Below are 288,358 nucleotides of genomic sequence, written 5' to 3'. Positions count from 1 at the left end.
AGACCCAATTCATACACTGTCCCAGTCCTTACACTGTCCCAGTCCATACACTGACCCAGACTTCACACTGACCCAGTCCATACACTGACCCAGACCTCACACTGACCCAGACCTCACACTGATCCAGTCCATACACTGAGCCAGTCCTTACACTGACACAATCCTTAGCCTCAACGAGTCCTTACACTGACCCAGTCCTCACACTGTCCCAATTCATCCACAGACCCAATTCATACACTGTGCCAGTCCTTACACTGTCCCAGTCCATACACTGACCCAGACCTCACACTGACCCAGTCCATACACTGACCCAGACCTCACACTGACCCAGACCTCACACTGACTCAGTCCTTATACTGACCCAGTCCATACACTGACCCAGTCCTCACACTGACCCAGTCCTTACACAGATCCAGTCCATACACTGAGCCTGTCCTTACCCTGACACAATCGTTAGACTGACCCAGTCCTTACAGTGTCCGAATTCAGACACAGACCCAATTTATACACTGTCCCAGTCCTCAAACTGACCCAGTCCTCACTCTGACCCAGTCCTCACACTGACCCAGACCTCACACTGACCCAGACTCGCACTGTCCCAGACCACACACTGACCCAGTCCATACACTGACCCAGTCCATACACTGACCCAGACCACACACTGACCCAGACCTCACACTGACCCAGTCCAAACACTGACCCAGTCCAAACACTGACCCAGACCTCACACTGACCCAGTCCTTACACTGACCCAGTCCTTACACTGACCCAGACCTCACACTGACCCAGACCTCACACTGAGCCAGTCCATACACTGAGCCAGTCCTTACACTGAGCCAGTCTTTACACAGGCATGATCCATACATGGATTCAGTCTTTACACTGACCCAGACCTTACACTGACGCAGTCTCTATTTTTACCATTAAAATGACCCAGTCGCTACACTCTCCCAGTCCATTTACTGACCCAGTCCTTACAGTAACGTCATTACACTGACCCAGTCCTTACATTGACCCATTAATTACACTGACCCATTCTTTACAGGGTGCCTGTCCTTACACTTACCCAGTCCTTACAGAGACCTGCTCCTTGCACTGACCCAGTCCTTACATTGACCCCACCTTAAACTGACCCAGTCCCTAAACTCTCCCAGACCCTTTACTGACCCATTCCTTGCAATGAACCAGTCCTTTCACTGACCCAGTCCTTGCACTGACACTGTCCTTGCACTGACCCAGTCCTTGCACTGACCCAGTCCTTACACTGACCCAGTCCTTACACTGACCCAGTCCTTTCACTAACCCAGTCCTTACACTGAGCCAGTCCTTACAATAATCCAGTCCTTACACTGAGCCAGTCCTTAAAATGACTGGGTTATTTATACTGAGACAGTTGAAACATTGGCACAGTCCTTAAACTGACCCATTCTGTACACTAAACCAGTCCTTACAATGACTCAGTCCTTTCATTACTACAGCCATTACACTGTCCCAGTCCATACACTGGCACAATCCTTACAGGGTACAAGTCCATACACTAATAAAGTTCAAACAATGAACCAGTCCTTACACTGACCCAATGCTTACATTGACCCAGTCATTGCTCTGCCCCCTCCTTACACTGACCCATTCCATACGGTGAGCCAGTCCTTACGCTGACTCAGTCCTTACACTGACACAGTCCTCACTCTGTCACAGTCCTCACACTTTCACAGTCCTCACACTTTCACAGTCCTCACACTGACACACAGTCCTCACACTGAGCCAGTCCGTACACTGTCCCAGTCCTTAAACTGTCCCAGACCTCACACTGACCCAGTCCATACACTGACCCAGACCGCACACTGACCCAGACCGCACACTGACCCAGACCTCACACTGACTCAGTCCTTATACTGACCCAGTCCATACACTGACCCAGTCCTCACACTGACCCAGTCCTCACACTGACACAGTTCTCACACTGACCCAGTCAATACACTGACCCAGACTCGCACTGTCCCAGACCTCACACTGACCCAGACCTCACACTGACCCAGTCCTCACACTGACCCAGTCCATACACTGACCCAGATCTCACACTGACCCAGTCAATACACTGATCCAGTCCTTCCACTGAGCCAGTCTTTACACAGGCATGATCCATACATGGATTCAGTCTTTACACTGACCCAGACCTTACACTGACGCAGTCTCTATTTTTACCATTAAAATGACCCAGTCGCTACACTCTCCCAGTCCATTTACTGACCCAGTCCTTACAGTAACGTCATTACACTGACCCAGTCCTTACATTGACCCATTAATTACACTGACCCATTCTTTACAGGGTGCCTGTCCTTACACTTACCCAGTCCTTACAGAGACCTGCTCCTTGCACTGACCCAGTCCTTACATTGACCCCACCTTAAACTGACCCAGTCCCTAAACTCTCCCAGACCCTTTACTGACCCATTCCTTGCAATGAACCAGTCCTTTCACTGACCCAGTCCTTGCACTGACACAGTCCTTGCACTGACCCAGTCCTTACACTGACCCAGTCCTTACACTGACCCAGTCCTTTCACTAACCCAGTCCTTACACTGAGCCAGTCCTTACAATAATCCAGTCCTTACACTGAGCCAGTCCTTAAAATGACTGGGTTATTTATACTGAGACAGTTGAAACATTGGCACAGTCCTTAAACTGACCCATTCTGTACACTAAACCAGTCCTTACAATGACTCAGTCCTTTCATTACTACAGCCATTACACTGTCCCAGTCCATACACTGAGCCGGTCCTTACCCTGACACAATCGTTAGACTGACCCAGTCCTTACAGTGTCCGAATTCAGACACAGACCCAATTTATACACTGTCCCAGTCCTCAAACTGACCCAGTCCTCACTCTGACCCAGTCCTCACACTGACCCAGACCTCACACTGACCCAGACTCGCACTGTCCCAGACCACACACTGACCCAGTCCATACACTGACCCAGTCCATACACTGACCCAGACCACACACTGACCCAGACCTCACACTGACCCAGTCCAAACACTGACCCAGTCCAAACACTGACCCAGACCTCACACTGACCCAGTCCTTACACTGACCCAGTCCTTACACTGACCCAGACCTCACACTGACCCAGACCTCACACTGACCCAGACCTCACACTGAGCCAGTCCATACACTGAGCAAGTCCTTACACTGACCCAGACCTAACACTGAGCCAGTCCTCACACTGACTCAGTCCTTACACTGAACCAGTCCTCAAACTATCCCAGTCCATACACTAACCCAGACCTCACACTGACCCAGACCTCACACTGAGCCAGACTTCACACTGAGCCAGACCTCACACTGACTCAGTCCTCACACTGACTCAGTCCTCGCACTGACTCAGTCCTCGCACTGAACCAGTCCTCACACTGACTCAGTCCTCGCACTGAACCAGTCCTCACACTGAACCAGTCCTCACACTGACCCAGTCCTCACACTGACCCAGTCCCAATACTAACCCAGTCCATACATTCACCCAGTCCTCACACTGACCCAGACCTCACACTGACCCAGTCCATACACTGACCCAGACCTCACAATGACCCAGTCCATACACTGACCCAGTCCTCACACTGACCCAGACCTCACACTGATCCAGTCCATACACTGAGCCAGTCCTTACACTGACACAATCCTTAGCCTCAACGAGTCCTTACACTGACCCAGTCCTCACACTGTCCCAATTCATCCACAGACCCAATTCATACACTGTCCCAGTCCTTACACTCTCCCAGTCCATACACTGACCCAGACTTCACACTGACCCAGTCCATACACTGACCCAGACCTCACACTGACCCAGACCTCACACTGACTCAGTCCTTATACTGACCCAGTCCATACACTGACCCAGTCCTCACACTGACCCAGTCCTTACACTGATCCAGTCCATACACTGAGCCTGTCCTTACCCTGACACAATCGTTAGACTGACCCAGTCCTTACAGTGTCCGAATTCAGACACAGACCCAATTTATACACTGTCCCAGTCCTCAATCTGACCCAGTCCTCACTCTGACCCAGTCCTCACACTGACCCAGACTTCACACTGACCCAGTCAATACACTGACCCAGACCTCACACTGACCCAGTCCATACACTGACCCAGACCTCACACTGACCCAGACCTCACACTGACCCAGTCAATACACTGATCCAGTCCATACACTGACCCAGTCCATACAGTGACCCAGTCCTCACACTGACCCAGTCCTTACACAGATCCAGTCCATACACTGAGCCAGTCCTTACACTGACCCAGACCTCACACTGAGCCAGTCCTCACACTGACTCAGTCCTTACACTGAACCAGTCCTCAAACTATCCCAGTCCATACACTGACCCAGTCCATACAGTGACCCAGTCCTCACACTGACCCAGACCTCACACTGAGCCAGTCCATACACTGAGCCAGTCCTTACACTGACCCAGACCTCACACTGAGCCAGTCCTCACACTGACTCAGTCCTTACACTGAACCAGTCCTCAAACTATCCCAGTCCATACACTGACCCAGACCTCACACTGATCCAGACCTCACACTGAGCCAGACCTCACACTGAGCCAGACTTCACACTGAGCCAGACCTCACACTGACTCAGTCCTCGCACTGACTCAGTCCTCACACTGAACCAGTCCTCGCACTGAACCAGTCCTCGCACTGACCCAGTCCTCACACTGACCCAGTCCCAATACTAACCCAGTCCATACATTCACCCAGTCCTCACACTGACCCAGACCTCACACTGACCCAGTCCACACACTGACCCAGACCTCACAATGACCCAGTCCATACACTGACCCAGTCCTCACACTGACCCAGACCTCACACTGATCCAGTCCATACACTGAGCCAGTCCATACACTGAGCCAGTCCCTACACTGACACAATCCTTAGACTCAACGAGTCCTTACACTGACCCAGTCCTCACACTGTCCCAATTCATCCACAGACCCAATTCATACACTGTCCCAGTCCTTACACTGTCCCAGTCCATACACTGACCCAGACCTCACACTGACCCAGACCTCACACTGACCCAGTCAATACACTGATCCAGTCCATACACTGAGCCAGTCCTTACCCTGACACAATCGTTAGACTGACCCAGTCCTTACACAGACCGAATTCATACACAGACCCAATTCATACACTGTCCCAGTCCTCAAACTGACCCAGTCCTCACACTGACCCAGACCTCACACTGTCCCAGACCTCACACTGACCCAGTCCATACACTGACCCAGACCTCACACTGACCCAGACCTCACACTGACCCAGTCCTCACACTGACCCAGTTCTTACACTGAACCAGTCCTCAAACTAACCCAGTCCATACACTGACCCAGACCTCACACTGACCCAGTCCTCACACTGACCCAGTCCTCACACTGACCCAGTCCATACACTGACCCAGACCTCACACTGACCCAGACCTCACACTGACCCAGTCCATACACTGACCCAGACCTCACACTGACCCAGTACTCACACTGACCCAGTCCATACACTGTCCCAGAGCTCACACTGACCCAGTCCATACACTGACCCAGTCCTCACACTGACCCAGTCCTCACACTGACCAGACCTCACACTGACCCAGTCATCACACTGACCCTGTCCTCACACTGACTCAATCCTCACACTGAACCAGTCCTCACACTGAACCAGTCCTCATACTGACCCAGACCTCACACTGACCCAGTCCTCACACTGACCCAGTCCTTACACTGACCCAGTCAATACGCAGATCCAGTCCATACACTGAGCCAGTCCTTACCCTGACACAATCGTTAGACTGACCCAGTCCTTATAGTGTCCGAATTCAGACACAGACCCAATTCATACACTGTCCCAGTCCTTATAGTGTCCGAATTCAGACACAGACCCAATTCATACACTGTCCCAGTCCTCAAACTGACCCAGTCCTCACACTGACTCAGTCCTCACATTGACCCAGTCAATACACTGACCCAGACTCGCACTGACCCAGACCTCACACTGACCCAGACCTCACACTGACCCAGTCCATACACTGACCCAGACTTCACACTGACCCAGTCCATACACTGACCCAGTCCTTACACTGACCCAGACCTCACACTGACCCAGACCTCACACTGAGCCAGTCCATACACTGACCCAGTGCTTACACTGACCCAGACCTCACACTGAACCAGTCCTCACACTGACCCAGTCCTCACACTGACCCAGTACTCACACTGAGCCAGACCTCACACTGACCCAGTCATTACACTGACCCAGTCCATACACTGACCCAGACCTCACACTGAACCAGTCCTCACACTGACACATTCCTCACACTGACCCAGACCTCACACTGACCCAGACCTCACACTGAGCCAGTCCTCAAACTGACTCAGTCCTTATACTGAACCAGTCCATACACTGACCCAGTCCTTACACTGACCCAGACCTCACACTGACCCAGACCTCACACTGAGCCAGTCCATACACTGACCCAGTGCTTACACTGACCCAGACCTCACACTGAACCAGTCCTCACACTGACCCAGTCCTCACACTGACCCAGTCCTCACACTGAGCCAGACCTCACACTGACCCAGTCCATACACTGACCCAGTCCATACACTGACCCAGACCTCACACTGAACCAGTCCTCACACTGACCCATTCCTCACACTGACCCAGACCTCACAGTGACCCAGACCTCACACTGAGCCAGTCCTCAAACTGACTCAGTCCTTATACTGAACCAGTCCATACACTGAACCAGTCCTCACACTGACCCAGTCCTCACACTGACCCAGTCCCAATACTAACCCAGTCCATACATTCACCCAGTCCTCACACTGACCCAGACCTCACACTGACCCAGTCCATACACTGACCCAGACCTCACAATGACCCAGTCCATTCACTGACCCAGTCCTCACACTGACCCAGACCTCACACTGATCCAGTCCATACACTGAGCCAGTCCTTACACTGACACAATCCTTAGCCTCAACGAGTCCTTACACTGACCCAGTCCTCACACTGTCCCAATTCATCCACAGACCCAATTCATACACTGTCCCAGTCCTTACACTGACCCAGACCTCACACTGACCCAGACCTCACACTGACTCAGTCCTTATACTGACCCAGTCCATACACTGACCCAGTCCTCACACTGACCCAGTCCTTACACAGATCCAGTCCATACACTGAGCCTGTCCTTACCCTGACACAATCATTAGACTGACCCAGTCCTTACAGTGTCCGAATTCAGACACAGACCCAATTTATACACTGTCCCAGTCCTCAAACTGACCCAGACTTCACACTGACCCAGTCAATACACTGACCCAGACCTCACACTGTCCCAGACCTCACACTGACCCAGTCCATACACTGACCCAGACCTCACACTGACCCAGACCTCACACTGACCCAGTCAATACACTGATCCAGTCCATACACTGACCCAGTCCATACAGTGACCCAGTCCTCACACTGACCCAGTCCTTACACAGATCCAGTCCATACACTGAGCCAGTCCTTACACTGACCCAGACCTCACACTGAGCCAGTCCTCACACTGACTCAGTCCTTACACTGAACCAGTCCTCAAACTATCCCAGTCCATACACTGACCCAGTCCATACAGTGACCCAGTCCTCACACTGACCCAGACCTCACACTGAGCCAGTCCATACACTGAGCCAGTCCTTACACTGACCCAGACCTCACACTGACCCAGTCCATACACTGACCCAGTCCTCACACTGACCCAGTCCTTACACAGATCCAGTCCATACACTGAGCCTGTCCTTACCCTGACACAATCGTTAGACTGACCCAGTCCTTACAGTGTCCGAATTCAGACACAGACCCAATTTATACACTGTCCCAGTCCTCAAACTGACCCAGTCCTCACTCTGACCCAGTCCTCACACTGACCCAGACTTCACACTGACCCAGTCAATACACTGACCCAGACCTCACACTGTCCCAGACCTCACACTGACCCAGTCCATACACTGACCCAGACCTCACACTGACCCAGACCTCACACTGACCCAGTCAATACACTGATCCAGTCCATACACTGACCCAGTCCATACACTGACCCAGACCTCACACTGACCCAGACCTCACACTGAGCCAGACTTCACACTGAGCCAGACCTCACACTGAGCCAGTCCTCAAACTGACTCAGTCCTTATACTGAACCAGTCCATACACTGAACCAGTCCTCACACTGACCCAGTCCTCACACTGACCCAGTCAATACACTGATCCAGTCCATACACTGACCCAGTCCATACACTGTCCCAGTCCTTACACTGTCCCAGTCCATACACTGACCCAGACCTCACACTGACCCAGACCTCACACTGACCCAGTCAATACACTGATCCAGTCCATACACTGAGCCAGTCCTTACCCTGACACAATCGTTAGACTGACCCAGTCCTTACACAGACCGAATTCATACACAGACCCAATTCATACACTGTCCCAGTCCTCAAACTGACCCAGTCCTCACACTGACCCAGACCTCACACTGTCCCAGACCTCACACTGACCCAGTCCATACACTGACCCAGACCTCACACTGACCCAGACCTCACACTGACCCAGTCCTCACACTGACCCAGTTCTTACACTGAACCAGTCCTCAAACTAACCCAGTCCATACACTGACCCAGACCTCACACTGACCCAGTCCTCACACTGACCCAGTCCTCACACTGACCCAGTCCATACACTGACCCAGACCTCACACTGACCCAGACCTCACACTGACCCAGTCCATACACTGACCCAGACCTCACACTGACCCAGTACTCACACTGACCCAGTCCATACACTGTCCCAGAGCTCACACTGACCCAGTCCATACACTGACCCAGTCCTCACACTGACCCAGTCCTCACACTGACCAGACCTCACACTGACCCAGTCATCACACTGACCCTGTCCTCACACTGACTCAATCCTCACACTGAACCAGTCCTCACACTGAACCAGTCCTCATACTGACCCAGACCTCACACTGACCCAGTCCTCACACTGACCCAGTCCTTACACTGACCCAGTCAATACGCAGATCCAGTCCATACACTGAGCCAGTCCTTACCCTGACACAATCGTTAGACTGACCCAGTCCTTATAGTGTCCGAATTCAGACACAGACCCAATTCATACACTGTCCCAGTCCTTATAGTGTCCGAATTCAGACACAGACCCAATTCATACACTGTCCCAGTCCTCAAACTGACCCAGTCCTCACACTGACTCAGTCCTCACATTGACCCAGTCAATACACTGACCCAGACTCGCACTGACCCAGACCTCACACTGACCCAGACCTCACACTGACCCAGTCCATACACTGACCCAGACTTCACACTGACCCAGTCCATACACTGACCCAGTCCTTACACTGACCCAGACCTCACACTGACCCAGACCTCACACTGAGCCAGTCCATACACTGACCCAGTGCTTACACTGACCCAGACCTCACACTGAACCAGTCCTCACACTGACCCAGTCCTCACACTGACCCAGTACTCACACTGAGCCAGACCTCACACTGACCCAGTCATTACACTGACCCAGTCCATACACTGACCCAGACCTCACACTGAACCAGTCCTCACACTGACACATTCCTCACACTGACCCAGACCTCACACTGACCCAGACCTCACACTGAGCCAGTCCTCAAACTGACTCAGTCCTTATACTGAACCAGTCCATACACTGACCCAGTCCTTACACTGACCCAGACCTCACACTGACCCAGACCTCACACTGAGCCAGTCCATACACTGACCCAGTGCTTACACTGACCCAGACCTCACACTGAACCAGTCCTCACACTGACCCAGTCCTCACACTGACCCAGTCCTCACACTGAGCCAGACCTCACACTGACCCAGTCCATACACTGACCCAGTCCATACACTGACCCAGACCTCACACTGAACCAGTCCTCACACTGACCCATTCCTCACACTGACCCAGACCTCACAGTGACCCAGACCTCACACTGAGCCAGTCCTCAAACTGACTCAGTCCTTATACTGAACCAGTCCATACACTGAACCAGTCCTCACACTGACCCAGTCCTCACACTGACCCAGTCCCAATACTAACCCAGTCCATACATTCACCCAGTCCTCACACTGACCCAGACCTCACACTGACCCAGTCCATACACTGACCCAGACCTCACAATGACCCAGTCCATTCACTGACCCAGTCCTCACACTGACCCAGACCTCACACTGATCCAGTCCATACACTGAGCCAGTCCTTACACTGACACAATCCTTAGCCTCAACGAGTCCTTACACTGACCCAGTCCTCACACTGTCCCAATTCATCCACAGACCCAATTCATACACTGTCCCAGTCCTTACACTGACCCAGACCTCACACTGACCCAGACCTCACACTGACTCAGTCCTTATACTGACCCAGTCCATACACTGACCCAGTCCTCACACTGACCCAGTCCTTACACAGATCCAGTCCATACACTGAGCCTGTCCTTACCCTGACACAATCATTAGACTGACCCAGTCCTTACAGTGTCCGAATTCAGACACAGACCCAATTTATACACTGTCCCAGTCCTCAAACTGACCCAGACTTCACACTGACCCAGTCAATACACTGACCCAGACCTCACACTGTCCCAGACCTCACACTGACCCAGTCCATACACTGACCCAGACCTCACACTGACCCAGACCTCACACTGACCCAGTCAATACACTGATCCAGTCCATACACTGACCCAGTCCATACAGTGACCCAGTCCTCACACTGACCCAGTCCTTACACAGATCCAGTCCATACACTGAGCCAGTCCTTACACTGACCCAGACCTCACACTGAGCCAGTCCTCACACTGACTCAGTCCTTACACTGAACCAGTCCTCAAACTATCCCAGTCCATACACTGACCCAGTCCATACAGTGACCCAGTCCTCACACTGACCCAGACCTCACACTGAGCCAGTCCATACACTGAGCCAGTCCTTACACTGACCCAGACCTCACACTGACCCAGTCCATACACTGACCCAGTCCTCACACTGACCCAGTCCTTACACAGATCCAGTCCATACACTGAGCCTGTCCTTACCCTGACACAATCGTTAGACTGACCCAGTCCTTACAGTGTCCGAATTCAGACACAGACCCAATTTATACACTGTCCCAGTCCTCAAACTGACCCAGTCCTCACTCTGACCCAGTCCTCACACTGACCCAGACTTCACACTGACCCAGTCAATACACTGACCCAGACCTCACACTGTCCCAGACCTCACACTGACCCAGTCCATACACTGACCCAGACCTCACACTGACCCAGACCTCACACTGACCCAGTCAATACACTGATCCAGTCCATACACTGACCCAGTCCATACACTGACCCAGACCTCACACTGACCCAGACCTCACACTGAGCCAGACTTCACACTGAGCCAGACCTCACACTGAGCCAGTCCTCAAACTGACTCAGTCCTTATACTGAACCAGTCCATACACTGAACCAGTCCTCACACTGACCCAGTCCTCACACTGACCCAGTCCATACACTGACCCAGACCTCACACTGACCCAGACCTCACACTGAGCCAGACTTCACACTGAGCCAGACCTCACACTGACTCAGTCCTCACACTGACTCAGTCCTCGCACTGACTCAGTCCTCGCACTGAACCAGTCCTCACACTGACTCAGTCCTCGCACTGAACCAGTCCTCACACTGACCCAGTCCTCACACTGACCCAGTCCTCACACTGACCCAGTCCCAATACTAACCCAGTCCATACATTCACCCAGTCCTCACACTGACCCAGACCTCACACTGACCCAGTCCATACACTGACCCAGACCTCACAATGACCCAGTCCATACACTGACCCAGTCCTCACACTGACCCAGACCTCACACTGATCCAGTCCATACACTGAGCCAGTCCTTACACTGACACAATCCTTAGCCTCAACGAGTCCTTACACTGACCCAGTCCTCACACTGTCCCAATTCATCCACAGACCCAATTCATACACTGTCCCAGTCCTTACACTGTCCCAGTCCATACACTGACCCAGACTTCACACTGACCCAGTCCATACACTGACCCAGACCTCACACTGACCCAGACCTCACACTGACTCAGTCCTTATACTGACCCAGTCCTCACACTGACCCAGTCCTTACACAGATACAGTCCATACACTGAGCCTGTCCTTACCCTGACACAATCGTTAGACTGACCCAGTCCTTACAGTGTCCGAATTCAGACACAGACCCAATTTATACACTGTCCCAGTCCTCAAACTGACCCAGTCCTCACTCTGACCCAGTCCTCACACTGACCCAGACTTCACACTGACCCAGTCAATACACTGACCCAGACCTCACACTGTCCCAGACCTCACACTGACCCAGTCCATACACTGACCCAGACCTCACACTGACCCAGACCTCACACTGACCCAGTCAATACACTGATCCAGTCCATACACTGACCCAGTCCATACAGTGACCCAGTCCTCACACTGACCCAGTCCTTACACAGATCCAGTCCATACACTGAGCCAGTCCTTACACTGACCCAGACCTCACACTGAGCCAGTCCTCACACTGACTCAGTCCTTACACTGAACCAGTCCTCACACTGACCCAGTCCATACAGTGACCCAGTCCTCACACTGACCCTGTCCTCACACTGACTCAATCCTCACACTGAACCAGTCCTCACACTGAACCAGTCCTCATACTGACCCAGACCTCACACTGACCCAGTCCTCACACTGACCCAGTCCTTACACTGACCCAGTCAATACGCAGATCCAGTCCATACACTGAGCCAGTCCTTACCCTGACACAATCGTTAGACTGACCCAGTCCTTATAGTGTCCGAATTCAGACACAGACCCAATTCATACACTGTCCCAGTCCTTATAGTGTCCGAATTCAGACACAGACCCAATTCATACACTGTCCCAGTCCTCAAACTGACCCAGTCCTCACACTGACTCAGTCCTCACATTGACCCAGTCAATACACTGACCCAGACTCGCACTGACCCAGACCTCACACTGACCCAGACCTCACACTGACCCAGTCCATACACTGACCCAGACTTCACACTGACCCAGTCCATACACTGACCCAGTCCTTACACTGACCCAGACCTCACACTGACCCAGACCTCACACTGAGCCAGTCCATACACTGACCCAGTGCTTACACTGACCCAGACCTCACACTGAACCAGTCCTCACACTGACCCAGTCCTCACACTGACCCAGTCCTCACACTGAGCCAGACCTCACACTGACCCAGTCCATACACTGACCCAGTCCATACACTGACCCAGACCTCACACTGAACCAGTCCTCACACTGACCCATTCCTCACACTGACCCAGACCTCACACTGACCCAGACCTCACACTGAGCCAGTCCTCAAACTGACAGAGTCCTTATACTGAACCAGTCCATACACTGACCCAGTCCTTACACTGACCCAGACCTCACACTGACCCAGACCTCACACTGAGCCAGTCCATACACTGACCCAGTGCTTACACTGACCCAGACCTCACACTGAACCAGTCCTCACACTGACCCAGTCCTCACACTGACCCAGTCCTCACACTGAGCCAGACCTCACACTGACCCAGTCCATACACTGACCCAGTCCATACACTGACCCAGACCTCACACTGAACCAGTCCTCACACTGACCCATTCCTCACACTGACCCAGACCTCACACTGACCCAGACCTCACACTGAGCCAGTCCTCAAACTGACTCAGTCCTTATACTGAACCAGTCCATACACTGAACCAGTCCTCACACTGACCCAGTCCTCACACTGACCCAGTCCATACACTGACCCAGACCTCACACTGACCCAGACCTCACACTGAGCCAGACTTCACACTGAGCCAGACCTCACACTGACTCAGTCCTCACACTGACTCAGTCCTCGCACTGACTCAGTCCTCGCACTGAACCAGTCCTCACACTGACTCAGTCCTCGCACTGAACCAGTCCTCACACTGAACCAGTCCTCACACTGACCCAGTCCTCACACTGACCCAGTCCCAATACTAACCCAGTCCATACATTCACCCAGTCCTCACACTGACCCAGACCTCACACTGACCCAGTCCATACACTGACCCAGACCTCACAATGACCCAGTCCATACACTGACCCAGTCCTCACACTGACCCAGACCTCACACTGATCCAGTCCATACACTGAGCCAGTCCTTACACTGACACAATCCTTAGCCTCAACAAGTCCTTACACTGACCCAGTCCTCACACTGTCCCAATTCATCCACAGACCCAATTCATACACTGTCCCAGTCCTTACACTGACCCAGTCCATACACTGACCCAGACCTCACACTGACCCAGACCTCACACTGACTCAGTCCTTATACTGACCCAGTCCATACACTGACCCAGTCCTCACACTGACCCAGTCCTTACACAGATCCAGTCCATACACTGAGCCTGTCCTTACCCTGACACAATCGTTAGACTGACCCAGTCCTTACAGTGTCCGAATTCAGACACAGACCCAATTTATACACTGTCCCAGTCCTCAAACTGACCCAGACTTCACACTGACCCAGTCAATACACTGACCCAGACCTCACACTGTCCCAGACCTCACACTGACCCAGTCCATACACTGACCCAGACCTCACACTGACCCAGACCTCACACTGACCCAGTCAATACACTGATCCAGTCCATAAACTGACCCAGTCCATACAGTGACCCAGTCCTCACACTGACCCAGTCCTTACACAGATCCAGTCCATACACTGAGCCAGTCCTTACACTGACCCAGACCTCACACTGAGCCAGTCCTCACACTGACTCAGTCCTTACAGTGACCCAGTCCTCACACTGACCCAGACCTCACACTGAGCCAGTCCATACACTGAGCCAGTCCTTACACTGACCCAGACCTCACACTGACCCAGTCCATACACTGACCCAGTCCTCACACTGACCCAGTCCTTACACAGATCCAGTCCATACACTGAGCCTGTCCTTACCCTGACACAATCGTTAGACTGACCCAGTCCTTACAGTGTCCGAATTCAGACACAGACCCAATTTATACACTGTCCCAGTCCTCAAACTGACCCAGTCCTCACTCTGACCCAGTCCTCACACTGACCCAGACTTCACACTGACCCAGTCAATACACTGACCCAGACCTCACACTGTCCCATACCTCACACTGACCCAGTCCATACACTGACCCAGACCTCACACTGACCCAGACCTCACACTGACCCAGTCAATACACTGATCCAGTCCATACACTGACCCAGTCCATACACTGACCCAGACCTCACACTGATCCAGACCTCACACTGACCCAGACCTCACACTGAGCCAGACTTCACACTGAGCCAGACCTCACACTGAGCCAGTCCTCAAACTGACTCAGTCCTTATACTGAACCAGTCCATACACTGAACCAGTCCTCACACTGACCCAGTCCTCACACTGACCCAGTCCATACACTGACCCAGACCTCACACTGATCCAGACCTCACACTGAGCCAGACTTCACACTGAGCCAGACCTCACACTGACTCAGTCCTCACACTGACTCAGTCCTCGCACTGACTCAGTCCTCGCACTGAACCAGTCCTCACACTGACTCAGTCCTCGCACTGAACCAGTCCTCACACTGAACCAGTCCTCACACTGACCCAGTCCTCACACTGACCCAGTCCCAATACTAACCCAGTCCATACATTCACCCAGTCCTCACACTGACCCAGACCTCACACTGACCCAGTCCATACACTGACCCAGACCTCACAATGACCCAGTCCATACACTGACCCAGTCCTCACACTGACCCAGACCTCACACTGATCCAGTCCATACACTGAGCCAGTCCTTACACTGACACAATCCTTAGCCTCAACGAGTCCTTACACTGACCCAGTCCTCACACTGTCCCAATTCATCCACAGACCCAATTCATACACTGTCCCAGTCCTTACACTGACCCAGTCCATACACTGACCCAGACCTCACACTGACCCAGACCTCACACTGACTCAGTCCTTATACTGACCCAGTCCATACACTGACCCAGTCCTCACACTGACCCAGTCCTTACACAGATCCAGTCCATACACTGAGCCTGTCCTTACCCTGACACAATCGTTAGACTGACCCAGTCCTTACAGTGTCCGAATTCAGACACAGACCCAATTTATACACTGTCCCAGTCCTCAAACTGACCCAGACTTCACACTGACCCAGTCAATACACTGACCCAGACCTCACACTGTCCCAGACCTCACACTGACCCAGTCCATACACTGACCCAGACCTCACACTGACCCAGACCTCACACTGACCCAGTCAATACACTGATCAAGTCCATAAACTGACCCAGTCCATACAGTGACCCAGTCCTCACACTGACCCAGTCCTTACACAGATCCAGTCCATACACTGAGCCAGTCCTTACACTGACCCAGACCTCACACTGAGCCAGTCCTCACACTGACTCAGTCCTTACACTGAACCAGTCCTCAAACTATCCCAGTCCATACACTGACCCAGTCCATACAGTGACCCAGTCCTCACACTGACCCAGACCTCACACTGAGCCAGTCCATACACTGAGCCAGTCCTTACACTGACCCAGACCTCACACTGACCCAGTCCATACACTGACCCAGTCCTCACACTGACCCAGTCCTTACACAGATCCAGTCCATACACTGAGCCTGTCCTTACCCTGACACAATCGTTAGACTGACCCAGTCCTTACAGTGTCCGAATTCAGACACAGACCCAATTTATACACTGTCCCAGTCCTCAAACTGACCCAGTCCTCACTCTGACCCAGTCCTCACACTGACCCAGACTTCACACTGACCCAGTCAATACACTGACCCAGACCTCACACTGTCCCAGACCTCACACTGACCCAGTCCATACACTGACCCAGACCTCACACTGACCCAGACCTCACACTGACCCAGTCAATACACTGATCCAGTCCATACACTGACCCAGTCCATACACTGACCCAGACCTCACACTGATCCAGACCTCACACTGACCCAGACCTCACACTGAGCCAGACTTCACACTGAGCCAGACCTCACACTGAGCCAGTCCTCAAACTGACTCAGTCCTTATACTGAACCAGTCCATACACTGAACCAGTCCTCACACTGACCCAGTCCTCACACTGACCCAGTCCATACACTGACCCAGACCTCACACTGACCCAGACCTCACACTGAGCCAGACTTCACACTGAGCCAGACCTCACACTGACTCAGTCCTCACACTGACTCAGTCCTCGCACTGACTCAGTCCTCGCACTGAACCAGTCCTCACACTGACTCAGTCCTCGCACTGAACCAGTCCTCACACTGAACCAGTCCTCACACTGACCCAGTCCTCACACTGACCCAGTCCCAATACTAACCCAGTCCATACATTCACCCAGTCCTCACACTGACCCAGACCTCACACTGACCCAGTCCATACACTGACCCAGACCTCACAATGACCCAGTCCATACACTGACCCAGTCCTCACACTGACCCAGACCTCACACTGATCCAGTCCATACACTGAGCCAGTCCTTACACTGACACAATCCTTAGCCTCAACGAGTCCTTACACTGACCCAGTCCTCACACTGTCCCAATTCATCCACAGACCCAATTCATACACTGTCCCAGTCCTTACACTGACCCAGTCCATACACTGACCCAGACCTCACACTGACCCAGACCTCACACTGACTCAGTCCTTATACTGACCCAGTCCATACACTGACCCAGTCCTCACACTGACCCAGTCCTTACACAGATCCAGTCCATACACTGAGCCTGTCCTTACCCTGACACAATCGTTAGACTGACCCAGTCCTTACAGTGTCCGAATTCAGACACAGACCCAATTTATACACTGTCCCAGTCCTCAAACTGACCCAGACTTCACACTGACCCAGTCAATACACTGACCCAGACCTCACACTGTCCCAGACCTCACACTGACCCAGTCCATACACTGACCCAGACCTCACACTGACCCAGACCTCACACTGACCCAGTCAATACACTGATCCAGTCCATACACTGACCCAGTCCATACAGTGACCCAGTCCTCACACTGACCCAGTCCTTACACAGATCCAGTCCATACACTGAGCCAGTCCTTACACTGACCCAGACCTCACACTGAGCCAGTCCTCACACTGACTCAGTCCTTACACTGAACCAGTCCTCAAACTATCCCAGTCCATACACTGACCCAGTCCATACAGTGACCCAGTCCTCACACTGACCCAGACCTCACACTGAGCCAGTCCATACACTGAGCCAGTCCTTACACTGACCCAGACCTCACACTGACCCAGTCCATACACTGACCCAGTCCTCACACTGACCCAGTCCTTACACAGATCCAGTCCATACACTGAGCCTGTCCTTACCCTGACACAATCGTTAGACTGACCCAGTCCTTACAGTGTCCGAATTCAGACACAGACCCAATTTATACACTGTCCCAGTCCTCAAACTAACCCAGTCCTCACTCTGACCCAGTCCTCACACTGACCCAGACTTCACACTGACCCAGTCAATACACTGACCCAGACCTCACACTGTCCCAGACCTCACACTGACCCAGTCCATACACTGACCCAGACCTCACACTGACCCAGACCTCACACTGACCCAGTCAATACACTGATCCAGTCCATACACTGACCCAGTCCATACACTGACCCAGACCTCACACTGACCCAGACCTCACACTGACCCAGACCTCACACTGAGCCAGACTTCACACTGAGCCAGACCTCACACTGAGCCAGTCCTCAAACTGACTCAGTCCTTATACTGAACCAGTCCATACACTGAACCAGTCCTCACACTGACCCAGTCCTCACACTGACCCAGTCCATACACTGACCCAGACCTCACACTGACCCAGACCTCACACTGAGCCAGACTTCACACTGAGCCAGACCTCACACTGACTCAGTCCTCACACTGACTCAGTCCTCGCACTGACTCAGTCCTCGCACTGAACCAGTCCTCACACTGACTCAGTCCTCGCACTGAACCAGTCCTCACACTGAACCAGTCCTCACACTGACCCAGTCCTCACACTGACCCAGTCCCAATACTAACCCAGTCCATACATTCACCCAGTCCTCACACTGACCCAGACCTCACACTGACCCAGTCCATACACTGACCCAGACCTCACAATGACCCAGTCCATACACTGACCCAGTCCTCACACTGACCCAGACCTCACACTGATCCAGTCCATACACTGAGCCAGTCCTTACACTGACACAATCCTTAGCCTCAACGAGTCCTTACACTGACCCAGTCCTCACACTGTCCCAATTCATCCACAGACCCAATTCATACACTGTCCCAGTCCTTACACTGTCCCAGTCCATACACTGACCCAGACTTCACACTGACCCAGTCCATACACTGACCCAGACCTCACACTGACTCAGTCCTTATACTGACCCAGTCCATACACTGACCCAGTCCTCACACTGACCCAGTCCTTACACAGATCCAGTCCATACACTGAGCCTGTCCTTACCCTGACACAATCGTTAGACTGACCCAGTCCTTACAGTGTCCGAATTCAGACACAGACCCAATTTATACACTGTCCCAGTCCTCAAACTGACCCAGTCCTCACTCTGACCCAGTCCTCACACTGACCCAGACTTCACACTGACCCAGTCAATACACTGACCCAGACCTCACACTGTCCCAGACCTCACACTGACCCAGTCCATACACTGACCCAGACCTCACACTGACCCAGACCTCACACTGACCCAGTCAATACACTGATCCAGTCCATACACTGACCCAGTCCATACAGTGACCCAGTCCTCACACTGACCCAGTCCTTACACAGATCCAGTCCATACACTGAGCCAGTCCTTACACTGACCCAGACCTCACACTGAGCCAGTCCTCACACTGACTCAGTCCTTACACTGAACCAGTCCTCAAACTATCCCAGTCCATACACTGACCCAGTCCATACAGTGACCCAGTCCTCACACTGACCCAGACCTCACACTGACCCAGTCCATACACTGACCCAGTCCTCACACTGACCCAGTCCTTACACAGATCCAGTCCATACACTGACCCAGTCCTCACACTGACCCAGTCCTTACACAGATCCAGTCCATACACTGAGCCTGTCCTTACCCTGACACAATCGTTAGACTGACCCAGTCCTTACAGTGTCCGAATTCAGACACAGACCCAATTTATACACTGTCCCAGTCCTCAAACTGACCCAGTCCTCACTCTGACCCAGTCCTCACACTGACCTAGACTTCACACTGACCCAGTCAATACACTGACCCAGACCTCACACTGTCCCAGACCTCACAATGACCCAGTCCATACACTGACCCAGACCTCACACTGACCCAGACCTCACACTGACCCAGTCAATACACTGATCCAGTCCATACACTGACCCAGTCCATACAGTGACCCAGTCCTCACACTGACCCAGTCCTTACACAGATCCAGTCCATACACTGAGCCAGTCCTTACACTGACCCAGACCTCACACTGAGCCAGTCCTCACACTGACTCAGTCCTTACACTGAACCAGTCCTCAAACTATCCCAGTCCATACACTGACCCAGTCCATACAGTGACCCAGTCCTCACACTGACCCAGACCTCACACTGAGCCAGTCCATACACTGAGCCAGTCCTTACACTGACCCAGACCTCACACTGATCCAGTCCATACACTGAGCCAGTCCTTACCCTGGCACAATCGTTAGACTGACCCAGTCCTTACACAGACCGAATTCATACACAGACCCAATTCATACACTGTCCCAGTCCTCAAACTGACCCAGTCCTCACACTGACCCAGTCAATACACTGACCCAGACCTCACACTGTCCCAGACCTCACACTGACCCAGTCCATACACTGACCCAGACCTCACACTGACCCAGACCTCACACTGACCCAGTCCTCACACTGACCCAGTTCTTACACTGAACCAGTCCTCAAACTAACCCAGTCCATACACTGACCCAGACCTCACACTGACCCAGTCCTCACACTGACCCAGTCCTCACACTGACCCAGTCCATACACTGACCCAGACCTCACACTGACCCAGACCTCACACTGACCCAGTCCATACACTGACCCAGACCTCACACTGACCCAGTACTCACACTGACCCAGTCCATACACTGTCCCAGACCTCACACTGACCCAGTCCATACACTGACCCAGTCCTCACACTGACCCAGTCCTCACACTGACCAGACCTCACACTGACCCAGTCATCACACTGACCCTGTCCTCACACTGACTCAATCCTCACACTGAACCAGTCCTCACACTGAACCAGTCCTCATACTGACCCAGACCTCACACTGACCCAGTCCTCACACTGACCCAGTCCTTACACTGACCCAGTCAATACGCAGATCCAGTCCATACACTGAGCCAGTCCTTACCCTGACACAATCGTTAGACTGACCCAGTCCTTATAGTGTCCGAATTCAGACACAGACCCAATTCATACACTGTCCCAGTCCTTATAGTGTCCGAATTCAGACACAGACCCAATTCATACACTGTCCCAGTCCTCAAACTGACCCAGTCCTCACACTGACTCAGTCCTCACATTGACCCAGTCAATACACTGACCCAGACTCGCACTGACCCAGACCTCACACTGACCCAGACCTCACACTGACCCAGTCCATACACTGACCCAGACTTCACACTGACCCAGTCCATACACTGTCCCAGTCCTTACACTGACCCAGACCTCACACTGACCCAGACCTCACACTGAGCCAGTCCATACACTGACCCAGTGCTTACACTGACCCAGACCTCACACTGAACCAGTCCTCACACTGACCCAGTCCTCACACTGACCCAGTCCTCACACTGAGCCAGACCTCACACTGACCCAGTCCATACACTGACCCAGTCCATACACTGACCCAGACCTCACACTGAACCAGTCCTCACACTGACCCATTCCTCACACTGACCCAGACCTCACACTGACCCAGACCTCACACTGAGCCAGTCCTCAAACTGACTCAGTCCTTATACTGAACCAGTCCATACACTGAACCAGTCCTCACACTGACCCAGTCCTCACACTGACCCAGTCCATACACTGACCCAGACCTTACACTGACCCAGACCGTACACTGACACAATCCTTAGACTCAACGAGTCCTTACACTGACCCAGTCGTTACACTGTCGCTGTCCTCACACTGTCCCAATTCATACACTGACCCAATTCATATACTGTTCCACTCCTTACACTGTCCCAGTCCATACACTGAACCAGTCCTTAAACTGACCCATTCCTTGTATTGACCTTGTCTTAAACTGAACCATTCCGCACAGCGAGTTCTTACACTAACTAACTCTTTTAAATTACCGAGTCCTTACATTAAGCCATTTCTTACATTGAGCCATTAAGCCAGTTCTTACATTGACCAAGTCCTTACACTCAACCAATCCTTACCCTGACACAATCCTTACACTGACCCATGTCCTTACACTGACCCATGTCCTTACACTGACCCAGTCCTTACGCTGTCCCAGTCCTTACGCTGATGCAGTTCTTACACTGACCCAGACCTCACACATTCCCAGTCCATACACTGACCCAATCCATACACTGACGCAGTCCATACACTGACGCAGTCCTTGCATTGACTACGCCTTACACTGACCAAGTCCTTGCACTGAGCCAGTCAATACACTAACTCAGTCCTTATACTGAACCAGTCTATACATTGACACAGTCCTTACACTGAGCCAGACGTTACACTGACCAGGTCTATACACTGACCCGGTCCTTGCATTGATCTTTTCTTAAACTGATCCAGTCCTTACATGCAGCAAGTCCTTGAAATGACTCAGACTTTAAAATGAGCCAGTTGTAACACTGATGCAATCCTTAAACTGACCCAATCCTTCCAGTGACCCAGTCCTTACACTGCCCACTCCTTACACTAACACAGACTTTACACGGAGCCCTGTTTGCAAACTCCTCCAAAGTCCTTAAACTGACCCAGTCCTTACACTGAGCCAGCTATTACACTTATCCAGTCCATACACTAAGCCAGTCCTTACCCTGACACAATCATTAGACTGACCCAGTCCTTACACTGACCCAATTCATACACAGACACAATTCATAAACTGAGCCAGTCCTTACACTGACCCAGAACTTACACACAGCCAGTCCTCACACTGACCCAGACCTTACAGGCTGCAAGTCCTTAAAATGACTCAGACTTTATACTGAGCCAGTTGTAACACTGACGCACTCCTTAAACTGTCCCAATCCTTCCAGTGACCCAGTCCTTACAATAATCCAGTCCTTACACTGAGCCAGTCCTTAAAATGACTGGGTTATTTATACTGAGACAGTTGAAACATTGGCACAGTCCTTAAACTGACCCATTCTGTACACTAAACCAGTCCTTACAATGACTCAGTCCTTTCATTACTACAGCCATTACACTGTCCCAGTCCATACACTGGCACAATCCTTACAGGGTACAAGTCCATACACTAATAAAGTTCAAACAATGAACCAGTCCTTACACTGACCCAATGCTTACATTGACCCAGTCATTGCTCTGACCCCTCCTTACACTGACCCATTCCATACGGTGAGCCAGTCCTTACGCTGACTCAGTCCTTACACTGACACAGTCCTCACTCTGTCACAGTCCTCACACTTTCACAGTCCTCACACTTTCACAGTCCTCACACTGACACACAGTCCTCACACTGAGCCAGTCCGTACACTGTCCCAGTCCTTAAACTGTCCCAGACCTCACACTGACCCAGTCCGCACACTGACCCAGACCGCACACTGACCCAGACCTCACACTGACTCAGTCCTCAAACTGACTCAGTCCTTATACTGAACCAGTCCATACACTGAACCAGTCCTCACACTGACCCAGTCCTCACACTGACCCAGTCCTCACACTGACCCAGTCCATACACTGACCCAGACCTTACACTGACCCAGACCTTACACTGACACAATCCTTAGACTCAACGAGTCCTTACACTGACCCAGTCGTTACACTGTCGCAGTCCTCACACTGTCCCAATTCATACACTGACCCAATTCATATACTGTCCCACTCTTTACACTGTCCCAGTCCATAGACTGAACCAGTCCTTAAACTGACCCAGTCCTTGTATTGACCTTGTCTTAAACTGAACCATTCCGCACAGCGAGTTCTTACACTAACTAACTCTTTTAAATTACCGAGTCCTTACATTAAACCATTTCTTACATTGAGCCATTAAGCCAGTTCTTACATTGACCAAGTCCTTACACTCAACCAATCCTTACCCTGACACAATCCTTACACTGACCCATGTCCTTACACTGACCCATGTCCTTACACTGACCCAGTCCTTACGCTGTTCCAGTCCTTACGCTGTCCCAGTCCTTACGCTGATCCAGTCCTTACACTGATCCAGTCCTTACACTGACCCAGACCTCACACATTCCCAGTCCATACACTGACCCAGTCCATACACTGACGCAGTCCTTGCATTGACTACGCCTTACACTGACCAAGTCCTTGCACTGAGCCAGTCAATACACTAACTCAGTCCTTATACTGAACCAGTCTATACATTGACACAGTCCTTACACTGAGCCAGACGTTACACTGACCAGGTCTATACACTGACCCGGTCCTTGCATTGATCTTTTCTTAAACTGATCCAGTCCTTACATGCAGCAAGTCCTTGAAATGACTCAGACTTTATAATGAGCCAGTTGTAACACTGATGCAATCCTTAAACTGACCCAATCCTTCCAGTGACCCAGTCCTTACACTGCCCACTCCTTACACTAACACAGACTTTACACGGAGCCCTGTTTGCAAACTCTTCCAAAGTCCTTAAACTGACCCAGTCCTTACACTGAGCCAGCTATTACACTTATCCAGTCCATACACTAAGCCAGTCCTTACCCTGACACAATCGTTAGACTGACCCAGTCCTTACACTGACCCAGAACTTACACACAGCCAGTCCTCACACTGACCCAGACCTTACAGGCTGCAAGTCCTTAAAATGACTCAGACTTTATACTGAGCCAGTTGTAACACTGACGCACTCCTTAAACTGTCCCAATCCTTCCAGTGACCCAGTCCTTACACTGACGTTACACAGAGCCCTGTTTGCAAATTCTTCCAAAGACTGAGCTCATATACTGAGCCAGATTTTACACTGACCCAGTCCTTCCACTGAGCCAGCTATTACACTGATCCAGTCCATACAATGAGCCAGTCCTTACACTGACACAATCCTTAGACTCAACGAGTCCTTACACTGACCCAGTCCTCACACTGTCCCAATTCATCCACAGACCCAATTCATACACTGTCCCAGTCCTTACACTGTCCCAGTCCATACACTGAACCAATCCTTAAACTGACCAAGTCCTTGTATTGACCTTGCATTAAACTGAACCATTCCGCACAGCGAGTTCTTACACTAAATCTTTTAAATTACCCAGTCCTTACATTAAGCCAGTTCTTACATTGAGCCATTAAGCCAGTTCTTACATTGACCAAGTCCTGACACTCAACCAGTCCATACACTTAACCAGTCCTCACACTGATCCAGACCTCACACTGACCCAGACCTCACACTAAGCCAGTCCTCACACTGAGCCGGTCTTCACACTGACCCAGACCTCACACTGACCCAGTCCATACACTGACCCAGTCCATACACTGAGCCGGTCCTCACACTGAGCCGGTCCTCACACTGAGCCGGTCCTCACACTCACCCAGACCTCACACTGATCCAGTCCATACACTGAGCCAGTCCTTACCCTGACACAATCGCTTGACTGACCCAGTCCTTACACTGACCCAATTCATACACAGACACAATTCATAAACTGAGCCAGTCCTTACACTGACCCAGAACTTACACACAGCCAGTCCTCACACTGACCCAGTCCTTGTATTGACCTTGCCTTAAACTGAACCATTCCGCACAGCGAGTTCTTACACTAACTCTTTTAAATTACCGAGTCCTTACATTAAGCCAGTTCTTACATTGAGCCATTAAGCCAGTTCTTACATTGACCAAGTCCTTACACTCAACCAATCCTTACCCTGACACAATCCTTACCCTGACCCATGTCCTTACACTGACCCTGTCTTACACTGACCCAGTCCTTACGCTGATCCAGTCCTTACGCTGATCCAGTCCTTACACTGACCCAGACCTCACACATTCCCAGTCCATACACTGACGCAGTCCATACACTGACGCAGTCCTTGCATTGACCTTGCATTAAACTGAACCATTACGCACAGCGAGTTCTTACACTAAATCTTTTAAATTACCCAGTCCTTACATTAAGCCAGTTCTTACATTGAGCCATTAAGCCAGTTCTTACATTGACCAAGTCCTGACACTCAACCAGTCCATACACTGAACCAGTCCTCACACTGACCCAGTCCTCACACTGACCCAGACCTCACACTGACCCAGACCTCACACTAAGCCAGTCCTCACACTGAGCCAGTCTTCACACTGACCCAGACCTCACAGTGACCCAGTCCATACACTGACCCAGTCCATACACTGACCCGGTCCTCACACTGAGCCGGTCCTCACACTGAGCCGGTCCTCACACTCACCCAGACCTCACACTGATCCAGTCCATACACTGAGCCAGTCCTTACCCTGACACAATCCTTAGACTCAACGAGTCCTTACACTGACCCAGTCCTCACACTGTCCCATTTCATCCACAGACCCAATTCATACACTGTCCCAGTCCTTACACTGTCCCAGTCCATACACTGACCCAGACCTCACACTGACCCAGACCTCACACTGACCCAGTCAATACACTGATCCAGTCCATACACTGAGCCAGTCCTTACCCTGACACAATCACTTGACTGACCCAGTCCTTACACTGACCCAATTCATACACAGACACAATTCATAAACTGAGCCAGTCCTTACACTGACCCAGAACTTACACACAGCCAGTCCTCACACTGACCCAGTCCTTGTATTGACCTTGCCTTAAACTGAACCATTCCGCACAGCGAGTTCTTACACTAACTCTTTTAAATTACCGAGTCCTTACATTAAGCCAGTTCTTACATTGAGCCATTAAGCCAGTTCTTACATTGACCAAGTCCTTACACTCAACCAATCCTTACCCTGACACAATCCTTACACTGACCCATGTCCTTACACTGACCCAGTCCTTACGCTGATCCAGTCCTTACACTGACCCAGACCTTACATGCAGCTAGTCCTTGAAATGACTCAGACTTTATAATGAGCCAGTTGTAACACTGACGCAATCCTTAAACTGACCCAATCCTTCCAGTGACCCAGTCCTTACATTGCCCACTCCTTACACTAACACAGACTTTACACGGAGCCCTGTTTGCAAACTCTTCCAAAGTCCTTAAACTGACCCAGTCCTTACACTGAGCCAGCTATTACACTTATCCAGTCCATACACTAAGCCAGTCCTTACCCTGACACAATCGTTAGACTGACCCAGTCCTTACACTGACCCAATTCATACACAGACACAATTCATAAACTGAGCCAGTCCTTACACTGACCCAGAACTTACACACAGCCAGTCCTCACACTGACCCAGACCTTACAGGCTGCAAGTCCTTAAAATGACTCAGACTTTATACTGAGCCAGTTGTAACACTGACGCACTCCTTAAACTGTCCCATTCCTTCCAGTGACCCAGTCCTTACACTGACGTTACACGGAGCCCTGTTTGCAAATTCTTCCAAAGACTGAGCTCATATACTGAGCCAGATTTTACACTGACCCAGTCCTTCCACTGAGCCAGCTATTACACTGATCCAGTCCATACAATGAGCCAGTCCTTACACTGACACAATTCATACACTGTTCCAATTCATCCACAGACCCAATTCATACACTGTCCCAGTCCATACACTGAACCAATCCTTAAACTGACCCAGTCCTTGTATTGACCTTGTCTTAAACTGAACCATTCCGCACAGCGAGTTCTTACACTAAATCTTTTAAATTACCCAGTCCTTACATTAAGCCAGTTCTTACATTGACCAAGTCCTTACACTGACCCATGTCCTCACACTGACCCAGTCCATACACTGACCCAGACTATACACTGACCCAGTCCTCACACTGACCCAGTCAATACACTGACCCAGACCTCACACTGTCCCAGACCTCACACTGACCCAGTCCATACACTGACCCAGACCTCACACTGACCCAGTCAATACACTGATCCAGTCCATACACTGAGCCAGTCCTTACCCTGACACAATCGTTAGACTGACCCAGTCCTTACACTGTCCGAATTCATACACAGACACAATTCATAAACTGTCCCAGTCCTCACACTGACCCAGTCAATACACTGACCCAGACCTCACACTGTCCCAGACCTCACACTGACCCAGTCCATACACTGACCCAGACCTCACACTTTCCCAGACCTTACACTGACCCAGTCCTTACACTAAGCAGGTCTGTACACTGACCCAGTCCCTGCATTCACCCAGTCCTTACACTGACTAACTCCTCACACAGTCCCAGTTCTTGCATTGACCCCACCTTAAACACAGCCAGTCCTTACACTCAACCAATCCTTACCCTGACACAATCCTTACATTGACCCATGTCCTTACACTGACCCAGTCCGTAGACTGTCCCAGTCCTTACACTGTCCGAATTCTTAAACTGACCCAGTCCGTACACTGTCCCAGTCCTTACACTGTCCGAATTCTTACACTGAACCAATCCTTAAACTGACCCAGTCCTTGTATTGACCTTGTCTTAAACTGAACCATTCCGCACAGCGAGTTCTTACACTAAATCTTTTAAATTACCCAGTCCTTACATTAAGCCAGTTCTTACATTGAGCCATTAAGCCAGTTCTTACATTGACCAAGTCCTTACACTCAACCAATCCTTACCCTGACACAATCCTTAAACTGACCCAGTCCATACACTGACCCAGACCTAACACTGACCCAGTCCTCACACTGACCCAGTCCATACACTGACTCAGATCTCACACTGACCCAGTCCTCACACTGAGCCAGTCCTTACACTGACCCGGAACATACACACAGCCAGTCCTCACACTGACCCAGACCTTACACGCTGCAAGTCCTTAAAATGACTCAGACTTTATACTGAGCCAGTTGTAACACTGACGCAATCCTTAAACTGTCCCAATCCTTCCAGTCACCCAGTCCTTACACTGATTTTACACGGAGCCCTGTTTGCAAATTCTTCCAAAGACTGAGCTCATATACTGAGCCAGATTTTACACTGACCCAGTCCTTCCACTGAGCCAGCTAATACACTTATCCAGTCCATACACTGAGCCAGTCCTTACACTGACACAATCCTTAGACTCAACGAGTCCTTACACTGACCCAGTCGTTACACTGACCCAGTCCTCACACTGTCCCAATTCATACACAGACCAAATTCATACACTGTCCCAGTCCTTACACTGTCCCAGTCCATACACTGAACCAATCCTTAAACTGACCCAGTCCTTGTATTGACCTTGCATTAAACTGAACCATTCCGCACAGCGAGTTCTTACACTAAATCTTTTAAATTACCCAGTCCTTACATTAAGCCATTTCTTACATTGAGCCATTAAGCCAGTTCTTACATTGACCAAGCCCTTACACTCAACCAATACTTACCCTGACACAATCCTTACACTGACCCATGTCCTCACACTGGCACAGTCCGTACACTGACCCAGTCCTTACACTGTCCGAATTCTTACACTGAACCCATCCTTAAACTGACCTAGTCCTTGTATTGACCTTGCCTTAAACTGAACCATTCCGCACAGCGAGTTCTTACACTAACTAACTCTTTTAAGTTACCGAGTCCTTACATTAAGCCATTTCTTACATTGAGCCATTAAGCCAGTTCTTACATTGACCAAGTCCTTACACTCAACCAATCCTTACCCTGACACAATCCTTAAACTGAACCATTTCCTCACACTGACCCAGTCCATACACTGACCCAGTCCATACACTGACCCTGACCTCACACTGACCCAGTCCTCACACTGACTCAGTGCTTACACTGAACCAGTCCTCACTCTGACCCAGTCCATACACTGACCCAGACCTCACACTGACCCAGTCCTCACACTGACCCAGTCCATACACTGACCCAGACTTCACACTGACCCAGTTCATACACTGACCTAGACCTCACACTGACCCAGTCCATACACTGACCCAGACCTCACACTGACCCAGACCTTGCACTGACCCAGTCCTCACACTGACCCAGTCCTCACACTAACCCAGTCCGCACACTGACACCGTCCATACACTGACCCAGACCTCACACTGACCCAGTCCGTACACTGACCCAGACCTCACACTGACCCAGTCCTCACACTGACCCAGTCCTCACACTGACCCAGACCTCACACTGAGCCAGTCCTCACACTGAGCCGGTCAATATACTGACCCAGTCCTCACACTGAGCCAGAACATACATTGAAACAGTCCATACACTGAGCCAGTCCATACATTGAGCCAGTCCTTAGACTGTCCCAATTCTTACACTGACCCAGTCCTTACATTGACCCAGTCAATATTCTGATCCAGTCAAAACACTGACCCAGTACTTACACTGACACAGACTTCCCAAGTCCTTGCATTGACTCTGCTATACACTGTGCCAGTCCATATACTCAGCCAGTCCTTAGACTGAAGCAGTCCTTACACTGAACCCGTCCTTACACTGAGCCAGCGGTTACACTGACCCATTCCATATACTGACCAGGTCTATACACTGACCGAGTCCTTGCATTGACCCTCTATTAAACTGACCCAGTCCTTACACTAAGCCATTTCGTACATTGATCCAGACCTTACACTGAATCAATCCTTACATGGAATCAGTCCATACATTGACCCCTTCCTTACACTGACACAGTCCTTCCACTGATCCAATCCATCCACTGAACCAGTCCTTACCCTGACACAATCCTTAGACTGATGCAGCCCTTAAACTGACCCATGTCCTTACTCTAACCCAGTCCTTACACTGAGGCAACCATTATACTGATCCAGACAAACACTGACCCAGTCTTTACACTGTCCGAATCCATACACAGACCCAATTCATACACTGACGCAGTCCTTACACTGAGCCAGTCTGTATACTGAGCTAGTCGATACACTGAGCCAGTTCATACACTGAGCCAGTCCATACACTGACCCAGTCAACATTCTGATCCAGTCAAAACACTGAACCAGTCCTTACACTGACCCCGTCCTTACACTGACACAGTCCTTGCACTGATCCAGTCCATACACTTAGCCAGTCCTTACCCTGACACAATCCTTACACTGACCCATGTCCTTACATTAACCCAGTCCTTACACTGAGGCAGCCATTATACTGATCCAGTCCAACACTGACCCAGTCCTTACACTGTCCCAATTCTTACACAGACCCAATTCATACAGCGTCCCAGTCCTTACATTGTCCTAGTCCTTACATTGACCCAGTCGATACACTGTCCCAGACCTCACACTGACCCAGTCCTTACACAGAGCCAGTCCATACGCTGAGCCAGTCAATACACTGACACAGTCCTCACACTGAGCCAGTCCTTACACTAATCCATTTCGTACATTGATCCAGACCTTACACTGAATCAATCCTTACACGGAATCAGTCCATACATTGACCCCTTCCTTACACTGACACAGTCCTTCCACTGATCCAGTCCATCCACTGAGCCAGTCCTTACCCTGACACAATCCTTAGACTGATGCAGCCCTTAAACTGACCCATGTCCTTACTCTAACCCAGTCCTTACACTGAGGCAACCATTATACTGATCCAGACAAACACTGACCCAGTCTTTACACTGTCCGAATCCATACACAGACCCAATTCATACACTGACGCAGTCCTTACACTGAGCCAGTCTGTACACTGAGCCAGTCCATACATTGAGCCAGTCCTTAGACTGTCCCAATTCTTACACTGACCCAGTCCTTACATTGACCCAGTCAATATTCTGATCCAGTCAAAACACTGACCCAGTACTTACACTGACACAGACTTCACATGGAGCCCTGTTGCCAAAGTCTTCAAAAGTTATTACACTGAGCTAGACCATATACTGAGCCAGTCTTTACACTGACCCAGCCCTTACATTGAGTCAGCTATTATACTGATCCAGTCCATACACTGAGCCAGTCCTTACACTGACACAATCCTTAGACTGACCCAGTCCTTACCCTGACATAGTCCTTACACTGACCCAGTCCATATACTCAGCCAGTCCTTACACATGACACAGTCCTTACACTGACCCAGTCCATACACTGAGCCAGTCCATACATTGAGCCAGTCCTTAGACTGTCCCAATTCTTACACTGACCCAGTCCTTACATTGACCCAGTCAATATTCTGATCCAGTCAAAACACTGACCCAGTCCTAACACTGACACAGACTTCCCAAGTCCTTGCATTGACTCTGCTATACACTGTGCCAGTCCATATACTCAGCCAGTCCTTAGACTGAAGCAGTCCTTACACTGAACCCGTCCTTACACTGAGCCAGCGGTTACACTGACCCATTCCATATACTGACCAGGTCTATACACTGACCGAGTCCTTGCATTGACCCTCTATTAAACTGACCCAGTCCTTACACTAAGCCATTTCGTACATTGATCCAGACCTTACACTGAATCAATCCTTACATGGAATCAGTCCATACATTGACCCCTTCCTTACACTGACACAGTCCTTCCACTGATCCAATCCATCCACTGAACCAGTCCTTAACCTGACACAATCCTTACACTGATGCAGCCCTTAAACTGACCCATGTCCTTACTCTAACCCAGTCCTTACACCGAGGCAACCATTATACTGATCCAGACAAACACTGACCCAGTCTTTACACTGTCCGAATCCATACACAGACCCAATTCATACACTGACGCAGTCCTTACACTGAGCCAGTCTGTACACTGAGCCAGTCGATACACTGAGCCAGTCCATACACTGACCCAGTCCTTACATTGACCCAGTCAATATTCTGATCCAGTCAAAACACTGAACCAGTCCTTACACTGACCCCGTCCTTACACTGACACAGTCCTTACATTAACCCAGTCCTTACACTGAGGCAGCCATTATACTGATCCAGTCCAACACTGACCCAGTCCTTACACTGTCCCAATTCTTACACAGACCCAAATCATACAGCATCCCAGTCCTTACATTGTCCTAGTCCTTACACTGACCCAGTCGATACACTGTCCCAGACCTCACACTGACCCAGTCCTTACACAGAGCCAGTCCATACGCTGAGCCAGTCAATACACTGACACAGTCCTCACACTGAGCCAGTACATACACTGAGCCAGTCCTTACACTAATCCATTTCGTACATTGATCCAGTCCTTACACTGAATCAATACTTACAATGTCTCAGTCCATACACTGAGCCAGTCCTTACCCTGACACAATCCTTAGACTGACCCAGTCCTTACACTGACCCAATTCATACACTGAGCCAGTCCTTGCACTGACCCAGAACTTACACGCAGCCAGTCTTGAAAATGACTCAGACTTTATACTGAGCCAGTTGTAACACTGACACACTCCTTAAACTGACCCAATACTTCCAGTCACCCAGTCCTTACACTGACCCAGACTCTACATGGAGCACTGTTTGAAAACTCTTCAAAAGTCCTTAAACTGAGCCAGTCCATATACTGAGCCAGACTTTACACAGACCCAGTCCTTACACTGACACATTCCTTAGACTGACCCAGTCCTTACACTGACCCAATTCATACTTTGAGTCAGTCCTTACACTGACCCAATTCATACAATGAGCCAGTCCTTACACTGACACACTCCATACAACGAACCAATCTATACACCGAACCAGTCCTTGCATTGACGCTGTCTTCCACTGACCCAGTCCGTATACTTAGCCAGTGCTTACACTGATACAGTCCTTACACTGACCCAGCTGTTACACTGAGCCAGTCCATACACTGAATCAGTCCTTATACTGAACCAGTGCACACACTGACACAGTCCTTTCACTGAGCCAGTCCATGCAGTGGCCCAGTCCGTACACTGAGCCAGTCATTACACCGAAACAGTCCATATACTGACCAGGTCTATACACTGACCCAGTCCTTGCATTGACCCTTTCTTACACAGACCCAGTTCTTACACTAAGCCATTTCATACATTGATCCAGTCCTTACACTTTCCCAGTCCTTACTCTGAACCAGTCCTTACACTGACTCCGTCCTTGCACTGACACAGTCCTTGCACTGCTCCAGTCCATACACTGAGCCAGTCCTTACACTGACACAGTCCTTGCATTGACTCCGCCTTACACTAATCCAGTCCCTACACTGAGCCAGTCTTTACACTGTCCCAATTCTTACACAGTCCCAGTTCATACACTGACCCAGTCCTTACCCTGACACAATCCTTAGACTGAACCAGTCCTAACTCTGTCCCAATTCTTACACTGACCCAGTCCTTAAACTGACCCAGTCCATACAATGAGCCAGTCCTTACACTGACGCAGTCCTTACACTAACCCAGTCCATACAATGAGCCAGTCCTTACACTGACGCAGTCCTTACTCTGACGCAGTCCATACACTGAGTCAGTCCATACCCCGAACCAGTCCTTGCATTTACCCCGCCTTACACTGAGCCAACCGTTACACTGATTCAGTCCATACACTGAGTCAGTCCATACACTGAGCCACTCCATACACCGAGCCAGTTCATACACTGAGCCAGTCCATACACTGAGCCAGTCCATACACTGAGCCAGTCCTTGCATTGACCCTGCCTTAAACTGAACCAGTCCTTACACTGAACCAGTCCTTACACTGAATCAGTCCATACACTGAACCAGTCCATACAATGAGCCAGTCCTTACATTGACCCAGTCGTTACACTGACCCAGTCCTTACATTGAGCCAGTCATTACACTGATCCAGTCCAACACAGACCCAGTCCTTAAACTGTCCCAATTCTTACACAGACCCAATTCATAGTGTCATAATCCTTACTCTGTCCCAATTCTTACACTGAACCAGTCCATATACTGAGCCAGTCCATACACTGACCAGGTCTATACACTGACCCAGTCCTTGCATTGACCCTTTCTTAAACTGACCCATTCCTTACACTAAGCCATTTTGTACACTGATCCAGTCCTTACACTGAATCAATCCTTACAATGTCTAAGTCCATACACTGACACTATCCTTACACTGACCCAGTCCTTACAATGTCCCAATTCTTACTCAGACCCAATTCATACACTGACCCAGTCCTTACAATGTCCCAATTCTTACTCAGACCCAATTCATACACTGACGCAGTCCTTACTCTGACGCAGTCCATACACTGAGTCAGTCCATACCCCGAACCAGTCCTTGCATTTACCCCACCTTACACTGAGCCAACCGTTACACTGATTCAGTCCATACACTGTCAGTCCATACACTGAGCCACTCCATACACCGAGCCAGTTCATACACTGAGCCAGTCCTTGCATTGACCCTGCCTTAAACTGAACCAGTCCTTGCATTGACCCTGCCTTAAACTGAACCAGTCCTTACACTGAGCCAGTCCATACAATGAGCCAGTCCTTACACTGACCCAGTCGTTACACTGACACAGACTTTACACTGAGCCCTTTTTGTAGTCTTCAAAAGTCCTTACACTATGCTAGTCCATATACTGAGCCAGTCTTTACACTGACCCAGTCCTTACACTGTCCCAATTCTTACAGAGTCCCAATTCATACACTGACCCAGTCCTTACCCTGACACAATCCTTAGACTGACCCAGTCCTTACACTGTCCCAATTCTTACACTGACCCAGTCCTTAAACTGACCCAGTCCATACAATGAGCCAGTCCTTACAATGACGCAGTCCTTACACTGACGCAGTCCATACACTGAGCCAGTCCATACACCGAGCTAGTCCTTGCATTGACCCCGCCTTAAGCTGAACCAGTTCTTACACTGAACCAGTCCTTACACTGGCTCAGTTCTTACACTGAACCAGCCGTTACACTGAGCCAGTCCTTAATCTGATCCAGTCCTTGTATTGACCCCGCCTTAAACTGAACCATTCCACACACTGAGCCAGTCCTTACACTGACCCAGACCTTACAAGCAGCCAGTCCTTAAAATGATTCAGACTTTATACTGAGCGAGTTGTAACACTGGCGCACTCCTTAATCTGACCCAATCTTTCCACTGACTCAGTCCTTACACTGACGCAGTCCATACAATGAGCCAGTCCTTACACTGACACAGTCCATACACTGACGCAGTCCATACACTGAGCCAGTCCATATACCGAACCAGTCCATACACCGAACCAGTCCTTGCATTGACCCCGCCTTACACTGAGCCAGTCCTTACACTGTCCCAATTCTTACACAGATCCAATTCATACACTGACCCAGTCCTTAAACTGACCCAGTCCATACACTGACCCAGTCCTTACACTGACGCAGTCCATACACTGACGCAGTCCATACACCGAGCCAGTCCAAACACTGAGCCAGTCCATACACCGAGCCAGTTCATACACTGAACCTGTCCTTGCATTGACCCCACCTTACACTGAGCCAGCCATTACACTGAGCCAGTCCAAACACTGAGCCAGTCCATACACCGAGCCAGTTCGTACACTGAACCTGTCCTTGCATTGACCCCGCCTTACACTGACCCAGTCCTTACACTGAGCCTGCCGTTACACTGATCCAGTCCTTACACTGAATCAATCCTTACAATGTCTCAGTCGGTACTGTTATGCCGTTGGCCCCCTCCTTTGTGAAAATCGCAAGAACTCTAGTTAAGGGGGGTCAACTGACCCAAGAGAGAGAGACGTGCGAAAGACCACGTTCTCCCAAGAAGCAGAATAAAAGTGACTTTGACTATTGTCTCATGGGGACCACCTGAAAAGCCCTCGGGCAAAGTGGGCTGGTTGAGAGAGAGATCGCATTACCTGCAACTTGATTGACACCTGCGATCCCGTGAAGAAGTATAAAGGCGGGTCTGAGGGGAGGACCCTCAGATGCACCAAGGAAACACACGAAGGAGAAACGCTAGAAATCCTGCGACAGCGTTTTAATAGCTACAGCCGGTGGTGGGGTTCGTGTGCGTCCTTCCCTTGCCTGGGATTGGCGACTTCACCACGGAAGACGGCCTAGCTACAGGGGAAGCCACAGATGAGAGTCCATTCCCCCAACGAGACTTCCGACTACCTCCTACAGGTTGGAAAACCTGTCGGGTAAATGCTTCATGTTCTCTGTCTTTCTAACTAAAAGTGCACCAACGCGACACTTCCGCCGGCAACTAAGTGAAACTGCCGTGATCTAAAAGACTTTTAGATATCCAGTGAACGATATAAAATCTACATTACCCCTAGACGACGATCGAGCTTGTGTTTTGAATGATTATTATTACACCGGTGTTTTAGATTGAGTTTTGATGATCTGAATGTTTTGTATTAACCATACGTTTGTGCCCTTGTTGAATAAAACGGTTGAAAATAGTAGCATCCGACTCAGCTGATCCATCTATCTTTGCTGGTAAGTTACCTGGTTACGGGGTTTTCGTAACAAGTGGGGTTCTCGTCCCGGATTTGAAACCAAACGGGAGGGTCAGTGAATCGGGCTGTAAGTCCAAACTTAAATCTGGTTACGCAGATAGCCAGACGGGAAGCCAGCAAAGATGGATGTGGGTGAATTTATGAGAAACCCGACGGTAGAGGCGCTAGGGAAAGCTACAAAATCAGACTTGGTAAATTTGGCGCAGGCGTTAGACCTCACAGCGGTGAAGCCAACAATGAAAAAGCAGGAAGTGCGAAGGGTCATACACCAGCATTACGTTGGGAAGAAGGTGTTTGCAGCTGAGGATTTGGAAAATATTCCCGAAAGGAGATTAGTGAGTGGGACAAATCAGGCAGAGTTGGAGAAAGCAAGGCTGGAACATGAGTTTAAAATAAAGCAGCTAGAAGTAGAAGCAGCTGAGAAGGCTGCAGAGAGAGAGAGAGAGAGAGAGAGAAAGCCGAGAGAGCTGCAAAGGAAAGGGCTGTGGAAAGAGAGCATGTGTTCAAACTAAAGCAGCTAGAAGCAGAAGAGAAAGAGAAACAAAGGGGCCATGAATTGGAGCTGGACAGGCGAAAGCAAGAGCGAAGAACTCGAGGGGACGAGAGAGAGGAGGGGTTTGATATTAGTCGGGCGTTGAGGTTGGTCCCCCCGTTCGAGGAGACGGATGTTGATAGTTATTTCTTGCTTTTTGAAAAGGTGGCCGAGAATCAGCAGTGGCCCAGAGAGCAATGGGTGGCGTTGTTACAAAGTGTGTTACGAGGAAAAGCACAGCGGGTATATACCGCGCTGCCCACAGAAAGGGACGGGAATTATGATCAAGTAAAGGAGGCCATTACGAGTTAGTACCTGAGGCGTATAGACAAAGGTTCCGAAATTTAAAAAGAGGGTGGAATCAAACGTATACCGAGCTAGCCCATGAGAAGGGTGTGCTCTTGGACCGTTGGTGCACAGCTGAAAAGGTGGCCGAGAACTATGGGCGTCTCAGGGAGTTAGTTTTGATTGAGGAATTTAAAGGTTGCGTTCCGGAAGAGATCCGAATGTATTTAAATGAGAGGACGAATCAGTCCATCTCAGAGATGGCTAGGCTCGCAGATGAATATGCCCTAACCCACAAGACAAAGTTTTCCTCGCCAAAAAGTTACCCGAGAGACCGTCGGAATGGTAGGGAAAGTCCGCCGGCTAAGGGAGAAACTCCGCCGGGAGCTAGCACAAAAAGTGAGGATAACAGACAGGAAACCTGGAGATCTCCTGGTTTAAACTGTTTTAATTGTGGAAAGGTGGGACATATTGCATCAAAATGCTTTGCTCCGAGAAAGGAGCCAGAGAGGGAGAGAGCAGCAACCCCTATCGGGCGTGCAGTGGTAATCAGGAAATGGACAAGAGGGCCCCAGGTAGATGGAGTACCGGAGGGGCGGGAGACATTTAGTTCCGAAGGAACCGTGTCTTTGAGGGAAGGGGACCCCCCCATCCCCGTACGAATTTGGAGAGACACGGGGGCGGAACTATCGTTAATTAGCCGTAATGTGTTAAATTTCGGCCCTCGGACGGGGGAGGTTGCCCTGAGAGGAATCGGGAACCAGACCGCGGTCGTGCCTTTGCATAGGGTCTTTCTCGATTGCGAGTTGGTGTCGGGACCTGTGGAGCTAGGAGTCCTGCCGGAGTTACCGGGGGAGGGCGTGGACCTCCTGTTGGGTAATGACCTCGCGGGTGGGAAGATGGGAACCGCCCTGATAGTTGAGGCCCCGCCCATGGAGTCCCCGAGCTATCGCGCATGCGCGGTCACTCGCAGCCTGTCGAGAGCGGCGGCTGGGACAGCGCGCAGTTTGAAATTGGCCCAGACGTTTTTACCGACCCTACACCACGAGGGTTCAGAGGGTGGTAAAACGGAAGGTAGTAAAGTAAAAGGGGGTAAGGGCGAGGAGATAGCTCCCCCCTTAGTGAAGAGAAAGGTCCTAGAGGTAGGAAATAAAGATGAGAAACGGATAAAGCTGTTAAAACGTCCAGAGTTGGACGTGGTTGATCTGTCTGGTTTGGCAGAATTGTTTGGAGAAGTTGAGAGTTCTAAAGATGTTCTCGATGGTCCCGAGAGTGAAATGAGGGCAGTCTTAGAGGAGAAGGGTATCCTTGCTGTGGAGAAGTCAGCTGACATGGCCGAGGAGGTTGTTTCAGCTCGCAGGGTTGCGCCTTCCCCAACAGGGGGCTGCCTGGAGAGTTACTGGAAGGAGGGGGGGACGTTAGAATTTGAAAAAGGTACGGGTGTTGAAAACCTGGAAGAGGCCAATGTCCCATTTGAGTGTGTCCAAGATGGGGATACACATGGTGCTGAACCTAGTCACGGAACTCAAGGGAAAGGGGGATGTGTAGTTCCCAAATTGAATGAAGAAAATTTAAAGGCTGGACTGATATCAAAAGCAGCAACCAGGCTACAGAGACAATGGCTTGGTACCACAAAGCCTGTGAATCAATTACAGGTTGAGTTGGAAGGTAAAGGGGCCCCACACGCTATTGTTATTCCAGAGTGTGGTGTGAAAAGGCAGAATTTGAAATGCTGTCTGAACAAAGCGAGATCGCTTGCGGATCTTAAATTGGAAACTAATAGCATGACGGGTCCTGAAGAGAAAAACGACAAATTGCCTAAAATTAAGGAATTGGGTGGTCTAAGTTTGGAACACGCTGATAAAATAACTCCTATGAAAGGAGCGGGCGAAAGCCTATTTCGCCAGGGTGCCCAAGATCGCCACGAGGGAATTAACCGGAAAAAAGGCGAGGGTTAATGGGGACGCGATTTTTAAAATAGCAGAAGCCGGTTTTAAGGGATTTTGACAAAGTATGTGAATAATAAAGACAACACCCATGGAAGCTTGACTGTTAAGTTTGAAAGTAGCATAAAAATTTGTCTTTTGCATGAACCTTTGTAGATGTATGTAAGCTAAGATCACACCTCCTTAGTTATGTTGCTGAAGAAAGCAAATAAATAAGGTGGTTATTGAGCTGAAGTTTGATGCTACCAGGCGTTAGTAGGGCACATGAGGTTAAGGTATTAAAGAAAAGGGGCACTGTACTTGTTACCTGTTTAGATACTGACTTGAATGTATAACAGTAGTACTCTGTGAAGAGAAAAGCTTGTGTAGTATGTAGATTCAAAAAAAAATAAATAAATTCCTGTGTCAACCTGTTTTTAACCGCTGGTTAAAAACCCATTATGGGGGGAGGTGTTATGCCGTTGGCCCCCTCCTTTGTGAAAATCGCAAGAACTCTAGTTAAGGGGGGTCAACTGACCCAAGAGAGAGAGACGTGCGAAAGACCACGTTCTCCCAAGAAGCAGAATAAAAGTGACTTTGACTATTGTCTCATGGGGACCACCTGAAAAGCCCTCGGGCAAAGTGGGCTGGTTGAGAGAGAGATCGCATTACCTGCAACTTGATTGACACCTGCGATCCCGTGAAGAAGTATAAAGGCGGGTCTGAGGGGAGGACCCTCAGATGCACCAAGGAAACACACGAAGGAGAAACGCTAGAAATCCTGCGACAGCGTTTTAATAGCTACAGCCGGTGGTGGGGTTCGTGTGCGTCCTTCCCTTGCCTGGGATTGGCGACTTCACCACGGAAGACGGCCTAGCTACAGGGGAAGCCACAGATGAGAGTCCATTCCCCCAACGAGACTTCCGACTACCTCCTACAGGTTGGAAAACCTGTCGGGTAAATGCTTCATGTTCTCTGTCTTTCTAACTAAAAGTGCACCAACGCGACACTTCCGCCGGCAACTAAGTGAAACTGCCGTGATCTAAAAGACTTTTAGATATCCAGTGAACGATATAAAATCTACATTACCCCTAGACGACGATCGAGCTTGTGTTTTGAATGATTATTATTACACCGGTGTTTTAGATTGAGTTTTGATGATCTGAATGTTTTGTATTAACCATACGTTTGTGCCCTTGTTGAATAAAACGGTTGAAAATAGTAGCATCCGACTCAGCTGATCCATCTATCTTTGCTGGTAAGTTACCTGGTTACGGGGTTTTCGTAACAGTACACTGACCCAGTCCCTAAACACATACAATCCATACATGTTTAAAGGGGGTTTCTTCTTTTTCTTTGCTACTGCGTATGTTAATCAAAATGGCTTCTTTGTTTTGTTAAAAGTAGGAATGCTTCTTTGTTGCGAGAGAGTGCTGGAAGCTTGTTTGGGTTAAAATTTACTGATAACGAGAATTGTATTCCTTTGTAAACCAATTGGGATTAATGTTGTTCTTTCTTCTGAGTCTGTAAGCTATTGTTGACGGGCTTTTGGGGAGTCGGCGCGAGGGGGTGAAAGAGAGAGGACGCGATGCTGTAAACTGGGCGAGGAACGGACCACAAGCGGGGGTCCAAGGCCAGGAGGTACTCCGAGGAGAGGAGATGAAGCTAGATGTGCTTGGTTGACCACTTCGGATGGTCCTGAGCTGCGAGTCGAGGAGTTCGGAGGGGATCGAATGGTGGACAGAAGACTTCAGTAATTGAGCTCCAACTGTTGTGCACGAAGTGTTTTGGACTTTGATAAGTTTGGCACCTTTTCTTTATTTTCATTTCCTTCATATATACTGTATGGTTATTAATCAGTTATAGTAATCTTTATAAACTGTAATCATTTAATCGCATATGGTGTCTTGTTTGTTCTTTGGCGAGGCGGGGACATCACACAGCATCCACACAAGCTGATTACCCAGTTTGGTGGGGCTGAAGGCTGCTCCCCCAGATGAGAACGAGCTGAGCGAGCCTGAGGTGACCCAGGGGGTTACACATGGACCCTGTCCTTACACCGATGCAGTCCTTACACTGTCCTCGCCCTGACACTGACCCTGGTCACACCCTGACCCAGTCCTTACACTGACCCCTCCTTACACTGTCCTCATCCTGACACTGACCCTGGTCACACCCTGCCCCAGTCCTTACACTGCCCCAGTCCTTACACTGCCCCAGTCCATACACTGACCCAGTCCTTACACTGACCCAGTCCTTACACTCAACCAGTCCTTAACCTGACACAATATTTATACTAAGCCAGTCCTTACATTGTCCCAGTCCTTACACTGTCCCAGTCCTTACACTGTCCCAGTCCTTACACTGACCCAGTCCTTACACTGACCCAATCACCTTACACTGACTCAGTCCCTGCATTTACCCAGTCCTCCTCCTGCAGCCTGCACCTAACACTGCCTCGCCACAGCCATGCATCACCACCGATGACGCACAACTACGGAATGCTGACAACCTCAAATACCTGGGGAGTACCATCTCCAGCGACAGGGCCCTTGATAAAGAAATCACGTCAAAGATCCAGAAAGCAAGCCAGGCACTCGGAAGGCTCCGGGTCAAAGTTCTGCAGCACAAAGATATTCGCCTCTCAACTAACCTGAAGCTTTACAATGCTGTTGTGGTCTCATCACTTCTATATGGCTGTGAAACCTGGACACTGTATCGCAGACATGTCAAATAGCTTGAACAATTCCACAATCACGCTCTGCGATCAATCATGCAAATCCGCTGGCAAGACCGTATCTCCAACCTGACAGTCCTGGACCGAGCCAATTCCACAAGCATTGAAGCCAAGGTTTTGAAGTCTCAGCTCAGATGGACCGGCCATGTGATTCGCATGGATGAGTCCAGAATGCCGTGTCAGTTGTTCTACGGAGAACTGGAGCAGGGCAACCGCCCAAGGTCGCCCAAGGAAGAGGCACAAGGACAACCTCAAGTCAAACCTTAAGTGGGCCACACTCCAGCCAGCGACCTCGAACACACTGCTGCTGATCTGTCCAAGTGGCGCAATCTATGCTCCAAGGCAGCAAACAACTTCCAAGCCAACTGGCGCATGCAGCGCCTCAAGGTGAGTCAAGAAAGACACAGGAAGGCAGCTGCTCCTGCCCCAACAGGCGGTGTTCCTTGCCCCATCTGCGACCGTATCTACGCTTCGGACTTCAGCCTCAGAAGTCATATGCGTGCCCAGAGACGTTGACTGCGCAACACATTCGTCTTCCTTGGATTTCAAGAGACTACTACTACACTACACTGACCCAGCCCTGACAATGACCCTGTCCTTCCAATTACCCAGTCCTTACACTGACCCAGCCCTGACAATGACCCTGTCCTTCCAATTACCCAGTCCTTACACTGGCCCAGCCCTGACAATGACCCTGTCCTTCCAATTACCCAGTCCTTACACTGGCCCAGCCCTGACAATGACCCTGTCCTTCCAATTACCCAGTCCTTACACTGGCCCAGCCCTGACAATGACCCTGTCCTTCCAATTACCCAGTCCTTACACTGACCCAGCCCTGACAATGACCCTGTCCTTCCAATTACCCAGTCCTTACACTGACCCAGCCCTGACAATGACCCTGTCCTTCCAATTACCCAGTCCTTACACTGACCCAGCCCTGACAATGACCCTGTCCTTCCAATTACCCAGTCCTTACACTGGCCCAGCCCTGACAATGACCCTGTCCTTCCAATTACCCAGTCCTTACACTGACCCAGCCCTGACAATGACCCTGTCCTTCCAATTACCCAGTCCTTACACTGACCCAGCCCTGACAATGACCCTGTCCTTCCAATTACCCAGTCCTTACACTGACCCAGCCCTGACAATGACCCTGTCCTTCCAATTACCCAGTCCTTACACTGGCCCAGCCCTGACAATGACCCTGTCCTTCCAATTACCCAGTCCTTACACTGGCCCAGCCCTGACAATGACCCTGTCCTTCCAATTACCCAGTCCTTACACTGGCCCAGCCCTGACAATGACTCTGTCCTTCCAATTACCCAGTCCTTACTCTGGCCCAGCCCTGACAATGACTCTGTCCTTCCAATTACCCAGTCCTTACACTGGCCCAGCCCTGACAATGACTCTGTCCTTCCAATTACCCAGTCCTTACACTGGCCCAGTCTACGTATTGATCCAGTCCCTGCACTGACCCAGTTGATACACCGACACAGTTGTTGCACTGACCCAGTCCTTGCACTGACCCAGTCCTTGCACTGACCCAGTCCTTGCACTGACCCTATCCTTGCACCGACCCAGTCCTTGCACCGACCCAGTCCTTGCACTGACCCTATCCTTCCACTGACCCTGTCCTTGCACTGACCCAGTCCTTGCACTGACCCAGTCCTTGCACTGACCCTATCCTTCCACTGACCCTATCCTTGCACTGACCCTGTCCTTGCACTGACCCTGTCCTTGCACTGACCCTATCCTTGCACTGACCCTATCCTTGCACTGACCCTGTCCTTGCACTGACCCTATCCTTGCACTGACCCTATCCTTCCACTGACCCTGTCCTTGCACTGACCCTGTCCTTGCACTGACCCTCCTTGCACTGACCCTATTCTTGCACTGACCCTATCCTTCCACTGACCCTAACCTTGCACTGACCCTATCCTTGCACTGACCCTGTCCTTGCACTGACCCTATCCTTGCACTGACCCTATCCTTGCACTGACCCTGTCCTTGCACTGACCCTATCCTTGCACTGACCCTGTCCTTGCACTGACCCTATCCTTGCACTGACCCTATCCTTCCACTGACCCAGTCCTTCCACTGACCCTATCCTTGCACTGTCCCAGACCTTACACTGACCCAGTCCTTGCACTATGCAGTCCTTACACTGACACAGTCCTTGCACTGACACAGTCCTTGCACTGACCCAGTCCTTACACAGAGCCAGTCCATACGCTGAGCCAGTCAATACACTGACACAGTCCTCACACTGAGCCAGTACATACACTGAGCCAGTCCTTACACTAATCCATTTCGTACATTGATCCAGTCCTTACACTGAATCAATACTTACAATGTCTCAGTCCATACACTGAGCCAGTCCTTACCCTGACACAATCCTTAGACTGACCCAGTCCTTACACTGACCCAATTCATACACTGAGCCAGTCCTTGCACTGACCCAGAACTTACACGCAGCCAGTCTTGAAAATGACTCAGACTTTATACTGAGCCAGTTGTAACACTGACACACTCCTTAAACTGACCCAATACTTCCAGTCACCCAGTCCTTACACTGACCCAGACTCTACATGGAGCACTGTTTGAAAACTCTTCAAAAGTCCTTAAACTGAGCCAGTCCATATACTGAGCCAGACTTTACACAGACCCAGTCCTTACACTGACACATTCCTTAGACTGACCCAGTCCTTACACTGACCCAATTCATACTTTGAGTCAGTCCTTACACTGACCCAATTCATACAATGAGCCAGTCCTTACACTGACACACTCCATACAACGAACCAATCTATACACCGAACCAGTCCTTGCATTGACGCTGTCTTCCACTGACCCAGTCCGTATACTTAGCCAGTGCTTACACTGATACAGTCCTTACACTGACCCAGCTGTTACACTGAGCCAGTCCATACACTGAATCAGTCCTTATACTGAACCAGTGCACACACTGACACAGTCCTTTCACTGAGCCAGTCCATGCAGTGGCCCAGTCCGTACACTGAGCCAGTCATTACACCGAAACAGTCCATATACTGACCAGGTCTATACACTGACCCAGTCCTTGCATTGACCCTTTCTTACACAGACCCAGTTCTTACACTAAGCCATTTCATACATTGATCCAGTCCTTACACTTTCCCAGTCCTTACTCTGAACCAGTCCTTACACTGACTCCGTCCTTGCACTGACACAGTCCTTGCACTGCTCCAGTCCATACACTGAGCCAGTCCTTACACTGACACAGTCCTTGCATTGACTCCGCCTTACACTAATCCAGTCCCTACACTGAGCCAGTCTTTACACTGTCCCAATTCTTACACAGTCCCAGTTCATACACTGACCCAGTCCTTACCCTGACACAATCCTTCCACCGACCCAGTCCTTGCACCGACCCAGTCCTTGCACCGACCCAGTCCTTGCACCGACCCTGTCCTTGCACCGACCCTGTCCTTCCACCGACCCTGTCCTTGCACCGACCCAGTCCTTGCACCGACCCTGTCCTTCCACCGACCCTGTCCTTCCACCGACCCTGTCCTTGCACCGACCCAGTCCTTGCACCGACCCAGTCCTTGCACCGACCCTGTCCTTCCACCGACCCTGTCCTTGCACCGACCCTGTCCTTGCACCGACCCTATCCTTGCACCGACCCAGTCCTTGCACTGACCCTATCCTTGCACTGACCCATTCCTTGCTGTGACCCAATTGTTGCAGTGGCCCAGACCCTACATTGATCCAATCCTGGCATATTGACCTGAGCTTTGCCTTGTCCCAGATCTTGCATTCACCCCTTTCGCTGATCCTAGTCTGGCACTGTTGATCTGCATGCACTTTAAATGACATCTCGTCTCAATATATCTCTGGGTTAGAGAATTCCAAAGATTTTCAGAAGGGAAACTGGGAGCAATAGGTGTGCTGTGGTAATAGTGGATAGGTTACTTAGGGGAACTGACAGGGGTTTCTGTGGGTGAGAACAAGATTCCTGGATGGCACGTTGTCTCTAGGGTACCAGGGATGGGGCATCTTGGATCATCCTCAGCATTCTTAAGTGGGAGATATAATAGCCAGGAGCCGTGGTCCATGCAGGTATCAATTACATGGGTAGGATGAATGACGAGGTTCTGCACAGGGAGTTCAGGCAGTTAGGTGCTAAATTAAAGGGCAGGACCTCCAGGGTTGTGATGTCAGGATTGCTATCTCTGTCATGTGCTAGTGAGGCCAGAACTGGGAAGATTATACAATTTAATATGTGGCTAAGGAGTTGGTATGGTAGAGAGGGCACATTGATTTTTGGGTCATTGTGCTCTCTTCCAGGGAAGGTGTGACCTGTACCAAAGAGACGGTTTGCACTTGAAATGCTGGGGGTGGGGGGGGGGGGGGGGTGGTAGTTGTGGGAAGGTCTGCTGTATGGTGGGGTTTAAACTAGAACTCCAGAGGGATGGGAACTGGAGTGCTGGAGAGGTTGTGGAGGCAGATGTAGGTAAGACTTCAAACAAAGTCAGGAATCAAAAGGTTGAGCAATGCCCTGAGCTGCATAAATTTCAATGCAAGAAGTATCGTAGAAAAGGTGGATGAGCTCAGGGTATGGATCAACACCCAGAAATTTGACATTGTAGCCATTGGTGAGACTTGGTTGCAAGAGGGGCGGGACTGGCAGCTCAATATTCCAGGGTTCCATTGCTTTAGTCATGAAAGAGCAGGAGGGATTGAAAGAGGAGGGGTGGCATTAGTAGTTAGGGAAAATGTCACAGCATTGCTCAGTCAGGACAGACTGGAGAAGTTGTCTGGTGAGGTGTTATGGGTGGAACTGGGAAATAACAAAGGTATCACCACATTAATGGGTCTATATTACAGACCATCCAACAATCCTCGGGATTTAGAGGAATAACTTTGTAAAGAAATCATCAACTGCTGCAAGAAAAATAAGCTTGTTATGGTAGGTGATTTTTACTTTCCACATATTGACTGGGAATCCCATACTGTAAAAGGACTAGATGGGAGAGAGTTTGTCAAATGTGTTCAAGAAAGTTCTCAACAAGAGAGATTGAAATACTGGATCTGCTATTTGGGAATGAGACAGGACAGGTGACAGAAGTTTGTGTAGGAAACACTTTGCATCCAGTGACCACAATGCCGTTAGTTTCAAAGTAAATATGCAAAGAGACAGGTCTGATTTGCAGTTAGAGATTCTAACTTGGAGAAAGGCCAATTTTGATGTTATCAGAAAGGATCTGGCAAGTGTGGGTTGGGACAAGCTGTTTTCTGGCAAAGGTGTACTTGGTAAATGGGAGGCCTTCAAAACAAAACTTTGAGAGTACAAAGCTTGTGTGTGCCTGAAAGAATAAAAGAAAAGATAATAACTGTAGGTAACATTAGTTTTCAAGAGATATTGAGGCCCTGGTGATGAGAAAAAGGAGGTGCATAGCAGGTAGAATTAAGTAGGAACAAATGAGATGCTTATGGAGTACAAGAAAACACTTAAGAAATGAATCAGGAAAGCTTAAAGAAGGCACAAAATTGCTCTAACAGACAGGGTGAAGGAGAATCCTAAGGGATTCTACAGATATGTTAAGAGCAAATGGATTGCAAGGGACAACATTTCTCACCTGGAAAACCAGAATGGTAATCCATATGTGGAGCCAAAACAGATGGGAGATCTGAAATGCCTCATTGCATCTGTATTTACTCGGGAGACAGAGTCTATATCTCAGTACACTGATTAGAAAGGCTGGCTCTTTTACTGGAGTCAAACAGCACACACTGGAGGCTGTGAGAGAACAAAGGACCCTACAGAAAATCCTGGCAATTCTGGCCAATCTTTCTCACCCTCTGCATGCCACCTTGTTTGAACGGAGGAGTACTTTCAGTAACAGACTAAGACAACTGTGCTGCTCCAAAGAGTGCTATATGAGGTCATTCGTACCCTCAGCCATTAGGCTCTATAATGAGTCAACCTATAGCCGGGGAAGTGATGACCTCCTCCTGTTAGACTGTTTGTGGTCACTTACTTTTTATTCTTTCTATTTCTCTTCTAGTATTTATATCTGTGCACTTGCAATGCTACTGTGACACTGTAATTTCCTTTGGGATCAATAAAGTATCTATCTATCTATCTATAGAAGTAAGAAACCGCGGAATCAACTTCATGGACCTTGTACAGATTACAGCAGAGGTGTTTGCAGCCCTGAGGCAAATCAGGGTGGATAAATCCCCAGGGCCTGACAAGTTGTTCCCTTGGACCCTACAGGAGGCAAATGCAGAAATTGCCAGGGCCTTAGCAGAGAAATTAAAAACATCCTTAGCAACAGGTGAGGTACCAGAGTATTGGAAGATAACCAATTTTGTTCCGCTGTTTAAAAAAAGGCTCTAAACATAAACCAGGAAGTTATAGGCTGGTGACTCTGACATCAGTTGTGGGAAACTTATTGGAAGGTATTCTGAGGGACCGGATATAGAAGTATTTGGATAGACATGGACTGATTAAGATCAAGATTATGATCAACATGGCTTTGTGATTGGTAGGTCATGTCTAACCAATCTTATTGAGTTTTTTTAGGAAGTTACCAGGAAAGTGAAAGAAGGCAAGGCAATGGATTTAAAGAGCAAACACGAGGAAATCTGCAGATGCTGGAAATTCGAACAACACACACAAAATGCTGGTGGAACACAGCAGGCCAGGCAGCATCTATAGGGAGAAGCGCTGTCGATGTTTCAGGCTGAGATCCTTCATCAGGACTAACTGAAAGGAAAGATACTAAGAGATTTGAAAGTAGGAGGGGGAGGGGGAAATGCAAAATGATAGGAGAAGACCGGAGGGGGGTGGGATGAAGCTAAGAGCTGGAAAGGTGATTGGCAAAAGGGATACAGAGCTGGAGAATGGAAAGGATCATGGGACGGGAGGCCTCGGGAGAAAGAAAGGGGAGGGGAGCACCAGAGAACAGGCAGAGTGATGGGCAGAAAGAGAGGAAAAAACAAACAACTAAATATGTCAGGGATGGGTAAGAAGGGGAGGAGGGGCATTAACGGAAGTTAGAGAAGTCAATGTTCATGCCATCAGGTTGGAGGCTACCCAGCCGTTATGTAAGGTGTTGTTCCTCCAACCTGAGTGTGGCTTCATCTTGACAGTAGAGGAGGCCATGGATAGACATATCAGAATGGGAATGGGACGTGGAATTAAAATGTGTGGCCACTGGGAGATCCTGCTTTCTCTGGCGGACAGAGCGTAGGTGTTCAGCGAAATGGTCTCCCAGTCTGCGTTGAGTCTCACCAATATATAAAAGGCCACACCGGGAGCACTGGACGCAGTATACCACACCAGCCGACTCACAGGTGAAGTGTCGCCTCACCTGGAAGGACTGTCTGGGGCCCTGAATGGTGGTGAGGGAGTAAGTGTAAGGGCAGGTGTAGCACTTGTTCCGTTTACAAGGATAAGTGGCAGGAGGGAGATCGGTGGGAAGGGATGGGGGGGATGAATGGACAAGGGAGTCGCATAGGGAGCGATCCCTGCGGAAAGCAGAAAGGGGGGGAGGGAAAGATGTGCTTGGTAGTGGGATCCCGTTGGAGGTGGCGGAAATTACGGAGAATTATACGTTGGATCCAGAGGCTGGTGGGGTGGTAGGTGAGGACAAGGGAACCCTATCCCAAGTGGGGTGGCGGGCGGATGGGGTGAGGGCAGATGTGCGGGTAATGGGAGAGATGCGTTTGAGAGCAGAGTTGATGGTGGAAGAAGGGAAGCCCCTTTGTTTAAAAAAGGAAGACATCTTCTTCATCCTGGAATGAAAAGCCTCATCCTGAGAGCAGATGCGGCAGAGACGGAGGAATTGTGAGAAGGAAAAATAAATTGTGGAAGAAGGCAAGGCAGTGGATGTTGTCTACATGGACAAGGTATTTGACATGGTCCCACATGGAAGACTGGTCAAGAAGGTTCAGTCACTTGGCATTCAGGATGAGATAGTAAATTGGATTAGACATTGTATTTGTGGGAGAAGCTAGAGAGTGGTAGTAGAGGGTTGCCTCTCTGACTGGAGACCTGTAACTAGTGGTGTGTGGTAGGGATCGGCATTGAGACCTTTATTGTTTGTCATCTACATCAATGATCTGGATAATAATGTGGTTAGCTGGATCAGCAAATTTGCAGATGACACCAAGACTGGGGGTGTGGTGGACAGCAAGGAAGTTTCTGCATCAGCTGGAATATGAGCTGAAAAATGGCAGATGGAATTTAATACAGACAAGGGTGAGGCTTTGCACTTCAGTAGTACTAATCAAGGTAGGTCTCACCCAGTAAATGGTGGGGCACTAAGGAGAGTGGTAGAACAAGGGGATCTAGGGATACTGGTACATAATTCTTTGAAAATGTGTCACGGGTTGATAGGGTCGTAAGGAAAGCTATTGGCACATTGACCTTTATAAGTCAATGTATTGAGTCCAGGAGATGGGATGTTATGTTGAAGCTGTATAAGACCTTGGTGAGGCCTAATTTGGAGTATTGGGTCTAGTTTTGGTCACCTACCTACAGGAAAGATGTAAACAAGTTTGAAAGGGTGCAGAGAAAATTTACAAGGATGTTGGCAGATCTAGAGGACCTGATATATAAGGAAAGAATGAATAGATTAGGACTTTGAAGAAGATTGAGAGGAAATTTATTAGAGGTATACAAAATTTTGAGGGGTATAGATGGGGTAAATACAAGCAGGCTTTTTCCACTGAGGTTGAGTGGAACCACAACCAGAGGTCATGGGTTAAGAGTGAAAGGTGAGAAGTTTAAGTGAATGTGAGGGGAAACTTCACTCAGAGGGTCTTGAGAGTGTGGAATGAACTGCCAGTACAAGTGGTGCATGTGAGTTCAACTACAATGTTTAAGAGAAGTTTGGACAGGTACGTGGATAGTAGGGGTATGGAGGGCTGTGGTTGATAGGAGTAGGCAGTTTTAATAGGTTTGGCAGGTAACAGATAGGCCAAAGGGCCTGTTTGTGTGCTGTACTTCTCCATGGACTCTATATTCTAGACAAGAAAACATTACTACTAACCTGTGTTTTAAGTGAAATGAAGTCTCCTGGTTTGAGACTCTCCCATTAGTGAGAACATTGCCTCTGACAAGTCATCCTTCTTTCAGTAAAATTGTCCCTCATTGTTCTAGACTTAAAGGAATACTTTGCCTCTGTTGACAGGACAGGTCTCTTAATACTGGAATGAATCTGGTAAGTTGTGCCATGAACTGCCTCCATCTCTACCGTACCCCTTCTCAGGTAACAGGTCAGACTGAATTTCTCAGCACTTCTGGCCTTGCATTTCAAGAAGGATATGGAGGCAGTGGAGAAGTTTCACCAGGATGGTGTGTGCTATCTTGGGTTGTTTTCCCTGGAGCATCCTAGGCTGAGGAGAGACCTTAAAGAAGAATAATGAGAGGGTAGACAGCTGGTATTTTTTTTATCCAAGGTTGAAATGTCAAATGCTGGAGGGTGTGCATTTAAGGTGAGAGGGGTAAAATTTAAAGGAAATCTGTTTTTTACACAGATCCAGGGATGGTGGTGAAAGCAGATATGATAGTGGTGTTTAAGCTGTCAGACAGACACGGGGAATGGAGGGATATCGATCATGTATAAGCAGAGCGGATTTAGTTTAATTTGTTCTCATTCTGACATAGACTTTGTGGGCCGAAGGGCCGTACCTGTACACAACTGTTCCATGTTCATTTGCTATAGAACTGGCGACACATTCACTCCACTTCTGTACGTACTCGTGTGTGTTTCCACCGGTGAATGTAGGCGCTCGCAGCCGGTGTAAGTCCCCTGTCGGGTCTGTGCACTCTGCTCTGTACTGCGGGGCTCCGGTCCCGGTGGTTCAGCAAGGGGGGTTGAACCCCCCCGGGGCTGCGGCAGTTGCCGTCCGCCCACTCGGTGAAGATGGCGGAGGTGCTGCCAGCGTCTCCTCGGCGCTCAGGTAAGGAGAGCGGCCACTGTCTCCATCGGCCGGCCGGGGTTGGGGGAGTGGGCTACGGGTGCGGGCGGTGTCTGCAGGGATGATAGGTACGGTCGCTACCCGGATCAGTGACATCCATCGAAGGCAGCATTACGGCGAGGGCCACTGCGGTTTCCTGCAGGAACTGTCGTGTGGTCGTTCATTACAGGTACATGTATGACTGGCTCGTTACAGGTACATGTATGACTGGCTCGTTACAGGTACATGTATGACTGGCTCGTTACAGGTACATGTATGACTGGCTCGTTACAGGTACATGTATGACTGGCTCGTTACAGGTACACGTATGACAGACATTACCGGAAGGCTCATTGCAGTTCTGGTATTTTCAGAGACTGCCGCGGTCATTCATTACGTACACAGACGTGACTGGAATGGTCATTACAGCATTTTGCAAGGACGGCCATGTGGTTGTTCATTACAGGCACACGTATAACAGCCAACTTCAGAGGCAGTCAGCGCGGCTCTGGTGTTTGAGGGTGTATAATAAAGACATTGATAGGAGGCATAGTTATCACAGAGCATTACAGACATTTGCAAAAACTGTCAATTCGTTCAGTCCGGGGATGGAGGTTCCCGAAGGTGATGTTAGACTTTTAGTCCTCTAGCTCTTGACCTTTCTACCCGGGGGGGGGGGGGGGAGAAGATCTATGGGGTATTTCTACCCCCATTTATGCCTCTTATAATTTAAAAAAAACTTCTGTTAGGTCTCAGGTCTCACAAAAACACTTGGTACGTGATACAGGATTATTACGGCTGAAGAAATAGGGGAAGAAGGTAGATTTGCCCTTGTCAGTTCCTGGTTGCATCACTGTCTGGTATGGGAGGGGGAGGTGCACGGCACGGGATTTGGAACAACTGCAGAGGGTTTCAAGCTTGGCCAACTCTATCATGCACACTAGTCTCCCCAGCATTGCTACCATCAGGTAGGAGGTACAGGAGCCTGAAGACACACACTCAATGTTTTAGGAACAGCTTCTTCCCCTCCACCATCAGATCAATGGACAATAAACAATACCTCATTATTTTTGCTCTCTTTTTGCAGTACTCATTTAATGTAATTTTCTTTTTAATCTATATTTCTGAACCCTTTTTTACTGGGCGTCTCTAGAGCTGCAGCTTGTTAGCCCCTCACAGACTCAGCTGCGAGAAGCACCTTTGTCAGACTCCGTACGTCCAGGGTAGGTTTGACCTGGGTCCCAACAAACCTGTAAGGTTGAGATGTATCGCCGACCCAAACCCCGATTTGTGTAATGCTGTGTAATTTACTGCCCCCATGCAATTGCCCATCAGCAAGAAATAACAGACCTTACACTGAACACAATTATAAAGAAAGTATATTTAAGAATGTTAACTTAACCAGTTATTATAGAAAGGAAAGAACAAAACAAGAGTCCATCATAATTAAACAGTCAAATGTGCACATAAATTGGAGCTCATCTTGAACTTGTCTTTAACTCGTGCGCTGGACCCTCGTTCTGCGTGAAGGCACACACTAGCTTCCGAATGTTGCTCCAAATCCATCATGAACAAACCCACGGGAGTATTGCTCCTTCCTCCTTGAAGCCATTCATCTGCACAAAGCACCTTGTGCGACAGGGACAGCATCCTCAGCCACCTTCCCTCCTGTCCTCTCCCGCCAAAAAGTCCTTGACCCTCACCAGTGTCTGTCACAACAACTCCTCCAACCAGCATTCTCGAGAACCTTCTCACAATCCCACCACCCTGATAGGAATGTGGTGTCAGCCAAACCTGAGTAACAAAACCCCTTAGCTCAGCTCAACCCTGGACAGGCTGAAAACAGAACAGTCTGCTCTTACAGAATGGCTAAATGATATACCAACAACATGGCAGTAAAAATCTTAACCAGGGCATTGCATTTCTTATAGTCATTTATAGATTTCTTGTTTTGCACTGTATCACTGCTGCACAACACATTTTGTGAGCAATATCAATGATAGTAAACTTGATTCTGATTTTGCCCCTTCCATCCCCATCTTCATCTCTTTATACTGGCAGTGGCAACAAGTTTTTTCAAAAGTGCTGCTGCATCAGAATTTTTTTTTTGTTTGTGAAAGACCGTTTGAAGCTGAACATAAATATAACTTCAGCCTACTTGTATCATGAAGGAATTTGAGAAACAAGAAATTTATTTTATTGAATACAATGCATTCAGTTCCATAATATTGCTGATGCTTTGCAGTAGTTCAACTAAGCTAAAAATGTTCTGTTGATGATTTGCACTTGTATTGTGTTTGAGGCTTCTCACTTAAGTGTCCAACAATAATCAGCTAGTATTGATGGATTCAAGTTGTCCTGATACCATTTCTCCATGACCACAATGTCCTGGTGAAATCTTTCACCATGCTCATCACTGACAGCGCCAAGATTTGCAGGGAAGAAGTCTAAATGGGTATGCAAAAAGTGAACCTTTAGTGACATGTTGCACTTCACGGCGTTGTATGCTTGAAGCATGTAGTCAACCAGTTGCACGTAGTTTAGTGTCTATTTGCCAAGACAATTTTCAACAACATCCTTGAATGCCTTCTATGCAGTTTTCTCTGGTCCCACTAGAAGTTCTTTGAATTGCCTGTCATTGATGACCTGTTTGATTTGTGGGCCAACAACAATGTCTTTCTTGGCAACAGTTATTCTGACTTGAATTATGAATTGAAAGAACAAATGATTTCAAAAATTGGTGCATGATAGGGGAATTTCATGGTGATTTTTGTGATCAGTAGCCCAAACTCCATAAGATACACCCAGAAGTATTCAGGAAGCAAATCCTTTATTGTCCAGTGCAATCTTCTTCTACATTCTCAGTCGTGCTACAGGGTATTGAACCAAAATATCAGCTGTCCATCTTATTCCACAGATGCTGCCTGGCCCGTTGGCTTCCTCCAGTAGTTTGGTTGTTGTTCCAGATTTACAAAGCTTCTTGACCAGGGCTGTCTACAATAAATGAAGAACATGAATCAATTTAGTAATGGGGTTCTTGAAAAGGTGGGCGTAGGCTGCTGTTGTTCTTCTGGTGAAAGTGCTATAGTGCAGTTTGTTAGGGGGCTTCATGATTTAAACCCAGTGATGCTGAACAAACAGCAAAGTATTAGAGGGATATAGGTGCTGGTGTTCCCATGCACTGCAGCACTGGTCCTGGTTGGGCAGTACTATGGAAGTAACCTGGTAAGTAACTGGTAGCTTTGTAGATGGAACACACTGTGCATTGGTGATGGAGTGGTGAATGGGGCCAATCAAGTGGGCTGCTCTGAATGGATAGATAGAATCATAGAGTCATACACTGTAGAAACAGGCTCTTTGGATCAACCAATCCACAGTGACCAAAATTCCCACTTGCCTGTGTTTGGCCTAACTCCCTGCAAGCTATTCCAGTCCATGTACCTGTCCGAGTGTTTTTTTTAATGTTGATCATGTACACCAGTCTCAATCATGTCCTCTGGCACTTCATTCCATATAGAGACCACTCTCTATGTGGTAAAATCTGCACCTCCAGTCCATTTTAAATCTTTCCTTTCATCTTAAACCTATTGCCTCTAGTTTCTGATTTCCCCAACCCTGGTAAAATGACTATATGCATTCTCCATAAGATCATTCCCCATTTTCTTATGCTCCAATGAATAAAGTTCTTGCCTGCTCAACTTCTCTCTAACTCAGTTCCTTGAGTTCTGTCAACTATAGGTCTTTTGAATTATTGGAGCTGCACTCAACCAGGAAAGTGCCATCACACTCTGACTTGTACCTTATAGATAGTGGAGAGGCTTTGTGATGTCAAGAGATGAATTACACATCATAGGACACCCATCTTCCGACATGTTCTTGTAGATGACGTATTAATGTAGCTGGTCCAGTTGGTAGTGTGGTTAATAATGGGACTTGGTGAAGGAAATGTCATTGAATTTTGTTGGAGATAGTGATTGCTTGACACTATTGTAAGATGAATATTATTTCTGTTTATCAGCTCATGCCTGAATGTTGAGGAGAAGAGACTGCAGATGCTGGAATCTAAAACAAAAATACTCCAGTTGGTCAGACAGAGGGATGGCGATATTTGGGGCTGAGAGATGGAAGCCAGTGTATCATGACGGTGGGGGGGGGGGGGGGGGTGGTCTGGCAGATGATAGGTGGAATCTGATGAGAGAAGTGGGTGGAGGAAATGATAAGCAGATGGAGTCTGGAGGGGGGAGGTAATAGGAAAGGTGAACCAAGGAAAAAGAAACCCAGGCAAATAGGTATTTTCATGCTGGGCATATGGATGATGGGAAAGGACTGGGAGAGGATGATGAGTCTAGCCAATGAGGAGAATGGGGGTGGAAGAGGTGAACAGAGAGAAATCCTAGGTGGAAGATAGGAATGGGAAAGGAACATAGAAGGGAGTGGGTTATCTGAATCTGGAAAATCCAATATCTGTACAATTGGGATGTCAGCTGGGAAATCCAATATCCATACAATTGGGATGTCAGCTGGAAAATCCAATGTTCGTATGACTGGGATATCAGCTGGAAAATCCAATGTTCGTATGACTGGGATGTCAGCTGGAAAATCCAGTATCTGTACGATTGGGATATCAGCTGGAAAATCCAATGTTCGTTTGACTGGGATATCAGCTGGAAAATCCAATGTTCGTATGACTGGGATGTCAGCTGGAAAATCCAGTATCTGTACGATTGGGATATCAGCTGGAAAATCCAATGTTCGTTTGACTGGGATATCAGCTGGAAAATCCAATGTTCGTATGACTGGGATGTCAGCTGGAAAATCCAGTATCTGTACGATTGGGATGTCAGCTGGAAAATCCAATGTTCGTACGACTGGGTTATCAGCTGCCCAGCTGGAATATGAGTTGCTGTTCTTCTAGTTTGCCATTGGCAGTGAAGGAGGCTGAAGACAGATATGTTGGTGGGGAAATGGCAAAGGGAATTAAAATGACACACAGCTGGATGTCCACTATGGATTGAGTGCTTCGTAAAGCAATTGTTTGTCCACACTTGCCTATGTAGTGAGGCACATTAGGGACACTGATCAGGTTGTAAGAGATGTACATGAGTCTCTACTCACCTGGAAGAGCAGTTTATGCCCCTGTGTGGTGGTGAGAGAGGTAGAGTAGTGAAAGTATTGCTCCTACAGTGGGATGGGTGAATGCAGGGGTTAGGAGGGATGAATGGACTATGCAGTGATGGAGAGAAACATCTTATTCTCAAAATAAGTATTTCCATTCCAGGCCAATTGAGATGTTCTCCTTCTTTAGCAGAAAGAGAAATTGGCCCACAGAAAAATAGGTCATGTCTGAAGCAGTAAATAAGTGAACAGAATTGACAGTAAGGTCAATAAGCCTTCATCTAAACACCAATTATTAGAGCTAATTTCTCTGGAGCTTATGGATTTGAGAATCTCAGTTAAAGTGCAGAGATAAGCTTACTCAGTAACACTACTGGCCTTTGAGGGATCCACACTCAGTTTGATGACCTTTTGGTAAAGCATGCTAATTGTTTGTGTTTTTAGATGTCCACCAAGCAAAGAGAGATGATCGACAGAGACTAGCTAAAGAAAGGCGAGAGGAGCGAGACAGATCTTTGGGTAAGTCCGATAATGTTGCTTCTCAGCTTGTGATGGAGTGTGTGGTCAGAGTTAAGGGTGGCCTGGGAGGCAGCTTCCCAAATCCATGAAGTTGCCATTAATGCTGCAGTGCTCTCTGAAGTTCAGTGATTTTCAGCCACTCCTGATGAAAGTGAACATGTTGTCATTTCTATAATAATAGAACACAAAGAGCAGAGCACAAGAGCAGGCCCTTCAACACATGATGCCAAACCAAACTAAACTCTTTTGCCAGCTCAAGATCTATTTCCCTCATTCCCTGCATATTCTTTTGTCCAAACACCACCACAGTACCTGTTCCCACCACTACCCAGGCAGCCCACAACAGGCACCTACCACTTTCTGTGCCCCACACATCTCTTTTTGAACTCCACCCCCCACCCACCTTGTGATTTTATACACCTCTGTACAGTCAATCCTCAATCTCCTTTGCTCCAAGGAATAAAATCATAGTTCAGCCTCTCCCTGTAACTAAGGTCCTGGCATCATTCTCGTAAATTTTCTCTGCACTCTTTCTGGTGAAATGATGTCTTTTCTATAGCATGGCGACCAAAAGTGTGTTTTCACCAATATCTTGTACAATTTCTCACCAAAGGCTTGTGAAGTCATACAGTCTTCAATGACGTGCAGCTTGGTAGATTAGTTATTCCTTGCAGCAACGTTGTTTAGTGAACTCTGTTTGAGGTATGGTTTGTGCACTTGATCCTGTTTCCTGTGTGCTCAGCCGTGAGAGAGCAGCAGATCCTGCAGAAGGAGAGAAAGGCTCGCCTGCTCTACGAGAAGCAGATGGAGGAGCGCTGGAGGAAGCTAGAGGAGCAGCGTCAACGCGAAGAGCAGCGCCGGGTGGCTGTAGAGGAGAAAAGAAGGCAGAGGTTTGAAGAAGATAAGGTGAGTGTCTGTATCGTTTATTTTGAGTCTTCTGTTTTTGCAACATGGGAAAAGCCCCTTCAGCCCAATGCTGATGATGGTGTTCCCCCCCACCCCCCACCCCACCAAGCTGGTTTCTTTTGCCTGCATTTGACCCATTTCCCTCTAAACCTTTCTATCTAGGCACCTAATATGTTGGGAAGGATTATGGGTTAGTGTAGTTGATGCCCTGTGTGTAACCTCGACTAAGTCCTGCACGATGGGAAATTTAGGTCACCTTGGATTGTGGCAGGCCACAACAAGGACACGGAGCTGTAAAGGACAAAAGAGATCAGATGAAATATGTTGTTACTGAGCAGTACATAAGATGCTGGAGGAACTCAGGGAGCCAGGCGGAATCTGTGGGGGAAATTAAACAGTCCAAATCTTGAGTTAAGTCCCATCATCTGGACTGATTAGAGAGAAGACAATAGGTGTAAAGAGTTGGGGAGAAGGGTGGTTTAGGAGCTGCTAAGCAATAAGTGGATCCAGGTTGGGGGTGGGGTGATAGACAGATGGGGGTAGGAAGATTTAGAATAGTAATAGGAGATCATGGGTGGAAGTGACAAGGAGCTGCAGATGATGGAAAGGAAGGTGGAGCATGGAACCAAAAGAGGGGAAGTAGGGAGGGCAGGTAAGAACAGTAGGGGGAGGAGTATGTGGGGTATGGGCAGATGGAGTGGGTGGAGAAGGGGTAAGAGATGGGGTGAAAGGGGGCAGGATATGTGCAGGAGGATTTGGATGGATCAATAAGAGAGAGAAGTGTGACAGAGGAGAGCAGTAACTTGGAGATTGGAGATTATTCCACTGGGTTGTAGTCTACCCAGGCAGAATATGAGAAGATTTATGAGGATATTGCCAGGACTTGAGGGATTGAGTTATAGACGGAGATTGAGCAGACTAGGACTGCATTGACTGGAGCAGAACAGACTGAAAGTAAACTTTCAGAGTAATATAAAATTACCTGGGGAAGCAGCAGTGGCCGTGCCTCCGGCCCTGTGCCTCAGAAGGGTAGGGAAAGAAGAGGAAGGGAGTAGTGATAGGGGACTTTATAGTTAAGGGGTCAGACAGGCAATTCTGTGGACACAGGAAAGAAACTCGGATGGTAGTTTGCCTCCCATTTGCCAGGATCTGGGATGTTTCTGATCATGTCTAAGATATCCTGCAGTGGGAGGGAGAACAGCCAGAGGTCATGGTACATATTGGTACCAACAACATAGGTAGGAAAAGGGAAGAGGCCCTGAAAACAGATTCCAGGGAGTTAGGAAGGAAGTTGAGAAGCAGGACCGCCAAGGTAGTAATCTCTGGATTACTGCCTGTGCAATGCGACAGGAATAGAATGAGGTGGAGGATAAATGTGTGGCTGAGGGATTGGAGCAGGAGGCAGGGATTCAGATTTCTGGATCATTGGGACCTCTTTTGGGGCAGGTGTGACCTGTACAAAAAGGACGGGTTGTACTTGAATCCCAGGGGGACCAATGTCCTGGCGGGGAGGTTTGCTAAGGCTAATGGGGAAAGTTTAAACTAGAATTGTTGGGGGGTGGGAACCGAACTGAAGAGACTTGGGAAGAGGAGGTTGGCTTGTAGATAGTGTGAGAGGGAGGATAGGCAGGTGATAGAGAAGGGACAAGTTCAGACGGATGGTTTGAGATGTGTCTATTTTAATGCAAAGAGTATTGTGAACAAAGTGGTTGAGTTTAGAGCGTGGATAAGTATTTGGAGATATGACGTGGTGGCCATTACAGAGACTTGGATGGCTCAGGGACAGGAATGGTTACTTCAAGTGCCGGGTTTTAGATGTTTCAGAAAGGACAGGGAAGGAGGCAAAAGAGGTGGGGGCATGGCACTGCTGATCAGAGATAGTGTCACGGCTGCAGAAAAGGTGGATGCCATGGAGGGATTGTCTACGGAGTCTCTGTGGGTGGGGGTTAGGAACAGGAAGGGGTCAATAACTTTACTGGATGTTTTTTATAGGCCACCAATAGTAACAGGGATATTGAGGAGCAAATAGGGAAACAGATCCTGGAAAAGTGTAATAATAACAGAGTTGTCGTGATGGGAGATTTTAATTTTGCAAGTATCGATTGGCATCTCCCTAGAGGAAGGGGTTTAGATGGGGTGGAGTTTGTTAGGTGTGTTCAGGAAGGTTTCTTGACACCATATATAGATAAGCCTACAAGAGGAGAGGCTGTACTTGATTTGATATTAGGAAATGAACCTGGTCAGGTGTCAGATCTCTCAGTGGGAGAGCATTTTGGAGATAGTGATCATAATTCTATCTCCTTTACAATAGCATTGGAGAGAGATGGGAACAGACAAGTTAGAAAAGCGTTTAATTGGAGTAAGGGGAATTATGAGGCTATCAGGCAGGAAATTGGAGGCTTAAATTGGAAACAGATGTTCTCAGGGAAAAGTACAGAAAAAATGTGGTAAATATTCAGGGGATATTTGTGTGGAGTTCTATAGATACGATCCAACAAGACAGGGAAGTTATGGTAGGGTACAGGAACCATGGTGTACAACGGCTGTAATAAATCTAGTCAAGAAGAAAAGAAAAGCTTACAAAAGGTTCAGAGAGCTAGGTAATGATAGAGATCTAGAAGATTACAAGGCTAACAGGAAGGAGCTTAAAAAGGAAATTAGGAGAGCCAGAAGGGGCCATGAGAAGGCCTTGGCGGGCAAGATTAAGGAAAACCCCAAGGCATTCTGTAAGTACGTGAAGAGCAAGAGGATAAGACGTGAAAGAATAGGACCTATCAAGTGTGACAGTGGGAAAGTGTGTATGGAACCGGAGGAAATAGCAGAGGTACTTAATGAATACTTTACTTCAGTATTCAAAATGGAAAAGGATCTTCGTGATTGTAGTGATGACTTGCAGTAGACTGAAAATCTTGAGCATGTAGATATTAAGAAAGAGGATGTGCTGGAGCTTTTGAAAAGCATCAAGTTGGATAAGCTGCCAGGACCGGATGAGATGTACCCCAGGCTACTGTGGGAGACAAGGGAGGAGATTGCTGAGCCTCTGACGATGATCTTTGCATCATCAATGGGGACGGGAGAGGTTCCGGAGGATTGGAGGGTTGCGGATGTTGTTCCCTTATTCAAGAAAGGGAGTAGAGATAGCCCAGGAAATTATAAACCAGTAAGACTTACTTCAGTGGTTGGTAAGTTGATGGAGAAGATCCTGAGAGGCAGGATTTATGAACATTTGGAGAGGCCTAATATGATTAAGCATGGCTTTGTCAAAGGCAGGTCATGCCTTACGAGCCTGATTGAATTTTTTGACGATGTGACTAAACACATTGATGAAGGAAGAGCAGTAGATGTCGTATATATGGATTTCAGCAAGGCATTTGACAAGGTACCCCATGCAAGGCTTATTGAGAAAGCAAAGATCCAAGGGGACATTGCTTTGTGGAGCCAGAACTGGCTTGCCCACAGAAGGCAAAGAGTGGTTGTAGACAGGTCATATTCTGCATGGAGGTCGGTGACCAGTGGTGTGCATCAGGGATCTGTTCTGGGACCCTTACTCTGTGATTTTTATAAATGACCTGGATGAGCAAGTGGAGGGATGGGTTAGTAAGTTTGCTGATGACACAAAGGGTGGAGGTGTTGTGGATGGTATGGAGGGCTGTCAGAGGTTACAGCGGGACATTGAAAAGATGCAAAACTGGGCTGAGAAGTGACAGATGGAGTTCAACCCAGATAAGTGTGAAGTGGTTCATTTTGGTAGGTCAAATATGATGGCAGAATATAGTATTAAAGGTAAGACTCTTGGCACTGTGAAAGATCAGAGGGTACTAAGACACTTACTGTACTTGGATAAGAAAGGTTTTGAGGGATGTGGGCCAAATGCAGGCAAATAGGACTCACCTAGATGGACACCTTGGTCAGCATGAATGAGTTGAGTTTCTGTGTGGTTTTATTCCAAAACTCTAAGTGGAAGGGGAAAAGTGGAGATTGGAATATAAATAATGGAAAATTCCAAAGCATTTTATAAGCATATTCAGGGCAAGAGTAGGACCTATTAGGGGCCGAAGAGGTAACCTGCATGTGAGACTAGAGGGCATTGGTAAGGTCTTAAATTCTCAGTCCTGACAAAGGGTCTCGGCCCAAAATGTTGACTGCTCATTTCAACGGATGCTGCCCGACCTGCTGAGTTCATCCAGCTTGTTTGTACGTGCATCTGCAGTGTACTTTGTGTTTTGTGTATTTATTTGTATTCACTAAGGAAAAGAACATTGTAGCTGGAGAATTCAGTGAAGGACGCAGTAAAATTCCAGAAAATGTTACCATTAAAAAGGAAGTTCTAAGTATTTTAGCAGCATTAAAAGTGGATAAATCCTCAGGGTCTGATGAGATATAATTCCAAACTGCTATGGGAGGCAAGAGACAAAACTTTTAAGTCTCCTCTGGCCAAGATGAGGTATGAGATGAGAGCAAGTGTAATACCATCATTGAAGGGATAAATCGGGTAACTACAGGCCAGGTGAGTCTAAATGATAGGGAAGTTCCTGCAAAAAATAAATCTGAGGGATGGGATTAATTTACACTTGGAAGAGCAAGAGTTAATCAAAGATAAAAAGCATGCTTTTTTCAAGGAGATCCTGTCTGACCAATTTCAATGAGTTTTCAGATGGCTAACAAAATGATAAGTACAGGTGTTGATGTAGTCTACGGGGGGCTACAAGAAGGTCACATTTTGGGAACAGTTTACGACCCATGGAATTGAGGGCAAACAGGATCCAAAACTGGCTTGGCTGTAGGAGCCAGTGAGTGATGGTAGAGGATTGTCTTTGTAATTGGAACCAGTGACTCGTGGTGTATCACAGAGATAATTGCAGGGATCTTATTGTTTGTTGGTCTGTTTATTTTGCGCTAATAGTATCAATAGGAATGGAAGAGATGTGATAAGTAAGTTTGCAGATGACTCAAAAATTGGGGATGTTGTTAACAGTGATCAGTATAGTCTTGGGCTGTAGGATGTTATTTGATTAGTTGGTAAGATGGAAGAATTTAATGTGAGGTGATGCTCTTTGGAAGATTAATAATGGCAGCTCTAATTAATGAACAGTGGGGACAGGGAGTATTGAGTAACTGAGGGACTCGGTGTACAAGTACAAGGCATCCCAGGTAAATGGTGATATCATGGTGAAGAAAGAAAACAGGAGAAGCAAGAGGCATCTGGAGTAACAAACAATCTGTTGGAAGAATTCATTTGGTCAAGAAGCATCTGCACAAGGAAGTGAATTGCCAACATTTTGAGTAGAAGCCCTGCATCATGACTATGGTACTTGCCTTCATTATCCAGGGCATGGAATGTAAGGGCAAGGCTGTAAAGTTAGGACACACTGCTGGGGTGCTGTGTCACTGCACTATAGGAAGGATGTAATTACACTGAAGAGATTAACTAGGATGTTGCCTGGATTGAAGAACTTTAGCTATGGAGAGAGATTGGATAGGCTGGGCTTCTTTTCCCAGGAACAAAGGAGGCTGAGAGGGGATTTGATGGAGGTGGACAAAATTATGCGGAGCACAGGTACAGTAGGTAATAGGAAAGCTTTCTCCGTGACCCCTGATCAAAATCCATTGAGAACAGGTTTAAGATCATGGGAAAGAGGGATCTGAGGAAGAACTTTTCATCCAAAAGATATTGGCTCTGGATAACACTTCCTGAGGGCTGGTGGAGCAGACACTCTCACTACATTTAAGAAGTGCTTAAATCACTAAGTTATAGAAGGCAATGGGCAGGCACAGTCCTCTGCATGGAGATGTGAGGCAGAAGGGTCTGTTTCTGTGACTCTCAGGCCTGGATAAGCATAATGTTACACCATCCAGAACAAAATATCTCCCTTAATTGTTACACCACATATCACATATTGTCATATATACAAGAATGCAAATATCATGCTCGGATGAAGTTTTAAGTACTGGAAGAGGGATATATTATGGCAAATGTGGAGAGTGAATGTCAGATCTGGAGTGTCTAGAACATCAAACAGAACAGCACAGGGAAAAGGCCTTTCAGCCCATCGTGTCTGTACTGACCATGACACAAAATTAAGCTCTACATCTGCCTTCACATGTGCTACATGCCTCCATTCCCTGACTGTGTTTGACTAAATCTCTCTGAAACATGACTATTATATCTGCTTCCATCACCTCTCCTGGAAATTCATTCCAGGCACCTACCACTATGTAGATTTCTTTAAGCTTTCTCACTCTCATATTAAACCCATGCTCTCTAGTATTTGACATTTCCATCCTGGGGAAGATGCCTCATAATATTATATACTTCTATCAGGTTTCCCCTCAGCCGAAGACACTCTAGAAAAAGCAATCCAAGTTTGTTTATTCTCCTTGTATCTGACACACTCGAGTCCAGGCATCATCCCGGTGAAACTCCGGTACACCCTTTCTGAAGCTTCCACCTCCTTCCTGTAATACAGCGCCCAGACATGCACACTTCAGATGTAGCCTCAGCAAAGCTTTATCCAGCTGCAACGCGACTTCCTGACTTTTATACGCAACATTCAACCATGGAAGGCAAGCCTGCTACACATCTTCTTTACCACCCTGCGACTTGTTTTGCCTCTTTCTGAGAGCTGTGGACTTGCACCCCTAGACCCTTTTGGATATCAGATCTTTTAACAGTGCTGTCTTTCATTACAGGATGCTGGGTGGAGATGTGTCTCTACCAAAGGAGGTGTGAGATGCTCCTTCCCTCTGCTAGCCTTGGGCAAGGAGTAGCACCTGCTTAGCCCCTTGATCAGGGTCATGCGAAGCCATGGGAGCAAGTGGTAGATGGTCGTATGAGCAGACGGTGCACTTCCCAAATTCTGGTTATGTGGCCAGTGACGCCAGGCACACAACGTTGGAAGAGTATTGATAATAGCTGAGGTCAACAAGTTGTAAAACACTGCCCAGAAGAAGGCAATGGCAAACCGCTTCTTCAGAAAAATTTGGCAAGTACAATGGATAGAGCAAAGAATAGAAGAGCTTCTTCATTATAAACAGATGGAAGACCTTACGACAAAGCACATAACGATGACGATGATGATGGTGTCTTTTATTACAGTGTGTGGTTTCTGTACCTTTACGCAAGAAAGGCTACTTGCCATGGAGATAGGGCAAACGTCTCTCCTGGTCACCCCAGTGATCTGCCTGCAATTCTGTTTTGGAATGGAGGTGCCTTTACCTGCAGTCAACTACTTCTGCCAGCCAGGCGACTTTGCCTGGCTGCCATTGGTTTAATAGGGAGGAGAGAAGTGCCATTTATTGGAAGTGTCTGGTGCATGCTGTCTTCTTTCACAGAAGTTCAATGGTTGACAGTTTACTGCTCAATTTTCTGAGGAACCGCAACATGTCCAGTTAATTTAATGCAGATCCAAGTCAGCAATTGGAGTGAAGAGTGCCATGACAGAACTATTCCACTGACATCTGGAAGCCCTCCCGACACAGTCACAAACATATTAAATGCGAAATGATTTGCCTTTCCAAAAATCTGTAATGTGGTATGAACATTGCATAAAAAAGCCAATGAGGGTGACTGGTGAGTCATTAAAACTTAAAAGGCTTACATTGATTATTTATGATTATTTTCCAAAGGGACTGCTTTAGGCAAGGAAATTTGTCAATTATCCACACTTGTACTGTTCACCAATACAGCATGTGAACCAGCTGTTTGGAGTGGAATTAGCTGATGACTTTAGCTTTCTCAGTAGTGATGTCCTTCCTGTTCCTGAAATGAGATTGGGTTCTTATCATTACAAGCAGTATATTCAGTCTCCTCTCCTATCGGATTCCTTCTTCTTCTGCTCTTTACTTTTTCCATTGATCACCTTCCAGCTTCACCCTTCTCCCCTCCCCCACCCACCCCCTTCACCCTCACCTGGTCTCACCTACCACCTTCAAGCTTGTACTGCTTCTCCTCCCCCACCTTCTTACTCTGGCATCTGCCCCTTCCTTACAAGTCCTAATGAAGGGTCTCATTCCAAAACGTCAACTGTTTATTTCCCTCCATATTTATTCTGTTTATTTCCTGCCTGACCTGTTGAGTTCCTCCAGCATTTTGTGTGTGTTGCAGTATGTGTAAGACAGGTCTGCAACTATGCAAAGACTTGTATCTTTCTCCTCATTTAATTGTTTTATCGTACTTGTTACATTGTGAAATTGACTTGTTGGTGAGCATTGACTTTAAACTGTTATCATTTGGTTGCACCCTAGATTTTGAGTTAGATTTTGGTATCAGCGGGAGTCTCATCTGAAACGTTGACTGCTTATTCCCCCTCCATAGATGCTGCCTGACTTGCTGAACTCCTCCAGCATGTTGCTTGTGTTGCTCAAGATTTCGAGCCCCTGTAGAATCTCTTGTGTCAAGAGGCTTTAGACTTGTCGCTGACTCTGCATTAGTGGGAGAGTGTGGATGTGTGGAGTGTGTAGGAGACCATCCAATAATCCCAGTCAGTGTGAAGGATCTCTTGGAAATGGTTTGGAGGATTAGTTGGTCAGTTACCATCATCCTGCAGAGCACAGAACAATACAGCACAGAAACAGGCCCTTCGTCTCACTGACTCTGCACTGAACACAATATCAAATTAAACTAAAACCCTTCAACCTGTCCACTTGCCTGTCTATCAGCCTCTTAAACACCAACACATCTGAGAATCTCTTCCTGGCATGTAAAATCAATTTTCCCTGCACATCTCCTTTAAAATGTCTTCCTTTCAGCCTAGATAGTTCTCCTTTCCACCAAACTAATATAAACTGTGTTGTAAATGACTTCATTACCCATGGTGTTGGTATATTTCCTACTTCACTTGAAGTAGATTTCATCATGGACATCTTGTGATGGAAAAGCTGCCATGTTATTCTAAATCCTGCCTTCCTGCTACTTACTCTGTAGGTGTGAATGCTCGGGCTGCAGGACAGAGTCCTTCATATCTTCTTCTGGATATAGCTGAGAACATTGCTTAGGGTCAGTTCCAGTGATGTAGTGAGAGGTGGGTATGTGTTGTTCCTCCCCACCTCTACCTATGACTCTCCCAGCTGGTGAACCAGGAAAATGGCAACCCGTGCCAGACAAATACAATGAATCACACAACTGGGGAAATTCGAAGTTTGGTTATTTTTTTGGGTTGGTGTAGGGGTAGGGGTGAGGATCTGCCATTTCACAAAAACGCTGACTTTCATGCCCTGTCATTCAGTTATTTAGTTGCATTTAATTAAACTGTAGTTTTAACAGCTGCTATTCAGTAATTACTTTTGGAACCTGTAACGCTCCAGATAAGATCACAATGTAATCACAATGTCAGGAACTGGAAGGACATCACTGCTGAGATAGCTGAAGTCATCAATTAATTCTATCCTGAACAAAACAGCTCCTTCTTTTATAGAGCCCACGAGAGCAGGAAGATTGATGAAGTTGTGTAGAAGTCTGTCAAATGATACAGCAGATATTGATCATGGGCAGAGAAATGGCGGATGGAAATTAATCTGGGCAAGTAACAATTTGGGAGCTGGAAGATACACAGTTAATGGCAGAATCATGTATACGGGGACCTTGGGGTCCAGTACGTAGCTCCTGAAAATGGCTGTGCACATGGATAGGGTGGTAAAGAAGCCTTATAGCCTGCTTAACTTTAACGGTTGTGGTAATGAAGATAAGATTGGAGAAGTCATGTTGCAGCTAAATGAACGTTTTGTTTGAATATTGTGTACAATTCAGGTTGTCCCATCACAGGAAGGTTGTGGAGGCTTTGTAATGATGCAGAAGAGGTTTACCTGTTGCTGCCTGGAGAAGAGAGAATGCGGTATGAGGAGAGGTTGACAAGCTGGCTTGTTTCCTCTTGACCAGCGGAGGCTGATAGAAGTTTATCATGTTTTCAGAGTCATGGATAGGGTGCATGTCTGTATCTTTTTCCCATGGTTGAAATGTCCAGTATTAAAGGGCGTGTATTCTAAACAGGTTTAAATGGTTCAGCACAGACTAAATGGACCAAAGGGCCTGTTTCTGAGCTGTACTCTTCTATGACTCTAAGTGAAAGTTCAAAGAAGATGTGCAGGGCAATACTTTCTTCACAAAATGGTGGGTACCTGGAAAGCAATATTAGAGGTGGTGGATGGTGGCAAATATGATAGCAACGTTTAAGAGGCACTCAAATAGACACATGAGTTTGTAGGGATGGAGGGATATGGACCATGAAGGGATCAGGAGTCATTTTGCTAAATTAGTTGGACATGGCATCATGGCCAATGCTCTGGTCCTGTGCTGTACAATGTTTATAATCCTTCATACAGATTAATCAGATATAGCTGACTTGGGTTAGTCAAGGGAAGGTCATACCTTACTAACTTAATTGAACTTCTTGGGGTGCTAACAACAAGGTTGATGAGGGCAGTGCATTTGATGTCATCTACATGGATTGCAGCAGGGAGTTTAATGTGTTCCTCAAGGCTGCCTCATCAGAAAGGTAAAAGCTTAAGAGAGAAGGGAAAGTGGAAATTGGATGATAAATTGGCTCAATGCAGGAAGCAAAGGACCATGGTTCTTGTGGCTGGAACACTGTTAGCAATGGGATTCCTCAAGTTTCTATATGTTTTTCTCATCTAGATTTAATTACACAGAGCATGATAAGTAAGTTTGTAGATTCCAAATTGCAGCTGTGTGGTTGTTAGTGGAGGAAAGTAAGACTTTATTCACATTCTGTTATTGATTATTTTCCCCTTGTATTACCTCAATAAACTGATGTGATAGAATGATCTGTATAGCTGGCATCAGAACATTTCTTACTCCGTTAAACCAAATTACCACTCTTAACGAAATGTGTTACACAGTCTTAACAAGAATGGTTTTGGGAAGAGAGGGAAGCAATGAAACTAGTTTAAGATTAGAACTGTAGGGAGATTGTAGTGGGTGTGAATTAATTAGCAATTCAACCATCCAATTTACTGTAAATCAATCATCATCCTATTCAATCATCTATTTAATAAAATCTATCCACTCCTTTCTGTATTTCAAAGATGAACTTTAGTAAAAGAGGGTAGAATTAACAGCGTGTTGCCACTACTGTGGGAAAGTTTTAACATCTCCAAGGCAATCAACACTGGTAATAATTCCCTTTGGTTGTTTGAAGATAAATGAGTTTTTCCAGAGATAAAATGGCTTGGTTTTGTTTTGAGCTTAACGTACTGAGGACTGATCAAATAAGCATCTTCAGTGACAGAAATATTTGAAGGGATCTATTTCTCTTTGATCATCTCTCAGAAGATGCAGCATTAACATCTGAGCTACTCTCTGGGTGAAATCAGGAAATCGGAGGTTGGCCTCATCAGCAATAGCGATGAGTAAAGAGGAGGTGGAGAGGGTTGTCAAATGGTGCAACAACCTGGGTCTCAGCACAGACAAGATAAAAGATTTGATTGTGGACTTCAGGTCAAACACTCTCCATTCCACATCAATGACTTCACTGTGGAGAGAGTGAAGAGCACAAAGTCCCTTGGTGTGTGCATAATGGACGATCTAATCTGCCCCACAACATCTCCTCATTAATCAAGAAGGCACACACAGCATTATCTACACTTTCTGAGGAGACTGAGGCATGTCCCATTCTAACTACTTTCTACAGGCCTTTCCGGCTGTATCACTTTGGCCTTGGACCTTTCCCCCTGTTTGTGACATTGACCGGGAGCGTTGTATATGAAAGGCCCACCAACCCATCCCACCATCCCTCTGACCCTCTACCATAAGGAAGGAGGTACAGAAGCATTGGGACTAGGACTGCCAGACTGAGTAACATCTTCCCTCAGGCTGAGAAACTGATGAATGCCCTGCCACCGCTGAGGTCTCACCGCTAGGTCAATGAGCTGTGTACCTGGGCTGTGCACTGCATGCAATTTGAATTATATTTTTAAATGTGCTTATGGTAATATTTGGATTTCTGCATTGTGTGTGATGTGCTTTGTGGGTACACCAGGATGTTGTTTCATTTGGTTGCATAAATGTACAGACAGATGGCAATGAATTTGAACTTGCAGCAGTTTCTCACACAACAGATAGTGGATGCCCGAAGAGCCTTCCTTCCAGGAGGTGGATGCCAGAGGAATACCAGACATTCCAAAAATAAGATCAATGGACTTTTGAGCATGCAAAATATCGTAGAAGCTGAAACATGGAGTGAAAACAGGTGATGAAGGAACTCAGCAAACCAGGCATTTTCGGTGGAGGGAAATGGAGAATTGGAATTTCAGTCGAGACCCTTCATATAACCACATAACCATATAACAATTATAGCATGGAAACAACCCATCTCAGCCCTTCTAGTCCGTGCCGAATGCTTACTCTCACCTAGTCCCACTGACCTGCACTCAGCCCATAACCCTCCATTCCTTTCCTGTCCATATACCTATCCAATTTTTTTTAAATGACAATATCGAACCTGCCTCTACCACTTCTACTGGAAGCTCATTCCACACAGCTACCACTCTCTGAGTAAAGAAGTTCCCCTTCGTGTTACCCCTAAACTTTTGCCCCTAAATCTCAACTCATGTCCTCTTGTTTGAATCTCCCCTACTCTCAATGGAAAAAGCCTATCCACATCAACTCTATCTATCCCCCTCATAATTTTAAATACCTCTATCAAGCTCCCCCTCAACCTTCTACGCTCCAAAGAATAAAGACCTAACTTGTTCAACCTTTCTCCGTAACTTAGGTGCTGAAACCTAGGTAACAGTCTAGTAAATCTCCTCTGTACTGTCTCTATTTTGTTGACATCTTTCCTATAATTCGGTGACTAGAACTGTACACAATACTCCAAATTTGGCCTCACCAATGCCTTGTACAATTTTAACGTTACATCCCAATTCCTAGACTCAATGCTCTGATTTATAAAGGCCAGCATACCAAAAGCTTTCTTCACCACCCTATCCACATGAGATTCCACCTTCAAGGAACTATGCACCATTATTCCTAGATCACTCTGTTCTACTGCATTCTTCAATACCCTACCATTTACCATGTATGTCCTATTTTGATTAGTCCTACCAAAATGTAGCACCTCACACTTATCAGCATGAAACTCCATCTGCCATCTTTCAGCCCCCTCTTCTAACTGGCCTAAATCTCTCTGCAAGCTTTGAAAACCTACTTCATTATCCACAACACCACCTACCTTAGTATCATCTGCATACTTACTAATCCAATTTACCACCCCCTCATCTAGATCATTAATGTATATGACAAACAGCATTGGACCCAGGACCCTGAGGCACACCACTAGTCACCGGCCTCCAACCTGACAGTCAGTTATCCACCACTATTCTCTGGCATCTCCCATCCAGCCAACTGTTGAATCCATTTTATTACTTCAATATTAATACCTAATGATTGAACCTTCCTAACTAACCTTCCATGTAGAACCTTGTCAAAGGCCTTACTGAAGTCCATATAGACAACATCGACTGCTTTTCCTCATCAACTTTCCTAGTAACCTCTCCAAAAAATTCAATAATACTTGTCAAACATGACCTTCCATGCACAAATCCATGTTGACTGTTCCTAATCAGACCCTGTCTACCCAGATAATTATATATACCATCTCTAAGAATACTGTTCATTAATTTACCCACCACTGACGTCAAACTGACAGGCCTATAATTGCTAGGTTTACTCTTAGAACCCTTTTTTAAATAATGGAACCACATGAGCAATATGCCAATCCTCTGGCACCATTCCCATTTCTAATGACATTTGAAATATTTCTGTCAGAGCCCCTGCTATTTCTACACTAACTTCCCTCAAGGTCCTAGGGAATTTCCTGTCAGGACTCGGAGACTTATCCACTTTTTTATTCTTTAAAAGCTCCCGTACTTCCTCCTCTTTAATCATCATAGTTTCCATAACTACCCTATTTGTTTCCCTTACCTTACACAATTCAACATCCTTCTGGCAAATGATGGGTGTATCCAGGTAAGGGGATTGATTGGTAGATGGAAGTGGGGTGCGTAGGATTGATAGACTTCTGTTGGGCAAGTGTTTCAAGGAATATGGAGAATGGTAAATGAAGTACTCTAGTCACAAGCCAATTGAAAGCTGAGTCTGGCTCAATGGCCTGTTGCTATTCTTACTGCAAACATAAATTTAGTTTATCCATTTCCAAGGGAATGCTGCACAGTGAGAGGTAGCTGGTATTAAATGGTTCAGATAGTTGAATATTGGCACAGTGATGCAGGTGTATAGCCACTGAGTCATAGCTCCAGTGACTTGGGTTTGATATTGAGTTTGGATGCTGTCTGTGTGGAGTTTGCACATTCTCCTTGTGACTCTGTGGGTTTCCCTGGGAGCTCTGACTTCTTCCCACATCTCAGATGTTTGAACAGATAGGTTAATTGGCCACTGTAAATTGCGTTGGTGTATAGGTGGCTTTGGCGGGCTTGGGAGAGAGGGGTTACAGGGAAGTAACTGTGGGAATGAGACTGCTTTGAGAGCTGGTGTAGTCTTGATGGGCTAAATTACAAACATCTGTACTGTAAGGATACAGCGAGCTAGGCAGACCAGAGAACCTTATCCTGGTTCCAGAAGTGATGAGTTAGGGTGGAATTGGTTTATTGTTGTCATGTGTACTGAGGTAGAGTGAAAAGCCTGGCTTGCATACTGTTCACACAGATCAGATCAGATCATTACACAGTGTATTGAGGTAGTACCAGGTAAAACAATCACACGATGAACAGGCAACACACACAAAATGCAGGCCAGGCAGCATCTATAAGGAGAAGCACTGTCGATGTTTCAAACCCTTCGTCAGGGTGTACAGTGCAGGTAGGCAATAAAGTGGAAGATCGTAACGTGGAAGATTGTGAGGTGAAGAGTCTATCTGATTGTACTAGGGAACTACTCAATAGTCTTATGACAGCGAGATGGAAGCCTTCCAGTTTTTCTATCTTCTGCCCGATGGAAGGGAGCAGGAGGGAGAATGTCTGAAGTCTGTGGGGCCTTTGATTATGTTGGCTGCTTTATTGAGGCAGTCAGAAGTATAGACAGAGGCCATGGTTTCTCTAATGTGCTGAGCTGTGCCCACAGCTCCCAGAAGCTCCTTGTGGTCACAGGCAGAGCAGCTGTCGTATGAAGCCATGATACATCCAGATAGGATGCTGTCTATGGTGCATGGACAAAAATTGGTGAGGATTGACAGGGATAAGCCAAATTTCTTTAGCCTCCTAAGGAAGTAGAGGCATTGGTGAGCTTTCTTGACCAAGGGTTTAGCAGAACAAGCGAATGGTGATGTTTACTGTAGGAATGAAGTTTTCCATCCTCTCAACCTCAGTACTGCTGCTGTATACAGGAACAGGTGCACCACCCCCCTTTCTGAAGTCAATGACCATCTCTCGTTTTGCTGACACAGATTGTTGTCATGACAGCGTGTCACTAAGCTCTCCAAATCCTTCCTGCACATCGTTATTCGGTGTACAGCCACTTTGATGGTGTCGCCTGCAGACTTCAATATGAAGTTGGAGCAGAACCTGGCACTGCAGTCATGAGTCAGGGCAGTAGAATAGGGGCTGAGGGTGCAACCTTGTTTAAAACAATCTTGGTAGAGGTGTTGCTGCTTATCCTTACTGATTATGGTCTGTGTGTCAGAAAGCTGAGGATCCAATTGAATGTGGAGGTCTCCCAGGTCTCAGAGTTTGATGATAGGCTTGCTTAGAATTACAGTACTGAAGGCAGAACTCTAGTAAATGAACACCAGTGCAATATCGATATCTTTACTCTCCAGATGCTCCAGAGATGACTTTAGGACAATGAGACGACATCCACCTTACTCCTGTTTCAGTGTTGGGCAGATTGCTGTAGGTCAAGGTTGTCTAGGAGAATGGTGTTAATGTGTGCCACGACCAGACACTCGAAGCAGTGGTGGATGTCAGAGCCACTCAGATATACAGATATTGATCCAATAGAAACATTTAGGTAGCAATCGCAATATTGTGCTGAACTGAATATGTCTGGACTCTTGATGGCTTTGTGATTTGATGATTTGTATTCTGTATTTTTTTGCCACTTTCCCCCAATTTGTTCTTTTCTTTGCAAGTTGGGGGGCTGATGTTTTTCTTTAAACTGGTTCCATGGTCTTCTGTTTTGTGACTGTCTGTGGGAAGATGAATCTGCATATATTTTTTGATAATAAATGTACTTTGTATCTTTTTAGGGTGTTAATAACCAGTAAGATCAAAGCATAAAGGCCAATAGCCTCTAAAATTAGTTAAATAATGCCTAGTAGCTAATGCATACTGCAAATCCTTCATTTGTATCCTTATCTTGTCTTGGTATGACGGGTGACCTTGGGTCCGAGGCTTGCACAAACAGGAGCTAAGTTCTCAAAGGCCATGTTCGGATTGGGTGTCTCTACAATATCTGCACAATGACCCTATGATGTCTGCACACTGTCTGCACAATGACTCTACGATGTCTGCACACTGTCTGCAAAATGACCCTACGATGTCTGCACACTGTCTGCACAATGACTCTACGATGTCTGCACACTGTCTGCAAAATGACCCTACGATGTCTGCACACTGTCTGCACAATGACTCTACGATGTCTGCACACTGTCTGCAAAATAACCCTATGATGTCTGCACACTGTCTGCACAATGACTCTACGATGTCTGCACACTGTCTGCACAATGACCCTACGGTGTCTGCACACTGTCTGCACAATGACCCTACGGTGTCTGCACACTGTCTGCACAATGACTCTACGATGTCTGCACACTGTCTGCACAATGACCCTATGATGTCTGCACACTGTCTGCACAATGACTCTACGATGTCTGCACACTGTCTGCACAATGACCCTATGATGTCTGCACACTGTCTGCACAATGACTCTACGATGTCTGCACACTGTCTGCACAATGACCCTACGATGTCTGCACACTGTCTGCACAATGACTCTACGATGTCTGCACACTGTCTGCAAAATGACCCTACGATGTCTGCACACTGTCTGCACAATGACTCTATGATGTCTGCACAATGACTCTACGATGTCTGCACAATGACTCTACGATGTCTGCACACTCTGCAAAATGACCCTACGATGTCTGCACACTGTCTGCACAATGACTCTACGATGTCTGCACAATGACTCTACGATGTCTGCACACTGTCTGCAAAATGACCCTATGATGTCTGCACACTGTCTGCACAATGACTCTACGATGTCTGCACACTGTCTGCAAAATGACCCTACGATGTCTGCACACTGTCTGCACAATGACTCTATGATGTCTGCACAATGACTCTACGATGTCTGCACAATGACTCTACGATGTCTGCACACTCTGCAAAATGACCCTACGATGTCTGCACACTGTCTGCACAATGACCCTACGATGTCTGCACACTGTCTGCACAATGACTCTACGATGTCTGCACACTGTCTGCACAATGACTCTACGATGTCTGCACACTGTCTGCAAATTGACCCTATGATGTCTGCACACTGTCTGCACAATGACCCTACGATGTCTGCACACTGTCTGCACAATGACTCTACGATGTCTGCACACTGTCTGCAAAATGACCCTACGATGTCTGCACACTGTCTGCACAATGACTCTATGATGTCTGCACACTGTCTGCACAATGACTCTATGATGTCTGCACAATGACTCTATGATGTCTGCACAATGACTCTACGATGTCTGCACACTGTCTGCAAAATGACCCTACGATGTCTGCACACTGTCTGCACAATGACTCTACGATGTCTGCACATTGTCTGCACAATGACTCTACGATGTCTGCACACTGTCTGCAAAATGACCCTACGATGTCTGCACACTGTCTGCACAATGACTCTATGATGTCTGCACAATGACTATGATGTCTGCACAATGACTCTGCGATGTCTGCACACTGTCTGCAAAATGACCCTACGATGTCTGCACACTGTCTGCACAATGACTCTACGATGTCTGCACACTGTCTGCACAATGACTCTATGATGTCTGCACACTGTCTGCAAAATGACCCTACGATGTCTGCACACTGTCTGCACAATGACTCTACGATGTCTGCACACTGTCTACAAAATGACCCTACGATGTCTGCACACTGTCTGCACAATGACTCTATGATGTCTGCACAATGACTCTATGATGTCTGCACAATGACTCTACGATGTCTGCACACTGTCTGCACAATGACTCTACGATGTCTGCACACTGTCTGCACAATGACTCTATGATGTCTGCACACTGTCTGCAAAATGACCCTACGATGTCTGCACACTGTCTGCACAATGACTCTACGATGTCTGCACACTGTCTGCACAATGACCCTACGATGTCTGCACACTGTCTGCACAATGACTCTATGATGTCTGCACAATGACTCTATGATGTCTGCACAATGACTCTACGATGTCTGCACACTGTCTGCACAATGACTCTACGATGTCTGCACACTGTCTGCAAAATGACCCTACGATGTCTGCACACTGTCTGCACAATGACCCTACGATGTCTGCACACTGTCTGCACAATGACTCTACGATGTCTGCACACTGTCTGCACAATGACTCTACGATGTCTGCACACTGTCTGCACAATGACCCTATGATGTCTGCACACTGTCTGCACAATGACCCTACGATGTCTGCACACTGTCTGCACAATGACTCTACGATGTCTGCACACTGTCTGCACACTGTCTGCACAATGACCCTACGATGTCTGCACACTGTCTGCACAATGACTCTATGATGTCTGCACAATGACTATGATGTCTGCACAATGACTCTACGATGTCTGCACACTGTCTGCAAAATGACCCTACGATGTCTGCACACTGTCTGCACAATGACCCTACGATGTCTGCACACTGTCTGCACAATGACTCTACGATGTCTGCACACTGTCTGCACAATGACTCTACGATGTCTGCACACTGTCTGCACAATGACCCTACGATGTCTGCACACTGTCTGCACAATGACTCTACGATGTCTGCACACTGTCTGCACACTGTCTGCACAATGACTCTACGATGTCTGCACACTGTCTGCACAATGACCCTACGATGTCTGCACACTGTCTGCACAATGACTCTACGATGTCTGCACACCGTCTGCAAAATGACCCTACGATGTCTGCACACTGTCTGCACAATGACCCTACGATGTCTGCACACTGTCTGCACAATGACTCTACGATGTCTGCACACTGTCTGCACAATGACTCTACGATGTCTGCACACTGTCTGCACAATGACTCTACGATGTCTGCACACTGTCTGCACAATGACCCTACGATGTCTGCACACTGTCTGCACAATGACCCTACGATGTCTGCACACTGTCTGCACAATGACTCTACGATGTCTGCACACTGTCTGCACAATGACTCTACGATGTCTGCACACTGTCTGCACAATGACCCTACGATGTCTGCACACTGTCTGCACAATGACTCTACGATGTCTGCACACTGTCTGCACACTGTCTGCACAATGACTCTACGATGTCTGCACACTGTCTGCACAATGACTCTACGATGTCTGCACACCGTCTGCAAAATGACCCTACGATGTCTGCACACTGTCTGCACAATGACCCTACGATGTCTGCACACTGTCTGCACAATGACTCTACGATGTCTGCACACTGTCTGCACACTGTCTGCACAATGACTCTACGATGTCTGCACACTGTCTGCACAATGACCCTACGATGTCTGCACACTGTCTGCACAATGACCCTACGATGTCTGCACACTGTCTGCACAATGACTCTACGATGTCTGCACACTGCCTACACACTGTCTGCACAATGACTCTACGATGTCTGCACACTGTCTGCACAATGACCATACGGTGTCTGCACACTGTCTGCACAATGACCCTACGATGTCTGCACACTGTCTGCACAATGACTCTACGATGTCTGCACACCGTCTGCAAAATGACCCTACGATGTCTGCACACTGTCTGCACAATGACCCTACGATGTCTGCACACTGTCTGCACAATGACTCTACGATGTCTGCACACTGTCTGCACAATGACTCTACGATGTCTGCACACTGTCTGCACAATGACTCTACGATGTCTGCACACTGTCTGCACAATGACCCTACGATGTCTGCACACTGTCTGCACAATGACCCTACGATGTCTGCACACTGTCTGCACAATGACTCTACGATGTCTGCACACTGTCTGCACAATGACTCTACGATGTCTGCACACTGTCTGCACAATGACCCTACGATGTCTGCACACTGTCTGCACAATGACTCTACGATGTCTGCACACTGTCTGCACACTGTCTGCACAATGACTCTACGATGTCTGCACACTGTCTGCACAATGACTCTACGATGTCTGCACACCGTCTGCAAAATGACCCTACGATGTCTGCACACTGTCTGCACAATGACCCTACGATGTCTGCACACTGTCTGCACAATGACTCTACGATGTCTGCACACTGTCTGCACACTGTCTGCACAATGACTCTACGATGTCTGCACACTGTCTGCACAATGACCCTACGATGTCTGCACACTGTCTGCACAATGACCCTACGATGTCTGCACACTGTCTGCACAATGACTCTACGATGTCTGCACACTGCCTACACACTGTTTGCACAATGACTCTACGATGTCTGCACACTGTCTGCACAATGACCATACGGTGTCTGCACACTGTCTGCACAATGACCCTACGATGTCTGCACACTGTCTGCACAATGACTCTACGATGTCTGCACACTGTCTGCACAATGACTCTACGATGTCTGCACACTGTCTGCACAATGACCCTACGATGTCTGCACACTGTCTGCACAATGACCCTACGATGTCTGCACACTGTCTGCACAATGACCCTACGATGTCTGCACACTGTCTGCACAATGACTCTACGATGTCTGCACACTGTCTGCACAATGACTCTACGATGTCTGCACACTGTCTGCACAATGACCATACGGTGTCTGCACACTGTCTGCACAATGACCATACGATGTCTGCACACTGTCTGCACAATGACTCTACGATGTCTGCACACTGTCTGCAAAATGACCCTACGATGTCTGCACACTGTCTGCACAATGACCCTACGATGTCTGCACAATGACTCTACGGTGTCTGCACACTGTCTGCACAATGACCATACGATGTCTGCACACTGTCTGCACAATGACTCTACGATGTCTGCACACTGTCTGCAAAATGACCCTACGATGTCTGCACACTGTCTGCACAATGACCCTACGATGTCTGCACAATGACTCTACGATGTCTGCACACTGTCTGCACAATGACCCTACGATGTCTGCACAATGACTCTACGATGTCTGCACACTGTCTGCACAATGACCCTACGATGTCTGCACACTGTCTGCACAATGACTCTATGATGTCTGCACACTGTCTGCACAATGACCCTACGATGTCTGCACACTGTCAATGTCAGCAAACCCTTGTCTTGCTGCAACTTTCAGATTGTGGTCAGCAGAGACTTTGTGAACTGAAGGGCCTGTTCCTGTACTGTTCTGCATTTGAAAAATGCAGTTTTAAGGTGCTGGGGAGCTGGTACAGAGATGTCAGGGGTAAGAATCTTACTCAAAGAGTGGTGAGTGCGTGGAATGGGCTGGCAGCAACGGTGGTGGAGGTGGATACGATAGGGTCTTTTAAGAGACTTTTGGATAGGTACATGGAGCTTAGTAAAATAGAGGGCTCTGGGTAAGCCCAGTAATTTCTAAGGTAGGGACATGTTCGGCACAACATTGTGGGCCAAAGGCCCTGTATTGTGCTGTAGGTTTTCTATGTTTCTATGAAGAGATGGAAGACAATGAAGTTAAGTTGTTGCTCTTGGGAGGAGGGAAGAGGAGGAAGACATAGTTTTCCTTGTGGCAAAGCTTGTGTGTTTTACTCAACCCTACAGATAAGAGGCATAGACTGAGTGGATAGCTAAAGACTTCTTCCCATGGCAGGGGTGTAATTTTACGGTGATTGTCCAAGTTGCATGCCATCTTGGACAATGTCTCCCATCCACTCCATAATGTACTGGTTAGGCACAGGAGTACGTTCAGCCAGAGACTCATTCCACCGGGATGCAACACTGAGCGTCATAGGAAGTCATTCCTGCCTGTGGCCATCAAACTTTACAACTCGTCCCTCGGAGTATCAGACACCCTGAGCCAATAGACTGGTCCTGGACTTATTTCCACTTGGAATAATTTACTTATTATTATTTAATTATTTATGGTTTTATATTGCTATATTTCTACACCATTCTTGGTTGGTGCGACTGTAACGAAACCCAATTTCCCTCGGGATCAATAAAGTATGTCACTTCTGTCTGTCTGTCTGTCAAGGAATTTGGGAGGGGGATGTCAGAGATTTGTTTTTTACACAGAGAATGATGAGTTTACAGAGTGCCCTGTCAGTTGTGATGGTAAAGACAAATACATTAAAGACTTTTAAGAAACTCTTAAATAGGCACATGGATGATAGGAAAATGGAGAGCTGTGTAGCAACAAGGGGTTTGATCTTAGATTATTAAAAGATCGGCACAACATTGTGGACTGAAAGGTCTTGTTGCATCCAATTGTTTAATTGTAACTTTCTTTACAGTTTAACAATTAATAGTCAGCTTGTATTCTATATAACTAATTATCTACAAGTAACTGTTTAGTGTGCTTCCTGATGGTTACAGTGTGTTCAGTGTGTCCCCTTGTGGTTATATTGGTACAATTCTCATATTATTCTGGTATGATTCTGGAAGCTTCTCTTGGTATTGCATTATTTGAATAAGAGCTTTCTCATTGGTTAACTCTTAATCAATAAGCTAATTAATAACCACACTCATAGGTCAAATCAAAGGTGTGATGAGTCAGAATCAGGGAGATTGAAAATCTGGCTGAGTGGTGCTAAAACAATCTTTTACTTTTGCATAATTGCAGGTAAGTGTAATTATGAGGAAATCATGGCCGTGCCTTAACTTCCTTAGAAGTTTGCAAAGATTCAGCATGACATCTGAATCTTTGATAAGTTTCTATAGATGTGTGGTGGAGAACATATTGACTGGCTGCATCACAGCTTGATATGGAAGCACCAATGCCCCTGATGGGAAAATCTTACGAAAAGTAGTAGATATGGCGCAGTCCATTATGGGTGAAGCTCTCCCCACCAATCAGTACACCTACATAGAGCATTGATGCAGGAAAGCAGCATCCATCACCAGGGAACCCCACCATCCAGCCATGCTCCCTTCTCACTGCGACCATTACGAAGAAGGTACAGGAGCCTCAGGACTCACACCACCATGTTCAGGAATGGTTATTACGCCTCAACCATTAGGCTCTTAAACCAGAGATGATAACTTCACTTGCCCCATCCTTGAAATATTCCCAAAACCTATGGATTAATTTCAAGGACTCTTCATTATTCTTAATATTTATTGCTTATTTGTTTATTATTATTAATATTTCTTATTTTTTTTCTTTCTCTTTGTACTTGATGGTTTGTTGTCATTTGCACAATGGTTGTTTGCCCTGTTGTTGCAGTCTTTCATTGATTCTGTCATGGTTTTTGGATTTATTGAGTATGCTTGTAAGAAAATAAATTTCAGGGTTGTATGTGGTGATATACATGTTCTTTGATAATAAATTTACTTTGAACTTTGATCTACAAAACTTGAATGGAATTTTCCTTATTCCTGTAGTATAAAAAGAGCTGCACCAGAAAGCAAGTGCCATCTTGGATCTTTTAACTTAGCAGACCTCTTAATTAGATCAAAATAAATTTATTATTAAAGTACATATACATCACTACATATAACCTTGAGATTCATTTTCATGTACTTTATTTCCTATTTTCCTGTGTTTACACTATGATTTAAAGAAATGACTTATTTCTATATACATTAGATGGTTATGTACATTATATATATGTATATAGTTAAATGACAATAAACTTGACTTGTGGGCATAGTCAATAAATCCAGAATGGAGTAATAACCATAATAGAATCAGTGAAAGGTCGCACCAACTTGGGCATTGAACCAGTTTGCAAATGCAAAAATAAAGAAATAATAATAAATAATTAAGCAATAAATATTGAGCACATGATATTAAGAGTCCTTGAAAGTGAGTCCATAGGTTGTGGGAACATTTCAGTGATGGGGCCAGTGACGTTCAGTGAAGTTGGTTCTGTCCAGTTCAATTTTCCTTTGTTCTAATAATGTTTAATGAAGCAATCATCTTTCGTGCCTCTCTTCCTGACTTCTGAAAGAATCTTGGTGTACAACATCAGAATCCAGTCCCATAGCCTGCACTGTTTTGTGGTGTCCTATATACTCTTGAGCATGTGGTGAGGGGTTGTTTTGAACCACCATGGTCAAAGTGAAATGGTGTCCTTCTGGCATCCTCCTGGCTCCTCTTGTGTATCTAACAGTCATGTCCTTTTAAGCGGTAGGTGTGAGAGATTCCACGTCATATGCCTTAATGAATTGCTGCTGGACATTTGGAGCACAATGGAGGTATGGTGTGAGTAGAGTGAATGGATGTTTAGGGTGTGCTGGGGTTGTGTGTGTGTGTTCTGAAATCTGTAGGCTGTTCCAAGAATGAGGCTGCAGATTTTAGTGGGTAGGCGAGGGAGGAAGTTTAGTTGATGTCATTTTGTTGTGTTCTGTTGAGCATTGTGGGCATGTATATTGGCAGTGGAAAATGTAGTAATACTTGCAGGCTGCACCCAGCATTGGCTTAGATCATCTTGGTTGCTAACGCGAACAGGACATTTCACTGTATGTCTTGATGTACATGTGATAAATAAATGAATCTATCTGTTGACCAACGTTCATTTGTGGTCTCCCGTTACCTCTGGTCAGAGAGTCCGTGCACAAACCCGGTCTCAGTATGTGGACTCGCTCTGTGTACGACACACCTTGCACAACACTGGCACATTACCTGTAGTGTCCATGGTCGGATCAAGTCACCTTCAGATCTTCAAGGTGACTGATCTATGATAAGTTTTTCTATAAACTGTATCTGATAAAATGATGAATACATTATACCTTTTGGAAAGTTAATGTTTGCATCAATAGTGGAACATCTATGAGTTTATCTTCATTGGAAAATTAAAAATGCAGCCGGATTGACAGTGCAGTGCAATTGTCTGCTGTAGTTGTGCATAGTCTGCGCAGTTGGCTAGCATTTCTGCTAAGAATTCTAGTCAGCTATTGATCCTTTGCTCTTAAGTTCTCTCCGTGGCTCTGCGGTTAATGCTTGTTGGAGCATTATTCATGGGCAGATGCAGTCAGAATCTCCAATGATGTGCAAACCTATGAGAGCAGGAGCTGCTGATGATGTCAAGTGTGATTTGCATAGCACTTCAGCATCCTCTACCTCTGCCTATATTGACATCGTCGGGTGCTTTACCATGGTATATTTTCTTTTATACTGAATCCTGGCTTTTATCAATTGAATGCATATGATTTTGCATAACGACAGTGAGCTCTGAATTTTTGTTTTAGTTTAACAGAACTGAATAAGAATGTACTTACCGGAAGGGTGCGTGATGAACCCACAGGTGGTGATGGGTGTTGTTTGTTTGTTGTGTGATTGCCAGGAACGTCACGAAGCCATGATGCGCCGCACTTTAGAACGCAGCCAGCAGTTCGAGCATCGGCAGAAGAGGTGGTCCTGGGGAGGAGCAGCGCCCACAGGGACAGGAGCCCAGGACGGTGAGTTAAACTACACCGTCTGCAATGCAGCTTCTAAAATGACATAGGAGAGTGCTGCTTGTGTGTGTGAGAGAGAGAGAGAGAGAGAACGAACAAGAGGGCACTTCACGCCGCTTCTGCTTTCCCTCAATAGAATGCAGCCGCCGGCTTCCGAACCTGATTGATTTCAGCAAGCAGGTCTGTTTCCTCTTGCAGTCCTCCTTCCACGTCCCGTTTATCTCCATGCGGAACTGACTTCTTTGCTCAGTATAATACTCCGCTCGATCGTGCAATCTGCAGCAATAGCTTTTATTTGGTTCTGGATTTCAGATCTTAAAAAATTCAGAGGCAGTTTTTAAAGCAATTCGATTTTGTATGTCCTAAATTCTGTCATCTACAAAGATGGGTTTTCTGAAGCAGTAAAGCACCGACTTATTAAACCACACCAGTTTCGGGCATTTGCTGAACTGAGAGCCCCGGCGCCTGTGAAGCCGGGTTTGTTGGTGCAGTTCCTCTGCAGTGCTTCCCGTACACAAATAGATCGATTTCCCAGGACTGCTTCTCATTCTGTATTGTGCTGAGCCGGCAGGGGTGGGGGACAGTGGGTGAATTATCCGGCCGGAAGAGTTGGCGAGATATGAGATTATAACATACTGAGAGTCTAGGGCCAGGGTCTGAATTTACTCGCCGTGGGCTGTCTGTTGAAGTGTAATTTCCTGTAAGCCATGGATCCGTTCCGCCATTCACTTTATTCCAATTCTGTGTCGTATAGGTGAATCAGAAAATGCCACACCCCTTCCTATAGATCTAGCAGCCAACACCTTTCCTCCAGAGCCCGCGATCTTTGACGCTGCAGCTTCTCGGACTGGTATTTGGGAGATTACTATTTACCTTACTGTCTTTGTGTTAAACATTTCCCACTAACCAATGGCATACCCACCCAGCGCCCCGACGGTTTGCTGTTGTATTGTCAATGCTTACTTTTCTTTCGGGCAATTTGTGTGTGTTTTTGTTTCAGTAATCGATACGCACGGTGATGGACAAGCTACTTTCCCTGCCGCTGGCAAACCTCTGTGTTATCAGACTATTGTGCATGCATGTGCATCGTAGAAACTTTTATCTTAAACAGAAAAAAATCTGGTCCTCTGCTTGTGATGACGTAAAGATATCAGCGGAACCGATGTGAATGTCCTTGCTAGCTGTCTCCTCGTAGCGGCTTCGGCTGTGAACCTTCTCAAGCTAACAGAGTCGCCGGTCCGCAATCCCCTGCCCTCTTTTGCTGCAGAGATCCCCCTGAAAGAGGCGATCGATCACGCTCCTGGTATTCCATGTGGTCTGCGCTCTTGCCCGCTTCCTCAAAATGTCTCACCCAACTGGCTCCACCGCATTCCTCTGTGAGCAGACCACAGGGCATTTTTTAAATGCCCGTTTGGATTTTGATACAGTGTCTGCAATGCGTTTAACAGATTGCACAATGTCTTCTGTTCCGGATAGCCTTTTGTTGGTCGGTTCCCTCTGAACCTAATAACAGGCCGAGTAACGTTGGTGGGGTGGAGCCACAACTCTGTAAATAAAGCACGTGGTAGCACTGCCTGCCACATTGCCCCACCAGGACCGTAGTCTTAGTGTTATAGTGTAAGCCAGGACATGCAGTCCAACTCTTCAATGCTAAGTTATTTACCTTCGCTACAGGACTCATTTCTATAAGATTACCCTTCAGCTTCGTACGTTCCAGGGGGAAAAAAAGCCCCATCCTATCCAGTCCAGTGCCGGTAACATCCTCATGAACCCTCTGTAACCTTCCAGATTAATACAACATCCTTTTCCATAGCTGGGTGGCCAGAACTGTACTCAATACTCAAAGTGGTCTCACCAATGTCTTGTATCGCTGTAACGTGCGGTCCTAATTCTTGTACTCAATGCCCTGACATATTGAAGTAAGCATGCCAAAAGCTGCCTTCAGCGCCGTCCTTCTGTGTCTCCGCTTTCAGGGAACGTTGTAGCTGTACCCCAAAGTGTCTCTGCTCTGATCTGATTTCACCTCAACTCTACATTCCTGCTTTGCTCAAAGACTGCTTTCATGTTATGATGGTGCCCAAGAATTGCGAATCTCTGTGGGAACGAAAATTTTCTTCATTTATTCTCAAGTATTGACCCCTTGTGTTTAAGTTGTGGACCAAGTTAGGGTTTGAGCTTGACTGGTGCCTCACAAACAGAGAACAGTCATCAGCTCAAATTGGCCATGTCATACCAGGGTATCTTTGAGCTTTTCATTGAAGTTCTGTGTGTTCCTTCATTGATGATGAGGATGTGGTGACACAAAACCAAAGGTGATTAATATTTGCAAGTGCTGTTTTCATGCAGTCCTGTTTACTTTTTGACAAGATTTTCTGATACCCATTTAAAAACCTTATTCTCCACATTGCCCCTTGTGTACAAAGTGTAATCTCTGGGCAATGGATGGAGTGTAGATGCAGAGAATAGAATTAAAGTGGGACAAATAGAATTAAAGTGGTTTCAGCTGGTGTTACAGAGTAATGACCTGCCTGAGGCTTCACTGCACCTCAGAAAAACTAGTTCTGTTTTGGGATACATGTCACATGAACTAATCTTTCTAGGAGCATGAAGTTTAGGGGATTGAACACGTTTCACTTTCCTTTGGGACAGAGTAGTTCTAGTCAGCTTTGTAGCTGGCAAGCATCTCCAGACAAAGGTGCTTCCTCTGCACCCAAGTCCTCTGCTGAAGAACACAACTTTTTCTTTTGCACTGAATTAGGATGTAAGGTTGAAGAGCCTTGTTCTCCTTGGTGAGAGAGGTCGGGGGTAACTCACTGTATCTTGCAGGTTGTTTTTCATTGTGCTGGTGCTAGGAGAGTAATGGTTCAATATGGTCCAAGGCAAATTTAAGTTTATTTTCCTGCACAAGTACATGTATGAAATGAAAAACCTGCAGCAATATCACTGGAACATAGCATCATATAAGCAGCTTTTAGAAGAAATGCATAAATTAGATATAAATTATACACAATTTTTACGAGAAAGAACATAATTAGAACAAATAAAGACAGCAGATCCGTTTTAGAGCGAAGTGATTATAGTGTTGTTAATCTGCAGTGATTAGGGATGTGCAGGTTGGTTCAAGAAATGAGTGGTTGAAGGGAAGTAGTTGTGATTGGACCTGCTGGTGTGGGACTTCAGGCTTCTGTCCCTCCTTCCTGATGGTAGCTGTAAGAGGGTGGCATGGCCTGGACGTGGGCTTCCTTGAGAATAGGTGTTGCTTTCATGAGGCAGTGCTTCCTGTAGATACAACTGATGGTGAGAGGAATGTGCCTGTGACATATTGTGCTGAGTCCACAGCAGCTTGCATTCTTATGCATTCAATTGGCTGCTCCAACCAATACTTTAGCATTTTAGTCCCATGTTGCAACTTTGTAAAGAGTTTCAGGGATCTGGAATACTTGTCTTGAAGGGGACCAGAGGCACAAGTTAAATCTCCTACAACACTTCAAACTGGATATGTGAAAAGATATAATTAATGGGACTGTACAGACTTTGGAGAGGAATGGGACTAATATCACAAGCTGTGCATAACAAGATGGGCCAAGTGGACTCTTGTGGGGTATTGCTCCAAGGCTCAAGTTCACAGTTGTCCTAAGTTCATGTGCACAAAGTATAAATTCAATGAAAATCAGCTTTATTACAGTACAGTACAAGAAGGAGACAAACATAAATTAACACAGGTGAACTTGAAATCTACACAACTTACCAAAATAGCCAATAAAATAAACATACCAGCACTAGAGCTAGATTGAAAGAGGTTGTTAGGGTTTTTCAGGATGATTCAAGAACCTGATGTCAGTGGGAACAAAATGGTTGTGTTAAGCCTCGAGACCTTTGCCTTCAGGCTCCTGGACCTCCTGCCGATGGCAGCATTGGGAAGAGGGCATGGCCTAGATGTTGTGGGTCCTTGATAATACATGTTACCTCCCTGAGACGCCATTTCTTGTAGATGTCCTTGAAGGTGGGGAGAACTGTATCTATGATGGAAGAGTCTGATCCACCACACTCTGTATCCTCTTGTGATCCTGTGTATTGGAGTTCCCATACCAGGCTATGATGCAACCAGTCAGAATACTCTCCACTGGATCATAAGGTGTAGGAGCAGAATTAAGCCATTTGGCCCATCAGGTCTGCTCTATCATTTCATCATGGTTGATCCAATTTTCCTCTCAGCCCCAATCTCCTGCCTTCTCCTCATATCCCTTCATGACCTGACCAATCAACAATCAACCTCTGTCTTAAATATACATGAAGATGGGCTTCACAGATTCACCACTCTCTGGCTAAAAAAAATTCTCCTCAGCTCCATTCTAAAAGGACATTGCTGTATTCTGAGGCCATGTCCTCTGGTCTTAAGACTCTCCCACCATGAGAAGCATCCTCTCCATATCCCCTCTATCAAGGTCTTTCACCATTTGATTAGTTTCAATTAGGTTACCCCTCATCCTTCTGAATTCTGGTGAAAACAGGCCCAGAACCATCAAATGCTCATATGACAAGCCATTCAATCCTGAATCATTTCTGTGAAACTCCTTTGAACCCTCTCCAGTTTCAGCACAACCTTTCTTTGATAAGGACCCCAAACTACTCTCAATACTCCAAGTGAGACCTCGCCAGTGCTTTATAAATTCTTAACAATACATCCTTGCTTTTATATTCTAGTTCTCTTGAAGTGAATGCTAACGTTGAATCTGCCTTCCTCACCACAGAGCCAACCTGCAAATTAACCTTTAAAGAATTCTGCACAAGGATTCCCAAATCCCTTTGTGCCTGTTATTTATATTTTCTCTCCATTTAGAAAATAATCAACCCTTTCATTTCTTCTGCCGGTGCATGACTCTACACTTTATGACACTGTATTCCATCTGCCATTTCTTTGCCCATTATTCCATTCTGACTGTCCTTCAGTAGCCTCTCTACTTCCTCAAAGCTATCTGCCACTCTACCTATCTTCATACCATTTGCAACAAAGTCATCAATTCCATCATCCAGATCATTGACATATGACGTAAAAAGAATTGGTTCCAACACAGGCCCCTGTGGAACACCATGAGTCACTGGCAGCCAACCAGAAAAGGCTCTGTTTGCTTCCTGCTAATCAGCTAATGCTTTGTCCATGCCAGAATCTTTCCTGTAATACCATGGGCTCTGGCTTGTTAAGTAGCCTCATTTGTGGCACCTTGTCAAAGGCCTTCTAAAAATCCAATTACACACCATCAACAGATTCTGCTTGTTATTTCTTCAAAGAATTCCAACAGATTTGTCAGTCAAGATTTCCCCTTAAGGAAACCATGCTGACTATGGCCCATTTTACCACGTGCCTCCAAGTACCCCGAGAACTCATCCTTGACAATTGACTCCAACATCTTCCCAACCACTGACATCAGACTGACTGACATCTAAGTACCTTTTTTTCTGCTTCTCTCCCTTCTTGAAGAATGGAATTTTCCAGTCTTCTGGAACAATTCCTGAATTTAGTGATTCTTGAAAGTTCATTAACTAATGCCTCCACAATCTCTCCAGCAACCTCTTTCAGAACCCTGGGGTGTACACCATCTGGTCTAGGTGGCTTATCTACCTCCAGACCTTTCAGTTTCCCAAGAACCTTCTCACTAGTAACACATCTCATGACCCCTGACACTTGGAATGTCCACCATACTGCTAGTGTCTTCCACAGTGAAGACTGATGCAAAATACTTATTCAGTTTGACTGCCATTCCATTGACTCCCATTACTACCTCTCCAGCATTGTTTATCAGCAGTGCGATATCCATTCTTGCCTCTCTTTTACATTTTATGTATCTGAAGATATTTTTATTATTCTCTTTACCATTATTGGCTAGCTTACTTTCGTATTGCATCTTTATCTTCTTAATGAATTTTTAGTTGCATTCTGTTGGTTTTTAAAAGCTTCCCAATCCTCTAACTTGCTGTAATTTTTGCTTTATTATATTCCCACTCTTTGGCTTTTATGTTGGCTCTGACATCCCCTGTCAGCCAAGGTTGTGTCATCCTGCCTTTAGAAGACTTCTTCCTCTTTGGGATGTATATATCCTGAGCCTTCCAAATTGCTTTCAGAAATTCCAGCCATTGCTGCTCTACCATCATCCCTGCCAGTGTTCTTTTCCGAGCAGTTCTGGCCAACTCCTGTCTCATGCTCCTGTAATTCCTTTTACTCCACTGTAATACTGATACATCTGACTTTAGCTTCTCCTTCTCAAACTTCAGCGTGAATTTGATTATATTATGATCACTTGTCCCTAAGGGTTCCTTTACCTTAAACTCTTTAATCAATTCTGGTTCATTGTTCAACACCCAATCCAGAATAGCTTATTGCCTAGTGGGTTCAACTACGGGGTGCTCTAAAAAGATGAAGGGTCTTGCCATAGATGTTGACTGAACTGCTGAGGTCCTGCAGCATTTTATGAATATTACTCTGGATTTCCAGCATCTGCAAAATCTATTATGATTTTGCTATATTAGTATGATAGCTTGAATCACACTTGTCTGGAGTTGCCAGCCAGAGTCAGGTTGAAGCGAGGCACTGAGGTCAATGAGGAAGCAGCAAGGTTGTTCCTCAGTCAGAGGCAGGTGTCAAAGAAATGGTAATAATGAGGGAATACATTAACTACTCCGCTGCTTTCCCTGCTAAACAAATAGCAATTTCTTGAAGTTAACTTTCGTATGGTCTGATGCTGATAAACAGATGAGACTTGCTGCTTAAAAGCAACAGTAGGGTAGATCTTGCCCTCAAATCAAGACTGGTCAGGGAGTCTTTTTAAATTAAAGCATCCATGAGTTTCCCATTTGTTACTGTTTCCTCTCAGGGGAAGGTTTGGTTGATCTTGGAGTGGGTGAGAAGGTTGGCACAACATTGTGTGCCAAAGGCGCTGTACTGATCCATGCTCTGTGTTCATGATGGCAGTTGTCTACTTCCATGTTTACATGTTTCATCCCCGTGCCATTAATTGGCAGTTTCAGAAGCTTCTCAAATATCGCTGAGAGACGGCAGGCTGTGATGGCGATTTCAGTGACAATGTTTGTCAAGTACTGGAATTAAGGGCCTCATTATGAGGCAACCAACCTTTTTTTGGGAAGTGGTGAACATATACTCAGCCTGGGGGAACCAAACCCATCTGCAGTGAGATAACCAATGCAATTAAAGTTGTATCTCATGCCAAGGATCCAATTCTTGTCGTTCTCTTAATAGCATTGGGAATCATTAGTGACCAGTTATGACGAAGGGATATCCAGTACTCTTCTGGCCAGAAACGGGGTGTCTAGGTGGCAGCCTCTCACGTTCGCCACCCGCCAAGCATACCCCCTACCTCACTGGTGGGATCTGGAGTATGTTTGGGTGATTGGGGATTAAATGCTGCTGCCTATATGATAGCCTGTCCCAACATATCAGCCGGGGAAGCAGAGGTAATTGGAGCAAAGGGTGGGACATCATCAGTAAGGGGGAGAGCAGGTCACAGTGCTGAATGGGAGTGGCTCAGGGTGTGTCCCAGGAATCATCCAGGATTTCCACCTGCACCATGTCAAAGCTATGTGGGTTGGTAGGTTAGTTACTCCAATCCCTCTTGGTGTAGGTTATCGGCACAGGCATGTGCAAGGGAAGGCTATGGCTGTGAGCAAATCAGGACCTAGATCATTTACAGATAGAGGTGCAGAATTGGCTAACGGAGTCTCACCTGGCCAATTTTAAAAGTTGGCACCTTGGGAGATCAAATGTAAAGAGTCAATGGACTGTTGCAAAGATCCTTAACAGTGTTAATGTATAAAGGAAACTTTGGGGCCAAGGTTTTAGCTTCCTGAAAATGACAGCACAGATCAATAGGTTGGTAAAGCAGGTCAGACCCAAACCAATTTGAGTGTCCCAGAAATGTGGTGATAATTGTTCAGGCACACAAAGTAACTCAAACCTAATTTATCATCATAAAATAGAAAACATAAATATATCACACTAAATATTATATAGTAAATTGCAAAGATTTCAGGGCTCGTGATTTGTAGCCTCCATTTGATTGTTGCTGCCGTCGAGGGAGTTGATTGTCACTGTTGTTGGGAGACTCGTGAAATCACCCTAAGTCCATCTATCAGTCTAGGTGTAGTCCCAAGAACTGAGCAAAAGGTGCCTCAATAAAAAGGGATTCAATCCACAAGCAGAGCAAGACACACAGAGACAGACAAACTCTTTGATCCATTTTTGTTATGCCACTGTGCCTGAGCCAGAAAGAATCCAGCTGCTATTAGCAAACATTTAACAAACCTACAGAGTTTAACTTGTACAGACACCTTACATGCTGCAGGCTCACAAAGAGTTAAAGTGTCACTTGGAATTGTTCAGGCTTTCATCTAATATTTTTACAAAGTTTAATACATCACAACACAAGTGCATGGCATACTTATTAGTCAAGGCATGGAGTTCGAGTCAAGAAGTTATGCTGCAGCTTTATAAAGTTCTAGTTAGTCCACATCTGGAGTATTCTGGTTGACCAGAATTGAATGGAATACTCCATATAGGAAGGATGTAGGTGTGCAAAAGATGTTTAGGGTGCTGCCTGAATTAGATGGTATGAGTTATGAAGGGCAGTTAGACAAACTTGGGTTCTTTCCTCAGAATTGCAAAGGCTGAGGAGAGACCCTATAGAAGTTTATAAGATTATGGAAGGTACAGGTAAGTAGACAGTCAGTATCTTTCTCTCAGGGTTAAAATATCTCATATTAGAGGGCATGCACTGAAGATGGGGTTGGGGTACATTTAAAGGAGATGTACAGAGCAGGTTTATGATGCAGAGTAGAGGGTGAGGGTGACTAAAATATGTTGCTCAGAGTGGGAATGGAGGTAGAAACAATAGATGCATTTTAATAAGGACATGAACTACAAAGAATGGAGGGATATGGACTTGTATAGGCAGAAGCGACTAGTTTAGTTAAGCTTTTAATTAGTTTGTACAACATCTTGGGCTGAAGGGCTTGTTCCTATGTTCTGTAGAGAATGGGCTTGTTGGAATTCTTCCAGGAGCCTCTGCCATGTCATTATCAATATAGGTAGTCTTGAGCAATGGCACCTTGCCTTCCGTCTGAGTAAACTGCAACCCTCAAGGCTCAAGTTGAGTTTACCAGTCTCAGATTACTCACCACTTTAGTTTGTATAAGAACTGACCAGTTCTGATGTGGGGCCATTCACCTGTAACATTAACTGTTTCTCTGTCTGATCTGTTGTGTATTTTCAGCTCCCAACCTCAGCATGTTGTCTCCTTTCCTTTCCCTTTCTAACTGCACACACCCATGCTGTCATTGATGGCTCTATTGTTGGTTTGCTCTTTTACAACATTGGTACATTGGTTTAGTATGCATAATACAAATTCTGTTGATTCATGTACTGTAATCCATGCTTTCCCATTGTCTGTGGTCTGCTTTTCTGCTGTAGCCTCATTGGACCCAATATTATCATCCACTTGCTGAGAGAGGCCTCATTTGGAGTAATGTGGATGTTACCTTGTTAATCGTATACTTGAAAAAAATGAAAATTATTATTCAATCAAAACACACGGATCAAAGGATTTGCATTTTAATAGTAAGAAAGTAATACTTTCCAGCAACGCACACAAAATGCTGGAGGAACTCAGCAGGCCAGGCAGCATCCATGGAAAAGAGTACAGTCTATGTTTCGGGCCGAGATCTTTCAGCAGGACTGGAAAGGAAGATGAGAAGTCAGAGCAAGAAGGTGGGGAGAGGGGAGGAAAAAGTTCAGTGTGGTAGGAGGTACGTGAAACCAGGAGTTGGGGATGGGTGAAGTAGTGCTGGAAAGCTGATAGGTGAAAGAGATAAACGACTGAAGAAGGAAGAATTTGATAGGAGAGGGTAGAAGTTCATGGAAAAAAGAGAAGGGGGTGGAGCACTAGAGGGAGGTGATGGGCAGGTAAGGCGAAGAGGTGAGAGAGTGAAATGGGAATGGTGAAGGGGGTGCAATTACCAGAGGTTTGAGAAATCGATGTTCATGCCATCAGGTTGGAGGCTACCCAGGCGGAATATAAGGTGTTGCTCCTCCATTCCAAGTATGGCCTTATCACAGCAGTAGAGGAGGCCATGGACTGGCGTATAGAATGGGAAGTAGAATTGAAGAGGGTGGCCACCAGGAGATCCAACTTTTTCTGGCGGATGGAACGTAGGTGCTCAGCAAAGCAGTCTCCTAATTTACATTGGATCTCATCGATATACAGGAGGCCACACCAGGAGCACCAGATGACCTCAGTAAGCTCACAGGTTAAGTGTCTCCTCACCTGGAAAACCTGTTGGGGCCTTGAATGATAGTGAGGGAAGAGGTGTAGGGGCAAGTATGGCACTTGTTCCGCTAGCAAGGATAAGTACCGGGAGGGATGAATGGACAAGGGAATCGTGTGGGGTGCGATCCCTGTGGAAAGCAGAAAGGGTGGGGGGGGGGGCAGGGGTAAAGAAAGGGCTTTGTTGTGCGATCCATTGGAGATGGTGGAAGTTACGGAGAGACTGTCAGTCACATTCCCATTCTGACATGTCAGGTCTCCTGGTAGCCACTCACTTCATCTACTTCCTGTTCTCATTCCAACATAAGAACATAAGAAATAGGAGCAGGAGAAGGCCATCTGGCCCATTGAGCCTGCTCCGCCATTCAATAAGATCATGGCTGATCTGGCCATGGACTCACCTCCACCTTTTCCCCATAACCTTTAATTCCCTGACTATGCAAAAATCTATCCAACCTTATCTTAAATATATTTGCAGAGGTAGCCTCCACTGCTTCATTGGGCAGAGAATTCCACAGGTTCACCACTCTCTGGGAAAAGCAGTTCCTCCTCACCTCCGTCCTAAACCCACTCCCCCAAATCTTGAGGCTGTGTCCCCTGGTTCTAGTCTCACCTACCAATGGAAACAACTTTACTGCCTCTATCTTATCTATCTTATAATGTTAGATGTTTCTACGTTTGTATATAGGCTGGACTCGTTAGCCTTGGTTGGCAGCCAGCCTAAGAGAAGGATAACTCTCACTCCAAACCCAGGCAGGCGGGGCTCATCAGCCTTGTCAGGCCATCCACCTAGGAGAAGAACACTCCGATGTAACTCCTACGACCCGAGGACCTCCCTGTCACTGTCCCAGCTTGCTAGGCTATGGCAGATGAACCCCGGGTGTAAAGGGTGGGACCAGTATCATGCACACTGCACTCCACCTAAAAAACCATTGCACAAGGACTCGCCCACGTCTACGACCATCCTCCCCGATTTTCCCTTGCAGCCGCTGCGGCCGGGTCTGCCTGTCCCGTGTTGGCCTCGTCAGCCACCGGCGAGCCTGCAGCAGACGTGGGCAGCACCCTTCCTAAATCTTCATTCGCGAAGCCAAATAATGATGATGATGATGATGATGAAGTCCTGTGATGAAGGGTCTCGGCCTGAAATGTTGACTGTACTTCTTCCTATAGATGCTGCCTGGCCTGCTGTGTTCCACCAGCATTTTGTGTGTGTTGCTTGAATTTCCAGCATCTGCAGATTTCCTCGTGTTCATGATGATGATGATGTTTCTATAAGATCTCCTCTCATTCTTCTGAATTCCAGTGAGTACAGTCCCAGGCGACTCAATCTCTCCTCAGAGTCTACCCTCCTCATCTCTGGAATCATCCTGGTGAACCTCCTCTGCACTACCTCCAAACCCAGTATATCCTTCCTCAAGTAAGGAGACTGGAACTGCACACAGTACTCCAGATGTGGCCTCACCAGTACCCTGTATAGTTGCAGCATCACCTTCCTGCCCTTAAATACCATCCCTCTAGCAATGAAGGCCAACATTCCATTTGCCTTCTTGATAGCCTGCTGCACCTGCAAACCAACCTTTTGTGATTCATGCACAAGCACCCCAAAGTCCCTCTGCACAGCAGCATGCTGCAATCTTTTACCATTTAACTAATCATTTGTTCTTTTTTTTCCTTCCAAGGTGGATGACCTCACATTTACCAGCATTGTACTCCATCTGCCAGATCCTTGCCCAGTCACTTAACCTATCTGTCTCTCTCTGCAGACCCTTCTGCACAGTTTGCTTTTGCACTCAATTTAGTATCACCAGGAAACTTAGATATACTACACTTGGTCCCCTCTTCCAGATCATCTCTTTGAAAGTCTTCCACTGGTCCTCAACTGTCCTACCACATAGCCTGTGTTCCCAGTCTACACTAGCCAAATCCTCCCTCATCCCATTGTGTAGGCTGCTGTGATGAGGCCACTCTCAGGTTGGAGGATCAACACCTTATATTCCGTCTGGTAGCCTCCAATCTGATGGCATAAATATCAATTTCTCAGAAACTTAAAGTAATTGCCCCCCCTTCACTATTTCCATTCTGCTTTCCCTTTCTCATCTCTTCTCCTTTCCTGCCCGTCACCTCCCTCCGTGCTCCTGCCCTTTCTTCCATGCTCTTCTACCCTCTCCTATCAGATACCCCCTTCTCCAGCCCTTTATCTCTTTCACTGATCAACTTCCCAGTTCTTTACTTGATCCTTCCCCCTCTCCCGGTTTCACTTACCACCTACCACCCTGTACTTCTTCCACTCCTTCCTCACCTTCTTGCTCCAATTTCTCTTCCTTTTTCTCCAGTCCTAATGAAGGGTCTTGGCCCAAAACGTCGGCAGTTCGTTCTTTTCCAAAGATGCTGCCTGGCTTGCTGAGTTTCTCCAGCATTCTGTGTGTGTTGCTTAGATTTCTAGCATCTGCAGATTTTTTTCATCTTAATGTTTTCCAGCGTTGTTTTGAACATTCAGCACTAAATATCTGAACTTATGAGCATAGAGTGTAGGGTTAGTAGAACAGTGATGTGGAGTATGTCATGGGCATCACAGAAATGCACACTGTGGCTCAGGAAGGCCACACTAGAGTTTCTGCTCCAGTTCCCACCTCTCATCTTCCACCCATTAATATTCCTTTCCCCCTCGTGCTTGTCCCTAAGTGTGTCACCTGGACCACTTTCTGCTAGTGAATTCCACTCTGAGTAGAAAAGCTCTTCCAAGCTTCTTGTTGGGGCTTTGGAAATTCAGGTAATAATTGCTGTAGATAGCCCTTCACTATGTGCCTTCTTCACAACCAGTCCTTCCATTATTTTATACACCTTTGCCAGCACTGCTTACAAAGAGCTCCAGTTTCATCAGTTCAACCTTTCTATTCTAGTGCTGCTACAACATCATCACTGCCTCTGTTACTTCTTCTCACCCTGAGACTGGAAGTGTACTGTTCTCTCCATGTAAGACTGAACCAAATTAATTAACATCACCAAAATGCTGGAGGTACTCAGCATGTCAGGCAGCATCTGTGGAGGGGAATGAACAGTTGATGTTTCAAGGCTGAGAGTGAGTGAGGAAGGAGGAAGAAGCCAGAATTAGAAGGTGGGGGGAGAGGATGCTCCGTACACCAGAAGTTTCCTGGTTGTCACTCATTCCAATTTGACTTCCCATTCCAGTATGTCAGTTCATGCCCTCCTCTACTGCCACAATGCTCCCACTCTCAGGTTGGACAAGCAGCATCTCATTATTTAGTCTAAGTAGCCTCCAACCTGATGGCACGAATATCAATTTCTCTAAATTCCAGTAATTCCGCCTTCCTGACCCTCTTTTTTCATTCCTCATTGTGGCTCTCTGCTGCCCCTTCTTGTCTCCTCACCTGCCCATGACACCCCTGAGGTGCCCCTCCTCTGTCACTTTCTCCTGCCCTAGATTTAGGTTTTCTTTGAGAGATACAGCATGGTACAGGCCCTTCCAGTGAGCCCATGCCACCCAACTAGACCCACGTGACCAATATCCGACTGACCCATACTTCTTTGGACCATGGAAGCAAAACAGAATACTTGGAGGAAACCCACGCAGTGACAGGGAGAACAATCAGATTCCTCACAGGCTGCGGCAGGAATTGAACTCGGTTCACTGGAGCTGTAATAACATTACGCTAACCACTACACTACCATGCTGCTCCAAAGTTTCAGACTGACAAATCCTCTCCTATCAGATTCTTTGTTCAACCCTTTACACCCCAGTGTCTTTCTCCATCCCTCTCTTCCTCACCCACTCACCTCACCTGATCTCACCTATCACCTACTGGCTTGTACAGCTTCCCCAACCCCACCATCTTGTTCTGGCTTCTTCCCCCTTCCTTTTCAGTCCTAGTGAAGGTCCAAAACATTGACTGTTTTTCCCCTCCATAGATGCTGAGTTCCTCCAGCATTTTGTGTGTTTTTCAAGATTCCCAGAAGCTGTGAATTTCTTGTGTTTCTGATTTACTTGATGCAGCCATCTACTGCAGATGTAATTTTCCTTAGTTTACATCATCCACAATAGTCTTGTTGTTTATTCCTTCTCATTCTATTCTCTCTCTGCTATGAAGCTTTAACTCTTTAGTGTTCTGTGTCTGCCCTTGTGTTGTCTCAGGAAGCCTGCTCAAGCTCTCTTCCAAACCTACAAGTCCAAGCAGAGACAGACAGAGTCCAGCAACCACTTCCAGCTCACCAAGAGAAGTCAAAGAGAGTCCGGTGTTGGAAATGCAACAGGTAGTGCAAACAGTAAGAATTTTGACAAATATATAATGTTGGTGTTATGTCAAAATGCAATGATTTCATCTTTTTGTGTGTTTCTCTTATTGAAGTGATTTGGTCAGTTTCACTGGCAGACTTGAAACTTGCTTGCTGTTGCCTTTGAAACTTCTAACCCAAAAAGAACTTCAACAGGGCAAAGAGGGTGCAGCAAATGGCATTGAATTGATATTAAATGAATAAACTATCAATTGTTTCCAGTGTTCTAAACACTGATGCTGTTTATAAGAAAAATAAGAGGATATTTTCAGAAAGTGTATTTAATTCTGATCAGGATCTAGAGTCATGTAAGGACCTTGAACCCAGACTGTTTTGTACTATGCATTTCTCCCTGTGTTGCTACAGAATGTTTCAAACTGCACTAAGGACCTTAATTCCTGAACTCCATAAATCAGTCTTCTCTAATATTCACTGATATTGTGGATGAGGCCTTCTGTTGGTCAGGGTTGACCATGGATGTTGCATCCCGGCTGTCTACATGATACGCAAGCCAGGACAGTGCGATGTGGAGAGCAAGCTGCTTCCCATGTACCAGATTCCACCCTCTCCACCACAGTGACATATTCATAGATTAAAATAAAATTAGAATCATTGAAATTGGGTAATAATACTGAATTGACTCCCTTTTCCTACTCTCACTGCACCTTTCTACTTGGCTGAGGAGCCATTGCCTTTGGCACCTAACGTAGTTCTGACTAGTCTGCAAAGCCTCAGACTGGAAGCTGTTGAAGTTCACTGTCCCCCAATGGGATCCATAAAGAGTGGACAGAGAGAGATTTGGAAGGTTTGGAGGATGCAGAGAAGATGCTGGAAACAGTGACGTGGAAGAACAGAAGATATTTCCCATTGGGGAACAAGCCAATATTGGAGTCTGAACGATGCATTCTCTGCCATCCAGCACTTGAGGCTTCTGTATTTGATTGACAACATCAAACAATTAATCTGGTTGTACTTCCTTAAGTGGATCAAGATAGTAATAGGATTATATTATAGCCCATCCAATTGTCAGTGGGATTTAAAGGAGCAAATGTGTAAAGAGATCACAGATTGTTGGAAGAAACATAAGGTTGTGATAGTAGGGGGTCTTCCCTTTCCACATAATGACTGGGACTCCCATACTGTGAATGGGCTGGATGGGATAGAGTTTGTTCACCAAAGTTTCCATAATTAGCATATGGATTCCCAATTAAAGAATGTGATAGTTCACCTCCTGTTAGAAAATGAGCCTGGGCAATTAACAGAAGTTTGTGGAAGGAAACACTTTGCATCTAGTGATCATAATACCTTTAGTTACAAGGTAATAATGGAAAAGGATAGGTCTAGTCCTCAGATTGAGGTCCTAAATTGGAGAAGGGCCAATTTTAATGGTATCTGGCAAATGTGCATCAAGATGGCTAGATCTCTGGAAAAGATGTACTTTTTAAGTTAAGGCAGGAAATTATGGGCTGCTGAGCCTGACTTCAGCAGTAGCTAAGTTATTGCAAGGAATTCTAAGGGACCGGATATTTAAGTATTTGGATAGACAGAGACTGACTAGGTACATGGTAGGTCACGTCTAACCAGTCTTACAGAGTTATTTGAGGAAGTTCGCAGGAAAGCGGATGAAAGCAAGGCAGCCTATGTTGTCTGTGCTGTAGAGTTCTCTGACTCTTAAGATTCATGTTGAAGTATTATCAGCACTTCTCAATCAAAGGGATCATCCAGGTACCATCTGAAGCTAAGCAGGGAGTTCTCCTTGGTGTCCTTTCTTTACTTCTCCCTCTACTAACATCAGAGAGCCACTTTGCTGTTTGTGGGGTAAGGTGTAGTTTCCACATTTCTTTAATTACCAAGTGGTCACATTTCAAAAACTTCAAAGTGCTTCAGTGTACTCCCAAGTTCCCAATATGTGCAGGTCGGGTGGCATTCGGTATCATCATTTAGAGAAACAACACAGTAACAGGCCCATCCAACCTAGCTGTCCAATTACACCCTTGTGACCAATTAACATACTAAACTGCACGTCTTTGGACTGTGGGAGGAAATTGGAGCAGCCATAGGAAACCTACGTGTTCACAGGGAGAACAAACTTGTGCAGGAAGGCACAGAGTCGACTGTACTTCCTTAGAAGGTTGGCGTCATTCAATGTCTGTAGTGAGATGCTGAAGATGTTCTATAGGTCAGTTGTGGAGAGCGCCCTCTTCTTCGTGGTGGCGTGTTGGGGAGGAAGCATTAAGAAGAGGGACGCCTCACGTCTTAATAAGCTGGTAAGGAAGGCGGGCTCTGTCGTGGGCAAAGTACTGGAGAGTTTAACATCGGTAGCTGAGCGAAGGGCGCTGAGTAGGCTACGGTCAATTATGGAAAACTCTGAACATCCTCTACATAGCACCATCCAGAGACAGAGAAGCAGTTTCAGCGACAGGTTACTATCGATGCAATGGTCCTCAGACAGGATGAAGAGGTCAATACTCCCCAATGCCATTAGGCTTTACAATTCAACCGCCAGGACTTAAGAACTTTTTAAAAGCTATTATTAATGCTTTTTGAGATAGTGATTTAGATGCATATCATATTTTTTACTGAGTTAAGTATTGTATGTAATTAGTTTTGCTACAACAAGTGTATGGGACATTGGAAAAAAAGTTGAATTTCCCCATGGGGATGAATAAAGTATCTATCTATCTATCTATCTATCCTTACTGACCGGTGGAACTGAATCCCAGTTGCTGGGGCTTAAACAGCATCATTTCCATCACAATGTTATGGTGCTTTCTGTCCCTTCCCACCTATGTCCGTGATACTTCCCATGCTTTACATCACTTCAAAGATTTCAAGTTCCCTGGCCCCCACCGCCTCGTTTTCACCATGGACGTCCAGTCCCTATATACCCCTATCCCCCTCCAGGAAGGTCTCCAAGCTCTCCGTTTCTTCCTGGATTCCAGATCCAGCCAGTCACCTTCTACCTCCACTCTTCTCCGCCTCGCGGAATTAGTCCTCACCCTTAACAGTTTCTCCTTTGGCTTCTCCCACGTCCTCCAAACTAAAGGTGTAGCCATGGGCACCCGCATGGGCCCTAGCTATGCCTGCCTTTTTGTCGGCCATGTGGAGCAATCTATGTTCCAAGCCTACACCGGTATCTGTCCTCCTCTTTTCTTGAGTTATATCGACGACTGCGTCGGTGCTGCTTCCTGCACGCATGCTGAGCTCTTCGACTTCATTAACTTCACCTCCAACTTTCACTCCGCCCTCAAATTCACCTGGTCTATTTCTGACACCTCCCTCCCCTTTCTAGATCTTTCTGTTTCTATCTCTGGAGACAACCTATCCACCGACGTCTACTACAAACCTACTAACTCCTACAGCTACCTAGACTATTCCTCCTCCCACCCTGTCTCCTGCAAAAATGCTATCCCTTTCTCTCAATTCCTCCGCCTCCGCCACATCTGCTCTCAGGATGAGGCCTTGCATTCTAGGACAAAGGAGATGTCTTCCTTTTTTAAAGAAAGGGGCTTCCCTTCATCCACTATCAACTCTGCCCTCCATCGCGTCTCCCATATTTCACGTACCTCTGCCCTCACCTCATCCCCCCGCCAGCCCACCAGGGATAGAGTCCCCCTGGTCCTCACCTATCACCCTACCAGCCTACAGATCCAACGTATAATCCTCCGTAACTTCCGCCACCTCCTACGTGATCCCACCACCAGCCACATCTTCCCCTCCCCCCCACTCTCGGCTTTCTGCAGGGATCGCTCCCTACGCGACTCCCTTGTCCATTCATCCCCCCCATCCCTCCCCACAGACCTCCCTGGGCACTCATCCCTGCAAATGGAAGAAGTGCTACACCTGCCCCCACACTTCTTCCCTCACCACCATCCCAGGCCCCAGACAGTCCTTTCAGGTGAGGCACCACTTCACCTGCGAGTCAACTGGGGTGATATACTCTATCCAGTGCTCCCGATGTGGCCATTTATACATTGGGGAGACCCGCCGCAGACTGGGAGACCGTTTCGCCGAACACCGGCACTCAGTCCTCCAGCAGTGGCGGGATCTCCCTGTGGCCACACACTTCAATTCCACAGACCACTCCCACTCTGACATGTCTGTCCATGGCCTCCTCTACCGTCAAGATGAGGCCACACACAAGTCGATGGAGCAATACCTTATCTCCCGCCTAGGTAGCCTCCTTCCTGCCGGCATGAACATCCAACTCGCTGACCTCCGTTGATACCCCTGCCCCCCACCCTTACCCCCATCCCTATCTATTATTTTAGTCTGGTTCTCTTTCTCTCTTTTCCCCCCTCACTATAATCTCTCCCCCCAGCCCTACCTTTCTTTCTCTTTTATTTCCCATAATTCTCCACCTTCCCCCTAGCCCATTTCCCTCCAGCCTATCACTTCCCAGCTCTCTACTTTATCCCTCCCCCCACTTCTTATCCCCCCTTGACCATCCCATGTTACTTCACTCCTGATGAAGGGTTTCGGCCCGAAACGTCGTTATTACCTCCTCCCATAGATGCTGTCTGGCCTGCTGAGTTCTGCCAGCATTTTGTGTTTTTTATTTATTTCCAGCATCTGCAGATTCACTCGTGTTGCCTTTGCTTAATTGTTAGTTAGTTGTAGACTGGCTTAAGAGCTGATCAGCAACTGGTTCAAAGTAAAATTTACTATCAGAGTACATACATGTCACCACATACAACCCTGAGATTCTTTTTCCTGCGGGCATTCTCTGCAAATCTATAGAACAGTGACTGTAAACAGGATCGATGAAAGAGCAAGAGCACCCTGCAAATGCAAATATTAATAAATAACAATGAATAATGAGAGCATGAAATAACAAGATAAGTCCTTAAAGTGAGATCATTGGTTGTGGGAACACTGGAAATAGAATGAGTGTAGTTGTACTCTTTTGTTCAAGATGCTGACGGTTGAGGGGAAGTAACGTTCTTGAACCTGGGGGTGCATGTCCTGAGGCACTTGGTCATTCTTCCTGATGGCAGCAGCGAGAAAAGAGCATGGCCTGGGTGGTGAGGATCTTTGATAATGGGTGCTGCTTTTCTACGGCAACATTTCATGTAGATGTACTCAGTGGTTGGGAGGGTTTTACCCATGATGTACTGGGCTGAATCCATTACCTTTTGTCAGATTTTCTGCTCAAAGATATTGGCAGTAATAAGTGTCAATCAACACACTTTTCACTACATGTCTATAGAAGTTTGCCAAGATTTTTGATGACATACCAAATCTCAGCAGACTCCTGGGGAAGTAGAGATAGTGTTGTGCTTTCTTTGCAATTATCTTTATATGATGGGTCCAGGACACCCAGGAATTTAAAGTTACTGATCCTCCAATGAGTCCTGGCTCATGGACCTCTGGTGTCCCTCTCCTGATCTACAATCCTTGGTCTTACTGACATTGAGTGAGAGGTTATTGTTAAGACACCACTCAGCCAAATTTTCAATCTCCCTCCTGTATGCTGATTCATCACCCCATTTGATACAGCCTAAAACAGTGGTGTCGTCAGCAAACTTGTATTCGGTGCTGGAGCTGTACTTAGCCACACAGTCATAGGTGTAAAGTGAGTAGAGTAGGGGCTAAGCACACAGCCTTGTGGTACACCTGTGCTTATTGAGGTTGTGGGGGAGATGTTTTTGCCAATGCAAGCAGACTGGGGAAATGAATCTGCAAGTGAGGAAATCCAGGATCCAATTGCACAAGGGGGTATTGAGGCCCAAGACTTAGAGTTTACTAATTGGTTTTGAGGGGATGATTCAGAATCAGATCAGGTTTAATATCACTGGTAAATGTCGTGAAATTTGTTTTGTGGCAGCGGTAGAACGCAATACATAATAAAACTATAAATTACAATAAGAAATTATATAATATGAATGCACAATAGTACTAGAAAGTTTGTGAACCCTTTAGAATTTTCTCTATTTCTGCATAAATGTGATCTAAAATGGGATCAGGTCTTCATACAAATCCTAAAACACTTAAAGAGAACTCAAATAAATAAATAACACTAAAGCATTATACGTGTTCATTTATTTAGTGAGAGAAATGATCCAATATTGAATGTATTTAGTGGAAAAAGTATGTGAACTTTTGCTGTCAGTAACTGGTGTGACCCCCTTGTACAGCAATAACTTCAACATAATATTTCTGATAACTGTTGATCAGTTCTGCACACATTGGCTTGGAGGAATTTTAGGCCATTCCTCCTTACAAAACTGCTTCAACTCTGGGATGTTGGTGGGCTTCCTTGCATGAGCTGCTTGCTTCAGGTCCTTCCACAGCATTTCTATACAATTAAGGTCAGGACTTTGACTTGGCCATTCCAAAACATGAATTTTCTTCTTTTTAAACCATTTTGTTGTTGATCTACTCTTCTCTTTTAGATCATTGTCTTGTTGCATTATCCAACTTCTATTAAGCTTCAGGTGATAGACTGCTATCCTGACATTCTCCTGTAAAATGTCTTGATACAATTTTGAATTCAGTGTTCCTTCAATGATTGCAAGCTGTCCAGCCCTGAGGCAGCATAACAGCCCCAAACCATGATGCTCCTTCGACCATGATTCACAGTTGAGATGAGGTTTTGGTGTTGCTGTGCAGTGCAATGCCCTTTTCCTTCCAAACATAGCAATTTCTGCCAAGAAGTTCAACTTTTGACTCATCTGTCGACAGAACATTGTCCCAGAAGTATTGTGGAACATCCAGGTGGTCTGTTGCAAACTTGAGATGTGTAGCAATGTTCTTTTGGAGAACACTGTTCTTCCGTGGTGTCCTCACATGAACACCATTCTTTTTCAGTGATTTTCTTATACTGGACACATGAACATAGACTTTAGCAAGTTCTACAGATCTCTGTGGGTCTTTTGCTGTTACACTTGGGTTCTTTTTCACCTCTTTCAGCATTGCATGTTGTGCTCTTGGTGTGATCTTTGCAGGATGCCCACACCTAGAGAGAATAGCAACAGTACTGAATTTCTTCCATTCGTAGACGATTTCTCCTACTGGGGACTGATGAAGACTCATGTCTTTAGAAATGCTTTTGTCCCCTTTTCCAGCTTCATGCATGGTGCACATAAACAGATCTTTCTTGAGGAGAGCAGGCTCTGTCCGTAACCTGATTTTGTGTGCCTTTTTTATAGGGCAGGGCACCTCTGCAACCCACACATCCAATCTCATCTCATTGATTGGAACACCTGACTCCAAATAGCTTTTGTCGAAGGCATTACTCCCGAGCTTCACATACTTTTTCCAACAAATACATGTAGTTTCAATAAATAAATGAACAAGTATAATGTTATTGTGTTAATTATTTAATTGGGTTCTCTTTATCTAGTTTTAGGACTTATGTGAAGATAAGATCACATTTTAGGCCATATTTATGCAGAAAAAGAGAAAATTCTACAGGGTTCAGAAACTTTCTAGCACCACTGTGCATTATCACTGTCCAAGTAAAATGTCCAAGACAATCTCCTACACATTAGGCCTTACTGGGCTAGTGGGTCTGTATCTGTGGTGCTTGATGACTCTGTCCACCCCAGACAGAAGTGCTGGGGGGCTTGACATAGGAGCAAGTACAAGTCTGGCTTGGTGTGCACCATCTTCGGTTCCCCCTCCATAATACTGGGAAAAGAGCAGACAAAATATAAAGTCAGCTCAGTCTGGAGAACTTAAAAACCAGCAGAACAGCTTGCTTTCAATGCCTAATTCCATACATGTGGGTAAAGTGTGAGAATATTCTTCCTCAGCATTACTGAATCTGACAGTGTTCTTGTGATCACACATCAAATGGGTCCTTGTATTCCATCTAACACAAAATGCAGGTGGAACACAACGGGCCAGGCAGCAACTTTCACCCTGCCCTCAAATTTACCTGGTCCATTTCCGACACCTTTCTCTCCTTTCTTGATCTTTCTGTCTCCATCTCTGGAGACAGCTTATCTACTGATATCTACTATAAGCCTACAGACTCTCACAGCTACCTGGACTATTCCTCTTCCCACCTTGTCTCTTGCAAAAATGCGACTCCCTTCTCACAATTCCTCCGTCTCTGCCACATCTGCTCTCAGGATGAGGCTTTTCATTCCAGGACGAAGGAGATGTCTTCCTTTTTTAAACAAAGGGGCATCCCTTCTTCCACCATCAACTCTGCTCTCCAACACATCTCTCCCATTTCCCGCACATCTGCCCTCATCCCATCCGCCCGCCACCCCACTCGGGATAGGGTTCCCCTTGTCCTCCCCTATCACCCCACCAGCCTCCAAGTCCAACGTATAATTCTCCGTACCTTCCGCCACTTCCAATGGGATCCCACTACCAATCACATTTTTCCCTCTCCCACCCCCTTCTACTTTCTACAGGGATCACTCCCTACGCGACTTCCTTGTCCACTCGTCCCCCCCCCATCCCTTCCCACCGATCTCCCTCCTGGCACTTATCCTTGTAAACGGAACAAGTGCTACACCTGCCCTTACACTTCCTCCCTCACCACCATTCAGGGCCCCAGACCGTCCTTCCAGGTGAGGCGACACTTCACCTGTGAGTTGGCTGGTGTGGTATACTGCGTCCGGTGCTCCCGGTGTGGACTTTTATATATTGGTGAGACCTGACGCAGACTGGGAGACCGTTTCGCTGAACTCCTACACTCGGTCCACCAGAGAAAGCAGGATCTCCCAGTGGCCACACATTTTAATTCCACGTCCCATTCCCATTCTGATATGTCTATCCGTGGCCTCCTCTATTATCAAGATGAATCCATACTCAGGTTGGAGGAACAACACCTTGTATACCGGCTGGGTAGCCTCAAACCTGATGGCATGAACATTGACTTCTCTAACTTCCGTTAATGCCCCTCCTCCCCTTCTTACCCCCTCCCTAATATATTTAGTTGTTTGTTTTTTTTCTCTCTCTCTGCCTGTTCTCCATCTCCCTCTGGTGCTCCCCCCCATTGCTTTCTCCGGAGGCCTCCCGTCCCATGATCCTTTCCCATCTCCAACTCTGTATCACTTTTGCCAATCACCTTTCCAGCTCTTAGCTTCATCCCACCCCCTCCGGTCTTCTCCTATCATTTCGCATTTCCCCCTCCCCCCACTACTTTCAAATCTCTTAGTATCATTCCCTTCAGTTAGTCCTGACGAAGGGTCTCGGCCCGAAACTTCGACAGCGCTTCTCCCTATAGATGCTGCCTGGCCTGCTGTGTTCCACCAGCATTGTGTGTGTGTTGTTTGGCTTCTGGTAACAGTGACTTCCCAGTCCCATCTCCCTGAGGCATTAATTCTATCCACCTCATTTTTTGCTTTGTTTTACCAAAATATTCCAGCAATTTTCTGTTTGAATAAAGTTTCCATGAAACAATCTCTATACCATTTTTCACAACGCTATAGTAAATCACAAAGGATCTGGATATAATTCAGAATCACAATTGAGTTTGTTATCAGTGACGTATGTAGTGAATTTGGTATTACTGCTGTAAACACATTTTAGTGACAATTAAATTGACTGAGGTTCTGAATGATTTGAGGGAATTTATTATACAACAGTGCTTGGCCAATGAATACTTCAACAGTTACAGAAATTCTGCATGTTAGAAGTTACTTTCTTTGGTGAACTGGAAAGCAAAACTAATCACCAGTGTGAAGTAATTTCCATGGCCTTCCTTTCCTCCTCTCTACTGCTTCTTTCTGTACTTTCCTGCTGCCCTCTATCTTCAGGTGATAACTTACTGTCAAGCTTCACGCTGTTTTTCCAAATTGCTCTAATTGTAAGAAAATCCAATGAAAGGCTTTGCTTTACAAAGAAACTTACTTTCAACAATTGTTTTTAATAAGGGCAGCTGTGTCAGGTAACCTTGGGCAAAAATTATAAGCCCCAATTGAAGTGTAATATTAACAGTTATAAAAACAGGAAATGCAAGTTGGCTGCATCCTGCTAGGTTGCAGATCCACTGAGTATTTCTAGCATGGTCGGTTTTGATTTCAAAGTTCTAGCATTTGCAGTATTTCTGATTCATAATATTTGTAAAATACTCCAAACAAGTCATTCTGAATGATTTTGTTTCCTTTAAGACCTTCTGCATTTCACCACCATCAGTATATGCATCCATGACCCTTGTAATATGAGCTACTATTATCAATTCAAAAGTTAATAAGAATATGAATCTTCTATTTTATCATAATCTGTATACACATCCATTACAAATTTCCTATTCCTTTTTTATGATTTCTGCCAACATTTTCCATTTGGGTCCACCTTTATCACACATTCCTCCTTAGTGAGTGTCACTCTGCATACTTTGGTGAATGAAGTGCACAAGATTCTTTCCAGTAACTCTGATTTCAACCCAGTCTCACTAATAGCGATGTCATAATTCCGGGTGTTGATCCATGGTCTGAGCTCAAATGCCTTCCCACGATACTACTTGCATTGAAATATATTCAGCTCATGACACTAGTCAACCTCTTGAATCCTGACTTTGAGCTCTTACCACCATCTGCTTCCACAAACTCTCTGCTAACTGTTCTGGCACTCTGGTTCCCATCCCCTGCAACTCTAGTTTGAACAGTACATTGTGAGAATGTGAACTTTGTCTCATTTCTGCATTTTTTCCAGCGCAGCAACAGTTCATAAAGTAATTTTAACAAATGGGATAATTTAAAAAATTGTGGAGATTAAATCTGTTTTGTTCTTTTCCAATTGCTTGGAAAGGAATGGCTGTGAGAGTGGGAGGGTAAAATCACTCACAATTATACATGTAACAACAAATTAGAGAGGGCTTTCTTTCACCAATAAACAGTTTGCAAAAGCAAAACGTTAAGTAGTGAGAGGCCAGGCCAGTCATTAGATCTGTGGGGCAGAGTTGCAAATTATATTTTCTTGTTGAATCTTTCAAAAGGGATGAGTCACTTTAGTGCAGGAAGGAGATGACAAAGAATGAGAAAGTAAGTAGCTAACCATTGCATCTTCTCCGATTCCTGACATTTAATGCCACACTCTCTGTGGGTCTGATCATTTCATCCCACTGTCTAGCTGCAGGATACCACGCATCCCTCCTCTTTGAACATAGCTAAGGGGGTGGGGAGGGAGGGAGGGAGGGAGAAAAAAAAGGAAGCAAGTTTGGAAGCCTTAAGGAAAAGGCAGGAATGGTAAACTTTATGGAGATAGATGCTTAGAAGCATGAAAAGAAAAACACCCAAAGCAGCTTGAAGCATATTCAATGAGCCCAATGTTTATCTTCGTCCTGTGAGGGAAAACTAAACAGTGAGACCTACACCCTTGCCATTCCAACATGAAAGTTCTTTCCCAGTCTGTTTGTGTTTACAGTGGGATCTGTGCACGTTGCTACAATGACACTGACAGTTTCCCTTGGCTTCTGTTACAATACTGTTATGAAGGAGATATGCGCATGCAGGCTGAAGCTCATCTGCTAGCCCTCTCCTTAAACTCACAACCTACCAGATTCATGACTTCCTTGATTCCTGATAACCAGAAGCACAATGAAGTTTCAGCTTGGAGAAATGGAGGGTTAGCTTCTAGCTGAGGCATTTTATAATGAGCAAATAGTCTCTTTTCGAGCAGCGTTACCACTGATAGGTCAATAGTTTTGTAGTTTACTGTTTTCTCGAAAGTCGGAGTTCAGTTTATTGTCGTCTGTATACACAGCTGCAGTGGGAAACTTACTTTCAGCAACATCAGGGGCACGACATTCAGGAGTAAAATATAAATATTAATTATACAAAATGGTCCATTTCTTTCTCCATCTTCTTCAATATTTGGGTTTCATTTGCCACTACCCTCCAACCACAGAAAATGTTCCAGAATGGATTTTGGAAGAATAAGTTAGCTTGCTTGTTCTGACCATTACATTGTGTGTGGAAGTCAGGTTATTCACAGCTGAGGTAAACTATGAAGATCATTTCAGTAACTGGAGGATATTCAATGACATAACATCTTTTTGGAGCTTAATTGCTATTGGTCCATTGATTCTTTCACAAGGGACTGGTCAAATTCCCTACCAGTCACTGTTCCTTCTTTAACATGACGAAACACAATAACAAAATTAGACCAATGTTGGCAAAATGGAAGTCATGTTGCTGGGTTAATAAATTTGGTCAGATCCTGTTCAACATTTATATGCTCAACAGTCAGCAAGTTTGTTTTTTAAACAAGAAGCTGATGCTGGAATCTTTATTTAAAAGCTGCTTTTGAATTTGAAGTTTTCATTAAACTCCATTTCCTCCATAAACTCCATTTCATTTCACAGTTTTCACTGTGCATATGTTTTTTTCCTTTTAAAAAGAACTTTATTATTTCAACAACAAAGCAGATGTTGGAAATAATGCATAAAAAGCTGTAAATGGTTGAAATCTGTAATGTTGACGATACTCAGCGGCTCAGACAAAGTCTGTGGAGGGTTCATATCAGTCAGAGAAGCTGAGCTAATGTTTCAGGTCAATGAGTTTTCACCTAATGCATTGTTTCCTCTGTAAACTGTCCCTCCATAGACTATCCCTCTATTGACGGTCCCTCTATAGACTGTGCCTGAGCTGTTGAATATCCCCAGCACTTCAGCTTTACAGCATCAGGAATTTTTTAATGCTTTTTTATGATTGTTGTTGGAAGTCATTTAAGGTTTTGAAGCAAAATTTGAATGATTTATTTCAGACTGAGAAAACAAAGAAGGAAAAGAAGCACTCATCCAGTGCAGGATCCAGTGCCACGTCCACGTTTAGAAGATCTCAATCTCCAGCGAACATGTCCAAAAGGTCATTGTCACCGGCAGTGAAGTAAGTTGAATCAAAATTGGCATGCTGTTCAGCCCAGTGCTAACCTTTGCACACCTTTGTCAAAGACTAAAAGGGTTCAAATCCCTCTCCAGCTGGTCCCTCAGAGAGGAGGCAAACCTTCCCTTAACTACCTCCTGGTAGTGGTGACCAAACCTCATCCCACCTACCCATGGCAACAGTGTTATCACATCATTCCAAGTTAGATGTAAAGTGCAGTGCAGGTAGAGAAATGAGGAGTTTGGCCACAGTAGGATAGATTTGGAAATGCAGAGATCCGGACAAGAGTTTGATAACAGTGTGATAGAAGCCGTCCTTGAGCTTGATGATATGTGTATCTTCTGCCCGTAGGGAGTTGTGGGGGGGTGGGGTGAAGGAAGAATGCCGGAGGGTGGGAGGTGTCCTGGTTTATACTGCCTGTTTTCCTGAGGCAATGGGCGGAGTCAATGGAAAGGAAACTGGTTTTCATGATGACTAGCCTATATTCATAACCTCCGCAGTTTCTTACCGTCTTGGGCAGAACAGTGACCATACCAAGTTGGGATGTGTCCAGACAGGGTGCATTGGTTAAAAAATACATTTATTTATCTATTGAGATGCAGTGTGGGGTTGGCCTTTCCAGCCCTTTGAGCCTCGCCACCTAGCAACTCCTGATTTAACCCTCGCCTAATCATGGGACAGTTTAAATTAACAATTAACCTACCAATGGGTATGTGTCTGGACTGTAGGAGGAAACCATGCAGTCACAGGGGCGATATACAAACGCCTTACAGAGAGTGGTGGGAATTGAACCCGGGTCACTGGTACTGTAAAGCGTTGTGCTAACCACTACACTACCGTGCGATGGGAATTGAACCCGGGTCACTGGTACTGTAAAGCGTTGTGCTAACCACTACACTACCGTACGATGGGAATTGAACCCAAGTCGCTGGTACTGTAAAGCGTTGTGCTAACCACTACACTACCGTGCGATGTGAATTGAACCCAAGTCACTGGTACTGTAAAGCGTTGTGCTAACCACTACACTACCGTGTGATGGGAATTGAACCCAAGTCGCTGGTACTGTAAAGCATTGTGCTAACCACTACACTACCGTGCGATGGGAATTGAACCCGGGTCGCTGGTACTGTAAAGCGTTGTGCTAACCACTACACTACCGTGCGATGGGAATTGAACCCGGGTCGCTGGTACTGTAAAGCGTTGTGCTAACCACTACACTACCGTGCGATGGGAATTGAACCCGGGTCGCTGGTACTGTAAAGCGTTGTGCTAACCACTACACTACCGTGCGATGGGAATTGAACCCAAGTCGCTGGTACTGTAAAGCGTTGTGCTAACCACTACACTACCGTGCGATGGGAATTGAACCCAAGTCGCTGGTACTGTAAAGCGTTGTGCTAACCACTACACTACCGTGCGATGGGAATTGAACCCAAGTCGCTGGTACTGTAAAGCGTTGTGCTAACCACTACATGACAGTACTGCCCAGTTGGTAAAAGTCAACAGGGACATGCTGAAATTCCTTAGCCTAGTGAAGAAGCAGAGGTGCTGTTGTTTTTTGCCCATAGCATCTGTGTATTTGGATCAGGACAGATTGTTAGTGATTTGATCCTGAAACTTTCTCTCATTGGGGTGTGTACTCCACCCAGCATTCCAAAGTAAGTTACCAGCTCTTTTGTTGACATTGAGGGAAAGATTGTTGTCATGACACACGCATCACTAGGTTGTCTCTTTTTTGTACTGCACTTCATCATGGTTTGACATCTGCAAAATTTTAGATAGAAGGATGTTGGATCAGAGATCAACTGTCTTTCATTTGAAAGGTGGTTTCTCAAATTCCTCCTGGTTGTACTGAAGTGGGAACTTTAGGATTGGTTGGTTTACAAGTGAGAGTGATCACCTGACATCTTCAAAATTTAAATAGGTTAACTGCAGCAATTATTTTACAGCGATTTTCATCAATGTAACTGCTTAGGTATTTGTTGATATACTTGCTGATTTCCAATAATGCCAGTATTTTGTCTTATGATGTTCATAAATGCTGGTATTGACTGCTTTACTGGGATCCCTTGGTATGGGCACCAGATAGAGTAATATACTCCAGCACTTTGTCACAAATGCATTAAGTGCGTGCAGAGATTTAATATTGCTGAAGAGTTGTTGCTTTGTTTTCTGCAGGCACGGTTCAAAAGTTCGGACTCAGTCACACAGCTCTTCCAAAGAGTTCCCAACATCTCCAACCTCCAGTGGGAAGTCCTCCCCCATGAGAAGACGGCCGTCTTCTAACAATGTTGCAGAGAGTGGGAAAAAGAGCAGAGAGAAGGGGGAAGTAGCTCGGCAGAAATCCGAGGAGGCAGAGCAAGCTGAGGGTGATACTCCTTCTGTGACAACTCCAGTGAAAGAGCACGAGAGGAAAAAAGCAGCTGTGGGTGAAGGCAAGTAGAACAACTACCTGCATTTGTATAGCACCTTTAATGCAGTGCAACATCCCAAATGTCCAGCCAGAAGTGCATCTATAAGGACTGGCCTTTGAAGTGAGATGGGAGTTAAGTAAGGGGAGCTGAAGGTTGTGGTGCAAATAAAGGAAAGAAATGAGCAACAGAGGTGTTGGGAAGTTGTGGGAATAGGTAGAATAATGAGTTCTTCATTTTTTCAAGATCTAGCCATGGAAAAGCTAGCATATATTGCACATCCCCAATTGGCCTTGATAAAAGTGGTCATTTCAGAGGACCCCACTACCAAGCACATCTTTTCCTCCCCCCCCCACCTTCTGCTTTCCGCAGGGATCGCTCCCTACGCGACTCCCTTGTCCATTTGTCCCCCCTATCCCTTCCCACCGATCTCCCTCCTGGCACTTATCCTTGTAAACGGAACAAGTGCTACACCTGCCCTTACACTTCCTCCCTCACCACCATTCAGGGCCCCAGACAGTCCTTCCAGGTGAGGTGACACTTCACCTGTGAGTCGGCTGGTGTGGTATACTGCGTCCGGTGCTCCTGGTGTGGCCTTTTATATATTGGTGAGACCGGACGCAGACTGGGAGACCATTTCGCTGAACACCTACGCTCGGTCCACCAGAGAAAGCAGGATCTCCCAGTGGCCACACATTTTAATTCCACATCCCATTCCCATTCTGATATGTCTATCCATGGCCTCCTCTACTGTCAAAATGAATCCAAACTCAGGTTGGAGGAACAACACCTTATATACCGGCTAGGTAGCCTCCAACCTGATGGCATGAACATTGACTTCTCTAACTTCCGTTAATGCCCCTCCTCCCCTTCTTACTCCATCCCTGACATATTCAGTTCTTTTTTATCTCTCTCTCTGCCCATCACTCTGCCTGTTCTCCATCTCCCTCAGGTGCTCCCTCCTCCCCCTTTCTTTCTCCCGAGGCCTCCTTTCCCTTTTCCAGCTCTGTATCACTTTTGCCAATCACCTTTCCAACTCTTAGCTTCATCCCACCTCCTCTGGTCTTCTGCTATCATTTCGCATTTCCCCCTCCCCCCACTACTTTCAAATCTCTTACTATCTCTCCTTTCAGTTAGTCCTGACGAAGGGTCTCGGCCCAAAACGTCGACAGTGCTTCTCCCTATAGATGCTGCCTGGCCCACTGCATTCCACCAGCATTTTGTGTGTGTCATTTCAGGGGAGATTGTTCGGAGTTAATCACAATGTTGTGGGCCTACAGTCACACGGAGAGTGGGTAAGGAAGGGAGATTGTTCGGAGTTAATCAAAATGTTGTGGGCCTGCAGTCACACGGAGAGTGGGTAAGGAAGGGAGATTGTTCAGAGTTAATCACAATGTTGTGGGCCTGCAGTCACACAGAGAGTGGGTAAGGAAGGGAGATTTCCTTCATGAACTATTTCTGTCTGGGATTTTGCGACAATGCATCATCTGATTACTCATGGCTAGGGTATCCCCAGCTACTGTGGTGGCATTTGAACCCAGGTCTCTGGATTATTAGTCCAGATGTCTGCTGATCATCATCATATTCCTCAGTGCTACTTTGCCAATTTGAGGATGGAAGGATTTTGGATGCCGGATTAGAGGATGTTTTTGATGGCTGGACAGGTCATACTGTTGGGTGCTGCTGATATGAAATAGTATGCATTTTAAAACACAGAATGAAAAGCTTCACTTCTAGCTGACTGAGCAATGTAGTCCTGGTCCAGCAAGAACACAGTGTGTATTTCTGTGACTTTAAACCAACTAGAACACTTTCTAGTTTTCAACTTTATAATCAATACAACACAGAACATAGAACAGCACTGGAGTGGACTTGTATCTCACAATTTCTAAACAACTACACGATCCATATCCATCCATTCTCCTGGTTACACGATCCATATATAGAACATAGAATAGTACAGCACATTACAGGCCCTTCGGCCCACAATGTTGTGCCGACCCTCAAATCCTGCCTCCCACATAACCCCACACCTTAAATTCCTCCATATACCTGTCTATATTCCTGATATCCATCCATTCCCCCAGTTACACGTTCCGTATCCGTCCATTCCCCCAGTTACACGTTCCATATCCGTCCATTCCCCCAGTTACACGTTCCATATCTCTCCATTCCCCCAGTTACACGATCCATATCCATCCATTCCCCCCAGTTACACAATCCATATCTGTCAAAATCTCCCAGTTACACGATCCATATCCGTCCATTCCCCCAGTTACACGATCCATATCCATCCATTCTCCCAGTTACACAATCCATAACCATCCATTCTCCCCAGTTACACAATCCATATCTGTCAAAATCTCCCAGTTACACAATCCATATCCATCCATTCCCCCAGTTACACGATCCATATCCGTCCATTATCCGAGTTACACGATCCATATCCGTCCATTCCCCCCAGTTACACGTTCCATATCCGTCCATTCCCCCAGTTAAACGATCCATATCCGTCCATTCTCCCAACTATACAATCCATATCCATCCATTTCCTCCAGTTACACGATCCATATCCGTCCATTCTCCCAGTTACACGATCCATATCCGTCCATTTCCCCCAGTTACACGATCCATATCCGTCCATTCTCCCAGTTACACGATCCATATCCGTCCATTCTCCCAGTTACACGATCCATATCCGTCCATTCTCCCAGTTACACGATCCATATCCGTCCATTCCCCCAGTTACACGTTCCACATCCGTCCATTCTCCCAGTTACACAATCCATATCTGTCAAAATCTCCCAGTTACACGATCCATATCCGTCCATTATCCGAGTTACATGATCCATATCCGTCCATTCTCCCCAGTTACACGTTCCATATCCGTCCATTCCCCCAGTTAAACGATCCATATCCGTCCATTCTCCCAACTATACAATCCATATCCATCCATTTCCTCCAGTTACACGATCCATATCCGTCCATTCTCCCAGTTACACGATCCATATCCGTCCATTTCCCCCAGTTACACGATCCATATCCGTCCATTCTCCCAGTTACACGATCCATATCCGTCCATTCTCCCAGTTACACGATCCATATCCGTCCATTCTCCCAGTTACACGATCCATATCCGTCCATTCCCCCAGTTACACGTTCCACATCCGTCCATTCTCCCAGTTACACGATCCATATCTGTCAAAATCTCCCAGTTACACAATCCATATCTGTCAAAATCTCCCAGTTACACGATCCATATCCGTCCATTATCTGAGTTACACGATCCATATCCGTCCATTATCCGAGTTACATGATCCATATCCGTCCATTCTCCCCAGTTACACGTTCCATATCCGTCCATTTCCCCCAGTTACATGATCCATATCCATCCATTCTCCCAGTTACACGATCCATATCCGTCCATTTCCCCCAGTTACACGATCCATATCCATCCATTCTCCCAGTTACATGATCCATATCCGTCCATTCTCCCAGTTATGCTATCCATATCCGTCCATTTCCGCAGTTACATGATCCATAACCATCCATTCCCCCCAGTTACACGATCTATATCTGTCAAAATCTCCCCAGTTACATGATCCATATCCGTCTATTCCCCCAGTTAAAATGTTCCATATCCGTCCATTCTCCCAGTTACATGATCCATAACCATCCATTTCCCCCAGTTACACAATCCATATCTGTCAAAATCTCCCCAGTTACACGATCCATATCCGTCCATTCTCCCAGTTACACGATCCATATCCATCCATTCTCCCAGTTACATGATCCATAACCGTCCATTCCCCCCAGTTACATGATCCATATCCGTCCATTTCCCCCATTTACACGATCCATGTCCATCCATTCTCCGTTACACGATCCATATCCGTCCGTTCTCCCAGTTATACTATCCATATCCGTCCATTTCCGCAGTTACACGATCCATATCCATCCAATGTCTCCATGAACTAAATCCCAATATTCTGAAAAACAGGAAAACGATAGCTGAACAGATTGTTGGGGCACTAGAAATGATTTTTCAAGAATCCATACATTTTGTAAGGGTTCTGGAGAACTGGAAAGTCCTAAATGGTGCTCCAATTTTTAAGAACGGAGCGAGCCAAAATACGGGAATTTACAGGCCACATACCCTGAATTTATCAATTTCTAGGATGTTGGAATCCATTGCTATAGATGAGGTTTTAAGGTACTTGGTAAAATAAGCCCAAATCATAAGGTTTTCTTGAGGGGAAGTCTTGCTTGACAAATCTATTGGAATCCTTTGAGGATAGACAAAGGAGAATCACTGGATGTTGTTTACTTGGATTTTCAGAAGGCCTTTTACAAGGTGCCGCACATGAGGCTGCTGAACAGAATAAGAGTCCTTGGCATTACAGGAATAATACTAACATAGATATAAGATTACTTGTCTGGCAGGAAGCAAAGAATGGGAATAAAGGCATCCTTTCTGGTTGGCTGCTGATGTTCTGCAGGGTTGGTGTTGGGAACTTCTTATTTTTGGGTTATATGTCAGTGATCTGGGTGAAGCAATTGATGGCTTTGTGGCCAGGTTTGTGGATGATAAAAAGAGGAAGTGGAGAGGGTGGGAGGTGGTAGCATTGAGGAGGCAGAAAGTCTGCAGACAGATTAGGAGAATGGGCAAAGAAGAGGCAGATTGAATATAGTGTTGGAAGTGTATGGTCATGTACTTTGGCAGAAGGAATAAAGGCATAGACTATTTTCTGCATGATGCCAGAAGACTGGAAATTAGCAGATATCACTCCATTCCTTAAGAAAGGAGGAAGGTAGCAGAAAGGAAATAAAAGACCAGTTAGCCTGACCTCAGTGGTTGGGAAGATGTTGGAGTCGGATGCTGAGGATGATGTTATGGAGTACTTGGTGACACAGGACAAGATAGGACAAAGTCAGCCCCATTTCCTTAAGGGAAAATCTTGCCCGATGAACCTGTTGGAGTTCTTTGAGGAGATTACACACCGGATAGATAAAGGGAATGCAGTAGATGTTGTATAGTTGGACTATTAGAAGGCCTTTGACAAGGTGCCACACATGAGGCTGCTTACCAAGTTAAGAGCCCATGGTATTATAGGAAAGTTACTGACATAGTTAGAGAATTTGCTGATTGGTAGGAGGCAGCGAGTGGGATTAAAAGGATCCTATTCTGGTTGGCTGCCAGTGACTAGTGGTGTTCCGCAGGGGTTGGTGTTGGGACTTTCCTTTTTATGCTGTATGTAAATGATTTAGATGATGGAACAGATGAATTTGTTGCCAAGTTTGTAGATGATACGAAGATTGGTGAAGGTGCAGGTAGTGTTGAGGAAACAGAAGGACTTAGACAGATTAGGAGAATGGGCAAGAAGTTGGAAAATGAAATGCAATGTTGGATAATCCATGGTCTTGCACTTTGGCAGACTATTTTCTAAATGGGGAGAAAATCCAAAAATCTGAGATGCCAAAGGTCTTGGGAGTCCTTGTGCAGAATTCCATAAAGGTTAACTTGCAGGTAGAGTCAGTGGTGAGGAAGGCAAATGCAATATTAGCATTCAGTTCAAGAGGTTTGGAATACAAGAGCAGGGATGTGATGCTGAAGCTTTATAAGGCAGTGGTGAGGCCTCACCTTGAGTATTATGAACAGTTCTGGCTCCTCATCTAAGAAAAGATGTGCGGGCATTGGAGAGGGTTCAGAGGAGGTTCACTCATGTGATTCCTGGAATGAAAGGGTTATCATGCGAGGTATGTTCGATGGCTGTGTAACTGTACTCACTGGAATTTATAAGGATGAGGAGGATCTCATTGAAACCTTTCAAATATTGAAAGGGCTAGACAGAGTAGATGTAGGAAGGATGTATCCCATGGTGGGGGATTCGAGGACAAGAGGGCATATCTTCAGGATAGAGGGTGTCCATTTAAAACAGAGATGCAGAGAAATTTCTTTAGCCGGGGGTTGGTGAGTTTGTGGAATTTGTAACCACAGGCAGCTGTAGAGGCCAGGTCATTGGGCCAGGCAGAGTTTGATAGGTTCTTGATTGGACATGGCATCAAAGGTTACAGGGCAAAGGCTGGGGAGTGGGGCTGAGGAGGGGAAAAAAGGATCAGCCATGATTAAGTGGCAGAGCAGACTCGATGGGCGAAATGGCCTAAATATGCTCCTATGTCTTATGGTCTAATTTTTTTAGCCAGAGGGTGGTGAATCCATGAAATTCATTGCCACTGAGGGTTGTGGAGGCCAAGTAACTGGGTATATTTAAAGTGGAGGTTGATAGGTTCTGGATTAGTAAGGACATCAAAAGTTTGGGAAGAAGGCAGGAGAATGGGGTTGAGAGGGATAATAAATCAGCCATGGTGGAATGGTGGTGCAGAGTCATTGGGCTAAATGGCCTAATTCTGCTCCTCAGTTTTATCATCTTATTTAGCTAAATATCTAAACCATCCTACCTGCTTGCATCCTAACCTGGTATGGAAACATCTCTGCCCAGGACTGCAAGAAACTGCAGAGACCGTGGACTCAGCTCAGTGCTTCCTGAAAGCCAGGACTCTTGGTAAAACAGGCAACATAATCAAAGGCACCCCCCACCCCCAGAACATTCCCTCCTCCTTGTCCTAATCTACACACAGTATAATGGCTTTACTGACTGACCTGTTATTCTCTTCCAGACACATCCAATACAAAGACCATGGCAGGAACTACTGATCCGGAGGAAGCAGCCAAGCTTCTAGCAGAAAGACGAAGACTTGCACGACTGCAGAAGGAGAAAGAAGAGCAGGAGCGGCAAGAGCAGGAAGAAGCTGAGAGGTAGTGAGCATGCTCCAACTGATGCATGTTATCTTCTTTCTTCCTGAAGTCCTAAAGCTTTGCATTGTGTGTTGTGTTTAATCTGCTAACACGCCAAGGTATTTCAGGGATGTACAGTTAATCAAATACAACACATGAGGAGATATTGGGGCAGATGGTAAAAAGCTTGACGCATATTGATTTAATAGAGAAAATAGTGAGAGACAAAGTAGATTCCAGAGCTCAAAAGTACAACTATTAACTTTAAAACAGGTCAAGAGGCCAGAATTGAGACCTAGGGTTGCTCATGGCCGGAGTGTTAACTACAGAGCTGGGGAAGGGGTGAGATCTCAGAGAGGATTGAAAACGATCATTGTTTCCACTCTGGTGCCTGCACTCTGCCATTACAAATTGCCCTGCCTTCTTTGATTGCTAAATGGCACCAGCAACCAACATGACTAGTGGCGACAGTTCATAAACTACTTACTCTTTTAAATACACTTCTACAGCCAACTGGTGTCTGACAGGAGCCTGTAAACTTCTACAGCTAATCTGTGTGTGACAGGAGCCTGTAAACTTCTACAGATGATTCGTGTGTGACAGGAGCCTGTAAACTTCTACAGCTAATCCGTGTGTGACAGGAGCCTGTAAACTTCTACAGATGATCCGTGTGTGACAGGAGCCTGTAAACTTCTACAGCTAATCTGTGTCTGACAGGAGCCTGTAAACTTCTACAGATGATTCGTGTGTGATTGGAGCCTGTAAACTTCTACAGATGATCCGTGTATGACAGGAGCCTGTAAACTTCTACAGATGATTCGTGTGTGACAGGAGCCTGTAAACTTCTACAGCTAATCTGTGTCTGACAGGAGCCTGTAAACTTCTACAGATGATTCATGTGTGATTGGAGCCTGTAAACTTCTACAGATGATCCGTGTGTGACAGGAGCCTGTAAACTTCTACAGATGATTCGTGTGTGACAGGAGCTGTAAACTTCTACAGATGATCCGTGTGTGACAGGAGCCTGTAAACTTCTACAGCTAATCCGTGTGTGACAGGAGTCTGTAAACTTCTACAGATGATCCGTGTGTGACAGGAGCCTGTAAACTTCTACAGCTAATCCATGGGTGACAGGAGCCTGTAAACTTCTACAGCTAATCTGTGTCTGACAGGAGCCTGTAAACTTCTACAGCTAATCCGTGTGTGATTGGAGCCTGTAAACTTCTACAGCTAATCCGTGTGTGACAGGAGTCTGTAAACTTCTACAGCTAATCCGTGTGTGACAGGAGCCTGTAAACTTCTACAGCTAATCCGTGTGTGACAGGAGCCTGTAAACTTCTACAGCTAATCTGTGTCTGACAGGAGCCTGTAAACTTCTACAGATGATTTGTGTGTGATTGGAGTCTGTAAACTTCTACAGCTAATCCGTGTGTGATTGGAGCCTGTAATTTACACTTCGATAATCTGCCTTTGGCTTTGATCTGGTGCTTTGGCTGTCTCCGAGGGAATTTGACATGATTGAGAACAGAATATGCCTCATGGGGAGGGTGAATCCATGATCTATTACTCACCAATGTTGCCAATTAAGATGTCGAACAAGATTGAAATCAAGGAGGACGAGACTGGAAGGTGAGCAAGATGTTCAGCTCTGTCTGCCAGCTTTTGACGGGCCACTCTCTGCCAGAGGAAGTCTTGGGCAAGGCTTGATTGAACTAATTTTTAGGGGACTGCAGTTCATGTTAAATGTGCATCGGATTTCCAGTTACTCCTTTTTTAATTGCTGCTTTGCATGATTTTGATCAGGGCTGGCTCTACCACCAGCAGTCAATGAAAAACACAGCACTAAATCGAACTGTGAACTGATCTAGACTGAATCAGGATCAGGTTTAATCTGACCAGCATGACTTGTGAAATTGTTGCTATGTGGCAGCAGTACATTGCAATACATAATCATAAAAACTGTGAAATTATATGTATTAGTTAAACATATAGTGCAAAAAAAAATGAGGTAATGTTCATGAGTTTGAGGGTATATCCTAGGTCAGGGGTGGCCAACCTTTTACATTCTGTACGTCAATTTTTTCACTCACGAGTTTAGATGTGCCATACAACACTTGTACCCCCATTCAATTCTTGTAAAAATATGTTAATATAGAACTCTTGCGTGAAAAAGTTGACACATGGAATATAAAAGGTTGGCCACCCCTGCCCGAGATGATGGTGATCCTTAATCGTAATGTCGTGTTGCCTGTTTGAGGCAGTGATCTTTGAAGATGCTACGGAGGCTAATGCTCATGATGGAGCTGACTAATTGTACAACTCTGCAGCTTCTTTCGATCCTGTGCAGTCACCCCATCCCCTCCCAATACCAGACAGTGATGCAGCCATTTAGAATGCTTACGGTACATCTGTAGAAACCTGCGAGTCTTTGGTGACATACCTAACCTTCTCAAACTCCAAACGAGTATAACCACTGTCATCCCTTCTTTATAGCTGCATCCAGATATCAGACCCAGGATAGATCCTCGGAGACACTGACACCCAGGAGTTTGACATTGCTCACCCTTTCCACTTCTGATTCCCCCTATGAGGACAGATGTGTGTCCCCTCATCTTTCCTTTTCTGAAGTCCACAATCAATTCTTTGATCTTACTGACATTTAGAGCAAGGTTGTTGCTGTGACCAGCTTATCTCACTCCTGGACGCCTTCTTGTTTCCATCTGAAATTCTGCGAACAATCGTGTTGTCAGCAGATTTATAGATGCCATTTAAGCTGTGTCTAGTGATGCAATCATGGGTGTAGAGAGAGCAGAGCAGTGGGCTAAACACCCTCCTTGAGGTGGAGATGTTATTTCCCATCTGCACAGACGGTGGTCTCTCAGTGATGAAGTCAAGGACCCAGCTGCACAGGGAGGTACAGAGGCCCAGACAGAACATTCTTTGACTGTTCCAAGGATTCTGCAGTTTGATGTTTAATATTCTATGTGTTATTCGATTATTTTTTTGCCATTTGCGCGACTGGTTCTGTTTTTGCCTATTGGTTATCTGATGTTTTTTGTTTGAACGAGTACTATAGTGTTTTATTTTGTTCCATGGCTGTCTGTGGGAAGATGAATCTCAGGGTTGAAAAATGCAAACATACTTTGATAATAAATTTACCTTGAACTTTGAAACTGTGACCTCTCTATTAACTGGAAGGACAAGTTGTAGGTGCAGCAAAGCACCAGCACCTGCACGTTTCTCATTACCTGGGCTGACAAAATAACTCTGTTCTTTGATCATCTTTGGTTCCAAGTCATGGAATTCCCTATCTAATAAGATCCTGATGGGGTAGAGATTCATCTCTACCAAAGGAGTTGTTAGGTGCTCCTTCCCTCTGCTAGCCTGTAGGACACCCTTGGGGAAGGTGTAGCTCCTGCTTAGCCCCGATCAGAGTCATGTGAAGCCATGGGAGCAGGTGGTGGATGGTCATATGAGCAGCTCGTGCATATCACAAGTCCTGGTTATGAGACCACCGACACCAGGCAGACCGTCTCTGAGGAGTATTGATAATGGCTGGGGTCACCGTCTTGTAAAGACACTGCCCAGAAGGTAAGGGAAAACTACTTGTGTAGAAAAATTTGCCAAGAACTATCATGGTCATGAAAAGACCGTGATCGCCCACGTCATATGACATGGCACATAATGATGATCATTAACGTCAATCTCATTTCAAGCAGCTGCACCATCATTACTTCAGGAGTTGGGCAGTAAGCACACTTTGCAAAAAATATACATATCCCAAATATAAATTTGAACAACAGTGGAAGGGAGTAAAGGGAGTAGCTTTTGTCTTGCTGTGTATAATTCTGCTCATCCTGTGGTGGGTGGCAGGGAGTTTTCCTGTTGTTATTTTGTTTTGTTGCCGCTGTTGTGTTGTTGTTGCAGGCTGCCACCAGCACTTTCTTAGGTTGTGCTGGTTGTTAAGGCTGCATCTGTTCACTGTATGTTTCAATATACATGTGAGGAAATGAATCTTTCTTTATCAATCTTTTTATTAGTTAAATAAAAAAGTACATATATCTATAAACAAGAGGAGAATTATCACAAATATCTATATCAATAACAGTTCAATCAAAAGGAAAAATAAACATTATCAAGATCAAACATAGTATTAATCTAATAGTACATAATAAAGAGAAAGATCCTTGATTCTCCTCTTATCCATAAAAAGAAAAAAAAGATTAGAAACTTTTATAATTGAAATATACAGGGTAAAAACCCAAAACACAAAAAAAATGAAAAGGAAAGAACTGGGCAGCTCAAACTAAAAGTGAAAGCAAGAAAAAACAAGGAAAAACTTTCTGATCAAATCCAAAACTTCAAAAAGGTAACTGGAAGGGCCATAAGTCAGAGCATATGAAAATATTGAATAAAAGGTTGCCAAATTTCCTCAAATTTAGAGGATGTATCAAATGTCCGACTTCTTATTTTCTCTAAACTTAAACAGGACATAATGGAGGTAAGCCAATAAATAACAGTAGGTGGATTAGAATCCTTCCATTTTAAAAAATGACTCTCCTAGCCAATAAAGTTGTAAAAGCTATCATCCGTTGAGCGGAAACAGGAATATCTCCTGCTTCCAATGGAATGATCCGAAAAATTGCTGTAAGTAAATTCGGTTGTAGGTCCAAACTCAGAACCTTAGATAAAGTTTTAAAGACTTCTTTCCAAAAATTATTTAACTTGATACAGGACCAGAACATATGTGTTTAAGTAATCACCTCAACATTACACCTATCACAAATAAGATTAATATTAGAAAAAATACAGGATAATTTGTCCTTTGACAGATGCGCCTGATGCACTACCTTGAACTGTATCAAGGAATGACGAGCAGAAATAGAAGAAGTGTTTACCAAATAAATTTTTTTATCCCATTGATTATCTGAAAGAGACTTACAAAACTCCAATTCCCACGCAGCTTTAATTTTATCATTAGTTAACATATGCAAATTCAATAACCATTTATAAATTATAGCCATCAGTCCTTTTTGAAATGGTTTAACCTGAAAAAGAGTATCAATAATATTGGGCGAGTAAGCCAAGGGGAAATCTGGCAGTAAATTATGTAGAAAATTTCTAATTTGCAAATATCTAAAAAAGTGTACATTAGATAGGTCATATTTATCCACTGAGTGAAAGACAGACAATTACCCATGAACAAATCTAAAAAAGTTACTATTCCTTTGGCTTTCCAAATTGAAAGGGTCTGATCAAAAATGGAAGGTTTAAAAAAGTAATTAAGATGGATTTTACTAGAAAAAACAAAATTATTAAAGTCAAAGGATCTATGAAATTGAAACCAAATTCTTAATGTATGTTTAAAAATAGGATTAAAATCTTGACTGTCGATCTTAGAAAGCAAAAAAGGAAGAGGAGCTCCCAATAAAGAAGCCAAAGAATACCCCTTCACCGAGTTTTTCTCCAAATCCACCCATAAGGGACAATCATGTATGTCTGAAAAATGAATCCAAAAAGAAATACAACGAATATTAATTGTCCAATAATACAATCTAAAATTTGGCAAAGCCATACCACCAAACTTTTTAAATTTCTGCAATAAAAGTTTACTCAATCTAGGAATTTTATTATTCCAAATAAAAGATAAAATTTTTAGAGTCAATTCTATCAAAAGAGAGTTTAGGAACAAAAGAGGGGATTGCTTGAACTATATATATATATATAAAACTTCAGTAACACTATCATTTTAATAGCATTAATACAGCCAATTAATGATAATGTCATAGGAGACCATTTAGCTATTACTTGCTGCATATACTCAATTAATGGAAGAAAGTTATATTTATACAGGACATTAAAATTTTTGGTAATTTTAATTCCGAGATAAGTGAAGTTATTTTTAGCAATACTAAAAGGAAGTTGGTCATATTGATCAAAATAATTATTAATAGGAAATAACTCACTTTTATGCAAATTTAATTTATATCCAGAAAAACTACTAAATTCAGAAAAAGATAGATAACAAAGCAGGAATGGATTTCTTAGGATCTGAAATATAAACTAGCAAATCATCTGCATACAATGAAACCTTATGCACTTTATCACCTCTCTTAATACCTAAAACCTCATTGGAGTCCCGAAGAGCAATAGTAAGAGGTTCTAGAGCCAGGTTGAATAACAACGGGCTAAGAGGGCAACCCTGCTGGGTACCTCTATATAACCTAAAATAAGATTTTTGATTATTAGTTATAACTGCCACCAAAGGGGCTTGATAAATCAATTTAATTCAAGAAATAAAGCATGGACCAAAGTTAAATCTTACTAAAACCTGAAATAAATAGGGCCACTCTACCCTATCAAAGGTTTTCTCTGCATCAAGAGAAACAACACATTCAAATTCTTTAGATGGAGAGAAATGGATAATATTCAGTAACCTCCGAATATTAAAATATGAATATCTATTCTTAATAAATCCAGTTTGATCCTTAGAAATAACCTTAGGTAAATCATTCTCAAGCCCATTAGCAAAATCTTAGGAAGAATTTTAGAATCAACATTTAATAAAGAAATTGGTCAATAAGAGGCACATTCAAATAAATCTTTTCAATTTTTAGGAATTAGTGAAATTGATGCCTCATAAAATGTTTTTGGGAGGGTCCCAGGAGATAAAGATTCAGTGAAAATTTGGCATAAATGAGGTGTGACTATGCATAAGCGTCTTAAAAAATTCTACCGTGAATCCATCCGGTCCTGGAGCTTTACCTGATTGAAAAGAAGATATACTATTTTCATACTTAAGATATCTTACTATTTCCTCTCGATTAATGGGTGCTTCTAAAGTATTCATATCTTGGGTAGAAATTTGAGGTATATTCAATCTTTGCAGAAATTCATTCATAGAATTAGCGTTGTCAGGAAAATCAGATTTATAAAGATTAAAGTAAAAGTCCAAAAAAACCTTATTAATTTCCTGAGAATCGGAAATCTGACAGTTCTGTCAGATCTTCACACTTTCAAAATCTGCCTTCTAGCCGTAGTTGCTTTGAGTTGAGCAGCTAACAGTTTACCTAATTTATCTCATATAATATATATATATATATATATATAAATGACTTTTCGATTTCAAAAGTTGCTGCTCAATGGAATAAATCAGTAGCAAGTCATGCTGCGTTTGAAGTTTCACCCTTTCCTTATATAAATCTTAAGTAGGTGATACTGAATAAACTTTATCTATTTCTTTAATCCTGTTAGTAAACACTAGAAGCTCTGCTTTAGTTTTCCTTCTTAAAGCTGCTATGAAATTATATGTCCCTTAAGAAAAGATTTCATCGTATCCCAAATAACCAAATTTGACATACCCTCAGTTGCATTTAATTCAAAAAAATAAAGAGATTTGCTCTTTTATAAAACTTAAAAATGTTGAGTCATGGAGCAATACAGCATTAAATCTCCACTGAGCTACATTCCATGTGTTATTAGACAGCTTCAATGTGAGTCTAATGGACACGTGATCCGACAGCACAATAACGTCATACGCACAATCAGCAACGAAGGATACCAATCGCGATTCTAACAGAAAGTAATCAATTCTTGAATATTTATGATGTACATGTGGGGAAAAAAGAAAAATCTTTATCATTAGGATGAAGAAATCTCCAAATGTCTAACACACTGTATTCTAGTAAAAAGGAGTTAATGCAGGACGCAGCCTTATTAGGAAGGTATGGATTGGTTGATGACCTGTCAATCAAGGGATTGAGACAGCAATTAAAATCACCGCCCATAATCAACTTATATTCATTTAAATTCGGCAATGCAGAAAATAGCCTCTTAAAAAAATTCAGGACATTAGGTGCGTACACACATACCAATGCCACCTTTTGACCACATAACAAACTGGTAACAATTAAGTATCTTCCACTTGAATCAGTAACAGTATTAAGATGTACAAAAGAGACTTTAAAATTAATAAAAATAGACACCCCTCTATTTTTTGATAATGATGAAGAGTGAAACTGAGAACCCTTCCAAAATTTAAAAAAACAATTTCATCTTCCCTACGGATATGGGTGTTTTGCGCAAAAATAATATCGGCTTGAAATGTTCTCAATTTCTTAAAGACCTTTCTATATTTAATAGGTTGATTCATGCTGGTCATGTTCCAGGAGATTATATTACTTTTATTAACATCCGTACTGAGACTTTAATTTAGGGATTTATAAAATGAATTAGTGCACCAAAACAAACCAAACCCATAAGGAGGAACAGAATGGATTCAATCAGAAAGAAAAAAAACATGATTGACAAGAAAACCTCTCAGGACTGCCCAATCGAAAAAAAACCTAAACTAATAACCCCACCCCCTCCCCCCCAAAGCCAGAAAAAAAAACATCCAATAGACAGAGAGCATGCTAAACTACCCACCCTAAACCCTATGTCTCTAAAAGTCAGGCTCTTTTTAAAAAAAAGTTATATACTAACACCACTGACTCAAGACACATCAGATAGGTAAAAAAAATAGAAAAATTCCAAGTATTATAATATTATGTCTAACAGAAAATAAAACATACTTAACAGCGGCCATCTTAGATTCATTTAATAACCATTGATCTTATATTCAAAAAAGAAAAATCTAACCAAGTATTATGATACAAACAATAATAAACTCTTACATATCCTAAAAGAAAGCAGAAGAAAAAAAAATAAAACTGCCAGACGATGTCTGGACCAACAAAAAACGTAAATTGAACTTCCAGCTATTCAGCTGAAAACGACTCTCAGCTAGAGATTGAATTTAATATTATGTCTAATGAATGTTAACACGTAATCAACAGTGGCCACCTTGAATTCATTTAGTAAAACTTGATTATATCCAGAAAAGAATAGATTCAAGCAAATAATATGTTGTGACTTATGTTAAATTCATGCAAATCTTACAAAAAGAAAAAAAAATACAAGAATCAAAGCAATGGCTGTACAAACATAGATTAAACTTTAAACGGTTCAACTACACACAATTGTCAGCAAATTTTAAATGTTGAAGTTGCTTGCAAAGCGGCAGTGTAAGAATTGCTTACGGGACTGACAAACTCATTAAGAAACTTCCACGCCTCAGGAGAATCGAGACGTTTAGGACGAGCGTTTAGCGGAAAAATGATCAAACGGGCAGGGAAACGCAAAGATGGACAATAATTTTTCTTATACAATTCTGCCATCACTTCCAGATATTTAATTCTTTCTGCATAATCTTCAGGAGCAAAATCTTCAACTATACGAAAGTCCACGCCATTGTAAGTTAACTTCCCCCGCTTCCTGGCATCCTGAAGAATTGCTTCTTCAGTAGCAAAATAATGTAAGCACAGAATCACCGCCTGTGGTTTCATCTCAACTGGTGGCTTGTTGTGGGGGATTCGGTGAGCTCTGTCTATTAACAGAGAGGTTTCAAGTATCTCGCTAAAAAGTGAGTATAACATACTCGTAAAAAAACACTAATGGCTCACTGGTTTCCATATTTTCAGGCAAACCTAGTTTACGTAAATTCATCCTTCGGCTTCTACTTTCCAGATTGATCATTTTCTTCTTGATAATTCCGATGAAACCTCAGCAATTCTCTTTTCCACGGTAGACAACTTTAATTCCTGCTCTTTAATCACTTGCTGTATTGTCTCCTGTTGTCTTCCAATTTTATTAGTGTCGATTTTAAGTATTTGATATTGAGATTCCAAATTCTTCAGAGATTCCTGGATGGCAGATACAGTTTTTTCAAGCTTTTGATTAGCATTTGTCAGTTTATCAATTTTAGAATCCACCATTCCAATGTTGGTATTAGAATCTTGCATCCATAAGAACATTTTTTCCAGGAGTATAGGATTCTTCTTCCTCCCTTGTGAAGTCGGCTTGTTCAGTTTCAGAAACAATTTTGCCACATCTGAATTTCTTTCCAGTTTGGGTTCCAGCCATCATAATTAAATTGTAAATCCTACACTAAAAGTGATGAATCTTCAAAGTTTAAACAGAAGTAGCAGTGGAAATTAGATTGTAAAAGGATAGAGAAGAGCCAACCAGCATCTCACTCCATGAGCTGCCCAGAAGAGTGGAAATGAATCTGAATCTGAGAAACAGTTTGTTGCAGTGGAGGAGTTAAGGGGTGTGTGGTGGAGAGTGGGAGCCCAAGTGTTGCAAGCAAATGGTGATTTTTGGATGATGTTGTCAGTAGGTATTTACCCTAGCCTTGCCTCGGCCCGAAATGCCGATTGTTGCTTTCCACAGATGCTGCCTGACCTGCTGAGTTCCTCCAGCATTTTGCATGTGTTGCCTAACTCACTTGGCTCTGGGGTGATGGATGAATGGGTTATTGTCCATCCTAGGATATAGGAAAAATCAATTACGTTTGGTGTTTGTTAAAGGAAAATGAAGGAAGAGTTGAAGAGAATAGAGGCTGAAGAGAAGGCACGTTGTGAAGAAGAGGCATGCAGGCTTGCGGAAGAACGAAGACTGCAGGAGTTGGAATGCCAAAGAAGAGCAGAGGAGGAGAGAATCTTGAAGGTACAGCAAGAGAAGGAACTTCTGGCCAGGCTGGAGCAGCAGGTTAGTGATGTCATGTTCCATTTTTGCAGTGGATAATTCTTGTTCTTGTTTCTAACTCTGAATGCAGTGGACAGGTATGTGTGCCAGTCTCGGTGCAGGGATAACAGAGCAGTGCAACATTTATTTTAAACAGACTAAAGCCTCATTACAATTACAGGTAAGACATTTAAACTGTACAGCTTCTTGTCTGTGTTACTGGAATAACAATGTAAATTAAAGCCCTGTCAAAATTTTATATGAAATTTAAGCAACAAGAAAATGTAAAGATGGCAGTGGTAAAACTGGTAATGAAAGTGTTCGGTTTCCAGCAGTCTCCGGGACATTCAGAGTGCGGATGTAGTTGGTGTGCCATACCCAGGGTGGGCGCTTTGTCAAAGTCAAGCTTATTGTCATATGCACAGGTATCTGTGCACTTGGTTACCAGAGGAGGGAATACAATAGACCTGGTTTACACCAACATCCATGGGGTTTACAAGACTGACACCACCACCCCCTCCATCACTAATCTGTTAAGCTGCTGCTGAAACAAGTCAAACCAGTTCACAGGGGAACCAGGCTCTGGTCCGGTCAGGAGGAGCAACTTTAGCATTGCAGGACTGATTTAAAAGCACGGACTGAAATATGTTGAGGGAGGCGGCTGCCTGTGATCATCATAAAAACTTTGAGTGTGCAGGTTCCGTGACATGCTACATGGCAAAGTTCATCTAGGGTTTCACTGTCAACACCATCTGGGCACTGCTGAGTCAACAGGATGCTGCCTTCAGGTCAGCAAGAGCTGTGCTTTCAATAGACAGTAGGTGCAGGAGTAGGCCATTCGGCCCTTCTAGCCAGCACCGCCATTCAGTGATCATGGCTGATCGTACACAATCAGTACCCCGTTCCTGCCCTCTCCCCATATCCCTTGACCCCGCTATCTATAAGAGCTCTATCTAACTCTCTCTTGAATGCATCCAGAGACTTGGCCTCCACTGCCTTCTGGGGCAGAGCATTCCACATATCCACCACTCTGGGTGAAAAAGTTTTTCCACATCTGTTCTAAATGGCCTACCCCTTATTCTTAAACTGTGGCCTCTAGATCTGGACTCACCCATCAGCGGGAACATGCTTCCTGCCTCCAGCGTGTCCAATCCCTTAATAATCTTATATGTTTCAATCAGATCCCCTGTCATCCTTATAAATTCCAGTGTATACAAGCCCAGTCACTCCAATCTTTCAACATATGACAGTCCCGCCATTCCGGGAATTAACCTTGTGAACCTACGCTGCACTCCCTCAATAGCAAGAATGTCTTGCATGCCTGCTTTCATTGACTGATGTACAAGAACACCTAGATCTCATTGTACTTCCCCTTTTCCTAACTTGACTCCATTTAGATAGTAATCTTGCCACCAAAATGGATAACCTCACATTTATCCACATTAAACTGCATCTGCCATACATTTGCCCACTCACCCAACCTGTCCAAGTCACCCTGCATTCTCATAACATCCTCTTGACATTTCACACTGCCACCCAGCTTTGTGTCATCGGCAAATTTGCCAATGTTACTTTTAATCCCTTCATCTAAATCATTAATGTATATTGTAAACAGCTGCAGTCCCAGCACCGAACCTTGCGGTACCCCACTGGTCACAGCCTGCCATTCCGAAAGGGACCCGTTAATCGCTATTCTTTGTTTCCTGTCAGCCAGCCAATTTTCAATCCATGTCAGTACTCTGCCCCCAATACCATGTGCCCTAATTTTGCCCACTAATCTCCTATGTGGGACTTTATCAAAAGCTTTCTGGAAGTCCAGGTACACTACATCCGCTGGCTCTCCCTTGTCCATTTTCATAGTTACATTCTCAAAAAACTCCAGAAGATTAGTCAAGCATGATTTTCCCTTCATAAATCTATGCTGACTCGGACTGATCCTTCTACTGCTATCCAAATGTGTCGTAATTTCCTCTTTTATAATTGACTCCAGCATCTTTCCCACCACTGACGTCAGGCTAACCGGTCTATAATTCCCCGTTTTCTCTCTCCCTCCTTTCTTGAAAAGTAGGGCAACATTAGCCACCCTCCAATCAGCAGGAACTGTTCCTGAATCTATAGAACATTGGAAAATGATTACCAATGCGTCCACGATTTCTAGAGCCACCTCTTTAAGTACCCTGGGATGCAGACCATCAGGTCCCGGGGACTTATCAGCCTTCAGACTCAGTCTATCCAACACCGTTTCTTGCCCAATATAAATTTCCTTCAGTTCATCCTTTACCCTAGTTCCTTTGGCCACTATTACATCTGGGAGATTGTTTGTGTCTTCCCTAGTGAAGACAGATCCAAAGTATCTGTTCAACTGGTCTGCTATTTCCTTGTTCCCCATAATAAATTCACCCGTTTCTGTCTTCAATGGCCCAATTTTGGTCTTAACTATTTTTTTGCTATTCACATACCTAAAGCAGCTTTTACTATCTTCCTTTATATTCTTGGCTAATTTACCTTCGTACCTCATTTTTCTTGGCGTATTGCCTTTTTTGTTATCTTCTGTTGCGCTTTAAAAGCTTCCCAGTCCTCCGGTTTCCCACTCATCTTTGCTATGTTATACTTCTCTTATTTTTATACTGCCCTCATCAGCCACGGCCACCCCTTAGGATCTTTCTTCCTCTTTGGAATGAACCGATCCTGCACCTTCTGCATTATTCCCAGAAATACCTGCCATTGTTGTTTCACTGTCTTCCCTGCTAGGGTATTGTTCCATTGAACTTTGGCTAGCTCCTCCCTCATAGCTCCATAGTTCTCTTTGTTCAACTGTAATACTGACACATCTGATTTTTCCTTCTTCTCAAATTGTAGGTTAAAACACATCATATTATGGTCACTACCTCCTAATGGTTCCTTTACCTCGAGGTCCCTGATCAAATCCGGTTCATTGCATAACGCTAAATCTAGAATTGCCTTCTCCCTGGTAGGCTCCAGTACAAGCTGTTCTAAGAATCCATCTCAGAGGCACTCCACAAATTCCCTTTCTTGGGGTCCAGTACCATTCTGATTCTCCCAGTCTACCTGCATGTTGAAATCCCCCATGACAACTGTATCATTACCTTTGCGACATGCCAATTTTAACTCTTCATTCAACTTACACCCTACATCCAGACTGCTGTTTGGGGGCCTGTAGATAACTCCCATTAGGGTCTTTCTACCCTTAGAATTTTTCAGTTCTATCCATACTGACTCTACATCCCCTGATTCTATGTCCCCCCTTGCAAGGGACTGAATATCATTCCTCACCAACAGAGCCACCCCACCCCCTCTTCCAGTCAGTCTGTCCTTTCGATAAGATGTATATCCTTGAATATTCATTTCCCAGGCCCTGTCCGCTTGAAGCCATGTCTCTGTTATTCCCACAACATCGTACTTGCCAATTTCCAACTGAGCCTCAAGCTCATCTACTTTATTCCTTATACTTTGTGCATTCATACTTTTAATTCATTACTCCCCTCTCCTTTCATATCAATTCCTATTTCACTTGGCCATACTGTATGATCTCTTCTTGAGCTTTCTACTCCATTGATTCTGTTGTCCTTTAACTTTTCTTATTTTCACTTTCCCTTTAACTCCATCCTTATATTTCCAGTTCATCCCCTCTCCCCCCCCCCCCACTAATTAGTTTAAACACATCCACATTGCAGTGGCAAACCTGTCTGCCAGAATGCTGGTCCCCCGCCTATTAAGGTGCAACCCGTCCCTTTTGTACAATTCATCCCTACCCCAAAACAGATCCCAGTGGTCCAAGAATGTAAATCCTTGCTTCCTGCACCAGTTCCTCAGCCACACATTCAGATCCATTATCTCCCTGTTCCTGCCCTCTCCAGCACGAGAAACTGGAAGCAAACCAGAGATAACCACCCTGGAAGTCCTGCTTTTCAGCCTTCTTCCAAGTTCTCTGAAGTCCCACTGCAGAATGTCCTTCCTCTTCTTCCCGATGTCATTTGTGCTGACATGCACTATCACTTCCAGCTGTTCACCTTCACCCTTGAGGATTCCCTGCAATTGGTCCGTGATGTCCTGGATCCTAGCACCAGGGAGGCAACACACCATCCTTAAATCTCGCCTGTTGCCGCACAAACCCCTTTCCATACCTCTTACTATGGAGTCCCCTACTACCACGGCTCTTCCTGATGTCTGACTCCTCGGCTCTGCTTCTGCACCAATTTTCGGCTCGCAGACCTGTCCGCCTCTCAGACTGGCAGTATCTTCTGTCCTGACAGATTCCAAGAGGGTGAACCTGTTTACAAAAGGTACATCCCCTGGGGTCTCCCATACTTCAAGCATCCTTTCCCCCTTTCTCTCTGCCAGTATCCTCAGTGTAACAACCTCACTGTAGGGCCTGTCCAGAAAACTCTCATTTTCGCAGATAAACCGGAGGTCATCCAGTTCTTTCTTCAGTGCGGCAACATGCTCGTTCAGAAGGACACACTTTCCACAGCTGTAGCAGTGGGGGGCACCATCAGTGTCCCTGACCTCCCACATCATGCACATAGCACACTGAATTAGCTTAGCGGTCATATCTCCTCACTGAAGACTCCCAAGCCAAAGACTAGCTCTTTTCACACCAGGCACTTCCCAACAGGCTGCTCCACTGGAGCTCTCACTCTTTTTATTTGCTTGAGCTTTGCCAGCTGCAAGGTCACCTGACCTCGATTGCCCAATCAGCTGTTTTCTGCTGAGTCTGAGCTATTCAAATCTTGATTGCCAATCAACTGCTAATCAATTCTTGATTGCACGGTCCAACTGCCAAAACTGCCAGAATCTCTCCAGCCAAAGACTAGCACTTTTCACGCCAGGCACCTCCCTCAACCAGGCCGCTTCCCATGGGACCACACTCAGAAAATCTACAGCCATTCTGTGATACCAGGGACAGGCAGTGAACGTGGCGAGGGGAATGGGACGACACTTTACTTACTTACTTTACTTTATTGCCACCAAACAATTGATACTAGAGCGTACAATCATCACAGCGATACTTGATTCTGCGCTTCGCGCTCCCTGAAGTACAAATCGAAGTAAATATGATAAAAAAAATTAAATTATAAATCATAATTAGAAAATAGAAAAGGAAGAGTAAGGTAGTGCAAGTTAGGTCTGGATATTTGGAAGGTACGGCCCAGATCTGGGTCAGGATCCGTTTAGCAGTCTTATCACAGTTGGAAAGAAGCTGTTCCCAAATCTGGCCGTACGAATCTTCAAGTTCCTGAACCTTCTCCCGGAGGGAAGAGGGACAAAAAGTGTGCTGGCTGGGCGGGTCGTGTCCTTGATTATCCTGGCAGCACTGCTCGGACACTCAGAAAATCTACAGCCATTCTGTGATACCAGGGACGGGCAGTGAATGTGGTGAGGCATTGGGATCACACTGCACATCTGTGACAGTGACACCAGGTCTCCCACTCGGTTTGATACACTGAACAACGTACAGTCGGCCCTCCTTATCCGTGAATTCCGCATGCAAGAATTCAACCAACTGTGAATTGAGAAAACCCAGAAGTGCTCTTCCAGCACTTGTTGTTCGAGCATGTACAGACTTTTTTTTGTCATTATTCCCTAAACTAGTGGTCACCAACCTTTTTAAGCCCAAGATCCCCTACCTCGGCCTTAGTGAAAGGCAAGATCGACCCCAGATCGATTAGTTACACGCATGCGCACCGGGGCAGAAAAGACTAGAAGTAAAACCCCACAACCTGGAAGTAGAAATAATGTATAAACACCAGGGGTACCCACCCTTTTTTGCACCGCGGACCGGTTTAATATTGACAATATTCTTGTGGACCAGCCGACAGGGGTGTGGGTGTTAAACACGACCGGAATACAGCGATACTCGAAGCAGATTCCTTATGTCCAGTCTATTCTGCATTTAGTTTTCGCAGCTCTCGGCACTTAGCTTCTGTCCCGCTTGCTCACGTTTTATTCGCTCACAAAACTCAACAGGTTTGTCTCTCAGTGTGGGGTGGTTAGGGGTGTGCCTAGGATGGGGGCTGGTCTAGAACTCTCTGTAGTTGCTGCCGAAGGTGGTGAGGGGTGTGCCTGGGATGGGGCTGGTCCAGAACTTTCTGTATTTGCTGCTGAAGGTGGTGAGTGGTGTGCCTGGGATGGGGCTAGTCTAGAACTTTCTGTATTTGCTGCCAAAGATGGTGAGAGTGGTGTGCCTGGGATGGGGCTGGTCTAGAACACTCTGTAGATGCTGCCGAGGGGGGTGAGGGGTGTGCCCATGATTGGGCTAGTCTAGAATTCTCTGTATTTGCTGCCTAAGGTGGTGAGAGGTGTGCCTGGGATGGGGCTGGTCTACACATCTGTATTTCCTGCCGAGGGTGGTGAGGGGTGTGTCTGTGATTGGGCTAGTCTAGAACTCTCTGTATTTGCTGCCGAAGGTGCTGAGAGGTGTGCCTGGGATGGGGCTGGTCTAGAACTCACTGTAGTTGCTGCCGAAGATGGTGAGAGTGGTGTGCCTGGGATGTGGCTAGTATAGAACTCTCTGTAGTTGCTGCCGAGGGTGGTGAGGGGTGGGCCTGGGAAGTGGCTAGTCTAGAACTCTGTATTTTCTGCCGAAGATGGTGAGAGGGGTGTGTCTGGGATGGGGCTAGTCTAGAACTCTCTGTATTTGCCGCTGAAGGTAGTGAGGGGTGTGCCTGGGATGGGGCTGGACTAGAACTCTCTATATTTGCTGCTAAATGTGTTGAGGGATGTGCTTAGGATGTGGCTCATCTAGAACTCTCTGTAGTTGCTGCCGAAGGTGCTGAGAGGTGTGCCTGGGATGGGGCTGGTCTAGAACTCACTGTATTTGCTGCCGAAGGTGCTGAGAGGTGTGCCTGGGAAGGCGCTGGTCTAGAACTCTCTGTATTTGCTGCTGAAGGTGGTGAGGGGTGTGTCTGTGATTGGGCTAGTCTAGAACTCTCTGTAGTTGCTGCCGAAGGTGCTGAGAGGTGTGCCTGGGAAGGCGCTGGTCTAGAACTCTCTGTATTTGCTGCCGAAGGTGCTGAGAGGTGTGCCTGGGATGGCGCTGGTCTAGAACTCTCTGTATTTGCTGCTGAAGGTGGTGAGGGGTGTGCCCGTGGTGTGGCTCATCTAGAAGTCTCTGTATTTGCTGCCGAAGATGGTGAGAGGGGTGTGCCTGGGATGGGGCTGGTCTCAAACTCTCTGTAGTTGCTGCCGAGGTTGGTGAGGTGTGTGTCTGTGATTGGGCTAGTCTAGAACTCTCTGTAGTTGCTGCCGAAGGTGCTGAAAGGTGTGCCTGGGATGGCGCTGGTCTAGAACTCTCTGTATTTGCTGCCGAAGGTGCTGAGAGGTGTGCCTGGGATGGCGCTGGTCTAAAACTCTCTGTATTTGCTGCTGAAGGTGGTGAGGGGTGTGCCTGGGATGGCGCTGGTCTAGAACTCTCTGTATTTGCTGCTGAAGGTGGTGAGGGGTGTGCCCGTGGTGTGGCTCATCTAGAAGTCTCTGTATTTGCTGCCGAAGATGGTGAGAGGGGTGTGCCTGGGATGGGGCTGGTCTCAAACTCTCTGTAGTTGCTGCCGAGGTTGGTGAGGTGTGTGTCTGTGATTGGGCTAGTCTCAAACTCTCTGTATTTGCTGCCGAGGTTGGTGAGGTGTGTGTCTGTGATTCGGCTAGTCTAGAACTGTCTGTAGTTGCTGCCGAATGTGGTGAGGGGTGTGCCCGTGATTGGGCTAGTCTCAAACTCTCTGTATTTGCTGCCGAGGTTGGTGAGGTGTGTGTCTGTGATTGGGCTGGTCTAGAACTCTCTGTATTTGCTGCCGAAGGTGGTGAGAGTTGTGCCTGGGATGGGGCTGGTCTAGAACTGTCTGTAGTTGCTGCCGAATGTGGTGAGTGGTGTGCCTGGGATGGGGCTGGTCTAGAACTCTCTGTATTTGCTGCCGAAGGTGGTGAGGGGTGTGCCCATGATTGGACTAGTCTAGAACTCTCTGTATTTGCTGCTGAAGGTAGTGAGGGATGTGCCTGGGATGGGGCTGGACTAGAACTCTCTGTATTTGCTGCCGAAGGTGGTGAGGAGTGTGCCTGGGATGGGGCTAGTCTAGAACTCTCTGTAGTTGCTGCCAAAGATGGTGAGAGTGGTGTGCCTGGGATGGGGCTGGTCTAGAACTCTCTGTAGTTGCTGCCGAGGGGGATGAGGGGTGTGCCCGTGATTGGGTTAGTCTAGAACTCTCTGTATTTTCTGCCGAAGATGGTGACAGGGGTGTGACTGGGATGGGGCTGGTCTATCTAGAACTCTGTATTTGCTGCCGAATGTGGTGAGGGGTGTGCCCGTGGTGCGGCTCATCTAGAACTCTCTGTATTTGCTGACGAGGGGGGTGAGGGGTGTGCCTGGGATGGGGCTGGTCTCGAACTCTCTGTATTTGCTGCCAAGGTTGGTGAGGTGTGTGTCTGTGATTGGGCTAGTCTAGAACTCTCTGTATTTGCTGCCGAATGTGGTGAGTGGTGTGCCTGGGATGGGGCTGGTCTAGAACTCTCTTTATTTGCTGCCGAAGGTGGTGAGAGGGGTGTGCCTGGGATGGGGCTGGTCTAGAACTCTCTGTATTTGCTGCCGAAGGTGCTGAGAGGTGTGCCTCGGATGGGGCTGGTCCAGAACTCTCTGTAGTTGCTGCCGAGGTTGGTGAGGTGTGTGTCTGTGATTCGGCTAGTCTAGAACTGTCTGTATTTGCTGCCGAATGTGGTGAGGTGTGTGCCTGGGATGGGGCTGGTCTAGAACTCTCTGTATTTGCTGCCGAAGATGGTGAGAGGGGTGTGCCTGGGATGGGGCTGGTCTAGAACTCTCTGTATTTGCTGCTGAAGGTAGTGAGGGATGTGACTGGGATGGGGCTGGTCTAGAACTCTCTGTATTTGCTGCTGAAGGTAGTGAGGGATGTGACTGGGATGGGGCTGGTCTAGAACTCTCTGTATTTGCTGCTGAAGGTAGTGAGGGATGTGCCTGGGATGGGGCTGGTCTAGAACTCTCTGTATTTGCTGCCGAAGATGGTGAGAGGGGTGTGCCTGGGATGGGGCTGGTCTAGAACTCTCTGTATTTGCTGCTGAAGGTAGTGAGGGGTGTGCCTGGGATGGGGCTGGTCTAGAACTGTCTGTAGTTGCTGCCGAATGTGGTGAGGTGTGTGTCTGTGATTGGGCTGGTCTAGAACTCTCTGTATTTGCTGCCGAAGGTGGTGAGAGTTGTGCCTGGGATGGGGCTGGTCTAGAACTGTCTGTAGTTGCTGCCGAATGTGGTGAGTGGTGTGCCTGGGATGGGGCTGGTCTAGAACTCTCTGTATTTGCTGCCGAAGGTGGTGAGGGGTGTGCCCATGATTGGACTAGTCTAGAACTCTCTGTATTTTCTGCTGAAGGTAGTGAGGGATGTGCCTGGGATGGGGCTGGTCTAGAACTCTCTGTATTTGCTGCTGAAGGTAGTGAGGGATGTGACTGGGATGGGGCTGGTCTAGAACTCTCTGTATTTGCTGCTGAAGGTAGTGAGGGATGTGCCTGGGATGGGGCTGGTCTAGAACTCTCTGTATTTGCTGCCGAAGATGGTGAGAGGGGTGTGCCTGGGATGGGGCTGGTCTAGAACTCTCTGTATTTGCTGCTGAAGGTAGTGAGGGGTGTGCCTGGGATGGGGCTGGTCTAGAACTGTCTGTAGTTGCTGCCGAATGTGGTGAGGTGTGTGTCTGTGATTGGGCTGGTCTAGAACTCTCTGTATTTGCTGCCGAAGGTGCTGAGAGGTGTGCCTCGGATGGGGCTGGTCCAGAACTCTCTGTAGTTGCTGCCGAGGTTGGTGAGGTGTGTGTCTGTGATTCGGCTAGTCTAGAACTGTCTGTATTTGCTGCCGAATGTGGTGAGGTGTGTGCCTGGGATGGGGCTGGTCTAGAACTCTCTGTATTTGCTGCCGAAGATGGTGAGAGGGGTGTGCCTGGGATGGGGCTGGTCTAGAACTCTCTGTATTTGCTGCTGAAGGTAGTGAGGGATGTGACTGGGATGGGGCTGGTCTAGAACTCTCTGTATTTGCTGCTGAAGGTAGTGAGGGATGTGACTGGGATGGGGCTGGTCTAGAACTCTCTGTATTTGCTGCTGAAGGTAGTGAGGGATGTGCCTGGGATGGGGCTGGTCTAGAACTCTCTGTATTTGCTGCCGAAGATGGTGAGAGGGGTGTGCCTGGGATGGGGCTGGTCTAGAACTCTCTGTATTTGCTGCTGAAGGTAGTGAGGGGTGTGCCTGGGATGGGGCTGGTCTAGAACTGTCTGTAGTTGCTGCCGAATGTGGTGAGGTGTGTGTCTGTGATTGGGCTGGTCTAGAACTCTCTGTATTTGCTGCCGAAGGTGGTGAGAGTTGTGCCTGGGATGGGGCTGGTCTAGAACTGTCTGTAGTTGCTGCCGAATGTGGTGAGTGGTGTGCCTGGGATGGGGCTGGTCTAGAACTCTCTGTATTTGCTGCCGAAGGTGGTGAGGGGTGTGCCCATGATTGGACTAGTCTAGAACTCTCTGTATTTGCTGCTGAAGGTAGTGAGGGATGTGCCTGGGATGGGGCTGGTCTAGAACTCTCTGTATTTGCTGCTGAAGGTAGTGAGGGATGTGACTGGGATGGGGCTGGTCTAGAACTCTCTGTATTTGCTGCTGAAGGTAGTGAGGGATGTGCCTGGGATGGGGCTGGTCTAGAACTCTCTGTATTTGCTGCCGAAGATGGTGAGAGGGGTGTGCCTGGGATGGGGCTGGTCTAGAACTCTCTGTATTTGCTGCTGAAGGTAGTGAGGGGTGTGCCTGGGATGGGGCTGGTCTAGAACTGTCTGTAGTTGCTGCCGAATGTGGTGAGGTGTGTGTCTGTGATTGGGCTGGTCTAGAACTCTCTGTATTTGCTGCCGAAGGTGGTGAGAGTTGTGCCTGGGATGGGGCTGGTCTAGAACTGTCTGTAGTTGCTGCCGAATGTGGTGAGTGGTGTGCCTGGGATGGGGCTGGTCTAGAACTCTCTGTATTTGCTGCCGAAGGTGGTGAGGGGTGTGCCCATGATTGGACTAGTCTAGAACTCTCTGTATTTGCTGCTGAAGGTAGTGAGGGATGTGCCTGGGATGGGGCTGGTCTAGAACTCTCTGTATTTGCTGCTGAAGGTAGTGAGGGATGTGACTGGGATGGGGCTGGTCTAGAACTCTCTGTATTTGCTGCTGAAGGTAGTGAGGGATGTGCCTGGGATGGGGCTGGTCTAGAACTCTCTGTATTTGCTGCCGAAGATGGTGAGAGGGGTGTGCCTGGGATGGGGCTGGTCTAGAACTCTCTGTATTTGCTGCTGAAGGTAGTGAGGGGTGTGCCTGGGATGGGGCTGGTCTAGAACTGTCTGTAGTTGCTGCCGAATGTGGTGAGGTGTGTGTCTGTGATTGGGCTGGTCTAGAACTCTCTGTATTTGCTGCCGAAGGTGGTGAGAGTTGTGCCTGGGATGGGGCTGGTCTAGAACTGTCTGTAGTTGCTGCCGAATGTGGTGAGTGGTGTGCCTGGGATGGGGCTGGTCTAGAACTCTCTGTATTTGCTGCCGAAGGTGGTGAGGGGTGTGCCCATGATTGGACTAGTCTAGAACTCTCTGTATTTGCTGCTGAAGGTAGTGAGGGATGTGCCTGGGATGGGGCTGGACTAGAACTCTCTGTATTTGCTGCCGAAGGTGGTGAGGAGTGTGCCTGGGATGGGGCTAGTCTAGAACTCTCTGTAGTTGCTGCCAAAGATGGTGAGAGTGGTGTGCCTGGGATGGGGCTGGTCTAGAACTCTCTGTAGTTGCTGCCGAGGGGGATGAGGGGTGTGCCCGTGATTGGGTTAGTCTAGAACTCTCTGTATTTTCTGCCGAAGATGGTGACAGGGGTGTGACTGGGATGGGGCTGGTCTATCTAGAACTCTGTATTTGCTGCCGAATGTGGTGAGGGGTGTGCCCGTGGTGCGGCTCATCTAGAACTCTCTGTATTTGCTGACGAGGGGGGTGAGGTGTGTGTCTGTGATTGGGCTAGTCTAGAACTCTCTGTATTTGCTGCCGAATGTGGTGAGTGGTGTGCCTGGGATGGGGCTGGTCTAGAACTCTCTTTATTTGCTGCCGAAGGTGGTGAGAGGGGTGTGCCTGGGATGGGGCTGGTCTCGAACTCTCTGTATTTGCTGCCAAGGTTGGTGAGGTGTGTGTCTGTGATTGGGCTAGTCTAGAACTCTCTGTATTTGCTGCCGAATGTGGTGAGTGGTGTGCCTGGGATGGGGCTGGTCTAGAACTCTCTTTATTTGCTGCCGAAGGTGGTGAGAGGGGTGTGCCTGGGATGAGGCTGGTCTCGAACTCTCTGTATTTGCTGCCAAGGTTGGTGAGGTGTGTGTCTGTGATTGGGCTAGTCTAGAACTCTCTGTATTTGCTGCCGAATGTGGTGAGTGGTGTGCCTGGGATGGGGCTGGTCTAGAACTCTCTTTATTTGCTGCCGAAGGTGGTGAGAGGGCTGTGCCTGGGATGGGGCTGGTCTAGAACTCTCTGTATTTGCTGCCGAAGGTGCTGAGAGGTGTGCCTCGGATGGGGCTGGTCCAGAACTCTCTGTAGTTGCTGCCGAGGTTGGTGAGGTGTGTGTCTGTGATTCGGCTAGTCTAGAACTGTCTGTATTTGCTGCCGAATGTGGTGAGGTGTGTGCCTGGGATGGGGCTGGTCTAGAACTCTCTGTATTTGCTGCCGAAGATGGTGAGAGGGGTGTGCCTGGGATGGGGCTGGTCTAGAACTCTCTGTATTTGCTGCTGAAGGTAGTGAGGGATGTGACTGGGATGGGGCTGGTCTAGAACTCTCTGTATTTGCTGCTGAAGGTAGTGAGGGATGTGACTGGGATGGGGCTGGTCTAGAACTCTCTGTATTTGCTGCTGAAGGTAGTGAGGGATGTGCCTGGGATGGGGCTGGTCTAGAACTCTCTGTATTTGCTGCCGAAGATGGTGAGAGGGGTGTGCCTGGGATGGGGCTGGTCTAGAACTCTCTGTATTTGCTGCCGAAGATGGTGAGAGGGGTGTGCCTGGGATGGGGCTGGTCTAGAACTCTCTGTAGTTGCTGCCGAAGGTGGTGAGGAGTGTGCCTGGGATGGGGCTGGTCTAGAACTCTCTGTATTTGCTGCTGAAGGTAGTGAGGGGTGTGCCTGGGATGGGGCTGGTCTAGAACTCTCTGTATTTGCTGCTGAAGGTAGTGAGGGGTGTGCCTGGGATGGGGCTGGTCTAGAACTCTCTGTATTTGCTGCTGAAGGTAGTGAGGGGTGTGCCTGGGATGGGGCTGGTCTAGAACTCTCTGTATTTGCTGCTGAAGGTAGTGAGGGATGTGACTGGGATGGGGCTGGTCTAGAACTCTCTTTATTTGCTGCCGAAGGTGGTGAGAGGGGTGTGCCTGGGATGGGGCTGGTCTCGAACTCTCTGTATTTGCTGCCAAGGTTGGTGAGGTGTGTGTCTGTGATTGGGCTAGTCTAGAACTCTCTGTATTTGCTGCTGAAGGTAGTGAGGGATGTGCCTGGGATGGGGCTGGTCTAGAACTCTCTGTAGTTGCTGCCGAAGGTGGTGAGGAGTGTGCCTGGGATGGGGCTGGTCTAGAACTCTCTGTATTTGTTGCTGAAGGTAGTGAGGGGTGTGCCTGGGATGGGGCTGGTCTAGAACTCTCTGTATTTGCTGCTGAAGGTAGTGAGGGGTGTGCCTGGGATGGGGCTGGTCTAGAACTCTCTGTATTTGCTGCTGAAGGTAGTGAGGGGTGTGCCTGGGATGGGGCTGGTCTAGAACTCTCTGTATTTGCTGCCGAAGATGGTGAGAGGGGTGTGCCTGGGATGGGGCTGGTCTAGAACTCCCTGTATTTGCTGCTGAAGGTAGTGAGGGATGTGCCTGGGATGGGGCTGGTCTAGAACTCTCTTTATTTGTTGTCGAATGTGGTGAGGTGTGTGCCTGGGATGGGGCTGGTCTAGAACTCTCTGTAGTTGCTGCCGAAGGTGCTGAGAGGTGTGCCTGGGATGGCGCTGGTCTAGAAGTCTCTGTATTTGCTGCCGAAGATGGTGAGAGGGGTGTGCCTGGGATGGGGCTGGTCTCAAACTCTCTGTAGTTGCTGCCGAGGTTGGTGAGGTGTGTGTCTGTGATTGGGCTAGTCTCAAACTCTCTGTATTTGCTGCCGAGGTTGGTGAGGTGTGTGTCTTTGATTCGGCTAGTCTAGAACTGTCTGTAGTTGCTGCCGAATGTGGTGAGGGGTGTGCCCGTGATTGGGCTAGTCTCAAACTCTCTGTATTTGCTGCCGAGGTTGGTGAGGTGTGTGTCTGTGATTGGGCTGGTCTAGAACTCTCTGTATTTGCTGCCGAAGGTGGTGAGAGTTGTGCCTGGGATGGGGCTGGTCTAGAACTGTCTGTAGTTGCTGCCGAATGTGGTGAGTGGTGTGCCTGGGATGGGGCTGGTCTAGAACTCTCTGTATTTGCTGCCGAAGGTGGTGAGGGGTGTGCCCATGATTGGACTAGTCTAGAACTCTCTGTATTTGCTGCTGAAGGTAGTGAGGGATGTGCCTGGGATGGGGCTGGACTAGAACTCTCTGTATTTGCTGCCGAAGGTGGTGAGGAGTGTGCCTGGGATGGGGCTAGTCTAGAACTCTCTGTAGTTGCTGCCAAAGATGGTGAGAGTGATGTGCCTGGGATGGGGCTGGTCTAGAACTCTCTGTAGTTGCTGCCGAGGGGGATGAGGGGTGTGCCCGTGATTGGGTTAGTCTAGAACTCTCTGTATTTTCTGCCGAAGATGGTGACAGGGGTGTGACTGGGATGGGGTTGGTCTATCTAGAACTCTGTATTTGCTGCCGAATGTGGTGAGGGGTGTGCCCGTGGTGCGGCTCATCTAGAACTCTCTGTATTTGCTGACGAGGGGGGTGAGTGGTGTGCCTGGGATGGGGCTGGTCTAGAACTCTCTTTATTTGCTGCCGAAGGTGGTGAGAGGGGTGTGCCTGGGATGGGGCTGGTCTCGAACTCTCTGTATTTGCTGCCAAGGTTGGTGAGGTGTGTGTCTGTGATTGGGCTAGTCTAGAACTCTCTGTATTTGCTGCCGAATGTGGTGAGTGGTGTGCCTGGGATGGGGCTGGTCTAGAACTCTCTTTATTTGCTGCCGAAGGTGGTGAGAGGGGTGTGCCTGGGATGAGGCTGGTCTAGAACTCTCTGTATTTGCTGCCGAAGGTGCTGAGAGGTGTGCCTCGGATGGGGCTGGTCCAGAACTCTCTGTAGTTGCTGCCGAGGTTGGTGAGGTGTGTGTCTGTGATTCGGCTAGTCTAGAACTGTCTGTATTTGCTGCCGAATGTGGTGAGGTGTGTGCCTGGGATGGGGCTGGTCTAGAACTCTCTGTATTTGCTGCCGAAGATGGTGAGAGGGGTGTGCCTGGGATGGGGCTGGTCTAGAACTCTCTGTATTTGCTGCTGAAGGTAGTGAGGGATGTGACTGGGATGGGGCTGGTCTAGAACTCTCTGTATTTGCTGCTGAAGGTAGTGAGGGATGTGACTGGGATGGGGCTGGTCTAGAACTCTCTGTATTTGCTGCTGAAGGTAGTGAGGGATGTGCCTGGGATGGGGCTGGTCTAGAACTCTCTGTATTTGCTGCCGAAGATGGTGAGAGGGGTGTGCCTGGGATGGGGCTGGTCTAGAACGCTCTGTAGTTGCTGCCGAAGGTGGTGAGGAGTGTGCCTGGGATGGGGCTGGTCTAGAACTCTCTGTATTTGCTGCTGAAGGTAGTGAGGGGTGTGCCTGGGATGGGGCTGGTCTAGAACTCTCTGTATTTGCTGCCGAAGGTGGTGAGGGGTGTGCCCGTGATTGGGTTAGTCTAGAACTCTCTGTATTTTCTGCCGAAGATGGTGACAGGGGTGTGACTGGGATGGGGCTGGTCTATCTAGAACTCTGTATTTGCTGCCGAATGTGGTGAGGGGTGTGCCCGTGGTGCGGCTCATCTAGAACTCTCTGTATTTGCTGACGAGGGGGGTGAGGGGTGTGCCTGGGATGGGGCTGGTCTCGAACTCTCTGTATTTGCTGCCAAGGTTGGTGAGGTGTGTGTCTGTGATTGGGCTAGTCTAGAACTCTCTGTATTTGCTGCCGAATGTGGTGAGTGGTGTGCCTGGGATGGGGCTGGTCTAGAACTCTCTTTATTTGCTGCCGAAGATGGTGAGAGGGGTGTGCCTGGGATGGGGCTGGTCTAGAACTCTCTGTATTTGCTGCCGAAGATGGTGAGAGGGGTGTGCCTGGGATGGGGCTGGTCTAGAACTCTCTGTATTTGCTGACGAGGGGGGTGAGGGGTGTGCCTGGGATGGGGCTGGTCTAGAACTCTCTGTATTTGCTGCCAAGGTTGGTGAGGTGTGTGTCTGTGATTGGGCTAGTCTAGAACTCTCTGTATTTGCTGCCGAATGTGGTGAGTGGTGTGCCTGGGATGGGGCTGGTCTCGAACTCTCTGTATTTGCTGCCAAGGTTGGTGAGGTGTGTGTCTGTGATTGGGCTAGTCTAGAACTCTCTGTATTTGCTGCCGAATGTGGTGAGTGGTGTGCCTGGGATGGGGCTGGTCTAGAACTCTCTTTATTTGCTGCCGAAGGTGGTGAGAGGGGTGTGCCTGGGATGGGGCTGGTCTAGAACTCTCTGTATTTGCTGCCGAAGGTGCTGAGAGGTGTGCCTCGGATGGGGCTGGTCCAGAACTCTCTGTAGTTGCTGCCGAGGTTGGTGAGGTGTGTGTCTGTGATTCGGCTAGTCTAGAACTGTCTGTATTTGCTGCCGAATGTGGTGAGGTGTGTGCCTGGGATGGGGCTGGTCTAGAACTCTCTGTATTTGCTGCCGAAGATGGTGAGAGGGGTGTGCCTGGGATGGGGCTGGTCTAGAACTCTCTGTATTTGCTGCTGAAGGTAGTGAGGGATGTGACTGGGATGGGGCTGGTCTAGAACTCTCTGTATTTGCTGCTGAAGGTAGTGAGGGATGTGACTGGGATGGGGCTGGTCTAGAACTCTCTGTATTTGCTGCTGAAGGTAGTGAGGGATGTGCCTGGGATGGGGCTGGTCTAGAACTCTCTGTATTTGCTGCCGAAGATGGTGAGAGGGGTGTGCCTGGGATGGGGCTGGTCTAGAACTCTCTGTATTTGCTGCCGAAGATGGTGAGAGGGGTGTGCCTGGGATGGGGCTGGTCTAGAACTCTCTGTAGTTGCTGCCGAAGGTGGTGAGGAGTGTGCCTGGGATGGGGCTGGTCTAGAACTCTCTGTATTTGCTGCTGAAGGTAGTGAGGGGTGTGCCTGGGATGGGGCTGGTCTAGAACTGTCTGTAGTTGCTGCCGAATGTGGTGAGGTGTGTGTCTGTGATTGGGCTGGTCTAGAACTCTCTGTATTTGCTGCCGAAGGTGGTGAGAGTTGTGCCTGGGATGGGGCTGGTCTAGAACTGTCTGTAGTTGCTGCCGAATGTGGTGAGTGGTGTGCCTGGGATGGGGCTGGTCTAGAACTCTCTGTATTTGCTGCCGAAGGTGGTGAGGGGTGTGCCCATGATTGGACTAGTCTAGAACTCTCTGTATTTGCTGCTGAAGGTAGTGAGGGATGTGCCTGGGATGGGGCTGGACTAGAACTCTCTGTATTTGCTGCCGAAGGTGGTGAGGAGTGTGCCTGGGATGGGGCTAGTCTAGAACTCTCTGTAGTTGCTGCCAAAGATGGTGAGAGTGGTGTGCCTGGGATGGGGCTGGTCTAGAACTCTCTGTAGTTGCTGCCGAGGGGGATGAGGGGTGTGCCCGTGATTGGGTTAGTCTAGAACTCTCTGTATTTTCTGCCGAAGATGGTGACAGGGGTGTGACTGGGATGGGGCTGGTCTATCTAGAACTCTGTATTTGCTGCCGAATGTGGTGAGGGGTGTGCCCGTGGTGCGGCTCATCTAGAACTCTCTGTATTTGCTGACGAGGGGGGTGAGGTGTGTGTCTGTGATTGGGCTAGTCTAGAACTCTCTGTATTTGCTGCCGAATGTGGTGAGTGGTGTGCCTGGGATGGGGCTGGTCTAGAACTCTCTTTATTTGCTGCCGAAGGTGGTGAGAGGGGTGTGCCTGGGATGGGGCTGGTCTCGAACTCTCTGTATTTGCTGCCAAGGTTGGTGAGGTGTGTGTCTGTGATTGGGCTAGTCTAGAACTCTCTGTATTTGCTGCCGAATGTGGTGAGTGGTGTGCCTGGGATGGGGCTGGTCTAGAACTCTCTTTATTTGCTGCCGAAGGTGGTGAGAGGGGTGTGCCTGGGATGAGGCTGGTCTCGAACTCTCTGTATTTGCTGCCAAGGTTGGTGAGGTGTGTGTCTGTGATTGGGCTAGTCTAGAACTCTCTGTATTTGCTGCCGAATGTGGTGAGTGGTGTGCCTGGGATGGGGCTGGTCTAGAACTCTCTTTATTTGCTGCCGAAGGTGGTGAGAGGGCTGTGCCTGGGATGGGGCTGGTCTAGAACTCTCTGTATTTGCTGCCGAAGGTGCTGAGAGGTGTGCCTCGGATGGGGCTGGTCCAGAACTCTCTGTAGTTGCTGCCGAGGTTGGTGAGGTGTGTGTCTGTGATTCGGCTAGTCTAGAACTGTCTGTATTTGCTGCCGAATGTGGTGAGGTGTGTGCCTGGGATGGGGCTGGTCTAGAACTCTCTGTATTTGCTGCCGAAGATGGTGAGAGGGGTGTGCCTGGGATGGGGCTGGTCTAGAACTCTCTGTATTTGCTGCTGAAGGTAGTGAGGGATGTGACTGGGATGGGGCTGGTCTAGAACTCTCTGTATTTGCTGCTGAAGGTAGTGAGGGATGTGACTGGGATGGGGCTGGTCTAGAACTCTCTGTATTTGCTGCTGAAGGTAGTGAGGGATGTGCCTGGGATGGGGCTGGTCTAGAACTCTCTGTATTTGCTGCCGAAGATGGTGAGAGGGGTGTGCCTGGGATGGGGCTGGTCTAGAACTCTCTGTATTTGCTGCCGAAGATGGTGAGAGGGGTGTGCCTGGGATGGGGCTGGTCTAGAACTCTCTGTAGTTGCTGCCGAAGGTGGTGAGGAGTGTGCCTGGGATGGGGCTGGTCTAGAACTCTCTGTATTTGCTGCTGAAGGTAGTGAGGGGTGTGCCTGGGATGGGGCTGGTCTAGAACTCTCTGTATTTGCTGCTGAAGGTAGTGAGGGGTGTGCCTGGGATGGGGCTGGTCTAGAACTCTCTGTATTTGCTGCTGAAGGTAGTGAGGGGTGTGCCTGGGATGGGGCTGGTCTAGAACTCTCTGTATTTGCTGCTGAAGGTAGTGAGGGATGTGACTGGGATGGGGCTGGTCTAGAACTCTCTTTATTTGCTGCCGAAGGTGGTGAGAGGGGTGTGCCTGGGATGGGGCTGGTCTCGAACTCTCTGTATTTGCTGCCAAGGTTGGTGAGGTGTGTGTCTGTGATTGGGCTAGTCTAGAACTCTCTGTATTTGCTGCTGAAGGTAGTGAGGGATGTGCCTGGGATGGGGCTGGTCTAGAACTCTCTGTAGTTGCTGCCGAAGGTGGTGAGGAGTGTGCCTGGGATGGGGCTGGTCTAGAACTCTCTGTATTTGTTGCTGAAGGTAGTGAGGGGTGTGCCTGGGATGGGGCTGGTCTAGAACTCTCTGTATTTGCTGCTGAAGGTAGTGAGGGGTGTGCCTGGGATGGGGCTGGTCTAGAACTCTCTGTATTTGCTGCTGAAGGTAGTGAGGGGTGTGCCTGGGATGGGGCTGGTCTAGAACTCTCTGTATTTGCTGCCGAAGATGGTGAGAGGGGTGTGCCTGGGATGGGGCTGGTCTAGAACTCCCTGTATTTGCTGCTGAAGGTAGTGAGGGATGTGCCTGGGATGGGGCTGGTCTAGAACTCTCTTTATTTGTTGTCGAATGTGGTGAGGTGTGTGCCTGGGATGGGGCTGGTCTAGAACTCTCTGTAGTTGCTGCCGAAGGTGCTGAGAGGTGTGCCTGGGATGGCGCTGGTCTAGAAGTCTCTGTATTTGCTGCCGAAGATGGTGAGAGGGGTGTGCCTGGGATGGGGCTGGTCTCAAACTCTCTGTAGTTGCTGCCGAGGTTGGTGAGGTGTGTGTCTGTGATTGGGCTAGTCTCAAACTCTCTGTATTTGCTGCCGAGGTTGGTGAGGTGTGTGTCTTTGATTCGGCTAGTCTAGAACTGTCTGTAGTTGCTGCCGAATGTGGTGAGGGGTGTGCCCGTGATTGGGCTAGTCTCAAACTCTCTGTATTTGCTGCCGAGGTTGGTGAGGTGTGTGTCTGTGATTGGGCTGGTCTAGAACTCTCTGTATTTGCTGCCGAAGGTGGTGAGAGTTGTGCCTGGGATGGGGCTGGTCTAGAACTGTCTGTAGTTGCTGCCGAATGTGGTGAGTGGTGTGCCTGGGATGGGGCTGGTCTAGAACTCTCTGTATTTGCTGCCGAAGGTGGTGAGGGGTGTGCCCATGATTGGACTAGTCTAGAACTCTCTGTATTTGCTGCTGAAGGTAGTGAGGGATGTGCCTGGGATGGGGCTGGACTAGAACTCTCTGTATTTGCTGCCGAAGGTGGTGAGGAGTGTGCCTGGGATGGGGCTAGTCTAGAACTCTCTGTAGTTGCTGCCAAAGATGGTGAGAGTGATGTGCCTGGGATGGGGCTGGTCTAGAACTCTCTGTAGTTGCTGCCGAGGGGGATGAGGGGTGTGCCCGTGATTGGGTTAGTCTAGAACTCTCTGTATTTTCTGCCGAAGATGGTGACAGGGGTGTGACTGGGATGGGGTTGGTCTATCTAGAACTCTGTATTTGCTGCCGAATGTGGTGAGGGGTGTGCCCGTGGTGCGGCTCATCTAGAACTCTCTGTATTTGCTGACGAGGGGGGTGAGTGGTGTGCCTGGGATGGGGCTGGTCTAGAACTCTCTTTATTTGCTGCCGAAGGTGGTGAGAGGGGTGTGCCTGGGATGGGGCTGGTCTCGAACTCTCTGTATTTGCTGCCAAGGTTGGTGAGGTGTGTGTCTGTGATTGGGCTAGTCTAGAACTCTCTGTATTTGCTGCCGAATGTGGTGAGTGGTGTGCCTGGGATGGGGCTGGTCTAGAACTCTCTTTATTTGCTGCCGAAGGTGGTGAGAGGGGTGTGCCTGGGATGAGGCTGGTCTAGAACTCTCTGTATTTGCTGCCGAAGGTGCTGAGAGGTGTGCCTCGGATGGGGCTGGTTCAGAACTCTCTGTAGTTGCTGCCGAGGTTGGTGAGGTGTGTGTCTGTGATTCGGCTAGTCTAGAACTGTCTGTATTTGCTGCCGAATGTGGTGAGGTGTGTGCCTGGGATGGGGCTGGTCTAGAACTCTCTGTATTTGCTGCCGAAGATGGTGAGAGGGGTGTGCCTGGGATGGGGCTGGTCTAGAACTCTCTGTATTTGCTGCTGAAGGTAGTGAGGGATGTGACTGGGATGGGGCTGGTCTAGAACTCTCTGTATTTGCTGCTGAAGGTAGTGAGGGATGTGACTGGGATGGGGCTGGTCTAGAACTCTCTGTATTTGCTGCTGAAGGTAGTGAGGGATGTGCCTGGGATGGGGCTGGTCTAGAACTCTCTGTATTTGCTGCCGAAGATGGTGAGAGGGGTGTGCCTGGGATGGGGCTGGTCTAGAACTCTCTGTAGTTGCTGCCGAAGGTGGTGAGGAGTGTGCCTGGGATGGGGCTGGTCTAGAACTCTCTGTATTTGCTGCTGAAGGTAGTGAGGGGTGTGCCTGGGATGGGGCTGGTCTAGAACTCTCTGTATTTGCTGCCGAAGGTGGTGAGGGGTGTGCCCGTGATTGGGTTAGTCTAGAACTCTCTGTATTTTCTGCCGAAGATGGTGACAGGGGTGTGACTGGGATGGGGCTGGTCTATCTAGAACTCTGTATTTGCTGCCGAATGTGGTGAGGGGTGTGCCCGTGGTGCGGCTCATCTAGAACTCTCTGTATTTGCTGACGAGGGGGGTGAGGGGTGTGCCTGGGATGGGGCTGGTCTCGAACTCTCTGTATTTGCTGCCAAGGTTGGTGAGGTGTGTGTCTGTGATTGGGCTAGTCTAGAACTCTCTGTATTTGCTGCCGAATGTGGTGAGTGGTGTGCCTGGGATGGGGCTGGTCTAGAACTCTCTTTATTTGCTGCCGAAGGTGGTGAGAGGGGTGTGCCTGGGATGGGGCTGGTCTCGAACTCTCTGTATTTGCTGCCAAGGTTGGTGAGGTGTGTGTCTGTGATTGGGCTAGTCTAGAACTCTCTGTATTTGCTGCCGAATGTGGTGAGTGGTGTGCCTGGGATGGGGCTGGTCTAGAACTCTCTTTATTTGCTGCCGAAGGTGGTGAGAGGGGTGTGCCTGGGATGGGGCTGGTCTAGAACTCTCTGTATTTGCTGCCGAAGGTGCTGAGAGGTTGGCCTCGGATGGGGCTGGTCCAGAACTCTCTGTAGTTGCTGCCGAGGTTGGTGAGGTGTGTGTCTGTGATTCGGCTAGTCTAGAACTGTCTGTATTTGCTGCCGAATGTGGTGAGGTGTGTGCCTGGGATGGGGCTGGTCTAGAACTCTCTGTATTTGCTGCCGAAGATGGTGAGAGGGGTGTGCCTGGGATGGAGCTGGCCTAGAACTCTCTGTATTTGCTGCTGAAGGTAGTGAGGGATGTGACTGGGATGGGGCTGGTCTAGAACTCTCTGTATTTGCTGCTGAAGGTAGTGAGGGATGTGACTGGGATGGGGCTGGTCTAGAACTCTCTGTATTTGCTGCTGAAGGTAGTGAGGGATGTGCCTGGGATGGGGCTGGTCTAGAACTCTCTGTATTTGCTGCCGAAGATGGTGAGAGGGGTGTGCCTGGGATGGGGCTGGTCTAGAACTCTCTGTAGTTGCTGCCGAAGGTGGTGAGGAGTGTGCCTGGGATGGGGCTGGTCTAGAACTCTCTGTATTTGCTGCTGAAGGTAGTGAGGGGTGTGCCTGGGATGGGGCTGGTCTAGAACTCTCTGTATTTGCTGCTGAAGGTAGTGAGGGGTGTGCCTGGGATGGGGCTGGTCTAGAACTCTCTGTATTTGCTGCTGAAGGTAGTGAGGGGTGTGCCTGGGATGGGGCTGGTCTAGAACTCTCTGTATTTGCTGCTGAAGGTAGTGAGGGATGTGACTGGGATGGGGCTGGTCTAGAACTCTCTGTATTTGCTGCTGAAGGTAGTGAGGGGTGTGCCTGGGATGGGGCTGGTCTACAACTCTCTGTATTTGCTGCTGAAGGTAGTGAGGGGTGTGCCTGGGATGGGGCTGGTCTAGAACTCTCTGTATTTGCTGCTGAAGGTAGTGAGGGGTGTGCCTGGGATGGGGCTGGTCTAGAACTCTCTGTATTTGCTGCCGAAGATGGTGAGAGGGGTGTGCCTGGGATGGGGCTGGTCTAGAACTCTCTGTAGTTGCTGCCGAAGGTGGTGAGAAATGTGCCTGGGATGGGGCTGGTCTAGAACACTCTGTATTTGCTGCTGAAGGTAGTGAGGGATGTGCCTGGGATGGGGCTGGTCTAGAACTCTCTTTAATTGTTGTCGAATGTGGTGAGGTGTGTGCCTGGGATGGGGCTGGTCTAGAACTCTCTGTAGTTGCTGCCGAAGGTGCTGAGAGGTGTGCCTGGGATGGCGCTGGTCTAGAACTCTCTGTATTTGCTGCTGAAGGTGGTGAGGGGTGTGCCTGGGATGGCGCTGGTCTAGAACTCTCTGTATTTGCTGCTGAAGGTGGTGAGGGGTGTGCCTGGGATGGGGCTGGTCTAGAACTCTCTGTAGTTGCTGTGGAGGAGGGTGAGGGGTGTGCCCGTGGTGTGGCTCATCTAGAAGTCTCTGTATTTGCTGCCGAAGGTGCTGAGAGGGGTGCCTGGGATGGGGCTGGTCTCAAACTCTCTGTAGTTGCTGCCGAGGTTGGTGAGGTGTGTGTCTGTGATTGGGCTGGTCTAGAACTCTCTGTATTTGCTGCCGAAGGTGGTGAGTGGTGTGCCTGGGATGGGGCTGGTCTAGAACTGTCTGTAGTTGCTGCCGAATGTGGTGAGTGGTGTGCCTGGGATGGGGCTGGTCTAGAACTCTCTGTATTTGCTGCCGAAGGTGGTGAGGGGTGTGCCCATGATTGGACTAGTCTAGAACTCTCTGTATTTGCTGCCGAAGGTGGTGAGAGGTGTGCCTGGGATGGGGCTGGTCTGGAACTCTCTGTATTTGCTGCTGAAGGTAGTGAGGGATGTGCCTGGGATGGGGCTGGACTAGAACTCTCTGTATTTGCTGCCGAAGGTGGTGAGGAGTGTGCCTGGGATGGGGCTAGTCTAGAACTCTCTGTAGTTGCTGCCAAAGATGGTGAGAGTGGTGTGCCTGGGTTGGGGCTGGTCTAGAACTCTCTGTAGTTGCTGCCGAGGGTAGTGAGGGGTGTGTCTGTGATTGGGTTAGTCTAGAACTCTCTGTAGTTGCTGCCGAGGGGGACGAGGGGTGTGCCCGTGATTGGGTTAGTCTAGAACTCTCTGTATTTGCTGCCGAAGATGGTGAGAGTGGTGTGCCTGGGATGGGGCTGGTCTAGAACTCTCTGTAGTTGCTGCCGAAGGTGGTGAGGAGTGTGCCTGGGATGGGGCTGGTCTAGAACTCTCTGTAGTTGCTGCCGAGGGGGGTGAGGGGTGTGCCCATGATTGGGCTAGTCTAGAACTCTCTTTATTTGCTGCCGAAGGTGCTGAGAGGTGTGCCTGGGATAGGGCTGGTCTAGAACCCACTGTAGTTGCTGCCGAAGATGGTGAGAGTGGTGTGCCTGGGATGTGGCTAGTCTAGAACTCTCTGTAGTTGCTGCCGAGGGTGGTGAGCGGTATGCCTGGGATGTGGCTAGTCTAGAACTCTCTGTAGTTGCTGCCGAGGGTGGTGAGCGGTGTGCCTGGGATGTGGCTAGTCTAGAACTCTGTATTTGCTGCCGAAGGTGGTGAGTGGTGTGCCTGGGATGGGGCTGGTCTAGAACTGTCTGTAGTTGCTGCCGAATGTGGTGAGTGGTGTGCCTGGGATGGGGCTGGTCTAGAACTCTCTGTATTTGCTGCCGAAGGTGGTGAGGGGTGTGCCCATGATTGGACTAGTCTAGAACTCTCTGTATTTGCTGCCGAAGGTGATGAGAGGTGTGCCTGGGATGGGGCTGGTCTGGAACTCTCTGTATTTGCTGCTGAAGGTAGTGAGGGATGTGCCTGGGATGGGGCTGGACTAGAACTCTCTGTATTTGCTGCCGAAGGTGGTGAGGAGTGTGCCTGGGATGGGGCTAGTCTAGAACTCTCTGTAGTTGCTGCCGAGGGTAGTGAGGGGTGTGTCTGTGATTGGGTTAGTCTAGAACTCTCTGTAGTTGCTGCCGAGGGGGGTGAGGGGTGTGCCCATGATTGGGCTAGTCTAGAACTCTCTTTATTTGCTGCCGAAGGTGCTGAGAGGTGTGCCTGGGATAGGGCTGGTCTAGAACCCACTGTAGTTGCTGCCGAAGATGGTGAGAGTGGTGTGCCTGGGATGTGGCTAGTCTAGAACTCTCTGTAGTTGCTGCCGAGGGTGGTGAGCGGTATGCCTGGGATGTGGCTAGTCTAGAACTCTCTGTAGTTGCTGCCGAGGGTGGTGAGCGGTGTGCCTGGGATGTGGCTAGTCTAGAACTCTGTATTTTCTGCCGAAGATGGTGAGAGGGGTGTGTCTGGGATGGGGCTAGTCTAGAACTCTCTGTATTTGCCGCTGAAGGTAGTGAGGGGTGTGCCTGGGATGGGGCTGGACTAGAACTCTCTATATTTGCTGCTGAATGTGTTGAGGGATGTGCTTGGGATGTGGCTCATCTAGAACTCTCTGTAGTTGCTGCCGAAGGTGCTGAGAGGTGTGCCTGGGATGGCGCTGGTCTAGAACTCTCTGTATTTGCTGCCGAAGGTGCTGAGAGGTGTGCCTGGGATGGCGCTGGTCTAGAACTCTCTGTATTTGCTGCCGAAGGTGCTGAGAGGTGTGCCTGGGATGGCGCTGGTCTAGAACTCTCTGTATTTGCTGCCGAAGGTGCTGAGAGGTGTGCCTGGGATGGCGCTGGTCTAGAACAATCTGTATTTGCTGCTGAAGGTGGTGAGGGGTGTGCCTGGGATGGCGCTGGTCTAGAACTCTCTGTATTTGCTGCTGAAGGTGGTGAGGGGTGTGCCTGGGATGGGGCTGGACTAGAACTCTCTGTAGTTGCTGTGGAGGAGGGTGAGGGGTGTGCCCGTGGTGTGGCTCATCTAGAAGTCTCTGTATTTGCTGCCGAAGGTGCTGAGAGGGGTGCCTGGGATGGGGCTGGTCTCAAACTCTCTGTAGTTGCTGCCGAAGTTGGTGAGGTGTGTGTCTGTGATTCGGCTAGTCTAGAACTGTCTGTAGTTGCTGCCGAATGTGGTGAGGGGTGTGCCCGTGATTGGGCTAGTCTCAAACTCTCTGTATTTGCTGCCGAAAGTGGTGAGGGGTGTGCCCATGATTGGACTAGTCTAGAACTCTCTGTATTTGCTGCTGAAGGTAGTGAGGGGTGTGCCTGGGATGGGGCTGGTCTAGAACTCTCTGTATTTGCTGCTGAAGGTAGTGAGGGGTGTGCCTGGGATGGGGCTGGTCTAGAACTCTCTGTATTTGCTGCTGAAGGTAGTGAGGGATGTGACTGGGATGGGGCTGGTCTAGAACTCTCTGTATTTGCTGCTGAAGGTAGTGAGGGGTGTGCCTGGGATGGGGCTGGTCTAGAACTCTCTGTATTTGCTGCTGAAGGTAGTGAGGGATGTGACTGGGATGGGGCTGGTCTAGAACTCTCAGTATTTGCTGCTGAAGGTAGTGAGGGGTGTGCCTGGGATGGGGCTGGTCTACAACTCTCTGTATTTGCTGCTGAAGGTAGTGAGGGGTGTGCCTGGGATGGGGCTGGTCTAGAACTCTCTGTATTTGCTGCTGAAGGTAGTGAGGGGTGTGCCTGGGATGGGGCTGGTCTAGAACTCTCTGTATTTGCTGCCAAGGTTGGTGAGGTGTGTGTCTGTGATTGGGCTAGTCTAGAACTCTCTGTATTTGCTGCCGAATGTGGTGAGGGGTGTACCCGTGGTGCGGCTCATCTAGAACTCTCTGTATTTGCTGACGAGGGGGGTGAGGGGTGTGCCTGGGATGGGGCTGGTCTAGAACTCTCTGTATTTGCTGCCAAGGTTGGTGAGGTGTGTGTCTGTGATTGGGCTAGTCTAGAACTCTCTGTATTTGCTGCCGAATGTGGTGAGTGGTGTGCCTGGGATGGGGCTGGTCTAGAACTCTCTGTATTTGCTGCCAAGGTTGGTGAGGTGTGTGTCTGTGATTGGGCTAGTCTAGAACTCTCTGTATTTGCTGCCGAATGTGGTGAGTGGTGTGCCTGGGATGGGGCTGGTCTAGAACTCTCTTTATTTGCTGCCGAAGGTGGTGAGAGGGGTGTGCCTGGGATGGGGCTGGTCTAGAACTCTCTGTATTTGCTGCCGAAGGTGCTGAGAGGTGTGCCTCGGATGGGGCTGGTCCAGAACTCTCTGTAGTTGCTGCCGAGGTTGGTGAGGTGTGTGTCTGTGATTCGGCTAGTCTAGAACTGTCTGTATTTGCTGCCGAATGTGGTGAGGTGTGTGCCTGGGATGGGGCTGGTCTAGAACTCTCTGTATTTGCTGCCGAAGATGGTGAGAGGGGTGTGCCTGGGATGGGGCTGGTCTAGAACTCTCTGTATTTGCTGCTGAAGGTAGTGAGGGATGTGACTGGGATGGGGCTGGTAAAGAACTCTCTGTATTTGCTGCTGAAGGTAGTGAGGGATGTGACTGGGATGGGGCTGGTCTAGAACTCTCTGTATTTGCTGCTGAAGGTAGTGAGGGATGTGCCTGGGATGGGGCTGGTCTAGAACTCTCTGTATTTGCTGCCGAAGATGGTGAGAGGGGTGTGCCTGGGATGGGGCTGGTCTAGAACTCTCTGTAGTTGCTGCCGAAGGTGGTGAGGAGTGTGCCTGGGATGGGGCTGGTCTAGAACTCTCTGTATTTGCTGCTGAAGGTAGTGAGGGGTGTGCCTGGGATGGGGCTGGTCTAGAACTCTCTGTATTTGCTGCTGAAGGTAGTGAGGGGTGTGCCTGGGATGGGGCTGGTCTAGAACTCTCTGTATTTGCTGCTGAAGGTAGTGAGGGATGTGACTGGGATGGGGCTGGTCTAGAACTCTCAGTATTTGCTGCTGAAGGTAGTGAGGGGTGTGCCTGGGATGGGGCTGGTCTACAACTCTCTGTATTTGCTCCTGAAGGTAGTGAGGGGTGTGCCTGGGATGGGGCTGGTCTAGAACTCTCTGTATTTGTTGCTGAAGGTAGTGAGGGGTGTGCCTGGGATGGGGCTGGTCTAGAACTCTCTGTATTTGCTGCCGAAGATGGTGAGAGGGGTGTGCCTGGGATGGGGCTGGTCTAGAACTCTCTGTAGTTGCTGCCGAAGGTGGTGAGAAATGTGCCTGGGATGGGGCTGGTCTAGAACTCTCTGTATTTGCTGCTGAAGGTAGTGAGGGATGTGCCTGGGATGGGGCTGGTCTAGAACTCTCTTTATTTGTTGTCGAATGTGGTGAGGTGTGTGCCTGGGATGGGGCTGGTCTAGAACTCTCTGTAGTTGCTGCTGAAGGTGCTGAGAGGTGTGCCTGGGATGGCGCTGGTCTAGAACTCTCTGTATTTGCTGCTGAAGGTGGTGAGGGGTGTGCCTGGGATGGGGCTGGTCTAGAACCCTCTGTAGTTGCTGTGGAGGAGGGTGAGGGGTGTGCCCGTGGTGTGGCTCATCTAGAAGTCTCTGTATTTGCTGCCGAAGGTGCTGAGAGGGGTGCCTGGGATGGGGCTGGTCTCAAACTCTCTGTAGTTGCTGCCGAGTTGGTGAGGTGTGTGTCTGTGATTGGGCTGGTCTAGAACTCTCTGTATTTGCTGCCAAAGGTGGTGAGGGGTGTGCCTGGGATGGGGCTGGTCTAGAACTGTCTGTAGTTGCTGCCGAATGTGGTGAGTGGTGTGCCTGGGATGGGGCTGGTCTAGAACTCTCTGTATTTGCTGCCGAAGGTGGTGAGGGGTGTGCCCATGATTGGACTAGTCTAGAACTCTCTGTATTTGCTGCCGAAGGTGGTGAGAGGTGTGCCTCGGATGGGGCTGGTCTAGAACTCTCTGTATTTGCTGCTGAAGGTAGTGAGGGATGTGCCTGGGATGGGGCTGGACTAGAACTCTCTGTATTTGCTGCCGAAGGTGGTGAGGAGTGTGCCTGGGATGGGGCTAGTCTAGAACTCTCTGTAGTTGCTGCCAAAGATGGTGAGAGTGGTGTGCCTGGGATGGGGCTGGTCTAGAACTCTCTGTAGTTGCTGCCGAGGGTAGTGAGGGGTGTGTCTGTGATTGGGTTAGTCTAGAACTCTCTGTAGTTGCTGCCGAGGGGGATGAGGGGTGTGCCCGTGATTGGGTTAGTCTAGAACTCTCTGTATTTGCTGCCGAAGATGGTGAGAGTGGTGTGCCTGGGATGGGGCTGGTCTAGAACTCTCTGTAGTTGCTGCCGAAGGTGGTGAGGAGTGTGCCTGGGATGGGGCTGGTCTAGAACTCTCTGTAGTTGCTGCCGAGGGGGGTGAGGGGTGTGCCCATGATTGGGCTAGTCTAGAACTCTCTTTATTTGCTGCCGAAGGTGCTGAGAGGTGTGCCTGGGATGGGGCTGGTCTAGAACCCACTGTAGTTGCTGCCGAAGATGGTGAGAGCGGTGTGCCTGGGATGTGGCTAGTCTAGAACTCTGTATTTTCTGCCGAAGATGGTGAGAGGGGTGTGTCTGGGATGGGGCTAGTCTAGAACTCTGTATTTTCTGCCGAAGATGGTGAGAGGGGTGTGTCTGGGATGGGGCTAGTCTAGAACTCTCTGTATTTGCCGCTGAAGGTAGTGAGGGGTGTGCCTGGGATGGGGCTGGACTAGAACTCTCTATATTTGCTGCTGAATGTGTTGAGGGATGTGCTTGGGATGTGGCTCATCTAGAACTCTCTGTAGTTGCTGCCGAAGGTGCTGAGAGGTGTGCCTGGGATGGCGCTGGTCTAGAACTCTCTGTATTTGCTGCCGAAGGTGCTGAGAGGTGTGCCTGGGATGGCGCTGGTCTAGAACTCTCTGTATTTGCTGCCGAAGGTGCTGAGAGGTGTGCCTGGGATGGCGCTGGTCTAGAACTCTCTGTATTTGCTGCCGAAGGTGCTGAGAGGTGTGCCTGGGATGGCGCTGGTCTAGAACAATCTGTATTTGCTGCTGAAGGTGGTGAGGGGTGTGCCTGGGATGGCGCTGGTCTAGAACTCTCTGTATTTGCTGCTGAAGGTGGTGAGGGGTGTGCCTGGGATGGGGCTGGACTAGAACTCTCTGTAGTTGCTGTGGAGGAGGGTGAGGGGTGTGCCCGTGGTGTGGCTCATCTAGAAGTCTCTGTATTTGCTGCCGAAGGTGCTGAGAGGGGTGCCTGGGATGGGGCTGGTCTCAAACTCTCTGTAGTTGCTGCCGAAGTTGGTGAGGTGTGTGTCTATGATTCGGCTAGTCTAGAACTGTCTGTAGTTGCTGCCGAATGTGGTGAGGGGTGTGCCCATGATTGGGCTAGTCTCAAACTCTCTGTATTTGCTGCCGAAAGTGGTGAGGGGTGTGCCCATGATTGGACTAGTCTAGAACTCTCTGTATTTGCTGCTGAAGGTAGTGAGGGGTGTGCCTGGGATGGGGCTGGTCTACAACTCTCTGTATTTGCTGCTGAAGGTAGTGAGGGGTGTGCCTGGGATGGGGCTGGTCTAGAACTCTCTGTATTTGCTGCTGAAGGTAGTGAGGGGTGTGCCTGGGATGGGGCTGGTCTAGAACTCTCTGTATTTGCTGCCAAGGTTGGTGAGGTGTGTGTCTGTGATTGGGCTAGTCTAGAACTCTCTGTATTTGCTGCCGAATGTGGTGAGGGGTGTACCCGTGGTGCGGCTCATCTAGAACTCTCTGTATTTGCTGACGAGGGGGGTGAGGGGTGTGCCTGGGATGGGGCTGGTCTAGAACTCTCTGTATTTGCTGCCAAGGTTGGTGAGGTGTGTGTCTGTGATTGGGCTAGTCTAGAACTCTCTGTATTTGCTGCCGAATGTGGTGAGTGGTGTGCCTGGGATGGGGCTGGTCTAGAACTCTCTGTATTTGCTGCCAAGGTTGGTGAGGTGTGTGTCTGTGATTGGGCTAGTCTAGAACTCTCTGTATTTGCTGCCGAATGTGGTGAGTGGTGTGCCTGGGATGGGGCTGGTCTAGAACTCTCTTTATTTGCTGCCGAAGGTGGTGAGAGGGGTGTGCCTGGGATGGGGCTGGTCTAGAACTCTCTGTATTTGCTGCCGAAGGTGCTGAGAGGTGTGCCTCGGATGGGGCTGGTCCAGAACTCTCTGTAGTTGCTGCCGAGGTTGGTGAGGTGTGTGTCTGTGATGCGGCTAGTCTAGAACTGTCTGTATTTGCTGCCGAATGTGGTGAGGTGTGTGCCTGGGATGGGGCTGGTCTAGAACTCTCTGTATTTGCTGCCGAAGATGGTGAGAGGGGTGTGCCTGGGATGGGGCTGGTCTAGAACTCTCTGTATTTGCTGCTGAAGGTAGTGAGGGATGTGACTGGGATGGGGCTGGTCTAGAACTCTCTGTATTTGCTGCTGAAGGTAGTGAGGGATGTGACTGGGATGGGGCTGGTCTAGAACTCTCTGTATTTGCTGCTGAAGGTAGTGAGGGATGTGCCTGGGATGGGGCTGGTCTAGAACTCTCTGTATTTGCTGCCGAAGATGGTGAGAGGGGTGTGCCTGGGATGGGGCTGGTCTAGAACTCTCTGTAGTTGCTGCCGAAGGTGGTGAGGAGTGTGCCTGGGATGGGGCTGGTCTAGAACTCTCTGCATTTGCTGCTGAAGGTAGTGAGGGGTGTGCCTGGGATGGGGCTGGTCTAGAACTCTCTGTATTTGCTGCTGAAGGTAGTGAGGGGTGTGCCTGGGATGGGGCTGGTCTAGAACTCTCTGTGTTTGCTGCTGAAGGTAGTGAGGGATGTGACTGGGATGGGGCTGGTCTAGAACTCTCAGTATTTGCTGCTGAAGGTAGTGAGGGGTGTGCCTGGGATGGGGCTGGTCTACAACTCTCTGTATTTGCTGCTGAAGGTAGTGAGGGGTGTGCCTGGGATGGGGCTGGTCTAGAACTCTCTGTATTTGTTGCTGAAGGTAGTGAGGGGTGTGCCTGGGATGGGGCTGGTCTAGAACTCTCTGTATTTGCTGCCGAAGATGGTGAGAGGGGTGTGCCTGGGATGGGGCTGGTCTCAAACTCTCTGTAGTTGCTGCCGAAGTTGGTGAGGTGTGTGTCTATGATTCGGCTAGTCTAGAACTGTCTGTAGTTGCTGCCGAATGTGGTGAGGGGTGTGCCCGTGATTGGGCTAGTCTCAAACTCTCTGTATTTGCTGCCGAAAGTGGTGAGGGGTGTGCCCATGATTGGACTAGTCTAGAACTCTCTGTATTTGCTGCTGAAGGTAGTGAGGGGTGTGCCTGGGATGGGGCTGGTCTACAACTCTCTGTATTTGCTGCTGAAGGTAGTGAGGGGTGTGCCTGGGATGGGGCTGGTCTAGAACTCTCTGTATTTGCTGCTGAAGGTAGTGAGGGGTGTGCCTGGGATGGGGCTGGTCTAGAACTCTCTGTATTTGCTGCCAAGGTTGGTGAGGTGTGTGTCTGTGATTGGGCTAGTCTAGAACTCTCTGTATTTGCTGCCGAATGTGGTGAGGGGTGTACCCGTGGTGCGGCTCATCTAGAACTCTCTGTATTTGCTGACGAGGGGGGTGAGGGGTGTGCCTGGGATGGGGCTGGTCTAGAACTCTCTGTATTTGCTGCCAAGGTTGGTGAGGTGTGTGTCTGTGATTGGGCTAGTCTAGAACTCTCTGTATTTGCTGCCGAATGTGGTGAGTGGTGTGCCTGGGATGGGGCTGGTCTAGAACTCTCTGTATTTGCTGCCAAGGTTGGTGAGGTGTGTGTCTGTGATTGGGCTAGTCTAGAACTCTCTGTATTTGCTGCCGAATGTGGTGAGTGGTGTGCCTGGGATGGGGCTGGTCTAGAACTCTCTTTATTTGCTGCCGAAGGTGGTGAGAGGGGTGTGCCTGGGATGGGGCTGGTCTAGAACTCTCTGTATTTGCTGCCGAAGGTGCTGAGAGGTGTGCCTCGGATGGGGCTGGTCCAGAACTCTCTGTAGTTGCTGCCGAGGTTGGTGAGGTGTGTGTCTGTGATTCGGCTAGTCTAGAACTGTCTGTATTTGCTGCCGAATGTGGTGAGGTGTGTGCCTGGGATGGGGCTGGTCTAGAAATCTCTGTATTTGCTGCCGAAGATGGTGAGAGGGGTGTGCCTGGGATGGGGCTGGTCTAGAACTCTCTGTATTTGCTGCCAAGGTTGGTGAGGTGTGTGTCTGTGATTGGGCTAGTCTAGAACTCTCTGTATTTGCTGCCGAATGTGGTGAGGGGTGTACCCGTGGTGCGGCTCATCTAGAACTCTCTGTATTTGCTGACGAGGGGGGTGAGGGGTGTGCCTGGGATGGGGCTGGTCTAGAACTCTCTGTATTTGCTGCCAAGGTTGGTGAGGTGTGTGTCTGTGATTGGGCTAGTCTAGAACTCTCTGTATTTGCTGCCGAATGTGGTGAGTGGTGTGCCTGGGATGGGGCTGGTCTAGAACTCTCTTTATTTGCTGCCGAAGGTGGTGAGAGGGGTGTGCCTGGGATGGGGCTGGTCTAGAACTCTCTGTATTTGCTGCCGAAGGTGCTGAGAGGTGTGCCTCGGATGGGGCTGGTCCAGAACTCTCTGTAGTTGCTGCCGAGGTTGGTGAGGTGTGTGTCTGTGATTCGGCTAGTCTAGAACTGTCTGTATTTGCTGCCGAATGTGGTGAGGTGTGTGCCTGGGATGGGGCTGGTCTAGAACTCTCTGTATTTGCTGCTGAAGGTAGTGAGGGATGTGACTGGGATGGGGCTGGTCTAGAACTCTCTGTATTTGCTGCTGAAGGTAGTGAGGGATGTGACTGGGATGGGGCTGGTCTAGAACTCTCTGTATTTGCTGCTGAAGGTAGTGAGGGATGTGCCTGGGATGGGGCTGGTCTAGAACTCTCTGTATTTGCTGCCGAAGATGGTGAGAGGGGTGTGCCTGGGATGGGGCTGGTCTAGAACTCTCTGTAGTTGCTGCCGAAGGTGGTGAGGAGTGTGCCTGGGATGGGGCTGGTCTAGAACTCTCTGCATTTGCTGCTGAAGGTAGTGAGGGGTGTGCCTGGGATGGGGCTGGTCTAGAACTCTCTGTATTTGCTGCTGAAGGTAGTGAGGGGTGTGCCTGGGATGGGGCTGGTCTAGAACTCTCTGTATTTGCTGCTGAAGGTAGTGAGGGATGTGACTGGGATGGGGCTGGTCTAGAACTCTCAGTATTTGCTGCTGAAGGTAGTGAGGGGTGTGCCTGGGATGGGGCTGGTCTACAACTCTCTGTATTTGCTGCTGAAGGTAGTGAGGGGTGTGCCTGGGATGGGGCTGGTCTAGAACTCTCTGTATTTGTTGCTGAAGGTAGTGAGGGGTGTGCCTGGGATGGGGCTGGTCTAGAACTCTCTGTATTTGCTGCCGAAGATGGTGAGAGGGGTGTGCCTGGGATGGGGCTGGTCTCAAACTCTCTGTAGTTGCTGCCGAAGTTGGTGAGGTGTGTGTCTATGATTCGGCTAGTCTAGAACTGTCTGTAGTTGCTGCCGAATGTGGTGAGGGGTGTGCCCGTGATTGGGCTAGTCTCAAACTCTCTGTATTTGCTGCCGAAAGTGGTGAGGGGTGTGCCCATGATTGGACTAGTCTAGAACTCTCTGTATTTGCTGCTGAAGGTAGTGAGGGGTGTGCCTGGGATGGGGCTGGTCTACAACTCTCTGTATTTGCTGCTGAAGGTAGTGAGGGGTGTGCCTGGGATGGGGCTGGTCTAGAACTCTCTGTATTTGCTGCTGAAGGTAGTGAGGGGTGTGCCTGGGATGGGGCTGGTCTAGAACTCTCTGTATTTGCTGCCAAGGTTGGTGAGGTGTGTGTCTGTGATTGGGCTAGTCTAGAACTCTCTGTATTTGCTGCCGAATGTGGTGAGGGGTGTACCCGTGGTGCGGCTCATCTAGAACTCTCTGTATTTGCTGACGAGGGGGGTGAGGGGTGTGCCTGGGATGGGGCTGGTCTAGAACTCTCTGTATTTGCTGCCAAGGTTGGTGAGGTGTGTGTCTGTGATTGGGCTAGTCTAGAACTCTCTGTATTTGCTGCCGAATGTGGTGAGGGGTGTGCCTCGGATGGGGCTGGTCCAGAACTCTCTGTAGTTGCTGCCGAGGTTGGTGAGGTGTGTGTCTGTGATTCGGCTAGTCTAGAACTGTCTGTATTTGCTGCCGAATGTGGTGAGGTGTGTGCCTGGGATGGGGCTGGTCTAGAACTCTCTGTATTTGCTGCCGAAGATGGTGAGAGGGGTGTGCCTGGGATGGGGCTGGTCTAGAACTCTCTGTATTTGCTGCTGAAGGTAGTGAGGGATGTGACTGGGATGGGGCTGGTCTAGAACTCTCTGTATTTGCTGCTGAAGGTAGTGAGGGATGTGCCTGGGATGGGGCTGGTCTAGAACTCTCTGTATTTGCTGCTGAAGGTAGTGAGGGATGTGCCTGGGATGGGGCTGGTCTAGAACTCTCTGTATTTGCTGCCGAAGATGGTGAGAGGGGTGTGCCTGGGATGGGGCTGGTCTAGAACTCTCTGTATTTGCTGCCGAAGATGGTGAGAGGGGTGTGCCTGGGATGGGGCTGGTCTAGAACTCTCTGTAGTTGCTGCCGAAGGTGGTGAGGAGTGTGCCTGGGATGGGGCTGGTCTAGAACTCTCTGTATTTGCTGCTGAAGGTAGTGAGGGGTGTGCCTGGGATGGGGCTGGTCTAGAACTCTCTGTATTTGCTGCTGAAGGTAGTGAGGGGTGTGCCTGGGATGGGGCTGGTCTAGAACTCTCTGTATTTGCTGCTGAAGGTAGTGAGGGGTGTGCCTGGGATGGGGCTGGTCTAGAACTCTCTGTATTTGCTGCTGAAGGTAGTGAGGGATGTGACTGGGATGGGGCTGGTCTAGAACTCTCTTTATTTGCTGCCGAAGGTGGTGAGAGGGGTGTGCCTGGGATGGGGCTGGTCTCGAACTCTCTGTATTTGCTGCCAAGGTTGGTGAGGTGTGTGTCTGTGATTGGGCTAGTCTAGAACTCTCTGTATTTGCTGCTGAAGGTAGTGAGGGATGTGCCTGGGATGGGGCTGGTCTAGAACTCTCTGTAGTTGCTGCCGAAGGTGGTGAGGAGTGTGCCTGGGATGGGGCTGGTCTAGAACTCTCTGTATTTGTTGCTGAAGGTAGTGAGGGGTGTGCCTGGGATGGGGCTGGTCTAGAACTCTCTGTATTTGCTGCTGAAGGTAGTGAGGGGTGTGCCTGGGATGGGGCTGGTCTAGAACTCTCTGTATTTGCTGCTGAAGGTAGTGAGGGGTGTGCCTGGGATGGGGCTGGTCTAGAACTCTCTGTATTTGCTGCCGAAGATGGTGAGAGGGGTGTGCCTGGGATGGGGCTGGTCTAGAACTCCCTGTATTTGCTGCTGAAGGTAGTGAGGGATGTGCCTGGGATGGGGCTGGTCTAGAACTCTCTTTATTTGTTGTCGAATGTGGTGAGGTGTGTGCCTGGGATGGGGCTGGTCTAGAACTCTCTGTAGTTGCTGCCGAAGGTGCTGAGAGGTGTGCCTGGGATGGCGCTGGTCTAGAAGTCTCTGTATTTGCTGCCGAAGATGGTGAGAGGGGTGTGCCTGGGATGGGGCTGGTCTCAAACTCTCTGTAGTTGCTGCCGAGGTTGGTGAGGTGTGTGTCTGTGATTGGGCTAGTCTCAAACTCTCTGTATTTGCTGCCGAGGTTGGTGAGGTGTGTGTCTTTGATTCGGCTAGTCTAGAACTGTCTGTAGTTGCTGCCGAATGTGGTGAGGGGTGTGCCCGTGATTGGGCTAGTCTCAAACTCTCTGTATTTGCTGCCGAGGTTGGTGAGGTGTGTGTCTGTGATTGGGCTGGTCTAGAACTCTCTGTATTTGCTGCCGAAGGTGGTGAGAGTTGTGCCTGGGATGGGGCTGGTCTAGAACTGTCTGTAGTTGCTGCCGAATGTGGTGAGTGGTGTGCCTGGGATGGGGCTGGTCTAGAACTCTCTGTATTTGCTGCCGAAGGTGGTGAGGGGTGTGCCCATGATTGGACTAGTCTAGAACTCTCTGTATTTGCTGCTGAAGGTAGTGAGGGATGTGCCTGGGATGGGGCTGGACTAGAACTCTCTGTATTTGCTGCCGAAGGTGGTGAGGAGTGTGCCTGGGATGGGGCTAGTCTAGAACTCTCTGTAGTTGCTGCCAAAGATGGTGAGAGTGATGTGCCTGGGATGGGGCTGGTCTAGAACTCTCTGTAGTTGCTGCCGAGGGGGATGAGGGGTGTGCCCGTGATTGGGTTAGTCTAGAACTCTCTGTATTTTCTGCCGAAGATGGTGACAGGGGTGTGACTGGGATGGGGTTGGTCTATCTAGAACTCTGTATTTGCTGCCGAATGTGGTGAGGGGTGTGCCCGTGGTGCGGCTCATCTAGAACTCTCTGTATTTGCTGACGAGGGGGGTGAGTGGTGTGCCTGGGATGGGGCTGGTCTAGAACTCTCTTTATTTGCTGCCGAAGGTGGTGAGAGGGGTGTGCCTGGGATGGGGCTGGTCTCGAACTCTCTGTATTTGCTGCCAAGGTTGGTGAGGTGTGTGTCTGTGATTGGGCTAGTCTAGAACTCTCTGTATTTGCTGCCGAATGTGGTGAGTGGTGTGCCTGGGATGGGGCTGGTCTAGAACTCTCTTTATTTGCTGCCGAAGGTGGTGAGAGGGGTGTGCCTGGGATGAGGCTGGTCTAGAACTCTCTGTATTTGCTGCCGAAGGTGCTGAGAGGTGTGCCTCGGATGGGGCTGGTCCAGAACTCTCTGTAGTTGCTGCCGAGGTTGGTGAGGTGTGTGTCTGTGATTCGGCTAGTCTAGAACTGTCTGTATTTGCTGCCGAATGTGGTGAGGTGTGTGCCTGGGATGGGGCTGGTCTAGAACTCTCTGTATTTGCTGCCGAAGATGGTGAGAGGGGTGTGCCTGGGATGGGGCTGGTCTAGAACTCTCTGTATTTGCTGCTGAAGGTAGTGAGGGATGTGACTGGGATGGGGCTGGTCTAGAACTCTCTGTATTTGCTGCTGAAGGTAGTGAGGGATGTGACTGGGATGGGGCTGGTCTAGAACTCTCTGTATTTGCTGCTGAAGGTAGTGAGGGATGTGCCTGGGATGGGGCTGGTCTAGAACTCTCTGTATTTGCTGCCGAAGATGGTGAGAGGGGTGTGCCTGGGATGGGGCTGGTCTAGAACTCTCTGTAGTTGCTGCCGAAGGTGGTGAGGAGTGTGCCTGGGATGGGGCTGGTCTAGAACTCTCTGTATTTGCTGCTGAAGGTAGTGAGGGGTGTGCCTGGGATGGGGCTGGTCTAGAACTCTCTGTATTTGCTGCCGAAGGTGGTGAGGGGTGTGCCCGTGATTGGGTTAGTCTAGAACTCTCTGTATTTTCTGCCGAAGATGGTGACAGGGGTGTGACTGGGATGGGACTGGTCTATCTAGAACTCTGTATTTGCTGCCGAATGTGGTGAGGGGTGTGCCCGTGGTGCGGCTCATCTAGAACTCTCTGTATTTGCTGACGAGGGGGGTGAGGGGTGTGCCTGGGATGGGGCTGGTCTCGAACTCTCTGTATTTGCTGCCAAGGTTGGTGAGGTGTGTGTCTGTGATTGGGCTAGTCTAGAACTCTCTGTATTTGCTGCCGAATGTGGTGAGTGGTGTGCCTGGGATGGGGCTGGTCTAGAACTCTCTTTATTTGCTGCCGAAGGTGGTGAGAGGGGTGTGCCTGGGATGGGGCTGGTCTAGAACTCTCTGTATTTGCTGCCGAAGGTGCTGAGAGGTTGGCCTCGGATGGGGCTGGTCCAGAACTCTCTGTAGTTGCTGCCGAGGTTGGTGAGGTGTGTGTCTGTGATTCGGCTAGTCTAGAACTGTCTGTATTTGCTGCCGAATGTGGTGAGGTGTGTGCCTGGGATGGGGCTGGTCTAGAACTCTCTGTATTTGCTGCCGAAGATGGTGAGAGGGGTGTGCCTGGGATGGAGCTGGTCTAGAACTCTCTGTATTTGCTGCTGAAGGTAGTGAGGGATGTGACTGGGATGGGGCTGGTCTAGAACTCTCTGTATTTGCTGCTGAAGGTAGTGAGGGATGTGACTGGGATGGGGCTGGTCTAGAACTCTCTGTATTTGCTGCTGAAGGTAGTGAGGGATGTGCCTGGGATGGGGCTGGTCTAGAACTCTCTGTATTTGCTGCCGAAGATGGTGAGAGGGGTGTGCCTGGGATGGGGCTGGTCTAGAACTCTCTGTAGTTGCTGCCGAAGGTGGTGAGGAGTGTGCCTGGGATGGGGCTGGTCTAGAACTCTCTGTATTTGCTGCTGAAGGTAGTGAGGGGTGTGCCTGGGATGGGGCTGGTCTAGAACTCTCTGTATTTGCTGCTGAAGGTAGTGAGGGGTGTGCCTGGGATGGGGCTGGTCTAGAACTCTCTGTATTTGCTGCTGAAGGTAGTGAGGGGTGTGCCTGGGATGGGGCTGGTCTAGAACTCTCTGTATTTGCTGCTGAAGGTAGTGAGGGATGTGACTGGGATGGGGCTGGTCTAGAACTCTCTGTATTTGCTGCTGAAGGTAGTGAGGGGTGTGCCTGGGATGGGGCTGGTCTACAACTCTCTGTATTTGCTGCTGAAGGTAGTGAGGGGTGTGCCTGGGATGGGGCTGGTCTAGAACTCTCTGTATTTGCTGCTGAAGGTAGTGAGGGGTGTGCCTGGGATGGGGCTGGTCTAGAACTCTCTGTATTTGCTGCCGAAGATGGTGAGAGGGGTGTGCCTGGGATGGGGCTGGTCTAGAACTCTCTGTAGTTGCTGCCGAAGGTGGTGAGAAATGTGCCTGGGATGGGGCTGGTCTAGAACTCTCTGTATTTGCTGCTGAAGGTAGTGAGGGATGTGCCTGGGATGGGGCTGGTCTAGAACTCTCTTTAATTGTTGTCGAATGTGGTGAGGTGTGTGCCTGGGATGGGGCTGGTCTAGAACTCTCTGTAGTTGCTGCCGAAGGTGCTGAGAGGTGTGCCTGGGATGGCGCTGGTCTAGAACTCTCTGTATTTGCTGCTGAAGGTGGTGAGGGGTGTGCCTGGGATGGCGCTGGTCTAGAACTCTCTGTATTTGCTGCTGAAGGTGGTGAGGGGTGTGCCTGGGATGGGGCTGGTCTAGAACTCTCTGTAGTTGCTGTGGAGGAGGGTGAGGGGTGTGCCCGTGGTGTGGCTCATCTAGAAGTCTCTGTATTTGCTGCCGAAGGTGCTGAGAGGGGTGCCTGGGATGGGGCTGGTCTCAAACTCTCTGTAGTTGCTGCCGAGGTTGGTGAGGTGTGTGTCTGTGATTGGGCTGGTCTAGAACTCTCTGTATTTGCTGCCGAAGGTGGTGAGTGGTGTGCCTGGGATGGGGCTGGTCTAGAACTGTCTGTAGTTGCTGCCGAATGTGGTGAGTGGTGTGCCTGGGATGGGGCTGGTCTAGAACTCTCTGTATTTGCTGCCGAAGGTGGTGAGGGGTGTGCCCATGATTGGACTAGTCTAGAACTCTCTGTATTTGCTGCCGAAGGTGGTGAGAGGTGTGCCTGGGATGGGGCTGGTCTGGAACTCTCTGTATTTGCTGCTGAAGGTAGTGAGGGATGTGCCTGGGATGGGGCTGGACTAGAACTCTCTGTATTTGCTGCCGAAGGTGGTGAGGAGTGTGCCTGGGATGGGGCTAGTCTAGAACTCTCTGTAGTTGCTGCCAAAGATGGTGAGAGTGGTGTGCCTGGGTTGGGGCTGGTCTAGAACTCTCTGTAGTTGCTGCCGAGGGTAGTGAGGGGTGTGTCTGTGATTGGGTTAGTCTAGAACTCTCTGTAGTTGCTGCCGAGGGGGATGAGGGGTGTGCCCGTGATTGGGTTAGTCTAGAACTCTCTGTATTTGCTGCCGAAGATGGTGAGAGTGGTGTGCCTGGGATGGGGCTGGTCTAGAACTCTCTGTAGTTGCTGCCGAAGGTGGTAAGGAGTGTGCCTGGGATGGGGCTGGTCTAGAACTCTCTGTAGTTGCTGCCGAGGGGGGTGAGGGGTGTGCCCATGATTGGGCTAGTCTAGAACTCTCTTTATTTGCTGCCGAATGTGCTGAGAGGTGTGCCTGGGATAGGGCTGGTCTAGAACCCACTGTAGTTGCTGCCGAAGATGGTGAGAGTGGTGTGCCTGGGATGTGGCTAGTCTAGAACTCTCTGTAGTTGCTGCCGAGGGTGGTGAGCGGTATGCCTGGGATGTGGCTAGTCTAGAACTCTCTGTAGTTGCTGCCGAGGGTGGTGAGCGGTGTGCCTGGGATGTGGCTAGTCTAGAACTCTGTATTTGCTGCCGAAGGTGGTGAGTGGTGTGCCTGGGATGGGGCTGGTCTAGAACTGTCTGTAGTTGCTGCCGAATGTGGTGAGTGGTGTGCCTGGGATGGGGCTGGTCTAGAACTCTCTGTATTTGCTGCCGAAGGTGGTGAGGGGTGTGCCCATGATTGGACTAGTCTAGAACTCTCTGTATTTGCTGCCGAAGGTGGTGAGAGGTGTGCCTGGGATGGGGCTGGTCTGGAACTCTCTGTATTTGCTGCTGAAGGTAGTGAGGGATGTGCCTGGGATGGGGCTGGACTAGAACTCTCTGTATTTGCTGCCGAAGGTGGTGAGGAGTGTGCCTGGGATGGGGCTAGTCTAGAACTCTCTGTAGTTGCTGCCAAAGATGGTGAGAGTGGTGTGCCTGGGTTGGGGCTGGTCTAGAACTCTCTGTAGTTGCTGCCGAGGGTAGTGAGGGGTGTGTCTGTGATTGGGTTAGTCTAGAACTCTCTGTAGTTGCTGCCGAGGGGGATGAGGGGTGTGCCCGTGATTGGGTTAGTCTAGAACTCTCTGTATTTGCTGCCGAAGATGGTGAGAGTGGTGTGCCTGGGATGGGGCTGGTCTAGAACTCTCTGTAGTTGCTGCCGAAGGTGGTGAGGAGTGTGCCTGGGATGGGGCTGGTCTAGAACTCTCTGTAGTTGCTGCCGAGGGGGGTGAGGGGTGTGCCCATGATTGGGCTAGTCTAGAACTCTCTTTATTTGCTGCCGAAGGTGCTGAGAGGTGTGCCTGGGATAGGGCTGGTCTAGAACCCACTGTAGTTGCTGCCGAAGATGGTGAGAGTGGTGTGCCTGGGATGTGGCTAGTCTAGAACTCTCTGTAGTTGCTGCCGAGGGTGGTGAGCGGTATGCCTGGGATGTGGCTAGTCTAGAACTCTCTGTAGTTGCTGCCGAGGGTGGTGAGCGGTGTGCCTGGGATGTGGCTAGTCTAGAACTCTGTATTTTCTGCCGAAGATGGTGAGAGGGGTGTGTCTGGGATGGGGCTAGTCTAGAACTCTCTGTATTTGCCGCTGAAGGTAGTGAGGGGTGTGCCTGGGATGGGGCTGGACTAGAACTCTCTATATTTGCTGCTGAATGTGTTGAGGGATGTGCTTGGGATGTGGCTCATCTAGAACTCTCTGTAGTTGCTGCCGAAGGTGCTGAGAGGTGTGCCTGGGATGGCGCTGGTCTAGAACTCTCTGTATTTGCTGCCGAAGGTGCTGAGAGGTGTGCCTGGGATGGCGCTGGTCTAGAACTCTCTGTATTTGCTGCCGAAGGTGCTGAGAGGTGTGCCTGGGATGGCGCTGGTCTAGAACTCTCTGTATTTGCTGCCGAAGGTGCTGAGAGGTGTGCCTGGGATGGCGCTGGTCTAGAACAATCTGTATTTGCTGCTGAAGGTGGTGAGGGGTGTGCCTGGGATGGCGCTGGTCTAGAACTCTCTGTATTTGCTGCTGAAGGTGGTGAGGGGTGTGCCTGGGATGGGGCTGGACTAGAACTCTCTGTAGTTGCTGTGGAGGAGGGTGAGGGGTGTGCCCGTGGTGTGGCTCATCTAGAAGTCTCTGTATTTGCTGCCGAAGGTGCTGAGAGGGGTGCCTGGGATGGGGCTGGTCTCAAACTCTCTGTAGTTGCTGCCGAAGTTGGTGAGGTGTGTGTCTGTGATTCGGCTAGTCTAGAACTGTCTGTAGTTGCTGCCGAATGTGGTGAGGGGTGTGCCCGTGATTGGGCTAGTCTCAAACTCTCTGTATTTGCTGCCGAAAGTGGTGAGGGGTGTGCCCATGATTGGACTAGTCTAGAACTCTCTGTATTTGCTGCTGAAGGTAGTGAGGGGTGTGCCTGGGATGGGGCTGGTCTAGAACTCTCTGTATTTGCTGCTGAAGGTAGTGAGGGGTGTGCCTGGGATGGGGCTGGTCTAGAACTCTCTGTATTTGCTGCTGAAGGTAGTGAGGGGTGTGCCTGGGATGGGGCTGGTCTAGAACTCTCTGTATTTGCTGCTGAAGGTAGTGAGGGATGTGACTGGGATGGGGCTGGTCTAGAACTCTCTGTATTTGCTGCTGAAGGTAGTGAGGGGTGTGCCTGGGATGGGGCTGGTCTAGAAATCTCTGTATTTGCTGCTGAAGGTAGTGAGGGATGTGACTGGGATGGGGCTGGTCTAGAACTCTCTGTAGTTGCTGCCGAAGTTGGTGAGGTGTGTGTCTGTGATTCGGCTAGTCTAGAACTGTCTGTAGTTGCTGCCGAATGTGGTGAGGGGTGTGCCCGTGATTGGGCTAGTCTCAAACTCTCTGTATTTGCTGCCGAAAGTGGTGAGGGGTGTGCCCATGATTGGACTAGTCTAGAACTCTCTGTATTTGCTGCTGAAGGTAGTGAGGGGTGTGCCTGGGATGGGGCTGGTCTAGAACTCTCTGTATTTGCTGCTGAAGGTAGTGAGGGGTGTGCCTGGGATGGGGCTGGTCTAGAACTCTCTGTATTTGCTGCTGAAGGTAGTGAGGGATGTGCCTGGGATGGGGCTGGTCTAGAACTCTCTTTAATTGTTGTCGAATGTGGTGAGGTGTGTGCCTGGGATGGGGCTGGTCTAGAACTCTCTGTAGTTGCTGCCGAAGGTGCTGAGAGGTGTGCCTGGGATGGCGCTGGTCTAGAACTCTCTGTATTTGCTGCTGAAGGTGGTGAGGGGTGTGCCTGGGATGGCGCTGGTCTAGAACTCTCTGTATTTGCTGCTGAAGGTAGTGAGGGGTGTGCCTGGGATGGGGCTGGTCTAGAACTCTCTGTATTTGCTGCTGAAGGTAGTGAGGGGTGTGCCTGGGATGGGGCTGGTCTAGAACTCTCTGTATTTGCTGCTGAAGGTAGTGAGGGATGTGCCTGGGATGGGGCTGGTCTAGAACTCTCTTTAATTGTTGTCGAATGTGGTGAGGTGTGTGCCTGGGATGGGGCTGGTCTAGAACTCTCTGTAGTTGCTGCCGAAGGTGCTGAGAGGTGTGCCTGGGATGGCGCTGGTCTAGAACTCTCTGTATTTGCTGCTGAAGGTGGTGAGGGGTGTGCCTGGGATGGCGCTGGTCTAGAACTCTCTGTATTTGCTGCTGAAGGTGGTGAGGGGTGTGCCTGGGATGGGGCTGGTCTAGAACTCTCTGTAGTTGCTGTGGAGGAGGGTGAGGGGTGTGCCCGTGGTGTGGCTCATCTAGAAGTCTCTGTATTTGCTGCCGAAGGTGCTGAGAGGGGTGCCTGGGATGGGGCTGGTCTCAAACTCTCTGTAGTTGCTGCCGAGGTTGGTGAGGTGTGTGTCTGTGATTGGGCTGGTCTAGAACTCTCTGTATTTGCTGCCGAACGTGGTGAGTGGTGTGCCTGGGATGGGGCTGGTCTAGAACTGTCTGTAGTTGCTGCCGAATGTGGTGAGTGGTGTGCCTGGGATGGGGCTGGTCTAGAACTCTCTGTATTTGCTGCCGAAGGTGGTGAGGGGTGTGCCCATGATTGGACTAGTCTAGAACTCTCTGTATTTGCTGCCGAAGGTGGTGAGAGGTGTGCCTGGGATGGGGCTGGTCTGGAACTCTCTGTATTTGCTGCTGAAGGTAGTGAGGGATGTGCCTGGGATGGGGCTGGACTAGAACTCTCTGTATTTGCTGCCGAAGGTGGTGAGGAGTGTGCCTGGGATGGGGCTAGTCTAGAACTCTCTGTAGTTGCTGCCAAAGATGGTGAGAGTGGTGTGCCTGGGTTGGGGCTGGTCTAGAACTCTCTGTAGTTGCTGCCGAGGGTAGTGAGGGGTGTGTCTGTGATTGGGTTAGTCTAGAACTCTCTGTAGTTGCTGCCGAGGGGGATGAGGGGTGTGCCCGTGATTGGGTTAGTCTAGAACTCTCTGTATTTGCTGCCGAAGATGGTGAGAGTGGTGTGCCTGGGATGGGGCTGGTCTAGAACTCTCTGTAGTTGCTGCCGAAGGTGGTGAGGAGTGTGCCTGGGATGGGGCTGGTCTAGAACTCTCTGTAGTTGCTGCCGAGGGGGGTGAGGGGTGTGCCCATGATTGGGCTAGTCTAGAACTCTCTTTATTTGCTGCCGAATGTGCTGAGAGGTGTGCCTGGGATAGGGCTGGACTAGAACTCTCTGTATTTGCTGCCGAAGGTGGTGAGGAGTGTGCCTGGGATGGGGCTAGTCTAGAACTCTCTGTAGTTGCTGCCAAAGATGGTGAGAGTGGTGTGCCTGGGTTGGGGCTGGTCTAGAACTCTCTGTAGTTGCTGCCGAGGGTAGTGAGGGGTGTGTCTGTGATTGGGTTAGTCTAGAACTCTCTGTAGTTGCTGCCGAGGGGGATGAGGGGTGTGCCCGTGATTGGGTTAGTCTAGAACTCTCTGTATTTGCTGCCGAAGATGGTGAGAGTGGTGTGCCTGGGATGGGGCTGGTCTAGAACTCTCTGTAGTTGCTGCCGAAGGTGGTGAGGAGTGTGCCTGGGATGGGGCTGGTCTAGAACTCTCTGTAGTTGCTGCCGAGGGGGGTGAGGGGTGTGCCCATGATTGGGCTAGTCTAGAACTCTCTTTATTTGCTGCCGAAGGTGCTGAGAGGTGTGCCTGGGATAGGGCTGGTCTAGAACCCACTGTAGTTGCTGCCGAAGATGGTGAGAGTGGTGTGCCTGGGATGTGGCTAGTCTAGAACTCTCTGTAGTTGCTGCCGAGGGTGGTGAGCGGTATGCCTGGGATGTGGCTAGTCTAGAACTCTCTGTAGTTGCTGCCGAGGGTGGTGAGCGGTGTGCCTGGGATGTGGCTAGTCTAGAACTCTGTATTTTCTGCCGAAGATGGTGAGAGGGGTGTGTCTGGGATGGGGCTAGTCTAGAACTCTCTGTATTTGCCGCTGAAGGTAGTGAGGGGTGTGCCTGGGATGGGGCTGGACTAGAACTCTCTATATTTGCTGCTGAATGTGTTGAGGGATGTGCTTGGGATGTGGCTCATCTAGAACTCTCTGTAGTTGCTGCCGAAGGTGCTGAGAGGTGTGCCTGGGATGGCGCTGGTCTAGAACTCTCTGTATTTGCTGCCGAAGGTGCTGAGAGGTGTGCCTGGGATGGCGCTGGTCTAGAACTCTCTGTATTTGCTGCCGAAGGTGCTGAGAGGTGTGCCTGGGATGGCGCTGGTCTAGAACTCTCTGTATTTGCTGCCGAAGGTGCTGAGAGGTGTGCCTGGGATGGCGCTGGTCTAGAACAATCTGTATTTGCTGCTGAAGGTGGTGAGGGGTGTGCCTGGGATGGCGCTGGTCTAGAACTCTCTGTATTTGCTGCTGAAGGTGGTGAGGGGTGTGCCTGGGATGGGGCTGGACTAGAACTCTCTGTAGTTGCTGTGGAGGAGGGTGAGGGGTGTGCCCGTGGTGTGGCTCATCTAGAAGTCTCTGTATTTGCTGCCGAAGGTGCTGAGAGGGGTGCCTGGGATGGGGCTGGTCTCAAACTCTCTGTAGTTGCTGCCGAAGTTGGTGAGGTGTGTGTCTGTGATTCGGCTAGTCTAGAACTGTCTGTAGTTGCTGCCGAATGTGGTGAGGGGTGTGCCCGTGATTGGGCTAGTCTCAAACTCTCTGTATTTGGTGCCGAAAGTGGTGAGGGGTGTGCCCATGATTGGACTAGTCTAGAACTCTCTGTATTTGCTGCTGAAGGTAGTGAGGGGTGTGCCTGGGATGGGGCTGGTCTAGAACTCTCTGTATTTGCTGCTGAAGGTAGTGAGGGGTGTGCCTGGGATGGGGCTGGTCTAGAACTCTCTGTATTTGCTGCTGAAGGTAGTGAGGGGTGTGCCTGGGATGGGGCTGGTCTAGAACTCTCTGTATTTGCTGCTGAAGGTAGTGAGGGATGTGACTGGGATGGGGCTGGTCTAGAACTCTCTGTATTTGCTGCTGAAGGTAGTGAGGGGTGTGCCTGGGATGGGGCTGGTCTAGAAATCTCTGTATTTGCTGCTGAAGGTAGTGAGGGATGTGACTGGGATGGGGCTGGTCTAGAACTCTCTGTAGTTGCTGCCGAAGTTGGTGAGGTGTGTGTCTGTGATTCGGCTAGTCTAGAACTGTCTGTAGTTGCTGCCGAATGTGGTGAGGGGTGTGCCCGTGATTGGGCTAGTCTCAAACTCTCTGTATTTGCTGCCGAAAGTGGTGAGGGGTGTGCCCATGATTGGACTAGTCTAGAACTCTCTGTATTTGCTGCTGAAGGTAGTGAGGGGTGTGCCTGGGATGGGGCTGGTCTAGAACTCTCTGTATTTGCTGCTGAAGGTAGTGAGGGGTGTGCCTGGGATGGGGCTGGTCTAGAACTCTCTGTATTTGCTGCTGAAGGTAGTGAGGGGTGTGCCTGGGATGGGGCTGGTCTAGAACTCTCTGTATTTGCTGCTGAAGGTAGTGAGGGATGTGACTGGGATGGGGCTGGTCTAGAACTCTCTGTATTTGCTGCTGAAGGTAGTGAGGGGTGTGCCTGGGATGGGGCTGGTCTAGAACTCTCTGTATTTGCTGCTGAAGGTAGTGAGGGATGTGACTGGGATGGGGCTGGTCTAGAACTCTCAGTATTTGCTGCTGAAGGTAGTGAGGGGTGTGCCTGGGATGGGGCTGGTCTACAACTCTCTGTATTTGCTGCTGAAGGTAGTGAGGGGTGTGCCTGGGATGGGGCTGGTCTAGAACTCTCTGTATTTGCTGCTGAAGGTAGTGAGGGGTGTGCCTGGGATGGGGCTGGTCTAGAACTCTCTGTATTTGCTGCCAAGGTTGGTGAGGTGTGTGTCTGTGATTGGGCTAGTCTAGAACTCTCTGTATTTGCTGCCGAATGTGGTGAGGGGTGTACCCGTGGTGCGGCTCATCTAGAACTCTCTGTATTTGCTGACGAGGGGGGTGAGGGGTGTGCCTGGGATGGGGCTGGTCTAGAACTCTCTGTATTTGCTGCCAAGGTTGGTGAGGTGTGTGTCTGTGATTGGGCTAGTCTAGAACTCTCTGTATTTGCTGCCGAATGTGGTGAGTGGTGTGCCTGGGATGGGGCTGGTCTAGAACTCTCTGTATTTGCTGCCAAGGTTGGTGAGGTGTGTGTCTGTGATTGGGCTAGTCTAGAACTCTCTGTATTTGCTGCCGAATGTGGTGAGTGGTGTGCCTGGGATGGGGCTGGTCTAGAACTCTCTTTATTTGCTGCCGAAGGTGGTGAGAGGGGTGTGCCTGGGATGGGGCTGGTCTAGAACTCTCTGTATTTGCTGCCGAAGGTGCTGAGAGGTGTGCCTCGGATGGGGCTGGTCCAGAACTCTCTGTAGTTGCTGCCGAGGTTGGTGAGGTGTGTGTCTGTGATTCGGCTAGTCTAGAACTGTCTGTATTTGCTGCCGAATGTGGTGAGGTGTGTGCCTGGGATGGGGCTGGTCTAGAACTCTCTGTATTTGCTGCCGAAGATGGTGAGAGGGGTGTGCCTGGGATGGGGCTGGTCTAGAACTCTCTGTATTTGCTGCTGAAGGTAGTGAGGGATGTGACTGGGATGGGGCTGGTCTAGAACTCTCTGTATTTGCTGCTGAAGGTAGTGAGGGATGTGACTGGGATGGGGCTGGTCTAGAACTCTCTGTATTTGCTGCTGAAGGTAGTGAGGGATGTGCCTGGGATGGGGCTGGTCTAGAACTCTCTGTATTTGCTGCCGAAGATGGTGAGAGGGGTGTGCCTGGGATGGGGCTGGTCTAGAACTCTCTGTAGTTGCTGCCGAAGGTGGTGAGGAGTGTGCCTGGGATGGGGCTGGTCTAGAACTCTCTGTATTTGCTGCTGAAGGTAGTGAGGGGTGTGCCTGGGATGGGGCTGGTCTAGAACTCTCTGTATTTGCTGCTGAAGGTAGTGAGGGGTGTGCCTGGGATGGGGCTGGTCTAGAACTCTCTGTATTTGCTGCTGAAGGTAGTGAGGGATGTGACTGGGATGGGGCTGGTCTAGAACTCTCAGTATTTGCTGCTGAAGGTAGTGAGGGGTGTGCCTGGGATGGGGCTGGTCTACAACTCTCTGTATTTGCTGCTGAAGGTAGTGAGGGGTGTGCCTGGGATGGGGCTGGTCTAGAACTCTCTGTATTTGTTGCTGAAGGTAGTGAGGGGTGTGCCTGGGATGGGGCTGGTCTAGAACTCTCTGTATTTGCTGCCGAAGATGGTGAGAGGGGTGTGCCTGGGATGGGGCTGGTCTAGAACTCTCTGTAGTTGCTGCCGAAGGTGGTGAGAAATGTGCCTGGGATGGGGCTGGTCTAGAACTCTCTGTATTTGCTGCTGAAGGTAGTGAGGGATGTGCCTGGGATGGGGCTGGTCTAGAACTCTCTTTATTTGTTGTCGAATGTGGTGAGGTGTGTGCCTGGGATGGGGCTGGTCTAGAACTCTCTGTAGTTGCTGCTGAAGGTGCTGAGAGGTGTGCCTGGGATGGCGCTGGTCTAGAACTCTCTGTATTTTCTGCTGAAGGTGGTGAGGGGTGTGCCTGGGATGGGGCTGGTCTAGAACTCTCTGTAGTTGCTGTGGAGGAGGGTGAGGGGTGTGCCCGTGGTGTGGCTCATCTAGAAGTCTCTGTATTTGCTGCCGAAGGTGCTGAGAGGGGTGCCTGGGATGGGGCTGGTCTCAAACTCTCTGTAGTTGCTGCCGAGTTGGTGAGGTGTGTGTCTGTGATTGGGCTGGTCTAGAACTCTCTGTATTTGCTGCCAAAGGTGGTGAGGGGTGTGCCTGGGATGGGGCTGGTCTAGAACTGTCTGTAGTTGCTGCCGAATGTGGTGAGTGGTGTGCCTGGGATGGGGCTGGTCTAGAACTCTCTGTATTTGCTGCCGAAGGTGGTGAGGGGTGTGCCCATGATTGGACTAGTCTAGAACTCTCTGTATTTGCTGCCGAAGGTGGTGAGAGGTGTGCCTCGGATGGGGCTGGTCTAGAACTCTCTGTATTTGCTGCTGAAGGTAGTGAGGGATGTGCCTGGGATGGGGCTGGACTAGAACTCTCTGTATTTGCTGCCGAAGGTGGTGAGGAGTGTGCCTGGGATGGGGCTAGTCTAGAACTCTCTGTAGTTGCTGCCAAAGATGGTGAGAGTGGTGTGCCTGGGATGGGGCTGGTCTAGAACTCTCTGTAGTTGCTGCCGAGGGTAGTGAGGGGTGTGTCTGTGATTGGGTTAGTCTAGAACTCTCTGTATTTGCTGCCGAGGGGGATGAGGGGTGTGCCCGTGATTGGGTTAGTCTAGAACTCTCTGTATTTGCTGCCGAAGATGGTGAGAGTGGTGTGCCTGGGATGGGGCTGGTCTAGAACTCTCTGTAGTTGCTGCCGAAGGTGGTGAGGAGTGTGCCTGGGATGGGGCTGGTCTAGAACTCTCTGTAGTTGCTGCCGAGGGGGGTGAGGGGTGTGCCCATGATTGGGCTAGTCTAGAACTCTCTTTATTTGCTGCCGAAGGTGCTGAGAGGTGTGCCTGGGATGGGGCTGGTCTAGAACCCACTGTAGTTGCTGCCGAAGATGGTGAGAGCTGTGTGCCTGGGATGTGGCTAGTCCAGAACTCTGTATTTTCTGCCGAAGATGGTGAGACGGGTGTGTCTGGGATGGGGCTAGTCTAGAACTCTGTATTTTCTGCCGAAGATGGTGAGAGGGGTGTGTCTGGGATGGGGCTAGTCTAGAACTCTCTGTATTTGCCGCTGAAGGTAGTGAGGGGTGTGCCTGGGATGGGGCTGCACTAGAACTCTCTATATTTGCTGCTGAATGTGTTGAGGGATGTGCTTGGGATGTGGCTCATCTAGAACTCTCTGTAGTTGCTGCCGAAGGTGCTGAGAGGTGTGCCTGGGATGGCGCTGGTCTAGAACTCTCTGTATTTGCTGCCGAAGGTGCTGAGAGGTGTGCCTGGGATGGCGCTGGTCTAGAACTCTCTGTATTTGCTGCCGAAGGTGCTGAGAGGTGTGCCTGGGATGGCGCTGGTCTAGAACTCTCTGTATTTGCTGCCGAAGGTGCTGAGAGGTGTGCCTGGGATGGCGCTGGTCTAGAACAATCTGTATTTGCTGCTGAAGGTGGTGAGGGGTGTGCCTGGGATGGCGCTGGTCTAGAACTCTCTGTATTTGCTGCTGAAGGTGGTGAGGGGTGTGCCTGGGATGGGGCTGGACTAGAACTCTCTGTAGTTGCTGTGGAGGAGGGTGAGGGGTGTGCCCGTGGTGTGGCTCATCTAGAAGTCTCTGTATTTGCTGCCGAAGGTGCTGAGAGGGGTGCCTGGGATGGGGCTGGTCTCAAACTCTCTGTAGTTGCTGCCGAAGTTGGTGAGGTGTGTGTCTATGATTCGGCTAGTCTAGAACTGTCTGTAGTTGCTGCCGAATGTGGTGAGGGGTGTGCCCGTGATTGGGCTAGTCTCAAACTCTCTGTATTTGCTGCCGAAAGTGGTGAGGGGTGTGCCCATGATTGGACTAGTCTAGAACTCTCTGTATTTGCTGCTGAAGGTAGTGAGGGGTGTGCCTGGGATGGGGCTGGTCTACAACTCTCTGTATTTGCTGCTGAAGGTAGTGAGGGGTGTGCCTGGGATGGGGCTGGTCTAGAACTCTCTGTATTTGCTGCTGAAGGTAGTGAGGGGTGTGCCTGGGATGGGGCTGGTCTAGAACTCTCTGTATTTGCTGCCAAGGTTGGTGAGGTGTGTGTCTGTGATTGGGCTAGTCTAGAACTCTCTGTATTTGCTGCCGAATGTGGTGAGGGGTGTACCCGTGGTGCGGCTCATCTAGAACTCTCTGTATTTGCTGACGAGGGGGGTGAGGGGTGTGCCTGGGATGGGGCTGGTCTAGAACTCTCTGTATTTGCTGCCAAGGTTGGTGAGGTGTGTGTCTGTGATTGGGCTAGTCTAGAACTCTCTGTATTTGCTGCCGAATGTGGTGAGTGGTGTGCCTGGGATGGGGCTGGTCTAGAACTCTCTGTATTTGCTGCCAAGGTTGGTGAGGTGTGTGTCTGTGATTGGGCTAGTCTAGAACTCTCTGTATTTGCTGCCGAATGTGGTGAGTGGTGTGCCTGGGATGGGGCTGGTCTAGAACTCTCTTTATTTGCTGCCGAAGGTGGTGAGAGGGGTGTGCCTGGGATGGGGCTGGTCTAGAACTCTCTGTATTTGCTGCCGAAGGTGCTGAGAGGTGTGCCTCGGATGGGGCTGGTCCAGAACTCTCTGTAGTTGCTGCCGAGGTTGGTGAGGTGTGTGTCTGTGATTCGGCTAGTCTAGAACTGTCTGTATTTGCTGCTGAAGGTAGTGAGGGGTGTGCCTGGGATGGCGCTGGTCTAGAACTCTCTGTATTTGCTGCTGAAGGTAGTGAGGGGTGTGCCTGGGATGGGGCTGGTCTAGAACTCTCTGTATTTGCTGCTGAAGGTAGTGAGGGATGTGACTGGGATGGGGCTGGTCTAGAACTCTCAGTATTTGCTGCTGAAGGTAGTGAGGGGTGTGCCTGGGATGGGGCTGGTCTACAACTCTCTGTATTTGCTGCTGAAGGTAGTGAGGGGTGTGCCTGGGATGGGGCTGGTCTAGAACTCTCTGTATTTGTTGCTGAAGGTAGTGAGGGGTGTGCCTGGGATGGGGCTGGTCTAGAACTCTCTGTATTTGCTGCCGAAGATGGTGAGAGGGGTGTGCCTGGGATGGGGCTGGTCTCAAACTCTCTGTAGTTGCTGCCGAAGTTGGTGAGGTGTGTGTCTATGATTCGGCTAGTCTAGAACTGTCTGTAGTTGCTGCCGAATGTGGTGAGGGGTGTGCCCGTGATTGGGCTAGTCTCAAACTCTCTGTATTTGCTGCCGAAAGTGGTGAGGGGTGTGCCCATGATTGGACTAGTCTAGAACTCTCTGTATTTGCTGCTGAAGGTAGTGAGGGGTGTGCCTGGGATGGGGCTGGTCTACAACTCTCTGTATTTGCTGCTGAAGGTAGTGAGGGGTGTGCCTGGGATGGAGCTGGTCTAGAACTCTCTGTATTTGCTGCTGAAGGTAGTGAGGGGTGTGCCTGGGATGGGGCTGGTCTAGAACTCTCTGTATTTGCTGCCAAGGTTGGTGAGGTGTGTGTCTGTGATTGGGCTAGTCTAGAACTCTCTGTATTTGCTGCCGAATGTGGTGAGGGGTGTACCCGTGGTGCGGCTCATCTAGAACTCTCTGTATTTGCTGACGAGGGGGGTGAGGGGTGTGCCTGGGATGGGGCTGGTCTAGAACTCTCTGTATTTGCTGCCAAGGTTGGTGAGGTGTGTGTCTGTGATTGGGCTAGTCTAGAACTCTCTGTATTTGCTGCCGAATGTGGTGAGTGGTGTGCCTGGGATGGGGCTGGTCTAGAACTCTCTGTATTTGCTGCCAAGGTTGGTGAGGTGTGTGTCTGTGATTGGGCTAGTCTAGAACTCTCTGTATTTGCTGCCGAATGTGGTGAGTGGTGTGCCTGGGATGGGGCTGGTCTAGAACTCTCTTTATTTGCTGCCGAAGGTGGTGAGAGGGGTGTGCCTGGGATGGGGCTGGTCTAGAACTCTCTGTATTTGCTGCCGAAGGTGCTGAGAGGTGTGCCTCGGATGGGGCTGGTCCAGAACTCTCTGTAGTTGCTGCCGAGGTTGGTGAGGTGTGTGTCTGTGATTCGGCTAGTCTAGAACTGTCTGTATTTGCTGCCGAATGTGGTGAGGTGTGTGCCTGGGATGGGGCTGGTCTAGAACTCTCTGTATTTGCTGCCGAAGATGGTGAGAGGGGTGTGCCTGGGATGGGGCTGGTCTAGAACTCTCTGTATTTGCTGCCAAGGTTGGTGAGGTGTGTGTCTGTGATTGGGCTAGTCTAGAACTCTCTGTATTTGCTGCCGAATGTGGTGAGGGGTGTACCCGTGGTGCGGCTCATCTAGAACTCTCTGTATTTGCTGACGAGGGGGGTGAGGGGTGTGCCTGGGATGGGGCTGGTCTAGAACTCTCTGTATTTGCTGCCAAGGTTGGTGAGGTGTGTGTCTGTGATTGGGCTAGTCTAGAACTCTCTGTATTTGCTGCCGAATGTGGTGAGTGGTGTGCCTGGGATGGGGCTGGTCTAGAACTCTCTTTATTTGCTGCCGAAGGTGGTGAGAGGGGTGTGCCTGGGATGGGGCTGGTCTAGAACTCTCTGTATTTGCTGCCGAAGGTGCTGAGAGGTGTGCCTCGGATGGGGCTGGTCCAGAACTCTCTGTAGTTGCTGCCGAGGTTGGTGAGGTGTGTGTCTGTGATTCGGCTAGTCTAGAACTGTCTGTATTTGCTGCCGAATGTGGTGAGGTGTGTGCCTGGGATGGGGCTGGTCTAGAACTCTCTGTATTTGCTGCTGAAGGTAGTGAGGGATGTGACTGGGATGGGGCTGGTCTAGAACTCTCTGTATTTGCTGCTGAAGGTAGTGAGGGATGTGACTGGGATGGGGCTGGTCTAGAACTCTCTGTATTTGCTGCTGAAGGTAGTGAGGGATGTGCCTGGGATGGGGCTGGTCTAGAACTCTCTGTATTTGCTGCCGAAGATGGTGAGAGGGGTGTGCCTGGGATGGGGCTGGTCTAGAACTCTCTGTAGTTGCTGCCGAAGGTGGTGAGGAGTGTGCCTGGGATGGGGCTGGTCTAGAACTCTCTGCATTTGCTGCTGAAGGTAGTGAGGGGTGTGCCTGGGATGGGGCTGGTCTAGAACTCTCTGTATTTGCTGCTGAAGGTAGTGAGGGGTGTGCCTGGGATGGGGCTGGTCTAGAACTCTCTGTATTTGCTGCTGAAGGTAGTGAGGGATGTGACTGGGATGGGGCTGGTCTAGAACTCTCAGTATTTGCTGCTGAAGGTAGTGAGGGGTGTGCCTGGGATGGGGCTGGTCTACAACTCTCTGTATTTGCTGCTGAAGGTAGTGAGGGGTGTGCCTGGGATGGGGCTGGTCTAGAACTCTCTGTATTTGTTGCTGAAGGTAGTGAGGGGTGTGCCTGGGATGGGGCTGGTCTAGAACTCTCTGTATTTGCTGCCGAAGATGGTGAGAGGGGTGTGCCTGGGATGGGGCTGGTCTCAAACACTCTGTAGTTGCTGCCGAAGTTGGTGAGGTGTGTGTCTATGATTCGGCTAGTCTAGAACTGTCTGTAGTTGCTGCCGAATGTGGTGAGGGGTGTGCCCGTGATTGGGCTAGTCTCAAACTCTCTGTATTTGCTGCCGAAAGTGGTGAGGGGTGTGCCCATGATTGGACTAGTCTAGAACTCTCTGTATTTGCTGCTGAAGGTAGTGAGGGGTGTGCCTGGGATGGGGCTGGTCTACAACTCTCTGTATTTGCTGCTGAAGGTAGTGAGGGGTGTGCCTGGGATGGAGCTGGTCTAGAACTCTCTGTATTTGCTGCTGAAGGTAGTGAGGGGTGTGCCTGGGATGGGGCTGGTCTAGAACTCTCTGTATTTGCTGCCAAGGTTGGTGAGGTGTGTGTCTGTGATTGGGCTAGTCTAGAACTCTCTGTATTTGCTGCCGAATGTGGTGAGGGGTGTACCCGTGGTGCGGCTCATCTAGAACTCTCTGTATTTGCTGACGAGGGGGGTGAGGGGTGTGCCTGGGATGGGGCTGGTCTAGAACTCTCTGTATTTGCTGCCAAGGTTGGTGAGGTGTGTGTCTGTGATTGGGCTAGTCTAGAACTCTCTGTATTTGCTGCCGAATGTGGTGAGTGGTGTGCCTGGGATGGGGCTGGTCTAGAACTCTCTGTATTTGCTGCCAAGGTTGGTGAGGTGTGTGTCTGTGATTGGGCTAGTCTAGAACTCTCTGTATTTGCTGCCGAATGTGGTGAGTGGTGTGCCTGGGATGGGGCTGGTCTAGAACTCTCTTTATTTGCTGCCGAAGGTGGTGAGAGGGGTGTGCCTGGGATGGGGCTGGTCTAGAACTCTCTGTATTTGCTGCCGAAGGTGCTGAGAGGTGTGCCTCGGATGGGGCTGGTCCAGAACTCTCTGTAGTTGCTGCCGAGGTTGGTGAGGTGTGTGTCTGTGATTCGGCTAGTCTAGAACTGTCTGTATTTGCTGCCGAATGTGGTGAGGTGTGTGCCTGGGATGGGGCTGGTCTAGAACTCTCTGTATTTGCTGCCGAAGATGGTGAGAGGGGTGTGCCTGGGATGGGGCTGGTCTAGAACTCTCTGTATTTGCTGCCAAGGTTGGTGAGGTGTGTGTCTGTGATTGGGCTAGTCTAGAACTCTCTGTATTTGCTGCCGAATGTGGTGAGGGGTGTACCCGTGGTGCGGCTCATCTAGAACTCTCTGTATTTGCTGACGAGGGGGGTGAGGGGTGTGCCTGGGATGGGGCTGGTCTAGAACTCTCTGTATTTGCTGCCAAGGTTGGTGAGGTGTGTGTCTGTGATTGGGCTAGTCTAGAACTCTCTGTATTTGCTGCCGAATGTGGTGAGTGGTGTGCCTGGGATGGGGCTGGTCTAGAACTCTCTGTATTTGCTGCCAAGGTTGGTGAGGTGTGTGTCTGTGATTGGGCTAGTCTAGAACTCTCTGTATTTGCTGCCGAATGTGGTGAGTGGTGTGCCTGGGATGGGGCTGGTCTAGAACTCTCTTTATTTGCTGCCGAAGGTGGTGAGAGGGGTGTGCCTGGGATGGGGCTGGTCTAGAACTCTCTGTATTTGCTGCCGAAGGTGCTGAGAGGTGTGCCTCGGATGGGGCTGGTCCAGAACTCTCTGTAGTTGCTGCCGAGGTTGGTGAGGTGTGTGTCTGTGATTCGGCTAGTCTAGAACTGTCTGTATTTGCTGCCGAATGTGGTGAGGTGTGTGCCTGGGATGGGGCTGGTCTAGAACTCTCTGTATTTGCTGCTGAAGGTAGTGAGGGATGTGACTGGGATGGGGCTGGTCTAGAACTCTCTGTATTTGCTGCTGAAGGTAGTGAGGGATGTGACTGGGATGGGGCTGGTCTAGAACTCTCTGTATTTGCTGCTGAAGGTAGTGAGGGATGTGCCTGGGATGGGGCTGGTCTAGAACTCTCTGTATTTGCTGCCGAAGATGGTGAGAGGGGTGTGCCTGGGATGGGGCTGGTCTAGAACTCTCTGTAGTTGCTGCCGAAGGTGGTGAGGAGTGTGCCTGGGATGGGGCTGGTCTAGAACTCTCTGCATTTGCTGCTGAAGGTAGTGAGGGGTGTGCCTGGGATGGGGCTGGTCTAGAACTCTCTGTATTTGCTGCTGAAGGTAGTGAGGGGTGTGCCTGGGATGGGGCTGGTCTAGAACTCTCTGTATTTGCTGCTGAAGGTAGTGAGGGATGTGACTGGGATGGGGCTGGTCTAGAACTCTCAGTATTTGCTGCTGAAGGTAGTGAGGGGTGTTCCTGGGATGGGGCTGGTCTACAACTCTCTGTATTTGCTGCTGAAGGTAGTGAGGGGTGTGCCTGGGATGGGGCTGGTCTAGAACTCTCTGTATTTGTTGCTGAAGGTAGTGAGGGGTGTGCCTGGGATGGGGCTGGTCTAGAACTCTCTGTATTTGCTGCCGAAGATGGTGAGAGGGGTGTGCCTGGGATGGGGCTGGTCTCAAACACTCTGTAGTTGCTGCCGAAGTTGGTGAGGTGTGTGTCTATGATTCGGCTAGTCTAGAACTGTCTGTAGTTGCTGCCGAATGTGGTGAGGGGTGTGCCCGTGATTGGGCTAGTCTCAAACTCTCTGTATTTGCTGCCGAAAGTGGTGAGGGGTGTGCCCATGATTGGACTAGTCTAGAACTCTCTGTATTTGCTGCTGAAGGTAGTGAGGGGTGTGCCTGGGATGGGGCTGGTCTACAACTCTCTGTATTTGCTGCTGAAGGTAGTGAGGGGTGTGCCTGGGATGGGGCTGGTCTAGAACTCTCTGTATTTGCTGCTGAAGGTAGTGAGGGGTGTGCCTGGGATGGGGCTGGTCTAGAACTCTCTGTATTTGCTGCCAAGGTTGGTGAGGTGTGTGTCTGTGATTGGGCTAGTCTAGAACTCTCTGTATTTGCTGCCGAATGTGGTGAGGGGTGTACCCGTGGTGCGGCTCATCTAGAACTCTCTGTATTTGCTGACGAGGGGGGTGAGGGGTGTGCCTGGGATGGGGCTGGTCTAGAACTCTCTGTATTTGCTGCCAAGGTTGGTGAGGTGTGTGTCTGTGATTGGGCTAGTCTAGAACTCTCTGTATTTGCTGCCGAATGTGGTGAGTGGTGTGCCTGGGATGGGGCTGGTCTAGAACTCTCTGTATTTGCTGCCAAGGTTGGTGAGGTGTGTGTCTGTGATTGGGCTAGTCTAGAACTCTCTGTATTTGCTGCCGAATGTGGTGAGTGGTGTGCCTGGGATGGGGCTGGTCTAGAACTCTCTTTATTTGCTGCCGAAGGTGGTGAGAGGGGTGTGCCTGGGATGGGGCTGGTCTAGAACTCTCTGTATTTGCTGCCGAAGGTGCTGAGAGGTGTGCCTCGGATGGGGCTGGTCCAGAACTCTCTGTAGTTGCTGCCGAGGTTGGTGAGGTGTGTGTCTGTGATTCGGCTAGTCTAGAACTGTCTGTATTTGCTGCCGAATGTGGTGAGGTGTGTGCCTGGGATGGGGCTGGTCTAGAACTCTCTGTATTTGCTGCCGAAGATGGTGAGAGGGGTGTGCCTGGGATGGGGCTGGTCTAGAACTCTCTGTATTTGCTGCCAAGGTTGGTGAGGTGTGTGTCTGTGATTGGGCTAGTCTAGAACTCTCTGTATTTGCTGCCGAATGTGGTGAGGGGTGTACCCGTGGTGCGGCTCATCTAGAACTCTCTGTATTTGCTGACGAGGGGGGTGAGGGGTGTGCCTGGGATGGGGCTGGTCTAGAACTCTCTGTATTTGCTGCCAAGGTTGGTGAGGTGTGTGTCTGTGATTGGGCTAGTCTAGAACTCTCTGTATTTGCTGCCGAATGTGGTGAGTGGTGTGCCTGGGATGGGGCTGGTCTAGAACTCTCTGTATTTGCTGCCAAGGTTGGTGAGGTGTGTGTCTGTGATTGGGCTAGTCTAGAACTCTCTGTATTTGCTGCCGAATGTGGTGAGTGGTGTGCCTGGGATGGGGCTGGTCTAGAACTCTCTTTATTTGCTGCCGAAGGTGGTGAGAGGGGTGTGCCTGGGATGGGGCTGGTCTAGAACTCTCTGTATTTGCTGCCGAAGGTGCTGAGAGGTGTGCCTCGGATGGGGCTGGTCCAGAACTCTCTGTAGTTGCTGCCGAGGTTGGTGAGGTGTGTGTCTGTGATTCGGCTAGTCTAGAACTGTCTGTATTTGCTGCCGAATGTGGTGAGGTGTGTGCCTGGGATGGGGCTGGTCTAGAACTCTCTGTATTTGCTGCCGAAGATGGTGAGAGGGGTGTGCCTGGGATGGGGCTGGTCTAGAACTCTCTGTATTTGCTGCCAAGGTTGGTGAGGTGTGTGTCTGTGATTGGGCTAGTCTAGAACTCTCTGTATTTGCTGCCGAATGTGGTGAGGGGTGTACCCGTGGTGCGGCTCATCTAGAACTCTCTGTATTTGCTGACGAGGGGGGTGAGGGGTGTGCCTGGGATGGGGCTGGTCTAGAACTCTCTGTATTTGCTGCCAAGGTTGGTGAGGTGTGTGTCTGTGATTGGGCTAGTCTAGAACTCTCTGTATTTGCTGCCGAATGTGGTGAGTGGTGTGCCTGGGATGGGGCTGGTCTAGAACTCTCTGTATTTGCTGCCAAGGTTGGTGAGGTGTGTGTCTGTGATTGGGCTAGTCTAGAACTCTCTGTATTTGCTGCCGAATGTGGTGAGTGGTGTGCCTGGGATGGGGCTGGTCTAGAACTCTCTTTATTTGCTGCCGAAGGTGGTGAGAGGGGTGTGCCTGGGATGGGGCTGGTCTAGAACTCTCTGTATTTGCTGCCGAAGGTGCTGAGAGGTGTGCCTCGGATGGGGCTGGTCCAGAACTCTCTGTAGTTGCTGCCGAGGTTGGTGAGGTGTGTGTCTGTGATTCGGCTAGTCTAGAACTGTCTGTATTTGCTGCCGAATGTGGTGAGGTGTGTGCCTGGGATGGGGCTGGTCTAGAACTCTCTGTATTTGCTGCTGAAGGTAGTGAGGGATGTGACTGGGATGGGGCTGGTCTAGAACTCTCTGTATTTGCTGCTGAAGGTAGTGAGGGATGTGACTGGGATGGGGCTGGTCTAGAACTCTCTGTATTTGCTGCTGAAGGTAGTGAGGGATGTGCCTGGGATGGGGCTGGTCTAGAACTCTCTGTATTTGCTGCCGAAGATGGTGAGAGGGGTGTGCCTGGGATGGGGCTGGTCTAGAACTCTCTGTAGTTGCTGCCGAAGGTGGTGAGGAGTGTGCCTGGGATGGGGCTGGTCTAGAACTCTCTGTATTTGCTGCTGAAGGTAGTGAGGGGTGTGCCTGGGATGGGGCTGGTCTAGAACTCTCTGTATTTGCTGCTGAAGGTAGTGAGGGGTGTGCCTGGGATGGGGCTGGTCTAGAACTCTCTGTATTTGCTGCTGAAGGTAGTGAGGGATGTGACTGGGATGGGGCTGGTCTAGAACTCTCAGTATTTGCTGCTGAAGGTAGTGAGGGGTGTTCCTGGGATGGGGCTGGTCTACAACTCTCTGTATTTGCTGCTGAAGGTAGTGAGGGGTGTGCCTGGGATGGGGCTGGTCTAGAACTCTCTGTATTTGTTGCTGAAGGTAGTGAGGGGTGTGCCTGGGATGGGGCTGGTCTAGAACTCTCTGTATTTGCTGCCGAAGATGGTGAGAGGGGTGTGCCTGGGATGGGGCTGGTCTCAAACACTCTGTAGTTGCTGCCGAAGTTGGTGAGGTGTGTGTCTATGATTCGGCTAGTCTAGAACTGTCTGTAGTTGCTGCCGAATGTGGTGAGGGGTGTGCCCGTGATTGGGCTAGTCTCAAACTCTCTGTATTTGCTGCCGAAAGTGGTGAGGGGTGTGCCCATGATTGGACTAGTCTAGAACTCTCTGTATTTGCTGCTGAAGGTAGTGAGGGGTGTGCCTGGGATGGGGCTGGTCTACAACTCTCTGTATTTGCTGCTGAAGGTAGTGAGGGGTGTGCCTGGGATGGGGCTGGTCTAGAACTCTCTGTATTTGCTCCTGAAGGTAGTGAGGGGTGTGCCTGGGATGGGGCTGGTCTAGAACTCTCTGTATTTGCTGCCAAGGTTGGTGAGGTGTGTGTCTGTGATTGGGCTAGTCTAGAACTCTCTGTATTTGCTGCCGAATGTGGTGAGGGGTGTACCCGTGGTGCGGCTCATCTAGAACTCTCTGTATTTGCTGACGAGGGGGGTGAGGGGTGTGCCTGGGATGGGGCTGGTCTAGAACTCTCTGTATTTGCTGCCAAGGTTGGTGAGGTGTGTGTCTGTGATTGGGCTAGTCTAGAACTCTCTGTATTTGCTGCCGAATGTGGTGAGTGGTGTGCCTGGGATGGGGCTGGTCTAGAACTCTCTGTATTTGCTGCCAAGGTTGGTGAGGTGTGTGTCTGTGATTGGGCTAGTCTAGAACTCTCTGTATTTGCTGCCGAATGTGGTGAGTGGTGTGCCTGGGATGGGGCTGGTCTAGAACTCTCTTTATTTGCTGCCGAAGGTGGTGAGAGGGGTGTGCCTGGGATGGGGCTGGTCTAGAACTCTCTGTATTTGCTGCCGAAGGTGCTGAGAGGTGTGCCTCGGATGGGGCTGGTCCAGAACTCTCTGTAGTTGCTGCCGAGGTTGGTGAGGTGTGTGTCTGTGATTCGGCTAGTCTAGAACTGTCTGTATTTGCTGCCGAATGTGGTGAGGTGTGTGCCTGGGATGGGGCTGGTCTAGAACTCTCTGTATTTGCTGCCGAAGATGGTGAGAGGGGTGTGCCTGGGATGGGGCTGGTCTAGAACTCTCTGTATTTGCTGCCAAGGTTGGTGAGGTGTGTGTCTGTGATTGGGCTAGTCTAGAACTCTCTGTATTTGCTGCCGAATGTGGTGAGGGGTGTACCCGTGGTGCGGCTCATCTAGAACTCTCTGTATTTGCTGACGAGGGGGGTGAGGGGTGTGCCTGGGATGGGGCTGGTCTAGAACTCTCTGTATTTGCTGCCAAGGTTGGTGAGGTGTGTGTCTGTGATTGGGCTAGTCTAGAACTCTCTGTATTTGCTGCCGAATGTGGTGAGTGGTGTGCCTGGGATGGGGCTGGTCTAGAACTCTCTGTATTTGCTGCCAAGGTTGGTGAGGTGTGTGTCTGTGATTGGGCTAGTCTAGAACTCTCTGTATTTGCTGCCGAATGTGGTGAGTGGTGTGCCTGGGATGGGGCTGGTCTAGAACTCTCTTTATTTGCTGCCGAAGGTGGTGAGAGGGGTGTGCCTGGGATGGGGCTGGTCTAGAACTCTCTGTATTTGCTGCCGAAGGTGCTGAGAGGTGTGCCTCGGATGGGGCTGGTCCAGAACTCTCTGTAGTTGCTGCCGAGGTTGGTGAGGTGTGTGTCTGTGATTCGGCTAGTCTAGAACTGTCTGTATTTGCTGCCGAATGTGGTGAGGTGTGTGCCTGGGATGGGGCTGGTCTAGAACTCTCTGTATTTGCTGCCGAAGATGGTGAGAGGGGTGTGCCTGGGATGGCGCTGGTCTAGAACTCTCTGTATTTGCTGCCGAAGGTGCTGAGAGGTGTGCCTGGGATGGCGCTGGTCTAGAACTCTCTGTATTTGCTGCCGAAGGTGCTGAGAGGTGTGCCTGGGATGGCGCTGGTCTAGAACAATCTGTATTTGCTGCTGAAGGTGGTGAGGGGTGTGCCTGGGATGGCGCTGGTCTAGAACTCTCTGTATTTGCTGCTGAAGGTGGTGAGGGGTGTGCCTGGGATGGGGCTGGACTAGAACTCTCTGTAGTTGCTGTGGAGGAGGGTGAGGGGTGTGCCCGTGGTGTGGCTCATCTAGAAGTCTCTGTATTTGCTGCCGAAGGTGCTGAGAGGGGTGCCTGGGATGGGGCTGGTCTCAAACTCTCTGTAGTTGCTGCCGAAGTTGGTGAGGTGTGTGTCTATGATTCGGCTAGTCTAGAACTGTCTGTAGTTGCTGCCGAATGTGGTGAGGGGTGTGCCCGTGATTGGGCTAGTCTCAAACTCTCTGTATTTGCTGCCGAAAGTGGTGAGGGGTGTGCCCATGATTGGACTAGTCTAGAACTCTCTGTATTTGCTGCTGAAGGTAGTGAGGGGTGTGCCTGGGATGGGGCTGGTCTAGAACTCTCTGTATTTGCTGCTGAAGGTAGTGAGGGGTGTGCCTGGGATGGGGCTGGTCTAGAACTCTCTGTATTTGCTGCCAAGGTTGGTGAGGTGTGTGTCTGTGATTGGGCTAGTCTAGAACTCTCTGTATTTGCTGCCGAATGTGGTGAGGGGTGTACCCGTGGTGCGGCTCATCTAGAACTCTCTGTATTTGCTGACGAGGGGGGTGAGGGGTGTGCCTGGGATGGGGCTGGTCTAGAACTCTCTGTATTTGCTGCCAAGGTTGGTGAGGTGTGTGTCTGTGATTGGGCTAGTCTAGAACTCTCTGTATTTGCTGCCGAATGTGGTGAGTGGTGTGCCTGGGATGGGGCTGGTCTAGAACTCTCTGTATTTGCTGCCAAGGTTGGTGAGGTGTGTGTCTGTGATTGGGCTAGTCTAGAACTCTCTGTATTTGCTGCCGAATGTGGTGAGTGGTGTGCCTGGGATGGGGCTGGTCTAGAACTCTCTGTATTTGCTGCCAAGGTTGGTGAGGTGTGTGTCTGTGATTGGGCTAGTCTAGAACTCTCTGTATTTGCTGCCGAATGTGGTGAGTGGTGTGCCTGGGATGGGGCTGGTCTAGAACTCTCTTTATTTGCTGCCGAAGGTGGTGAGAGGGGTGTGCCTGGGATGGGACTGGTCTAGAACTCTCTGTATTTGCTGCCGAAGGTGCTGAGAGGTGTGCCTCGGATGGGGCTGGTCCAGAACTCTCTGTAGTTGCTGCCGAGGTTGGTGAGGTGTGTGTCTGTGATTCGGCTAGTCTAGAACTGTCTGTATTTGCTGCCGAATGTGGTGAGGTGTGTGCCTGGGATGGGGCTGGTCTAGAACTCTCTGTATTTGCTGCCAAGGTTGGTGAGGTGTGTGTCTGTGATTGGGCTAGTCTAGAACTCTCTGTATTTGCTGCCGAATGTGGTGAGGGGTGTACCCGTGGTGCGGCTCATCTAGAACTCTCTGTATTTGCTGACGAGGGGGGTGAGGGGTGTGCCTGGGATGGGGCTGGTCTAGAACTCTCTGTATTTGCTGCCAAGGTTGGTGAGGTGTGTGTCTGTGATTGGGCTAGTCTAGAACTCTCTGTATTTGCTGCCGAATGTGGTGAGTGGTGTGCCTGGGATGGGGCTGGTCTAGAACTCTCTGTATTTGCTGCCAAGGTTGGTGAGGTGTGTGTCTGTGATTGGGCTAGTCTAGAACTCTCTGTATTTGCTGCCGAATGTGGTGAGGTGTGTGTCTGTGATTCGGCTAGTCTAGAACTGTCTGTATTTGCTGCCGAATGTGGTGAGGTGTGTGCCTGGGATGGGGCTGGTCGAGAACTCTCTGTATTTGCTGCCGAAGATGGTGAGAGGGGTGTGCCTGGGATGGGGCTGGTCTAGAACTCTCTGTATTTGCTGCTGAAGGTAGTGAGGGATGTGACTGGGATGGGGCTGGTCTAGAACTCTCTGTATTTGCTGCTGAAGGTAGTGAGGGATGTGACTGGGATGGGGCTGGTCTAGAACTCTCTGTATTTGCTGCTGAAGGTAGTGAGGGATGTGCCTGGGATGGGGCTGGTCTAGAACTCTCTGTATTTGCTGCCAAGGTTGGTGAGGTGTGTGTCTGTGATTGGGCTAGTCTAGAACTCTCTGTATTTGCTGCCGAATGTGCTGAGAGGTGTGCCTCGGATGGGGCTGGTCCAGAACTCTCTGTAGTTGCTGCCGAGGTTGGTGAGGTGTGTGTCTGTGATTCGGCTAGTCTAGAACTGTCTGTATTTGCTGCCGAATGTGGTGAGGTGTGTGCCTGGGATGGGGCTGGTCTAGAACTCTCTGTATTTGCTGCCGAAGATGGTGAGAGGGGTGTGCCTGGGATGGGGCTGGTCTAGAACTCTCTGTATTTGCTGCCAAGGTTGGTGAGGTGTGTGTCTGTGATTGGGCTAGTCTAGAACTCTCTGTATTTGCTGCCGAATGTGGTGAGGGGTGTACCCGTGGTGCGGCTCATCTAGAACTCTCTGTATTTGCTGACGAGGGGGGTGAGGGGTGTGCCTGGGGTGGGGCTGATCTAGAACTCTCTGTATTTGCTGCCAAGGTTGGTGAGGTGTGTGTCTGTGATTGGGCTAGTCTAGAACTCTCTGTATTTGCTGCCGAATGTGGTGAGTGGTGTGCCTGGGATGGGGCTGGTCTAGAACTCTCTGTATTTGCTGCCAAGGTTGGTGAGGTGTGTGTCTGTGATTGGGCTAGTCTAGAACTCTCTGTATTTGCTGCCGAATGTGGTGAGTGGTGTGCCTGGGATGGGGCTGGTCTAGAACTCTCTTTATTTGCTGCCGAAGGTGGTGAGAGGGGTGTGCCTGGGATGGGGCTGGTCTAGAACTCTCTGTATTTGCTGCCGAAGGTGCTGAGAGGTGTGCCTCGGATGGGGCTGGTCCAGAACTCTCTGTAGTTGCTGCCGAGGTTGGTGAGGTGTGTGTCTGTGATTCGGCTAGTCTAGAACTGTCTGTATTTGCTGCCGAATGTGGTGAGGTGTGTGCCTGGGATGGGGCTGGTCTAGAACTCTCTGTATTTGCTGCCGAAGATGGTGAGAGGGGTGTGCCTGGGATGGCGCTGGTCTAGAACTCTCTGTATTTGCTGCCGAAGGTGCTGAGAGGTGTGCCTGGGATGGCGCTGGTCTAGAACTCTCTGTATTTGCTGCCGAAGGTGCTGAGAGGTGTGCCTGGGATGGCGCTGGTCTAGAACAATCTGTATTTGCTGCTGAAGGTGGTGAGGGGTGTGCCTGGGATGGCGCTGGTCTAGAACTCTCTGTATTTGCTGCTGAAGGTGGTGAGGGGTGTGCCTGGGATGGGGCTGGACTAGAACTCTCTGTAGTTGCTGTGGAGGAGGGTGAGGGGTGTGCCCGTGGTGTGGCTCATCTAGAAGTCTCTGTATTTGCTGCCGAAGGTGCTGAGAGGGGTGCCTGGGATGGGGCTGGTCTCAAACTCTCTGTAGTTGCTGCCGAAGTTGGTGAGGTGTGTGTCTATGATTCGGCTAGTCTAGAACTGTCTGTAGTTGCTGCCGAATGTGGTGAGGGGTGTGCCCGTGATTGGGCTAGTCTCAAACTCTCTGTATTTGCTGCCGAAAGTGGTGAGGGGTGTGCCCATGATTGGACTAGTCTAGAACTCTCTGTATTTGCTGCTGAAGGTAGTGAGGGGTGTGCCTGGGATGGGGCTGGTCTACAACTCTCTGTATTTGCTGCTGAAGGTAGTGAGGGGTGTGCCTGGGATGGGGCTGGTCTAGAACTCTCTGTATTTGCTGCTGAAGGTAGTGAGGGGTGTGCCTGGGATGGGGCTGGTCTAGAACTCTCTGTATTTGCTGCCAAGGTTGGTGAGGTGTGTGTCTGTGATTGGGCTAGTCTAGAACTCTCTGTATTTGCTGCCGAATGTGGTGAGGGGTGTACCCGTGGTGCGGCTCATCTAGAACTCTCTGTATTTGCTGACGAGGGGGGTGAGGGGTGTGCCTGGGATGGGGCTGGTCTAGAACTCTCTGTATTTGCTGCCAAGGTTGGTGAGGTGTGTGTCTGTGATTGGGCTAGTCTAGAACTCTCTGTATTTGCTGCCGAATGTGGTGAGTGGTGTGCCTGGGATGGGGCTGGTCTAGAACTCTCTGTATTTGCTGCCAAGGTTGGTGAGGTGTGTGTCTGTGATTGGGCTAGTCTAGAACTCTCTGTATTTGCTGCCGAATGTGGTGAGTGGTGTGCCTGGGATGGGGCTGGTCTAGAACTCTCTGTATTTGCTGCCAAGGTTGGTGAGGTGTGTGTCTGTGATTGGGCTAGTCTAGAACTCTGTATTTGCTGCCGAATGTGGTGAGTGGTGTGCCTGGGATGGGGCTGGTCTAGAACTCTCTTTATTTGCTGCCGAAGGTGGTGAGAGGGGTGTGCCTGGGATGGGGCTGGTCTAGAACTCTCTGTATTTGCTGCCGAAGGTGCTGAGAGGTGTGCCTCGGATGGGGCTGGTCCAGAACTCTCTGTAGTTGCTGCCGAGGTTGGTGAGGTGTGTGTCTGTGATTCGGCTAGTCTAGAACTGTCTGTATTTGCTGCCGAATGTGGTGAGGTGTGTGCCTGGGATGGGGCTGGTCTAGAACTCTCTGTATTTGCTGCCAAGGTTGGTGAGGTGTGTGTCTGTGATTGGGCTAGTCTAGAACTCTCTGTATTTGCTGCCGAATGTGGTGAGGGGTGTACCCGTGGTGCGGCTCATCTAGAACTCTCTGTATTTGCTGACGAGGGGGGTGAGGGGTGTGCCTGGGATGGGGCTGGTCTAGAACTCTCTGTATTTGCTGCCAAGGTTGGTGAGGTGTGTGTCTGTGATTGGGCTAGTCTAGAACTCTCTGTATTTGCTGCCGAATGTGGTGAGTGGTGTGCCTGGGATGGGGCTGGTCTAGAACTCTCTTTATTTGCTGCCGAAGGTGGTGAGAGGGGTGTGCCTGGGATGGGGCTGGTCTAGAACTCTCTGTATTTGCTGCCGAAGGTGCTGAGAGGTGTGCCTCGGATGGGGCTGGTCCAGAACTCTCTGTAGTTGCTGCCGAGGTTGGTGTGGTGTGTGTCTGTGATTCGGCTAGTCTAGAACTGTCTGTATTTGCTGCCGAATGTGGTGAGGTGTGTGCCTGGGATGGGGCTGGTCTAGAACTCTCTGTATTTGCTGCCAAAGATGGTGAGAGGGGTGTGCCTGGGATGGGGCTGGTCTAGAACTCTCTGTATTTGCTGCCAAGGTTGGTGAGGTGTGTGTCTGTGATTGGGCTAGTCTAGAACTCTCTGTATTTGCTGCCGAATGTGGTGAGGGGTGTACCCGTGGTGCGGCTCATCTAGAACTCTCTGTATTTGCTGACGAGGGGGGTGAGGGGTGTGCCTGGGATGGGGCTGGTCTAGAACTCTCTGTATTTGCTGCCAAGGTTGGTGAGGTGTGTGTCTGTGATTGGGCTAGTCTAGAACTCTCTGTATTTGCTGCCGAATGTGGTGAGTGGTGTGCCTGGGATGGGGCTGGTCTAGAACTCTCTGTATTTGCTGCCAAGGTTGGTGAGGTGTGTGTCTGTGATTGGGCTAGTCTAGAACTCTCTGTATTTGCTGCCGAATGTGGTGAGTGGTGTGCCTGGGATGGGGCTGGTCTAGAACTCTCTTTATTTGCTGCCGAAGGTGGTGAGAGGGGTGTGCCTGGGATGGGGCTGGTCTAGAACTCTCTGTATTTGCTGCCGAAGGTGCTGAGAGGTGTGCCTCGGATGGGGCTGGTCCAGAACTCTCTGTAGTTGCTGCCGAGGTTGGTGAGGTGTGTGTCTGTGATTCGGCTAGTCTAGAACTGTCTGTATTTGCTGCCGAATGTGGTGAGGTGTGTGCCTGGGATGGGGCTGGTCTAGAACTCTCTGTATTTGCTGCCGAAGATGGTGAGAGGGGTGTGCCTGGGATGGCGCTGGTCTAGAACTCTCTGTATTTGCTGCCGAAGGTGCTGAGAGGTGTGCCTGGGATGGCGCTGGTCTAGAACTCTCTGTATTTGCTGCCGAAGGTGCTGAGAGGTGTGCCTGGGATGGCGCTGGTCTAGAACAATCTGTATTTGCTGCTGAAGGTGGTGAGGGGTGTGCCTGGGATGGCGCTGGTCTAGAACTCTCTGTATTTGCTGCTGAAGGTGGTGAGGGGTGTGCCTGGGATGGGGCTGGACTAGAACTCTCTGTAGTTGCTGTGGAGGAGGGTGAGGGGTGTGCCCGTGGTGTGGCTCATCTAGAAGTCTCTGTATTTGCTGCCGAAGGTGCTGAGAGGGGTGCCTGGGATGGGGCTGGTCTCAAACTCTCTGTAGTTGCTGCCGAAGTTGGTGAGGTGTGTGTCTATGATTCGGCTAGTCTAGAACTGTCTGTAGTTGCTGCCGAATGTGGTGAGGGGTGTGCCCGTGATTGGGCTAGTCTCAAACTCTCTGTATTTGCTGCCGAAAGTGGTGAGGGGTGTGCCCATGATTGGACTAGTCTAGAACTCTCTGTATTTGCTGCTGAAGGTAGTGAGGGGTGTGCCTGGGATGGGGCTGGTCTACAACTCTCTGTATTTGCTGCTGAAGGTAGTGAGGGGTGTGCCTGGGATGGGGCTGGTCTAGAACTCTCTGTATTTGCTGCTGAAGGTAGTGAGGGGTGTGCCTGGGATGGGGCTGGTCTAGAACTCTCTGTATTTGCTGCCAAGGTTGGTGAGGTGTGTGTCTGTGATTGGGCTAGTCTAGAACTCTCTGTATTTGCTGCCGAATGTGGTGAGGGGTGTACCCGTGGTGCGGCTCATCTAGAACTCTCTGTATTTGCTGACGAGGGGGGTGAGGGGTGTGCCTGGGATGGGGCTGGTCTAGAACACTCTGTATTTGCTGCCAAGGTTGGTGAGGTGTGTGTCTGTGATTGGGCTAGTCTAGAACTCTCTGTATTTGCTGCCGAATGTGGTGAGTGGTGTGCCTGGGATGGGGCTGGTCTAGAACTCTCTGTATTTGCTGCCAAGGTTGGTGAGGTGTGTGTCTGTGATTGGGCTAGTCTAGAACTCTCTGTATTTGCTGCCGAATGTGGTGAGTGGTGTGCCTGGGATGGGGCTGGTCTAGAACTCTCTGTATTTGCTGCCAAGGTTGGTGAGGTGTGTGTCTGTGATTGGGCTAGTCTAGAACTCTCTGTATTTGCTGCCGAATGTGGTGAGTGGTGTGCCTGGGATGGGGCTGGTCTAGAACTCTCTTTATTTGCTGCCGAAGGTGGTGAGAGGGGTGTGCCTGGGATGGGGCTGGTCTAGAACTCTCTGTATTTGCTGCCGAAGGTGCTGAGAGGTGTGCCTCGGATGGGGCTGGTCCAGAACTCTCTGTAGTTGCTGCCGAGGTTGGTGAGGTGTGTGTCTGTGATTCGGCTAGTCTAGAACGGTCTGTATTTGCTGCCGAATGTGGTGAGGTGTGTGCCTGGGATGGGGCTGGTCTAGAACTCTCTGTATTTGCTGCCAAGGTTGGTGAGGTGTGTGTCTGTGATTGGGCTAGTCTAGAACTCTCTGTATTTGCTGCCGAATGTGGTGAGGGGTGTACCCGTGGTGCGGCTCATCTAGAACTCTCTGTATTTGCTGACGAGGGGGGTGAGGGGTGTGCCTGGGATGGGGCTGGTCTAGAACTCTCTGTATTTGCTGCCAAGGTTGGTGAGGTGTGTGTCTGTGATTGGGCTAGTCTAGAACTCTCTGTATTTGCTGCCGAATGTGGTGAGTGGTGTGCCTGGGATGGGGCTGGTCTAGAACTCTCTGTATTTGCTGCCAAGGTTGGTGAGGTGTGTGTCTGTGATTGGGCTAGTCTAGAACTCTCTGTATTTGCTGCCGAATGTGGTGAGTGGTGTGCCTGGGATGGGGCTGGTCTAGAACTCTCTTTATTTGCTGCCGAAGGTGGTGAGAGGGGTGTGCCTGGGATGGGGCTGGTCTAGAACTCTCTGTATTTGCTGCCGAAGGTGCTGAGAGGTGTGCCTCGGATGGGGCTGGTCCAGAACTCTCTGTAGTTGCTGCCGAGGTTGGTGTGGTGTGTGTCTGTGATTGGGCTAGTCTAGAACTCTCTGTATTTGCTGCCGAATGTGGTGAGTGGTGTGCCTGGGATGGGGCTGGTCTAGAACTCTCTGTATTTGCTGCCAAGGTTGGTGAGGTGTGTGTCTGTGATTGGGCTAGTCTAGAACTCTCTGTATTTGCTGCCGAATGTGGTGAGTGGTGTGCCTGGGATGGGGCTAGTCTAGAACTCTCTTTATTTGCTGCCGAAGGTGGTGAGAGGGGTGTGCCTGGGATGGGGCTGGTCTAGAACTCTCTGTATTTGCTGCCGAAGGTGCTGAGAGGTGTGCCTCGGATGGGGCTGGTCCAGAACTCTCTGTAGTTGCTGCCGAGGTTGGTGAGGTGTGTGTCTGTGATTCGGCTAGTCTAGAACTGTCTGTATTTGCTGCCGAATGTGGTGAGGTGTGTGCCTGGGATGGGGCTGGTCTAGAACTCTCTGTATTTGCTGCCAAGGTTGGTGAGGTGTGTGTCTGTGATTGGGCTAGTCTAGAACTCTCTGTATTTGCTGCCGAATGTGGTGAGGGGTGTACCCGTGGTGCGGCTCATCTAGAACTCTCTGTATTTGCTGACGAGGGGGGTGAGGGGTGTGCCTGGGATGGGGCTGGTCTAGAACTCTCTGTATTTGCTGCCAAGGTTGGTGAGGTGTGTGTCTGTGATTGGGCTAGTCTAGAACTCTCTGTATTTGCTGCCGAATGTGGTGAGTGGTGTGCCTGGGATGGGGCTGGTCTAGAACTCTCTGTATTTGCTGCCAAGGTTGGTGAGGTGTGTGTCTGTGATTGGGCTAGTCTAGAACTCTCTGTATTTGCTGCCGAATGTGGTGAGTGGTGTGCCTGGGATGGGGCTGGTCTAGAACTCTCTTTATTTGCTGCCGAAGGTGGTGAGAGGGGTGTGCCTGGGATGGGGCTGGTCTAGAACTCTCTGTATTTGCTGCCGAAGGTGCTGAGAGGTGTGCCTCGGATGGGGCTGGTCCAGAACTCTCTGTAGTTGCTGCCGAGGTTGGTGTGGTGTGTGTCTGTGATTCGGCTAGCCTAGAACTGTCTGTATTTGCTGCCGAATGTGGTGAGGTGTGTGCCTGGGATGGGGCTGGTCTAGAACTCTCTGTATTTGCTGCCAAAGATGGTGAGAGGGGTGTGCCTGGGATGGGGCTGGTCTAGAACTCTCTGTATTTGCTGCTGAAGGTAGTGAGGGATGTGACTGGGATGGGGCTGGTCTAGAACTCTCTGTATTTGCTGCTGAAGGTAGTGAGGGATGTGACTGGGATGGGGCTGGTCTAGAACTCTCTGTATTTGCTGCTGAAGGTAGTGAGGGATGTGCCTGGGATGGGGCTGGTCTAGAACTCTCTGTATTTGCTGCCGAAGATGGTGAGAGGGGTGTGCCTGGGATGGGGCTGGTCTAGAACTCTCTGTATTTGCTGCTGAAGGTAGTGAGGGGTGTGCCTGGGATGGGGCTGGTCTAGAACTCTCTGTATTTGCTGCTGAAGGTAGTGAGGGGTGTGCCTGGGATGGGGCTGGTCTAGAACTCTCTGTATTTGCTGCTGAAGGTAGTGAGGGGTGTGCCTGGGATGGGGCTGGTCTAGAACTCTCTGTATTTGCTGCTGAAGGTAGTGAGGGATGTGACTGGGATGGGGCTGGTCTAGAACTCTCTGTATTTGCTGCTGAAGGTAGTGAGGGGTGTGCCTGGGATGGGGCTGGTCTACAACTCTCTGTATTTGCTGCTGAAGGTAGTGAGGGGTGTGCCTGGGATGGGGCTGGTCTAGAACTCTCTGTATTTGCTGCTGAAGGTAGAGAGGGGTGTGCCTGGGATGGGGCTGGTCTAGAACTCTCTGTATTTGCTGCCGAAGATGGTGAGAGGGGTGTGCCTGGGATGGGGCTGGTCTAGAACTCTCTGTAGTTGCTGCCGAAGGTGGTGAGAAATGTGCCTGGGATGGGGCTGGTCTAGAACTCTCTGTATTTGCTGCTGAAGGTAGTGAGGGATGTGCCTGGGATGGGGCTGGTCTAGAACTCTCTTTATTTGTTGTCGAATGTGGTGAGGTGTGTGACTGGGATAGGGCTGGTCTAGAACTCTCTGTAGTTGCTGCCGAAGGTGCTGAGAGGTGTGCCTGGGATGGCGCTGGTCTAGAACTCTCTGTATTTGCTGCTGAAGGTGGTGAGGGGTGTGCCTGGGATGGGGCTGGTCTAGAACTCTCTGTAGTTGCTGTGGAGGAGGGTGAGGGGTGTGCCCTTGGTGTGGCTCATCTAGAAGTCTCTGTATTTGCTGCCGAAGGTGCTGAGAGGGGTGCCTGGGATGGGGTTGGTCTCAAACTCTCTGTAGTTGCTGCCGAGGTTGGTGAGGTGTGTGTCTGTGATTGGGCTGGTCTAGAACTCTCTGTATTTGCTGCCGAAGGTGGTGAGGGGTGTGCCTGGGATTGGGCTGGTCTAGAACTGTCTGTAGTTGCTGCCGAATGTGGTGAGTGGTGTGCCTGGGATGGGGCTGGTCTAGAACTCTCTGTATTTGCTGCCGAAGGTGGTGAGGGGTGTGCCCATGATTGGACTAGTCTAGAACTCTCTGTATTTGCTGCCAAGGTTGGTGAGGTGTGTGTCTGTGATTGGGCTAGTCTAGAACTCTCTGTATTTGCTGCCGAATGTGGTGAGGGGTGTACCCGTGGTGCGGCTCATCTAGAACTCTCTGTATTTGCTGACGAGGGGGGTGAGGGGTGTGCCTGGGATGGGGCTGGTCTAGAACTCTCTGTATTTGCTGCCAAGGTTGGTGAGGTGTGTGTCTGTGATTGGGCTAGTCTAGAACTCTCTGTATTTGCTGCCGAATGTGGTGAGTGGTGTGCCTGGGATGGGGCTGGTCTAGAACTCTCTGTATTTGCTGCCAAGGTTGGTGAGGTGTGTGTCTGTGATTGGGCTAGTCTAGAACTCTCTGTATTTGCTGCCGAATGTGGTGAGTGGTGTGCCTGGGATGGGGCTGGTCTAGAACTCTCTTTATTTGCTGCCGAAGGTGGTGAGAGGGGTGTGCCTGGGATGGGGCTGGTCTAGAACTCTCTGTATTTGCTGCCGAAGGTGCTGAGAGGTGTGCCTCGGATGGGGCTGGTCCAGAACTCTCTGTAGTTGCTGCCGAGGTTGGTGTGGTGTGTGTCTGTGATTCGGCTAGTCTAGAACTGTCTGTATTTGCTGCCGAATGTGGTGAGGTGTGTGCCTGGGATGGGGCTGGTCTAGAACTCTCTGTATTTGCTGCCAAAGATGGTGAGAGGGGTGTGCCTGGGATGGGGCTGGTCTAGAACTCTCTGTATTTGCTGCTGAAGGTAGTGAGGGATGTGACTGGGATGGGGCTGGTCTAGAACTCTCTGTATTTGCTGCTGAAGGTAGTGAGGGATGTGACTGGGATGGGGCTGGTCTAGAACTCTCTGTATTTGCTGCTGAAGGTAGTGAGGGATGTGCCTGGGATGGGGCTGGTCTAGAACTCTCTGTATTTGCTGCCGAAGATGGTGAGAGGGGTGTGCCTGGGATGGGGCTGGTCTAGAACTCTCTGTATTTGCTGCTGAAGGTAGTGAGGTGTGTGCCTGGGATGGGGCTGGTCTAGAACTCTCTGTATTTGCTGCTGAAGGTAGTGAGGGGTGTGCCTGGGATGGGGCTGGTCTAGAACTCTCTGTATTTGCTGCTGAAGGTAGTGAGGGGTGTGCCTGGGATGGGGCTGGTCTAGAACTCTCTGTATTTGCTGCTGAAGGTAGTGAGGGATGTGACTGGGATGGGGCTGGTCTAGAACTCTCTGTATTTGCTGCTGAAGGTAGTGAGGGGTGTGCCTGGGATGGGGCTGGTCTACAACTCTCTGTATTTGCTGCTGAAGGTAGTGAGGGGTGTGCCTGGGATGGGGCTGGTCTAGAACTCTCTGTATTTGCTGCTGAAGGTAGAGAGGGGTGTGCCTGGGATGGGGCTGGTCTAGAACTCTCTGTATTTGCTGCCGAAGATGGTGAGAGGGGTGTGCCTGGGATGGGGCTGGTCTAGAACTCTCTGTAGTTGCTGCCGAAGGTGGTGAGAAATGTGCCTGGGATGGGGCTGGTCTAGAACTCTCTGTATTTGCTGCTGAAGGTAGTGAGGGATGTGCCTGGGATGGGGCTGGTCTAGAACTCTCTTTATTTGTTGTCGAATGTGGTGAGGTGTGTGACTGGGATGGGGCTGGTCTAGAACTCTCTGTAGTTGCTGCCGAAGGTGCTGAGAGGTGTGCCTGGGATGGCGCTGGTCTAGAACTCTCTGTATTTGCTGCTGAAGGTGGTGAGGGGTGTGCCTGGGATGGGGCTGGTCTAGAACTCTCTGTAGTTGCTGTGGAGGAGGGTGAGGGGTGTGCCCTTGGTGTGGCTCATCTAGAAGTCTCTGTATTTGCTGCCGAAGGTGCTGAGAGGGGTGCCTGGGATGGGGTTGGTCTCAAACTCTCTGTAGTTGCTGCCGAGGTTGGTGAGGTGTGTGTCTGTGATTGGGCTGGTCTAGAACTCTCTGTATTTGCTGCCGAAGGTGGTGAGGGGTGTGCCTGGGATTGGGCTGGTCTAGAACTGTCTGTAGTTGCTGCCGAATGTGGTGAGTGGTGTGCCTGGGATGGGGCTGGTCTAGAACTCTCTGTATTTGCTGCCGAAGGTGGTGAGGGGTGTGCCCATGATTGGACTAGTCTAGAACTCTCTGTATTTGCTGCCGAAGGTGGTGAGAGGTGTGCCTGGGATGGGGCTGGTCTAGAACTCTCTGTATTTGCTGCTGAAGGTAGTGAGGGATGTGCCTGGGATGGGGCTGGACTAGAACTCTCTGTATTTGCTGCCGAAGGTGGTGAGGAGTGTGCCTGGGATGGGGCTAGTCTAGAACTCTCTGTAGTTGCTGCCAAAGATAGTGAGAGTGGTGTGCCTGGGATGGGGCTGGTCTAGAACTCTCTGTAGTTGCTGCCGAGGGTAGTGAGGGGTGTGTCTGTGATTGGGTTAGTCTAGAACTCTCTGTAGTTGCTGCCGAGGGGGATGAGGGGTGTGCCCGTGATTGGGTTAGTCTAGAACTCTCTGTATTTGCTGCCGAAGGTGGTGAGCGGTGTGCCAGGGATATGGCTAGTCTAGAACTCTCTGTATTTGCTGCCGAAGATGGTGAGAGTGGTGTGCCTGGGATGGGGCTGGTCTAGAACTCTCTGTAGTTGCTGCCGAAGGTGGTGAGGAGTGTGCCTGGGATGGGGCTGGTCTAGAACTCTCTGTAGTTGCTGCCTAGGGGGGTGAGGGGTGTGCCCATGATTGGGCTAGTCTAGAACTCTCTTTATTTGCTGCCGAAGGTGCTGAGAGGTGTGCCTGGGATGGGGCTGGTCTAGAACTCTCTGTAGTTGCTGCCGAGGGTGGTGAGCGGTGTGCCTGGGATGTGGCTAGTCTACAACTCTGTACTTTCTGCCGAAGATGGTGAGAGGGGTGTGTCTGGGATGGGGCTAGTCTAGAACTCTGTATTTTCTGCCGAAGATGGTGAGAGGGATGTGCTTGGGATGTGGCTCATCTAGAACTCTCTGTAGTTGCTGCCGAAGGTGCTGAGAGGTGTGCCTGGGATGGCGCTGGTCTAGAACTCTCTGTATTTGCTGCCGAAGGTGCTGAGTGGTGTGCCTGGGATGGCGCTGGTCTAGAACTCTCTGTATTTGCTGCCGAAGGTGGTGAGAGGTGTGCCTGGGATGGGGCTGGTCTAGAACAATCTGTATTTGCTGCTGAAGGTGGTGAGGGGTGTGCCTGGGATGGCGCTGGTCTAGAACTCTCTGTATTTGCTGCCGAAGGTGCTGAGAGGGGTGCCTGGGATGGGGCTGGTCTCATACTCTCTGTAGTTGCTGCCGAGGTTCGTGAGGTATGTGTCTGTGATTCGGCTAGTCTAGAACTGTCTGTAGTTGCTGCTGAATGTGGTGAGGGGTGTGCCCGTGATTGGGCTAGTCTCAAACTCTCTGTATTTGCTGCCGAAAGTGGTGAGGGGTGTGCCCATGATTGGACTAGTCTAGAACTCTCTGTATTTGCTGCCGAAGGTGGTGAGAGGGTGTGCCTGGGATGGGGCTAGTTTAGAACTTTCTGTATTTGCTGCCAAAGATGGTGAGAGTGGTGTGCCTGGGATGGGGCTGGTCTAGAACTCTCTGTAGTTGCTGCCGAGGGGGGTGAGGGGTGTGCCCATGATTGGGCTAGTCTAGAATTCTCTGTATTTGCTGCCTAAGGTGGTGAGAGGTGTGCCTGGGATGGGGCTGGTCTAGAACTCTGTATTTTCTGCCGAAGATGGTGAGAGGGGTGTGTCTGGGATGGGGCTAGTCTAGAACTCTGTATTTTCTGCCGAAGATGGTGAGAGGGGTGTGTCTGGGATGGGGCTAGTCTAGAACTCTCTGTATTTGCCGCTGAAGGTAGTGAGGGGTGTGCCTGGGATGGGGCTGGACTAGAACTCTCTATATTTGCTGCTGAATGTGTTGAGGGATGTGCTTGGGATGTGGCTCATCTAGAACTCTCTGTAGTTGCTGCCGAAGGTGCTGAGAGGTGTGCCTGGGATGGCGCTGTTCTAGAACTCTCTGTATTTGCTGCCGAAGGTGCTGAGAGGTGTGCCTGGGATGGCGCTGGTCTAGAACTCTCTGTATTTGCTGCCGAAGGTGCTGAGGGGTGTGCCTGGGATGGCGCTGGTCTAGAACTCTCTGTATTTGCTGCTGAAGGTGGTGAGGGGTGTGCCTGGGATGGCACTGGTCTAGAACTCTCTGTATTTGCTGCTGAAGGTAGTGAGGGATGTGACTGGGATGGGGCTGGTCTAGAACTCTCCGTATTTGCTGCTGAATGTAGTGAGGGATGTGACTGGGATGGGGCTGGTCTGGAACTCTCTGTATTTGCTGCCGAAGGTGGTGAGTGGTGTGCCTGGGATGGGGCTAGTCTAGAACTCTCTGTAGTTGCTGCCAAAGATGGTGAGAGTGGTGTGCCTGGGATGGGGCTGCTCTAGAACTCTCTGTAGTTGCTGCCGAGGGTGGTGAGAGTGGTGTGCCTGGGATGGGGCTAGTCTAGAACTCTCTGTAGTTGCTGCCAAAGATGGTGAGAGTGGTGTGCCTGGGATGGGGCTGGTCTAGAACTCTCTGTAGTTGCTGCCGAGGGTAGTGAGGGGTGTGTCTGTGATTGGGTTGGTCTAGAACTCTCTGTAGTTGCTGCCGAGGGGGATGAGGGGTGTGCCCGTGATTGGGTTAGTCTAGAACTCTCTGTATTTGCTGCCGAAGGTGGTGAGCGGTGTGCCAGGGATATGGCTAGTCTAGAACTCTCTGTATTTTCTGCCGAAGATGGTGAGGGGTGTGCCCGTGGTGCGGCTCATCTAGAACTCTCTGTATTTGCTGACGAAGGGGGTGAGGGGTGTGCCTGGGATGGGGCTGGTCTCGAACTCTCTGTATTTGCTGCCAAGGTTGGTGATGTGTGTGTCTGTGATTCGGCTAGTCTAGAACTGTCTGTAGTTGCTGCCGAATGTGGTGTGGGGTGTGCCCGTGATTGGGCTAGTCTCAAACTCTCTGTATTTGCTGCCGAGGTTGGTGAGATGTGTGTCTGTGATTGGGCTGGTCTAGAACTCTCTGTATTTGCTGCCGAAGGTGGTGAGGGGTGTGCCTGGGATGGGGCTGGTCTAGAACTGTCTGTAGTTGCTGCCGAATGTGGTGAGTGGTGTGCCAGGGATATGGCTAGTCTAGAACTCTCTGTATTTGCTGCCGAAGGTGGTGAGGGGTGTGCCCATGATTGGACTAGTCTAGAACTCTCTGTATTTGCTGACGAAGGGGGTGAGGGGTGTGCCTGGGATGGGGCTGGTCTCGAACTCTGTATTTGCTGCCAAGGTTGGTGAGGTGTGTGTCTGTGATTGGGCTAGTCTAGAACTGTCTGTAGTTGCTGCCGAATGTGGTGAGGTGTGTGTCTGTGATTGGGCTGGTCTAGAACTCTCTGTAGTTGCTGCCGAAGATGGTGAGAGGGGTGTGCCTGGGATGGGGCTGGTCTAGAACTGTCTGTAGTTGCTGCCGAATGTGGTGAGAGGTGTGCCTGGGATGGGGCTGGTCTAGAACTCTCTGTATTTGCTGCCGAAGGTGGTGAGGGGTGTGCCCATGATTGGACTAGTCTAGAACTCTCTGTATTTGCTGCCGAAGGTGGTGAGAGGTGTGCCTGGGATGGGGCTGGTCTAGAACAATCTGTATTTGCTGCTGAAGGTGGTGAGGGGTGTGCCTGGGATGGCGCTGGTCTAGAACTCTCTGTATTTGCTGCCGAAGGTGCTGAGAGGGGTGCCTGGGATGGGGCTGGTCTCATACTCTCTGTAGTTGCTGCCGAGGTTCGTGAGGTATGTGTCTGTGATTCGGCTAGTCTAGAACTGTCTGTAGTTGCTGCTGAATGTGGTGAGGGGTGTGCCCGTGATTGGGCTAGTCTCAAACTCTCTGTATTTGCTGCCGAAAGTGGTGAGGGGTGTGCCCATGATTGGACTAGTCTAGAACTCTCTGTATTTGCTGCCGAAGGTGGTGAGAGGGTGTGCCTGGGATGGGGCTAGTTTAGAACTTTCTGTATTTGCTGCCAAAGATGGTGAGAGTGGTGTGCCTGGGATGGGGCTGGTCTAGAACTCTCTGTAGTTGCTGCCGAGGGGGGTGAGGGGTGTGCCCATGATTGGGCTAGTCTAGAATTCTCTGTATTTGCTGCCTAAGGTGGTGAGAGGTGTGCCTGGGATGGGGCTGGTCTAGAACTCTGTATTTTCTGCCGAAGATGGTGAGAGGGGTGTGTCTGGGATGGGGCTAGTCTAGAACTCTGTATTTTCTGCCGAAGATGGTGAGAGGGGTGTGTCTGGGATGGGGCTAGTCTAGAACTCTCTGTATTTGCCGCTGAAGGTAGTGAGGGGTGTGCCTGGGATGGGGCTGGACTAGAACTCTCTATATTTGCTGCTGAATGTGTTGAGGGATGTGCTTGGGATGTGGCTCATCTAGAACTCTCTGTAGTTGCTGCCGAAGGTGCTGAGAGGTGTGCCTGGGATGGCGCTGTTCTAGAACTCTCTGTATTTGCTGCCGAAGGTGCTGAGAGGTGTGCCTGGGATGGCGCTGGTCTAGAACTCTCTGTATTTGCTGCCGAAGGTGCTGAGGGGTGTGCCTGGGATGGCGCTGGTCTAGAACTCTCTGTATTTGCTGCTGAAGGTGGTGAGGGGTGTGCCTGGGATGGCACTGGTCTAGAACTCTCTGTATTTGCTGCTGAAGGTAGTGAGGGATGTGACTGGGATGGGGCTGGTCTAGAACTCTCCGTATTTGCTGCTGAATGTAGTGAGGGATGTGACTGGGATGGGGCTGGTCTGGAACTCTCTGTATTTGCTGCCGAAGGTGGTGAGTGGTGTGCCTGGGATGGGGCTAGTCTAGAACTCTCTGTAGTTGCTGCCAAAGATGGTGAGAGTGGTGTGCCTGGGATGGGGCTGCTCTAGAACTCTCTGTAGTTGCTGCCGAGGGTGGTGAGAGTGGTGTGCCTGGGATGGGGCTAGTCTAGAACTCTCTGTAGTTGCTGCCAAAGATGGTGAGAGTGGTGTGCCTGGGATGGGGCTGGTCTAGAACTCTCTGTAGTTGCTGCCGAGGGTAGTGAGGGGTGTGTCTGTGATTGGGTTGGTCTAAAACTCTCTGTAGTTGCTGCCGAGGGGGATGAGGGGTGTGCCCGTGATTGGGTTAGTCTAGAACTCTCTGTATTTGCTGCCGAAGGTGGTGAGCGGTGTGCCAGGGATATGGCTAGTCTAGAACTCTCTGTATTTTCTGCCGAAGATGGTGAGGGGTGTGCCCGTGGTGCGGCTCATCTAGAACTCTCTGTATTTGCTGACGAAGGGGGTGAGGGGTGTGCCTGGGATGGGGCTGGTCTCGAACTCTCTGTATTTGCTGCCAAGGTTGGTGAGGTGTGTGTCTGTGATTCGGCTAGTCTAGAACTGTCTGTAGTTGCTGCCGAATGTGGTGAGTGGTGTGCCCGTGATTGGGCTAGTCTCAAACTCTCTGTATTTGCTGCCGAGGTTGGTGAGATGTGTGTCTGTGATTGGGCTGGTCTAGAACTCTCTGTATTTGCTGCCGAAGGTGGTGAGGGGTGTGCCTGGGATGGGGCTGGTCTAGAACTGTCTGTAGTTGCTGCCGAATGTGGTGAGTGGTGTGCCAGGGATATGGCTAGTCTAGAACTCTCTGTATTTGCTGCCGAAGGTGGTGAGGGGTGTGCCCATGATTGGACTAGTCTAGAACTCTCTGTATTTGCTGACGAAGGGGGTGAGGGGTGTGCCTGGGATGGGGCTGGTCTCGAACTCTGTATTTGCTGCCAAGGTTGGTGAGGTGTGTGTCTGTGATTGGGCTAGTCTAGAACTGTCTGTAGTTGCTGCCGAATGTGGTGAGGTGTGTGTCTGTGATTGGGCTGGTCTAGAACTCTCTGTAGTTGCTGCCGAAGATGGTGAGAGGGGTGTGCCTGGGATGGGGCTGGTCTAGAACTGTCTGTAGTTGCTGCCGAATGTGGTGAGAGGTGTGCCTGGGATGGGGCTGGTCTAGAACTCTCTGTATTTGCTGCCGAAGGTGGTGAGGGGTGTGCCCATGATTGGACTAGTCTAGAACTCTCTGTATTTGCTGCCGAAGGTGGTGAGAGGTGTGCCTCGGATGGGGCTGGTCTAGAACTCTCTGTATTTGCTGCTGAAGGTAGTGAGGGATGTGCCTGGGATGGGGCTGGACTAGAACTCTCTGTATTTGCTGCCGAAGGTGGTGAGGAGTGTGCCTGGGATGGGGCTGGTCTAGAACTCTCTGTAGTTGCTGCCGAGGGTGGTGAGAGTGGTGTGCCTGGGATGGGGCTGGTCTAGAACTCTCTGTAGTTGCTGCCGAGGGTAGTGAGGGGTGTGTCTGTGATTGGGTTAGTCTAGAACTCTCTGTAGTTGCTGCCGAAGGTGGTGAGCGGTGTGCCAGGGATATGGCTAGTCTAGAACTCTCTGTATTTTCTGCCGAAGATGGTGACAGGGGTGTGACTGGGATGGGGCTGGTCTAGAACTCTCTGTATTTGCTGCCGAATGTGGTGAGGGGTGTGCCCGTGGTGCGGCTCATCTAGAACTCTCTGTATTTGCTGACGAGGGGGGTGAGGGGTGTGCCTGGGATGGGGCTGGTCCAGAACTTTCTGTATTTGCTGCTGAAGGTGGTGAGTGGTGTGCCTGGGATGGGGCTAGTCTAGAACTTTCTGTATTTGCTGCCAAAGATGGTGAGAGTGGTGTGCCTGGGATGGGGCTGGTCTAGAACTCTCTGTAATTGCTGCCAAAGGTGCTGAGAGGTGTGCCTGGGATGGGGCTGGTGTAGAACTCTCTTTATTTGCTGACGAATGTGCTGAGAGGTGTGCCTGGGATGGGGCTGGTGTAGAACTCTCTTTATTTGCTGACGAAGGTGCTGAGAGGTGTGCCTGGGATGGGGCTGGTCTAGAACTCTCTTTATTTGCTGACGAAGGTGCTGAGAGGTGTGCCTAGGATGGGGCTGGTCTAGAACTCTCTTTATTTGCTGACGAAGGTGCTGAGAAATGTGCCTGGGATGGGGCTGGTCTAGAACTCTCTTTATTTGCTGACGAAGGTGCTGAGAGGTGTGCCTGGGATGGGGCTGGTCTAGAACTCTCTGTATTTACTGCCAAAAGTGCTGAGAAATGTGCCTGGGATGGGGCTGGTCTAGAACTCTCTGTATTTGCTGCCGAAGGTGTTGAGGGGTGTGCCTGGGATGGGGCTGGTCTAGAACTCTCTGTATTTACTGCCAAAGGTGCTGAGAAATGTGCCTGGGATGGGGCTGGTCTAGAACTCTCTGTATTTGCTGCCGAAGGTGTTGAGGGGTGTGCCTGGGATGGCGCTGGTCTAGAACTCTCTGTATTTGCTGCCAATGGTGCTGAGTGGTGTGCCCGTGATTGGGCTAGCCTGGTGTGTCTGGTGCAGATGTGATTATCCATGAGGCTGGATGTCTCCTAGTTTTCCGATATCTTGCCCACAGAATAAAACATTATCTCTTGGGCCATCCTCACTTCACTAACTGTGCCCTACCAGATAAGAAATGAAGAGTAAAGAAAAAGAAGAAACTTACTATATACTTACTCGCCCAAACCTGATGAGCCAAAGCCACTTGAACACTGGACCACTCACACAATGGCTGCTCCACTTGAACCTGCCTTATTTTTATTTGCCCTTTCTAATGAATCCAGCTCAGTGATTAGTTGTAGTCCGAGTTTGAAAAATTGCTGCAAACCACTGCCTTTTTAATCTTGAGTGCTCATCAGCTTGGCATCCAGAGTTTGGCTGACGTAGGCTGGTCGGAGAGGAAGGCGGTGGTGTGCATGTGTGAATGTGGTCTGGAACTTGTTGAGGGAATGAGAGTGGGGAAGGAGTGGGAATTGCTGGGAGGGGGGTGCCTGGGTCTGGTAATGGCAGACAAGGCGAGAGGAGGGGCTGAGGGAAAGAGAGTGGAGAAGGAGCGGGATAGGGATTTGGGATCAGAGGTAGGCAGCTGGGGAGAAATGGATTATTGTGAAGGGAGAAATAAAGGGAATAAGGCGATAGTGAGGGGATGGATGAATGAAAACCAAGACAAAGGGAATAAAAGAATAAGAAATGACAGTGGAGAGAGTTCTGAAAGTGAGGAAGATGAACAAGTTCAGAGAGGAGGTGTTGTCATAATTAGGTTTAATGAGAAGGCGCAAGGACACATGAAGAAAATTAACCCGTTTGTGCTAACAACAACTTTGGCAAATAAGATAGGGGAAATAGTATTTGCAAAAGTCCTTAATGATGGCAATCTATTGGTAAGATGTGCGAATGAGGAACAACTTGAGAAAGCATTCAAGCTAAAAGAGATAGGAAAATGCAAGGTGGAATATACAGGGAGGGTGGGAGCACGAAATGGTGGTTGTAAAGGAGTGATCACGGGTGTACCAATGAGTATAAACATGGAAGAGTTGAAGAGGAATATCAAAGGGGGGAAAGTAATTAATGTTCTAAGACTGAAAACAACAAAGGAGGGAATGAAAAAGGGAAGTGAAACAGTATTGATTGAATTTGAAGAAGAAAGAGTTCCAAGGAAAGTGTTCCTGGGTTTCATGCGTTACCCAGTAAGGGTATATGTGCCAAAGCCATTGAGGAGCTATAATTGTCAAAGGTTTGGACACATAGCTAAAAACTGTAAAAGGCAGAGGAGATGTGCTAGATGTGGGGATGATCATGAATATGGAAAGTGCGGAACAGGAGTGCAACCAAAATGCTGTAATTGTGGAGGAGCTCATAATGTGGTATATAGTGAGTGTGAGGTTATGAGACGGGAGAATAAAATTCAAGAAATAAGAGTGAAAAGAAAGATCACTTATGCAGAAGCTGTAAGAATGTCAAGAGAACAGAATAATGCTCCTAATGACCAGAGAGCAATAGGGATGCAAGAGATGCAGCAAAGAGTAAATGACAGGATTTATGTGGGAAAAAAAGCTCTAGTAACATTCATTGCAGGAGTCATTAATAGTACGGCAGAGATAAAGTCAAAAAGTGACAAAATTCAGCTGGTGGTCAAAGCAGCAGTAAACCATTTAGGGTTAGTAGGACTGACATGGGAAGAAGTGAGGGAGAACCTCACTAATCAGTCAAGCCAGGAAGTGTCATAGGTTGGTTAGTACTCATTATGGTGATTCTTTTGCAATGGAATGCAAGGAGTTTACTGGCCAATGGCCAGGAATTTAAGGACTTTATTAAGGAAATGGTTGTAAAACCAGATGTAGTGTGTATTCAGGAAACTTGGTTGAAACCAGCTTTAGACTTTGTGGTACATGGGTATACAATGATAAGGAAAGATAGAAATCTAGGAGGAGGAGGAGGTTGTGCTATGTTAATCAAGCAAGGTATACCGTATAGAGTACTGGAAAAAGGAGATGATCAGGAATACATAGTGGTGGAAATATGGGAGAGAGGGGAGGGAGTGGTTATAATTAACTACTACAATCCATGTAAAAGGTTGGATTTGGACAGCCTACTAAGGATACAAGGACAAAATAGACATAAAGTAGTGTGGTGTGCAGATTTCAATGCACACCACATTCAATTTCTGGAGATATAGATGAATTAAACAGTCAGGTGACTTCAGCAATTATTATGGCAGCAGAAGGATCTATACCCAGGAGTAAAAATAGGATGAATAGAAAAATAGTGCCATGGTGGACAGAGGAATGTTGTCTGGCTGTAAAAAACAGAAATAGAGCATTCAGGCTAGTTAAAAGAACCCCTAATATGCAGCATTTGATTCAATATAAGAAGGCACTGGCAGTGGTGAGAAGAACTATACATCAAGCTAAAAGGGCAAGTTGGAGGAGTTTTTGCAACAAAATAGGAAGAACAACGCCTGCGGGAGAGGTATGGGGAATGATTAAGAGGATGGGGGGAGATAGAAGGGATTGGGAGTATCCAGTAATGATATCTGAGGAGGAAACAGCAGTCTCCAGCAGGGATAAGGCTGAGATCATGGCCAAGTCATTTGTAAAGATACATAGTTCAGAAAATTTGTCAGGAGAAGGAGAAGGGAAAGAACAATGAGTCAATACCCAGGTGTGTTAAACAGGAGGAAAGAAACAGATGATATAATTGATGATCCATTTACTTTGGCAGAAATGGTGAGAGCAATAAAGAGATCGAGACCAACCTCCCCAGGGAAAGATCTAATATGCTATGTTATGCAAAAAAATCTAGGAGAAGGAGCGCTCTTGAAGTTACTGCATTTTTATAACAGAGTGTGGGAGGAGGGAAGATTACCAAGTGCATGGAAAGAAGCAGTAGTAATTCCAATAAGGAAATCTGGCAAGGATCCATCAAAACCCACTAGCTACAGGCCAATAGCACTAACATCAAATATATGTAAGGTAATGGAAAGGATGATAACAGAAAGGTTATCATATGATCTTGAGAAGAGAGGAATGCTGGCAAGTTATCAGAGTGGTTTTAGGAAGGGAAGGAATTCCATGGACTCAGTGATAAGGTTAGAGACTGAAATAAGAAAGGCCCAGGCAAATAAAGAATCAGTAGCTGCAGTGTTTTTTGACATTGAAAAAGCCTATGATATGATGTGGAAGGAAGGATTATTAATTAAACTGCACAAGATGGGGGTTGGGGGGAGAGTTTTCAATTGGATTAAAGATTTTTTGTTTGGTAGAAAAATTCAAGTTCGGATTGGATCAGAATTATCAAAACAGTGCATAGTGGGAAATGGCTCACCTCGGGGTAGTGTGATTAGCCAGTTACTTTTCATCATTATGATCAATGATGTCTTCACAAAGGTACCAGTGGATATAGGTAGGTCACTGTTTGCAGATGATGGGGCCTTGTGGAAAAGAGGCAGGAACACGGAGCATATAATCAGGAAACTACAAGGAGCAATTGATGAAGTGGTAGAGTGGGGTTATGATTGGGGGTGTAGATTTTCAGTGGAAAAAACTCAAACTGTATTTTTCACTAGGAAAAGAAGTGAAGTAGGGAAGAAGTTAAGGATGTATGGGATTGAATTAGAAAGGGTTGGATCATTTAAATTTCTGGGAGTTATATTTGATTCACGATTAACATGGGCAGACCACATCAGGAAAGTTGAGGAGAAATGTAAAAAAGCAATAAACGTGATGAGATGTTTGACTGGTAGGGAATGGGGAGCAAGTTGTTCAGCATTAAAGAGAATGTATATGGCTTTAGTAGGATCTGTGTTGGATTATGGAAGTGTAGCATATGGATCAGCAGCTAGGTCTCTTATAAGGAAACTGGATGTGATTCAAGCTCAAGTTTTGAGAATGTGCAGTGGGGCTTTTAAAACATCACCAGTATCAGCCCTGCAGGTAGAAATGGGAATAATGCCTTTGGAATTAAGAAGGATGCAATTGATGGCAAACTACTGGGTTAATTTGCAGGGACACAATTATTCTCACCCTGCTAAAGGAGTGTTGCAGGAGTCCTGGGAAAATGGGAGGTTTCAGAGGGAAAACTTTAGTCGGGTAGGGAATGATATTGCTAGATCATGTGGAGTGTTTGATCTAAGGATAAGTCCTTCAGTAGTTTATCCGGTTGTAGCTCCATGGAAGCTGGTATGGCCTGACGTAGACTGGCATTTGTTAGAGGTAAAAAGGAAAGGAAAGTATAAAACTGATTTGGTAAGTGCATTTAACTGTTATGTGATGGAAAAGTATAGTGATTATACTCAGGTCTATACAGATGGTGCTAAGGAACCTGAGACAGGAGTGACAAGGTTTGGGGTGGCTATACCAACAAAAGCAATTGCAATCAGCAGAAGAACATCTGATAAGTTAGCGGTGTATACAGTGGAGATGATGGCAGTGTTGGTTGCATTGCGTTGGGTGGAGAAAACTAAACTAGTCAAAGCGTTGATATGCTCAGATTCATCTTCAGTACTAGCAAGTTTAAGGTCTTCTCACTCAAACAGCCGGCAAGATGTAGTTCATGAAGTCCTTCAGTCAGTCACAAGAGTTGCAAATCAGGGAGGTCAGGTTAAGTCTCTATGGGTTCCAGCTCACGTAAGGGTGAAGGGCAATGAAAGGGTGGATGAGTTGGCAAAGAGGGCAATAAAGAAAGAAAATATAGAAATGCACATTAGTATCAGTAAAGCAGAGGTTAAGTGTGTAATCTGGGAAAAAATTAACCAAATGTGGCAAGAAAGATGAGACAGGGTGGGGAAAGGGAGGCATTTATATCAAATACAAAAAAGTGTTGCAGGTACTAGGGTAGGAAGTAGATACAGAAGAGAGGAAATTGTGTGGACTAGGTTAAGGCTGGGGCACTGTGCACTAAACCAAACATTGAAATTGATAGGGAAACACCAGACAGGATTGTGTGCGGAATGTCAGAAAGAGGAGTCAGTAGAGCATGGAGTTCTGAGTTGCAGGAAGTATAGGATACAGAGAGAGATGATGAGAATTAATCTAAGGGAATTGGGGGTGCAGGAACTCACATTAAAAGGGTTGCTGGGCATGGGTGAGAGAACACAGGTCAGGGTATTTTTAGCTTTCTTAAGGGGTACAGGGGTTTTTTATAGGATATGATGGATAAACAGAAATAGGGTACTAGGATGGGGAGGATAAAGTGTAGGTTAGGTTATGTGTATGTGTGCGATTGGGTGAAGGGATTTAGAATGTGAGTCCATCGCATACTCCGGAGCAGAAGGTGGCGGTAATGCACCATCAAGCTGGGTGCCAACCGCCGTAAAACAAGAAGGAAGGAGAGAGAGAGAGAGAGCTTGGCATCCATGTGACCATTATTACTAAACTACATCATGGTCTAATTGCATTTAAAGATTGGCCTAGGAGCCTGGTTTATTTTAAGACGCTTTTGATCAGACACTAGACTGCCACTGAAGAATTGGAAATTGATAAGTATGAAAAAGCTCATTTGTGGGGAGTAAAGGTCTGGGGATAAAAACTGTTTCCATGTACCCTCCCTGTAGTATTTAGACAACACTGTCTCTTAAAAACACAGGCTGCTAATTTCACCATGTGAGGGAAAAATAGAGAGTACAGAGAAGATTTACTGGGTTTCAGCACCCAAGTTACAGGGAAAGATTGAACAAGTTAGGTCTTTATTCTTTGGAGCATAGAAGGTTGAGGGGGAGACTTGATAGAAGTATTTAAAATTATGAGGGGGAAAGATAGAATTGACGTGGATAGGCTTTTTCCAGTGAGAGTAGGGGAGATTCAAACGAGAGGACATGAGTTGAGACTTAGGGGGCAGAAGTTTAAGGGTAACACGAGGGAATTTCTTTACTCAGAGAGTGGTAGATGTGTGGAACGAGCTTCCAGTAGAAGTGGTAGAGGCAGGGTCGGTATTGTCATTTAAAGTAAAATTGGATAGGTATATGAACAGGAAAGGAATGAAGGGTTATGGGCTGAGTGCGGGTCAGTGGGACTAGGTGAGAGTAAGCATTCGGCACGGACTAGGAGGGCCGAGATGGCCTGTTTCCGTGCTGTAATTGTTATATGGTTATATAGAATTGGAAACTGACAAGCGGTTGTTTCTACTGACACTTGTCCATTAAACTCTATAACATTAGTACTTCCAGCTTGTAGTAATAAAATAAATTTATGACGATTAAAAGTGCATTTAGTTTTGAAAATCATGTGAGAAAATAACTTAGTTGCGAGTCTGAAACTCCTTAATCCCGAACCCCCTTTCTCCCATTTGTATAATTGTTTTTATAATGCAAATTTTCTACAATGTGATCTTCGGAATGCAACAGTTGTGTTATAGCAGAGCAAACTGGGTTCATCATTACTACTAAAATGAGTTTAAATTCCACAGCTGCCGTGGTGAGAATTGTACTCTTATCTCTGGATTGTTGGATTACTGATGTGTTAAATGAACCAGTGCACCACTGCCATACCCTTCGATAAGGGAGAAGGGCCTCAGCCTGAAACAGTGACAAACCATTTCCCTCTGTAGGTGCTGACTTTCTCCAGCATCTTGTGTTGCTCCAGATTCCAATACCCACAGTCTCTTGTGTCCCTGTTCTATCTGAGAAATACAAGAGGTGAAAGAGGCTGGAGACCTAATGCAGGGTTTGACCCAAAACAACTCCATTCAACCTGCTAGACTGTTTCACCAGCACTTATGGCTTCTATTTTCCACCTTTCTACCACACCTTGCTGTGTGCAACTCCCATGCAGTTTCTACAGAGCCTTTCTGTGAAAAAGTTTTTATTATTTCATTCCTTATAATCCCAGTTCTCAAATTCCTATGATTGCTTTAAGTAACTCAGTTGGATTACTTCTAATCTTTCTTAACCACAAGCCATTTATCTTCAGATACTACTCTGTAATCATGGAGATCATTCTAATTCTGCATCATCTTGTCTTCTTGCCGTGATAATATTTATTTATTTAATGAGATACAGCACTGAATCGGTCCTTCAAGCAGCACCCCCTAGCAATCCCCAAATTTAACCCTAGCCTAATCAATAGACAATTCTCAATGACCAATTAACTTACCATGGGAGGAGACGAGAGCACCTGGAGGAGATGGAGCACCCAGAGGAAACCCATGTGTCCACAGGGCAGAACATACAAATTCCTTCCAGCCACCAGCGGGTAATGAACTCAGATCTCCTGTACTGTAAAATGTCCTGCTAACCATGCTTCAATTTATACAATATAATGAGATAGTTGAGAGATGGGTGAAATATTGTTGAGTACAACTAAGGTACAGGATGAGGAATTGAGCTCTGAAAGCCGGCTTCTCTTATTTAGACAGGCACTCAGTGCTCATCTGGTGAGGTGCTGGATTGACTAACAGTGGTGATTAGAATTGGATTTTTTCCCCTGAAATTTGCATTGTTTATTAGGCTAAGATGCAGATGGCTGTAATTTAAGACTTTGTGTTATTAATATCTCCCTTATTTCTCTGTCTTCAGAGGGAAGAAGCTGAAATCAAGGCTCAAGAGGCTGCTGAGCGGCAGCGGCGATTACGGGAGCAGGCCATCCTGCAGGTTGAACAGGAGAGGTTGGAGAGAAAAAAAGTAAGTGAGGAGAGATGAAGGAGCAAGCTCCTGATACAGAAAGGGTTTCAGTTAAAGAGAAGAATAAAAATTGTCTGATTGACTAACGCACACAAACTGTGGGAGAAATTCAGCAGGTCAGGCAGCATCAATAGAGAGGAATACACTGTCAAAGTTTTGGGCTGAGTCCCTTTATCTGGACTGGAAAGGAAGGGGTGAGATGCCAGATGAAGAAGATGAGGTTGGGGAAGGAGTGCAAGCTGGCAGGTGATTGGTGAAACCAGTGGAGGAGGTAGGTGGGGAGGGAAAATGAAGTAAGAAGCTAGGTGATGATAGGTGGAAGAGCTAAAGGGCTGAAGAAGAAGGAATCTGAGAGGATAATGGACATGTAAGAAAGGGAAGGAAGAGATGATGGACAGGTGAGGGGAAGAGAAAATGTGAGCAGGGATTCAGAATGGGGAATTGAAAAAGAAGGAAAAGGGAGGGGAGAAATAACCAGAAGTTAGAAATCAATGTTCATGCCATTGGGTTGGAGGCTACCCAGACAGGATATGAGATGGTGCTCCTCCAACCTGAGTGTGTCCTCTTTGTGGCAGTAGAATAGGTCGTAGACTGACATGTCAGCATAGGAATAGAAAGTCAAATTGAAATGGGTGGCCACTTCTTGCTTCACTTTTTGTGGCAAACAGAGCAAGGGGTGCTCGACCATGTGGTCTACCAATCTACCAATCAGGTTTCACTGATGTAAAGAAGGCAGCACCAGTTGCTCCAGATACAGTTATTTGATAGGTTCACAGGTGAACTGCTGCCTCACCTGGAAAGACTGTTTAGGGGAATAGTAGCGAGAAAGGATATGTTGGGACAGGTGTAGCATTTATTCTGCTTACAGAGGTAAGTGCCAGGAGGGAGATCAGTGGAGAGGAACAAATGGACAAGGGAGTCATATAGAGAGCAATCCCTGCAGAAAGTGGAGAATAAGGAGGAGGTAAAGATATGCTTAGTGGTAGGATCCCACTGTAGATGGGAATAATGTTTTGGGTATGGAAACTCATGGGGTGGTAGGTAAGGACAGGGGAACCCTATCCCTGTCATTGTAGCAGGAGGACAGGGCAAGGGAAGATGTGTGGGAAATGTGGATGAGGGCAACATCAATGGTGGTGAAAGTGAAAACCAGTGTTTTGAAGAAGGAGAGCATCTCAAATGTTTTAGAATGGAAAGCCTCATGCTGAGAACAGACAAAAAGGAATAGCATTTGATTGACTATGTTCTTTTCTAGAGAATAGAAGAGATCATGAAACGAACCAGGCGAAGTGACACTGGAGAGACCAAGGTAACAAACAAGATCAGTAACAAAACTCCCCCATCCATTCTTCTGAGCAACAGCTTTTCCCATCACTGAACATTTTACCATTCTGGAGAATGGTCTTATTATTGCAACCCAATATTCTCCATGAGTCCAAGCCAGAGAATTCAATGGATTGTTTTCTGAGCTTATTAAGATACAGAGGGCATTCAATGCATTGAGTTAATTCTAGCTTCTTGGGGAATGATCCGATTGGACCTGGTCTTCATCTCCATACTTCCCTGCAACAACTTCTCTCTTGCACCTGACTGTCAACTACCCTTGGATTCTTGTTGCCATTGACCTACAGTGAGGGGTAATTGACAGCAGCCAGTTAGTGTATCTGTTTGTGTTTGGGAGGAAGTGTAAAGCCACACGGTCACAGGAGAACATGCAAACTTCACACAGTGCCCAAGGCACTGAAACTGTGTCTATAGTGCTCTAATGCAATGACTGTACTGTCTGCCTCAGTGTGCTGTCTTGTCAGTATCATGTGAAAGGGAATGGGTTGCAGGAAAATAAATGGGAGAATGTAACTAGTGGAATTGCTTAATGGGCTGGCATAGATTCAATGGGCTAAATGGCCTCTGCCATAAGGACTACACAAATAGCTTCCAAGGTCAAGATAGAATACTGGTTACTGAATTTTGAAGCAGCAGCACTATCCTTGCTTGGTCTTTCCTCCATCTGATGTCCATGCATGATTTGAATACAAACTGAAAATGTAGTAGAGGAAGTGTAGTTCATTTTGCATTGCTTCGTATATCTATTAAATACCATAAAATGGAACCTCTACATAGCCGACGTGGTACTATCACGAACTGGAATATATGCACCCTGACTGTTTTTTTGATACCCCATCTTCCCTTCCCATGGAAGCTCACGGGCCAGTCAGAAGTCTGCATGCACAAGCATAGGCCAGCCAGCACTCAGGCTGTGTGCAAGTAAATTCAGCCATGGGCTCCCACTCACTATCAGTGATTTGTAATAATTTTCCCTGGCATATCTTTTTACAGTTCACTGTGTTTGGGAGTGTGTCAGCAATGTTATTGTTTATTGAATGAAATGATCCAAATGGTGTTAGGTCCATTGTTGCAGGGCCTGACGGGGTTCTGAAGGGGTCGTTCAGCACAATACACAATCTGCTGGAAGAACATTGACAATTTCTTTCCTCTCAGCCTGCTGAGTTCTTCCAGCAGGTTGTACATTGCTCTAGATTCCAGCATCTGGCAGTCTTTACTGTTGCTAAAAAGCACTCAACGTTTTGGGTCGAAACCCTTCGTCAGGTCCTGACCAAGTCCTGACGAAGGGTTTCGACCCGAAACATTGACTGCATCTTTCAACGGATGCTGTCCGACCTGCTGAGTTCATCCAGCTTTTTTGTACGTCTTGATTTGACCACAGCATCTCCAGTGCACTTTGTGTTTAGTGTTTCTAAGGTGTATGACACGTTTACCTTCATTGGAGCATTGCGTACAAGAGATAGGATGTCATTTTAACGACTGTACAGGTCATTGCTAAGACCAAACTTGGAGTATTTTGTACAGTTCTGGTCGTCCAACTGCAGGAAGGATGTCATTAAACTGGAAAGGTTGCAGAAAAGATGCATGTGTATTTTATTCTGCTAGAGGACTTGTGTGATAAGGAGAAGTTGAAAAGGCTGAGTTTGTAGGAGGCTAACGGGTGACCTCAAAGGAGTGTATAAAATCATACGGTTGTAGATAAGGTTGATGCTCATGGTCTTTTTCCTAGGATGGAGAATCTAAAGCTCAAGATTTAAATGGTGCCTGAGGGAAAACTTCATCACGCAGAGGGTGCTGGGTCTATGGAATGAGCTGCTGAGGAAGTGGAACAGGTGGGCAGGTACATGGATAGGAAAGGCTAAGAGAGAGATTGATCAAATGTGAGAGAATGGGACTAATTTGGATAGATACCTTGGTCTATGTTGTTGAGCTGAGCCAAAGGAGACATTTCCCTGCTATATAACCAACACACAGACTGGTTTGGTCAGGCAGGGGCAAATTCCCTGCTATATAACCGACACACAGACCGGTTTTGGTCAGGAAGGAGCAGTTTCCCTGCTATATAACTGACACACAGACTGGTTTGGTCAGGCAGGGGCAAATTCCCTGCTATATAACCGACACACAGATTGGTTTTGGTCAGGAAGGAACCGTTTCCCTGCTATATAACCGGATAGAATCCATGAGCAGTTCAAGTTAAGCATACAATGACTTCTGGAGGTAAATGGTGGACAGGCAGTAAATACAACCCTTGCTACTATATCCACATAGAGGGACAATTACTTACCTTGCTTATCCTTCTCTGCTTTTCAGAATCTTACTGTAGAAAACAGTACGCTCAAGCTTGTATTGCAAAATAGAACAAATAAGGTTACTTTTCTGCTAAGTGGACATGTGCTGTTATTCTTAAGGTAATTGCACATCAGCTTCCTTTGGAGTTAAGTACCTGATTCTCAGAAGAGCCTCTCAGAAAGAATGCCCACGTGTGCTCTGTGATGCCAGCTGTTCACTGGCAATGGGGACAGCATCTCCAGCTGTTACTGCCAGCTACTGTGCTTGTGCTTTCCTCATAGTATGTCATAGACTTGTTCAGCATGTTCATTTGGCTGGAATATAGAGTCCAATTCAGGAGCTCAGAAGGTTGTCTGAGAGTAGTGGGAATTATTCACATAAATGATAGCAATGGTTCTTCCTAGCTGATGGTAGAAAACAGTGGAGTTGGGGTTGATCAATGAGATCTAATAGCAACATCAAGAAGAATTCTGACAGAACAAGTGAGGGGATATTATTATTAAATCTCCTAAATGTTTTGCTTTCAGAAAGAAGAAATTAAAGCAGAAGTTGAGCTAACAGAGAACAGTGCAAAGGAGCATCAAACCTTGACCTCCATGGAACCAGGTAATCTCTGTTCCTGGGTCATTCTAATGTGATTAATTCTATTGTGGAGCATCATAAAGGAGAAGTTGTGTTTACGGGATAAGCAGTTTCTTGAACTATTAGTAATGTTGGGAAGAGCTGGATCAATACTTACTTTGCATGGTTCTGATAGAGCACCAAAATGCTATGTTTTTTATGATTCTTCACTGGACTGGACATTAAGGAAGAAATTGTGAGGAATCGTGGTTTCACAAGGTGCTTCCTGTTCTGTAACAAATTCTATTCCTTTGGAGGAAGAGCAGTTTGAAAAGTCTTTTCCTTAGGTAGTAGGACTTGATCCTTTTGAGACCATTGGATAAAGGAGTAGAGAATCAGAATCAGAATCCTTTATTATTGCCAAGTATGAGGACACATACAGGGAATTTGATGCTGGTTTCCCTGAGCTCTCTCTGTACAGAATTAAAGGCAAACAAAAACAATAGTGCAAATAATCATAAACTATATACAATGAGGTCCACCTCACTGAACGTACAGGTAGACTTGATTTATAATGGACTAAAATTCAAGTGTTCATAAGACTGATGGCATACGGAAAGAAACTGTTCTTGTACCTATTTGTCCTGGCATACAGTGATCTAAAGCGCCTACCAGAAGGAAGGAGTTGGAACAGGTGATGTCCAGGGTGTGATGGGTCTGCAATAATGTTGCTTGCTCACTTCCTGACTCTAGATGCATATAAGTCCTGGATCGAGGGCAGCTTCACACCAATAATCCTTTCCGCAGCCCTGACGGTTCTTTGGAGTCTATTGTCTTGTTTGGTAGCTGATTCAAACCAGACAGTGATGGACGAACAGAGAACAGACTGGATTATTCCTGAATAGAACTGAATCAGCAGCTCCTGAGGCAGGTTGTACTTCCTGAGTTGACGTAGGAAATACAACCTCTGCTGAGCCTTTTTGATAACAGTGTCCACGTTGGGTGTCCGCTTCAGGTCCTAGCAGATTGTGGAACCCAGAAATCTGAAGGTCTCCACAGCAGGCACAACACTGTTGAGTATAGTGAGTGGGGGCTCCTCCTGAAGTCCACTGTCATCTCCACAGTCTTGAGCATATTTAGTTCCAGATTGTTCTGACCACACCAGAGGACCGGCCGTTCCACCTCCCGTCTGTATGCACACTCATCACCGTCTCGGATAAGGCCAATGACAGTTGTGTCATCTGCAAACTTCAGGAGCTTAACAGATGGATCCTGTGAGGTGCAGTCATTACTGTAAAGGGAGAAGGGTGTCCCTGTGGGGCACCCGGTACTGATTGTCCGGGTGCTGGAAATGATGCTCCCCAGCCTCACTTGCTGCACCCTGTCAGTCAGGAAGCTTGTGATCCACTGACAGATGGCGGGGGAGACAGTAAGCTGGGTGAATTTGGAGTGGAGGATTTCTGGGACGCCGAGCTGAAGTCAACAAACAGGACCCTCACAGAAGTTCCTGGGTTATCGAGGTGTTGTAGAATGTAATGCAGTCCCATGTTGACTGCATCATCCACTGACCTATTTACCTGATAAGCAAACTGCAGGGGGTCCAGCAGGGGGCCTATGATGTCCTTCAGGTAAGCCAACACTAGTCTCTCAAAGGACTTCATGACCGCAGATGTCAAAGCAACAGGCCTGTAGACATTTAGTCCCTTGATAGTGGGTTTCTTAGGGACTGGAATGATAATGGAGTGCTTGAAGCAATGAGGGACTTCACACAGCTCCAATGATCTATTGAAGATCCGTGTGTAGATGGGGGCCAGCTGATCAGCGCAGGTCTTCAGGCTGAAAGGTGACACACCGTCTGGGCCTGGTGCTTTCCTGGTCTTCTGCCTCTGGGACAGCTGACTCAGCTCCCTCTCACAGATCCTAAGTGCAGGTACAAGGGAGTTGAAGTGAAGGGGGGTAGGGGGAGCAGTTTTTGTAATGTAGGGTGAGAAAGCAGATACTAAGATGTCAGAGTGATGGATGATGGGGATTGCAGGTAGGTCTGTGTTTTGGCTGGGGGGGGAATGAAGGTGTCGAATTTACAATAAAACTTGTTCAGATCGTCAGCCAGTTGATGGTTCTCCACAGCCTGAGGGAATGGTTTCTTGTAGCTGGTGATCTCTTGGAGCCCCTTCCACACTGACATTGGGCCGTTGTCTGAAAACCTGTTTTGCAGTTTTCCAATGTAGCGCTTCTTCGCTGCCTTAATCTCCCTTGTCAGTGTGTTCCTGGCTCGTTTGTACAGAATCCTGTCCCCTCTTCTGTACGCCTCCTCCTTCTCCCGACGAAGCTGCCTGAGTTGTGATGTGAACAAGGGCTTCTTGTTATTGAATGTGCAGAAGGTTTTTGTTGGAATGCACATGTCTGCACAAAAACTAATGTATGAGGTCACGGTGTCAGACAGATCATGAAGATCTGTAGCTGCAGTCTCAAAGACACTCCAATCCATGCAGTCGAAACAGGCCTGAAGTTCCAGCTTTGACTTGACTTAGGCTTTTTGGCCTATTTAGTCTACTCAACCACTCAGTCATAGTTGATTTTTATTTCAACCCCATTCACCCACCTTTTCCCCATTACCCTTAGCAATCATGAGCCTAATAATCTCTGCCTTAAGTACACACAGTGACTTGGCCTTCACAACCATCTGTGGTAACAAATTCCACAGAATCATCATCCTCTGGCTGAAGAAATTTCTCCTCATTTGTTTTAGAACATAGAACATATAGTACAGCACATTACAGGCCGTTCGGCCCACAATGTTGTGCCGACCCTCAAACCCTGCCTCCCATATAACCCCCCCCCCCACCTTAAATTCCTCCATATACCTGTCTAGTAGTGTCTTAAACTTCACTAGTGTATCTGCCTCCACCACTGACTCAGGCAGTGCATTCCACGCACCAACCACTCTCTTGAGTGAAAAACCTTCCTCTAATATCCCCCTTGAACTTCCCTCCCCTTCCCAAGTCCTCTTGTACTGAACAGTGGTGCCCTGGAGAAGAGGCGCTGGCTGTCCACTCTGTCTATTCCTCTTAATATCTTATATACCTCTATCATGTCTCCTCTCATCCTCCTTCTCTCCGAAGAGTAAAGCCCTAACTCCCTTAATCTCTGATCATAATGCATACTCTCTAAACCAGGCAGCATCCTGGTAAATCCTCTGTACCCTTTCCAGTGCTTCCACATCCTTCCTGTAGTGAGGCGACCAGAACTGGACACAGTACTCCAAGTGTGGCCTAGAAGGATGGATGTCCTTTTATTCTGAGGCTGTGCCCTTGGATGCTAGACTCTCCTACTAGTGGAAACAACCTCTACACATCCACTTTATCCAAGCCTTTCAGTGTCCTGTTGGAGATTGTCCACCATCAATACAGATGCAGATACATGAAACTCTCCTCATACATTAAGCTTTTTTCTCCTAGGATCATTCTTGTGATCCTCCTCAGGGTCAGCATATCTTTCCTTAGATACCACGTTGGAGTTGCAGTTACCTTGTGCAGAATGAATTTGGAGTGATTTATTATCAAACTCAATTCTGGGATAAAGTGAGTTTATTCTGACATTGCATTTTCTGATTTTAGAGTTATTTTTGACCACACTCATGTTATTGGTTGTTTTGACCTTGCCCTATCTAAAAAAATGTTGCCAATCTCCTCAAGGGAGATGTCATTTTTAAAATCATTTTTATTACCATTGGAGTAGTATTGCATTTTTTTCATTTAATCAATCTGAAATACTTGTGATAAATATTTGGATTATCAGAACCAAAGCACTGAAGTTTTAAACACCCACCAGACTGCCAGAAATTCCATCCAGTGCACTTTTCTAAAGAAATTCTGCCATTTCTTCCCTGACCTGGATAACGTCTCATTCTGCTCCTGAATCATCAATAACTCAGAGTGGTTTCATTACGCTCCATAGGTTAAAGGGGGTGGTCCATCTTCAATGCCTGATGCATTCTGAAGGTAGCCAACGCTGCATCAACAAGAACAAATCCAGAGAAATATACTAAAGAAGTGCAGACCTCTTTTTATGTGCTGATTCTCCATTGATATGTCTCTCCTTAAGGCTGATGTAAAAGCCTTTATAAAGATTGTAGTATCGCATACCACTGTTTCTCTACAGGAGCTGTTGTTACTGGAAACCTTTTATTAAATTTTTGCAACCCTCCAATAAACTTGCCACAACACCACCAACACTCTTTCACTCTTGTTCCCCCAACCTGGAACAACTAACAATCAAACACTGACCATTCTACTTACCAAGGGAATTCTCCTCCGTGATCCCGACTGCAGTTTATACACTGCCAAAGCTGACATTAAGTAGGTACTTGAGGTGTTGAGTACAACCATCAGCAAACAAGGAATAGCCTATCTCGATGCCTTTCAAATCATTGTTGGGGACATCAGTAAAGCTTGTTTGAAGAAATCTCTGCCCTTTTATTGTCAATGTATAACCTGCAGTACCAGGGGTCCCAACATACTAGACCTCTGCTATGCTGCAATAAGGAATGCCTACCATTCCATTCCCTGACCACATTTCTGCAAAATCTGATCACCTGGTTGTCCTTCTACCTGTGTACAGGCAGAGGCTAAAGAGGCTTAGGGATTGCTTTGAGTTGGTGGACTGGACCGTGTTCAAGGACTCATCTGAACAAATACACCATGTTCATCATGGACCTTATAAAAACAGTGATAGACAAGTGTGTACCCACAAAATCACTCAGCCTTCCCCAATCGGAAGCCCTGAATGACCCTTGAGACCTGCAGTCTGCTGAGGGACAGAATAGTGGCATTCAGGTAAAATCAAAAGGTTTGGGTGCGTTCTTTGGAAAGCCACCTCACATATGAAGTAGTAATTCTGGACCAAACTTGAATCACTGAAGGATGCTCAACAGCTGTGGAAGAGCTTGATTGCTCTCAACTCCTACGAAGTGATACCAAGCGACAGGTTTTGTGCCCAGATGAATTCAATGCATTTTATGCACACTTTGACCATCAAAACCTGGAGCACCTTCACGAACCTCTACAGCACCAATGACCCTGTGATTTCAGTCTGAGGCTGACATGAGAACATCCTTCAGGAGTGTAAACCACGGAAAGCACTCGGCCCAGATGTAGAACCTAAAGACCTGTGCTGATCAACTGGTTGGAGTGTTCACCAATATCTTTAACCTCATTCTGGCAATCTGAGGTATCCACCTGGTTTAAGCAGGCTTCAATTATATGGGTGCCGAAGAAGAATTTAGTAACCTGCCTCAATGACTGTTGTCGAGTAGCATTTACATCCACTGTGATGAAGGGTTTTGAGAAACTGGTGATGAAACCTATCAACTCTTGTCTGTGAAGTGACTTAGAAGACACATACGTAACATTATAGGAAAAGTTTCTGCCCCTCTGCATCAGATTTCTGAATGGACAATGAACCATCCCATGAACACTACTTCACTTTTTGCTCTCTTTTTGCACTACCTAATTAAAAAATAATCAAATAAATAAATAAATAAAAACCTTTCCTATCCATATACCATAGAACATCGGAGCAGAAATAGGCCATTCGGTCCATCGAGTCTACCCCACCATTCTATCATGGCTGATTTATTATCCCCATTCTCCTGCCTTCTCCCCACAACCTTAGACATGCTGACTAATCAAGAACCTATCAACCTCTGCTTTAAATATCCTCAATGACTTGGCTTTCACAGCCGTCTGTGGCAATGAACTCCACAGATTCTCTACACTCTGGGTAAAGAAATTCCTCCTCATTTTTGTTCTAAATGATTGTCCCTGTAGTTTGAGGGAGTGTCCTTTGATCCTAGACCTGGGGTCCACAAACCCCTCAGTTAATGGTAGAGGTCCATGGCATATAAAAGGTTGGAACTCCCCCACTACAGGGAACATCCACTTTATCCAGACCTTTAAATATTTGATAGGTTTCAATGAGATCCCCCTTCATTCTTCTAAACTCTAGCAAGCACAGGCCCAGAGCAAACAATATCCACTGACTCCCCTTTGTCTATCCTGTCTGTTATTTCCTCAAGAATTCCAGCAGATTTGTAAGGCAAACTATGCTGACTCTGGCCTATTTTATCACTCCAAGTACCCTGAGATCTCTTCCTTAATAATGGACATCTTCCCAACCACTAAAGTCAGGCCAACTGGCCTATAGTTTGCTTTCCTCTGCCTCCCTCCCTTCTTAAAGAGTGAAGTTATATTTGCAATTTTCCAGTCCTCCAGAACCATTTCAGAATCTAGTGATTCTTGAATGATCAGTACTAATGCTTCCACAATCTCTTCAGCTGCCTCTTTCAGAACCTGGAGTGTAGAGCATCTGATTCAGTTGACTTATCTACCTTCAGGTGTTTCAGCATCCCAAGCAGCTTCTCCTTAGTAATAGCAACTGCATTCACCTGCCCCCTAAAACTCACGGATTTCTGGCAGTCTGTTAGTGTCTTAGATAGTGAAGACTGACACAAAATAGTTATTAAGTTCCTCTGTCATTTCTTTGTTCCTGATATTATCTCTCTAGTGTTATTTTCCAGCAGTTTGATATGCACTCTTGCCTCTCATTTACTTTTTATATATTTGAAAGCCTTTTTGTATCCTCTTTGAATTATTTTCTAGCTTCCCTTCATATATAATCTTTTCTCTCCTTATTGGCTTTTTTAGTTGTCTTATGTTGGTTTTTAAAATTTTCTGAATCCTTTAACTTCCCACTAATTTTTCCATCTCCTTTGCTTTTATGCGGTCTTTGTTCCTGTCAGCCATGGTTGCCTCATCCTCCCTTTAGAATGCTTCTTCACCTTTGTGATGTATTGATCATGCATCTTCTCAGTTGTCCCCAGAAACCCCAGCCATTTTGGTTCTGCCATCATCCCTGCTAGTGCCTCCTTCCAATCAACTTTAGTCATCTCTTTTCTCATGCCTCTGTAATTCCCTTTACTCCAATATAATACTGAAACAACTGACTTTAGCTTCTCCCTCTCAAACTGCAGGGTGAATTCTATAACATTATGATCACTGCTTCATAAGGGTTTCTTTACCTTAAGCTCCCTAATCAAATTGTTTCATTGTACAATTCCTAATTCAGAATGGCCTTTCCCCTGGTGGACTCAACCACAATCTGCTCTAAAAAGCTATCTTGTAAGCATTCTATAAATTTTCTTTCTTGTGATTCATCACCAACCTGATTTTCCCAGTCTATCTATATATTGAAATCCCCTATGACTATTATAACATTGCCCTTTTAACATGCCTTTTCTGTCTCCCATTGTAATCTGAATCCCACATCCTGGTTACTATTTTGAGGTCTGTATACAACTAACGTCAGGATCTTTTTACCCTTGCGGTTTCTTAACTTTACCCACAGGGATTCTACGTCTTCTGATCCTATGTCACCTCTTTCTGTGGATTTGATTTCATTTTTTACTATCTGGGCCACCCCACCCTCTCTGCATGCCCACCTGTCCTTTTGATAAAAGCTGTTTTGTTGGATATTAAGCCTCCAACATTGATCAGGCCATGACTCAGTGATGCCCACAATGTCAAATCTGTCAATCTCTAACTGTGCTACAAGATCATCTACCTTATTCTGTATACTCTGTGCATTCAAATATAACATCTTCGATCCTGTATTCATCATCCTTTTCGATTTTGCCCCCATGTTACACTAAACCTCATCCCACTGATTGTCTGTCCTTTCTCACAGTCTCAGTACACAACTGCTTCATCCTCAGTCCTATCTTTCTGGTCTCTAACCCCTGCCAAACTAGTTCAAATCCTCCCCAACAGCTCTAGCAAACCTCCTCACAACAATATTGGTCCTCATTGGGTTCAGGTGTAACCTGTCCTTTTTGTACAGACAAAATTCCAATGATCAGAAATCTGAAACTCTGTCCCCCTGCACTGGTTCCTCAGCCACACATTTATCTGTCAAACCATCCTATTCTTGCCTTCACTGACATGTGGCATAGGCAGCAATTCAGAGATTACTGTTCTGGAGGTCCTACTTTTCACCTTTCTACCTGACTCCCTATATTCTCTCTTCAGGACCTTGTCCTGAGGAGAGAACCTGTTCAAATATCTTTTAAATATTGTAACTGTACCTGCACAATTACTTATTTTGGCATGATAAAGGTGTCTCTCAGGTTGTTTTAAAGCTTTCCCCTCTCATTTTCTGCATACGCCCTCTAGTTTTTGATTTTGTTTCCTTGGGATAAGGTCACCCCTCAGTCTCCCTCACTTTCAGGGAGTAAAGTCTAATCTATGCCAGCTCTCCCTTTAACTCAGGTCCCCCTGGTCTGGCAACACTCTCATATGTTGTCTTTTCACTCTTTCAATTTAATGACGCATTTCCTGTAACAGGGTAACCACTAATGCATGCAGTGTTCCAAATGCAGACTTGCCAATGTCTTGATGAACTGCAGGATAACATCTCAACTTGTATATTCAGTGCCTTGCCGGATGAAGACCAGTGTGCCAGAAGACTTCTTCACCACCCTGTCTATCTCTGGTGATACTTGCAGGGAAGCATACACTTGTACTCTTAAGGCCCTCTTTCACACAACTCCCCAGAGCCCAACAGTTTATCCTGACTATCCTACCCTGGTCTGACTACACAAAATGTAACACCTTACATTTTTCTGGATTGACTGCTATTTGCCATTCTTCAGCCCACTGATCAAGATCCCTCTGTAATTCTTGATGACTTTCTTCATTGTCTACAATACCACCTATTTTAATGACATCTGCAAACTTTGATACAAGTACAAGAAATAGGAGCAGGAGTAGGACATCTGGCACATCAAGTCTGCTCCACCATTCAGTAAGATCATGGCTGATCTGCCTTTTCCCTGTAACCCTTAATTCCCCTACTATGCGAAGATCTATCCAACCTTGTCCTAAATATATTTACTGCTTCATTGGGCAGAGAATTCCACAGATTCACCTCTCTGGGAAAAGCAATTCTTCCTCATCTCCATCCTAAATCTACTCCCCCAAATCTTATGGCTATGTCCCCTGGTTCTAGTCTCACTTAGCAGCGGGAACAACTTTCCTGCCTCAATCTTATCTATCCCTTTCATAATTTTATATGTTTCTACAAGATCTCCTCTCATTCTTCTGAATTCCAGCAAGTACAGTCCCAGGCGACTCAATCTCTGCTCATAGTCTAACCCTCTCATCTCTGGAATCAACCTGGTGAGCCTCCTCTGCACCGCCTTCAAAGCCAGTATATGCTTCCTCAAGTAAGGAGACCAGAACTGCATGCAGTATTCCAGGTGTGTACAGTTGCAGCATCCCCTCCCTACTCTTAAATTCCATCCCTCTAGCAATGAAGGTCAACATTCCATTGTCTTCTTGATAGCCTGCTGCACCTGCAAACCAACCTTCTGTGATTCATGCACAAGCACCCCAAAGTCCCTCTGCACAGCAGCATTCTGCAATTTTTTTACCATTTAAATAATAATCTGCTCTTTCAGTTTTCCTTCCAAAGTGGATGACCTTGCATTTACCAACATTGTGCTCCATCTATCAAACCCTTGCCCACTCATTTAACCTATCTATATCTCTCCGCAGACTCTCCATATCTTCTGCACAATTTGCTTTTCCACTCAATTTAATATCATCAGCAAACTTAGATACACCACAGTCAGTCACCACTTCCAGATCATTAATGTATATCTTAAACAGTTGCGGGCCCAGCACCGACCCCTGCGGCTCACTGCTCACCACTGATTGCTAACCAGAGAAACACCCGTGTATCCCAATTCTCTGCTTTCTATTAGTTAACCAATCCTCTATCCATGCTAATACATCACCCCCAACTCTATGCATCCTCATCTTATGGATAAGTCTTTTATGCGGCACCTTATCAACCGCCTTCTGGAAATCCAAGTAAATAATGACCATGTGTTTCCTATATCCACTGCACTCGTTATATCCTAAAAGAACTCCAGTAAGTTTGTCAAACAGGACCTGCCTTTGCTGAAACCATGCTATGTTTGCCTGATGGATCCACTTCTTTCCAGATGCCTCACTATTTCTTCTTTAATGAGAGCTTCAAGCATTTTCCCAACTACAGATATTAAACTAACTGGCCTGTAGTTATGTGCTTCTGCCTACATCGTTTTTTAAACAGTGGTGTGACATTTGTTGCCTTCCAATCAGCCGGGACATGCCCAGAGTCCAGAGATTTTGGTAAATCATCACCAAAATCTCTGCTATAACTTCTGCTGTTTCTTTCAGTACCTGGGATACATTCCATCAGGACCAGGGGACTTGTCTATCTTCAGGCCCACAAGTTTGCTCAGCACAACCTCTTTAGTGATAGCTGTTGTATCGTGGTCCTCACCTCCCATCGCATCCATAACATCTCTCATTGGCATGTTAGATGTGTCCTCCACTGTGAAGACTGACACAAAATAGTCATTCAAAGCCTCGGCCATTTCCTCATTACCCAATATCAATCCCCCCTTCTCGTCTTCCAAGGGACCTACATTCACTTTAGTCACCCTTTTCCACTTTATAAAATTATAAAAAAACTTTTGCTATCCATTTTTATATTTTGTGCTAGTTCATTTTCATAATCTAGCTTCCCTTTTTCTATTCCTTGCTTAGTGGTTCTTTGTTGCTTTTTAAAGCTTTCCCAATCTTCCAGTTTCCCACTACTCTTGGTGACTTTGTATGCACCAGCATTTAGCTTGATGCCTTCTTTTATTTCCTTAGTTATCCAAGGCTGGCTCTCCCCACCCTTACTGTCCTTGCTTTTAATTAGAGTGTACTTTTGTTGAGCACCATGAAAAATCTCTTTGAAAGTCTTCCACTGGTCCTCAACTGGTTCCCAGTCTACACTAGCCAAGTCCTCCCTCATCCCATTGTAGGCTCCATTGTTTAAGCATATTACAGAGGTTTTAATCTGCATGAGAAATTCAATCATACTGTGATCACTCGTTCCAAGAGGATCCCTAACTACAAGATCACTAATTTTACCTGTCTCATTGCCCAGGACCAGATCTAAGATAGCATGTTCCCTTGTAGGTTCAGTAACATGCTGTTCAAGAAAGCCATCATGGATGCATTCTATGAAGTCATCCTCAACACTGCCTCGACCAACGTGATTCACCGAATCTATGTGCAAGTTAAAGTCCCCCACGATAACTACTGTTCCATTCTTACATGCCTCAGATATTTCTCGGTTTATTGCTTATGCCACTGTAATGTTATTATTTGGTGGTCTATAGACAACTCCCACCAGTGATTTTTCCCTTTACTGTTCCTACTCTCCACCCAGATGGATTCAACATTCCGCTCCTTCAATCTTATATGGTCTCTTGCTATTGCCCTGATCACATCTTTACTTAAGTGTGCTACCCCACCTCCCTTATCTTCCTGCCTATCCTCCCGTATTACCTGATATCCTTTGATATTTAATTCCCAATGCTCTCCACCCTGCAATCATGTCTCTGTAATGGCCACTAAATCATACACCTTTATACTGATTTGTGCCACAAGTTCACTGACCTTCTTTTGAATACTACGGGCATTCAGATACAGTGCCCTCACACTCATTTTGTTTTTAAAATCTTGCAATCGTTTACTCTTTTGCACTTTTCTTCACTCTACTCTTGCAGTTCTCTTTATTATCTTTTGTTTTTTTCTTTATCTTTATCCACACTTTTCTTTTTTACTTCATCCATACTTCTCCAGTCTGTTGAACCCACCCCCTACTATTTAGTTTAATGCCCTATCCACAGCCCTAGTTACGCAATTCGCTAGGATCCAGGTCCCATCATGGTTCAGGTGGAGCCTGTCCATTGGTACAGCTCCCTCCTTCCCCAATACTGGTGCCAATTTCCCATGAATTCAAACCCACTTCTCCCACAGCAATCCTTGAGTCATGCGTTTAGCTCTCTAATCTTCTTGACCCTATGCCAATTTGCATGTGGCTCAGGTAGTAATCCAGGGATTACCACCTTTTCGGTTCTGCTCTTTAAAATAGTCCCTAGCTGCTCAAATTCCCTCAGCAGAACCTCTTTCCTCCTCCTCCCTATGTCATTGGTACCCACATGGACCATGACAACTGGATCTTTCCCCTCCCACTGCAAATTTCTGTGCAGGTCAGATAACATGTCCCAAACCCACATACCAAGCAGGTAACACAGCTTTCTGTCTATTCCCCTGACTGTACTACCCCCAATTACCACATTTCTCTTCTTTCCCCTCTCCTGAAAGGCTCCCTGAACTACGGTGCCACAGTTAGGTTGCTCATCCTTCCTACAGCCCCACTCGCATCCACACAGGGAGCAAGAATCTCAGACCTGTTGGACAAGCTCAAGGGCTGAGGCTCCCCCAGCACTGTCTCTTGGATACCACTGCCTGGCTCACTCACCATAACACCCTCTTGCCCATGACCAAACTTGAGGCAGCTACTCTAATGGGTATGACTACCTCCTGAAACAGAGAATCCAGGTTAACTCTCCCCCTCCCTGATGTGCCGCAGTGTTTGAAGCTCAGATTCCAGGAAATCAACTTTGAGCCCAAGTTCCTCGAGCAGCCAACACTTGCTGCAGATGTGGTCACCAGGAACCACATTGGGGTCCATCAGGCCCCACATCATGTTGCTACAGCACATCACCTGATCCTGCATCATCCCTTTAATTAGCTGTAGTTTGGTGAATTTTATTCAACCACCACAAAAGCCTTACCTGCCTCTCACCTGTGCCTCCTCACCAAAATCTCTTGAGCCAAAGCCTCAAGTTCCCACTCCTACACTGGTCCACTCACATAATGGCTACTCTACTTTAACTTTCATTTGTTCTTGCTCATGAATTGTGAGTTGATTGGCCCACCACCTATGCACCGAGCCCTGCAAAACACTCCTTTTTTTTAAACTCTTCCCCCTGACAAAGCTCTCTCCCTCTCCCCCCTCTTCAAATCAATTGATCCACCTTGTAAACTGTTACTAGCCATACCTTGTACATTCTCATTTAAATGATCAACAACAATGACTCTTGCACTAATCCTTGAGGCTCATCATTAGTCCTGGACTTCCATTCTGAAAAATAGCTTTTCACCATCACCGTTTGCTTCCTACCGTCAAGCCAAGCATGTAAACAATTATCTGGGTTTGATGGGAAGGTTGCATTGCTCACAAGCCTCACATCAACTGAAATGCTCTGTCACGAGAGGAGATTACCAGGTCGCTATCCTTCAAACCTCTTTAGAAAAAGAGGCAACATACCATAAAATCATAAGACATAGGAACGGAATTAGGCCACTCAGCCAATCGACTTTACTCCACTATTCCATCATGGATTATTTATTATCCCTCTCAATCTCAGTCTTGTGCCTTCTCACTGTAACTAATCTCCGTGACTAATCATAGTCAATGACTTAGCCTCCATAGTCGACCATGGCAATAAATTTCACAGATTCACCACAATCTGACTAAAGAAATTCCTTCTTATCCCTGTTCTAAATGGATGATCCTCTATTCTAAGCCTGTGCCTTCTGATCCTGGACTCGCTCACTACAGGAAACGTCCTTCCCACATCCACTCTATTTAATCCTTTTAATATTTGATTGGTTTCAATGAGATCCTCCTTCGTTCTTCTAAACTTCAGCAAGAACAGGGCCAGAGCCATCAAATGCTCTACGTACATTAACCCTTACATTCATGGAATCATTTTCATGAACCTCTTCTGGACCCGCTGCAATGCCAGCACATCTTTTCTTAAATAATGGGCCCAAAACTGCTCACAATACATCCTTGCTCTTATATTCTGGTCATCTCAAAATGAATGATAACATTACATTTGCCTTCCTTACCATTGACTCAACCTTTAGGGAATCCTGCATAAGCACTCCCAAGTCCCTTTGCACCTCTGATTTTTTAATTTTCTCCCCATTTAGGAAATATTCTATACCCACTGATTCCTGTGAATTCCTGGCCATGGCTGCTTGAAGTGGAGAAGAAGAACCTCGAGTCCATGTTTTGGAGCGCACAGATGGTGGAAGGGTCATATTATTTCACAAACTACCCTACCACTTGTCTGGCTTATCCATGTCCTGCCCCATCTGTGACAGAGTTTGAAGATGTGAGCACCCATTTGACCAGAAGATGACCCTCTAGTCCCCCCTCCCCCCGCACCACCCTGCCTCTGAAGTTCATCCTCCGGGTCGTGGTTCTGAAATACTAGAGGCTGTTCTATTAGGAAAAAGATGAATCAGTGAAAAGCAAACAAATGGTTCCATTTGATATCAGAGAACGTATACCTGATACAACCTGAAATTCTTACTCTTCACAGACATCCACAAAACAGTAAAAAAAAACAAAGAATGAATGACAGCAAATTCAGAACCCCGAAGTTCCACTCTCCCTTGCATGCACAAGAGCAACAGAAGCATCACCCCTCCCCGTCCCCCAACTCCTCCCCCTCCCCTTCACCATGCAAGCAAGAGCAAAGACCCCAAAGAGACCTCGATCTAGAATCCATCAAAATCTGCAGTCCATAATCCAGCCCTTCGGTATCTCAGACAGGCTTGCGAGGGAGAGAGAGATTGCTTTTGTAACAACGAGAGTGGACACCAGCAGTTACTGTTCCGACGTTACAATCTTCCACATCACTTCTCTGGGTCCCCTGATTCGAGGACTGACAGGCTGTCACTCACCATCAAAGGGAGAGAGAGAGGATCACTCGAGTACCCGGCCTTCTTCCAACAGCAGTGCACACCACCGTCTGTCCCAATGGTTCAGTCTCCCACAGTGCTTCAGTCAGCGACATTGGCAATGAATCAGGTCATCTACAGGACAGCCCCCCACCCCAAAGGCACACCTCTTCCAGGCTGCTCCTGGAGATATTGAAACACCAGGCCGCATTGTCAGTCTGAGAACCCACTGCTCACGGAGAACCATAGATTGAGCTGTAGCTATAGATTGGGGGCTCCGATGGGATACCAGCCACCTTGAAAAGAAAAGAAAGATGTGGAAAGAAAAATAATCTGTTTCATGGACGAACTGAAAGAAATTGCCTAGGTCTATGGAAATCTCCAGCGCCATCTTTATAGTAGTCTGAAATAAAAGTAGAAAATACCATACGTACTCAAGATCTGTGGAACAAGTTATGAGAGGTGCAAGCTGGAATGCGTTAAGTAGCAAAGTCTTCTGATGGCCTGAGAGAACATGACCCCTTCCTGTCATTTGGAAAGCCTTCTGAGGCAGTGTCCCTATTCTGCTGGCTGCTATGGGTTGAGGAGGAATCCCACTCATCTGTTATACAATAAGAAGTGAAATGTAAATCAGTGGCTGCAGCCTGAGTCTGAAAACAGGCACTACAATTAGAGCAGAGTTAGCATGCGACAGTGCATGTACTTGAAGTTTTATTAGCTGGTCACTACCTGGTGTGCACACACACGCCTCTGTAGATATTGCTAGTTAAGTCTAGATAAGGTTACAGGATGAACTTGTAATGTCCACCATCAAGAGTGGCTTGGTAACACCACATCTGTCCAGTTGCTGAAGAACACAGCTGCCAGGTGGTTCTGTGGGAGTTAGTGAGCGAACCTACCTCAGCACGTCCTCACCAATCTATCTGTGGCAGATGTATCTGTCCATGATAACATTACTAGAGGGAGCACTCAGTCCTTGTGGAGATGCTCCTGTCTTCACATTTTGGACATGCTTTACACTGCACTCTTATTAAATAGGATAGACACAGAATGGATCTGAGGAAGGGTCTCAGATTGAAACGTTGACTATTAATTCATTTCCATAGATGCTGCCTAACCAGCTGAGTTCCTCCATCATTTCTGTGAATGTTGTTCTGGATTTGCAGCAGAAATTTAACTTTGGAATTTGTAGAATTTCTTGCGTTTGGAATAATTTTGGCGGCTTAATCCATTGGGTAATGCCAAAGCATTATGACCATAATGAGTGGCAAAAATGTACATCACCATAACCTGTAACCTTCTTCAGTGGGCTTCGATCATCACAAGCACATCTTGTGGGCGAGGTGGCACAAGGTTTAAAAAGAGCTTGGGCCTTTCGGAGGGCTTCAATCATCACAAGCACTCACTTGTGAGAGAGGGAGCAGCAGGTTTAAAAATAGCTCGGGCCTTTCCGGACTTTTTGGTGGGCTTCAATCATATTGATCTATGAGACACTTGACAATGGTCAATAAAAAGAAGCAAGACTATTGCATGAGTGGGCTGGTGTTAGAGTGGTCAGGTTTGGGTAACAAGAGCTCTAAGTAAGTTTCTGGTTAAGTTTTTTTTTTCTTTCTTCATCTATTAGTACATAGCTAGTGTGGTGAGAATGTGTGCAAAGTTAGTGGTATGTTCTTTGTTTGAGGGTTGAGAGACCTCCAGTCTCCCTGATAACTAAAAATGCACGAGGTGCATTGAACTGCAGATCCTTACAAGTCATGCTGGGGAACTGGAGCTGCAACTGAATGACCATCAGCTCATTTGGGAGATAAGGAGATAATAGATAGGAGCGACACTAACTGGCAGGAGGCGAAGAGTGGGAATAAAGGGGGCATTTTGTAGTTGGCTGCAGGACTCTAGATACTATTTTTAATCTGTTAACACTAGCCTAATCACGGAACAATTTGTAATGACCAATTGATAGGTCTTTGGACTGGGAAGAAACCAGAGCACCCAGAGGAAATCCATGTGGTCACGGGGAGAATGTAGAAACTCCTTACAGGCAGCAGCAGGTTGCTGGTACTGTAAAGTGTTGTGCTAACCTCTGTGCTACCATGTTGGGGCAGTTTCTTTTCACATTACCTGTCAAAGATTTGTATGACAGAATTGATGGCTTTGTGGCCAGGTTTGCAGATGATATAAAGATAGGTGGGGATGGGCAGGTTGTGTTGAGGAAACAGGGAGTCTGCAAAAGGAATTTGACAGATGAGAATGGGCAAAGAAGTGGCAGTTGGAGTACAGTCTAGGGAAGTGTGTGGTCATACATTTTGGTAGAAGGAATAAAGGCGTACACTATCTTCCCAGCAGGGAGAAAATTCAGAAATCAGTGGTGCAAGGGGACTTGGGACCTCGTGCAGAATTCCCTAAAAGTTAATTTGCAGGTTGAGTTGATGGTGAGGAAGACGTGCAATATTGAGCTGAAACTGCAACGCGGGACTGTTGTGTAAACAACACAGTAGTTGCAGCTAAGTAATTTCATAAACAAGTCAGATCAAACTCTGGAGTCTTGTCACATCAAATCAGGAATTGTGCTAGACAATAAAACAATGGGAGGAGACATAAGTATATCTACAAAGATGTGGGAATCATGTGAGATGAGATTGATGCATTTGCACCCAAATTCTTTCAATGTCATTTACTCCCAATCATTGTAAATTCCTCCCCAATTACATTGTTGAGAGCACTTTCACAAAAAGAAATGTATGCTTCAGTAAGATGGCTCATCATCCACCTCTGAAGAGAATTATGGTTGGGGAACTAATGCTATACTGGGCAGTAAAGTCCATAATCTGAAAAATGGATGAATAAATAAAGATGCACCACTTCTTCAATGGTGAGCGTCTATATGCCTACAAGGTGGTTCATTTCATAGCTTGTCACACCAGACATCAGCCATTCTTGTCTGGTGCGTGGTGTCAGGATTGGTCTCCTTTCGGATTAACCAGGTCATGGTATGAACATTCCTGACTCAACCCTTGTTTTTTACAAGGCTGAGTGGCTAGCTCAGCGCTCAACCCAGTACGGATGGAAAGCGTGCCCAGTGGGGGGCTGACTGGGTTCAAACTTGGGAGCCTTTGCTTCCGAATCCGGTGCTGATGCCACTGTGCCACCAGCCGGCTTACAAGGTGGTGCCTATAGTACAGGACCATATCTTCCATGAAGATGACAGGGTCCAGCCAAGCCTTCTCATATGTGACGTGGCAATTCCAGACCAAATTTGAATCACAGGATGCTTGACAGCTCTGGCAGTACTTCAATGTTGTCACTTCCTACAAAACAAAACCAAGATCCATAAATGACAAGAAGGTTTCGGTCTCAGATGAGCTCAATGCCTTTTATACTGGCTTTGAGTGACAGAACATGGAGGCATCTTCACAAACTCCCATAGCCGCCGAGGATCCTGTGATAGCAGTCTCTGAGGCTGACATGGCAGCATTCTTCAGGAGGGTGAACTCACAGAAAGCCAAGAACCTGCCACAGTGACGATTGTCCAGCGTCACTGTGATAAGCGCATTCAGAAGCATGATGCATGTCAACATCTGTCTGAGATATGACTTGGATCTGCTCCAACTTGCCGACCGTCACAACGGGATACCAGCAGATGGCCATTTCATTGGCTCTTTACTCACCTGTAGAACATTTGAACAATGAAGATGCATACTTTAGGGCGTTCTTCACTGACTATGATTCAGCATTTAAAAATTTCAGCCCTCAGAACTAATTACTAAGCTCCAAAACCTAAACTGTCCTGTTAGAACCAATTAATCAGACTGAAGTCTCCTAAGCATTGGCCAGAAAAAATGTAGCATTCCTAGCTGGAAGGAAAAGGCTTTTCAACCCAAGGGATGATTAGGGATTGGTCATATCCTGATATGCTTTCCCACTGTTTAGATTTTTGTTGCAACTCAGGTTAACTGTAAAATGTGCTCTTAATTTTCTGAGGTCAATTTGGCTTCTGTCTATTTCTGAATTATTATTTTGTGTGATAAATTATAGATACTTTTTCACTGATAATGTAGTTATCTGTTATAAAATAGTAATTTCTGGATTCTTCTTAGCTTGGTAGAATGTGAACTCTTTGGCGTACATCAGTGCTAATCAAAATGTACCTCTGCAGATTCTGGTGAGCAATGTGCTATCTGAGAGCTAGTGTAACATCATATCCTTGCTTTCTAGTAGAAGTCAGCACAGCACTGCTTTGTTTAGAAAGCAAGCAGGATGAGATGGCACGTTCTGCTGTGACCCCACCTGAGGCTGTACCAGACCTGGAAGTGGTGACAGCAACTGAGCAAATGGATGAGCAACCTAACAGTGTGGATGAGTCCACAGATGAAATACAGTCAATGGATGTGAGGTGGGATGGCTTATTAGTATGGCTCTATTAATAAGCTAAGTAAACTAATAGTTCAATTTCATTTTGTTATATGTTATTCTGGGGATTTCCAATTAAAATTTTGTGTTTTTTTTTCACTTTGGAAAAAACAGTCTATTGCATTTGTACATTCTCTTAAAGTTCTTGAAAAGCAGAGGAGTCAGGAACAAGTTCGAAATCAAAATTTGGTGGATCGGGCAGGATCTGCAGAAGGAAATGGGCAATTAATGTTACAGGTAGAAAGATAGAGGGAAGAGAACCTGTATAAAGGGGTGAATAGAAAGATTAGCTAGTGATTAATGTGTCTGCTGAGTTACGGATGCTTTTTCAGGAACTCTACCCCTTCCCCTCTACTGTATGTACTCCTCTGTCACGATGAAGGATCTTAATCAGAAATGTGACTTTCCATTTCCCTCCACAGGTGAGTTCTGACCCAGAGTTCCTCTAGTATTTTGTATGTTGTTCCAGATTTCAGCATCTGAAGTTTCTTTTGTTTACAAGTCTTGAATAAAAGTAATTGTTTTTTAGAAGGAATTTTGTTTTGCCAGAAAATTTAACTTGAAAAATGTACATATTAATGACACCTGAATAATCAAGCCTATAAAACATTACATTTTAATATATCACCATGTTATTATATCCATTAGCATTTTTTACAAACTTAAGAACTTTAGAAATTAGTCACTAGTTTGTATTTATGTAATATCATTCATATAATGAAATGTTTCATAGAGTTATTACTGGAATAAAGTGGATATTAGGTTAGGTGATTAAAACTTGGTTATGTGAAAGAGCTTAAGGACCACAGAAGAAAAAGGGGAACTGAGGAGGTGGAAAGCTTTAAGGAGTGAAATCCCTGAAATTAAATGGATGAAGGTATAGCTACCAATGGCATGATAAGAAAATTGGACAAGAGGTGGGAAAGTGTTGTGGGGCTGTGAAAGCCACTAAAATATGGAGTGTCAAAACCCTGGAAGAACTACTATCATGTTGAGAAAGGAGTCAACAGATCTGGAATATGGAGTAATCAATATGATGGTAGAGGAAAATATACAGTGGACTGATGAAGGATCTCGACCTGAACTATCAATTGTCCTTTTTCCTCTATAGATGCTGCCTGGCCCACTGAGTTCCTCTAGTATCTTGTCTGTTGTTCCATGATGAGAATTCTGAGCTTATGGCACTGGACAATGTCTTAAATTGATTTTGTACACAAGTCAGAGGATGCATGGCATCACTCAATACAGGAACCATATTACCACTGTACTATGAATTCATTTAATAATATTATGGATGTTTTTCTTGTCCATATGTCAGTGTTCTTTACCCAGAGATGGTCTAGGGAGGCATCAGTGAAGTAACGTTGTCCAGTTCAGCCAGTTACACTGGACAACAAATTTTTTCTGAAGTGTTGCTGCCTCAGAATTTTTTGTGGTTACGATAGACCATTTGACATTGTAATTTCATTTCAGACTACTTGTATCATGTAGGAATTTGGAGAAAGTAGAAATTAACTTTTATTGAATATAATGCATTTAATTGCATAATGATGTTGACACTTCGCTATAGTTCAACTAAGCTAAAAATGCTTCGTTGATGATTTGCATTTGTACTCAGTGTCTGAGGTTTCTTGCTTAAGCATCCAACAATAATCTGCCAGTATTGATGGATTCTAGTTGCCCTGATACCATTTCTCCATCAACGTGATGTCCTGGTGAAAGCTTTCACTGTGCTCTTCACTGACAGCGCCAATGGCGGAATTCTTTACAGTGTGAAGGAACAGAGGGATGTTGGGATTTACATCCATAGATACCTCAAAGTTGCAGTTCAAGTTGACGGGGGTTATGATGGCATCTGGTCTGCTGACCTTCATTAGTCATGGGATTGAGTTCAAGAGCTGTGAACGGCTCTTCAGGATGGCACCGATAAGTGGTGACTCTTTCCACGCAGCTCTGCTGGAAATCATCAAAGTTCCCATTTTGGACTGCTACAGCTGAATTCCACAGGCACAGCCATGTCCACTTCAGTAAGCAACGCAGCTTTAAGACGTTTAAAGAATCTATTGATTCTCAAAATTGGTGGACCCCAGATGGCAGACTCAGGCTATGAATGCAGTTTCCCTTTGAGAAAAAGGAAGCAAGGAAAGTGTGCTGGACTGCAGACCCCATAGACCACCCCCCCAACTCCCAACTCCCCTACTGGCGAATGTACAGTCACTGAAAAATAAAATTGAAGACTTCAGAGCAAGTAGCAGAGGGACATCAGGGACTGTTGTGTACTTTGTTTCATGGCTGGGCAGTGTGCACTATATCTCAATATATAAATAAAATAGACCCAATTCTGATTCTGGTAATGTTGTAGCTCTATAAAACTCTGGTTAGATCGCACTTGAAGTATTGAAATCTAATTGCCTCATTAAAGAAAGGATGTGGAAGCTTTAGAGAGAGTGCAGAGCAGATTTACTAGGATGCCGCCTTGATTAAAGAGCATGTCTGATGAGGCTAGATTGAGCGAGCCAGCGTTTTTCTCTTGGAGAGGAGGAGGCTGAGAGGTGACTTGACAGACGTTGATAAGAAGCATAGAGTGGAGAACTGGCGAGTTTTTCCCCTGGTCAGAAATGGTTAATACCAGGGGGCATATCTTTAAGGTGTTTGGAGGAAAGTCGAGGGGGTGTCAGAGGTTGTTTTCTTTTACACAGAGAGTGGTAGGGGTGTGTAACATGCTGCCAACTGTGTGGTACAGGCAGATACATTAGGGACATCTCAGAGAGTCTTAGATAGGCAAATGAATGAATACTTAGGTTTTTGTGGGAGAGAAGGGTTAGATTGATCTTGGAGGAGATTAAAGGGCCAGCACAACATTGTGAGCTGAAGGGCCTATAGTGTGCTGTACTGTTCTACATTCTATGACACTCAGCAGGTCAAACAACATCCGTGCTAAACAGATAGTGAAGGTCAAAGACCTTCCTCAGAATTAGCAAGTTTAGAAAAAGTTAGCATTTTATTTTCTAGTTGGAATGCTTATTTTCTCTCCTTCCCAATTCCTAGAAAGGATTCGAAAATGCTGAGAGATTCCAATATTTCCTGCTTTATTGTAATTTGTGAGTATTCACTCTGCATATTCATATTATATACTTTTCTATTTAGACAGTGAAATTTTCTATATGTAAACAGGACTTAGTACAGCACAATGTAACTTTGGGAACACTGTATTTTCCCACATTATCAACAAAGGTGTGATGATGAAAATCAAAACAACTGCATATCAAACAGTAAATACTGAAAATAGTCAACTGGGAAGCCTGCATTTGTGGGGAGAGCAACTGAATGAATGGGTCAAGTAGAAGACTCTTCATCAAAAGATCTGATAGTAAATTGTGGACATATTTTATTCTGTAGTATTTTTGTTTCTAGCCCTATGTCAAAGGATGAAGGTATATCCATCCCGGAATTCTCTCCACTAAATGAAGTGAGCCAAGGTGTGGAATTGGAGAAGGATCGGAATGAGCCAGAGGTTGTTGAAGACCTCATTGACCTGACAGGATATTCAACCTACAATATGGTGTCCCAGGATCAGATCAGCTTGGATGACTGTAACAAGAACTTGATTGAGGGGCAGTGCATTTCCACAGCAGAAAATTCTCTTATCACATCGCTGACTAAATCTGTTGAGGAAACTCATATACAGACAGCAGCAGGTAAACTTTCTCAAATGTTAAAAAATGATTGGTGTTAGCATGTATGAGATTTTCTTGTCATCTAATTGGTTAGTTGCTGAGTTCAGAATTGGGCATCTTGGCATTACCATAACTATTTTCAAAAATGAGTGATAAGTAGGAATCATCAGAAACACTGGTTGTACATTTTAATATAATAAAACAATTAAAAAATGCAATATAGATATTAATTATAATTTGCTTACAAGTGTTTCCTTCAAATGGAGAACATGCTAGCTTGATTGCTGATGTGAACTTCAATAACACTTAAAATCTCCGAAGAACTCTATGCCTTGTATGCCAGTATCATATACTGTACCTTTTAATAGAGCGATGTAACTATGACGGGTTAATCTCCATTCAGTGAATAAATGGAGGGAATGCCCTTTACTCCCATAAATTAATTGTAATGCCCTGGTTAAGATTTTACTGCTAATGTTTAGGGTATTTTATTTAATGGTTTTCTGTAGAAGCAGTGTGTTCTGTTGGAAGTGTTTGGGTTACCATTAAAGATGAGGCTAATGATGTTCAGCTTAGGAATGTCATGTCATCTGATCAGGATGGTGGAATTAGGAGAAGGTTCTAGAGAATACTGCGAGGAGAGGTTTTTGTGACAGACGCTGGTGTAGGTCGAGGTTTTTTTGGCAGGAGATGGGAGAGGACAGGAGGGAAGGTGGCTGAGGATGCTGTCCCTGTCGCACAAGGTGCTTTGTGCAGATGAATGGCTTCAAGGAGGAAGTAGCAATACTCCCGTGGGGGAGACCATTTGATTGAGATGGATTTCGAGAGACATTCTGAATGTAGTGTGTGCTTTCACGCAAACCATGTGTCCAGTGTGAGAGTTAAAGACAACTTCAAGATGAGCTCCAACTTAGGTGCATATTTGGACTGGGTTAACTGTAATGGGCCCTTTTTTATTTTTTATTCTTTTCTTTTTTCTACTGTTTGATAAAGCTGAAGTTTGTAAATATACTTTCTTTACAACTGTATGCAGTGTATGATGTTATTTCTAGTGGATAATTGCAAGTGAGCAGCATTTATGCAGCATTCGCTCAGATTGGGGTGCAGGTGATTGAAACATCCTGGCTGTCCTGTTCTGGTGGGACCCAAGTCATATTGACCCTAAAAAGTGCTGGATATACTCAGGGAGTCAGACAGTATCTGTGGAAAAAGTATTAATGTTGATACAAGATACTGCAGATGCTGGAATCTGATCAGAAATTCTCAGTAGATCAGGCAGCATCTGTCTGACCTGGAGTTCATCCAACATCTCGTTTTCTGCATCAAAATTAATGTTTGCATTGAAGAATGTTAATCAGGACTTGGAAGGAGGGAAAATAAGTACACTCACTGGAAAATATTGTAATGACTTATTTTCCGTCATTCCAGTTCTTACCAAAGGTCTTCATCAGATACATTAAAACTCTAAACTTTTCAGAAGATGCTGCCTGACCAGATGAGTATTTCAGCATGTTTTAATTTTATTTATTCTGATGAAGTTGTGCATCAGTTATAGTATTCCTTTCCTCTTTCCCAAGTACAATCCTAATATAAGCCCCGTCACATCATTTGCTCTCACTCCCATATTGCTCAGTAACTTGCCCTGAGGTCTACACTGACAGCTTGAGCAGAAGAGCCACTGCAGAAGAAGCTCTGATAGAGAGTCATAGAACACTACAGCACAGAAACAGGACCCTCGGGCCATCTTGTCTGTGCCAAAATATTATTCTACTAGTCTCATCAACCTGCACCTAGACCATAGCTCTCCAAACCCATCCTCTCCATGTACATGATTGTGCAAAAGTCTGTGCACATATATATATATATATATACCTAAGACTACTGCACAGTACTGTAGTAAATTTATCTGTTGGACTGCACTGCTGCCACAAAAAAAAATCAAACTTCAGGACATATGGGAGTGATTCTAATCCTGATTCTGGGAGCGAGAAGGGAATCATGGTTGGGAAAAGAGGGAGGGGGAGGCACCAGAGAAATATTCTGTAATGATCAATAACCCAACTGTTTGGAATTAAATTACCTTGCCTGGTGTCTCAGGACTAAGTGTGTCTGCACCTGCATCAACGCCCCTGTCCGTCTGGCTATCCCTCTCTGCCACCCATCCCACACCCCTCTAGCATCGCTCCACTATTACCATTCCAAACATACCTTGCCCTTGCCAGAATTACAAGCTCACTCTCCACTCCATGTTGGCAAATACAGTACTGTGCAAAGGTCTTACACTCTAGTGCCTCAGACTTTTGTACAGTACTTTTACTTGTACAGCCAAGCTCCTCCCCCAGAAATGCATTCTAGCTGCCATTGCTTTTGTCCAAACTTCTCTTAAAATTTGAAATAAAACTAGCATCAACTACCTCCACTGGTAGCTCATTCTGCACTTTCATCACCCTCTTAGTGAAAAAGTTTCCCTTCATGTTCCCCTTAACTGTTTCACTTTTCACTCTGAACCTGTAACCTCTAGTTCTAGTCTCACTCAACATCAGTGAAAGATGTCTTACCCTGTCAATACCCCTCATAGTTTTGTATATCTCTAACAAATCTGTCCTCATTCTCCTGCCCTCTGGGAAACAAGGCCCCAACCTATTCAACCTTTCCCTACATTCTTATAAATTTTCTCTGTACTCTTTCAAGCTCATTGATATCTTTCCTGTAGGTAGGGGACTAGAACAGCACACAATGCTCCAAGTTAGGCCTCACCAATGTCTTATGTAACTTCTGTGTAACATCCCAACTCCTGTACTCAAAACTTAGATTATGAAGGCCAATGTACACAAAGGTCTCTTTATGACCCTATATACCTGTGACACTACTTTCAAGAAATTATGAATCTCTGTTCCTGGATCCCTCTGTTCTACTATATTCCTCATTGTCCTGCTGTTGGTCCTCCCAAAGTGCAACACCTCACACTTGTCTGCATTAAATTCCATCTCACATTTTTCCAGCCTGTCCAGATCCCCTGTCCATTACAGTATCTTGGTGTCTTCTGTAAATTTGCTGATCCAGTTTACCACATTATCATCCAGATCATTAATATAGATGAAAAAACAGACCCAGCAGAGATCTCTGTGGCACACCATTAGTCATTAGAATTAATTCACCCTAATTTGCCTCAAGATAGCAAGCACCTCAACGTCTGTATCTGAATACGGTGCATGATCTCACTGCTGCTTTGCCTCACTTCTATGGACTCTTTGTCCATCTCTCAAGTAAATACAGAAAATCCATTTAAGATATTCCACATCTCTTTCAACTCCATGCAGAGGCGTTCATGCTGATCTTCAAGCGGACCCATTTTGTCCCTTGATACCATTTTGCTTTTAATATACAGGTGGCCCCCATTTTTTGAATGTTCATTTTACGACACCTCGCTGTTACAAAAGACCTACATTAGTTACCTGTTTTCACTAACAGGTGTTTTCACTGTTACGAAAAAAGGCAGCGCGTGCCCCGAGCAGCCAAGTTACTCCCCCGGAACTGCATTCTAGCCGCCATTGCTTAACCACGTGCCTCTGAGCATCTGTGCTTTATGTCGATTTATTTTGTGCATCCGTTAGCAAGATGAGTCCTAAGGTATCGGAAAAGCCTAAAAGAGCTCGTAAGGGTATTACACTTAGCGTAAAACTAGACATAATTAAGCATTTTGATCGTGGTGAATGAAGTAAGGACATTGTCTGCGCATTGAACCATTCGCACTATTTACACGCAGAGAGAAAGAATTTTGAAAGCTGCCGATGTTACTGTTGGTTCTGCTCATAGCAAAGTGGTCTCTCTTAGTCGGCATCCAGTAATGGATAAGATGGAAAGTCTATTGCTTGAGTGGATTGATGGGTGTACAAAGCCTGGTGTTCCGTTAAGTTATCTTACACTTAAGGAGAAATCAGTCAGTCTTTTTAATAAGCTGAAACAGAAAGCACTGGACGATGGTGATGAAAGTATTGTGGATGTGGAATTTAAAGGCAGTCATGGGTGGTTTGACCCGTTTCTGAGGTGAGTGCAGCTTCATAGTTTAACGTTTACTGGAGAGAGTGCTTCGGCTGATACTGAAGCTGCCGAAAAGTTCCCAGCAGAACTGAAGAAAATAATTACAGAAGGTAGTTATTCATATAAGCAAGTGTTTAACTGTGACGGAACTACAATTTATTGGAAAAAATTGCCGAGCACCCCAACTTCCGATGGCTCAGCCTAACACACCATCATCAGTGTGCTTGCTGTCTTCCCGATTCCAGTAAGTGAAACTACACTGTACATACATTATTTCTACTTTATATAGGCTGTGTATTTTTATGTGTTATTGGTATGATTTGGCAGCTACATAGCTTAAAGGTTACTGGAGAGACTGCTTCCGCTACGTAGTGAGATTTTCACTACGGTGGACAGTGCTGCAATGATCGCAGGAAAGTATTTCTACTTTATATAGGCTGTGTATTTATCAGATCATTTCTGCTTTTACTATATGTTACTGTGATTTTAGGTTTTATGTGTTATTTGGCATGATTTTATAGGTTATTTTTTGGGTCTGGCAACGCTCACAAATTTTTCCCATATTAATCAATTGCTTATTCACTTTACCACATTCCGGCTTACGAACTGTTTCATAGGAACACTCTACCTTCGGATAGCAGGGGAAACCTGTTTCTGTAGCAGCCCTTGAAATTCTCTTTCACCTTGTCTGGTAGAGCAACCTCATGCCATCTTTTAGTCCTCTTAAGTCTTCTCTTGCATTTCTTATACTCAAGTACCTCATTTGTTCCTACCTGCTTATAGGTGCTCTGCACCTCCTTCATAACCTGGGCCTCAATATCTCTCAAAAACAAAGGTTCCCTAAACCTGTTAGCCTTGTTTTTTATTCTGACAGGAACATACACACTCTGTACTCACAAAATTTCACTTTTGAAGGCCACCCAAACAACCTTTGCCAGAAAACAGCCTTTCTCCAATTTAGAATCTTAACCCAATGAGCAATCCTACCTTTTCCATAATTATCTTGCAACTATTGGAATGACGATCACTAGATCTCTGCTCACACTCCTGTCACCTGCCCTCAACCTGCAGGTTGAGTTGGTGGTAAGGGAGGCAAATGCAATTTGTTTGACAGGACAGGAATATAAAAGCAAGGATGAGGCTTTTTGAGGCACTGGTGAGGCGTCACTTGGAGTATTGTGAGTAGTTTTGGACCCCTTATCTAAGAAGGGATGTGCTGACAGATGAAGTTCATGAGAATGATCACTGGAATGAAAAGGTTAATGTATAATGAGCACATGATGGCTCTGGGCCTGTACTCACCGGAGTTGGGAAGAATGAGCAGGGATTTCACTAAAACCTATCAAATATTGAAAGGCCTAGATAGAACAAATGTGGAGAGGATGTTTCCTATAGAAGGTTAGGCTACGTCCAGAGGGCACAGCCTCAGAATAGATGGTTGTCCATCTAGAACAGAGATGGGAAGGTATTATCTTTAGCCAGAGAGTAGTGAATCTGTGGAATTCATTGCTACAGATGGCTGTGGAGGCCAAGTTATTGAGTATATTTAATGCAGAGGTTGATAGGTTCTTGATTATTTGAAGTATCAAAGGTTATGGGGAGAAGGCAGGAGACTGGGGTTGATTGAGATAATAAATCAATTATGATACAGCAGACTTGATGGGCCAAATTGCCCAATTCTGCTCATATATATTCTTATCTTATGGTCTCTCTTCTGATAGATGATCATATCACACTCTCTCTAGTTAAGGAAACTTTCCTGAACCCATTTGACAAACTCTATCCCATCCAGCCTGTTAACAGTATGGGAATTCCAGTCATTATGTGGAAAGTTAAAACAACCTACTATCACAACCTTATGTTTCTTCCAACAGCCTGCAATCTCTTTACACATTTGCTCCTTTAAATCCCACTGACTACTGGGTGGTCTATAATATAATCCCATTAATGTGGTCATCCCTTTCTTATTAATCGCATTAATCTTATTATCATCCCTTTCTAAATCGCAGCAAGGGGCGGAGAGGGAAGAGGTAAAAGAAGCTCGGAGAGAAGCTGTTTTTTTTTAACTGATTGGGGAAAAGAGGTTAGACTGTGCAGGCGCGTGATGTAGCGCGCCAAAGGTTTAAAAAGAAAGATCGTCATAGCGGCCATCGTCGGAGTGGACTGAGGCAGAGTGGGACGGCTTTGGCTCAATCAGGCTTCGGCGTGAACAGGCAGAGGCGAGGTTTGAACGGGGAACGACTGCGCAAGCGCGAGGAAGTCAGCCCGTGAGGCAGCAGGAGAATTTAAATAGCGAGCAGAGGCTGAGTACAAGCTTCACTCCAGGTGAGGTAAGGCCAGGTAAGCTCCTTTAATTAATCTAATTAGCTTAGGAGTAGGTAATGGAGGCAGCAGTTAGGGCAGTTGAGTGCTCCGTTTGCAGTATGTGGGAAGTCAGGGCCAACACTGTTGTCCCTGATGACTACACCTGCAAAAGGTGCATCCAGCTGCAGCTCCTGACAAACTGAGTTAGGGAACTGGAGCTGGAGCTGGATGAACTTCGGATCATTCGGGAGGCAGAGGCAGAAATAGACGGGAGTTTCAGGGAGATAGTCACCCCTAGGGGTCAGGAGACAGGTAGTTGGGTGACTGTCAGGAGAGGGAAGGGGAATAGACAGGAAGAGCAGAGCACCTCTGTGGCTGTTCCCATCAACAATAAGTATACCGTTCTGGATACTGTTGGTGGGGACGACCTACCAGGGACAAGTTGCAGTGGTTGCGTCTCTGGCACCGAGACTGGACCCTCAGCTCAGAAGGGAAGGAGGGAAAAGAAGAGAGCAGTAGTGATAAGGGATTCGATATTTAGGGGGACAGATAGGAGGTTCTGTGGAAGAGATCAAGAATGCCGGATGGTCTGTTGCCTCCCTGGTGCCAGGGTCCGCGATATCTTGGATCGAGTTCTCAGTATTCTCAAGAGGGAGGGTGAGCAGCCGGATGTCGTGGTCCATGTAGGGACCAATGACGTGGGTAGGAAGAGTGAGGAGGTCCTGAAAGGTGAGTTTAGGGAGCTAAGTGCCAAGTTAAAGGACAGGACTTCCAGGATAGCAATCTCTGGATTGCTACCAGTGCCACATGCAGGTGGGTTTAGAAATAGTAAGATAATGCAGATCAACACGTGGCTGAAGACATGGTGCAGGATGGAGGGCTTCAGATTTACAGATAATTGGGCAGTTTTCCAGGGAAGGTGGGACCTGTTCTGGCGGGACGGTTTACATCTGAACTGGAGGGGGACAAGTATTCCTGCAGGTAGATTTACTAGAGAGGCTCCAGTGGATTTAAACTAGATACGAGGGGGGAGGGGAACCAGAGTGTAGGAACAGATGTATGGGAGAAGGAAGAAAAAGAAGACAGTAAAGTTCTTTGTACTGTTAGAGATAAACAGAGAGGAAGAGGCAGAGAATTTCTTAAATGCATTTATTTTAATGCTAGGAGCATTGTAAGAAAGGTGGATGAGCTTAGAGCCTGGATTGATACCTGGAAATATGATGTTGTAGCTATTAGTGAAACATGGTTGCAGGAGGGGTGTGATTGGCAACTAAATATTCCTGGGTTTCGTTGCTTCAGGTGTGATAGAATCGGAAGGACAAGAGGGAGAGGTGTTGCGTTGCTTGTCAAAGAAAATATTACAGCGGTGCTCTGGCAGGATAGATTAGAGGGCACGTCTAGGGAGGCTATTTGGGTGGAATTGAGGAATGGGAAAGGTGTAGTAACACTTTTAGGGGTGTATTATAGACCACCTAATGGGGAGCGAGAATTGGAGGAGCAAATTTGCAAGGAGATAGCAGATATTTGTAGTAAGCACAGGGTTGTGATTGTGGGAGATTTTAATTTTCCACACATAGACTGGGAAGCCCATACTGTAAAAGGGCTGGATGGTTTGGAGTTTGTAAAATGTGTGCAGGATAGTTTTTTGCAGCAATACATAGAGATACCGACTAGAGAAGGGGCAGTGTTGGATCTTCTGTTAGGGAATGAGATAGGTCAGGTGACGGAGGTATGTGTTGGGGAACACTTCAGGTCCAGTGATCACAATGCCATTAGTTTCAATCTAATTATGGAGAAAGATAGGACTGGACCCAGGGTTGAAATTTTTGATTGGAGGAAGGCTAACTTTGAGGAGATGTGAAAGGATTTAGAAGGAGTGGATTGGGACAATTTGTTTTATGGGAAGGATGTAATAGAGAAATGGCAGTCATTTAAAGGTGAAATTTTGAGGGTACAGAATCTTTATGTTCCTGTTAGGTTGAAAGGAAAGGTTAAAAGTTTGAGAGAACCAAGGGATATTGGAAACTTGGTTAGGAAAAAGAGAGATATCTACAATAAATATAGGCAGCATGGAGTAAATGAGGTGCTTGAGGAATATGAAGATTGTAAGAAGAATCTTAAAAAAGAAATTAGAAAAGCTAAAAGAAGATATGAGGTTGCTTTGGCAAGTAAGGTGAAAATAAATCCGAAGGGTTTCTACAGTTACATTAATAGCAAAAGGGATAAAAATGGTCCCTTAGAGAATCAGAGTGGACAGCTATGTGTGGAGCTGAAAGAGATGGGGGAGATTTTGAACAATTTCTTTTCTTTGGTATAAGGGAAACAAGTAAGGAAGTTATGACGATTAAAGAGGAGGAAGTACTGGTGCTTTTAAGGAATATAAAAGTGGATAAATCTCCAGGTCCTGACAGGATATTCCCTAGGACCTTGAGGGAGGTTAGTGTAGGAATCGCAGGGGCTCTGACAGAAATATTTCAAATGTCATTAGAAATGGGGATGGTGCCAGAGGATTGGCGTATTGCTCATGTGGTTCCATTGTTTAAAAAGGATTCTAAGAGTAAACCTAGCAATTATAAGCCTGTCAGTTTGATGTCGGTGGGTAAATTAATGGAAAGTATTCTTAGAGATAGTATATATAATTATCTGGATAGACAGGGTCTGATTAGGAACAGTCAACATGGATTTGTGCGTGGAAGGTCATGTTTGACAAATCTTATTGAATTTTTTGAAGAGGTTACGAGGAAAGTTGACGAGGGTAAAGCAGTGGATGTGTTCTATGTAGTGTTCTCGCACAGGTGTAAAAGAACTCTGAACTAAACACCAAGCATAAACCGGTCAATGAGGCGGTCCCAGTAAGATTAACCGTTTACTGTTCACTCTTCCACATTAACGTATGGTGAAAACTGTTGATAAAACAATACAAAATATATACAGTATTTGTTTCCTTCTTGACATCACATTTACATCATAAATACTTGCAAAAGTAAAACTACAACAACTATATTACATTAAAGGGCAACATACAGTCAGAATCTACCTACGCCATCGACTGGCTTTAAATACACTTCAACACAAACTATCCGCAACTCTTTAAATAACAAAAACATAAACTTTATCAACCGTCATTACTTTTAACAGAATCAGCGTTAACATTTTTAATTCAACATATCGATTATCTTATGAACTTAAGGCATTGCTTCTCTGATGTTTCTAGTGCGTAGAAAGAAAATTTTTTTCGCGCTGATCCTGCACACACACAAGCCCCCTCCTTCCCGTTTCTCCAAACCGGTATTTTCCCACAAGACACGGAGAAACCGGGTGTGACGTCATCGCATGCCGCGATATATCACAGACAACGAATTTACTTTAAACAACCTTAACTTTAACTAGAAAACGATAACAAATGAATTACTAAAGCAAAAATATAATAAACTAAACAAATGCCTTAAAGGCAACACAGTCTATATGGACTTCAGTAAGGCCTCTGACAAGGTTCCACATGGAAGGTTAGTTAGGAAGGTTTGATTGTTAGGTATTAATATTGAAGTAGTAAAATGGACTCAACAGTGCCTGGATGGGAGATGCCAGAGAGTAGTGGTGGATAACTGTTTGTCAGGTTGGAGGCCGGTGACTAGTGGTGTGCCTCAGGGATCTGTACTGGGTCCAATGTTGTTTGTCATATACATTAATGATCTGGATGATGGGGTGGTAAATTGGATTAGTAAGTATGCAGATGATACTAAGTTAGGTGGCATTGTGGATAATGAAGTAGGTTTTCAAAGTTTGCAGAGAGATTTAGGCCAGTTAGAAGAGTGGGCTGAATGATGGCAGATGGAGTTTAATGCTGATAAGTGTGAGGTGCTACATTTTGGTAGGAATAATCCAAATAGGACATACATGGTAAATGGTAGGGCATTGAAGAATGCAGTAGAACAGAGTGATCTAGGAATAATGGTGCATAGTTCCCTGAAGGTGGAATCTCATGTGGATAGGGTGGTGAAGAAAGCTTTTGGTATGTTGGCCTTTATAAATCAGAGCATTGAATATAGGAGTTGGGATGTAATATTACAATTCTACAAGGCATTGGTAAGGCCGAATTTGGAGTCTTGTGTACAGTTCTGGTCATTGAATTATAGGAAAGTTGTCAACAAAATAGAGAGAGTACAGAAAAGATTTACTAGAATGTTACCTGGGTTTCAGCACCTAAGTTACAGGGAAAGATTGAACAAGTTAGGTCTTTATTCTTTGGAGCGTAGAAGGTTGAGGGGGGACTTGATAGAGGTATTTAAAATTATGAAGGGGATAGACAGAGTTGACGCGAATAGGCTTTTTCCATTGAGAGTAGGGGAGATTCAAACAAGAGGACATGAGTTGAGAGTTAGGGGGCAGAAGTTTAAGGGTAACACGAGGGGGAATTTCTTTGCTCAGAGAGTGGTAGCTGTGTGGAACAAGCTTCCAGTAGAAGTGGTAGAGGCAGGTTCGGTATTGTCATTTAAAGTAAAATTGGATAGGTATATGGACAGGAAAGGAATGGAGGGTTATGGGCTGAGTGTGGGTCAGTGGGACTAGGTGAGAGTAAGCGTTCGGCACGGACTAGAAGGGCCGAGATGGCCTGTTTCCGTGTTGTAATTGTTATATGGTTATTCCTTATTTCCACCAATAAACTTTTAGTAGGTGAGCTCTCAGCACTAATAATGCCACCGTTCCCCCTTTAATCCCTCCCACTCTATCATATCGAAACAACAGAACCTCAGAACATAAACAAGAGAAAATCTGCAGATGCTGGACATCCAAGCAACATACACAAAATGCTGGAGGAACTCAGCAGGACAGGCAGCATCTCTGGAAAAGATTACAGTCAACGTGAAGGGTCTTGGCTGGAAACATCATCTGTACTTTTCCATAGATGCTGCCTGGCCTGCTGAGTTCCTCCAGCATTTTATGTGCATTGCTTCAACCCCAGAACATTACCAGTTCTGCTCCTCCTGCAACCAAGTCTCATGAAAGGCTGCAATGTCATAACTGGTTGTGCTGAGCCATGCTCTAAGCTCATCCACCTTGCCTACAATTCTCCTTGCACTGAAATAGACACAACTTAGGATATTATTTCCACAGTTCAATTCTTGTCTTTGTATGTCAGCTTAACATTATCTTTGCCCACTATGTCCACTAACTGTTCTGGCCCTCCAACTCTACTTTAAACCTACCCCTGGAGCAGCACTAGCAAACCACAAACCTTTCAGCAAGGATATTAATTCCCCCTACCCCCAGTTTAGTCCATCTCTACAGGTCCCACCTTCCCTGGAAGAGACCCCAATGATTCAAAATTCTGAAGCCCACTCTTCTGCACCATCTCCTCAGCCATGTGTTAAACTATATTATCTTCTTATTGAATGACAGAGAAAGATGTAAGGGGCTTAGTTGCCTACTTCTGATATTTCCTTGTGCCAACCCACAGTGTTGATGGGGCAAGTTCTTGGTTAAATGGCAAGGAGGTCCGTGACAATCAGCGACAAGGGGCTCTGCTCTACATATACACTTTGACCACCACTCATCATTTCCCACTCTTCCACTCATCTGCCCTTTCTCTACACCCTGTCAGTGACCTTTGACTCCTTTCCCCAGTGCCTTCAATTTGTTCACACACTTGGACCCTGTTCCCTCATTTACCTCTTTCCAAGTTAATACTTATTCTTTTCTTTCCTCTCTTGATTCTGACATATCCACATCGTTTTCATCGTTCTCCAGTCTCTAACTGTTCCGCTAACAGAACCTTATTGTCAAGCTCCAGTTCAACATTATTGTCATGTGAATACATGAATGCCATGAAAATGAGCACAATGCAGCACAATATATGACAAAGATAAATTACTTACATTTAAATTAACAAATTCTACATAGCTTACATGACAAAATAACCAAAAATAAACATAACGAGATTAGGGCAAGTTGAGGGAGATATCACGGGAACTCTACTCAGAGGGTCTTCAGTAGAATGCCTGTTTGTCATGTTGCCATCTCTGCTGTGGTAACACTAGAGAGTGGCAGCGTTTTGCAACCAGCTCCAAAGAGAACAGTAAAAGGTTCCCAGATGGCTCTGGCAATATACGGCAATGTTTTACAGGTATCTCACATAACTACTAGATATACATTTTCTGAACTGCTATCACTGCAATCCCTTCCCCCACCCCTTGATCTTTCCCCTTACTGGTTTTTCACCTGGCACCTACCAGCCTTCTCCTTCCCACCCTCCACCACCACCTTTTTAGGGCCCCTGCCCCCTCCCTCTTCTGTCCAGACAAAGGGTCTCGGCTCGAGCCATTGATTGTTCGTTTCCACGGATGCTGCCCAACCTGCTGAGGTCCTCCAGCGTGTTGTACGTATGACTGCAATCTGCAGTCTGTAATTCCCCTTTAAGATTCAAGATTCAAAAACTTTATTATCATTCTAACTGTACATCAGCTCTGCAGGGCAGAATGAAACAGCGTTTCCCAGGGGCAGTGCAATCATAACATAACAAACGCAAGACTAAATAATAAACACAACAATAAATACTAAAACACAACAGCCACGTGTCAGTTAAAATCAAGTTATAAGTGTCCAGTGCAAGTTAAGAGTGACCAAAGCAGAGTCAGATAGAGCAGCTATTTAGCAGTCTGACTGCCTGTGAGAGGAAGCTGTTTAGTAGCCTTGTGGTTTTAGTTTTGATGCTCCTGTAACGTTTGCCTGATGGCAGAAGAACAAAACAGTTTATGGAGAGGGTGTGAGAGGTCTTTAATGATGTATTGTGTCTTCTGGAGGCATTGACTCTGAAAGAGGTCTTGGACAGAAGGTAGGAGACCCCAATAACCTTCTCTGCTCCCCTAACCACCCTCTGCAAGGCTTTTTTGTCGGCAGCACTGCAGCTGGAGTACCAGGTTGTGATGCAAAAGGTCAGCACACTCTCAACCACGCCTCTGTAGACTGTAGTTAAGATGTTAGTGGGGAGTGATGCTTGTTTAAGTTTCCTCAGAAAGTGCAATCTCTGCTGGGCTTGTTTCACAATCCCAGTGGTGTTCCTGGACCAGATGAGATTGTCCGAGATCTGCACCCCAAGGAACTTGATGTTTTCCACTCTCTTCACTGTGGAGCCGCTGATGCTGAGGGGTGTGTGCTCAGACTGAGACCATCTGAAATCGACGATCGTCTCCTTGGTTTTGGTGACATTAAGCATCAAGTTGTTGTCACTGCACCAGCTCTCTAGGTGTTTGACCTCCTGCCTGTACATTGTTTCATCATTTTTGCTGATGAGCCCCACCACTGTGGTATCATCAGCAAATTTAATGATCAGGTTCTCCTTGAATCTGGCTGCACAGTCATGTGTTAGCAGCGTAAACAGCAATGGGCTAAACACACAGCCTTGTGGGGATCCAGTGCTCAGTGTGATGGAGTCAGAGATGTTCCTGCCAACACGGACTGACTGTGGTCTCTCTGTCAAGAAATCCAGAATCCAGCGACACATGGCAGTGTTAAGGCCAAGCAGCGGCAGTTTCTCCACTAACCTCTGCAGGATGATGGTATTGAACACTGAACTGAAATCAATGTACAGGATTCTGGCATAAGTGTCTTTATTGTCCAAGTGAGAGAGAACTGTGTGCAGTGTGATGGATATTGCGTCCTCCGTAGAGCGATTTGGACGATAAGCAAACTGTAGAGGATCCAGCGATGAGGGGAGGCTGGCTGTGATATGAGGCTTGACAAGCCATTCAAAACATTTCATCACTATGGGGGTCAGGGCGACGGGACAGTAATCATTCAGACAGGCTACAACTGATTTATTTGTTACAGGGATGATTGTGGAGGTTTTGAAGTATCTGGGGACAATGGCTTGACTAAGGGAGATGTTGAAAATGTCTGTCAGGACATCTGCTAATACATCAGCACATTCCTTGAGCACATTTTTGAACTGTCTAAATACACTAGTGATCTTAACATCTGAAGGATTCAGTGATCGACTCTCAGGAATGCAGGTACCTTAAAGCGGAAGAAGGTCGGCCGTTGCCATAAGAGAGCGTGCCATGGAGGACTTCCGTCTACACTAAAGCGATGGGGTACATGACTACCTCTCCCTAGCTAACTCCAAGCCAATGTATAGACACTGGAGAGCAAAACTGAGGACCTGAAGACAAGATTGCTCAGTGAGACTTGGTTCACCCCCAACACTCAGACATGCCACTTCAGCCTGAGAGGTTCTCGATCCACTGGATGGATGGAACTACTACATCAGGAAAGGGGAGAAGTGGTGCAGTCTACTTCATAAAAACTCATTGTGGTGCTCAGACATTGTGGCTTTGTCTCATTCTTGTCCTCCTGACCTGGAGCATCTAATGATTAAATTGTTATACTTACTGAGAGATCCTCTGCCTCAATCCTCACTGCAGTTTACATACCACCAAAGGCAGATATGAAGCATGCACTCCATAAGACATAGGAGCACAATTAGGCTATTTGGCTCATTGAGTCTGCTCTGTCATTTTACAATATTACCTTGATGACGTCATCGTGACTGGCAAAAAACAATGAAGAGAACCTCCAGAACTTTGATAAAGTGCTTACCAGGCTGAGTGAGTATGGTCTGCATGCAAAGAGAGAGAAAAGTGTGTTTTTCAAGAATGCATTCTCATATTTTGGACATGCCATTGACAAGCAGGGTTTACGTAAGTCACAAGAGAAGATTGAAGCAGTGCTACAGGCACCCAAACTGGAAAATGTGTCACAACTCAGGTCATACTTGGGCCTTGTGAACTACTACCACCAAACTCCTAAACATTGTTACAGTGTTGCATCCATTGAATGCACTGTTGCAGACAGGAGCAAAGTGGGAATGGTCAGAAAGTTGTGAAAAAGCTTCTAAGGAAATAAAGTGACCAATAACATCCAATAAACTGCTCTCCCGTTATGACCCATCAAGCTGACACGCTTATGGCATTGGAGCCATTTTGACACTCATTATGAAAGATGGATTTGAATGCCCGATTGCATTTGCTTCAAGATCACTGGCGTGCGCAGGACACAACTACACACAGATTGACTGAGAGGCCCTTAGTCTAGTATGGGGAATAAAGAAGTTCCACCACTAACTCTACGGACAAATGTTTACACTAGTGACAGGTCACCAGCCCCTTGTGTCCATTTTCAATCCCAGGAAGGGAATTCCAGTGATGACTGCTACCTGGTTACAATGTTGGGCACTATTCCTAGGAGCCCTCTCTGATGACACAGAGTTCAAGGTTACCAAACAACACAGCAATGCTGATGGCTTGTCACTTCTTCCACTTTTGGCAACTGAAGAAGAAAAGTCTTCATACAGTAACCCAGCAGAAGGGTTTCCCAGTTGCTGGTAACAAATTCAGAAATACAAAGGGAAACCAGGAATGACCCGATATTGTCAAAGTCTATGAAATCACGATGTTCAGCTCATGGTAACTCTATATTTCCAGAGTTCTCAGTGAGACGAGACCAACAGTCATAACGTCTAATAATGCTGATGTGTAGATCTCGTGTTGTGGTTCCCTCTAAGCTGCATACCAGAGTGTTGGAGGATCTACATGAAGGAGACCTGATGAAGAGTATCGTCTGGAGCTACATGTGGTGGCTGCGATTAGAGAAACAGATTGAAGAATGCTATTCAGAATGCCAAGAAGTTCAAAATGCACCCCCCCCCCCACAGGCACCCTTACACCTTTGGGAGTGGCATTGTCATCATGGCAAAGAGTACATATGGACTTTGGGCCATTCGTGGACTCCATGATTCTGATTGTTGTGGATGCTCATTCAAAGTGACGAATGTTATACCAATGAAGTCAACCACCTCAGCAAAGACTGTCTCCTCTCTGAGGACTTTCTTTGCCAGAAATGGCTTACCAGAACAAATTGTGAGTGACAACAGACCCTAATATGTTCAGAAGAATTCTGACTGTTCATGAAGAAAAATGCCATCAAACTTTTCAAGTCAGCTCCTCACCACTCAGCAATGGATGGGTTAGCTGAAAGCTTTATCCAAACCTTCAAGAAGTCCATTAAACCAATAGACAAGGAGGACATTTCTCTACAGCACAAGGTGGACAACTTCCTTCTGTGTATCAGAACTCTGCCCATGCGATGATAAATCAAACGCCTGCAATGCTGTTCATGAGTAGGAATCTGAGATCTCACATAGACCTGAAACCAGATCTACAGAGGGAAGTGCAGAGTAAACAGTTAAGCCAGTTGCCAAGTGAAGCAGCAAGGAGCTTCGAGGTTGGACAGTAAGTCCTAACATGTGATTACCAAGAAGACAAGTGGACATCTGGTAGGATAGCTACAAGAACTGTGCCACTGATGGACACAGTAGATGTTGGAGAACATACATGAAGATATCATGTGGACCAGATACTTAACCGAAGGACAAACCTGAGTCAAATGCATGCAACAAGACAGACACATTCCAGCCACCAGACTTACCTCTCAGTGATGATGTCACTGACAGCAACGCGACACTGGCAATCGAGAATGTTGTCTTAGACAAGACACCTACCAAGCCTTATGCCACTCCACTGGTCTAGAATTGTGGTGAGAACTTATTGTTGACAAGACATCTGCCAAACCTGATGCCACTCCACTGGTCCAGGGGCGCCATCCTGAAAGAAACAGAGAGGCACTCAAAAGACTGAATCTTTAGAACAGTGAAGTTAGTTATGGACTGTTATTGTTTTTAGCATGTTTATTTGAATATGGTTTGTGAAAGGGAAACTGAATGTTCTGTACATATACAATTTCATGTTACACTAATCTAAAGGGGGAGGAAACATATGGATCTATTTCTTTTATAGCAATGACTCCCCTACACATGTATATTGATCTGTTGTCTGCGCATGCACATTGCTCTCTCTCTCAATGCAATGTGAATACACCAGTTAAAGTTACATCCCACGTGTGTGTTTTTATTTAATCAATAGACAATAGACAGTAGGTGCAGGAGTAGGCCATTCAGCCCTTCTAGCCAGCACCGCCATTCACTGTGATCATGGCTGATCATACACAATGAGTACCCCGTTCCTGCCCTCTCCCCATATCCCTTGACCCCACTATCTATAAGAGCTCTATCTAACTCTCTCTTGAATGCATCCAGAGACTTGGCCTCCACTGCCTTCTGGGGCAGAGCATTCCACATATCCACCACTCTCTGGGTGAAAAAGTTTTTCCGCATCTCTGTTCTAAATGGCCTACCCCTTATTCTTAAACTGTGGCCTCTAGTTCTGGACTCGCCCATCAGCAGGAACATGCTTCCTGCCTCCAGCATGTCCAATCCCTTAATAATCTTATATGTTTCAATCAGATCCCCTCTCATCCTTCTAAATTCCAGTGTATACAAGCCCAATCGCTCCAATCTTTCAACATATGACAGTCCTGCCATTCCGGGAATTAACCTTGTAAACCTACGCTGCACTCCCTCAATAGCAAGAATGTCCTTCCTCAAATTTGGAGACCAAAACTGCACACAATACTCCAGGTGGGGTCTCACCAGGGCCCTGTACAGCTGCAGAAGGACCTCTTTACTCCTATACTCAACTCCTCTTGTTATAAAAGCCAGCATGCCATTAGCTTTCTTCACTGCCTGCTGTACCTGCATGCTTACTTTCATTGACTGATGTACAAGAACACCTAGATCTCGTTGTACTTCCCCTTTTCCTAACTTGACTCCATTTAGATAGTAATCTGCCTTCCTGTTCTTGCCACCAAAGTGGATAATCTCACATTTATCCACATTAAACTGCATCTGCCATACATTTGCCCACTCACCCAACCTGTCCAAGTCACCCTGCATTCTCATAACATCCTCCTGACATTTCACACTGCCACCCAGCTTTGTGTCATCAGCAAATTTGCTAATGTTACTTTTAAACCCTTCATCTAAATCAATAAGTAGTTGCACAAACACAACAGTAACTTTACATTTCTTTGTGTTATCATATCAGAGGATCTTTCTTGGGACCAGCGGTGGGTGTCATTACAAAAAAGACATGACAGTGCCTCTGTTTTTTCTTAAATATTTGCCAGATTTCACGTCTTCTAAAACTTTGGCAAACTTCTATAGATGCACTGTGGAGAGAGTATCCAGACTGGACCTGGTATGGAAAGACCAATGCTCATGAACGGAAAAGCCTACATAAAGTAGTGGTTACAGCCCAGTCCATAATGGGTAAAACCCTTCCCACCATTGAGCACATCTACATGAAGCACTGCCACAAAAACCCAGTATCCGTCATCAAGGACTCCCAGCATCCAGGTCATGCTCTCTTCTTGCTAACTGCCATCAGGAAGTAAGTACAGGAAACTTGGGTCCCATGCCACCAGGTTCAGGAACAGTTATTACCCTTCAACCATCAGACTTCTGAATCAGGATGGATAACTTCATTTACCTCAAATCTGAACTGTTTGCATAACTTATGGACTAAGTTTCAAGGACTCTACAACTCATTTGCTCAATATTATTTATTATTATTTTGCACATAGGTTGTTTGTTAGTCTTTGTGTGTAATTTTTCATTGACTTGATTGCATTTATTCCTGCGAGAAAATGAATCTCAATGTAGTATATGGTTACGTACAGTGCCTATATATTCACCCCCTTTTGGAGGTTTTCATGTTTTATTGTTTTACAACATTGAATCACAGTGAATTTAATTTGGCTTTTTGACACTGATCAACAGAAAACGACTCTCTCATGTCAAAGTGAAAACAGATCTCTACAGAGTGATCTAAATTAATTGCAAATATAAAACACGAAATAATTGATTGCCCTCCTTTAATATGACACAACAAATCTTCACTGGTGCAGCCAATTTGTTTTAGAAATCACATAATTTGTTAAATGGAGACCTATTTTTGGAGACCTGTGTACAGTCAAAGTGTTTCAATCGATTGTCGTAAAAATACACCTGTGTCTGGAAGGTCCAACTGCTGGTAAGTCAGTATCCTGGCAAAAACTACACCATGACAACAAAAGAACACATAGACATAGACATAGAATAGTACAGCACATTACAGGCCCTTCGGCCCACAATGTTGTGCCGACCCTCAAACCCTGCCTCCCATATAACCCCCCACCTTAAATTCCTCCATATACCTGTCTAGTAGTCTCTTCAACTTCACTAGTGTATCTGCCTCCACCACTGACTCAGGCAGTGCATTCCACACACCAACCACTCTCTGAGTCAAAAATCTTCCTCTAATATCCCCCTTGAACTTCCCTCCCCTTACCTTAAAGCCATGTCCTCTTGTACTGAGCAGTGGTGCCCTGGGGAGGAGGCACTGGCTATCCACTCTTATCTATTCCTCTTAATATCTTGTACACCTCTATCATGTCTCCTCTCATCCTCCTTCTCTCTAAAGAGTAAAGCCCTAACTCCCTTAATCTCTGATCATAATCCATACTCTCTAAACCAGGCAGCATCCTGGTGAATCTCCTCTGTACCTTTTCCAATGCTTCCACATCCTTCCTATAGTGAGACGACCAGAACTGGACACAGTACTCCAAGTGTGGCCCAACTAGAGTTTTATAGAGCTGCATCATTACATTGCGTCTCTTAAACTCTTTCCCTTGACTTATGAAAGCTAACACCCCATAAGCTTTCTTAACTACCCTATCTACCTGTGAGGCAACTTTCAGGGATCTGTGGACATGTACCCCCAGATTCCTCTGCTCCTCCACACTCCCAAGTATCCTGCCATTTACTTTGTACTCTGCCTTGGAGTTTACTGCCAAAGTATACCACCTCACACTTCTCCGGGTTGAACTCCATCTGCCACTTCTCAGCCCACTTCTGCATCTTATCTCTGCAATCTTCAACAATCCCCTACACTATCTACAACACCACCAACCTTTGTGTCATCTGCAAACTTGCCAACCCACCCTTCTACCTCCACATCTAGGTCGTTAATAAAAATCACGAAAAGTAGAGGTCCCAGAACAGATCCTTGTGGGACACCACTAGTCACAACCCTCCAATCTGAATGTACTCCCTCCACCACGGCCCTCTGCCTTCTGCAGGCAAGCCAATTCTGAATCCACCTGGCCAAACTTCCCTGGATCCCATGCCTTCTGACTTTCTGAATAAGCCTACTGTGTGGAACCTTGTCAAATGCCTTACTAAAATCCATGTAGATCACATCCACTGCACTACCCTCATCTATATGCCTGGTCACCTCCTCAAAGAACTCTGTCAGGCTTGTTAGACACGATCTGCCCTTCACAAAGCCATGCTGACTGTCCCTGATCAGACAATGATTCTCTAAATGCCCATAGATCCTATCTCTAAGAATCTTTTCCAACAGCTTTCCCACCACAGACGTAAGGCTCACTAGTCTATAATTACCCGGACTATCCCTACTACCTTTTTTGAACAAGGGGACAACATTCACCTTCCTCCAATCCTCCGGTACCATTCCTGTGGACAACGAGGACATAAAGATCCTAGCCAGAGGCTCAGCAATCTCTTCCCTCACCTCGTGGAGCAGCCTGGGGAATTTCGTCGGGCCCTGGGGACTTATCAGTCCTAATGTATTTTAACAACTCCAACACCTCCTCTCCCTTAATATCAACATGCTCCAGAACATCAACCTCACTCATATTGTCCTCACCGTCATCAAGTTCCCTCTCAGTGGTGAATATCGAAGAGAAGTATTCATTGAGGACCTCGCTCACTTCCACAGCCTCCAGGCACATCTTCCCACTTTTATCTCTAATCGGTCCTACCTTCACTCCTGTCATCCTTTTGTTCTTCACATAATTGAAGAATGCCTTGGGGTTTTCCTTTACCCTACTCGCCAAGGCCTTCTCATGCCCCCTTCTTGCTCTTCTCAGCCCCTTCTTAAGCTCCTTTCTTGCTACCCTATATTCCTCAATAGACTCATCTGATCCTTGCTTCCTAAACCTCATGTATGCTGCCTTCTTCCACCTGACTAGATTTTCCACCTCACTTGTCACCCATGGTTCCTTCACCCTACCATTCTTTATCTTCCTAACCGCGACAAATTTATCCCTAACATCCTGCAAGAGATCCTTAAACATCGACCACATGTCCATAGTACATTTCCCTGCAAAAACATCATCCCAATTCACACCCGCAAGTTCTAGCCTTATAGCCTCATAATTTGCCCTTCCCCAATTAAAAATTTTCCTGTCCTCTCTGATTCTGTCCTTTTCCATGATAATGCTAAAGGCCAGGGAGCGGTGATCACTGTCCCCCAGATGCTCACCCACTGACAGATCTGTGACCTGACCCAGTTCGTTACCTAATACTAGATCTAGTATGGCATTCCCTCTAGTCAGCCTGTCAACATACTGTGACAGGAATCTGTCCTGGACACACTTAACAAACTCTGCCCCATCTAAACCCTTGGAACTAATCAGGTGCCAATCAATATTAGGGAAGTTAAAGTCACCCATGATAACAACCCTGTTATTTTTGCACCTTTCCAAAAACTGCCTCCCAATCTGCTCCTTGGTATCTCTGCTGCCACCAGGAAAACACTCCAAGAAACTCTGTGAAAAGATTATTGAAAAGCATGTCAGCAGATGGATACAAGAAAATTTCCAAGTCACTGAATATTTCTTTGAGTACGGTTAAGTCAATCATCAAGAAATTGAGAGAATATGGCACAGCTGTAAACCTGCCTAGAGCAGGCTGTCCTCAAAATCTGAGTGACTGTGCAAAAAGGGTCTACTGAGGGAGGCCATCAAGAGACCTATGAGAACTCTAGAAGGGTTACAAGCTTCAGTGGCTGAGATGGAAGAGACTGCGCATACAACAACTGTTAACCCAGCCAAACACTGTACATCATCAAAAACACAACATCCCTACCATGAAGCATGGTAGTGGCTGCGTCATGCTGTTGGGATTTTTCACTGCAGCAGGCCCTGGAAGGCTTGTGAAGGTAAAGGGTAAAATGAATGGAACAAAATGCAGGGAAATCCCTGAGGAAAACCTGATGCAGTCTGCAGGAGAACTGTGACTTGGGTGGTGATTTGTTTTCCAGCAAGATAATGACCCCAACTGCATAGCCAAAGATACACAGGAATGGCTTAAAGAAAAATAAAGTTAATTTTCTGGAGTGGCCAAGTCAGAACGCAGACCAAAATCCAATTGAGAATTTGTGACTAGACTTGAAAAGGGATGTTCACTTATGATCTCCATGCAATATGACAGAGACTGAGCAGTTTTGTAAAAAAAGAATTGGGAAAAAATGTGCAAAGCTGATAGAGTCCTATCCATAAAGACTCAAGTTTGTAATTGCTGCCAAAAGTGCATCTTCTAAATAGTGGCTTGAAGGAATTGAGTAATGCAATCAATTATTTTGTGTTTAATAATTATAATAAATTTATTATCAAAATACAGTGCCTTTAAAAAGTATTCACCCCCTTAGAAGTTTTTCATGTTTAATTGTTTTACAATATTGAATCACAGTGATTTAATTTGGTTTTTTGACACTCATTATAGAAAGACTCTTTCATGCCAAAGTGAAAAACTTGGACAGGTTCATGGTTGAGAGGTGTATGGAGGGATATGGTCCAGGTGCAGGTCAGTGGGACTAGGCAGAAAAATGGTTCGGCACAGTCAAGAAGGGCCAAAAGGCCTGTTTCTGTGCTGTAATGTTCTATGGTTCTATGGTTCTAATAAATTTAGACCAATTTGTAGAAATTTGTTTTCACTTTGGCATGTAAGTCTTTCTGCTATGAGTGTCAAAAAACTAAATTAAATCACTGTGATTCAATATTGTAAAACAATTAAACACGAAAACTCCTAAGGGGGGGTGAATACTTTTTATGGGCACTGTATTTTGATAATAAATTTACCTTGAACATTGAAAATATTCTCATTCCTGTTCTACAGTGCAATACATGTCCTTCCATGATTTTAAAATGTAAATTTATAATTGAATAATTTACTTATATTAAATTTTATGTTGAACATTATGGAATTGAACTTTGAATAACTTAAGAGAGGGACATTTTAAATTTGAGTATTTTTAATTTTGTGCAGGAAAGATGCATTATCCTTGTAGCTGATGATGTGATTTTGTCCTTTTTCAGAGCTTTGAACACATGGAGCATGGGCTTGATCAGTCCAAGACTACTGTGTCTCTTTACGAAGATTAATGCAGCCTTTGTTAACCAACAGCAATCCTTCATGCAGCACTTCAATCATCTGTATTAAATGCTCTTTTTAATTTAAGAAAAAAAATAGCATTCTATAAATGTTGACTGGTCATAGCAGTCAGTTTAAACACACCTTCGGGTGCCATTCATCCTGCAAATAAATTATAAGTAAAAACTCACAAATATGATTCATTGTCAAATATGCCTCCTGTTAGATGAAACTCTACCCAGTTTCAGATGATTATGAATATCATTGTTATTTATTGAGCTTCTGCAGACCTCTTAATAATCAAGCTAATGACTAAATTTGCCTCAGGAGAGTCATTTAATTGCAGTATGAATGATACTTGTTGTAAAGCAAAGATAAGATTAAGATCATTGTAATGTGTATTCAGAAAACTCAGGTATTCTTCAGTGGTAACTGAATGTTAATTTTAGAATGTTAAATATGTTTTAGTCTGATTCACTAAGCATTTTGCAGCATATTTAATGGATTTTATAAATGAATTTTCTTCACAACCACAGTCTTTTAGAAAAAGATTTGTGCAACTCTTCTCTTCGGTTGCTAGCTAACATTATATTTAAATGCAGCATTATCACCCACAGTATCATAATTGGCTCAAAAATAATCAAGTAATGATTTCTCATTAAATGTACATCATAATGTTCTCTTTTTGTATAAAGTTTCACTTGTAACTTGCGTTACTTTTGGTAGAGTAATACCAAACACTTCATTGACAGAAACCAGAAAATGATTCACAAAAGCTTTAGTCTATTCGGGATTTTTATTGTAGACAGCACTTTCACCCTCCTGAGTTTTGAACGGCAAGGGAATTCTCACTTTTCAATTGTACAAACAAATATACAACACCGATTTAAAAGGATTTGTTTAAATCTAATGCTCTAAAGTAATTTGTGTAGTAATTGGAAAGGCTTTCCAGCAAGTACGGGTTGTCAATAAAAGGCAAAGAAAATTGAAGTACAGCAGTTAGTACTTTTTCCTTATCCTGTTGGCTAGATAATATCCTCACCAGGTGTAACATGATAAAGGTCAAAAATGCTTAAAGGTCTAGATAGGCTTGTCCTGGAATCACAAGGAATTAAAGATTAGTACCTTGGGGGCTGCTGCAAGCAAACATTGAGAACTGTTGCATGCACATAAAACTATTAAAATTATATTTTCATTTCTTTATGACTTTTCCCCAATCATTAGTTGCTACAGAGATAATGCTTGAACTTTGACTCAGCAGGATGGTTGGAAGTCAGTTGTCATATTCTGTAAACTCTTGGAGTGTCTCCAATCAGAGTTGTCAGACCAACTGGATCTAAAACATCTAGCAGAACTTACTGATTGGCTTCAATCAGTCTAACACTAGATTCACAAAGCCTTCACAGATCAGTCATCAGCTTAAACTCAGGCAAGTGCTGAACAAACTCCTGGTATGCTGCAGCTGAGTGCTGGGTTCACAGCAAAGTCAATGATTTATTTTTATTGATCTTGATCTTGATGTTTTACTGCGAGAACTCCCTGATGTGGATGATTGATTACAGGTGAAAAACAAGGATAGCAAAACTGAACATTTGCAATTTAAAACAAAAGGACTTGTAACCATGTGACAGCCATAGGGTAATAGAATTGAAAATCATTTGCATATTTAAGGGTAGTGTCCTCGATTGTGTCGCTGTGCAAGAATAGTTTGCAGCTTTGGGAACCAAGCTTGGTCACCTGCCTCACATTTAGTCACATTCCCGTTTGGAAAGACTGTGTGCACAATATCAAACTCTGATTATGATCTCTGCAAAGGCTATGATTGCTTGTTGCCAAGAAAAGCAGTACATTTCTTTTAGAAAATTAAAATGTGTATGTGGCCAATTTGAATTGCTGGCTTAAGATCTCAAAATCAGCTGTATATCAGCTTCTGTTAGATTGTAAAATGTATTTTCTAGTGCTTATGAACTAAAGAACTACTGCAATTGTGTGTGACATTACACACATATATATGGCCTATTGTTTAATTGCACTATTGGGTCCATTCTGTCAATGGACTGTCAACATAATGGTTTGCATGCCACATTAATCTGTTCAAATTATCTCATTCGAGGATGCCACAATATGTAGCACATCCATTGAACAATTTCTGCTTCTGTAACAACTCACTATTAATTCAGTATCTTTGTCCAATATTCAATAATGGTTATGTAGTTGCTGATGTAATAAATCTCATTATTTTGAGCATGTATGTGTAAAGCATCAATAAATTTTTATTGTAAATGCTGTCATGTTTAAAATACCTGTTTATAATTTGATGCCTTTAGTCAAGGAAGACTTTGATAATATAATTCAAAAATTAATACTCTTTAAACAGATATAGGAGATAAGCTGATCGTGAAAATTTCTGACAACCAAGTTTCAAATGAATACAATGAAATTTTTGATTTTTTAAAATCAGACGTATTGTTTCACCTTACTCTTGGGATGAGGCTATTGAGTTGCCAGCCATGCAAATGTGAAGTCTGCTTTTGAAAAACTGAAAGCAAATCTACTTGAGCAAGTACTAGCATGTGGAGTCTCCTCTCAGAACTACGGTAATGGATCATATCCTCTTGATTTAAAGAAAGCTTACCTCTTGTTACAGTGTTCTTCAGAAAATTCAACTCCTCCTTATAGCCTCTTCTTGTTGGCAAAATCCCCACAGATTAAACCACAAAGATCCCATTTCTTTTTGTTCCTACTCTACAAAAGTATCTTTATCTTGAGTAGGATCCACTGCTTACCATTTTCCTTTGAACTAACCTTTAAGCATGTTACATTCACAAACTCTGTTCTATTGATTGTGCTATCTTTGGTCTTCTGCATGTATAATTTTGAGTGACAGGCCCAAGAACAGAAAAGTAATGGCACAGACTTTGGAAAAAAAATTATCCAGGCTGTCTGTCTATACCTTGCAAATCTTATAGATTTCTATTAGTTCTCCTCTCAGCCTCTGATGCTCCAGAAAAAAACAGCCTATTTTTAAGCTCTCTTCATCGCACATGTCCTTTAATTCAGGGAAGAATCCTGGCAAACCTCTGCACATCACCACTGTTAAAGGTTTTTGCCATTAATAGTGTCCAAACTGCCCAAGTCACCATGGATCCCTTGTATCTTAATTTTCTGGATGAGTCACCCATGACAGACCTTATCCATCTACAATCCATGTAGTCAGCTTTCACTGCTCAGCCTTGAATAAAGCCATAAGACTTAGGAGCAGTGAGGCCATTCTATCGTATTTTCCTTCTCAGCCCCATTTCCTTGTCTTGGGATCCTGCACCAACCTGATTTTCCCAATCTACCTGAATTTTGAAATCCTCAGGTATTATCACCTTCCTCATCTCCTTAAAAAAGTCGAGTTAGTAAGTCACAAATTGTTCTGCACAAAGCTATGCAGATGGTCCCTAACTAGGCCATGGTTTTCCAAGTCCTCATAAATCCTATTCCTAGAATCCTCTCTAACTGCTTCCCTACCACTGATGTGAGACTCCCTATTATCCTTATTTCCTGTTAAATAATGGAACAATAGTAACTACTTGCCTATAGCTAACAGGGCATGAAGATATTGGTGAAGGCCCCAGCAATCTCATCTCTTGCCTGTCTCAATAACCTGGGGTGCATATCATCAGTCCCTAGGGGACTTAATTTCTTTAAGAGACGTAACACTACCCTTTTCTTTGTATCAAAATGCCCTAACACATAGCACACTCCACACAGATCTCACTCTCCTCCAAGTACTTCTCCATGGTAAATACTGACACAAAGTACTGATTTAAGAAAAACACAAAATGCTGGCAGAACTCAGCAGGCCAGACAGCATCTATGGGAGGAGGTAGTGACAACGTTTTGGGCCAAAACCCTTCATCAGGAGTGAAGTAACATGGGATGGTCGAGGGGGGGATAAGAAGTGGGGGGAGGGATGAATTGGAGAGCTGGGAAGTGATAGGCTGAAGGGAAATGGGCTAGGGGAAGGTGGAGAATTATGGGAAATAAAAGAGAAAGTAAGGTAGGGCTGGGGGGAGATTATAGTGAGGGGGGAAAAGAGAAAGAGAACCAGACTAAAATTACAGATAGGGATGGGGTAAAGGGGGCAGGGGTATCAACGGAGGTCTGTGAGTTGAATGTTCATGCCAACATATAATCCTCCGTAACTTCTGCCACCTCCTACGGGATCCCACCACCATCCACATCTTCCCCTCCCCCCCACTCTCGACTTTCCGCAGGGATCGCTCCCTACGCGACTCCCTTGTCCATTCATCCCCCCCATCCCTCCCCACTGACCTCCCTCCAGGCACTCATCCCTGCAAACGGAAGAAGTGCTACACCTGCCCCCACACTTCTTCCCTCACCACCATCCCAGGCCCCAGACAGTCCTTTCAGGTGAGGCACAACTTCATCTGCAAGTCAACTGGGGTGATATACTCTATCCAGTGCTCCCGATGTGGCCATTTATACATTGGGGATACCCGCCACAGGCTGGGAGACCGTTTCGCCGAACACCGGCGCTCAGTCCTCCAGCAGTGGCGGGATCTCCCTGTGACCACACACTTCAATTCCACAGACCACTCCCGCTCTGACATGTCTGTCCATGGCCTCCTCTACCGTCAAGATGAGACCACATGCAGGTCGATGGAGCAATAACTTATCTCCCGCCTAGGTAGCCTCCTTCCTGCCGGCATGAACATCCAACTCACAGACCTCCGTTGATACCCCTGCCCCCCACCCTTACCCCCATCCCTATCTATAATTTTGACTGGACGGATAGCCTAGCAGAAAAGACAGTGGAACAGCAATGGCAGGTATTCTTGGGAATAATGCACAAGGTGCAAAATCAGTTCATGCCCCAGAGAAGGAAGGATTCAAAGGGGGGAAAGGGGCCACAGTGGTTGACAAAGGAAGTCAGAGATTGCATAGCATTAAAAAAAAAGGAAGTATGACAGAGCTAAGGTGAGTGGGAGGACAGATGATTGGGAAGCTTTTAAGGAACAACAGAACTTAACTAAAAAGGCAATACGGGGAGAAAAAATGAGGTACGAATGCAAGCTAGCCAGGAATATAAAAGAAGATAGCAAAAGCTTTTTTAAGTATGTGAAGAGAAAGAAGATAGTTAAGAACAATGTTGGGCCCTTGAAGAATGAACTGGGTGAAATTTTTATGGGAAACAGAGAAATGGCAGAAGAATTTAATGAGTACTTTAGATCTGTTTTCACTAAGGAAGACACAAGCAATCTCCCAGATGTATGGATGGGCCAAGGACATAGGGTAACAGAGGAAATGAAACAGATTGACATTAGGAAGGAAATGGTGATGAGTAGACTGATGGGACTGAAGGCTGACAAATCCCCAGGTCCAGATGGTCTGCATCCTAGGGTACTAAAGGAGGTGGCCCTGGAAACTGTGGATGCATTGGTAATCATTTTCCAATGTTCCTTAGATTCAGGATCAGTTCCTGAGGATTGGAGAATGGCTAATGTTATCCCACTTTTTAAGAAAGGAGGGAGGGAGAAAACAGAGAACTATCGACCTGTCAGCCTGACATTGGTGGTGGGGAAAATGCTAGAGTCCATTATTAAGGATGAAATAGTGGCATATCTAGATAGCAGTGATAGGATTGGGCCGAGCCAGCATGGATTTACCAAGGGTAAATCATGCTTGACTAATCTGTTGGAGTTTTTCGAGGATGTAACCAGGAAGTTAGACGGGGGAGATCCAGTGGATGTAGTGTACCTCAATTTTCAGAAGGCATTTGATAAGGTCCCACATAGAAGATTGGTGGGTAAAATCAGAGCTCATGGCATTGGGGGGAAGATATTGACATGGATAGAAAACTGGTTGGCAGATAGAAAGCAAAGGGTAGCGGTGAATGGGTGTTTCTCGGAATGGCAGGTGGTGACTAGTGGGGTGCCACAGGGCTCGGTATTGGGACCACAGCTGTTTACAATTTACGTCAACGATGTAGATGAAGGCATTGAGAATAACATCAGCAAATTTGCTGATGATACTAAGCTGGGTGGCAGAGTGACATGTGATGAGGATGTTAGGAGAATTCAGGGTGACTTGGATAGGCTGGGTGAGTGGGCAGATACTTGGCAGATGATGTTTAATGTGAATAAGTGTGAGGTTATCCACTTTGGGAGTAAGAACAGGAAGGCAGATTATTATCTGAATGGTGTAGAGTTAGCTAAGGGAGAAATACAAAGAGATCTGGGAGTCCTTGTTCATCAGTCACTGAAGGTGAATGAGCAAGTGCAGCAGGCAGTGAAGAAGGCTAATGGAATGTTGGCCTTTATTACAAAGAGACTTGAGCATAAGAGCAAGGAAATCCTCTTGCATTTGTACAGAGCCCTGGTGAGACCACACCTGGAGTATTGTGTACAGTTTTGGTCTCCAGGGTTAAGGAAGGACATCCTGGCTGTAGAGGAAGTGCAGCATAGATTCACGAGGTTAATTCTTGGGATGTCTGGACTGTCTTACGCAGAGAGGTTAGAGAGACTGGGCTTGTACACGCTGGAATTAAGGAGATTGAGAGGGGATCTGATTGAAACATATAAGATTATTAAGGGATTGGACAAGATAGAGGCAGGAAATATGTTCCAGATGCTGGGAGAGTCCAGTACCAGAGGGCATGGTTTGAGAATAAGGGGTAGGTCATTTAGGACAGAGTTAAGGAAAAACTTCTTCTCCCAGAGAGTTGTGGGGTCTGGAATGCACTGCCTCGGAAGGTAGTGGAGGCCAATTATCTGGATGCTTTCAAGAAGGAGCTAGATAGGTATCTTATGGATAGGGGAATCAAGGGATATGGGGACAAGGCAGGAACCGGGTATTGATAGTAGATGATCAGCCATGATCTCAAAATGGCGGTGCAGGCTCGAAGGGCCGAATGGTCTACTTCTGCACCTATTGTCTATTGTCTAATTTTAGTCTGGTTCTCTTTCTCTCTCTTTTTCCCCCCTCACTATAATCTCTCCCCCCAGCCCTACCTTTCTTTCTCTTTTATTTCCCATAATTCTCCACCTTCCCCCTAGCCCATTTCCCTTCAGCCTATCACTTCCCAGCTCTCTACTTCATCCCTCCCCCCACTCCTTATCCCCCCCTTGACCATCCCATGTTACTTCACTCCTGATGAAGAGTTTCGGCCCAAAACGTCGTCACTACCTCCTCCCATAGATGCTGTCTGGCCTGCTGAGTTCTGCCAGCATTTTCTGTTTTTATTTATTTCCAGCATCTGCAGATTCACTCGTGTTGCCTACTGATTTAAGATCATGCTCATGTCTTCTGTCTCCAAGCACGTTTCCTCCTTTATCTTTCAGTGGTCCTACTCTCTGCTTAGAAACACTATGGAACTCATTCAAAGAAAACATCAAACACCCAAAATGCACAAATGGCAAAAAACAGGCGAAAAACACACAGAATATATAATATCAAACCACAGATACCTTGAAGCAGTCTGGGGACATTCAGTTTAGTTCAACTCAATTCAATTTAGTGCCACTTCATTTACTGAGTGCAGGCCGCAGAGCCAGTCTGCCCTGATCAAAATCACACAAAGTAGCAATAAAAAAAAGGAGTAATTAGAAACGCATGTAACATGAACTGCAGAGTGTAATCTACAATTTGTGGCAATTAAACATTGCCGAGACCCAAGACTGCAGCACCTTCCTCTGACAGCAGTGAGCGTAAGGGAGAGAAGAGAACAGACAAACACAGGCAGATGGTGCTGAACACCTGCTCACCTTCTGCTCTCATCCTCACTGATTTCAATCTTGTTCAACGCATTGATCGGTGAGAAATGAAGTTGATCATGGACTTGCACCCCATCTCCAGGCTGCCAAACTCCCTCCAAACCTCACCAAACTCTCTTGAAGACAGCAAAGTTCCAGATCATTCAATTGGCCCAAAGAACACAACATCAAAATGTAACTCACTGGTTACAATCGCCTGCACCTTAGTAATAGAATCAATTTGAAAGAAGATGAAGTAAAAGAAGTAGTTTTGTGAACTGTCTGAAGGATGTCACCTTTAGTCACATTGTTTGCTGGTGCCACCTTCAAACACATCTTTCCTATAACAGAGAGACAAAAGCTGTACACAGTAATTCAACTATATTCAGTGCCCTGAATGATGAAGGCCAGAATCATAAACACCTTTTTCACCACCTTCTCTACCTGTGACACTGCTTTCAGTGTGTTATGTAGCTGTGCTCCTAGATCCCTCAGTTGAAGTACGTTAACATTCATAGCGTTATCAAAGATCTGTGCTAGTTTGACTTTCCATGTGGCATCCCCTCACACTGATCTGTCTTGAAATCTCATTTCAATTTTCCACTCCTTAACACACTTCCCTAACTGATCAAGATTCCCCCGTAATCTACAATAACCTTCACCATGAACACCTCCTAATTTCATGTCATCCACAAACTTACTAATCAAGCCATGTGCATTTGTATCCAAATCATTTAAATAAATAATGAATAACACGGGTCTAGTACTGACTTCTACTGCACACCAGTAGTCATCAGCCTCCATTCTAAGCAACAACACATAACCACCATCTTCTGTTTTCTGTCAAGAACCAATATTGAATCTAGCTCTCCCTGGATTCCATGGGATCTGCCCTTTCAGACCAGTCTTACTATGCAGGACCTTGTCAAAGATCTTGATAAAGTCCATAGAAATAACATCCACTACCCTATCCTCAACTAACTTTTTGGTTAACTTTTCAAAAAAAAACTCTAAGTGATCTGTTAATCATGACTTTCCAAACACATATGTAGCTATGCTAACTCCTAATCAGACTGTGTCTATCGAAATGCTGGTAGATACTATCCCTTAGAATTTCCTCCAGAAACCTTTGCAGTGATGTCAGGCTGACCAACCTGTAGTTCTCTGACTTGTCTTTCCTACACTTCTTTAACAACAGAACATTAGCCACCTGCCAGTCTTCAAGAATTTTACTAGTGGCTAGTGATGAGGCAAATATTTCCACAAGGGCCGCTGCAAAGTCTAAGGATGTACTCAGTAAAGCATTATAAGGCTACAAATGCATCCTAGTTGGTAATAGAATGTTTTGCAAAACATCACTTATCATTTGAGCAATTTCTCCCCTGTAAACACCAAAAAGAAATATTTGTTAAAAATTTCAACCATCTCCTCTAGCTCAAGACATAAACAGCCCTGCCGATATCTAAGGGAACCTACTCTCTCCTAGCAACCTTTTTACTCTTAATTTAACTATAGAACTTCTTGGGATTTCCTGAAACCTTGCTTGTGTTGGATCTGGAGATGATAGGATCCAAAGGTTATTCAGAAGTCAAGAACGAGGCAAAAAACTTGCGGTTCTGGCCATTTTATTAGGTGTTCATAACACAGTAACAGTGATCAACTCACTCTACTGTAAAGAGAAAAAACAAAGAAAAAAAGTAACAAAGAACTAGTGGCTATCCTAGACTTAAAACTGTCTCGGATTAGATAGATACAGGACCTTCCATTGATAAGAAATCACCTATAAAATAGTCATATCATCCTTATGAGTAGATGAGTTTGAGTGTTAGCAGCTTTATTAATGATGGCCCTTATACAAGTACATAAGATGTAAACTATGATAATGCACATTGTAAACCAGAATATCAAGAAACCCCACCTCCAAGCTTTGATCTGATCTATTCAAAGAGGGATGCTCATGTGAGAATGCTGTTCTTGGACTGCAGTTCAGCATTCAACACCATAATTCCCTTCGGGCTCAACAAGAAGCTCAGAGACCTCAACGTTCATCCTATCTTGTGTAGCTGGATCCTGGACTTCCTGTCGGATCCCCAGCAGGTTGTAAGAGTGGGCTCCCTCATCTCCATCCCTCTGACTCACAACACAGGTGCCCCTTAGGGCTGTATCCTAAGCCCCCTCCTTTACTCCCTGTATCATCACTGTGTCATCACCCACAGCTCCTATCTGCTAATTAAATTTGCTGACAGCACCACACTGATTGGCATCTCAAATAATAATGAGGCAGCCTGCAGAGAAGAAATCATCACGATGACACAGCAGTGTCAAAAAAATAACCTCTCAATGGATCATCAAAAATCAATGGATCTGGGTTTAAGAGGGTGAACAGCTTTTTTTTTGTAATTTTTTTTTATTGAAGTTCATCATCAAACAAACATTTCCATAAGATGTATTTCAGACGTTGTACATATATATCATATAATCATATATGTCACAAATCTCCACATAGTATTTATCTGAGGTATACACTTATAGAAAAGAGTGGAAAGAAAAAACAAGCAATAGGAAAAAAAACTATGTACAAGCAGGGAGTGATCCTTTTTTTTTACAACAGATTCATTGATTTGTGAGAATAAAATCAGGCCTATGAGGCATTATGTAGTTAAAACATTTTTCCAAGTATGAATCAAATTGTTCCGGCTTATGATTAACAGATGCTGTTATCTTCTCCATTTTGTAAATGTCCATTGTAATTTCCATCCATGTATTTAAAGTTGGACTCTCCTGTGATAACCATTTCCCAGTAAGAGTCTTTTTACCAGCCACCAACAGTATATTCATTAAATATTTATCTCTTTTCAACCATTCTCGAGGTATATACCCAAAATATATGGTCTTACTCTCTAAGGGTATTTCACATTTAAAGATATCTTGTAGGGCATTGTGTATCCCCCTCCAATAGTCTTTGATAACAGGGCAGTCCCAAAAAATATGATAATGATTTGCATTTTGATTTCCACAATTTCTCCAGCAAACAGGGAGGTTACTATCGTAATGGGATTTCTGAGAGGGTGTAATAAAATACCTTATCAAGTTTTTCCATCCGAACTCCCTCCATTTCTGTAAACTGGCACACTTCCATTGATACCTCCATATTATTGTCCATTCTTCCTCAGATATAATTATCCCTCCTTCCTTCTCCCATTTTGTTTTAATGTATGAAGTCGAATGTGTTTTAAGATTTGACAAACCCTTATACATGCTTGAAATGATTCTACTACCATTATCTGAATTATATGCTTTTCTAAATAGCTCTATCAAGCATGTACTTGCCTTGGTTACATTTTAAAGTGTCCTATTAACATATTGTCGCATCTGTAAATACCGATAAAAATCTTGTTTTTCTAATAACTGTTTCTCTTTAAGCATTTCAAAACTGAACAGTGTTCCTTCTTTCATTATGTTGCAAAGAACTGTTATTCCTTTAGCTGTCCAGTCTTTAAATCTAGCATCCAGTTTATTCGGCGTAAAATCCGAGTCATATGCACATCATTTAAGAATTGCAATATCTCCCTCTAGATTATATTCTTTTACGGTAGTTTCCATATTTTAAGTGTCAATTTCACCCATGGGTTATCAATAGTATTTATGTACCTTTGCAGGTTGTTATCAGCCAAAATTGCTTATATGGGGATGGGAAGTAACCGCCCCTCAATGTTTTTCCATTGAGCGTCATATGATGGGTTACACCAACACATCACAGCTCTCAACTGTGCTGCAAAAAAAATCTCTAAGAGAAGGTAAATCTCTAATTGCAAAGTTTTGAGACGAACTCTAACATCTTGTTCCATTCATTGAATTGATTTTGATTAACCTCTATTGGTAGGGTCTGGAATAGGTATAACAGGCTGGGCAGTATATTCATTTTAATAGATTCAATCCTTGAACTGAGATTAAAAAAAGGAATCAGGTTCCATCTTGCCATATCTTCCTTTTTTATATATAAAGGCTGATAATTGCATTCTGATAATTTTGCCAAATCTTTTGGCATAATGATGCCCAAGTATTTGAAAGACTCTGTTTGCCATGCCCAGGGATATCTACTTTCAATTTCTCTTGGTGGGCTATAGTTATATGAAAGTAATTGGGTTTTATCTATGTTGATCTTGTATCCTGATAATTGACCATATTGTTCAAAGGATTGCATCAATTTAGGTAAAGAATATGTTGGTTGCCCTAGATAGATCAAAATGTCATCCGCGTAACAAGCCAATTAATGCTCTGTCCCTTTAATAGTAATTCCCCTGATATCTTCATTTTGTCTGATGTATTGAGCTAATGGTTCCAGATAAAATGCAAAGTGTAGCGATGACCATGCACAACCCTGTCTCGTGCCCCTTTCTAGGGTAAGACTATTTGATAAATATCTATTGATTTTAATCCTAGCAGTAGGGTTGTCATATAGTGTCTATATAGTTTTAATAATTGTGTCTTGGAAACCAAATCTATGTAAAACTCTGTAAAGAAAATTCCAATTAACCAAATCAAATGCCTTTTCAGCGACCACACTTATCACTATTGCTTCAATTCTATTTTTTTGTATATGATCCATAATGTGAAGTGTCCTTCATATATTGTCTTGTGTTTGGCATTGTCGTATAAAACCTGTCTGATCGTTACGTATCAGTATGGGTAGAAACTCCTCCAATCGTTTGGCCATGATGAAGGTAAATAATCTATAATCTACATTAAGAACGAATATTGGTCTAAATGACCCGCATTCCATTTTATCCTTGCCTTCTTTCAGTATAGCTGAGATTATCGCTTCCTTCCAACTGGGTGGCATTTATGCCTTTTTTAGAGCCCAGTTCAGTGTGGGGAGTAAAACAGGAATTAACTCATTTTTAAATTCTTTGTATCACTCTGCCATATACCCATCTGATCCTGGTGACTTGCTTAATTTAAGCCTACTAATTGCAGCTTTTAATTCAACTTCAGATATGTCAGCAGTCATTGTTCTATTTTGTTCTTTGCTTAAAGTGGGTAACTCTAGAAAATTCAGGGAGGTGTCAATTTGGGTTATGCTTCCCCCTGGAACTTTGGAATATAGAGTTTTGTAAAACACTTCAAAAGCTTCTTGAATTTCACTTAGCTTATTTTTTATCATTTTTGTTCTTGGATCCCTAAGTCTATGAATTGTATTTTCTGCTATCTTTTTTTTTCAGTTTCCACGGCAGTATTTTCATAGATTTTGATCCACTTTCATAATGTCTCTGTTTCAGAAACATTATATTTTTCTTGATTTCTTGCATAGCCTGACTATTAATTTCATTGCTAATTTTCTTAATTTCCTCTAATGTATCCTGTGCCAGATTCAATTTGTGTTTTTTCTTTTTCCATCTTTTTATTATCATTATTAATAACAACAAAATAAAATTGATACATAGATAATGGGATTACAAATGTACATATTTCAACTAACTATAAAAGATTACAAGAACAATTATTACAGTATAAATGAGTATTCCCACATCGTAAATGATACAATATACAAATAAACAAGGCAAACCTAGGTGTATCATAATATAAAATAAAAAGAAAAAAGAAAAAGAAAAAAATCATTATGCAAAAAACTAATCTAAAAATCTAATAACTAATAGAAGAGAAAAAAAAACAAAAAAGAGAGAAAAAGAAAAAATAAAAAAGAGGAAAAAAAGGGCTGTATATAATATCTCACAAAAATACAAAATCATCAGTGTCGTCAACTCTGATCCTCTTGACTTATATGCAATCAAAACTGGAAAATCAAATAGGCCTGGAACAGGGTCCTATTACATCATATGAAAATATTGAATAAATGGTCTCCATATCTTTTCAAATTTAGTAGAAGTGTCAAATACATCACTTCTAATTTTTTCTAAATTTAAACATAACATAGTTTGAGAAAACCAATGAAATACAGTAGGAGGATTAATTTCCTTCCAATTCAACAAAATAGATCTTCTAGCCAAAGGAGTTGAATGACTTCAGACCTGTTGCCTTGACGTCGCACGTGATGAAGACCATGGAGCGGCTGATAATACAGAATCTGAGGCCACAAACCAGGCACGCCCAGGATCCTCTTCAGTTTGCGTATAAGGAGAAGGTGGGAGTGGAGGATGCTATCACGTATTTGCTGCACAAATCACTCTCTCACCTAGAGGGGGTCAGTTGTGCTGTGAGGATTACATTCCTTGACTTCTCTAGTGCCTTTAACACCATCCAGCCCAAGATCTTAAGGCACAAACTAACGGAGATGGGAGTAGACTCTCACATGGTGGATTGGATAGTGGACTACTTGACAGATAGACCTCAGTATGTGCGGTTGGGAGACTGTAGGTCTGACACGGTGGTCAGCAGCACAGGGGCGCCGCAGGGAACTGTACTCTCTCCGGTCCTGTTCACCCTGTACACATCAGACTTCCAATATAACTCGGAGTCCTGCCATGTGCAGAAGTTCGCTGATGACACGTCCATAGTGGGGTGTGTCAGGAATGGACAGGAGGAGGAGTATAGGAAACTGATACAGGACTTTGTGATATGGTGCAACTCAAACTACCTGCGTCTCAATATCACCAAGACCAAGGAGATGGTGGTGGACTTTAAGAGATCTAGGCCTCATATGGAGCCAGTGATCATTAATGGAGAATGTGTGGAGCAGGTTAAGACCTACAAGTATCTGGGAGTACAGTTAGATGAGAAGCTAGACTGGACTGCCAACACAGATGCCTTGTGCAGGAAGGCACAGAGGCGACTGTACTTCCTAAGAAGGTTGGCGTCATTCAATGTCTGTGGTGAGATGCTGAAGATGTTCTATAGGTCAGTTGTGGAGAGCGCCCTCTTCTTTGTGGTGGCGTGTTGGGGAGGAAGCATTAAGAAGAGGGACGCCTCACGTCTTAATAAGCTGGTAAGGAAGGCGGGCTCT

At 47.1% G+C, this 288,358-nt stretch overlaps 1 protein-coding gene across 4 annotated transcripts; it reads left to right on the top strand.

Annotated features, from left to right (window-relative positions):
* Window positions 1-53,131: 53,131 nt before the first annotated feature.
* LOC140728007 (MAP7 domain-containing protein 2-like) lies at window positions 53,132-275,921 on the top strand. 4 transcript variants are annotated; one of them, XM_073046092.1, is made up of 16 exons: window positions 53,140-53,328; window positions 58,885-58,959; window positions 59,702-59,865; window positions 85,518-85,632; window positions 86,384-86,479; window positions 100,111-100,229; window positions 112,920-113,041; window positions 115,217-115,473; window positions 122,128-122,266; window positions 132,655-132,835; window positions 223,035-223,139; window positions 224,395-224,448; window positions 227,303-227,381; window positions 246,251-246,428; window positions 249,860-250,143; window positions 273,580-275,921. In XM_073046092.1, exons 1-16 carry the CDS (start codon window positions 53,292-53,294, stop codon window positions 273,585-273,587), a joined length of 2,013 nt encoding a protein of 670 aa, XP_072902193.1. In that variant the 5' UTR covers window positions 53,140-53,291; the 3' UTR covers window positions 273,588-275,921. The 4 variants fall into 4 exon arrangements, with proteins under 4 accessions (XP_072902197.1, XP_072902196.1, XP_072902193.1 ...); XM_073046093.1 differs by having other exon boundaries at window positions 53,141-53,328; window positions 246,254-246,428; XM_073046095.1 differs by lacking the exon at window positions 86,384-86,479 and having other exon boundaries at window positions 53,139-53,328.
* The last annotated feature ends 12,437 nt before the right edge of the window (window positions 275,922-288,358 follow it).

The sequence above is a fragment of the Hemitrygon akajei genome, chromosome 5 (genome assembly GCF_048418815.1).
Source record: "Hemitrygon akajei chromosome 5, sHemAka1.3, whole genome shotgun sequence".
NCBI classification, from domain to species: Eukaryota; Metazoa; Chordata; class Chondrichthyes; order Myliobatiformes; family Dasyatidae; genus Hemitrygon; species Hemitrygon akajei.
Note: the sequence above shows the minus strand (reverse complement) of the source record. Positions and strands in the feature narration are given on the sequence as shown.

What these genes read in the sequence shown, in the direction of transcription:
- LOC140728007 (XM_073046092.1), top strand. Translation starts at nt 53,292, where the DNA reads ATGGCGGAGGTGCTGCCAGCGTCTCCTCGGCGCTCAG. An exon ending in AGAGGTTTGAAGAAGATAAG is followed by an intron (nt 59,866 to 85,517) that starts GTGAGTGTCTGT and finishes TGTGATTGCCAG; the next exon opens with GAACGTCACGAAGCCATGAT. An exon ending in GAGCAGGAAGAAGCTGAGAG is followed by an intron (nt 122,267 to 132,654) that starts GTAGTGAGCATG and finishes TGTTTGTTAAAG; the next exon opens with GAAAATGAAGGAAGAGTTGA.